Here is a 207,228-nt window from a genome sequence, read left to right as displayed (position 1 = left end):
GAGGACTGAGACTGACAAGTTATTTAGTGCTGTTTTGATATTTGAGCCCGAGGAATGCCTGCAGATGCAGTCGTCGCCTGTCTGGGAAGGAAGCCTCGCAGATGAGGTAAGACCGCTTCCAGCAATGAAAACCATATCTGAAACACATTAAAAGCCCTTTTCCTCTGCGTGACGCGCTTTCCTTTCAGCTCGCCCAGGTGTTACAGCTCACAACAGGCAAGGTGAGGAGAGCAGGGTGGATGTGCAGTCGCAACGCGGAATGTGTTCTGGATGCAGAAAACAAAGAACATTCATTTTTGTCAGTTGTTGTAGCCCCCGGTGTCGGCTGACAAGACATTTGAGATTTCTGTTCGGCAGTCTTGACATCTCGGCTTCATTGTTCTTCTGTGGAGAAAGATTGATGCGCAAGAACGAGCAAAGATCCGGAATAAGGAAAATGACATCAGAATGGCAAATACTCTTTCTTCCATCTTGTCTTCAAACATCTTCGGGTTTCACGGCGATGAAGTCAATCCCTCCCAGGACCTCAAACGCATCCCCTAATTCACACCTTGTGACATCCTGAAGAATAACGGCTCATAAATAACCTCTACGTGTCTACATTGCACTTCAATGAAGCCAATCTTGTTAGCGTTTTGTGTTCATCACCGGTAACGCGTAACACGTCTCGTTAGGAAAGGCCGACAACTCTCCGAGATGCTGATTGTCTGCCGCGCAGCAGTGAGAACAGTCGTCCGTGCCTGCGTCTTTGTGCAGCATGAAAGCAAATGAAAGCGACCGGAGGAATGCCACGGCCAGATTGTAAATAAAGTGCAGATCGATGCGCCGCTCATGCGCTTCCTTAAAAAAGGCCCGCGAAGACGGTGTCGGCCCTACACGAGAGTCCCAAGGCAAAGCTTGTTCCCGTGCTCATTCCCGTGATTGCCAGTCCAAGCGCTCCTTGTTTTGCCCCACCGTGCACCCGCTACCACCGATGAAAAACCACCAAATCACTTCGACCTCAGCCGCTGCTCTGGAAAACCCGCCTGTTCCAGTTTGTTCCGGCCGTTTTATTGTTCCTGTCTGCCTTGATAGCCGTTTCCGCTTTCCCCGCAGCGGCATCGGAGTCTCCCAACTGGCGCTCAGCACGGCGCAAGCGTGCACAGCCCCAGCGAGTGCAAGCATAGGAGGAAATCAATAGAGAACATATTGCTGCAGGCTCACACATTTTTATCTCGCTTTGAACGAGTCAGCTTTAATTTTGCTTTGATCGCAATTACTGCTTTTGGGATCGCTTGGCTGCACATAGAAGCAATGGGGAGGAGGGAGGCGGTCTTCCACCAGGGCTTTCACACCAAACGCCCCTTCAGTGGAAACCTTGATTTTGTCCATATGCGTCAGTGTCCATTACAGGTTCGCTCGGACCTAAGCTAGCTATCAAAACGACGACGGTAATTCCACGAGACTGCGGTCGATCACAGCAAACGTCGGACGATCGAGATCCTTCGAGCGGCCGACGGGTCGACGAGGTGACGCGCGGCTGGCGCCGTTCTCGATGCAGGCGCAGTGTCGGCCGCCCGGCCGGCCGACCTCATTGGAGGTGACACACAAAAAGGGACGATGATATCATCGCATCACCTGAGGCCCATTGAAGACGCCCTCGCTTCATCCTTTTCCAAACCACTCCGTTTTTAAAAGAGGAGGTGTCGGGGAATTAGTTTCTCTTTTATACAGCGGAGACAAAAGGGAAGAATAAATGACCACGGCAGAGAAAAGACCAGCGCCTTGCTGGGGAGAGAGGGAAGGGTCTAATCTAATTTGGATAGAGCAGGAAATGTGTGCGTGTGCGTGCGTGTGTGTGTGCAGACGTGCGTGTCTCCGCCGCACAGTGTGAGGGGACTGTGGGAATGGGACGGGAGGGCCGCGCTCTTGAATGGCGTCTCCGCAGCCAGAAGCGGTGGGGAGTCTTCCCTGACGCGCCCATTCCGGCCGGCCACTCAAGGACGGATTAGGCCGGCCGGGCATGCCTGATTAACAATTCGCACTCAAGTACCCGCGCGAGGACCCCGGGCCGGCTAGTGATATCGCCACCGGTGTCCTTCACTCACGCAAATGCTAAAAATCTTGCATGCTTTATGGCTTTTCCCCTCCTGGTTGAAGTCTAAAGGTCACTTCTTCAAACATCTTCACTCGGTCCGATGTGCATTTCAAGCATCTTTTGACTTGAAATTGCCAAACATCAACTCTTGCTCCTCCCTGAATGTCTTCGTCTCGTCATTTGGTCATCCCGTGGATCGGCATTGCCCTTGATAAACCAACAAAGAAAACCTCAATGAAACAGACTTTCTTGGCAAACAGCCTCTCAGCTGTCGCCATCATTACGCTAATCTCGGAACACTTACGAGGTTGCAATAACTCTGTCACTTCCTCTTAATTAGGCACAAGGCAACGAAGCATGAGGTCATAGGTTGCACCCTCCATTGATGGCTGCGCTTCAACCTTCTGAAACAAAAAGACACTCACAAAAAGTAGTGAGACAAGTTAACCCTCATTAATAACTTACTTTATTGAACTATTTAAAACACAAGAGGATGAATACCGCAGGCTTGGCCGTAAGCGGGCCGCCTTAATATTTAATCAACTGACTCACACGCATTTCCTTCAAACAGCTCAGCCTTTACGAAAACCGGAGCTCTTATTCGAGCAACTCGGGCACACAGGACAGCAAAAATAAATGTGCGGCATGATGCCAAATGACTTGAAACTTTTCCGTGTCACCAAATTGTTCGCAAATAGTAGCGTGGCGAGGGGGGAGAAAATAAGAGATGGTGTTGAAAAAGAGGATCATCCCGAGCGAAACGCTGAATGTGCGCGATCGGGAGGGAGAACAGGATCTTCGGACAATGCGCGGAGCATATGAACCAATAGTCTCACCTCCGGCCGAGCGTGTCGTTTCTTCTCATTGTGCACTGTGAAAGAGAAGAGGAGGGCCTCGGTTAAGAAGATTAGAGCCCGACCCCACCCGTACGTTTAATCGACACGGCCTTTCAATGGCAAACGTGTCCAAAACGTCCCCCGGTCCCCTCGCGGCACACCTCGCACGTCGGGACGGAGGACGAGCCGAGAGAACGACGATCGAGCTCATCGCGTGCCGGGATCGTCTTCAAAACGCACGACGGGATCCGTTTGAAATTTGTCACCATCACAGTGGACTCTTTGATATGCAACAAATTCAAAGGGTGAACAAAAATTCTCCCTGTGTTTCATCGGTGCTTAAATATGTGAATAAAACGTCTAAAGTCATCCTTCAAAGCGGAACAAAAGAAAAAAAAGGGGTGACAGCCATAAAATTCCTCCGATTCTCCATAACATTGGCCAGAGGGGGGCCAGCTTCCAGCCAGAGCCGAGCAGCAGGGGGGGCCAGCGAGATCGCAAATCCCACACACACACACACACACAAAAAAAATCTCTTTTCAGCTTCAGCCATCAGAGCCACTCGACGACGAAGACAATTAGCTCACAGTTACTGATTTCTGAGCGATGGCCCTGCGCTGCCTCGTTCCCCCCCCCCCTTCTCCCGCTGTTGTGCTTGCAAAGATGAAATCCGTGGTATGAGAAAGGATGTCTGCCAAATCAGGTCCGAGGATAAAATCCATCCTGAACGTACTGCGAACGGGCAGCCTTGAATCACGACTTTGCGAACGTCATCGTCGACACGACCGGCCGAGGCGCACCTGGACATGCCCGATCGGGAGACACGAGGAACACGTGGCAACCTAACCGGCGAGATGTGGACTTTGAGACGCAACGTGAAAGAAAAGTCAATGTAATCTGAACAGAACAGAAGCACATCTGATCATGACGACCATCGCCATATGTGACATATGCGTCTGGGCAAAATTAAATGGCTTGCAAATATTGAAGAATTCTGACAAAGCAACCAATGGTCGGAAGTCATCGTGACCCGAACATGCGCACATGCCGCAACGTCGTGTTTAGATCCGAGAAATGTTTGAATCGGTCTGTACAAAAAGATGCACTGCATCATACTGACAGACGTTGATATACAATGTTGTCGCTATATTGTTCAATTAATAACTCTCTGACAGTGCCAATAGTAATCAAGCATTGTTTTTTTTAAAATTATTATTATTATTATCTGACGGACTGTAAATGCGAAACAGTTGGGCTTATTTTTCTGTAGGAGATGCAGCTTACTTATGAACACCGCCAACCGGATGAGAGGAATGTGTGCGAGATGTGCGTATTGTTTCCCACAAGCTCGTATACGTTGCTGACCCCGAACAGTTTGCGACCCCCCCGGACGTGTCGGGGGTCGCAAACCGGTCTGCAATCACAGAGACAACCAAATTAAGAATAGAAAAATGCTCCTTGCAAATGCACCCAGTCCGTCCATTTTCCTTCGCGGGCCATCTTCGGGCGGGAGGCCGGGGTACGCCCCGAACCGGTCGCGGGGCGGGGCACATAGAAGCAAATCGAGTCGATCAAATTGTTTGTGGCTGCGAAATGCGTCAGGATATGAACATTGAAAAACAGTCACAAAGTGATTTGTTCCACCTGCGCAATGTAATGTGCGCCAAGAAAAGAGTGGCAGAATTGTTCAACGCAAATTCCATAATAGGCCGAGTTTGATTGCGATTTAGGGTTACTTTGTGGAACCACGCCGCCTCGTGCCGAAAGCTTTTTCCGAACTTTAATATTTGATCCTCGTGTCTAACTTTGTATGGAAACCAAAGTTACACCTGAGCATGTGATACGAAGCATTTCAACTGAAGTGACTTCAAATGAACACCGACTGAACATTTGATCGCACTAACATAAGGTTCGCCTGAACGTTGTAAGTGGTTTTTATTAAAAAGTCAAATTGGGTGAATTTCTTGATCGGGGCTGACAGCTCGCACTTTTCTTTGTACATTTGTCAACCTTCCTCATTGTGTTATTATTTTCTTGCACCTTTGCTGCCCATTTTGCTTGGACGCGAGTCCGTCAACAGTAGTTTTATGTTTGCAATTGTACTGAGATCTTTTATGTTCGGGTGTTCATCGATTGATGGATGGATGGATTGATTGATATGCAACTTTATGTTGTGTATGCCACTCGATTGTTCAGGCGACTTCAATGTTGAACAACAGTGTTTTGTGATTTGCATTTCCTATTTTGATCCCTATGATGAACCGCGCAAGAGATGATGATGATGGCTGAATTGAGAGTTTTGAATTGTTGGAAATACGCGATTGAGCCTGAAACTGCATGTTTGCAAGAATGTTCCTTCAGAGACAAACATGTGAGCGGGCCCTCTCAAAAACACCATAACGATACAGACGTCGTGTTACTTGAACTCCTACAACTGAAACCGCACATTCGTATGACCAACTCGTACTCTGTACGAAGCATTATGTATGACGATACGCAGAGTACTTGATAAGAAAACACACATTGGCGAACGGCACACTCGCCTTCAAAAGTGAGACCTGCGAATATTTTTGTTCTCGAGAATGCCCTGCGAAAGAGGCCCAAAGTCTCGACCTCGAACCCGAGAGGCTATTCTGTTCATGCACTGCACGCGGTGTCAAACCGGCGGCCCGGGGGCCAGGTCCGGCCCGCCACATCATTTTATGTGGCCCGCGAACGAAAATCACGTGTGTCAACTTCCTATTGTACGTATGTTTTGCCTCCCAGCCCCTTTTACGGTTACTTGAACAATGTGCTGAACAAACCATTATCCCTGACTTCTGATCTCAAAACGAGTCCATCAATTTGTTGTCTGTGTGGCGATGAAACATTGATATGGTTTTACAATCATCACGGCCCTCTGAGGAAAACCGAGCGTGCGTCTCCCGATTTTCATTCTTCATCACAGGCGATTACGAATGCGGGAAGTTGATTCATATCTCAGGAGAACGACACCACATCCGCACTAACACCTTCGGGAATGTACAACACGTTTGTGTACGATATGAGCCCCGTTAAATGCATGACACGTTTATTTTGTGTGGCCATTTATCCATTGCAAGTGTCCGTGTCCAGGTACAAGTATGCAATAGATTTTTCTTGATAGGTATGTGCATTCAAAGCTCACAACGCCGTCAGCGTCTTAGAGTGTCGATTGATCCTAACTGTATCCGACATTGGATTGACACGGTCAGAGATGTATTGATTGAGTTTTCTTTTTTTGTTTTTTGTTTTTTTTGTAATGGTGGTTATAATTTGCTGCGCTGTGCAAATACTGTATTTAATAATGCTGGGAGTTTTTTTTTTTTTTAAACTAAAGTTCTGTTCAGGTTACATTAAATGCAAATATCTCTAATGGCTCACTGCAATATGCTGTACAGTTATAAAACATTGAACGCCATTACAGTACAGTTCAACGAAGTCTCAATACAAACGTTCTGCGATAGAGCTCTTTTATCGACGACTGCATGTGCACCTGTTAAAAGTATTCGTGGATATTAAATGCAATCGGGGAAACATTTGAAAAGATGAGAAGCGAGATTGCGCAACAATTCCGGTGTAATGCGCCTGCGACGTGTCGGGAAGATTGAAGGATCCTGCTTGAAAAGGGCCACATTGGTGCTCCCAGTGAAGTTTGGAGTCGAGCGCGTCCAAAGAGAAGAGGCTGCAGACGCAGTAACCGACGAGCTGTTCCGCGCGATTAGGAAATAATCCGCGTGTCAGTGTCATCTTTCTTATGCTAAGTGGCTGCAGTCTTTGAAGGCGGATCTTTTTTGGCAGGTCGGAGCGGGAGCGAGCGGCTCAGACGAGCGCATCCGCAGCCGCCGCAGCAGCAGCAGCCGCCGCCGCCGCCGTTGCACGCCACTTGTGGCGCACCGGGACGTCGTCGGGGAGGCTCCTGCAGCAACTTCTTGCAACTGGGACGACGGGGAAGTCGCGTCAAACCGCAGCATGGCGACTCGGACTTTTGCGACTGATTTCTTGCGGAACGCATGAACAAAAAGAGATTCTCCACCCCCCACCCACCCACCCACCCTCCTCACAGCGAGCACACATTTGAAGCTTTTGGACACTGATGGGAATTGACCGAACACGCACGCCGCAACTCAAAAGAGCAATGCTGCGCCGGAAGGCAAAACTCTTTTTCGGGACCTATGCGGGATTTCTGTTTTGATGCTCTCGCGACAGGAAGCTGCGTAAGTTCAGCCACTCTCGTCGGCTTTCATCAAACACTTGGCAATGACGGACGGGTTTTGCGTTTGTTTCCAACTCAGGTAGTCAGGATGCGTTCAAGTGCCGAGCTGAACCTCGAAGTGTTGGTCTTGCTGCTGCTGCAGCGCATCGGCGGGGGCTCGGCCATTAGCTCCATTGAGCCGGACTGGCCGGCAGAGGGCAAATGTCAGCAAATCAGCATCCCCCTGTGCAAGGACATCGGCTACAACACGACGCGCACGCCCAATCTCATGGGCCACGACGACCAAAAAGAAGCCGCCATGAAGCTTCAAGAATTCGCAACGCTGATCCAGTTCGGATGCCACAGTCATCTGAAATTTTTTCTTTGTTCGCTCTACGCCCCCATGTGCACCGAGCAGGTGTCCAACCCCATCCCCGCTTGCAGAGTCATGTGCGAGCAGGTCAAAGTCAAGTGCTCGCCCATTTTGGAACAGTTCAACTTCCCCTGGCCGGACTCGCTGGACTGCTCTCGGCTCCCCACCAAAAACGACCCCAACTACCTGTGCATGGAGGCGCCCGACGACGGCTCCGACGAGCCTCCCAAAGTCTCGCACACCCAGACGCCCGATTTCAGAGCGCAGCGCCCCCTCGACCCGCCGGAGCCGCCCCCGAGGGACACCGGCGGCGGGCGGTTGTGCGGCAACCCCGGCAAGTTCCACTACGTGGAGAAGAGCGAGTCGTGCGCCCCGAAATGTTACCCCAAAGTGGACGTCTACTGGAGTCAGGGAGACAAGCGCTTCTCCTCGGTGTGGATGGCCGCCTGGTCCGTCCTGTGCTTTGTGTCCAGCGCGTTCACCGTGCTCACTTTCCTCATCGACCCCCAGCGCTTCAAATACCCCGAGCGGCCCATCATCTTCCTCTCCATGTCCTACTGCGTTTACTCGCTGGGCTACCTGGTCCGACTTTTCGCGGGAGCTGACAGAATCGCCTGCGACCGAGACAGCGGGGTCCGCTATGTCATCCAAGAGGGTCTGGAGAGCACCGGCTGCACCGTAGTCTTCCTCATCCTCTACTATTTCGGCATGGCGAGCTCCCTTTGGTGGGTCATCTTGACCCTCACGTGGTTTCTGGCCGCCGGAAAGAAGTGGGGCCACGAGGCCATCGAGGCCAACAGCAGCTACTTCCACCTGGCGGCGTGGGCCCTGCCGGCCGTGAAGACCATCGTCATCCTGGTGATGAGGAAGGTGGCGGGGGACGAGCTGACGGGCCTTTGCTACGTGGGCGGCATGGACGTCGAGGCGCTCACGGGCTTCGTGCTCGTTCCCCTCTCCTGCTACCTCGTCGCGGGCACTTCCTTTCTCCTGTCTGGCTTCGTGGCTCTCTTCAACATCAGGAAGATCATGAAAACAGAAGGGGAGAACACCGACAAGCTGGAGAAGTTGATGGTTCGGATCGGCGTCTTTTCCCTGCTTTACACCGTGCCGGCCACGTGCGTCATCGCCTGCTACTTCTACGAACGGCTCAACATGGACCGCTGGCGCGCGCTGGCCGTCGAGCGCCAGTGTAAGGACGACGGCGGCCAGGGGTCCGAGTGCCTTTTGAAGACGTCCGTGCCCGCCGTCGAGGTCTTCATGGTCAAGATCTTCATGCTGCTGGTGGTGGGCATCACCAGCGGCATGTGGATCTGGACCTCCAAGACCTTGCAGTCCTGGCAGAACGTGTTCAGCAGGAAACTCCAAAAGAGGACGAGAAGGAAGGCGAGCAGCGTGTTCGCCGGCGGGCGGCCTTACGCCAAACCTCAGCCGTCTCTCAAAGGGCACGCCGCCAAGTACCAACCCACGCGGCCCCCTCCCACATGTGTATGAGCTGCCTCTTTTCCCGCCTAGTAACGCCATCAAACCCCCTCACCGTGACATTTATGACATATTTATGCGAGCTGCCTTGAATATCACCCAACATGTTTTGTTGTTGTTGTTGTATCTCATGCAACGAGAGCTGTCTTTGTTTGTGGTGTGGGGGGAATAAAAAAGAACAAAAACGTGTTGTTTCGATGATGAGAAGAGGAGTGGACTCACCGATCGAGCTGCGCCATGGGGTGACTTGAAGAATGTGCAATGGAGGTTTTGCTTCCACTCGACAAACAAAGACACTCGTGCTGTTTAGTGGCAGATTACAGACCAAGAAAGGACCCCAGAGACAATGGCGGCAAACGGTCGGAGACACGAGTCTTGTGTTGGGAAGCTTTTGAATGGAAATGGCGGCAGGCGGCGTCATACGTGTTTGAACTGCGGCCCGGACCTTCTCCGGTGCCCTTTGTCGGGCAAATCCACGAAGCACTCTGGATTGAAAAGTTGCCACTTGCCGTTTTATAGCACAAGGAAATGTTTGTATGTATTTCTAAAACCGCAGATTTTATTAAATAAAAAAAAAAATAAAAAAGAAGAAGAAAGGTTCGAGTTTGAAACGCAGGTCAAGTTTGCCTCGCTTGTCTTCCAACACCCACGCAGAAATTGGCTTCGATTTTGCGGCACACTCCAAAGATTGCGTTCGTAGTTCCAAACGTTGATCAGTCAGGAAAACATTTCCTGACGCGATAGGCGAGCGAAATGTTGTGCCGTAACATTTGGCACAGCTGCTGTGAGATCCAAAAAGACCCAAAAGCTCCGTCGAAAGTTCTGCCTTTCCGGCAATAATAATCCTCGCTTTTCACTGGTGCCGTCAGGAAATTATTCATGTCACAATAGGCTTATTGTCGTGCTTGTAGTTTGCAAGTGCTGGCTTGTTTTGTATTTATATATTTCATTTGCCTTACATGAGAAAAACTGAATCTCGGACACAGCTGACAAAGTATTCTACACCACTGCCAGCTACAACTGCCATGTACAAAATATGAACTGCATTGTCGAACATTATTCTATTCGTAAAGGCGGATTTTTGATGCAGCTCTCGTGTCGGACTGGTGCAGCTGTACCTAATGTTGTGGCCAAGTGAGTATAAATGATCCTGTTCTTGTAAGATGTGAAATACGGGTTCAAAGCACGCCGTGTGTAATCATTAATTGCCACAGGGAATAATCCAATGATTGTTTTTCAAGTCCAAAAAGGAAAGATGAATTTTGGGAAGATGATCATTTTCCGACATTCCCGCTTTTGTGTGGCGCGGGCACGTACGCGAGTCGGTCGCAGCCCATTCTCGCCTTCCCCTCTTGAATGCGTTGCTGCGTATCAATGGAGGGGCTTGTTCAATAATCCCGCTCTCATTCAGAACGGGATTAGACCGTTTGAAGGGTTTTGACTTTGAAAAGAGGATTTCTGCAAACCCAAAACACAAAATATCTGTCATCTCTTCCCTTCTTTATCAGCAGCGCACGGTGACATTTGTAAAGGCGCATCTGGTTGGGTTTTAAAATCGCTATTATTGACTGAAACATGTTTCCAAAGCATGAAGAGTCAACGGAGATGTGGGGAATTTGAGGTGCCTGCTTGAAGAACTCATCGTATCTTGGAGAGAAGAAAACCGAACATTGGATACCTTCATTATCGCAAACACAACGTACACATTGAAATCACTTGACATTCTAAAAATCAACGCACATGGAAAATAGGATGACATGCCGGCTGTTTAGAAATAAAAAACTATTTTCCTCCAGCATCACTCATTTCAAACGTACATAGAGTATATGAGAGTTTCCAGCCGACGGCGCGTGCAGTCCTGTGTCGGGTAGACGGGCGTTTCGTAACGCTTTTTGTCCCTGAGGGCATTCAAGTGCCGGCATCAACCTAACCTGTTTGCACAGTCCAAAGCACATGACTCACAAGACCGATGAGGCTGAATCAAAGCACACCAGTGCCTATTGATACTCCCAACTTGCAAAAAGGAGAAGAAGGAAGAAAAAAAAGAAGGTGTGAGCTCTTCTGAGAGCTTCTATGAGGGCCACCTGGATAAGAGCATAAGAGCCCCCGAGGTGTCTGGGAAGGCTGTAAATAGAAGTGACAGTTAGCGCCCCCCGCCCTCCGGGGTTTCTGCAGCCATGCAGGCTTCACTTTTCTTCTTCTCTCTTCAAAGGGAAGAAATTCCGCTCAGAGCAAAGGCAAACGTATTGCTGTTGAGAAAGGTTTTTCTTTTTTTTTCCTTTTTCAGGAAGTATGTATGTCTTTGTGAATTTAAGTTAAGTCCAGATCCATTCAAGCATTCATGCAAAATGTTTTTTTTTTCTTTCACTCGTGTGGGTCATTCAACTCATGAATTGTGCGCACCTCACCCTTGGCACTCAGCCCGCTTTCTGAATTTTGCTGTGGCCTTATCTTGCGGTGACAAAAATGATCTCCTGCCTGTCAACAGCAACAAAAACATGTTTGCTTTAATTACGTGAATTACGCTCAGCTGACAGAATTCGCAAACATACTTTGAGACGGGATTGCTCGTTGAAACCTCGAGGGCGCGCGCACAACCAGTTCTCTTGCGTAAAAAAAGGCCGGCTGGCAAAGTCAGTCAATGGACACACCTTCTCCTTCTTCTCCTTCTCCTTCTTCTTCTTCTTCTCGGCTCTGCGTCTTGAGGTAGCACATAAGGCCGCCGAGGAACGTGTGTAAATGGCCGTAAAGTTGTGTGACGCAGTGACATAAATCACGCTGGCGGGTGACTGGCGTCTGAGGCAGCTCCTCTTTGATCAGACTTTCTGGAAACGCCCTGCGTCCTCATCCTCAGCTGCTACAGCAGCACCTGTTTACTCGTTCAGGCCTGCCCGCTTTGGCAAAGCTGTTCCGAGCCTCTCGATGTCATCGACGTATACATGACACGCAGACATACGCACAAAGGAATGCGACTAGCACTCGGGGGCGGGCGGATGCCTTTTTCGAGCATACGCGCTGCTAATGCGCTCGACCCCTACTCGTCATCGCACTCGTTTGACAGCTGATCTTCGTGTAATTCTGCCGCCTTTCAGAAACTTATTCCTGCTTTGGCTTGAAAAGAGACAGAAAAGAGTCGCTGCATTAAATGAAATGGTTTGTTTTGTCGCTGAAGAGCTATTTGTAACTTGGAGAACGATAGTTGCAAAATAAAAACTTTCTAGAGTCAGAGGAGCAAGTTTCAGAGACCCAAAGACTTATCAAAGACTCCAATGAAAGCTCCCTCACATCCCTCAAGTTCTTCTGGTGCACAAATCCAGATTTCAGAGGATTATGCTTCAAGCATGTGTGGGTGGCCTTCATGTTCAGAACTGATCTGTATAGCAACGAATCAAGGGCAACACAAGTACTGTATGCATGCCCGATGTTTCTGCCGCTGCAGCGGCGTCTAATCGCTCCCAGACACACAAACGCACACGAGCGCGCGCGCGCGCACACCTCAGTGTGCCACGCAAACGGTTGCTCATCCACTCCTGAAGGCGAGAGTACGAGCAACAATGAAATCGGCTCGTGCGGGGAAAGGGCAGAGCACGTTTTCAAATGCTTAATGAAGGGCCCGCTCGCAGGCCCTCCCGCGATCAAACGAGCGTTTGATAGCGGCTTTGGTTTGAAAGACGACCGAATATGTTTATTTGCGTGTGCAGAGGATGCGAGTGACTTTGAGGAGGAGGTCAGGCAGATTAGCGTTAGCTGACGGAGACCTGGGCAAACGATGACGATCGATGATCATTTGAAAACGGAAACACACGCGCGCACGCGCTCGTTTACATGAGCACTGTCTTCACATACATGAATGAATGAATGAACATGATCATAACAACATATTATTCAACGTAATATAAGCAAATTTGTTATTTCAGAAAAGTGTATCAAACTGGTTCAAGTACATGTCAGCTTATTCATCATACAACGGCTGCAAATAACGATTAAAGTGACGATTCGTTTTGACGATGTTTCTGTGACTTGGTTTTGGGCAGAAAAACTGTTGATGGTTGCTTTCCAAAGTCAAAGCAGATTTATTTTTTTTCCCAAAGTCTTCTTTGGATTCAACACAAAAGATGATAAGTCTGCTCTGGTGAAAAACGACATAAATCAGAGCATATGTTTGATGTTGAGAGGCTAAAAATGGAGGATTTGGACACTTTAAAGTTCAACCAATGGCTCGAGACCATACGTTGATGATCAAAATAGTTGTACATTCATTTGATGATCTTTGTTTTGCTTGACTTTTTTTTCCCATGCGATTTCGTCGGTGTCACGTTGTGTCAACTTTTCTTGTTACGTTTACGTCTTGTCTGCTCGTTTGGTTTTTGTCTCCGCCTGTTCTCGTCAGCCCTCTACCTTGTCACCCAATCGGCTCCCTCCGGCCACTCGTGTCTTGTCCAGGTGCGCCTCGTTGTCTCGTCAGTTTGCGTGTTTTTAGTTCCCCGGTTTCTTTCATTGTGGTTTGTGGTCTCTTGCCGTATGTCTCGTTTCTCTCCCCATGTTATGGTTTATGTTGCGGTGAGTTTACGCCAAGTGTTTTTTGTTACTTTGACCCTTGTTTTTGTTTTATTAAACTTTTGTGAACTTGCCGTTAAGATTTTTCTGTGGGCCTTGTTTGTCCCCTTTTTGTGTTTTGGGGAAATAAACCATTTAAAAAAAAAATATTTATCCTGCCTTGCCTGCCTACTTTGCTGCTTTGGGGTCCAACCTGTCGCAAAGCGTGACGCTGTTCAGTTTTTAAAGAGTTTTTTTTGTAATGTAATATACCTAAATGTTTGTCATTCTCAGGACCGTGTTTCCTGTCCTACAAGGGTTATAAGATACAAGTCATTCAGTGCCTTTCCGAAAATACAATATTAGCCTGTATTTTCAAAACCTAGGCAGTCATATCCCCTCAATTTTACATAGAATTATCTGCGACATTCGTAACCCGCTCGACAAAATGACGGCGATGGCGACGAATGGGCCATCTTATCTTTTAACAACCGATGCAGACACAAGAATAACAGCTCGTATTCTCAATAAATGATGAGACACATTTATGTCGGGACTTGACATGCCACCGCATAATCATGTGTGTAATTGCATGAAAAAGTCGCCTGCATGCAGCGCGTGTGACAGTCAGGCAGCGACAGAATTGATGGTGACACAGGGAGAGCGAGCACAAAAGACAGTCGACATGTGCCCAGATTTTAAAATATTTTTGGTAGTGAGTGCACGGACGGTCACATGAGCGAGGGAAGGATGCACACGAGGAGAGAAGGATGGCGGATGATCCGCCAGTGATCGTGAAGACTGCTGAGAGAAAGTGCCTGTGGTTCAAACACGCGCTCAGCAAACTAAACAAAGAGCGAGGGCGCAGAGGGAGAGCACATAAAAGAAAACAACACAAACCAAGTGTCACATAAACTTGAAGACAACGTGTTGGCAGAAAAAATGGAATGCAGACCTTTGAGGTTCGCACCAGGCAATGGACGGTGGTGACAAATCTACACGGCTGCATATAATAATCGTCGTTATCGTATTTTCACACCTGAAACAGTGGAGACAATAAACAATGCCGCGTACTTACCCGGCTTTTTATAGCTAACTCGTGACAGAAATAAGAATTAACCATTGCAACCCACCTGGAGAACGTGTTCACTTGCCCTGGACATTTTGATTTTATTGCTGCATTAAATTCCTAATCTGCAAAAACACAAGGCAATGGACAAATAAAATAGAAGAGAATACACTTTATTGGCCTTGTTGCAGAAGCATTGGCACTGTCAAAATGTATACGTGTGTAAAATATACCATGTTATAGTACGTCAAATATAGAATATACAGTCATTCAGATTGTTAATTGGCCAAATATATATTTCATAAATATGCACACAAGATATGACATTGATTGTTATTTGTTTGTTTGTTTGTTTTTTCAGCAAACATCATTTGTAAGTCCAGAACTATCGAATAAGCGCCAATGTTCACAGGATTAGAAAGGTCCTCTAACAACAGTTTCAGAAAAGTGTATGGCTCAGATATTTTGAACTGCTTTACATTGGAAATGCACTAAAATTGCAAGACATACCATACTGCTTGTTGGACCGCAGCATTGCAACTGGTACCCCAACCTCGAGTTGGACATCAAACTTAAACCATACTTTTGCTTGGATGAAACAGCTCTTTAATCAGCTACCGTATCCGTCAGTATATCCACTTACTCAGTTCCAGTGTTTTAAAAGCCATATTGCAATACTTATGCTGTTTGTCTGATGGCTTTCAGGTTGTCATAAGCCCCTGCTTTTTCTTTCATTCCCCTTTTACAAGTAAATATGAACTGGCAGGCAGAGAACGAAAATGAATTCCAAGATAATGTCTGAGTTTGCTTCGAGCTTGCTGAACTCAGGCACAGGACTGGAAGCAATTTGAGATAAGTACTGAGGGGCAGGCAGACCTTAGCATTGTTGGGCTTGCAAGTGTATCCGATACCAGTGCATGTGATCATTTGAGTACTGAAACAAGTGCACGGCAATTGCACGAGAAGATTGTTTACTCGACACCGGTGACGGGCCAGATTGTCTGGTGCTGATAATCGGGCCGATGGCAGGAGGCCCACTTATCTACCCGTGCCGACAAAAAAGTGTCTGGATCCTTCAGTTGAAGAAAGGAAAAGCTGTTATGGTCACTGAAAAAAACCTTGCATCAATAAAATTAACTAATGGCAAACTCGTACTTTTTGCGGTCCATCAAACTAATGAAACTGGCTGGTACCCTTAAATGAATGTTTTTGATGCAGAACTTTTTGAGGCAAACAAATGGCTTCCATTTTCGGACACTTTCTAGCACATTTCGCTTAAGGATGCATCGGTAGTCTTATGATTTCTTCGTATCAGGCACAGTTTGGAGACATCATGCAAATCAGTTCCAGAACAGAACAAACCAAGCCTCCTTCATGTTTCAGAATAGGGTGGTAGGCTTTTTCTTGCGTGCTTTATTGTAACTCGACAAATTTCCAGTTTTGTATCTGTGGCATCTGTCCAAAGTACATTCTCCTAAAAGCTTTGTGGCTTGTAAACACGCATTTTCGTAAATTCCGGTCTTGTCACTTTCCGAATATTAAAGTTGCCATTGCAGTTTTGTCTTTCGACCAAAACGTATGGTAAGAATTAGATGCACATATGAGACATCTTAAGGAAATGTGTGAATAATTTCTGTCATCCCACTTGGGTCATTGTTTATCCAGTTATTTACTGTCTTCAAAATGCTTCATATTTAATATAGACCAATGATTGGCTGTTTGGATCAAAGGCTGGCATAGATGGACCTCAATATAGCCCTCCGATAAGTGTCTCGGATTACGGACAACACTTTGAACGAGAGTGGCAAAAAAAAAAAAAAAAAGAAAACCCCCAAAAACCAATGCTATGCTTCTGTTATCGCCTCTTCACGAGAGCAAGAACTCCTGATGACAGGAAGTTGAGAAAGCAGACAAAGACAACAAATGCTCTATTGGGAAACACGTGAGCATTTGATCAAGCCCCGGAACTTTTTTTCCCCATGTCCTTATACCAGTGAATCTGTCCCTTACATCATGAATTTTCCATTTAAAATGTCAACAGTTTATGTATGAGGCATGTTAACTATTGTTGAAAAAGATCCTTTATCTGATTCACTTGAACATTTCCCAAATCATTTGTCATTCTAATTGATGTTTTATGTTCTGGTATTTTTATCTTATTCCTTGATTTATTTTAACTGTGTTTGTACGGTGACCTTGAGTGTCCTGAAAGGCGCCTATAGATAAAATGAATTATTATTTCAAACATTATTGTTGCAAACACCTCATGCACATCACGTTCATGTATTGTCGCAAAAAATGGCTGATTTATGTAGATTCTCACAATTTAATTTCTTTGAACAATTTTGCATGACTGTTGCATTTTTCCTATACTTGTTTTCATTAGAATCGAAGAGAATTGAATTGTTATGGCTGTGACAAGTTGGACACCAAAGCAGTAACAGAGCGTCCAAAAAAAAAAACCTTAAGGGAACAAATAAAACAAAGCACTACCAAACAGGTAGGAAAAGACTAACTGGAAAATGACGGTGCGAGGCAAAGGCAAAAGCAAATAAAAGCGCCAAAACAAAAGCAAAGACGAGGAAAACGTATCTTAGGGTGAAGGGAAGAGGGAGCGAGGATGCTCACGACGAAGACCCCAAAACTCTTGGGAACAGCCAGGGGCAAAAAAAACAAAGAGTCATTTGCCAATTGACCTATTGGTCGCCAAGCTGGTCGTCGCTGTCTGTGGGCAGCGGGAGCTGTAAAAACGTTGCGCTACTCATACCGGGACCGTAGCAAGACGGTGGAGGAATTTTGGAAATGTATTTACGTTACTTGATTGCAGCTGTTGGTTGTAATTTACTGGGAACCAAATTTGGCATTGCACAACCTGCCACACAATCACTGACCACAGGTGACACCAACTCACTGATTGTCTGATTGATTAGTGTTTTTTTAATTTTTTTTTATTATTTGTATTTTTTGAGGAGTGGGAGGAATTGATTTATTTTTATATTTTTAACTCATGTCAAGTGCTTTGAGTTGCTTTTTATGAACGAAAAGTGCTGTATAAATCAATGATTGACTGCTTTTAGTTGTACATTGTTAAAACAAAATGTCATGTTAAATTGTACAATAAATGTACTTTATTTTATGTCACGCTCTCGTTTATTTTTTTTTCTCAAACTCAATTACAGTTAAGACATGGAAACAAACATATGCCTATTTTGGTTATATCAAACGTACAGCCAGGTCAGTGTTAGGTTTATTTTCTGGATTCATCTGCAGTGTACAAATCGTTTGGATAGCTCCAAGATACCTTCCATACATTTGCCCAAGGCCAGCCCGATTTTGGTGGCTCTAAACGACATTTTACATGTGGCCCCAAATTTATACATACAGTATGTGTCCCAACCACATCATAGCTTCGCATCCGGTGTGATGCCTACAGGCAGAAATACAAAATTCCTAAATATTTTTCAAAATTCGGGCACGAGACAGGCCGCAAATGACAAACAACTCCAAACAAAGGAACAAGAGGAACGTTCTGGCGCCTTCCTGCTGGACATGCCGCCTCTCCCAGGCTGGGAACTGATTACCAATCGCTCCCATGTGTGCGCCTCCTCACTCACTCCACCACTCACCACGCTCCTTAACGTCTAGATCAGACTGCAGGATTTTAGCCACAATATTGGCCTGATTAGCTACCGCAGGCCATTTCCCAGATCGGGCGCGACATATTTTGTCAGAACCGAGAAATCCTCTTGTAGTGTGACATAATTCATTGGCCCTACGATCGCCCTACGACACCAAAACGAAAAGCCTAGCATGTTTGATTTTTTTGGATCTCTTCCGTGTCGTGTGACATATCAACGACAACTCTCCGACAGCGCACCTTGACGTAAGATTGCGTATTGAGACCGCCGCATCGCCTCCCGTGCTTGTCGTTGTCACGTGTTAGTCACGTGCACAAACCAATGTTTGCCGACACTTCAGAGCATGATTCGACAGAACGCCGGCATGTTTGTGTACAAATGTTAGTGCTAGCACTGGCTTGCTAGGCTACATAACGTTTTGTTGCCTGCTTGCACGCCATATCATATTAAAAGTATGTGAACATACCTCAAGCAGTCCTTGAATGGACAGCCCAAAACATCCTCTCACGAGTACGTTTTTTTCCCTCTCTTTTTTCCCAAATTTCCATGGTAACAGCCATGAGCCATGGTAATAGTTGTATCCAGTTGCGGTGAAAGGTGACACGTTTTCTTGTTCAGATTCCCCGACTGTTTGATTTGACAAGACAAAGCCCAGTGATCGTAAAAGACGGAGTACGGTAGGATCAGAATACACGTTGTGTATAGTGCAATCGTGAAAGACCAAATTTGTCTTGTAGTCTGATCCAGTCATTAGAGAGGGAAAAAAACAAAACAACAACAACAACACAGAACCGCAAGAAACAAAACACAACTCAGACAGAACATAACAAGAACAGAATAGAATAGAATAGAATAAAACAATACAATACAATACAATAGAGCATTGTTGTCACTGTCACAGGAACAATTAAAATCAGTTACGCATCTCCCAATTTGCAACATTGAGGTAAACAAGAAAGTAGACATACAATTATCAAAAGTCACTTATTTACAGAATATACAATTCCTAGAATTTGGGAGAGTGACCATATTATAATATGGTATTCAGTAGTGCGACCAACGAACGAGTGGACATTCAGATTCACTCGCAAGTCCACTTGAAAACAAATCCTGAATCATAATTTTCAATTGAACATTTTTCAATGAAAATGAATCAAAGTACATATTTTATTTTGACAATAATTGTAATGCTTAGTTTACTTCCACCGCCATTTTGTAGCTGTAGCCACAGTTGTACCCCATCACGTGCATTACGGTGCCGTAGTCTCCCACAAGATGCTAATCTCCGCGGAATGAGGCGTCCGATGGCCGTGAGGAGCTGCACGGACGTTCATGGCAGATTGCAACCGCAGCAGATGAATTGGATCAAGTTATGTAAGAGTCAGTCAACACATCGAGGCAGATGATTGACGAGAGCCAGCCAGCTACCGTTAATTAGCAGCTAAAATAGCTAGCTGGCCCAGTAGAAGCAGATGTTGCGAGCGAGCTTAGATTTACGCGTTTTACGGCACTGAGGTCGGTTCAAAACAGACCACGGCCACGACGTGGCGAGGGATCCTGGCTAAAGTAAGCCATTTCAAACCAAATAGAAACGTTTTGACAACGGCACTTTACGGAGGGAAAAGCAATTGCTAAAATGTGCCGGCCAAAAGGCGTCAGCTGTCTTCTCTGGTGTGGTGACAAACTCTGCGACCCCCCCCCCCCCCCCCAAAAAAAAAAAAAAAAAACAGAGACAAAGACTTAAGCAGAGGGAGAGAAATAGTTTTCTAATGATCAAATTGGGTTTTTCATTTGTTGGACAATGACTTTGTTTCGGACTAGTACAAGCAGTAATGATTTGAGTGTGATTCGCTAGTCATTCGTTGCTGTCAATACGAATAGCGAGCTGCATTTGCAGATGCATTTCATAGCTTGGTGGCAGAAGCTGTTTTCAAGCCCAAAAAACTTCCAGACTTTTATGTGCTGTGGGGTTTTCCTTTCACGTTGCCCATTAAAGCCATTTCTTGACAGCTTTTTCCTGTATGAAAGGTATTTATAGAAACGGGGGGGACACGTGACTTTGCTTCCAACTTAGTGTCAGCGATTACTGTAGAGTAGGTTGTACTGCACTGCTGTAGTGTGGAGCGGTACACAGAAACAAATATTCAACTATAGAAAACGGTGCTAACAGTGATGACTATTCCATATGCCGTACTAGTATATTTTAGAGTATTTATGTCAAAATTGTGCAAATTGGCTCGATTCGTTGTCTTTTTTGTACTGGACAGCCTTGATAAGCCCTCTGCCAGACAAGAAATGGACCGAAGTCAACTTCAAACTGGAAGCAGGAGCGCACCGGTGCTGATGAAGTGTTGTTTAACTTTTCTCAATGTGAACGCAGCAAAAAGCTAGAAGCAGGTCGGGGTTAGGGTTAGAGAGGACAGCGCGAGCTTCTTATATGTGACTGAGACACTTTTGAGGACCGCTGCAAGGGGCACCGAGTCAGTTCATTTATATTCAAGGATTTGACCTGCAGACAACAGTGGTGTCAGTTAGGTTAAGACAGCTGTGACTTGTTGCATTGTGCCCTTGCCGAAAAAGCCAGTTGGTCCCCTGACCCCTGGCCCCCCTGCCTTGCATGGTCGCCATGGTGAGCAAATGAGTCCAATAGCATTTTGTCACACTCATGTAGTCGCAGATTCTCCCTCTGTTTGTTTTTTTTTTTTTTAACTTTCCAACAAATGGTCAAATGACAATGGTTGCTGTGTCTTAAATATCCTCATGTACATCCAGTACAAAGAGGAGCAGTCTCCCAACATGCAAGCGCTGCCCTTCACAAAACACACGGTAATTATTTTTGCGCTCCCTGTTGTGGGATTCTAGTGGGTGGATTGTTTCACCATTTTTGCCGAAAGACAAACAAGACAACGTAAAAATGTAAGCCAATTGGATGATATTCAACAAAAATGATTGTGGTCCAGCATTCAGAAGAAATAGCAAGTGGAACCCAACTGTGATGTTTCTAATGGAAACCAAGTGATTGGCAGGATGCCTGTTCAGTGTTTTGTTGTCACAGAAAAATGTTCCTCAGGCCAATTTCAAGGAGAAGAGGCTGAATGGAAAATTGCAGCTGCGTTTAGCAGTCAAGCTGGCAACTGGCTGATCTCAGGTGGTAGGGCATGTCTGCGCCTCACCAGTGTGACGGCTGCTGCTATTGGCACTGTAATTACAAGCTCGGCATAAATCACAGAGAGGTAGGACCGAGAGACTGAGGCACGGAGAAGCGTGTGAGCCCTTCCTGGGGCCGAGTGGGTCATGATACAGAGAAACATTCTGCCCCCTCCGAAATCCTCACACCATCCGTTCCAAATGTTTCAGTTTCTCCCTCTCAAACCAACACGCAATCCCTGTGGGGCTGACAGGAGCTTTAACCTTTCTACAGCTGCGTCAGTCAGTCAGACAATTCAAAGTACTTATTAATGACTTGTGTCATTTCCTCATTCCACCGCCCTTTTTACCTACGTGGTGCTCTTTTGTAAAGCACCTCTGAAAATAGCAGCAACATTTAGTTATATTGAGCCAAAAGTGCTGAATACGCTGCTGTGAATTTTTGAGTGACTCTATTTGCACATTTGAACAATACATACAGTATTTGTGAATTTAGGCATATGCTAAATAGCTAAAGCCAAGTCAAATGCTACACCTAAATGTTAAATATCAAATCCAAATTTCAATCTCAATGTTAAAGGGTCAATATGCAGTTTTCAAACTGCAAGCAATATTTCAATGTAGCCTCATTCCCGTCCTCGCCCCAGCCCCCTCACGTCTCTGCCCGAAGAAGCGACCCCTGCTCAATAAACTCAGACAACAACAGAAAAATTCAGGAAGAGATCGGTTCGTCATGCTGGCCCGGCCGCCCCAGAGTGCACCTCGGGATCGACTGCGAGCACGTAACATTACGCGACATGTTACCTACCGGTTTAATGCTGTATTTTTGCCAATGTACAATCAATTACAACTATCAAAGAGGTGATCAACTTTCCTGACGGCTCGGTGAGAACAGCGATGTGATGTAAATGGTGGTTTTCCCAGCTCAGCCTTGCAGCCTTACAGCCTTGCAGTCCTCCACGTACTGGACACACATCAATGTTATAGATCTTTACCCTTGATTTGAAGTACAGAGCTGTTCAATTCTTTTTTATTTATTTATTTATTTATTTATTTTTACTTTTGCTGTTAACTGGTGTTAAATAATCTGGCTGAGAAACTCTAAAAGTCTACTCTGCGAGAGGCTGTGCTGCATTCTGTTGAGCCTCTGTGTGTGGGGTGGTTGTGTGCAAATGATTGACCGACAGTTTGTTCACGACTCCACTCTACTACACTCTCTGATTGGCTATTCTTGTCCCGCCGTCCCCGGCTGGAAAATAATAATTAAAAGAAAATTCAAGGCATTTGGACAGTTTTAACATAACTATAGGACCCAAAGTGTTGATTTTTTTTTGGGTGGGGGGTGACTACAAACTTTCTCTTGAATCTAACGTATAATCTAAATTTAAATGTTAATTGTAAATCTTAACATTAATATAAATGGTCAATCGGAATATAGAGCTAAAAGCTCAATTTAAATGTTAAATCCACCACAAGCAACCATGAGGGGGCTCAATTTGACTGATCTGTCCTTTGGGAGGGTAAAGGCCATGAGAGATCAGTCAAAGTGATTTGGGGCTGGCTGTTGTGGCTACAGGTCGTCAGTCCTGCACCCTTCCTAAAAGTGACACTAAAAACTCAAAGTGCACGTCATATAAAGTTTCTCCAAACATGTTTCATATTACAGGTAATTATTATCACAATTATCTTTATATATATATTTTATACTTTATATTTATATATATATTTTTTTAACCATATTATCATATTGTTAAAAAAAAAAAAAAAACAACTGAAACAGTCTTGCAAACCACCTCAGTTCCATGCAAGAGCAAAGTTACTCCAGTCTTTATTTATTTATTATTTTAAGTTTGAAAATAAACAGTTCTGTAGGAGTTCAAATGAGGAAATGTTTCCAATTATTATGTTTCGCCTCGTTGAACTATGTAATTATGGGCAGCCCAGTGATCATTGATAGTGTAGTGGTACGGTGGTTAAATCAAACATTAGTGCACCACCCGATGGAAGGTTTATGCCACATCTGCCCTAAATTAATCGCATGGAAACATATTTGTGTTTGTATTTCTGCAGTGGTTAATACACCAGGTTACAGAAGTGCTACAAACCTAAAGAATGTCTTGATGCAACAATATCAACAGAAGTGGCAAAGGCCCTCACACCTCATACTTAATTAAGTAGAAGTATAGATACTTGTGTTGAAAGCAGACGTACTGAATCAACTCATGTACAGAAGTACAAGTTAAAAAAATGTTCAGACTGAAATAGTAAATAGTAAAACATCAAAATTGTATTTGTATTTTTTTTTTTTTTTGTATTTTTCAATTATATACCATTTGATAACTTGACACAATGAAAAAAAACCTCTGCACAAACATAGTTTCCCTCGTTTACTAATTTGCTAATACTGAGAAGAAGAGAAGAAAATGTAAGTACTAGCTAGCGTTGACGTGACTATCGAAACTGCTAATGTGTGCTGATGAACAAAAAACACCTTCCCTTTCAGATTAGATGGAGAATTTTTGAAGAGGCTTGTGGCTTTCAGGCTTGAACAAGATAAAACGCATGCACAAAATGTAATGTACCGTTGACCAATCGAAGGTGCAGTCTTGTCGCTTGCCCAAACTCAGTTAGCAGATTATTAAGGGCAACTACAGTCTACGGCAAGACGACTGCGGGGAATCTTTTAAATGCTGTGCTTGGAGAGCGTAGGATCGGTGAGTTCAAACATTAGCTAGCCCTGACCTTTTTCCTTGCGGGAGGGAGGGCCGAAGAAGGGCTGCGCTGACCACAGCAGCGTCCCGGAGAGGCCGAGCGCCACAGCGGCAGCCCCAACGAGAATGCCATGTGATCTCTGGAAAGTCAACAAGGCTTGGTCCACAGCTGGGCTTCAGGAGAACACAGAGCCCTCACATAGCAACACCCTCCTGCTGTGAGAAGCCGACAAGACGCAGGACTCACAGCCAACATTCGATTCCATCCAGCAGAATTCCACCCTGTGAAATGTGACAGGACAGAAGGTTCTTCTCCCCCAATTCATTACCCTTCCTATTTTTAGCACCAGCATAATTTTTGCTTGGATACATGCTCAAAGCTTTTTATCGTTCGTGTATCGCTTTCACACCTATACAGCGGTTTTCTTACCCGAAGTCTGACATTTGAGAAAAAGACAAAAAAGGCTCCCAGAGTTGATAGATTCTCAAATGGCTTCAGAGTGTCTCCATGTGTACAGGCAATAAGCCACATTTGTGAAACAGGTGATGTCGCAATCCTCTCATTACGATCTGTGGCTTGTGTTGACGCCAGAAGAAAGGTTATGTAGATTTCAGGCTCGTGTTAAAAAAGGAACAAATGGGTGCCAATCTTTAATTTACACCCCAAAAATCAAGCTGCCTTTTGCATCAAGTCGAAATCTCAACGCTTAAGCCTCTCCTTGTCCAAAGCATCGGCTTTGAACAAAAGGTGCAGGGGAAGCGTCACTAGCAAAGAATATAAAAAGCACAATGTGGGAATAAAACAGAGGGGAGTTGAGCATCAAAGGCAGCCAGGCACAGCAGGACTGGCATCGGTGTGAACTCCCAACTTAGGACACTCAGCATGCTCTTCACCAATCGCCCCCTTTAGATCAGTCCCGGACAGTAATTAAAACCATCATTCCCACTGCCTCAGTATCTCATTAGCCGCACAACCCCAGGCTTTCCTCCCTGCTTTCCCAAAAATATCACTCCGCACAAGCAAAGATGAGACACTCACAACCAAAACACATCTGTGAGTATAAAGCCATGTCCACATGTACACAGGCTAAAAAACAAACAACAATAATGAAAAACACAGACACACGCGCACAGTTTAACCACTAAGCAAAAACTTGAAATATATCGGAAAATGCACTCAAAGGCTGTTAGGGGGATGAAGTTACAGAAACGCCATCTTATCAGCCTATCAGAAGCCTGAAAAAAAGGTTGGCACTTGTGTGGGCCTGATGGTGAGCAAAAAAAATAATCAAAAGACTAAAGACATAATTATACAATATTCTGTTGTTTACCACTGTGTTGCATCGCCTTTTTATTTTGAACAACATTCAATCAACGATTGGGAACTGAGGACACTAATTGTTGAAGCTTTGTAGGTGGAATTCTTTCCCATTCTCGCTCGATGTGCAGCTTCAGCTGTTCAACAGTCCGGGGTCTCCGTTGTCGTCTTTTACGCTTCATAATGCGCCACGCATTTTCAATGGGAGACAGGTCTGGACTGCAGGCAGGCCAGTCTAGGACCCGCACTCTTTTACTCCGAAGCCACGCTGTTGTAACGCGTGCACAATGTGGTTTGGCATTGTCTTGCTGAAATAAGCAGGGGCGTCCATGAAAAGGATGTCGCTTGGATGGCAGCATATGTTTCTCCAAAACCTGTATGTACCTTTCAGCATGAATGGTGTCTTCACAGATGTGTAAGTTACCCATGCCATTGGCACTAACACAGCCCCAAACCATCACAGATGCTGGCTTTTGAACTTTGCGTCCATAACAGTCCGGATGGTTCTTTTCCTCTTTGGCCCGGCGGACACGACGTCCACAATTTCCCAAAACAATTTGAAATGTGAACACAGAACACTTTTCCACTTTGCATCGGTCTATTTTAGATGAGCTCGGGCCCAGAGAAGCGTTTCTGGGTGTCGTTTTTTGATGCAGTGCCATCTGAGGGATCGACGGTCACGGGCATTCAATGTTGCTTTTCAGCCTTGCCGCTTCCATGCAGTGATTTCTCCAGATTCTCTGAACCTTTTGATGATATTATGGACCGTAGAGGATGAAATCCCTAAATTCCTTGCAATTGTACGTTGAGGAACATTGTCCTTAAACTGTTGGACAATTTTCCCAAAGAGGTGAAGCTCGCCCCATCTTTGCTTGTGAATGACTGAGCAATTCAGGGAAGCTCCTTTTCTAGCCAATCATGGCACCCACCTGTTCCCAATGAGCCTGTTCACCCGTGGGATGTTCCAAACAGGTGTTTGATGAGCATTCCTCAACTTTCTCAGTCTTTTTTGCCTCCTGTCCCAGCCTTTTTTGGAACGTGTTACAGCCATAAAATTCGAAATTCATGATTATTTGCTCAAAACAATCAAGTTTCTCAGTTTGAACATTATATCATATCTTGTCTTTGTGGTGTGTTCAATTAAATATAGCTAACAATATTAGCTACCTTCTTCTTGGTTTTTAAGGTGAAAAACTTTGCATGAAACTTTGCGTGATTTCTCTTTCTCTTCATGTGTATAGTCTCTCAAATTTTGAGAACCGGTTAAGATGTTTAAAATCGCTATGCATGTAATCCACGTTCGGAGCTGAGGAAACAGGCGGTTATAGTACACTATACATGTGCTCGGGTGGACATGCCAATAAACCATATCTTATGGCACTGCTCTCAAACATTCAAGAAAATAGAGACATGATTAATTTGAACTGTGTACCTGGAAAGAAAAAAAAACTAGAACGATATAAAGCAAATACAATGTGCAGGGCAACATGAACAAATAACGCCACAAATGTCAATTGCGCTTGTTGAAAAAGGGACAGACGACCATAAAAACTGATCAGACTGCCATTTTAGCATATGCAAGCATCCAGCAGCGTTTGCAACTATGAGAGCTTAAAATGAGGACAAACTTATATATTTTAAGCTCTTACAGTTTCCCTATCAAAGGGAAGATTTCGAAGTGGGTGAAACTGTTGCAGTGGTCAGATTTAGCACTGTGGCTGGAGATAAAAGGAAGCCCGTCTTCCCATGTTTAATTCAGTGTGAACCATGATTAACTCGTGATGCTGGCCTTCTTAATTCAATCGAAGGCTTCTTCAGTCGTGTGCTTTACACCAAAATAATGTTGCTGTATCATGACGTTGTTAAGCACGGGGAGTGGGTCAGAACAATATAGAGAATCACAGGAGGTTCATTTTATTCGTTATTCGATTAGTTTGACGGGGTGGCAACAGTGCGTCGCTGTACTAAACCTTAATCCATTGCATGTCATTAACCTACTTGGCACGGCTGCCAGGCTGTTTCGTGCGTTCGCGGCAAGAGAGCTCATGGGGAAAAAAAAGGATGTCATTCACGGCATCGTTTGTGCGTCATTCAGGAACTATCAGCCGTTCACGTAAACAAATTCGATCATGAAGGGCAAAATGATACCGGGAGAGCACGGCCCATTTTGATGCATAATACAGAGAGCTCTTGTCAGTTTTGGGCTATGGGTGACCTCTGACCTTTCTTTGCCGCAATGATTGGAGATGACAATAAATGCGAATGGATGTCTGATTCTACGAAAATAGATCTTGATCTGTTGAGTGAGTCGTTATTAAAAAGCAAACGCAAGCTGCTTCCCAGCCAAATTCAGCTAACTGCGTCTCTCCGCTCTGTTTCTTTTTTTTTTTTTTTTTTTTTTTTTTTGCGACGCCTTTGATGTTAGCAGGGGGCTTCTGCACTTGCACTGATGCTAACGAAAGATACTTTAAGCGATTCTTTTTTATCTGGCAAGCTTAATGAAAGATTAATGGGTTTGATATTGCCCCTTGTTTATATTTGATTCCGAAAATAAGCCGTGGTCCTTAGAACCTGTTAGAAGCTTCTTGCTCAGGATTTTAAGGCTCAGTGTAAGTCGTATCACTGGTCATTGGCCCCAAAGACAATGAGAAGTCTTGACTACCTTGTCGTTGCCTTTAAACGACGAACACTGGGCCTTGCAGCAACAGATATTTGCTGCTGCCTGGGGACATTTGGCATTATTAAACGGCTCAAGCAGTTAACGTAATGATCAAAACTTAGCGGGTAGTGGAGTGAACTGCTTGTTGAGCCAAAGGGTGAGGATCGATATCATATTAGTGATTTCATATGAATGGTAAACCCAGAGTGACGTTACAGGGGTATACTACGACGTTCCATTCCCACAGGGGCGATGTAACCAGACAGAAAAGTGCAAGAACCTTTGGATTTGGTAACTGGCAGCAAGAACCTCCACCAAATGATTCCTGCAGTTGCACGTCAGAATTACACAATGGTCAGAAGGAATTTTCAATCATTCCATTTTGCAAAATGTTTCAGTTCTTGGGATGTCGGGTGTGAATAGGTCACTTGAGAACATGCTACAGTATCTCAATCAGGTTGAGGTCAGGACTGTGACCGGGCCACTCCGCACTGTGGCTGTTGTTCTCCACACCGAGCGCTGCGTGTTCCTTCCAAGCCACTGAACCTTAGTTCCAGTATGCCAGGAGGTGCAACGTGTGGGCGCTCTTTTGCAAAATTCGAATCTGTAAAACTGTTTGTGGGACAGCGGCGGCTTGGTGCATGGCATCCTCCCAAAGCAAGGTTGAGGAGTGATGCGGAGCTAGATGGGGCAGGAGAATGGAGACGTTCTTTCTGTATGCATGTTGCTCGAAAAAAAACGGACACGACAGTTGCTTGCTTACTTTGAACTTTGCTTGTGACGCCGTCATAAACGCTGTGATTGCAACATCTGATCAACTTGAAGGGGGACTCCGGACCTCCTCTTCCATGAAAAATGGCTTCAGACACCAAAGAGCATGGATGCTTTTTATGGCTTTGTTTTATAGTTTGTTTGCAACCCTTTATTGCTCAGTGACTGTTTTTCTCAGTGTCTTTATGTCTGCAAAGTGTTCTCTGTCAATTGACCGTCTCATGTCGTGCTAGAGCGGCTCCGACGACCGGAGACAAATTCCTTGTGTGTGCTTTGGACATACTTGGCAAATAAAGAGGATTCTGATTGTGATTTTTGCATTGTTTTGTTCTGACAGTGCCCTCTGTATGTTTACAACGCTACCATACCCTTTTTACTATAGCATACCATCATAATATATAATGTGTGTACTCAAAGAGCTACTCAAGTAGCTGCAACGGAGTAAATGTCGTACATTATTACCTACCGCTGCTCTTAAGGTACCATTTAGCACTGTGGCATTAGCGCACCCAAACTTGTATTTTTGCACAAGCATTCTCGCTTTTCACGCTGTGGCTTTCACTGTCCTCTGTACTTCAGGCCCAAAAACAACAACACAGTCTGCACTTTGTTGTCCACGTGTGTTGGAGCCAGCGGCGCTTTCTGACATGGACTCAAGTCCAAGTCAATCGCGTTCAAGTTTTTCCAGTAAGATACGAAAAATAAATCAGTTGAGTTGTGCAAATTGTATTTTATTTGACATCCATGCTCTGATTACAAAAAAAAAAAGTGAGGTTACTCAGTAGTTACCCAGTACTTGAGTCGTTTATTCACTGAGCACTGCCTTACTCTTACTCAAGTAATTATTTGGAGGGCTGCTTTTGAATTTGACTTGAGTCACAGTATTCTAAAGTAACAGTACTCTTACTAGAGTAGAAAATGTGGCTACTCTACCCACCTCTGTCGGCGCACATGGCACCTACACTTCGAGCAGCTGTCTTGAAAAAAAAAAATTGTTCTTCGTGGGTGGCAATTATTTTGTTTCTTGGAGGCAAACCTCCCCTCCTTCAGCAGGTAAACACACAGTCTCAGAAGCAGGTCCTCCCAGATCTGAATCTGTTGTCAGACGTGTCTCAGACATGAAAGTCAACATTTCCTGGGGCTGGGATTTGAACCCCTGTCTCCAGAACTGTGAGGCAGATGTGCTAACCAGTCGGTCACCGTGCCGGTCTACAATGGCATATCCATCCGTGCATTTTCTGAGCCGCTTATCCTCACAAGGGATACAATGGCATCATTTTATGAATTAAAACCTGATGAAGTAATGGAGGCAATAACTGCACACACTGTCATCATGAAGCAAGATCTATTTTTTAAGTAATATGTTGAAATAGAAACTATTATTTTACGTACCCCAACATTATAAATCAGATTTTCACTGTCACATAACTGCAACAAAAGTCCTGATTTATTTTTGCAGAATCTTGAAAATCCTTCTTTACTATGTCTACTATTACTATTATAGTAATATTTTGTTTATATCCTCAAAAACGTTGCTCAGTGAAAAAAACTTTCCCAAAATGTAGTTTTTAGACACATGGAAACCAGAGTCGCTGAGTTTGCGACCGGGCTTTGCTGCCACCAAGTGGCATGAACTCAAACTGCACATTTAAAATTTGCGCCCTTAGAGTCAAACAGATTACTGCGCTAAAAAAATAGTTCTCAATGACAATTCGATAATAACTTTTTCTAGGGCTTAAACTAATATCTGATTTTATTAAATTCAGAATAACATCATTTTTATTTGCAAAAAAAAAGTCGTTTGTAATATGTTGAACTGCGGTCTATTGTGTGTTGCACGCGGAACGATTTTGTTACTTTTCAAATTAAACAGATTACTGCGCTGAAGAAAATAGTTCTCAATAACTATTCAACAATAACTTTTTCCAAAACTTTAACTAGCGTCTAATTGTATTAAATTCCGAATAGATACATTTTTATTTGCAAATGAAGTGTTTTTTTAATATGTTCAACTGCGGTCTATTGTATTTTGCACGCGGAATGATTTTGTTAGTTCCGAGGCCAATTAGGAATCGCGCCAGTTCAAGTGACGCAACCAGGGAGGAGACCTCATCAACTCGCAATCATCCATAAAATTCATTCTTTTTGGGTAGGTATGCGAATTAAAATGTACGTATTCTGTCATAACTTCGCTTCTATAATTCATAATAGGCTGTCGACTTCGAAAAATAATTGGACTCATTGTCAGTTAACGCAAATGCAAAAAAATATATTAAGTGACCCGACGTACTGAACTGCTCTGCCATATGCTTATGCTAACTATTTATGTTTTTCTCGGGCTTGTAAACTCAGGTTAGCAAGCTAGCATATTGAACACGTGTCAAGGTTTAATGTAAACTGCGCAGGCCCGAGCAATATTTGGAGTAATTGTAATACACCCTCGTCATTAGAGATTTGCTGAAGTGTGTGTGTGACTCGTGCAGCATGGTAACTTTGCATATTTATAAGATCAAAAGAAAGAACATCGAGGGAAAATGGCCAGTCGAGCACGTGCGAGATCACGAGGCAGAGCACGTGGCCAGGAGACTGCTGCGCCAGGGGTAAGCAAACTTTAAATGTCGTATAATCAAAGTTCCAATGTGGAATAGCCAGAGTCCAAATGTAGAATAGTCTAAAGTTCCAATGCTGAACAAAGCAAAGCAAATTTATGTATACAGCGCATTTCATTCACAAGGTAACTCGATGTGCTTTACATGATGAAAAGCATTTAAAAACAGCTTATCAACATTTATAACAAAGACAAAATTAAAGTACAAGTGAAACAGCATACAGTGCAAGAAATAGTATTTAAAAGTGGAAAGGCTCTAAAAACAACTTATTGGCAACTTATTCCAACAGCCCAATGTTCAAATGTGCAATAGCCAGAGTCCAACTGTAGAATAGTCAAAGCTCAAATAATGTGTAATAGGCATTTCAAATGTGGAATAGCCAAGTCAAATGTACAATAGTCATTTCAAATTTGGAATATTCTAAATTTAAATGTGGACTAGCCAAATGTTCAAATGTGGAATAACCAGAGTTCAAATGTGAAATAGCCAAAGTTCAAATGTATGTTGAATAGTCAACAAACATTAAAACAAAATAGATGCATATAGTAAGGCTTAATATTTTGTTGAAGCACATAGCACATATAGCAGCAATCACAGTCTCAAGTCTTCTTGGGTATGTTTCTACAACCTTGGAACACCTGTTTTGGGGCATTTTCTCCCATTCTTCTCTGCAGAGCCACTCAAGGTCAGTCAGGTTGGATGCGCAGCGTCGGGGGACAGCCATGTTTAAGTCTTTTCAGAGATGTTCGATCGGATTCGAGTCCTGGCTCTGGCTGGGCCACTTGAGTACATCCACAGGCTGCTCCTGAAGCCACTCCTTTATCTTTGCTGTACGCTTTGGGTCATTGTCATGTCGGAAGGTGAATCGACGCTATAGTCTGAGTTCCAGAGCACTCTGGAGCAAGTTCTGTTTAAGAATTTCGATTTGGCAGCGGTCATCTTTCCCTCTATGCGGACTAGTCGCCCAGTTCCTGCAGCAGCAAAACAGCCCCACATCATGATGCTGCCACCACCATGCTTCACAGTAGGGATGGTGTTTGCCAGGTGATGAGCACTGCCTCTTGTAATGCAGATGTGATGCTTGCAATTCAGGCCAAAAAGTTCTATTTTGGTTTCATCAGACCAGAGAATTTTGTTTCTGCACGTCTGAGAACCCTTAAGGTGCCTTTTGGCAAACTCCAAGCGGGCTGCCATGTGCCTTTTAGTGACAAGTGGCTTCCGTCTGGCCACTCTACCATAAAGGCCTGATTGGTGGAGTGTGTTAGCAATGGTTGACCTTCTGGCTGGTTCTATCTCCACAAGGGAACACTAGAGCTCTGCCTTAGTGACCATAGGGTCTTTTTCCACCTCTCTGACCAAGGCCCTTCTTCCCCAGTTACTCACCTCGGTCAGAGGGCCAGATCGAGGAAGGGTCCCGGTGGTTCCAAACTTGTTCCATTTCTGAATAATTAGACCATGATGCTTTTCGGGACCTTCAATGCTGCTGAAATTAATTTGTATCCTTCCTCAGATTTGTGCCTTGACACATTCCGGTCTCAGAGGTCTGCAGACAATTCCTTAGATTTCATTGCTTGGTTGCTGCTCTATGCACTGCCAACGATGAGACCTCATATAAACGGGTGACATTACAAATGTTCAATCAACTGAATTTACCACAGGTGGACTCCATTCAAGTTGGAGAAGCATCTCAAGGATGATCAGTGGAAATCAGATGCACCTGAGCTTAAGTTCTAATGTCATAGCCAAGGCTGTGAATACTTATGGACCTAATATGTTTGAATATTTCCTGTTTTTATAAAGTTACACAAATGTCTGAAAATGTATTTACTTTGTCATTGTAGGATATTTTATGTAGATTTTTTTTTTTTTTTTTTTTTTTTTTTTTTAAGCAAACTACTCAAAACATCTTTAGAATAAGTCTGTAACAAAGCAAAATGGAAAAGGTAAAGGGGTGTGAATACTTTCTGGTGCCATTGTATGTGGACTAGTCAATGGATGTGGAATAGACAAAGTTCAAACGTATGTGGAGTAATCAACAAATGTGGAATAGCCAGAGGTCAAAAGTTCAAATGTGGAATAGTGAAGTTCAAATGTATGTGTTGTGACCAAATGTGGATTAGCCAAAGTTCAAATGTGGAATAGTCAAAGTTGAAAGGTATGTGTAATAGCCAGTGTTGCCTTATGTGAGACCTTATCTGTTTGGAGTCAATTCATTTTCAAAAGGGGCAACGTGAGAAACTGAAATGGTTATCATGGTCCATGACAACATGCTAACATGTGCGCCATGTTTACTAAATTTAAAGTATTTATAGTAAGCGTGGCGGCACGGTGGACGACTGGTTCGAGCGTCAGCCTCACAGTTCTGAGGTGCGGGGTTCAACTGGCAACCAGTTCAGGGTGTATCCCGCCTCCTGCCAGATGACAGCTGGGATAGGCTCCAGCACGCCCGCGACCCTAGTGAGGAGAAGCGGCTCAGAAAATGGATGGATGGATAGTAAGCGTTTCATTGATGGAATAAGCTGCTACTTGTGTTAGTTAAGATAAAGGGATCTCGTTTGCACAAAAATTAGCAGCGAAGCATAAAGTGCTAACTAGTGGGTGCTAACGTACTGTAATTAAATTACTTCACACACACGGAAACCTTAGAGCATGATTAGACACATATTTACATACAACCGTTCGTGCTAGCACTAGCTTGCTAGGCTACATAACGTTTTGTTGCCTGCTTGCGAGCCGTATTGTATTAAAAGTACGTGAACATACCTCAAGCAATCCATTAATTAAAGTCCTCTCCCGAGCACCGGTGACCACCAGCACACATTTTCCCCCATTTTGTTCTTATAATGTACACGACGTGATACATTGTTTTTGTCGTCGCCATGGTGACGAGTGTATCCAATTACGTTAGAGTTGACAAGATAAAGTCCAGTGATCGTAGAAGGCGGGATGCGGTGGTATCGGAATACAATATTTTATTGCTGTAGTCTGACACGGTGCAATCGTGCTAGACCAAATTTGTCTTGTTGTCTGATCCAGGCATTGCGTGTTGTCTGTCTCAGACGTGTTGTCTGTCCCACATCACCGACATGTTTTTTTTTTCTTTCTTCAAAATAACTTTATTGGTCGTTACAGTACTACGTCAAAAGATGCGACAAGGCTAAAAAAAAAACTAGATTTTGGATTCATTTACATGTACACGATGGTGACGCCGAGTAAATGTCTTTTGCGGAGCCGATCAACGACTTCTGTCATTATCGGCCGATACCGATCAAGCCAATCAGATCGGTGTAAAGTCTAAACCACTGTGGGACATTTCCCGTCAGCTTGCACTTATCGAAGCCTTTGCCCAATGCAAATACAAATGTGAATATGGCGCACGTATGCTCACGTTATGTACAATAGGGTTATTGCTATTGTAAGACATGTAGCTATTGAACATGTTGACAAAGCAGCGTTTAAACAAAGGCTGCAGACTTAAAATGTACAAATCGTGAATCCAAACAGGTTTCTTTGATCTTATGTTGTCATTAATGTTCCTACTTGGCACTTTTTCTTAATCAACTGGAAACTTGATTGGCAGTATATTGCCTATTAAGGCATTAATGACTATTTGTACCTCTCTGCCAAGTTTTAATATCGGTTAAAGTGCAATTTTTGTGAACAGCCTGAGTCTGTTTGATTATATTTCAATTAGCCTACATTACAATGGCAGTGTTCATTATTCTTAGAATTGCCTAAAGAATTGAAAGTGAATCCTTCTTAAATAGGATGTACTTGAATTATGTGCTACAATATCATTATGTCAGTGGCATAAAGAACATCAGCAATACTATTGTTTGTTGTGGTAGTTTATACACAGGTCCAGTATATATATAAAACGAGCTTTGAGATGCTTTGTTTTTCAGCAGTGGGGTCTTGCGTGATGAGCGTGCATACAGGCCATGACGGCGGAGTACATTACTCAGTTTTCCTCGTGACAACATCCACCCATCCACCTTCTTTACCGCTTATCCTCACTCGGGTCTGGTACTGGAGGTTATCCCAGCTATGTTTAGGCAGGAGGGAGGGTAAACCCTGAACCTGGGTTTGTAGAACTGTCTCAAGTCAGCAGATAGATGTAGTGGGAGACATTGGAGCGTTGCCCAGGTTAGAAAAAGGTCTCTGTTGTTTTCATGAGTGATTGTGTACTTACTTAATCATCCTCAGAGCTTCAAGGGACTGATTGAAGGGATGATACATTTATTTGTTTCCTGATGACTTGATGTTTGCCTGTTGTAGAACTATCACTATTTTTATTTTTTGTTTAAAACCAGGCGGCACGGTGGACGACTGGTTAGCACATCTGCCTCACAGTTCAAATCCCGGCCCCGCCTGTGTGGACTATGCATGTTCTCCCCGTGCCTGCGTGGCTTTTCTCCGAGTACTCCGGTTTCCTCCCACATCCCCAAAACATGCATGGTAGGTTGATTGAAGACTTTAAATTGCCCATAGGTGTGAGTGTGAGTGCGAATGGTTGTTTGTTTATATGTGCCCTGCGATTGGCTGCCGACCAGTTCAGGGTGTGCCCCGCCTCTCGCCAAAGACAATGAGAAGTCTTGACTACCTTGTCGTTGCCTTTAAATGACGAACACTGGACCTTGCAGCAGATATTTGCTGCTGCCTGGAGACATTTGGCATTATTAAACAGCTCAAGCAGTTAACGTAATGATAAAAACTTAGCGGGTAGTGGAGTGAACTGCTTGTTGAGCCAAAGGGTGAGGATCGATGTAGAAAAAATAGAGTAACGCCTGTAATAAAAATCTGCAATATAGCAGGACCGCGAAGCAAGAACAGTTATGTAGTGTAGGATTATGTGTATTCTGTGATAAATTGCAAGGACTCATTGTTCCCGGGTTGGGACTCATTGTTTCCATGACGTGCATCCGAGGACTGTCATAGTTTCAGGTGTAAAATGATCTTGGTATGTGATATACTGCATGTTATTTACATTCATGCAAATCAGTTGCCAAGTCGCCATTTTGAGGTCAAAATAGGCTATTTCCGTGAATCGTACAGACCCGATGAGTTGTTGTTTTTTTTTAGTGTCGCCGTCATCATTGGCTGTATCTTACTCCTTGAACGCTAGAAGCTAGATCCAACCCACACGTATCCGCCATCCATGCACGTAATTTCTGTATATTACTCAGCGGCGGACTAATATGCAAGTGCATCAGCCTGAGGTTCCGCCTGTGTGCTCCTCGGGACCTGCTCGATGGCTAAATCACAGTGGACGAGACCAGAAAAAAAAAACATTCCGCCGCTTCTGCTATGACTGGGAGCATTTTCAGATGGACAAAAAACTGCAGTGCAGACGCTCATCGGGTAAGTCCCATTCGTGTTTGCCAATCATTTCACCCTATGATGAAATGCTAATAATTTTGGCAAGGTTATCTCCAGTGCATCCTAATTATTGATTAATATTAATACAACCAACAGCCCTCATGTCTTCCCTCACTCCATCCATCAACCTTCTCTTTGGTCTTCCTCTCGTGCTCTTGCCTGGCAGCTCCATCCTCATCATCCTACCAATATACTCACTATTTCTCCTCTGTACGTGTCCAAACCATCGAAGTCTGCTCTCTCTAACTTTGTCTCCAAAACATCGAACCTCTGCTGTCGCTCTGATGAGCTCATTTCTAATTTTAGCCAACCTGGTCACTCCGAGAGCGAACCTCAACATTTTCATTTCCGCCACCTCCAGCTCGGCTTCCTGTTGCTAAAACAATTCTTGAATGACGTGTCCAACGCATACTTGTGTGGAAAGTCCATGCGACAAAAAGTTGCCATTGCAGAGTGAAACTTTGCAGTCTTTGTCTGCCGTTGACCCGCTTGTGAGAGGGCACTCTCAAACTGCTGTACAACTGAGAAAACTGGTACAGATTTTGAGTCATTTTCTGCCTGTACATGCTGACACACACATGGAGATTCTTCAGTATAATGTGGACAGCATTCTGCCTATCTTTAAAGATGGAAAAGTTGCTGTCAAGTAGTGGGGCTTCAGTGTTTGATACAGAGAAATGATCCTGGTTTGTTTCAAGTTGTATAAGCTGCCATGTCAATTTTCCATGGTCCCTTGGTAGAATCGTCTTTTAATCTCATGGACTGTGTCATTGATGGCGGATCTACACGAATGAACATTACCACCTTCAGTGCAATTCAAACTTCCAAATATGCATTGTGCAGAAAACAGACGCGGATAAACATGTTCAGGCAGGAGGATGTCCCCAAAAAATTCCACCAGAGCTCTCTACAATGTTTTTTTTTTTTTTTTTGCATCTCTGTATTTCTTTCTTTCTGAAATGTAAATTATAAGCAGTAATTTAAGTCCATCCACACCGCTTGTCCTCACTAGGGTCGTAGGCGAGCTGGAGCTTATCCCAGCTGACTCTGGGTGAGCGGCACGTACAATACAAGCCAATCAATCGCAGGGGGTAAATAGACAAACAACCATTTGCATTCACATTCGCATGAGCAATTTAGAGTCTTCAATTAACCTACCATGCATGTTTTGGGGATGTGGGAGGAAACCAGAGTATCCAGAGAGGAATTAAAGTCACATTTACAGGGCAAGGAGGAATGTTGGTGCTAAACAAGCTGCCAGACGCGTGTCATTAGTCGATACGCACTCGGGGATTCGCGTGCCGAACGAAGCAGGGCCACTGTGTGTTTTGATGTTAATTCCATTTCTCGATCTAATTAATTGTCCAGTGAGCGAACGTTGTAACGTAGGAGCGGCTTTGCTGTTGTTACCGTAGCTGTTAGCCCACTGCGACCACCGCGCTTCTGCGTGAGGCCAAGCCAACCCCGCTGCTCCTTTGTCTGTTTGAGCTGTGGCGCAAGTCCGCTGCTTCGTAGTTGTAGTTACAAGCTCAAAGTCACCGGATGGTCGTAATTTCAGCAAGTGGTGGCGACCATAAGCTAATTCTGCTAGCTAATATTACTATTTTGGGTCGTAGGAAAAGAATTCTGTTCAAAAAAATCCATGACAGTCACGAGCCACTGTAACAGTGGCCGGGAAAGCAACAAGCAGCGTGCCACTGAATGATGGGGCTCGTTATCGGTCCAGTTTTTTGGGATTTCGGACCAATGACTGGCCTCATTTTTTCCCCCCAGTATCGGCCTGATACTTTTCGGTCTGATGATTATTGTGCATCCCCATAGACAATATTTTAAAATGCGTATAATTAGGCAATGTAGAGTCAAGACGTCACATTAATCGGGACGTGCAACCTTCGTGGTAAATGTGCAACTTGTAATCCTCATTGCTCTTGCAAGATTCAGGCTCGAGAGCCGGCACCAAAAGTTTCGGAACAAGCGGAGGCTGGGCCGGTTGGCCGAGGGAGGCAGAAGACTGCACCGGTAGCCTTTTCTGAAGAAGGTACATTGTCACACAATGATAAGTCATGTTTCTATTACAGTAATATTGCTCGCTTCAAATCATTCAAGCCATGTCTCCCTGTCAAATGCAAACTAATCCACAAGAAATATGCTGACTGCTGTGTTGTACCTGTACTTTTGTTAACAATGTCAACTGCTGGTTCTTGTATCTGACCGATATTGTAGCTGCTCTTGAGATCTCCGCTGGATTTCACCAGGTGAAAATAGGCGACAGAGGTGGACGCAGAAGAGATTTCCATGATGCCGGGGTTAACACCCGACAAACGATGGAGCATGTCAAAGCTTCAAAGTCTGGTGTGGCACTCTCTTAAAAGTTCACAAACATTCTGTTCCAATCATTTTTTGACTATACAGACTAGGGATGCAACTGCTGGTTATGTTAATAATCCGTCATATATTTTTATTTCCTTCCCTGTGTTCAAAAACAGGACATTTTGAATTGCACAATGCACAAACATAACTATGATTCAGTTACTGGTTTGCTCCGAAAAGTGTCAGAAAATAGGCAAAACACTTTATAATTGTAAAGGATGTTTCCAAATGTCTTATTTTAATGAAACACAAAGCTAGTCAATCTGCTTTGTCATTATAATTATTTACTGTTGATGCTGAAATTCAGAGCATTTAGTCAATTTTAAGTAAAAAAAAAAAAAAAATCTATCTATCGAACTTGCGTTCCTTATTTTGGGTTTTGGGTTTCAGTCAAGAATTTTCATTTCGGTGCGTCACTAGAATTAATAAAGTATCTGAGTGCATATATCGGCTTTTTCAGGAACAAGTGGCTCCCCGATTCAGTTGTCTGCCAACTTCTTTCGCATCCTATCCCGCCCACAATGGGTTCTGTACCAATACCACGTGGACTTCAAACCACCAATGGAGTCCCGGCGTCTTCGATCGGCCCTTCTATTCCAGCATGAGCGAACTCTGGGCAATGCTCACTGCTTCGATGGAGGAATACTCTTCCTGCCTCAAAGACTTCCTAACAAGGTGCTGTCACGCTCCACATACAACAGATACTCTCGAATATAGCATATAGCAATCTGGGCTCAGATGTAGTAGTACATCCATCCATTTTCTTTACCGCTTATCCTCCCAAGGGTCACGGGCAGATATAGTACATGTAACATTAATTGACACAAATGTGTGCCGTGTGTTCAGGTGACCGTGCTGCAAAGTATGACAAATAATGGCGAGAAAGTGGAGATAACGGTCACCCTGACTAATGAACTGCCTCCAACATCACCAGTTTGCCTGCAATTTTACAACATTATATTCAGAAGGTCAGCGTTCGAGTACACTTGGAGAACACTTTATTTTCCCCAAAATGTGGATATACAGTTTATGCTAGATGCAGTTGTCCAACTATGACATTGTTGTTTTTGATATGTCTTCTGAAGGATTTTGCGACTCCTTGGCATGCAACAGATTGGACGCAATTATTACAATGCCAAAGATCCACTCAGCATCCCGCAGCACAGGTCTTAACTTTTTTTTGCTATGAAACTACCGATGAATACAATTAGCAGAGGGATTTAAATGTAGTTTAACATGTTTTGCAAGCATTGCGTTCTCATATGAAAACTTTTTCTGGGTTCCCTCCCAGACTGACCATATGGCCAGGCTACACAGCAACCATCTTGCAGTACGAGTCGGCCATCATGCTGTGTACCGACGTGAGCCACAAAGTGCTGCGTAGTGAGACTGTTCTGGACTTCATGGCCAACCTGAGGCAGAGGTGTGGACCTCATTCCTTCACTGATGTCTGTGCCAAGGAGCTTGTTGGACTCATTGTTCTCACTAAGTAAGAAGCACATTATACGACACGTGGTTTTCTACGCAATCAGGAGAAGTCAGCCTGAAAGAAACACATTTCTGATTATGAATTAAAGGTCCCCATATTTTGCCAAACCAGCTTTTTCTAATAGTTGGGATGTAGTAATGTCTCTATGGTGCCTCAGTATACAGTACATGTGAAATATGAATGCAAATGGTCCACACATTCCTGAGTTTCTGACATTTTTCTGCCGAGAGGTCTGAAATAAGCTCATTGGAATTTCTCGAGTTTATCTACGCCTACCTCTCCGCTCCCGAGTTAGCGCTGTCAATATAACGTGTGCTCTCACAAATGGGTCTTCTACACGCAGGCAACCAATCAGAGGAAAGGGGGTGGTCTTAGCCAAATATGTAGAAAGCGGATACAAAACTGGCTCAAACAGAAGGGGCCCTTTCTGGACACAAAACCAAGGGGTTTTTGGAGATGAAATTGACACTTTTATACCAAGTCCTTGTTAAAGAGGCACTCTATAGAAATCTAAATAGCCAAAATATGGGACCTTTAATGACATTTGTTTGTTTGTTTGTTCACTATTTTGTTAGATACAACAACAAAACCTACAGGATTGACGACATTGCTTGGGATCAAACACCCTGCAACACATTTACGAGGGGGGACACAGACATCTCCTTCAAGAACTACTACAAAAATGTTGGTTACAAGAACTACTATTCATATGAATGCTCTGTAACTCCTAAAAGTGAGGAAAATTGACTGGTCACATCTACTATTGCTAATGTTACATTAGACATTGAGAACATTAGAGATGCACTCTATGTTAAGTATTCCAATTCCTATGGATCAAAAACTGATTGATTGTGAGCGTTTCACTAGGTTGTACAGAAACTACTGTGCTTTGAGCTTCCTTTATGAACTTACTGCTCAGTGTTGACTGAAGCCCCCTGGAGAGGTAACATTTTAATTGTTGTGGTTGTCATTTGCAGGGGTGACTGGACCACACAAAACCACATTTTAGTATAATACAGTTCTTACAGCACTGGAGATGCTCAAGATGATCAAAATTGTTAATGATCTATAACTTCAAACAGACTGTGACTAAAATGAATATTTAAGGCAAAAGGCTCAGACTTTTTTACTGAGGTCAATATCAGTGTTGATTGTGTCGAGTGCTGTAAAGACAATTGCCTTCAAATGTGTTTTTGTAAGGGCCACTTGCAAATTCCAATCAGTACAATAAGTAAAACGTTCGTCAAGACAGTTTGAGTCACGTCTTGTATTGCATCTCAAAGTACAGTAGTAAGAATTATGTCTCTTATAGCAGTACTCTTGGAGGGTAGTGTTTGTTTTTTTCATTTGTTACTCATCGAATGTGTTTGAATTATTTTCTAGCAATACGGTCTGGAAATCCAAGATAGCAATCAAGTTCTCTTGATCAGCCACGTGAAGAGGGTCACTCAAGGTCAAACACCTCCTGGACCAGCTTTGCTCATCCCAGAGCTGTGCTACCTCACAGGTACTCACCATAATACGCACAACGCCAAATTCTCTCTGCGACTTGGTTGACACATTGTTGATGCACAAAACCTGAACTCAACCCTGAGTACTTGTGACGATCGGATTACCTCTAAAAGAGCAATCAATGTGTGGTCATGGATAAAAGACAATTACCTCTTAGTTTGTTAGCAAATAACTTGTTACAGGCAGAAATTAACCCGTAAGGAGCCACAGACACAGTCTTCAAATGTCCTTGAAAGTCCTTTACACACGTTTGACTTTTAACTCACTAAGTCACTGACATCTACTCAACATCCTGATGCAGTCAAGTGACTTGATGCGAGTGTATCCATGACAACCTTTCAAACATGGTGGCCAGCATGGGTGACAAATGTCAGAGGCACCTCATTTCCAAATGCTTGCTTTTGGGGGATAAGCGTAAGCCGCCATCCATTTCAAGGTCAGCATTGCAAATGTGAATCTGTTCTCAATTGCCTCTCCTGCATAAAAAAAGGCTTTAAAATAGTCTAGGGGAAAAAATCTGCGACGCCCCTGTCACATTAAGATTTCTTAACCCCAATTTCAAAAGTGTGTTCCATAGTAGTCCACTTGCTCTGTGTTCCACCGCACATCATTTTCCTTTGAGGAGGAATAGGTCTGGGTTCTTACAGGTTAAACTTGTGTTTATCAGGCCTGACTGACAGGATGCGAGCAGACTACACCATCATGAAGGACCTGAGTGCGCACACCAAACTGGTCCCAGAACAGAGGGCAGGACGCCTTCTCAGACTTTCTGAGAACATAAACAAGTGAGCGTCTTTATGTCCAACTTGAGACCTGGTTGTTTGTCAATTTTTCCCAACTGCTGTCACCCTGGGACCTGCGTTATCTAAGTTACGACCCACTTTTATAGAAGTGAATAATGAAGAAAACTAAATATTGTTCAAAAATAGCCTTTGAAACTTTTGTTTTTTTCCCATTCTAAATTTCATCCCGACAAACAAACTTAAGAGCCTTTTCTACGTACTCTGTGATAAATGAGGACAAACGAGGTGTTGTTGGCCTCAGCCTCGTAGCACACAGGTCGGTCTGAAGCGTCAATCAACAATGTTCAACATCTGGATAACATGCTTGTGTTGACACTCCCCTGAAAAATTGGGTTTTCAGTTCAAGATTTGTCAATATTGTCAGCCCAATCAAAGTGCTGCTTGAAATCATATTTCCAATCATGAAATCAGGCTATAAACAATTGAAGTTCATTAAATCAATAAAATGGTATCCTTCGTTTTTCTGTTTACATTTCTTGAATAAATTCATAATTGTGCTACTTTTGGTCACGATGACCGCGATGTGAAATTTTCAAAGTAAGTGGTCATTGCTGCTTTTGCATGACTTGGCAGGGACCCCGAAGCCCAGAGAGAGTTGGAGAAGTGGGGACTCAACTTTGACAAGCAGCTCCTAAGTCTGACTGGCAGAGTCCTCCCACCAGAGAGGATTATCCAGGAATCAAGATCGGTATAAAATGCTTGAGTTGCACGTATTCATTCATGAGTTGAAATGCATATTGACGCCACGTGTCCCTTAGTATGGTTACAACCCCCGGACAGCCGATTGGACGAGAGAGATGCGTGGGTTGCCTTTGATTTACTCTCCTCCTCTGCAAAACTGGCTGCTGCTTTACACTCGCCGGAACAACAGGGAAGCGCAAAGCCTCCTGGAGACTCTCTATAAAGTGGCAGCCCCACTTAGGATCTCCTTACAAAAAGCGGTCACGTGAGGGCCATTCAAAGTCTGCAATAAGCCACACTGAACTATGCAGTTTAAATCCATTCTTTGTCATTAAACTGTTGGCCTGCTTCCCCCCCACCCCCACCCCATTATTAGGATTGAGTATGAAGATCATCAGGAGTCTCTGCTGAGAACACTGCAGCACAATGTTAAAGCTGAAACACAGATGGTTGGTGGCAAAATATGTTCTGTAGTTATTGTACATGGACAATAAGTCAAGTGCTTTGTTACTATCAGTGGGGTAAATGTTTACAAATGTATTAATATATATACTGCCATGGACGGACTTTAGAAGTCAAATATCCATGTTAACTGGGAAGGCTGCCAGCGCATGAGTTTTAAAATGACGAATAAAGCGAATGCAAACGTCTTCACTGCTGCTGTATCACATTTGTCCGTAGGTGGTCGTGGTCCTTGCCAGCAACAGGAAGGACAAATACGACAGCGTTAAGAAATACTTGTGCGTGGATTGCCCCACTCCGAGCCAGTGCGTTTTGGCTCGCACCGTCAGCCGACCTCAAGCCCTCATGACTATTGCCACCAAGATTGTGCTGCAGATGTCCTGCAAAATGGGAGGAGAGCTTTGGAGTGTGGAAATACCTGTAAGTCACATGCACAAATGCAAAAAGATTTGGTTTAGGGTTCTGGAAAATTAGTCTTGCTTCCACGTTTGAGCAGCCGGCGGTGGGGGTAAATTTTGACATTGTCGAATTTTCCTTATGAAAGTGAAGCGTTACATTGTCTTGGCTTTCCATCCAAACAGGCTCATTGGTCTTGTCAAATTGTTTGAGGATGCATAGTGTATTTCTCGTGCAGTCACGCACCTCCATGTTGGAGGTCCACCCATTGTTCTGTTCCGGTGATTATCGAGTGTTTAGAGAATCCTTCCAACATGACTGAAAAACTAATGCTGATCCCGTGATCTTTCGTGTGGCATAATACCAAAAAATCCGACTTTGGTACTTTGGTACTGTACCTGAATGAATTACCCTGATAGTGAAATGGATACCATGGCTGGGCTGCAGCTATGGAATATTTTTGTATTCGCGTATACTCCTAAAATTGTAACCAAATATTCGGATGAATAACATTTTTGTTTGATTAAAGAAGAATTATGAATGCAAAAGATAAGCCATATCGCTTAAAAATTAACAACCAACCGTTTGAGTTCTTAAATTCACATTGGGCAGCAAACAAATTTGTTTAGAAATATTTTCAGTGAGGCAGTTTAGAACAAATAAAACGCATAAATGTCTAAACTGCAGTTTTTCTTCACCTTAAGCATGTAAAAAAAAAAGGCATAAGAAAGCCTGTTGTGCAACTTCAATTGCATTTTAGGATATGACATAATAATGGTTTCAAGGCTGTGTGTTTATTAGTTTAGACTAAAATGAAGACACCTCAATAGGAAACACAAATACTGTATTCCCGTAATAATTTTTTTCACAGACTATAACACTTTCTTTTTTTGCTCGTTTTTTTTTTTTTATATACTCGCCACAAAATGTAGCAACTTGCAGATACGATACTAGTACACTGGCCATGTAAGGCGAACACCCTGAATGAAGTCACGTTATAGTCGCACACGTACTCGTCAATAAACGGACCACAAAATTCGGCAGTGGTCATAATAGCCTCAGGGCTAATGTTATGTTAGTAAATTGCATTCACATTAAACTCAATGATTTGCGTTCATCTTGTCATTCAGTGTGTGTTGCCTGAGAGACGTGTTGCGTCAATGGTGTTCACCTTTCTGATCAGTCTGAAACGCTCCCACACTTGGCGTGTGTTTTGTTTATCTAAAACAGTAACGGCAAGCACGCTAAGGCTAATCGCGAATCCTAACCGATTAGCAAAAGCTATTTTCGTTGTCTCAAATTCTGTACAGAGTTTATACCGTATACTCAGTAACAACATATGCAGTTTAAAGATGGAAGTCCAGTCCTCATAAATGAGAATAAAATGCATGTTAGAAAAAAAAAATTAATAATAATAATAATACTCAAAACACTCAAGTACACATTGCAGCCCGAACCATGACAAAGACTAGTGGAATCACAAATAGCAAAATATGGAAATAAAAAAAAATTTTCAGAGCGACTGGCCTGGACAGTTGAGAGGTCTCGCAATAAATGAAACACAAAAGCTTCCATGAACATGTGTTGTGTGCAGCTGAAGCAGCTGATGGTCGTGGGCATCGATTGCTACCACGATAGCGCTGCTGGGAAAAGGTCCATCGGTGCTCTGGTGGCCAGCCTCAATCAGAATATGAGCAGGTTTGGGAATAGAAGCGAGACGCAGTGCGTAGCTGTGACGTCTCCAGTGTGTAACATTTGTTTCATTTTTGTCAAGGTGGTACTCAAAGGTCAAACTGCAAAACAGAGGTCAGGAAATTATGGACGGACTGAAAATGGCCTTTGCTGGCAAGTTCCAAATCAAAATCCTGTACCAAAAGCAAAATGAATGTAAATGCTAGTTTTACCCAACATTTGCCTTGCAGGGGCACTCAAAGACTTCTACAAATTCAACAAATGCTTCCCATCGCGTATCATTGTGTACCGCGACGGAGTGGGCGACGGCCAGCTGCACAATGTGGTCAATTACGAGGTGGCCCAGATCATCGGGTCCATCAAGTCCATGGGCCAAGACTACATGTGAGTGTTCCTCCGGGTGACCTTTGAGTGAACGTGACTCATTTGAACTCTTTCAAAGCGCCTCTCCGTTTGGCCAGGCCCAAGCTGAGTGTGGTGGTGGTGAAGAAGCGCATCAACTGCAGGCTCTTTGAGCACAGCAACGGAAAGATGTTCAACCCGCCGCCAGGGACTGTCGTCGACACTGAGGTCACTCGTCCAGAATGGTACGCTTAAGTCTTTTTTCAGTTCTTTGGGAGGACAAGAATGTTTTTGACTTGCTTGGCCAGGTATGACTTCTACATTGTGAGCACGGCAGTCCACTCGGGAAGTGTCTCTCCGACCCACTACAATGTTGTGTACGACACCAGCGGACTGAAGCCTGACCATATGCAGCGGCTCACCTACAAGCTGTGCCACATGTACTACAACTGGCAGGCAAGTCACGCAGGTTTTCTGTTGTTCAGTGGGCGTCGCTGTAGCGTCGCTCAAGACTTCTTTCTAAACCCCCCAAGGGCAGACTACTGGACTGTTCATAACATTCCCTAATATTTCCCTAAGATGCTGATGCATTGTAGTCAAACAGTCCTGTAACTATTTTGTATTGTTTTTAGGGGATCATCGCAGTCCCTGCCCCTTGCCAGTATGCCCACAAGTTGGCCTTTCTTGTGGGTCAAAGCCTCCACAGGGAGCCCAGCATGGAGCTCGATGACCTCCTCTTTTATTTGTAGAAGAAGGGTGCTTGTTTTGCTGTTTATATGTTGTGCAAACTAGTTAATTGTGGAGAGCCTTTATATCTTCGATTTTGGTTCCAATTTTGATCCCACTCTGCCTGCCTCAGGTATTTTCTGTTGGAAAAAGCTTTGAACTGTTGTTTGAAGAATATTAAAAGTTTAAAAACAGTATCATTTCTTCTTTGTCAATCAAACATGCAAATGTTCCAAAATATCAAATTTATTTAGAAAAGATTGCACATGCACCCACACAGTAGTTTGGACCCATCAATATAGGCTGATTATTATCATAAAGCTAGCTCACATTGCAAACTAAAAGGTCTTCAAGACACTATGGGAAACACACTGCTTAATTATAAAGTGAACGTACAAAAAAGGCAGTTTGAAAATCAAGTATAAACATTTATAAACAATTTACAAAAGAGCAACAGTCACACAAAAATGATTGGAAGCGATATGGGCTAAAGAAATGATCGGGTTAGGTTTACCCCGTTGATGAGATGCGTGTGAACAAGAAGTGTACACTTCAGAACGGTTTGCATACATTTGATCTTTCTTTTGGCAGTTGCAGTATTTGTCAGCGTACACGTCACATTTGATGGAATGAGGTTTTAATGCCAACATGGCCGTTGCACTGTTGGGGGCACCAAAATAAATATATTGGCTTTCAACTGATACATTCACTACAGACCGTAGAGGGAGTGTGACTACATAGAGATTTACAGTACGTGGATCCTGCACCATCATCGGAGTGTTCAGCAGATCAAACATTTCCCGACGAAGTGGGTTTGGGTACAGGGTGGAGGGACTGGAAAGAGGTAGTAGCCTTTTTTCAGGCGGACTCCACTGGCAATCAAATCTTCAGTCTTCCTGTCACCAAAGGGTCATAACATACTGCAAGTGCTCATTTTTACTGCTGGGGGGGAAGAAAAAAAAACATTTTGAAGTCATCAGGCAAAGGACTCTTGGAGGGTTATGTGCAAGATCTGATCTTAAGCAAATAGGACATTTACAGTAGCCTGGACAACAAATGAGACGTCTGCATGAAAGTGGTGATGTTGCTTGACAAAGTCAAACTAACCAATCAGTTAGGCAAGTGCTGTATGCGGAGGTGTGACCGGAAGCGGCTACCGAGGCCCTCGGTTGCTTGGACGGTACCTCACGGTTCACTTGGTAACTGCTGATTAAGACCTGGTACACACATAAGGACTTTTCAATTTTCTGACAAACCCCCACACATAAAGATTTGCAGGTAACGGTTTTGGTTGTATTATGTGCGGTGTGCTCCAATAATTTCACCACAGGACACCACACAAAGTTTCTGCTCCACCGCCGATCTCAAAATCTCACATGAACGCACGTGATCTGAAATACACGAAGAAGAAACGGCTTTGCGCTGAAGTTTCCTGAAGCTTGCCGGAGCCAGGAGCCTTGTAAAACGGCGATGTTGTCAAACAACGAAAACACACGATGTTGTCATAAAAGTATTAGCCACTTGCCTTGACGCACGTAAGAACTTACTGGAAGTGACATCGCATTCCTAATCCACGGGGTTCAATATGCCCTTTGCAGCTATAACAGCTTCAACTCTTCGGGGAAGGCTGTCCACAAGGTTAAAGAGGGTGTTGATGGGAATTTCTGACCATTTGTGAGGCCACACAACTGATGTTGGATGAGAAGGCCTGGATCTCAGTCTCCACTCTAATTCATCCCAAAGGTGTTCTGTCGGGTGGCCGTTGCGGCAGGTGCTTAACATGGGCTCGCTTTTGGTGGCCTGCGACGAGGGTTGGGCGTCGTTTGAATTGGAGCAATTCCTGTTCCGATTCCGGTTCCAAACGATTCCAATTCCTTTAGGGGGCTGGGTCCAAAACGTTTGCATGGTTTCAATAAAGGGTGTCCAAATTATGAACCTCTATTTTCTCTGAGCCTCGCGCCGTGTAGGCTGAGGCTCGGAGCGCATCAGATGCTACACATCGGGAAAAACTCCTTTGCACAATATAATCTTATTCCAAGTGTTGCACTGAAGCGACTGGTCATTGATTTGAATAAAGTTAAACACACTTTAGTTCGCCGCCGCCACCGCCGTCGGGCACAAGCACGTCCTCGTAGCGCGTTCTTCTTGGTTGGTTTACGGCGCTTCTTCGTTGCTGGAAGACCAGGCATCGAAACTGGGAACCGAAATGTTTACATTTGAACGGTTCCGGGAGAACCGGAATGTTAGTCCCGGTTCCAATCGGTTCTCGATGCCCAACCCGAGCTGTGACCTTTCCGGGATGGTAGCTGGCTCCTGCGTTGGGCCCTGTTGGTGGTTGGGGCCCCCCCATGCTCTCTGGGGGTGGCGGCAGCAGTGGGGAGTTGTTTTGGTCTGCTGCATTTTCAATAAACATCAGAGTGATTAAACAAATCCAAAATAAGCAGAGGAAGTATTTCCAACTCTCCTGTTGCACAGCAAAACTGTTCCGGCACAAAAGGCATACAGCTCCACCATTCTGCAAGGCCGTGCGGCTGAACAAGACAGGTTAAAAAAAGAAAAAGAATGTTTTCATTTCAAAAAAGAATGGGATGTCAGTTAAGTTCATATGTGAGTCAAGGCAAGTGAGCAACTACTTTTGGCAATATAATGTGTTTTTAGCTGTCTGGGGAACAACCCCCCCCCCCAAAAAAACAAATAGGGTAAGGGTTGTTCAGTCTTTTTATTTTGTTGTGTCAGGGTGCTTCTTGACTACACTCCGTTCCACGTCACAATTCTCAGCGTCGTGACTCAGCGTTCCACCACACACGGAGAGTTTTGGGTGTAAATATTGAACACGTTCATTATCAAAGATTGTCGGCCCCGACCTGTTTCGGAACCTAAAACTGTGACGAATCCACTCTTGACGCACGCAAGACTTTAAAGTCAATCTGCTAGGATAATCTTGTAAGATTGGAGATTGTTTGGCATTTGACTTGCTTGTTCGGGAAGGGGCAAAATCGGCCCAAAAAGCAGGCCAACTGTCTTTGTGTGTGTACCGGGCCTAATGCACAGCATACTGACCACACCATACTCTCGCTTCGCTCATGTGAAACAAGATTCTATCAGGGAATAAATGCCACCTGTCCACTGAGAGTCACAAACAGGCCAAGTTGTCTGCTAAGAGCGCCAAGCAACCGTTTCTTCCCTTCGGACTGCGGTCCTTTTGTCTTTCGGGAGACGTGCATGTCCAGTGGGGCCCTGATGGGACGGCAGGATGTGTGGATGCACTGTGGGAGAGCCTGCTCTTCTGGGCGGAGCCCATTTGTCCCACGGAACCTAATGGGAGACCCGTAGGGGACAGTTGAGGTTGTTAAAAAGCCAGCGGTCGGTCACACGAATCAGTGAGCTCAAGTCTAGCTCTAGAAGAAGACTTGAAGCGCTCTGAGGCCCTGCAGAGTAAAAACATTGCTTGTCTTGTTTCGGGATGAAGCTGCACGCGGTAAGGAACAACACAACGGAAGCATCGACTTCCTTCCACAATTCAACAAGACAACATTTCCCAAATAACGGCAGCGCCTTAAAGACATACGTTTGCGTTTGGAGACAAGAGGGGCATGGCACATCACTTCTTAAATACATGTATCTAGAGAGACTAGTGATACAAGTGGGTCACAGAGAAATGACTGGTCACGAGTCACGACTCCTTTTCTGTAAGCATAAGCTAAAAGGCTTCTTCGAGTTGCACTTCAGGAAGACATACATACAGGTACAGTACTGAGATACACCCTGGTCTGCGTGGGCGCTAAATGGACAAAAGGTATCTAGCTCTTCATTTGCCCGAGACATTTTGGATCATCACAATACTCCCCGAAAGTCAAAGGAAAATTCCGCTTTCGGGTGAAATTTCAAGATGACCAGCAGATTTCCAATCTCAATGAGGTTTTCCTGGCTCAATGAAATGAACCTAAAATGGACTTTAACCTTTATGTGTGAACATAATGTAACCTCTAAACGTTTAAACGCACGTGCAAAAAGTACCGAAGCATTAAGCAGTTGGACAACTTGCAGTTCTCCAAAAGGTGCTGAATGGCAAAATCCACGACAGGCGCCTTTCTGTGACTCTTCCGGTCTCTCTCTGTGTTGAGGACCCTGTGGCACGAATCCCTGGGGCCACTTTCCTCTGAGAACATCCTGATTGAAGCCTCGCGATGGCAAGATGCCGCCCATGAATTACGAGGCGTCTTCTGTGAGCGGTACGGTGTTGAGGACTGTGCAAATGGAATGAACCGAGGGATTGGTTGGTTTGTGGAACCATTCATTTCCTTGTTACAGAACTGAAAGTGGTGCAAAAAGTACTGAAACGTTCAGCAGTTGGACATTTGCATTCAAAAGTATAGCAGTCACATTAAGTTCATCCGTAAAGGTTATCGTGACTTTCTGGTTCATCCGGAAATTTCACCCAAAAGTTGAATAGCCCAAATTTTTGGTGAGTAATGTACAGAATACAGACTACTTTCAGCGTTGGCCTTCCGGATGAATGGACGACAATAGAAAGTTTTACGACAAGAGCGGAAAGTCAGTCAAAGCCATAAAGGGAAGACCGAGTTTAGATTGTCACTGTGACAAGGAGGTGTCCCCAAACTTTACTCCATACAAGTGTGACTTTCTTCTTCCAGAATTTCAAACGGTAGGTCTTGCCGCAGAAGATTAACAAACTACACTTAGCATTTGCGCCAAAGTATCGTATACATTTAAGAATCTTCACCTGAGAACAATTTACAATCCCTAACTTCTAACGTCCATTACTGTATAAAGTATTTAAAAAGGAAAAAAAAAAAAAAAAAAAAAAAAAAGCTTTGCAAAATGAGCACTTAATGGTCAATTTAAGATGTTTGTATTTTCGAGAATGTATTTGCATAGATGTTGTTGAGGTTTTGCTATCCTTCGTCACCCCGATGTCTAGTATTGTAATGGCCAAGTGCGGTTTTAACTGGGTTGTGACATCTGAGTGACACGGACAGTGCAAAATCGCCTTTTAGCTTAGCACGAGTTACAGCAGGAGACTCGTTGGAGGAGACAGACATCGTCATGTACAACACTCGGAGGAGAAACAACTGAAGATACCACACGTCTTGTCTAATGCATTGGCTAGGGTTACTGTCACCTAGCAACACACGGTCAAATCAGAACGTTGCGATCTTGGGCCGACCCGACGACGACCCAAAAACGATGCGGCGTTAAAAAGGAATGGCATATAAAGTGTTCACGTTGCATGCCAGAAACTAAGCGTACCCGTGTCATCTGCATTAGACGAGGGGGAGCGTAATCTTGGTATCCTCAGTTGCTCACTTACGTGACGGAAACAGAGCCTTTAAGGTGTGAAATGAACACTCTTCTTCTGTTTTGCCAAGCAGGTGAGGAAAAGAAATCACAAATAGATATATGGTGACGGAATTTCAAACGTTGGCACCATAAAAGTGTCAAATTAGAGTACAGAAAAATATCTGACCACACCTATTATTGTTGTTGAAATCATTGCCTTATTTGTTTGACAAAAATAACGTCACATTCGAAAATAAGAAATACTTCCAATGGCGACAGGGGCTACATTACAAGAAAGCAAGATACAAAAAAAAAAAAAAAAAAAGGCATTCAGGAGCTCGTACAAAAGTGAATCTTTCAAATAAAATGCATGCCTGTCCACTTTGAAATCACGCTGGCCGACACGCGACGTGTCGTCTTTTAGTACAGCGGAACAGAAAAAAAAAAAAAAACACAAATGTGTCAACTGACAGAACAATTACAAAGTGTATACGTCCATCGAAAATGCTTTATAAATAATATAGACTAGCTTTCACCTTAAACATAAAAATAGTTCTGTCAAGTATTAATCTTAAGAGGTTTTTATTATTTTCATTGACCGTACACATCTATTTATTTACACCATCAGTCAAAATGCACTTGCGCGCACGCCCGCCCGCCCGACCGACTAAAGGGGTACGAAGAAACGGAAGCAGAAGACAAGTAAACGTCTAGTACTGCGAAGGAGCATGTACCCTTTTAGTCTTCATCCGTGCGGGAGTGTCCTGGGGGTATCGAGATGGTGAGTCCGTGAGAAAAACCTCCACATCATCAGGCACTTCTTCGAGAAAGTTGGAAGGAACGAGTCCGTTGTGCCCGTTGAGCTCCCCCTGAGGAGGACAAGGATGCCGGTGACGCCACGCGGGCCGCAAAGGAATGGCAGCTCGTTGTCAGCGCGCCTTTTCGCGCTACAGTCCCACTTAAGCGACTAGATTAGTAGACGACTGCGAAGAGGCGCGGACTCGAGTCACATGGCTCGGACTCGAGTCTGACTCGAGTCATGAGTTTGATGGCTTTAGACTCGACGTGGACTTGGGACTTCACTTGGACTTGAACCCATTGACTCGAAAAGACTCGCCACTTTGACCGAAGCACTGAGAAAACAACACGTTGTGACTTTCTCTCGCTAGACTTATATGTGCAAGTGGCTCCATAATGCTGAAGGTCGTAATGACTGTTACGAGGTCAAAGTGTCCAACGCCATCATTGCTAATGTGAACTTAGTTCTTATTGTTCTTATTTTAACAGTTAACACCCTGTAGGGGACGCTCTGGTAGAGGAATTGACCAAGACGTCATTCTTTTTCAATAATAATAAAAAAAAGATAATAATAATACCAATGAATAAAAAAGAAAAAAAAGCAGTCCAACATAAATCAACAATAAGCTGTCGAAAAGCAGTCCAGAAAATGGCTGCATGAATGGAATGGTATACATTCAAAGAACGACTCTTAACATACACGAAAACGACAACGATATTTAACGTAACAATAAGGACATGAATTATTGCAGCAAAACGAAATCCTAACGTCACGGTACGCTCGTTGTCGCTCGCATTAGCAGCTAGCTTTGTGAGCGACCGCGCAAATTGTTACTCGGCGGGCCGGCCGTGCTCTTTCTGGGCTTCCTGTTCATTACAGTCCGGTTTAGTCGCTGTCGTGTTTTCAACTAGCAGTCTTGTACTGCATTTCTTTCTTTTTATTGACTTCATTTACCTTCATCCATCAGCACACACTAACATCTATTCACCATGAAACTACATTCTTCTTTTTCTTCGCCTCTTTTTGACGTCATTATTTTTCCATAGTGCCCCCTGGTGTTCTGACTGAGATACCACAGTTGGATCAAACTGTGCCTGTACAACAGGATGACAAATTTGTGTTCCTCTTCTTTGAAATTGTTTTTGATACTCACAAGAAATGCCAAGTTTGAACTGCAATCTATTTATATTTGTGTTTGAAATTGCCTCACTAGACATTCTTTGTCGATAATGCAGTTTCCTCTCGATTGTCTAAAAGAGGAAACCGATTGGTCGTCATGATTAAGTGAAACGTGTCATTTTCTCTTTTGTATTCCTAATTGCTCTTTAACCAAGCAAAAAAATAAAATAATAGATTTGATCATTATACTTGATTATTCCAATAGAATTATCAGTAGAATACGCAGTTACTAATTTAAAAAAACATTAAAAAGTAAGTGATGGCATATCAAAACGTATTATCACTGGGTTTCGAAGGGGGCATAAATGAATCTTGACGATTGGCTTTGAAGGTGCAAAGATTTGGGTCGGTCCCCAACGTTTCTTACAAAGGTTCTCATGTCTCCAAAAAAAAAAAAGTCTTTTTGCCTTGCTGAAAATTTAGGGGAAGTCGTTGACGTCCAGCACTTCACTGGTAGTGCGAATAGCGCACAGTGGAGGGCGCCAGAGAGCTATAAGGGAGGCTTGGCATGAGCTGAGTAAAAATGGCTGCAAGCAATCCTGTCAGCAAGCAACACACATTTTTACTGGCTACAATGACAGTTTGAGATATATGAAATAAGAAAATCAAGGGGGAAGTACTCGGTGCTCCCTTGTACTAGTGTACTCTTGGTTTTGTGAGTGGAAAAGTGTCAAAGCAAGTCGAGCCACTCGGGTCGAAAGGGAACATATCATATTTTATCGTTAATCATGCAAAACGTTGCCATTCATTTATAGGAATATAAGAATACTGGATGCTAAAGGAAATTAAAAACAGTTACTTACATAATAAAATCCATCTTCATCTATTTCCCCAAAAACCGCGATGACGTCCCCAGCACAGAAAGTCAATTCAGCCTGTCGGAAAGAAAAACCAGCGCACATGAAGTCTATTGTACAGGTTTTTCCTTTTTTTTTACAGACTTGGTAAAACGTCACATCTACAGTGTTCTTGGGAGGACTGGGAAGTGCGTGAAATGGGTCCCTCTCCAAATGAATGTGAAGCATCGCATTACTGGACACGGGTGTCAATCGGGCTATACTAAGTGAAAATGTTCTGTGTTGGGACAGTCGAAGAGCGGGTGGCAGCACGGCGGGCGCATCGCTCCTGCGGCATCGTCCTCGAGGACATAGTAGAGTACGCGGTGTTCGTACGGCACGCGGCACGCACGTGGACGCAACCGGTCAGCGCCCGACACGTAAGGAAGGAAAACACACACGCGGAGCAGGCGGGAACGCATCCTCCTCACCCTCACTCACCTCGTCATCTCGTCTGGTGCCGTCGTACTGTGCCGGCCGGAGTGCCAATAGAAAGGTGAGATGGAAGTCAAAAGCAAGGGATGGGGAAAAAAATTAAATAAATAGTTTGACCCTGGCCTTTCTCAAGGCAGATACATTTGGGAGATTACGGGTGGGTAATTTCACAAATCCATCCGGCCAACGTTCAGACCGACACGATTGCGGCGATCGGGAAAGTGCGGACAACAGTGAGCGGTTGGAGCGCTTCGGCCAGTCAAGCTAAGATCACGTTGCAGAGATTGACATTTGTTTGTCAAAGTCCACCATCCAGATTGCTCGTTCCCAGATTCTTCCAAAATTCATATTTGAAGTTATCGTAACTTCCAAATTGTTCACACGCGCAAAATGACAAATGGCAAAAGACTGAAATTTGCCACATTTTCTTTCCGTTTCATTGTGTTCATATCGCTGATCTTCATGGGTTCTAAAGGATCCTGCTAACTTCTAACATAATCTTGAACGCGTTTACAACCTTGGATGTGTGGACTCACAAAGAAAATATAAATCATTTTGGCAATAAAACTGTTGGCATGATTTCCCCCCCCAAAAAAAAAGAGATTCTTTAAAAAAAAAAAGCCTTTGGTGCTTTCTCGCGTCGTTTCCAGATAAGATCCTCAAATCGGTTCAAGTCCAAGATTTGGCCAGGGTCAGCATTGTTGCTGTCAAGTGTACAATGAACAACATGCAGACCTGTTCAACAGCTTCTCGGCCATCAAATGTTATGTTTAGTTCTTCACATGCAGGAAAAACAAAAACAAGAGCGCAGTCGTATCATCTCACCTAAATAACGTCTTAATCTTTTAACCATTCAACCTATTCTGCCAGTGGAAGTGGAAATGTGTTGATTTATAGACTGATGGTGACAAGTGGGCAGCTTGAAGTGTACACGAGGACATTACCTCCATGTCGACGTTTGGGGAACTCTCTCTTGGGTCGTAGTCATACAGGGCCACCATTCTGCGGGTCGACATCGGATGCTGACGGCCGCTCCGTCTGTTCCTCTCTGTGATCAAGTTGTTAGAAGGGGAAAAAAAAAAAAAAAAAAAAAAAGCGCGAGACATGCACGTTGTCAGTAAATTAGTAAATAGTGCAACCGCTTAGCCTAAGAACAACAACAATAACAACAAAAAAGTGTAAAGTTGCAAGAGGAAGAACATGGAGGTCATTTTGTGAGACCGGAGGGCAATTTCAAGTTGAAAGGAGGAAAATTGAGTATGGGGAGAAAAGAGAAAAGCCACATACAGCAAAGCAAGCAGAGGAGAACATCCACACAGATACGCACTGGATGTGCCAACGGACATGTGAAGCCTTATCTCCTGCCCGCCATGCAAATGCCATAACCACAGTTTCGCTGAACTGTCACTGATCAATCCATTTGAGAATTTCTTGTTCGATTCCAAATTTTAGAAACATAAACCAGCATCCCACAACTTCGGCGGTTCCGCGCTATTGGAGAAATAAGCTTCAGGCAGCTTTTAAAAGGAAGAAAATGGTCGAAAGTAAGAAGAGCAAGCAGAAAGCAGCGGACAGGACACCGACCTCGCTTGGACTTTCGGGACCTGCGATTTATTGCGCGTCCGTCTTTGAAACGATCGCAGTTCACTTGACAGGAAAGCAGAAAGTCAAAAATGGGTCAGCAGCAGAAAATGAAGCAGGAGACAAAATCGACAGTGACAGCGTGGAACATTTGCTCTCACCTAACTTGTCCACGGGAGTGTTGAGTGGCAGAAAGCCTTGTTTGAGTAGCTGGCCCATCATGGTACCGTCCTCCGTTTGGATTTCAGACACCATGTTACAAGGGATCAAACCCACTCGGTCTCTGATTTCCGCCCTGTAGAAGCCATCCGTGTCTTTTTTCCCAAACACCTAAAGAGAAAAGATGAGCGAAGAACAGATGAACGAGCTTAAGCCCGGACGACAACTCGAGCGGAAAAAAAACTCGAGAAAAAAAAAAAAAAAAAAAAAAAGCTCAGCAATACTCTGGAATTGAAGGCAGCTCATTGTCGTAACATCAAATCGAGCGCCACCTTTCCATTATGAAAGTAAACACAAGTTGTAAACAGCTGGTAACGTTGAGGAACCGGGATGGCAGATTAGACTTTAGCAGACGACTTTCCAGGTACTTCTGGGCCAAACTGTAATCGTTTGGCAACTATCAGTGAAACACTCATAAGCTACGCAGTAAAAATGCACAACTCGTTATTTCTAGTGAAAACATCTTACTGCACTTATTTTAAGACAGCGTTGACTTTTCTTTTACATTTCAGCAAGACAAATAAGGCTTGTTGTAAGATATTATTTTAAGAATCTTCTATAGTCAATTCATACTGCGGCAGTTCCATTGGTAGAATGTTTCCTTCATTTCAGGGGCAAAATGATTTCAATGGGAAAAAAAAAGAAATCCTCTGCCATTGGAACTAGTCTGACTTGTTGTCTTTCTGAAAATGTGGAAAACAAGTCAAAACTGTCTTCAAATAAGTACGGTAAGATGTTTTCACAAAAAATAAGACAAAGTCACTTGGTAAGATTTTGCGTTTTTGCAGTGTGGACCTCGCGGGGGTCCCCTCACCTTGATGACCTGGCCCTCCTTGAACGGAAGCTCCTCGTCGGCGGCATCGGGGTTGGGAGACATGGACAGCGGGTCGTAGTCGAACAGGGCCACAAAGACACGAGTCAGCTCGTCCGCTTCCGATTCGTCGAAGTAGTCCGGCGAGCGGCGTCCCCGCCCGTGCCCGCGTCCGCCGTAGCTGTCTGAAACAGAGAGGAGGCCTCTGCTGCAACTACCAGCCTTCAACAGCCACAATGAGAGCAGAAGACGTCCGTTTGTTAGAGCCGACAGGGGAGGACCACGTGACACGCGTGTGTGCGAAAAGAGCCAAATGCTGTTCTAATGATTGGATTTCTTTCAATCCCAATTTTGCGAATAATTCAAATGTATTTTACACTGCGAGCTTGACTCTTTGCTCACACGTTCAGGATGTGCTCAGCTGTGCGCGTGACATCACATCGCAGGATACAGAAAAAACACGCGAAGCAGCTTTTGGGCGAAGGGAAAACCGCATATGAGGGCAAAACGAGAAGCAAAGCACGGTTGCTCATTGCTGTTTCACTGCCTTTTTCCTCACAAAGGCCAACTCCCCCCCAAAAAAAACCCCCAAAAAACCAAAAAATGCCTTCCTTGGTTTGAACCTCACGAGGAGAACATTCTGACACCCAATTCTGGTCATGTCGTTGCTATGTGCGAATACAACTGGAAGCAAAAAGGGCAGCAGACACCCATTCCAGACACACACACAAAACATGAAATACACGAGAAGTTCTCGGTGACAGAGACAGGACGACAGCGGGGGGGGGGGAAGGAATGAGCCTGATATCGTTTCTTCATGCTACTGCTAGATCTTCATGTTAAATGTTTGCATGCCAGACATCTGGCCAAAAGCAAGGAAAAGCCTTTTGGATGATGGCAAAGAAAAGGCGTTTATTGGGTTATTGAGTGTGCGAGGGAGTCCAAGTCATTTGGGAATGTTTCACTCGGATGGAGTGGAACTCCTAAAGTCAGATGCCCCCAAAGTGGTATAATCCGGAATTCGAGCAAAAAGTTCCCCCCCCAAAATAAATAAGCCTCAGTCGGACTCACCCAACTTTACGAAGCAAGTTACCTGAGAGTTCGTTAATAGCTCACTTTAACAAACATTTGACTATTAATAGTGTGACTTTTTTTTTTTTTTTTTTTTTTTTACACTTGCATGAGCGCTCACGAGGCCTGCTTCGTTGAATACAGGTGTTATGGTAACGACCTGTGATTGGCCGGTGCCTCGTTCGGCGTATGCAAAACCGCTCGCTCAAAGTCAGCGCGGGATAAGGCCGCCGCTAAACCGGGAGCCTCGTGAGGATAAGCGCTACAGAAAATGGATGGACGACAGCCACGGTTCGCCCCTTGATTATTTTTATTTGCTGTTATTGAGTCAGGGGAAAACTCGATCAGCATTCCACAACAGCTTGGAAACTGAAAAGAGTCATGCAAAATCAAGAGTGAAAAAATCCACATAAAAAAAAAAAAAAACAGGAGGATGAGAGGAAGGGTAAATTACAAAAATATCAGGGTGGGCTGATGCCATTTTTTCAACAGGCAGAAGCAGCAGTTCGGTTCATCTGAGCTCGGTCGGCACAGTGCACTTTGGAACGGCGAACCTTGATTGGTCTTGCATTGTGTGTCTCGATAGCAGCGTTACACATTGAAACCCATGAATGGATTCTACAACAACAACAAAAACAAACGAAAAAGGAGCGCGGTACAGAGTGCATGAAGACGCTGGCTTTGCATGCAAAGTCCCGATTTGTGGCGCAATACCAATCTAGTGTTTTGGTAGGCCGAGCAATACTTTGACAAATGTCACAATGCAGCCAACTGAACCAAACTGTCGCGCTCGGTGCTATTGCGAAGCGGAAGAGTCGGAGGCTTTTGGCTTCCTTGGGACCGGAGGAGATGGAAAAGTACAGACGGAAAGTCAAGTGGCGACTCTTTCGCTGTCTGTTTAACCAGTTTTGCTAAGTCTGTTGAGTAAATGAGCTGACTGAACACAGGTTGCTACGGTAACTTGGCCTTTTTCTGACATTGTCAAGGTGAACTCAAGGTCTTGTTCTGGGTGAGAAGCTGCGCCACATACCATATTGATCGTCTGAGGGCATAGATGGCCATATCCTTCGCCGAGCTACACTGCCATAGTAAACATCGTCCTTGACGGGTGAGAGGTTCCCCTCACTCCCCTCACTGTTACTGTCCACGGTGATCTCTACAGAAGACACCAATCACAGCATTACGGTCAGAGATTCTCCACACGCGCACTCTGCTCCATTCAATCACGCCGGGGGAGTCGGGTGAAGACGTTGCCCTGAGGTGGAGGAAGGGTCGGGGGAGGGGGGAACACAAGGTCACGGGGACTCGCTTCGGAGTCGTGTAAAACAGCAATGCTTGCGCTGTTGCCGTGGCGACTTGTAAACGCGCCGATCTGCTGTGAACACAGGCTTAAGTTCCCCGCAAAACCGCACGTGAACATTTGGCCGCACACCCGGCAGGTTAAAGCGCCGCGGACGTCGCGTACGGCTCGGCTCACGCGGGGGAGGGAGACGCACGCTATCGATCGCAACAGACATCGGCGGCTCCTCACGCGGCGACCTCACTGACCGATGGATGGGATGGGCCGTCGCTGAGGGGGGCTGCCGATGTGGACCGGCCTCCGCCCCGCGCGGTCCAGACGCTCCGCAATTCCATGAGCTGGCGAGTTTCCAATGAGCTTCAGGACGAGAGGAGACAAACGGTTACAACATGGAGCTAGTTACATCGCGGGGATAAAGTTAGCAATTGAAACAGTTTTCCAAAATCCCACAAGTCTCTCAAAACAAGTGAAAAGCCAGGCCGGAGCAAATGATCGGTCCATTTGTCCTTAGGGAGGCTAAATTATAGAAAAACAAAAACATGAAGAAATAAAGAAACACGTAAATCAAATCGAGCCCCAACACAGCACCGTGGATCGGGGTCAGTAGGGCCGCATGTTCAACTAAAGACCATTTGTTTGCCTTGCTTTGTTCTGTGCATGTCGGCTCCATGACAAGAAACAAAGGACTTTTGCAGAAAATAGAAAAGAGAAGTTGGGCTTCAGCTCCAGCTTGAAGTTACCGTGACAATCGACAAGGAACGAAAGAGGATTTTTTTTTTTCTTGCCATAACAAGAAAAAAGAGTTGAGGGTGGACTAACTTCATTAGGAAATGCAGGAGCGGAATTGTGTGTGTGTGTGTTTGAGAGAGATGAGATTTGTCAGTAAAACTCCGAGTACAACGCTAACGAGTCATGAAATATGACTTATGCGGCCAGCAGACAGGAGGCGTGAAGTTAGCACGCTTTGCACAGCGCGGCGGCTGAGCTTGTGCTGGCCTTGAAGCGGGACCATTCGCCATGGCAAAGACATGGCGAGTCAAAACTTGTTACAATGGCCTTTAGGGAAATTAAAGGTTGGAAAACCTGTCAGTCAGAGAACAAGCAAAGTAACTTCCACAAAACAAGACATCAAACCAGACCAACCGTGAAATGCTATCACAGAATGAAAACACCAAATGATAAGAAAGGGCAAAAAGAGACAAGACTGACAAAGCAAAAGTGTCTGCAGCTTGCTGATCGTTAAAGTGCAGCAGAAAGCGGGAGGCACACACCGGCGGCGGGTCCCAGCGGAGCCTGGACAATGAGCGGGCCCTAGCCTCCCCGCGACGGGCGGAATAGAGCTCGTTCAGCCCAAAGTCTTCTCGCTTTTTAAAGTCGCCCGTGTGGACGGACTTTGCCGAGGTCGCCGCAACGTCAGCAAAGTCCTCCCGGACGCTGCGCCGGCGGCTCAAAGTTCTCTTGCGGCCCACGGCTAGCGCTCGCCTTTCTACCGGCCCTTCGCAGTGGATGATGCGCACGGGGGCTCCGTGGGCACAGTAACCGCCGTGACCCCTGCCCAGGGATCCTTCTTCCTCACTCCCGCAGTCCAAACCGCTGTCGGGGCTCTTGGCGTTCTGGCGGTCGGGTCGGCCCGGGACGCGGTCCTCGGCGCCGTAGAAGTAGCGGATGTCGGCGAAGCGGGGCAAAGAGCGCCGGCGCCGCGAATGGCGAGGGTTCTCGCCGGCGGCGACGCGCTCGCGCTCGTGACCGTCGCGGCCGAACGTCCGGCGCGCGGCGCGCGGCGTTCCCGGCCGGCCGCCTCCCTCGAAGCGCAGGCGCTGGCCCGCGTCGTCCACGCCGTCGGTCTCTTCCTCCACCTCCGGGATGCTGTGGAGACGCTTGCTGCGCAGCGACTTCTGCTTGACCACCTCCCTGTGGAGGTCCCAGCAGTCTCTCTCCTCAGCAAGGTCCTGACGCTTGTAGTACGCCTCCAGCGGGCAACGTCGCACACGTTTTGACAGTTCAGTTAGTCCGTTCAAAAGGTTCAGTTTAGTGTTTCGGAAGGGGAGTTGACACGTGTTTGAAGGTTTTACACAGGCAGGAAACAACACAACATGTGAATAGAATAAATGGGGGGAAAGACAAAATAAAGACAGAATTAGTTATTTGTGGCAATAAAGCAACTCATGCAGTCTCATTCGGTGAAGAGGAAATGGCATGCTCTGAACAGGAATCTGCGAAACGATGGCCAACGGGACGTGGACACAGAGGCGGATGGATGCGCATGAACGGTGGGGAATGGGAGAGAAGGCTTTACTTGGGAGGGGTAGAGAAGAACCAAATCAATTGTAATCAAGAGAAGCCGAGTGCGTCGAAATGCCGCGTAACATATGCACATGGATTTAGTAACCATTCACATTTGCAATGCATACAGAAATTCCACCTACAGTCAAGGGGGGAAAAGGATTGGGCCGCCCTTGTTTCTTCACATTTTTCACGCCGAGTACAACGAATGGTACATTTGTTTGGACAAATGTAATGACGGCGACACAAATACAGTCGACTCAAAGGAGTTGAGGAGTTTTCAAGAGCTGATTCTCCGTGGTTTTCTTGATGGACATGCATTTCTTTTGTCATGTTCATTTGATTCTTCAGGTAAGGTATACCTTGGATTCAGATGAACAAGACATTAGAAGAAACAAGGGTGGGCGAATCATTTCTCCCATGACTCTACGTTGGAACAGACAGCAATCATCTGGTCTTCTGCAACAGTCAGATAAAGAAATACACAAATGGCAATGACAAAACAAAGATGAAATTTGATTTGAAATAAACACAAAGTAAATACACGGATGAGTAGGTTTGGTGAATCTGGAAGGGTTAGACTACATTTGGATTGGAAACTTGGAGCTGGTTTAGCATATAAACATGACATTTTGTCCCTGTTATGGCTTTACATCCACACAGAACAAATGAAGACAGAATTGTACTGATAACTGCTGCCAAGAGGAAAAATGAAATAAACATTAAGACATGGCAGACATGAGCAAAAGTGAAAATAAATGACATTTAAGTGCTCACTTAAATGAGATTCCCATGTGCACTTGATATGCCATGACCACTTGAAATTATACATCGGTATGGTATCATTTCGCTTATACGTATCGCAAACAATGTCTTCAACTAGTCAAACACGAAGCACGTGAAAAATGCAGCGCAACCCAGGAACGTACATGGTTTTATTATTCAGCCCCCGTCTGGCAGCATGCCGTACGCACACATACGCGGCCATTCTCGTGACATTCAGCGGAAGCGGGAGGGAGGGCCACCGCGGGCCCGCTCCTCAAAACCTCGCCGAGTACCTTGTCGCGCCATCTGACAGAGCCGAGGCGTGCGGTCGCTACCTTGAGAGAGTTGTGAGAGTTGATGCTCCTCCTGCGGCCCTCTTCCAATTGCATCTCAGAGTAGAGATCTTCCTCGTCCTCCTCCATGATGTCGGACAAGTCGGAACCCCGGCTGCTCTCCGTGTAATACTCCTCGCTGTGGCTGTAGTGCTGCTGCTGCTGCTGCTGCTGCTGCTGCTGCTGATGACGGTACTAAGAGAACGATATCAAACAAACGAGCGCAGCATTGAATGTTGCTTTTCTCCGAACTGTAGCTAGAAAATAAACTCGCATTTGCGTGCGCGGAGCTTTTTTGGCAAGGATAATATGCGGGGCGGAATCTGGACTCATGCACGACTCCACAAAAATGATTGAATCAGACTTCGAAGGGATATATTAGGAATATTCACTTTTGAAATGTTCGTATACAAGTAGGTGGCTCTCTGGAGTGCCTCGCCACCTATCAAGTGTGAAATGAAGCCACCAAGTAAATCGTTGGCGCTCTGCCTATTTCTGAAAATGCATCTGGGAGCAAACCGCTCTGCAATTCTGCCCAACTTTTATTTCAAAGTGGGGCTAATTTACAAAACAAACGGTGTACAGTATATGGGTATGGGTTTCATTAGCCAGTGGTGCCTTTGAGCATGCACCACCTTTTTGCCGTCTGGATGTGGCCCGGTAAACATCTCTTCTTCGACAGGGCAAGTTTTTTTGTGGAAAATGTTGCAAGAGGGGTCGGCGAAGTCACTAAATACAGTAACAAAGTCGCTAAGTTGGCAAAGCTGAGCAGGCTCGCTTCGTGACACAGTAGGAAAATTGTCATAAAGTGACTTGAAAGCCGTGCTGTGCGTTTGCATGAGACGGAGCCGCCCTCAAAACGCCCTCATTTGAACCAGAGAGTGACAGGTAGATGTTAAGTGTGCCGTAATTCTTTATCCTGTTTTGAATTGTGAAGAAACCCGAGGTGTAATATGTATGATAATACTCTTTTGAGTAAAATACGCCGCTTGTATTGTTGATACCTGTCTGCCCAGTTCGGAGCCTCGAAGAAATTCATCCACCGAGGCGCCTCTTCTTCTTGCGCGAGGAGAATCGTAGGCGTCCTCCTCCTCGTCGGAGTTCAGCGGGTGCAGGGCGTCACCGCGCTCGCTGAAGATGTTCCTCTTCTCCACCTGATGGGAGAAATCACATCACGCTGCGTGTCAAGTCGCGTGCTTTGTCTTCAAATCAAAGTTTGAACCGTTTTCTCGATTTCTTTTGAACCGGTCCCGTTCGTCTGCTCCGTCGTGCAATTTAGCGAATCACGCCGACGCAGTTTTGCCGTGCAACGGGACAGTTTGATATCCTCCCTCCCTCAGCGTACGACTGCTGAATAAACACGATTTTGACCTGGCGGAGCCTCTAATGACGTTGCAGTGGCTTGACGTTGAACCTTGCACCGTACCCTGTTGCCTTGAGCAAAGACTCTCTGGGCAGCTTCCCTGGCCATGGCCTTGGCGATGGTGTTGGGGATGGGGACTCCCTGAGGCTGCGGCAGGATCCTCTGAGGCGAGGGCGATCGGCGGGTTCGGAAGGGCGGCGGCTCCAGGTCGGGGCCGCGCGGGGGAGGCAGCGGGGAGGGGGAGCGTTCCCAGGGCGGGCCGGGCCGCACGCCCGCCTCGTGCTCTTTGGTTTCTGGCTCTCTGGCACTTAGGAGCGGTTTTGACTCGGACACGGGCTGGCGCTGGAACTGAGGGTTGGCGTGGGGCGGAGGGTGACAGATGGGCTGCGAGCACGTCTGCGCGTGGGGCTGGGCTGGAGGCATAGGATGCCGCACCTGCGGCTGGGGATGGATCGGGGGATACGTGGACGGATACGGAGGGCGGGCTTGGGAGAGAGCGGGGCGGGACGGCGGCTGCGGCCCGCAAGTCCGGTGAGCGAGGCGAGGCGAGCCCAATAGATTATGTGGGATGGCGGCCACGGGGGAATCCTGGGACTCTCCTTGTGTCGATAATGTCCTGACAATGACCTCCCTGGCCTCCAGGCATTGGATTCTGTTTAACTCCACCGTCACGTAGTCTGCGGTGGGGTACAGGACCTCGGCAATCTGCACAAAACGACCACAAAGTCAGCAATTTGGTGTGGAAATACAGTGATAAAGCTCTTATCTTATATGAATTTCATACCTAGACTACTTTGGGACATTGGGCTTTCGGTTGACATTTCAGGATGAACCTACCATGCTCAATAACCTTTAAAAGTGAATTTGGAATGCACATGTCCGACCGCTCGGGTTTTCAGTACTTTTCAGAACAGCCTGCTGTTCTCGAACAAGGAGATGAACGGCACGAAAGCTGTTAGAACCGTGAATTGGCTGCTATTTCAGCCGCCCTCGTCGTCCCGCTGTTCACATTTTGACATCGTGAGACCGAGTGGACACCGAACAATTGATTGACTGTACGGGACGTTCGCAAGAAAAGTGGCCACGGAGCGTCGTCAGCGGATTGAAACAGAAATACCCAGACAGGAAGAGCCACATCAAAGTCACGCAAGTCCTTGGACATTTGCATGGATCAAACGCCACATTTTAAACAGTTCATTAGTTTTTTGTCTTGAGTTTGTTGTCACATTTCTGTGGGGCCAATTATATATTACTCGTGCACTCACTGTCGTCGTCTCACCACATCGCACTATTTGCATATCTGTCGTTGACCGATACCGGCCACTCATGCCAGAGTAGCATCTGCTCCATTTGCACACTGACTGAGGAGTATCTGCAACATTTGCACAATCGACATTGTCCCATATTATCGCGCTACTAGTCATTTTAAACTTGCATCCACTCCTTGAAGTTTCAGCGCCCTTTGCACAATGGTCATTGCACCGGACTATTGCGAGATTAGTCATTCCAAAGTGCTAGAGGGCTCCAAAAAAAAATTGTACCGGCATTACCAGATAACTACTGTTAAAAAACGGACTGTTTTTCTCCAAGTCTTTATGCCTCCAAAGTGCTCTCTGTCAATCGACTGGCCTGTTGGCGTACTACAGCGGCTCCAACTACCGGAGACAAATTCCTCGTGTGTTTTTTGGACATACTTGGCAAATAAAGATGATTCTGATTCTGATTCTAGTTTGTACAATAAGTTAGTTAGTATTCATCAGTATGACATTTCACTCAAAAGCCAATACCCCAAACCTTTTGGGTGTGTGAGTTTCATACATATGACAGTATTAAAGGAGAGCATTTTCAGTATAGTCGTGAAGGTTGCTGTCACGATGTGCAATTTCACATTATCGAGAATTCATACTGCCTCTAATAGAAAACAACCCAACAGGTGCGCGGCCGACACAGGAGGAAGACAGAAAGGAGGAAGCGAATAAAGTCCCCAGTCGCCGAATCAGCGGACATGATTCAGTCACGTGACTCAGTGGGAAGCAAAATAAACTCTCGCTTTCAAACTAGCGGGCTGAGCATCCCTTACAGGAGTTAAGCAGTTTAACAAGTGGGTGAATCGAAACAACGGACCTCAATGCAACGCGTGCAGCCTATAGTTTGTTGTTGGCTGACAGGAAGATGACACCGGCCGCTCGATGTACGTGCTGGCCAGTTCAAAAGCAAAACAAAGACAATGAGTCGTGCTGTTTGGATTGTATATTCACTGGGTGATTGATCCATTTTGGATAACGTTTACAAATCAAAGTCATCCCGACTGCTGTTGAGGCTAATGGCGGCCTCCTCCTCCTGCCGCAGCTGTTCGGAACGGAATCTGTGTTTCACCATCCTGTCACCGATCACCCTTTGCTTCGCTTATTGCAACCCTGCACTGCATTGCCAATATTAGCTGCTAAACCTGTCACCGTAAATTCCCCCCAAAAGATTCTGCGGTCATGACGTCACATAGCATATTTTCAAAACTATGTGTGTGCGTGCGTGCGTGTGTTCCTCCCACATCCCAAAAACATGCACGCTAGGTTGATTGACAACTCTAAATTGCCGTAGGTGTGGTTGTGAGTGCCAATGGTTGTTTGTTTATGTGTGCCCTGCGATTGGCTGGCAACCAGTTCCGGGTGTACCCCGCCTCCTGCCCCATGATGGCTGGGACAGGCTCCAGCACTCCCGCGACCCTTGTGTGGAGAAGCGCGACAGAAAATGGATGGATGTGTGTGTGTCTGTGTGTGTGCCTGTGAGTGTAAGGCTTAATCTTTTTTTCCATTTAACTCTTCATAAGAAACACGGCGCCACGTGGATAGATTTAAAAAAATTGTTATGAAGCTAGTACATCTACTTTCCCTCACGGGATGAATAAGTGAATCCATCTACGACTTCCGCTCAAGAAAAGAGGAGAGAATGTGCAAAACACACTCAGAAAACTCTCGCTGAGTCATTTAGCAAACATGTGCTATGTGACAAAAACAAGTCACCGTTGGCAAGACATAAAGACCAGCATCAACCTCTTTTCTTTCTGCAGCGTTCTAGCCAAATTTGTATGCCAGGGTGTGCTGTAGTGACAAACTGGTCTATTTGGTTTAAAATATTGAATTAAGGTTACATTTTTATGTCATCTTAATTTTGGGATATTTGTTTACTTTTTTTTTTCCCATCAAAAGCTTGACTAAAACACTATTGCGAAACCTGATTTGGCATATTCCTCTGTATACAGCCTGGACATTACTTGAAATTACGATTTCTTAAATATTGCCATACAATATTGTGCAATGTTTTGTCAAAGATGTATGAAGCGCTATAAAAAAATAAATAAACAAGAGCTGTTGTTCTGAAATGCTGTGCCTATCTATAAATGTCCTGGGCAGCAAGTAGAGATTTTCACAGTTCCACACATATTTTTATTTGCCCATAACGCCCACCCCTACTACAAAAAAAAAAAAAAAAAAAAAAAAACATGACTGAAGAATTCACATTGCCACACAGCAGCCTGGTACCTTTTGTCCCTTTGTGCATACGGCATAGCCAATTACGCTGGCACCGTTGGAAGTGCCAGCCGTAGTCAGCGGCGGGGGCTTCCATCTAACCTGCAGGACCCCGGGTGTCTGACCACACTGGACCTGAACCTCCTGTGGTGGAAGTGGGGGACCTGGAGATCACAAGCAGGGGGGGGGGGGGGGGGGGGGGGGCGGAACAGCCTTTAAAATCAGAAGTGACTTGCTTACCCCACTCACCCTCTGAGTGGAACTGATGTGTGGCAAATTCCACAGACCTCAAGTCTGTAAAGTGCCCCACCAGATGCCACTGTTTTCCTTTGTTCCTAATCATCCAGCCATCCGTCAATCCGTGTTCTACAGTACCTGTACTGTTCTGGGTTGCAAGGAGCTAGCTGGGTGAAAGGCAGTCTACACCCTTTACTGGTCGCCAGTCAAAGTCAGGCAAGTGAACATCTACATTTCTTGCTATAACATCTTTACTGTCGTTACTCACAAAAGACTTCTAAAAAAAAATGGGTTTCTTCCTGACAACATTGCATTGCTTTGCTCACTGGAGATCCACTAAAATGCAAAATACATTTTTACGTCAGAAAAATGACGTGTAATGCCGAACCATTACGCATGACAGTACAAGGGGTTTACAAAGGCTAGCGAAAGACTTTATCGTCGCTGTCGGCAGAATCCTCGCTTCTCCAAAATCAAACTTTTTCAGAAAAACACGAAACAAAAAAAAGCACTTTGTTCAGGTTGGTATTATCATATTGGTATTTATCAACACAACAACACCCCCGCTAATATGATAGGCTAAAAAAAAAAAAAGCTAATTTATGATACAGCCATCCATGTCAACGTCTGCGCTCACACTGCCCCCGAACCGGACAAAAAGCCTTTAACACTTCGCAAAAAAGCAAACAACTGCGGTGACATCATCTTACAGCTATCAGTGATGCAATAAATAAAACAAAGCAAAAATAGGCAGAAATGAACCTGCACACAACGTCCTTCAGCACTGAAGCAATACAGCTATCTATTCCTTTTTAAACAAAATAGGCTTACTCAAATCTATCTGGGAAAACTATTTGCGACCCTGCAGCACGAAACCGATCGCAAGTCACATGGCCGTGTTTTGAGCTACTAAAATTGTTTTCTGCAAAGACATTAATAATGCTTTGCAATGATGTATAGATTGTGGAACATTTGGTGAAGATATGTCAGTCTAAAGCTTGGTAGTGGCGCTTCAGCGTTAGCCTAACAACAAGGATGTTTTGTTGACATCGTGAGGGACTGTAGTACGGCCTCTTGTTGGGTCATGCGTGTAATGACATACATTCGAATGAAATCCACAAGCTTTCTGTTGATAGCAGACATGACGTGCGTTTCCTTGTTTTGCACGCGGCAGCAGACGATTAGTGTCGTCGATTTCTTGACCTCGGTGGACTTTTCTCATGGAGATTTCGCTGTACCCTCTCAATAAAAGCATTGTTTTCGAGGCAATATGGTAAGAGATCCCAACTAGGAAGTGATCTTTACCTATTTGTCTGGTGTTTGAATCACATCTGAAAATCAATCTTTGTCACGTTGTCCATGCTTTATGGACTCTAGCTCAAAACACGGCCGTGCAACTTCCGATCGGCTTCGTGCCGGAGGGTCACATTTTCACTCCTTTTTGTCTTAAAAACATCCAGACTTTCAATCTTGAGGCGACACATTTCCGCACGCCTCCCACCGTAGTCAAGAAGAGGTTTCGAGTATATGACACTTCTCGACCCGTTCAAGCGTTCGAGAGAGTTAAGATTTGTTTTCGAAGATTTCACTTTCACAAATTGGTTAATAATACGTCAAAATAGCGGACAATGTGGGGACAGACCAATAGTGTCGCGGTCTGTGTTTTTGTTGAGATGATATTGCGTTTCGTTTCATGTTTTCCAGTGTGCCGTGTTCATGTCTTGTCTTGCCCGTTAGGTTTTCATTTCCACCTGTCCTCGTCAGCCCTCTCCCTTGTCTCAACCAATCAGCTTCCTCCAGCCACTAGTGTCTTTTCTCCAGGTGCTCCTCGTTGTCTCGTCAGTTTGCTTGGATTTATTTGCCTGCTTTCATTTGTTCAGTCTGTGTTGGCGCATTGTCGTCTGCCGTCATTTGTCATGTTTCTTCGGAGTGAGTTTATCCCTAGTGTTTCTTTGTCACTTTGAATTTCGATTTTTGGGCTTTGTTAATTGAGCGTTTGCCTCCATGATTTCTGTTTGCCTTTTTTGTTTGTTTTTGACCTGAAATACCTTGTTGAGCTTCCTGCACTCCTGCCTTGCTTCCCTGCCTCCCTGCACTCGGGTTCTTCCCTCCAAGGCCACAAAAACACAAACACTGACAAATAGTCTCGATTTGTGAAAAGAATAAACTAAAATTGACCAGATTTGTACATACGAGCTTTTACAGCGAGAATTGTCGCTGTATGTTGCTGGACCTACTATGATATTAGAGGTACCTGCCCCATAATATGATCTCCGACACATCTGTATCAAAGTACGGAAGCGTATTACGGTTCCGTATCAAAGATATTGCCTTTACAAAAATAAATATTTTAGTTCACCTGTATATGTTTTTAAATTCCATAATACTGTATTCTGGTTGTCGTTTGCAGTGGTGTAAAACTGTAGTGCATTAGAATGAGAGCGGTGTTTCTCATATTTTGGAAGTATTGGAAACGGCTACCTTCATGATGACACCACAGTCAATTAAAAACACAAAAATAAAGATACTGTCAAAATGCCAGCCGCTTCATCTAGTCCTTCCGGGGTTTTTGAAACACAGATCAATAGAGCCAAGAAATAAAGTTTTGATTCTGATTTCTGAAAGCTTTACGAAATATGTTTGAGTGAATGGCATTATTATGCAAATGTGCAATGTACGGGACAACGTTTTTGTGGTTATGCAATGCGGTGCGTCGAAAAGGCCGACTTCACCAGCACTCTGCCATCTCAGCCAGCTCTCAGATTGTTGGTTTAACTACGAGACACGGGAACACAGTTGTTTCCGCAGTCTGTCAGCGCTGCATGCAACCGAGCGGTTCGCAGCGCAAAGCGATTAGCTGCAATTAGCGCTGCGCATCTGTTTGAAGCTACACCAACGCCAACACATTTCCAACCACAGACAAAACACAGTTTCACACAAGCGGCTATAGCTGCTATGCGATCGTATTTCAACTTTTGATATTTAAACTTGTTGTCAGAGCAACAAATAGCTGCTCTGAGAGCACTGAATGAATGATTTTGTGCAGTGACTTTCATTCCTCCCTGCTGCAGGCACTGAATTTATGGCCACGATGGTGACTACTTTTCATTTTAAGAAGTGCTGGTGTTAAACATGAATCCAGTTACTTGTTTGAGGAGCACATGCCGAATTTGAAAGTCTACGCAGCCTGCCCGGACGCTCTCCTCCTCAACAATAGTCCCCCGTTGCATAGGGAGACAATTTCCACCTCCTCTAATGAAATTGTTCAATGGATGGATCATGTAATGAACTCTCAGCAGGTTTTCCCATCAAACGCCAACAGAAAAAGCTCAGCGTGACGCCCTCTTTCCATTCATCATCTTGTCATTTCTGTGCGGCATCTTGATTTTCAATCAATTCCTGCCCTGCCGCCCTCTCCTTACATCTTCAACAACCCCCCCCCCCCCCCCCCCCACCCAATATTATCTGACTCCTAATTGTCTGCTTCAATGTATTCTAACATGTTTGAACTGAATCCAAGAACAAGAACAGACACTGAAAACAGCACTTAACAATCTTGATTTAACCACCCCAACTTGTTGAAGGTTATTGCGCTATTTTACATACAAAGCTGCGTTAGTGATTAGTGAAAATTAGAATTGTTGTCCTGAATGGACAGCATGTTTTGCAGTGAGTTGATTTGCAAGCTCACCTGCAGGTTGAGTGCAGAACTCCACAGAGATTTCCCTCTTGTCCCTCTGCTCCGTTGGAAGCTGCCAAGGCACCTGGTGCGTCTGTGCCGCGACCTTCACTTTGTAAACCGTCATGGGCTTCAGGTTGAAGAATTGATATTGATACCCCCCAGCCTTGACCATGTCGTACTCTGCGCCATTGAGGAAGAGCGTGTGACTGTAGTTGCTGTTGCTGGGCATCCACGAGAGCTCAGCTGAGCCCTGCGTGGTGTTGTCCACCCGCAGGTAGTAAGGTGCCACCACCACGTCTTTGCCCACCAGCAGCGTGCACCGCAGCTCGTCTGACAAGCCGCGCTGAGTGACGCTCTGCACTGAGATCCGGTAAGTGTTGGTCGCTAAATTGAGTTTCTCAATAAGGGCCTTAGTCCTGCCCCCGTAGGGGACACTCATCCGTAACTCCTTATCCACCAAGACATTGTAGCCACTGATGGAGCCCCAGCCAGGAGGAACCACAGGGGGGTCCCAGCCGATGATGATACTCTTGGCCAGTTGTTTAATCAGGTTAATGCGGCGAGGATAAGGCACGACGTTTTCACCGACCTCGTCAATATTGACGTCTAAAGTTCCCGTCCCGTTGCTGGAGGAGCCCAGGAGGTCCGCGCCCAGGCTGCTGCCGGTGCTGCTGCTGTTTGGACAGCCATGTTTGCCGTCAGACAGCAGCAGGCTGCCGAAACCCGTCCCGATCCCCCTGCTGACCCCCGGTCTCTGAGGTCCCAGGCTACTGTGGTTGAGGTTGCCAGGTTCTTTAGCTAGCGAGTCCCTGTGTTGAACGGAGGATGTCTCCTCCTGTATAAAATCCACAAAATTGGAGGGGACGAGGCCCCGTTGGCCATCGAGCAGCTCTCCTAAAATACAAAAGGGGAAAGAGATGGTTGGCAATGTGGGGATTGTGGAGAAAGTGGAGAATAAACGGTACGAGGCTCCAGACCTTCATAAAAGCCATCCTCATCCATTGTTCCGTAAACGTAGAGGTACTTTCCTGCCACCAGGGCGAGCTCTGCTTCTGGATGCTCATTTGGCCCATCGTAAGGATTGTAACTAGCACCCAAACACATCGTCAGCAAATCTTACCGTGCGTTACATAAACCGATTGAATAGTATTTTGTGCCAAAGGGTTCATTGATTTTAAAGATGAAAAATTTAATTATTATCCTCCTTAAGACACATCCTCAGTGAAAACGAACAACTGCCTAAGCTACTACCGGGCATGACTTGCGCAGCGTATTTTACTTTATAGTCATGCTACATTTGCAATAGCTTCAAGGCGACCACGACAATCACGTTTCAGGGCTGAACCGTAGTGCGACTTTGAGCCTCGGGGACCGAGCGGCCCCGGCCGTCACGGCCACCGTGATCGATTGGGAAAACACTTTGCAAGAAAAAATGGCCAAAGTACCACGAAAACCGCCGGCTGCCGTGGCCGCCGGGAAAATAAAGTGAACGTAGCAATGAGTCGTTGTACAGGAAGTTACACATCGTCTCTTGTCGATTAGTCTCTTTCAAGCGTTTTGGTTTCAGCAGAAAACTCCTGCTTGTACCATGCGTTCTATCCAAACGGCTCAAGTTACAACACAACAAATGTACGATTCAAATTCACTTTATGATGTTGACAAAATATTCTACATTAATACACAGGCAGGCACTAATTACGGTATGCTATTGACTTGATATTCTTTGCTTCAGTTTTGACTATGTTAAATTGGGCCCTCATGTGACCTTCAGATTCAAGTTTTTTTGTTTTTTTGTTTAATTTTTAAAACATACCTGTAGCGAGCTATACACAGACGGACCTTCCCTGTAAACCTCGGTTTAGACCTGGTGGTCGAACCGAGCTCTTTGTCCATCTACGGAAGAAAAATACACTTCTTAGAAACACTTTCAGTCAGTGGATAATAAAGTACAAATAACTGTCACCTGGATTGTAAAGCCCAAGCACTCCAAAACATGGAAACTTGTATGTAAATTTGCCTCATGCGGGCAATGCTGGGCTACCCAAAAAAAAAAAAGGCAGGCCCCACATCTGACTGGATGGCATTTGTGAATGTCTGTGCTGTGCTGGAAATGCATTGCGTATGCCATACTGAGCATAAAAAAAGGCAAACTAGGTAAACAAGGCTCATTTCTGACTTTGACTTCTTCATTAGAACTCATGTAGGTTGTCTCTATCTTTCATTCACCGTCGACAATACCCAGTTGAAGACGATCACAAACCTCCGAGAGAAGCGTCCGTGCTGAGCCGCTGCCGCCTCGACTGCGAGTGAGGAAAGTCGGCTTGACAGAGAGAAGCTCCGGTTTGTCTCCAGCGCTCTGCAGTGGACGAATGAACTCCGATATCAAAGATCTGCTTGTTGGAGTCTCGCTGCCTGCGGATCAAAGAAAAGCACGTCATCGCGCCTCCCATCCAGACAACAGAGCTGAAATTAAGACAGCAAACAACAATAATGCCATCAAAGGGAGCAAACGACACTGGAAATTATAGCAGATCGTTTATACGACAGTAATATTGCGCTCAAGCAACATAAACCAGTGCAGTCTAATATGCTTTGGAACTTTTTTCTTTCGATACCTTTAGACTAATCTTCAAATGGTCTTCAAGAGAATATAATTTTACAAATACAACTGAGCGTTTGTGATTTACCGTAATTTCCCGTGTAGTATAATGCCTAAAAAAAAATTAGGATAATGCTTCTACCTGTGTATAATGCACAGCATCGATTTGCTGCTATCCATACGCTCAAAACATTTATTGTCTGTATTTTATTCATGGCAAGGCCACTTGCCCTCCATTCTGCTCCAGTCTGCAGCAGCTCCTTCCGCAATTTCTGGAAATCGTTCCACTTTCCCGCGTCTCAAAGCTCTTGCGTGGGCTTTTTCTGGGTGGATTTTCTCCTTTGAGTTCCTCCACAATCTCACGTCCCTTTCATTCAGATAGCGCCGCCATGCTGCTCGACGGTTTCCTACATCCTCAGCAACATCGATGACTTTTTTGTTTGAAGGCGGCTGTGTAACTAGCCCCGTTAGTAGACACTTCCCACCTTAGGTTTAAGGTAAAACAAACTCACGGGTGAGCATTTATGTTGTCTAGTGTAGTAGCAACAGATAACAACAGCAATATGGCGGCTGACATCAGGATGCTCTCCTGAGTATCGCCCATTTACCGTAGTATATATCAATGCGTAAATGTGAAATAAAGTGTACACCTCTTTCACTACCCCAAGGTGGCGGTATACATTTCTACAATGTTAAAGATTGTTTTCATTTTACTTATACCTATGTATAATGCACACTATTGACTTTTGATGATTTTTTTTGCGGGGGCGGGGAATGTGCATTATACACGAGAAATTACGGTATGTAGGTTATTGAAGCACTATAGTCTTAGTCATCTTAGCGTGATCAATTCCCATTAGCGAGCAGTTGGGACAGATTTAGTCAAAAATTGAAAAGTCGGATGATAACTTTTGCTCATGTTTTAAGTGTCGAGAGCACATTTACATATTTTCACAGCACGATTGCCTTTCACGAAGGAAAACTCTTTACAAAACACTTGAAAATAGGCCCTCCTATTCTACCTGTTTTGGATGATGTATTTTCTTTCTTTCTTGAGCCTCACCTTTCCCTACGGGGGTTGCCAATCCATTGAGGAGCTTGGACAGAGATTTGTTGGGAGAAGCAGGCGACTCACACACTGTCAAAGGTTCAGTGCTGAGGATGTCGAACCCGGCCTGCAACCGAAACTTCTCCAGCTCTTTGGACAGCAGGTTGAACTGCTCGCTCTGACTCCGACATTTCTCCTCCAGCTCGCGCACTTTGGCCTAATGACGGTGCGGGCGAAAAGACCAGGCGTGAGTCACAAACAAACAGATTAGGGAAAGACAGAGGGAGCAACAGGATTGGAAACACAAAGAATGGAAAGTTAAGAAAAGTTGCAAGTTGCCAAACTCTAAATAATCGCATGCTGGAGAGCACAACACACACACTGAAGTTGTACATCGTACCATAATAGGTGCAGGACATCTACTGTCTACACAAAGGATATGGACAATCAGAACAGACAAAACGGTGATGCACGTATTATGGTAATTGAGAGATACACAACATTTCAGTCCAGCATGCATACATGGAAAAACGGGAATTCATTAAAAAAAAAAAAAATCAAACTACAAACAGGCAGACGGAACTACACTTGTAGGTGCTGAAGCCTCATGTTCTTGCTTGCACAATATACACGATTTAAAAGCAAAAAAAAAAAAAAACACTTTGAAGCAGAGGCGTAGGGAAAGCCACTTTAACCACCATGGGTTTCTTTTGTTGACCACAACGTGGTGCTGCCGCAGTGTTTCTAAACTGTCATACAGCCAGATTACTACTTGACATCAACATGCAGCTCTGCAAACCTGTGCTGAGTAGCCACGAAACAACGCACGCGCGTGCAAACGTCATTGATCACGTGCATCGCGACTGCATAACTGAGTCGTGCCTTTGGAGGTTTTTACTTCATTAGGTACACCGTAAGAATCGGCTCAGATCCAATACATCAGATACAGTGTTCATCCTTTACAAAGACGCTGTAATGCTTATGTGGAAATTGCACTTATTTAGGCGGTGCACGATATTCGGAAACAGCAGTCAGAACGATGCGTTGCTGCAAAGTACAAGCGCGATAATAAATCATAAATGAATACATGCCTGACGGTGTCAATAAAACACCGTCTTCATAAGTGCATGATTTTTCACACAGCTTTTGTATTGGATCTCATTAGACTGCGCAGGCGTACCTAATGTTGCGGCATGTGAGGTCACTGAGGGCTTTGGAAAGTTTCATTTGTCAAATCTTTTCATTAAATATTAAGCAAGAGGGGCTGAATATTTCTCTGTGATCAATGCAAAGAGAAGTCTTGTTTATACTGTCAGTCATGTTCCAGAGCCTCGTGTGTGAGTTTGCTTTGACGGGAGGGCGAAGGCGAGGAAGGCGAGGAAGGCGGGCAGCGCGGCCCAGGGAGGGATCGCGCCGAAAAGCAAAACCCCACAAAATAGAAGCATTTTCACTCTTTGTGTACACTTTGCTGTTCTAATAATTTGCTTAGAATGAGTCATTGTTTTTGGACTGAGTGTGATGTCGAGCCATTTGCACTCTAAAAAATAAACTGAAGCACTTCCCGACTGATTGCACAAGAGAAGATGTTAAAATATCCAAAACATCAATAAAAACAATTATGAAGTACCTGCATGCTATCCAAGTGGTTCTAAGCATCAACACCCACACAGTAAAAAAAAAAAAAAAAAAAAGAGAGAGAGAAAAGGAATCAATCGTGCACATATTAATAGAAAATCACCATGAATATTAACCAAAACTTGACAAAAACAAAGAGCAACTTTATTTGGTAGCTTGGTGTATGAGCAGTTGACCAATATGGTGAACTGAGCTCCATCCTGCAGCTTCTAGTTGAATGTATGAGAAGCCCCCCGCCGCCCGCCCCTTCCGTCAAGAAGCTCACCTCTAACAGATGGACAGCGCCCTCATGTTCCTTTTTAGCCTCAACCTGAGCCTGCAAAACACAGGTACAGCGCTTCAGATCAGGTCAACATGAGTGGAATTACTTTTCTACTCTTTTCTACTTGTTTACTTAGCAAACAAATCCACGCAATCCCGACATACGTTCGCTAACCGCAATGCTAGGCACAGCTGCAAAGTCGGACAACATAGTACTGATTTCATATTCTCTGTTTTTAATACTTAAAAAATTGCGATACAGGTTTTACAGGATCTCATTAGATCAAGCAGGTACACCTAAGGAAGTGTCCGATGAGTTTATTGCGGGGTTTTCACACCCATCGCTCGTTTTCTCTGGTCTGAATCAGTCGAGGTTTGCTTTTCAGGTTTATAAACTGGGCCAGTTTCTTTTCAGACTGTAAAAGTGTGCATGAAAGTAAACAGGAAGAAGACTTGCTATAGGGATGAACACGAGAAACAGAGCTCATAGACATCCGTGGTTCAATTTTCGACACCGCTTCTCCTGTTCAGCGTCATGGGGAGATGAAGCTCATCCCAGCTGATTTCAGGCAAAAGGCGGACGACAACTCGGACTGCTCGCCAGGCAGTAGCAGGCACGTACAGTACAGACAGACAAACATTGAGCCTAACACAGTCACTGAGTGGGAATTGAACCCAAGCAGCCGAGTGAACCGTGACTCCATCGGTGACGAGAGCTAATAACCAACAAAAGCCAAATTGTTCTTTTTTGATTACATGGAAAAATGATGGACAATTGACTGGCTACAGTACACTTGAAAAAGATCCGAAAGCACCCAAATTGTTTGCCACAAATGATCTTCCTTCACCCTGTTACACGCCTGAGCAATTTTGACGACACGCTCAACCAAAGACGTGCTTGGTAAGTCGACGGTTTCATCAGATCACCTACAACCTGCCACACGTAATGGCTTGCGTTGCTTTGTCCCGACAAGCAAACTCCACCGAGTACGTTTGTTAGCGTACCAACCCTTTGGTTCGGTCTGAACCCAAACGCAATTGCTACCGAACATACCGCACCAAGAAGGGGGGGGGGGGGGGGGGGGGGACTTGATTACAACAAAGTAAGCTTTCTATTTTTCAAGTTATTCAGTTTTTGGGAGCAAAGATGACTCTTTTGCATTCGAGCGCCATTTACAGTAGCTGAAAATAGCAATCAAGTGTCTCCCTAATGCACACTTGTTCATGCACTTTGCTTGGTCTTCATATGCTGCAGGGAACTGAACAGCGCTGGGAAGCTTAATACCGCTCTGCGCGAGTGTTTTCCAAACATCCATCCATCCATTTTCAACAGCGCTTATCCTGGTTAGGGCGGCGGGGCGCCGGAGCCTATCCCGGCTGACTCGGGGCGAAAGGCGGACTATCACCCCGGACTGGTCGCCGGTCAGTCGCAGGGCACATATAGACACGGACAAGCATCCGCACTCACGTTCACACCGTCACTGAGTGGGAACTGAACCCACGCTGCCTGCACCAAAGTCAGGCGTGTGGACCGCTACACCATCAGTGACCTTTTCCAAACATATGAGATGGAAAAAAAAAGTTTCTACAATTTCAAACTGGCCTCCAGATGTTAGCCATGACAAGTATTTTAGCTGTAATGAATTCATCTTTTCCTCCAATCATGGTAACAAGAGTAGCAGAACAGTCAACATGTTGTGGCTGTTAGAAACGTAAAGGAGGTCATTTGTCAACAAAAACGATTGCTGGCAAAAGTGGAATTGTGTTGTTGTCGGTGTTTCCAAATGGATTATGGACTATTTGTAAACCATCAGATGTTTCCAAATGTGGCAGAAGTACGTCTTTGAAAAAGCGGGACCATCTGTTGAGAGAAAATATGAACGCATCCGTCGACTCAACACTTCCATAAATCTATTTTGCCAGCAATGAATTTAGGAGAACGCAGAGCGTCTGAAGGCAGCTACGGCAGTAATGAGCTTCTGCTAACGAGAGAAAACGCCGCCTGCGAGCGGCCGACTGTGATGTCGGCGCAACACGACGGCAGCGACGCACGGAAAGAACTGGTGACAATTCTTAGCACGCTTGCACTATCGACAATCTCAGCTTTTGCTCCACTTGCTCTGACATTCAAGTCAGCTCCAGCGCACACGCAAAAAAAGGTGCCGGCCAAGGACCAAAATGGCCTTGGCCGGCACTTTTTTTTAGTAGGCCTCTAAAAGGTGTCATAACTACTTTGCAACTGGGGCGCAAGATTTGTGACAGACAAAAGTGCTCCTGAAATGTTACGGATATGATTAGGGGGGGGGGAGCCGAGGGATGGGGGCAGAGTTGACAGCTCTCGTCGTGCCAGGGATGACAAATTGTTTCTTTCAGGTGACTTTCGCCTTTATCGTAACGCAGCACAGCGTCGGATTGGACAAAAGCTCGTCGGACGCCGCCCGAGCAAACGAGAGCACCCGTCGAGAGCTTTGCGGCTTTTACCTTCGAACGGCCTGACTTCTCTTACCTTCTGAAGCAGGTCAATCTCCTGCTGCTTTGCATTGAGTACAGCCAAGGCCTGCTCATGCTCCAACTCGAGCTGCTGCCGCCGCTCCGCAGCCTCACGCATATGCTGTCCGCAGGGCACGAGAGGTCGGAGAAGCAGGCGGGGAGGGGCGTGGTGCGGGGAGGGCATAAAGACGGCTAATGTTAGTGGTACTACGAGCCAGCGCAAAGTGCATCCCCGCTCTTTTCACCGTGCATTCCACTCAACACGAGTGTCACATGCGCACCGGCGGCACACACGCGCGAGCTGGTTAACAGTGTACAGTGTACTGAGACAACGGTGACTACAAACTGCGGACATAATACGCGTGAATGCTGAGAGATGCTGCGGTCGAGACCAAATGCCAACAGAAAATCACGAAGGACGAGAATGCGGACGAATACATCACATCATCTCAGCCTGTGAGAAGTACAGGGATGACATCAGAGCGATCTTCTTGCTACCTCATCCTTGTCACACCCTTTCCATCATCCTGCGTTTAATCTTGTTGTAGAAAAAGTCCAATATTACGTATTATGAGCTGCACAACAAAAAGTAACAGCTCACTCGCTTTTTGTTCTTTGCTTGAGCTGGACTGTATTGAGTCATGACACTGTTATTAAGAAGGAAAGCAAAAAAAAAACAACAAAAAAAACAAGCAGATGGTGAATGACAATAACAGTAGTGTGAATGCTGAGAGACAAGCATTGACACTTTCGCGGCGGTGGGTCAGCGCCCCCTGCGCAACGACCCTGCCACCCACTCGTGCGCCACCTCTGGCTCGGACAAAGCGCCATCGTCTCTCAGCGTCCGTCAAACGCGATGTGACGACAGTCCGTACCGAGTGATGAGCGGCGCCGAGGTACATACGGACGAGGACAAAAACCATCAATACCCATCAAGCCAAGTTTGCTTCCCCCCTTCAAGTAACGCGATGCCTGTCGGATGTCTCATTCCTGGGAGGAGAAGGTGTATCTTCGGGGTTACGTGCAAAGGGTGAGCAAACTGCAAAGTGGGCCTGCTTGTCTGCGATCATCCAAAACTTCAATACAAAAGACTGAACGGCGTTCCGTATAGCATATTACCCGTCAAGTGGACGTTTGTGACGCTTTAAAGTGAAAGAAGCCAATGACACATGCGTGCCAGTGGAAGCTCAAGGAAAATGTGCGCGTCGGTGACATGATCGTCACGGGGGTGAGCCGATCTTGCGTTTCCACTTCGCCTCATGCATCAACGCATTCCACGCGGCGGTGCTCTCAAAGTCAGGTGAGCATTCGACTGTATGTCTGTAAGCATCCCACCGAGGAAGAAGCATTCCGAATGGAGCGAGCAACACTGCTTCCTGGGCGGACATCGCTGTGATACCTTTCAATTCTAGCAGGGGGGGAGGGCAGGTAGGAAGGGGGGATTGGGAAAACTTGAAATACTGCAATTGAAGGGAGACGCTCGCAGCTTCTACTCTTTCACTGCTCCTGATCAGAAGACCTTCCAGCACGGCACTAGAAGGCAACAGACACGTCAGGCACGTTAGGCGAGTACAACCGAGGAGGAGCTAGTGCAGCACGATATCAACAGGCGGGGCTCTCTCCAACGGGGAACCTGCGGAAGATGTACTCAGAACCGCGGGCTGGCTTTTCTCACCTTGAGCACCTGCTCTAGGTTCTCCAGTTTGCCTCGGAGCTGGTTTCTCTCCCACAGGGCTAAATCTCTCTCCTGCGTCACAGCACCGAGCGTATCTTTGAGTTGGGCATAGTCAGACTTCACCTGTGCACACAAAACGAGGGCAGCACAAAGGTTGGACCGCACCGCTATTGTCGCTGTCGTTTGTTTTTCCTGGAGAAAAGTGCGGCGTTTGTCGTGAAGATAACGTTTTATGTTGGCCTTCCACTGCGCGTTTGGCCTGTGACACTCAACTACAGAAGACGGTTCAGATTCTACTGTGACCAAATATTGCTCACAAATACATTTTCAATACATCATCATTTGGAAGCACTGGATCACATGCGTACATCAACATTTGATTTCAAAAAAATGCTGAGCGACATATTTCAAGATACAAAACGTTGTAAGCTGGGCAATTCAACTCCTAACTTCTCCATAAATGGTCTTACACAAACATTGATTGCGTTTGCTTATGTGTGTGTGTGTGTGTATATCAATGTTTGCGTAAGACCATTTATAGAGAAGTGACGAGTTGAACTGCCCAGGTTACAACGTTTTGTATCTTGAAATATGTCGCTCAGCATTTTTCTGAAATCAAATGTTGATATATATAGTTTTATATATATATATATATATCCATTTTCTCCCGTGACACATACATATGAGGTGATAGTGGATAGATATGCTCAGGACTAAATCATGACATTCAAATAAGTACGCGCTCACTGACAGCACATTTAAAAGAGGTCGGGCTGCACTGCAAAAACTCAACATTTTACCAAAGTATCCAAACTAATCTGATGACACTTAAAATAATTTTCAATTGTTTCAAATGAATTTTTACTTGGGGAGGGGGGGGGGGGGGGGGGGGAATAAAAAAATGCCAGTGGAGTAATTTATGTTTTTTTCGAACTCCACTGAAAACGGTCTACTTTTTACATGATGAGTTTTTTTGACTTAGTTTTGAAAAAACTTTGAAGATGTTCTGAACTCTCTTAAAAAAGATGATATTTAGGAAGGCAAATTTACACCAAATTCTAGCATTAAATTCTACAAAAAGTGAAAAGCTTCCACTATCTACCGAACACTGATGTTAAACTGTTACTGATGGGTTTTAAAATTCAATTGCCATATAATTATTTGAATAACGCTCAGATGTGACTTGTCTGCTGTTTGATGGGGCTGTGATGTACCGTAGCGATCCAAAATGGCAGACTCTCACTTTTCTGCACGCAAGTCCAGCATTGGCTCATTTCAGATCCGACATCTTCGTTGTCACCTCTTACCTTCTCATATTCGGATGATTTGCGACTGCCGTTGAAAAACTGGAGGCTCAAGCGCCTGTTCTCCTGGAAAAAGTCTTGAAGCTCATTCTCCTAAGGACAGAAGAGAAATTGTGTTAAACAATTAAACCAATAAACTCGACTTGACTATTCATCATTACATACTGGTGACAGAGGCAGCATTACTCCTCTTAATCGAGTGCGCAGTATTTTCTTCTACACTTTATAAAACATTCCCTGAGAAAATAACTTTCAAATTGTTTAATTAAGGTTCATTTATCAACGATAACCGACGTCTTGTACAACACAAACAAACAGAAGAAAAAAATAATCAGTTGAAGTAATAACGTGGTGTAATATGAAGTGGCATACCTGAGCTTCCTGACATGCGTTAAAGCGAGGATGTTTCCTTAAAAGTGAAAAAGTGGCTGCCGAAAATAGATGGCAAGCTAAGCACTGACTTCTTTATCAGAGACAAACAATCTTATATTTGTGTAATCTTTTGTTTTGATCCATTATCGTCGTTGTAATGACATGAATAATAAATGATGCAATGACATTGTACTGGTGGAGTTGGTCCTTATTGTTTATTGAAGTGTGGGTTATGTCGAGACATGGCCTGACTCAGCTCGGTGGCCCACACGTATGTGCTTAGTGTCCACCAGACTGACGGATGACTCACTGCTGCCATCGAACACACCAACGAAGCAAACGCTGCGCTCGCTCCTTCACGCCACACATCTGCTCGTGCTCCGGACACAAATCCCACACGCTCAAAAACTGTTCAAAAACTGCTCAAATGTTCAGCTCATTCAGTTCACTTTGGGAAGGATATCACAAATATTCCCACATACCCGATATTCATTCATTTTCACCAACACAATTCCTAAGTTCAGACCCATTCTACATTATTCCCTTCTCCTTCAACATTGCGCAACCCATGCAAACGATTCCAACGTCAACAGGTTCGCCACATTCATGCAACTCGTGAACTATTCCCATTCCCCCAATTTCAAAATGAAAGATTTATTTGTCTTTACCTCGAGTGTAATTGCTCCACCTCATTCATGTCCAAATGGTTTCAAAATTTCAAAATAAAATCCCCCAAATTTGAAATGTCCACTTCTTCCCCTCCCATTTCCACATTTCTTGACCAATTCAAACATTTCCAACTTCAAAACGTCATTGCAAATCATTCAATATTATTGCATATTCTACAATATTATTCCACATCATTCCACATGTTTTCATTCAGCATTTCAGCATTCACACACAATTTGTTGTACAACCCCAACTCCAATGAAGTTGGGACGGTGTGTTGAACATAAATAAAAACAGGATACAATGATTTGCAAATCATCTTCAACCTATATTTCATTGAATACACTACAAAGACAAGATATTTAATATTCAAACACATCAACCTTATTGTTTTTAGCAAATAATCATGAACTTAGAATTTGATGGCTGCAACACGTTCCAAAAAAGCTGGGACAGGCTCATGTTTACCACGGTGTTACATCGCCTTTTCTTTTCACAACATTCAATAAACGTTTGGGAACTGAGGACACTCATTGTTGAAGCTTTGTAGGTGGAATTCTTTCCCATTCTCGCTCGATGTACAGCTTCAGCTGTTCAACAGTCCGGGGTCTCCGTTGTCGTCTTTTACGCTTCATAATGCGCCACGCATTTTCAATGGGAGACAGGTCTGGACTCCAGGCAGGCCAGTCTAGTCCCCGCACTCTTTGACTACGAAGCCACGCTGTTGTAACACGTGCAGAATGTTGTTTGGCATTGTCTTGCTGAAATAAGCAAGGGCGTCCATGAAAAGACGTCGCTTGGATGGCAGCGTATGTTTCTCCAAAACCTGTATGTACCTTTCAGCATGAATGGTGCCTTCACAGATGTGTAAGTCACCCATGCCATTGGCACTAACACAGCCCCATACCATCACAGATGCTGGCTTTTGAACTTTGCATCCATAACAGTCCGGATGGTTCTTCCCCCCCCCCCCACACACACAATTTCCAAAAACAATTTGAAATGCCACAGAACACTTCCACTTTGCATCGGTCCATCTTACATGAGCTCGGGCCCAGAGAAGCCGGCGGCATTTCTGGGTGTTGTTGATAAATGGCTTTCGCTTTGCATCGTAGAGTTTCAAGTTCCACTTACGGATGTAGCGCCAAACTGTATTGACTGACATTGGTTTTCTGAAGTGTTCCTGTGCCCGTGTGGTGATATCCTTTACTCATTGATGTCGTTTTTTGATGAAGCGCCGCCTGAGGGATCGAAGGACACGGGCATTCAATGTTGGTTTTCGGCCTTGCCGCTTCCATGCAGTGATTTCTCCAGATTCTCTGAACCTTTGGATGATATTATGAACCGTAGATGATAAAATCCCTCAATTCCTTGCAATTGTACGTTGAGGAACATTGTCCTTAAACTGTTCAACTATTTTCTCACACACTTGTTCACAAAGAGGTGAACCTCACCCCATCTTTGCTTGTGAATGACTGAGCAATTCAGGGAAGCTCCTTTTATACCCAATCATGGCACCCACCTGTTCCCAATTCACCTGTGCGATGTTCCAAACACATGTTTGATGAGCATTCCTCAACTTTCTCACTCTTTTTTGCCTCCTGTCCCAGCTTTTTTGGAACGTGTTGCAGACATAAAATTCTAAGTTCATGATTATTTGCTAAAAACAATAAAGTTAATCAGTTTGAACATTACATTTATTTGTCGTGTATTCGATTAAATATAGGTTGAACATGATTTGCAAATCATTGTATTCAGTTTTAATTTATGTTTAACACAAGGTCCCAACTTCATTGGAATTGGGGTCGTAAAATGTGATCCAACATAAAGTGTAAAGGCAAATTACAGCACTTCTTCAACTGCCGGACATAAAATCCTCAGAGAGAACTGTGAATCTTCAGACGGAGGCAACTGAAGTCAACTTGTGAGGATGCTTATAGTATATAAAAGCGCTGCCAATCACACTTTTAACAGAAGGCGTCGTGTTTGCAAACAGCTCGTCGTCCAAGCCAAGAGGAACGAGACGGCAGGCCTCCGACACGTCGCGGCACACGGACGCTCTGCACTCCCTTGCCTTGTTGACTCTCTGCTGTCTGCCTCTATTGATCTTCGGTTATACAAAGTTGCAAAGTTGTTGCTTGTTGCCATGGTGGGAGCTCAGACGTGCTCAGAGTTGCAGACTTCATTCCCACCAGGGTGGAGGTAGCAGATGGCAATGCTCGTGTTAACTCTCATTCGCACGGACGACGTGTACGCACAAAACGGACAGACGTGGCATCGGTGTTTGCAGGAATTCATGAAATTGCGAAGAGTTCAACTAAAGAGTTGTTGAGTTCTGTTACAGCAGAAGTCAGAGAAAGGAGTCACATCCACATCGTCATCTCAGGTCACACGTTCCCTTTTCGTCTTGTCTTAAAGTAAATGCTGCAAACTGGTGCAAAAACTCCAAAATGCTGAATGCTCCCATTTTCGAGACCTGCGGCGCAACATAAACGCAAATGGAGCAAAGTATGGCAATTGGTGCTGGTGGCTGGAGCGCACTCCACTATTGAGCAAGGCACCAAACAGGACTGCAACCAGTTTGTGCAGCCCCACAGTTTCTCGAAAAACTCCAGTTATATGAAATTAGTTGGCTACTGTATACTTGTATACTTAGGTTACATAAAAAGACAGTTTCTAAAGACCAGAATTAAAAACAAACGACTCAAATAAAAACAACCCAATTTGTTGAGTGGGTTGTTGTTGTTGTTATTAAATGTATTTTGTACTAGTGTAAACATGTAAACTGTGTGGCCGCTAATCGTGCCGGTGAGCGTCTACACGCTGAGTGACTTTTTACAAACAATGATTGACAGAAAGACAAGCCAGCAAAAAGTAGACTTTGTACTATAGAGGAAGTGACTTTGCTGTCACCTTGCAGCGCTTGTCAGTGGCGTTGACCGCGCTGGTGTGTGTTCGTGTGGCGGCACTCAAGGCTCAGTGTCGGGGGAGCTAAGTGCACAACAACAACAACAACAACAAGCTGCCATTTCTGCATGCCATTTGGGGACACTTAGTCCTTTAGGGGGGTCTTCGCCTCGCCTCAGTGGGCTGACAATGGGTGGGAGGGGAAGTGCAGCTGTGGGCTGGGAATGTGAGAAGAGCGCTCGCTGTAAGGAACGAACTCCTAACTCCTAATGGAATGTTTATTTGTCGGCAGAGAAGCGCATACAAAGAGAGCCCGTCAAAAGAAGAGGGCTCCAGAAGATGAATCCATCAAGTGTTCTTTCATTCAATGACTGCTGAATATCCCCCAGCTCCTTCCGTTCTTGGAACGTTCTCACTCCTGCTTCCGCAGGTTAAACAAAATGAACGCTAAATCTTATATCATTCCTCAGTCAAACCACTGAATGTGAACTTCTACTGTATCAAAGTAAACAACAGCAGTGAACCACGAGGCTGTTGGGAGTCAACTTTAAGAGGCACCATTGGTGCAATAAAGCAGCAGTGAGTCGCCTTCTCTCTTAAACTAGAACGTAAAGTGTCTCAGCCAAATACACGTTATCCACAGTGTAATATGAAATCATCAGAACAGACAATCCTTTGTATCTATCTGCCTCATGGGATTGACATAACTGCAGAGGTGAAAGCCCCGAGATCACATCGTGTTGTTTATTATGTTGTGCTGCAAAACATTCTTCACAGTAACATTCCTCGCAATAAAAATGGTTCAACTAACCCTCCATCCATCCATCCATCCATTTTCTGAGCCACTTATCCTCACGCGGGTCGCGGGCGTGCTGGAGCCTATCCCAGCTATTAACGGGCAGGAGGCAGGGTACACCCCGAACTGGTTGCCGGCCAATCGGAGGGCACATTTAAACGAACAACCATTGGCACTCACATTCACACCTACGGGCAATTTAGAGTCGTCAATTAACCTACCACGCATGTTTTTGGGATGTGGGAGGAAACCGGAGTGCCCGGAGAAAAGCCACGCAGGCACGGGGAGAACATGCAAACTCCACGCAGGCGGGACCGGGGATTGAACCCCGGTCCTCTGAACTGTGAGGCTGACGCTCTAACCAGTCGTCCACTGTGGCACTGGTCCAACTAACCAAGGTGTATCAAATCAAAATGGAATGTTGACACTATTTACACAACTGTTGGTGTCCAATCCGTATGTTATACACACTTACAGACACTCAATTAGGCACACCTACATAATTACAACCCCAATTCCAAAGAAGTCGGGACGTTGTGTTAAACATAAATAAAAACAGAATCCAATGATTTGCAAATCGTCTTCAACCTATATTTCATTGAATACACTACAAAGACAAGCTATTTCATGTTCAAACTGATAAACTTGATTGTTTTCAGCAAATGATCATTAAGTTAGAATTTTCAATCGGAGACAGGTCTGGACTGCAGGCTGGCCAGTCTAGTACCCGCACTCTTTGACTACAGAGCCACAATATAAAAAAACCAGAATGATACTCAGTTTGGATTAATTGAGGTATAAAAGGCGCAAACCTGTGTATTGTATGTATATGTTGTTTATACAATCTAACGCTATTATTGCCTCTGCCAAGTGCAAAATAACAAACTGGAGCATAATTATTATTTTCTTTTTTTTAGATAGCTTAGATACTGTGACAAAACACATTTCCACTCAAACATTGTGCAATTATGACGCATAGAACAAATAAGAAACCTTTCAATTTTGCTGCGGAGCAAAATATTGCTGTGGTTTGTTTACAAATCATCTTTCTCCAGCTCAAGGACACTTTTGCTCACGCCGTGTCCTTCAAAGACACACGGATATACGAGGTCAACTATCTATCTGTGACATGGACGACTGTACAGCATACAGTATTGTTACGGCATCAATAGCGAGCGTTCAGTTCCATTGACACGCACAAAAAAGAGAACAGCACTTGCATACGGCTCGCACGCTTCGTCGCGTCACACGCTTGGAGTTAATTGCTTCCATTTGTCATCACCACCTGAGAATCAAGCTGTCATTACAGGGGGATGTTTCAAGGCCTTAAATGTGTTTTTGTTTTGTTTTTGCCTGCATCCTTTTATTGCGAGGGTGGCTTGCATTCTCCAAACACTTACCAAAGTCTGGCATGTTGGATTTGTTTTCTTCACCTCCGCCCCAGGCGCTTGACACTCCTTTCTCTTGGCGCTGATCTCGGTCTCCTACAAGTACAGAGAAGAAAATATCACACGGCTTCCGATAGGGCGACGACAGAAGAGAATGAGGAGTGAGGGCAATGTGAAATATTAGCAAAGGAGTTAGTCAAATGAAGGGCGGCACAATGCAAAATGAAGACTGCATGCTTTCCTCTTCTTTATTTCATGCATTTTTTTTTTTTGCACATTGTATAGTATGTAAGCTATTACATATTGCATCACCTGCCACCGGACATTCAGTCACAAAGCGACACTGCACCGAGAATTCCCTGTTGAATTAATTTCATCCAAGTGTGAACGAAAGTGAAATGTCGTTCACCTCTTTTCACAACATAAATCTGCCTCGCTTTCGTATGGATGGCGACTTCCTTGGTTGGTGTCAGCACCAGATGCTTTTCTCTGCAAAAAAATGCGATGATTCCATCGAACATGACTGAGTGTTCAATCCTGTTCCAGGAGGGCCACAGCCGCCCGCACGCACGCCCGCACGCACGCAAATTGAAGTCAATTTGAATGGAAGACACATTGCTGCATCTGTTTGTTCCTCCTTTTGCCCTCTGAGCGCCGTCTACATTTCATAAAAACGGGGAGCACTGAGGTCAGAGAACCGGGCGAGGAAGTTTAACCCTTTAATGTTCTGTAATCTTGACAAATTTCTTCTCAGGCAGTTTGCAGAATGCATAGTTAATTCTTTCAGACATCATCAGTCATAACTGCATATGTGCAAAGCCATACATGGACTCGTATTTTTTTTCTTCTTCCTATTTTCGACTTCAATTCTGTAGAGGGCAGACATTTGTACACTGTAAGGACATAGAATTGTCGGGCGAAACAAAACTCATTTTGAGGGACTTTTTAGGATAAAGGCTCAAGAATGGGGGAATTAAAAATCATCGTTGTTAACCTGAATGAAATTCCATTTAAATGCAAAACACGATTGTAACGCTGGCAGATGTTCCTGCAACCCAGGGGGATTATAAAGAGCTAAACAACACAATCTAATCAAAAAGTACCCATGTGTACACTACAAGGCGCCATTACATCGAAACTAAATGACGGAGAATTACACAGCGCCTCCGCAGACAGCTTGCCATCTCCCATGCGGGCCGGCTTCTGAAGTGAACACTTTGCACATGCGGACGGCAATGAATCCTCTTCTCGCAAACGCACAGCACTCGGGCGTTCGGAGACGCGATCGTTCCCAACGCATTTGCCGGCGCTCCATTCAAATTGCCTCTGATGAAAAATTCAAATGGCTGCCATTGTGAGTACTGAGCGCGCGCACAAGGGAGGAGGCGTTCGCTGCACCGCAGATGAAGAAGACCATCTCCATAAACTGGATCAACCTGGCACTATTGCAAATAAGGTACGCAATGGGTAGCCCCTCACACACACACACACACACACACACGCGCACGTATATATATATATGGGGGGAAGGCCTTACCAAAGCTAATTAACACAAGGGGTCAAACATCCACATCCAGTACCTGACCTTTCTGCTAAGTGCCACCTGTATTTTTGTTTCTTTCCTTTTTAAATTCATCCATCTATCCATCCATTTTCTGAGCCGCTTCTCCTCATGCTGGAGCCTATCCCAGGTATCTTCGGGCAGGAGGCGGGGTACACCCTGAACTGGTTGCCGGCCAATCGCAGCCTTTTTAAATTGCAATTTTCTTTTGTTTCAATTCTATTCACAAAAGGCGACACGGTGGACGACTGGTTAGAGCGTCTGCGTCACAGTTCTGAGGACCGGGGTTCAATCCCCGGCCCCGCCTGTGTGGTGTTTGCGTGTTCTCCCCCGTGCCTGCGTGGCTTTTCTCCGGGCACTCTGCTTTCCTCCCACATCCCAAAAACAAAATGAGGTTCGGATTGTCTAATTGTCACTCAGGAGGGCTTCCCCATCCGATACCGGCCTCCTCTGATCTTCAGTTGCTGGGAAAGCTTAGTACACATCATCACAGGCAAGCGGGGGGAACCTCACTGCACACGCTTTGCCTCTCTTTCACCTCCTGTTGTGTTCAATATGCATCGTGAGTATAAAAGGCCAATAATCCTGCCCAGGGCTGATTTTGCATGTGCGTGCGTGTGCGCGTGTGTATTTTAAATGCCATTTTCTTCCCCCACTGGGGGTGATTTTGTGATACCAACAGATATAATAAAAATCTCAAACACAGATATTGCTGCACTCCACTCTAATTATGATACTGAAGGCAAATCCTAGCAGTCACACACACACACACACACACACACACACAGTGTGTGCGCTGCATGCACGAGACAATTAAGGAGGGCATCAGAGGGGCTACAAATGCCGAGTGGGCTGTCCGCCGACAGGGTCTTCATCAGCGGATTCGCTAATACAGTAGCTATCGCCGGCTCCATTCAGTCTTCAGCCACGTCTAGCTGCTGACTCCGCAGCGTACGGCGCCGGGCCAGACGCAGCAGTCAAGTCCGCAACAGTCACTTGTGCTTTCGGATCATTTGAAATGGCAGAGCGAGTTACATAACCCCCGCAGCTTAGGCCCGGGTGTGCAGCCACAGATGCTAACACTCCCCTAATGCTTCAATGTACGTGTGTGTCCTTGTGTGTGTGCGTGTGTTTGTGTGTGCATGCATATCATCTAGACTGACTGATCCAGAGATGTACAGGATGACAAGGGCACTCACAAATGTATCACCGGCATTTTGTTCCCTTGAGTAATCATCTACAGTGGGTACGGAAAGTTTTCAGACCCCCTTCCAATTTTCACTCTTTGTTATATGTGCCCTGCGATCTGATGGATCAGATTGAGATGACAACTTTTGTTGATTACCTTTAATAGCGACATCCGTGCCGATCAAAAACAAACAAACAAACACGTTCAGTTCAATCTCGATGGAAGTCGTAACTCCCTCGAAAAGTCAACACATACAGACCGACAGACATATCCGCACAAGAGCGAAAAGCAGGACAGTATGAAATGACAGCTTGAAGAGAGCAAACAGATTCATGCTCATGAGAGACAGACGTAAATGTAAAGAGGCAAAATGAAAAATGGGATGCGGGCAGGATTTACTGTCAAGCTACGCAGCGGTCCTTCGCGAGTACGAGAGCGTAGCGTATAAATATCCCGCCGAAGCAGGAAGACGCTTCCCCTCCTCGGCCCCTTTTCTTTCGATGTAGCCACCGCCGCCGAGGGCCGGGCGTGACCTCTTTGAGCCAGCGGCCGCACGAGTCGCCTACTGATGTGTTACGACTCCGTCACGCTTCAACGGCAAAGCGCATATGCGGAGGAGAACACGTCAAGAACAGGAGCAGCTGTAGTGTACATTGAGGGAGGACAAAAGCAGATAGTGATCATGTGACCTTTGCCACCCCTATAAGATGCCTCAATCGAAAGGAAGGAACGGGAACAGAGCGACAGCGGGAAGTTTGAAAGAACAGACTGCGTGTGCGGGTCTCCGGCGAGAGGACCGCAAATCTGATAATCCCACTGAACCAACAGCAAGATGTCAGATGAGACTTTGCCTTGATAAAAGAAACTAAACAGTGACTCACTGACTGCTACAAAGACATATGAGGGTTATATACAGTACACTCTGTTTTCCATTTGCCTACCAAATACTTGAGCAGAATAAACGTGATACAACACGAAAAAGGAGATCAAATCTACGAGCTCCGATACGATGGGAAAGTGAATCGCCGCATGTGTTCATTTCTTTTTACTGCCGTGACCAATTTGCTGACAGAAGGTCCGCCGAGAACCGTTGATGACTGCTTGCGCAGCCGAGCAAAGGTTGGGAGCCCACTGCTGCACTGCTGCCCACGCGCGGGCGAGATTACTCATCCTCAGCTGGACTCGCAGGCCGAGCTTCTGCTTCCGCAGATGGTCGTGAAGTTCACTGAGTAATCTTCATCCCCCCCCACCCGACAGAGAATAAAGTCCACTTCTTGTAAAACTGTATCATCTCTGCGAGCTTTCATGGTGGCTGATGGCCGGACGGACGAAACCCCTTTTGACAAACATCAAGTTTGCGTCGGTGGGAAGCTTAGTTCTTTCTTTTTGGACAAGCAACAAATATAAAGTGCTGTGCTATTCTTACAGTGTGTTGTTGAACTACCCTAAAATATTTTCGAGCTGTGTGAACTGTGGCCAAGCCACACACAGTAGGCAAAATGCTCCAAAGCAACTTTTTCTACCCAAGACCCAAAATAGAAATTGATTAAAATACATACGACGTATTGTCAAAATGTCGGCGCGCGCCGATGGTCCTTGATGACGTTCCGTTTTAACAGCTGCAACATCAAGTGAATTTGTACGTATTTTGGAACCCAAAATAGTCCATCACTAACCGAAACTCATTTGCCAGTCGCAAAGTCATAATTACAGTCAATATTTGTATGCAAAACACTCCTCGGCCATGAATATGAAATCATCAAATGAAAAACAGTAAGTACGGCAGTAGCCAAGTGTGCATTCTTGTAATGTATATATAATGCATGTTATATACAGTACATATTCAGGACATGTACAGTATGCATAATGTATATTTAGTGACAAAGGACAGCTCATACTCAGCTGTCCCATTTTCCCTAACATTCACTTCGCGACGTGAGGATTTCGGGTTTAGCAAGTTGGCCGCGTGTGCAACTTGTGCTATTCTTTGTTTTTGTTAAATATCGCTTTGCTGCGAGGGCCCCCCGTCCCCCGTCCTCACCCGCTGCCTTCCAAGCGGCCATGTCTTTCACGCAAATGATAAAACCACGTGACTGCCGATCGATCGACGTCACTGCGGGTGATAAAGTTGACGTGTCGACTAATCGGCTAATCGGTTCAAACCCTACCAGAAACAAGACAATTACATTCATTAAAATGGCAATTAAAAACGTACAGCTCGTGTATAGGCGCCGCTTCCCAAACCTCCGCTGTGTCTTCGACTCGGTATTACGACTGACTATGTCATCCCATCTATTTTCTTTACTGCTTATCCTTTTCAGAGTCACGAAAGCAGGAGTCTATCCAAGCTGATTTCAGGCGAATGTATCACAGTTTCTTGCGTTCTCTGGATTAGCCTGACCTTACATCCAGTTGATTAGAGTACATGAAGATTTGGGCTTTGAACTCGGCATGGAAACTAAACCTTCTGCAATTCTAACAAAAATCTCAAAAGGCTTTGATGAAAACACTGCCGATACAATACACGTAATGAGCTACGTTAAAGCCTTCACACCATATAAATGTGACACAGAGCTTTCAATACACTGCTCAACAAAATATTCAATCATATTTTGCAGTCATTACCAAAAGGTTAATGGAATGTGGCACATGAGAAATGAAAAATAAATGAGGACGTTCCATAGGTCAGACTAAAGAGCAATTGGCCCAGCCAGACGTCGGGAATACAAAAACATGGCATATTATTCAACAGTGTGTTGCTGGAAAAGATACCATTTTTGAAATTCATGATTTATTTGTGGGCGGCATGACGCAGAGCGAAGGCGCAGAATGGCAGCCACGCTTCCGCCCCCTGCAGGCCAGCTGTGGCCACACAAGTAGCTTACCACCACCAGGTGTGATTGAGAAGTGAATGAATAATGCGTGAAATTGTCTTTCCGTGTCTAGAAAAGCGCTTTATAAGTCAAATGCATGAATGTGATTATTATTATTTGTTGTAAGAAAAACTCGTCAGTGATTTGGAGAGTAAAAAGGAGCAGCCGGGTTTTCCTTCCTTCCGCCACGACGAGCTCACTCCCATCTCTGCGCCGCTCGGTCGGAGACCAGCACAGAAAGACAGTCTCCAAAACACGTCATGATCAAATTCATTCACAGCGAAGCAGCCTGCTTGGGCCACAACCAGATAAGCTGATTATTACACACACACACACACACACACACACACACACACACGCAGACGCACACACATGCTGTCCTATTTGTTCTGATCCAGTGTTATCACAACCTCCCTGGTGATGCCCAATCACTGGCCTATGAAATGTTCAGATGGATAATTAGAAGACAGGCAACGCGTGATGATTCAAACTGGTGTGGCAAAGCTCATTGTTTGTCTTTCGATAATAACAATAATAATAATAATAACGATGACAATCATTTAGAAAAGACTCCAACAACTTGATTGGCACCTTTGCGGTCAACGTGGACGTGCGATACGAAGCTGCCGCCTGCTAATTTTCCATGGGCTACGGCGGCCCGTCTCCCGCTTTGATGCCGAAGACTTCCAGTATGTTGCTCCATCCCGCGGGGCCGAGCAACCGGATGCGGTGGATGGCGGCTCTCCGTTGCTTTGCCCCTCATTAAGTACACTTCAACAGCCGGTGCCCAATTAGTGTGTTGTCCAGATGGCAAACGCAAAACTCAGTCAGCACACCTTGGCTTTGCATTTCTTCACGTTTCTGAGCAGGAGCGTGGAACCTGGCTTTGACACGAGCTGAACTGTAAATGCTTTGTCGAGATCTGGATGACGACGGGCACGGAAAAGAGTAGAGAATTCACCAAGAGGAAACGTCTGCGTGAAGTGATCATGACGAGCCACAATTACACAGTTCAAGTGTGGGAAAATAAATCCTACACTATCGTCGCATAAGGGGAGGCAGGTGGTGCCTAAGGGGGAGATAAAGAGGAAAGCTTACGCCCCACGGGAAGTTTGGCACAATCACGACAGAAAAGAGATCCCTTGACTTTCCATCCGGGATGACACGGACTACTGCTTCCAATTCCCAGGCCGCTCCACGACAGGTCACTTCAGGTGCCAACATCACTGCCGTAATAAAAGCAGTGCGACTTCCGATTTCTCATTTCTCTCTGGAGTACGTTGCCCTCTGAGTCAAAAACTGTTCTTCCTATACAATGATATGGAAACAGCGATAATCCATTCCAGGGTCAAACTGTTGCACAACAACTGACTGTAATCAAATAAAGTGAAAATAAGGTGACGCCCTGTTAAAATTAAGAGTTAAGAAATATAAAAACTCAGTCTTGATTGAAATGACGGCATATTCCAAAGGTGATCACACCACACATCTTTCACACTTTCTTGGCAATCGTGAGTGTCGAAAGGCCTCGACCGCTGTAAAACATACAAATGATTTCTATGACATTGCGTTTATTTCACTTTAGGTGTTTCACTGTACTACAGTCGATATATAAAAAACAAAAACAAAAAAAAGTGACAACACAATCACAGAGCTTTGCCGCTTTACTTCAGCGAATGTCACGGGTTGTCATATCGCACGCAAGAGTTTTCAGGAAGTGGCTTGTTTGTTTGGGAGTCAGCCAATCTAGCATTATCATATCCATAGTGTGGAGTAGAAAGTTGCTGCTTCACCAACGTCAATATATTCGCAGGCATCGCTCACACGTGCCGAGGACTTTTGATGTCTGCACATGCAGGCTGATTAACAGCAGAAAAATAACCACCGCGTGTCAATCACTTGACTCATTTCTGGGGCCTTTTCTGTCCAATTTGAGTCTTCAGCAAGTCAATTGTTGTAATGATTTGCTTTTGTTGTGTTAAAATAGATATTGTGAGTCCTAAGCAAAAAGAAACCGTTTGGGATCTGGGTTCAAATGTCAGATTTCACATTTCTGTGTGGATTTGCTGGTTGTCCCTGTGCTTGTCTGGCTTTCTTCCACTTTTAAAAAACATCTACAAAATGTTAAAAAGACTTCAGAAGGCTGGTCGATGTAATAATACAAACTCTTCAATTCAAAAAACCTTTTGTAACAACTGACAAGAATTTGTGCACAAGAGTCAAGGTGACACTTTCAAAAGGTTAAAAGACCGCACCAACTGTCAAGCACGATGGCGGCGGCAGCATCACGCTCAAGGGGATGGAATGATGGAATCATGAAACTACTTCCAAATTTTTCAAATTCACCAAAAGCAAGACTGCTGAAACTTCAACAAAACTGTGCGCTCCAACACATCATTAGAAATGAGATTAAAAAAACAAAACTGGCTTTGGAATGGATGAAGCTAACATGAAGCTTCTGCAACGGCCTTCCCCCATGCCAAACCTTGACCGACCTTCTGCGCCGGGAAAACAACGTTAAAATGAACTCTACCAATTCTACCAGGAAAAGAGTGATCAAATATCCAGACTAAATTGTGCCAAAAACATTTTGATGGCTCCAAAAAGCTTCTGGTCACGGTCAATCTTGCTAAAGAACATTAGTGGGCTGCATGCATATATTTGAGCCTTTATGTGCTGTAAACTTCGACCCTGTGGATTAGAGGACATCTACACCCAATTCTTTTTTTTAAAACACACTGAAAATTTATGTTGTCTAGAAAAAACAACAACAGTATTCTCACTTTCTTTTTTCATTTTTGTTTTTGTTATGGGAGGGAACAAAGCCCCAAAACGCTTAACGGCAGTTTGTGCCCTCCTATTCAAGAATGTGTGGGGTTAAAATAAAAATAAATACATCAAATAAATTCCATACAATTATAATGTGTGTCAACTATCCGAGGATTTTGGCTATTTGCGCTCCTGTCGGTTGGCGCGATCAATCAGCACTTGATTGAGAGGTGACTCGTCAAGGTGCACCCTGTACTCTCACTCTCTGGAAAGGTCCCAGCTCCACCGTGATCCTGAACAGGGTAAACAGTGGAGGGGTTGAAGCACCGATGCCTTGTAGACTTTAGATTTAAATTGCTCCTCCATTTATTATCATCACCATCTGCTCTCTTACTGTGCAGAAAGTTTCCCGATGCAATCGCAGGCGATTCTGCTATGCTCATACACATTCAGTTGAATCCTGCTATCTATCGACGAGCCATGAGGTCAATGGGAATCGGGTACGCTCGAAACTAAAGTGGTTTAAGAAAACGGCTAAAAAACTAAAGTGGCTAAAAAAAACCCTAACCCCACAGGAACAAGCAGTTGAACGCGAGAGGATGATATTTTTTTCATGAAGGTTTGCGTACGCTAGGTGTGAACAACTAAAGATTTTTTGTAGTCGGCTTTCAAGTGATGAAAGTCGAGTCAAAGTCGATTAATCGGATCATGTCACTGATATTTTACAGTACAGCTTTGTGCCACGGACCGGTTTCATGTAAAGATATATTTTGATGGACAGCCATAGAAAAAAACCCAAAACTATTTATTAGAAGTATAGCACACCATTACGCTGAATGCTTTTGTTGTAATTAGCTGTTTGTTGTAACACAGGACAAAATTAAGCATTTCTCTGCTTCAAAGTTTCTTTTCCACTTGTATTAGAGGATCGACTTGCGTATTTTGTAATTCACCGTGCTGCTGATCTCATTTTTGGGAAAAAAACATGCTTGGGGAGGTCGGGGGGGGTGTCTAGAAATGCCCCTGCGTGCCAACACCTGCACAGTGCAAATACTGTGGCGTCTGATCCCTCCACACGTGTGACAGCAGAGAGGCATTCCGCCACATTGGAGGATGCAAACAGCAGCTGTCCTCTCATCAAAGAAGATGCAACAACAACGTGCCAGGCTTCAAAGGAGGAGAAGAGACACACCAGAGGAGCTAAACTGTTGCTTTTTTTAATGGTGGGGGAACATCACTAACAGTTTGGAGTCTTTCAATTAACTCATTCACTGCCAACCTTCCCAGTTAACATGGATATTTGACTTATAAAGCCGTCAATGGCAGTGAACGTGTTAAGAAGGATCTTAATCAGCCTACTACTTGAGATGAAGATCAAATGGTGTGCCTCGTTCTTTTACATGCACTCAGGGAGTGCGCACAAACAAGTGCCATGGGCACTTCAGCGTCTTGTTCCATGAGGCAATAAAACCCGAACTATACCAGTCGTAGATAAACAACTAATTAAACACATCACAGAAAAAAAATGCTTATTTACAACGGACATTTTTCCACCACAGATACAGTTAAGCCTAGGTATCTTGTATTTAAATGTACTGGAAACGACTTCGTATATGCTGCTAAGAAAGCATTTATGACCTAGAAAGTGCCAAGAAGGATATTTTTTGAACCACCCGGTTTGTCTGTGACCAGGATTACACCAAAAATGTGCGACGTATCATTCTGCAATTTGATGTGGGACGTCATCGTTCTCGCATTAAGAGATTAGCTTGTGGTGAAAATGAAGTCAAGGTCGTATAATCATGTTTGAATCACTTTTTAGCAATGACTTCTCTTGCGGTCTCTTTCTTTGTTGTCATACAAGAAGAAAAGGACTAACTGTCTGTTTTCAGGCAAATAATGCACAGCGCAAGTCGTGAAATAATTTGGGCCTTGCTTGGCCTTCAACTTTGCAATTATTTCGTATCTCATTTGCTGCAGTAATGAATGTGACAACGTATGCTATTGTACTGGTTCTGCACAAATACTCTACACAGATATAGTGTACATACAATCCCGGAACAGCCACTGCCAACAGATACTTGCCAAGCGCAGAATAAAAATACTCCAGACATTTTGTCGATCCATTTTCTATGGCACGTGTCCTCATGAAGGTCACGAGTGAGCGGGATTCCATCTCAGCTGTTTTTGGGCGAAAGCCAGGGTCTGACGATGCGCTGCTCACAACACCTAAGGCAAACGCGTTTTCAAAAAAAAAAAAAAGATGCAAGAAAATTGCAAACAGTGCTGTGAAGATTTGCCTAATTATCCTGTCATTAATTATTCAAGTCAAAATGCGCATTTTGGTGACATTTTTAAGGCTGGTTGATGTTTGAGCTAACCGCATCAGATGATCAATGCTTCTCGCTGAGCACAGTTAGAGATCATCCAAAAATAATGTAACCAAATGCCTTAATATCTTGCTCTCATGCTATATTCTGTTACAGAGGAAACCAAGAAAGCAATCTCATCCAAGTACAGCGGAACCTTGATAAAACGGACCCCGATGTAACGGATATCGGATAAAACGGACCTTCGGGACTGATCAATGTGGACAAAAATAGTTTCCATTTGGCACTTAAACTGCCGTTGCCAAAGTCTGTTACTTCCAGAATTTGGCCGCTGTTGTTTACTGACGCTGTAGCGCAGTGCAGGCAGCGAATGGGACTGATGTACTTCCGGGTCACAGATATACAAAAAAAAGTAGATCCAATTCCAAAAGATGTGCCTCTCGTGCCCACGCGGTGGCCACGTTTAATGTGGGACATTGACGTGGTGGCCATGTCATGATTGTTATTCATAATGAGCACTGCGTACGTAGAGCACTGTGCAGAGAGAGAGAGAGAGAGAGAGAGTGGCATGGCTGTGACGTTAACGCTGAGGAAAACAAAACACAAGTCGTAGTGGTAGTGTATGTCAGTAATGTCACCATGACCAAGCACACCGGTGGGGTGAGTTTTGATCAAAAGTGAAACTTTCAGACATTGTCAAGCTTTCTTTTTTTAATATTAATTTGTACTAGGAGTTTTAGGCCATGAAAAAAAGCGACAAAACAATAATTGTGTACTGTACCGTAATATGGGTGCATATGGCCTAAAAAAAAATGTTTTTAAATAAAAAACCTGCTTCAATGTAACGGACAGTTGGTATATCGCCCCTATTATTATCGCCCCTTCCATCGAGGTCCCACTGTAGTATTCACAATCGGCAAGATATACTGAGCTAAGGCAATGCTGGTTCTTCAAAATGGCAAACTATTGAACAGCAAAACAGCGCCGCTGCTTTTTCCTGTACTTACATGATGTACACCGACTCACAATACATAAAAACAGAAACATCTTGGGTCGTGGAAGCTGGTAGTCAAGTAAACCCTTTCTTTTCTTATGCCTCAGTGCTTGTGAATTTATGGTGAAAAATATTTCGATGATCGCATTGTCACACTTGAACATTATCAGCTGAGGCACATCAAAGCCTGTTCGGAACCTGCCGAAAATGCAAGATCACGTGGCGCATCCAATACAATCTTCGAGTCGCAGTGGAGCGCGAGTGACAACTAAGGGCAGATCGTCCTCTCTTCTTGCGCTGGCCTCCACTGACCTGCTTTCACACTCCAGCAAACACAGAGAACCACACTGCATGCCGACGGCAACACACGCACACGCACTTACTGACTGCCTGAAACATGACTGCAGCGATTTGCTATGCACACAAATCCCAGCGCCACGCTTTCTGCTTTAAAACGGTATGAAGAAGGGATCAGGGCGAAAGAGAAGAAGATGAAGAAGGGGGGAGGGGAGATGAACGGGAGAGCGATCGGTAACTGGCCGCCATTCTGGCCCGGTGGCCCTGTTGCGTAACGGTCCTGCATGCGTTCGGTAAGAAGTAACGCAAACGGGGCTGAAGCACATGTGGCTGAAGCCGGTCTAGTGGGGAAGCAAAATCATTTCAATGTGCACATGCATGCACAGGATGACGCAGCCGTGTTTTGACACAGCGTGCTAAAAATAGCTTGTTCTTAAAAGATGAGGAAAAAATGTGAATGCCAGTCAAATCCAGACTGGCACGAGGCAGAAAGATCAAGCATCACTTTGTAGACAGCCGAGCTATAAGAAGAAGAGCCACCATTTGAAATCCTGCCATGCGTGCGTGCGTGTGTGTGTGTATACCTCGCCTCACAGGCCTCACAGCTGCACCCACACCCACACACACACACACTTAATGAATTAAAGCAATTAAGAATGTGCATGAGCAACTTTGCAGCTCTGTTATGCAATGCTTGGCCCGCGGGTCCGTGTGATGGGAGATGGCGGCGGGCAGGCCTGTTGTGTTTGCTGCTACACATACATGGCCATTAATCACGCTCGGGCTCTTTGCTCTTTTTCTATTTCTAGAGAAGCGAAAGGCTGACGGCAGCGGCGGCGGACCTCCGGCACAGTAGCGGCGCGTGCAGGCCGGACTTCGGCGTCGCTGCAAATGTCACACAACGTTAGCTGGCTGAATGGCGGGCGGCCTGCAGAGACGGCTCAAGAAAACATATAAATGGCACCAATTTATTGGCGGGTGCGATGTTTTCTAAATGTCTTCTAATCTGATACGCAACAAAAAAAATGACCTGTAATTGCAAACGCCCGCACACAAGAGAGAGCCACCTTTCTTCAAGAGAGAATTTGAGACCCAATGCAAAATAACATGCTCAAGGGCTTAGCAATGCATAAAAAAAAAAGGAAAAAAAAGGCATTTTGGGAATACTGATGAGTATTTATGTAACCAAGCACAGAGGCACATACACAACAGGTAGAGTAGGAGACATAAACAGATATTATGTCTTTGGGAGCAACATCAAATAATGCATCTCTTCCCCTCTTTCACTTTCTCCTCTGTGCGAAAGAGGAGATTTCTGCAGGGTGTGCTGGAGTGTGAGTCATCATCAGCGCACACCGGGAAAAAAAAGGGAGAGGCATTCTTTAAGTGGGGCCTTATGGCAGCAATGCAGCACAAATTGACTTTACACACTGCCTTTAAATATGTCATTATGGTTCAATTCCACCACAGAATAGGAAAAAAAACCAACCAAAAAAAACGAAACAACACAGCAGAACAAGGACACCTCGCTAGTGTAAATATACTGCATGTAGTCAAGTGTTACGTAACAGCACAACTGCTCCGAGCAGAAAGCACGATTGTGGCATCAGGCATGACTGTGTGGGGCCAATGCCTTATATTTGAATAATAAATGTCTCTCTGCAATTGCTTTGCAATGTTAACAACGCAATGAAATATATTTAAGCGCACAGAAGGACAAATTAGAACAACATAATAAATGCAAATATCAAAGACATCAGTGCCGATTGAACTTGTATTTCATTGCAGAATGTTCACAGCAAAATGCATTTTATGCGCGTAAATAGTCCATTCCTGTCCATTTCGCTGCCTTGCGTGCAGGTTAGAGTACTAACCAATGGTGCGGTCCAGCACATAGTTTTAACTCCGCGCTTGAAACACTGCACTCTGCAAATGTTAGCATTTAGCATTAAACTGTGTTGCACTCCTCTTCATTTTTCTCTTTTTTTGGGGGGGGAACTGGACTGGAAGATGTCACCCTATTTACTGTATGTATTGTTGTTTGGAGGAAACTCAACTTTACAGCTAGAAATTGTTTCATTTCCCAAAATGAGATTTAAAGCTATCAAACATCACCAACTAATTGTAATCAGAAACAGAAGCAGAAGGATCAAAACAATGTGAGAACATATTGGAAATGGGTAAAAAGTAAATGAAAATGTATTTGATTCTGCGCGGTGTGGTGTAGCCTTTAATTAAAGATACCAGTGCGCACGGTTCAAGGAATAGCAAAAGGCAAGAGCGCCCAAGCCGAACGTGAACAGCTGTGGCCTCAGACGACACCGAGGCAAGACTCGCCGTTCGTTTAGATCACTGGAACCGCTGCGCGGGATTACATTGCAAACCTCCCAAGCGCTAAATATGCAGCTTCAAACACACAAGTACGATTACAAACAATAGACGCCTCCTTGAATTGACGAACCATCACACACAGAATATTGAGGTCAGAATTTTTCCAGGTCATTCCTGGACAAATGGGTCATCTCACACTCTAGTTAAGTATTAACAGATGTTACAAGAGTACAAGGGGCTTGTTAGTGGTTTAAAAAAAGAAAAAAAGGAAGGGGGGAAAAAAAGAGAATAGCGATATCTTTCAATTATCTTTAACACCATTTTCAAGTGAACACAAACAACTCAAAGATGAAATAGCTTCATAACAGTTTAGATAAACATTGAAAACAGGAGCAATGTGACAAGTGGCCGCCATCTTTGTGGAATAAAAAAAATCACATCAAACGCCTCTAGAATCCTCAAGAATAAATACATGGATGAACAAACCACGCACATAACCGATTCTGCTGCTCTTCTTGTGAATAATGTTGCATTTGTGCTATTTCAGTCAAGTTGTTATGGCATTTAAAAAAGTCACGGTAACTTTGACACGTCAACCTCTTGGAAATTCGGGCCCATTGGCGGATATTTTTAATTGAAAGGGTAAACCGAGTGTTCATCCAACCTGTCATTTGCATTTTCTTCAAATAAAGTGTGAATGCATTTGCCATTATTATCATTTGCCAGTCAGTGATTGTGGGGATTGTCACGTACGTGGTTAGGGCGAGGGCGAGTAACGCAAGGCAAGAACATGGTGGACCCAATTGCAGGGAAGCAGGGAGACAAGGCAGGAGTGCGGGAGTCTCAAAATAATAATATTTCCTCTTCAAAAAGGGAAAACTGAACAAAGTCCCACAACAGATACCAATCAAATCAAAGTAACAAAGAAACACTCGAATATCTAAAACTGGAAACAAACTAGGACCTGTGAGTAAGACGTGGAATAGAAAGGGAAAAGGACACCTGACAATGACATACCGCAATGATAAAGACAACTGGCGACTATGACGTGGCAAAGACCTGTGACAACGACAATGAACCGACAAGAACTGAAAGAAACCAGGGAACTAAATACAAACAGATAGACGAGACAACGAGGAACACCTGGACGAGACACGAGCGGCTGGAGGGAGCTGATTGGTCGGCACAAAGTAGACGAGAACAGGTGGACACAACAACGTAATGAGCACACGACAAACATGGAACAAAACTAAACACAACCCAAACCAAAACACAGACCATGACAGGGATGCGATCACATGCAAGAGTTAGCCATATCCCATATCCCATATCAAATATAGCAGGCCAAGATGTTGGGAGCCTGAGGTCAAATGAAGTACTCTCGTGCCTTGGCCCTGTATTCGGAATTCCAACCTTTAGTTCTGGCGTGATTGAAGCACCACTGGGTCAAATTCATTCAGGTGGAGAAGGTCTCCTATGCACTTTGCGGGGTCATCTGAGATGACGTTGTCGTCGCATATGTTTATGACCACCGAGGGCAGTGTGACGGACAAGTGGGTACGGTCGACACAGACTGTTGACGAACTGACCTTTGCGACTGTGTACATGATGACGAGCGGATCTGATTTGACTCTGATTTGTGGACGTAACCTGATTTCTCAGGACGCCCAGGAGGATGCAGCGTGACAGTGTTGCTGTATTGCAGGTTGTTGGAGTGCTGACTTAACGCCGATTCTCATGTGATTCTTGGTCTATTGACATTGACACATTTGTGAAACATGTTAACAATGAATTATCAGTGGTAACGTGATTTATTTATTTATGGGAATAATATCAATGTTTGGTGACCATTGCCGACTTGTCCCTTCTCTGGAGTATGTATGCAGGATTTATGTAGTCCACCCCCTTGGCAGGAGCATTTTTTGCAGAGCTGTGATTCATTTATTAAAGGACTCGTTTGTAGGACTTGTCAGCTGGGCCTCTGCGACGGCGAAGACGACCGGTTTAAATGTGGATGGTGTTTTGTAGTCCTGTTGTTGTGTATTTGCTGGGCGAGTCGCCTCTAGGAACTTTGCTGTACTGACTCCCACCAGTAACGTCCATTGTCGGGTGGACCAGGGACGGCTGTCGACGAAGTGCGCCCCGGGTAGATTGGACACATTGATTCGTTATGTATCCCAAAGGGAGGTTAGTATTCCAACTCCGAACTTTGATTCAACACGATATTGTTGTTGGAGTTTTCTGGTTTGAGCAGGTTCATGACAGGAAGTCAGAGGGAGGAGAGAAGCGGTCTCCATGAGAGAAGTGTGACAGAAAATGGACGGATGGATGGATGGATGGATGGATGGATAGATGGATGTCAGCCATTTGGAGAAGGGTTCCCTGAGTAGCAAACGAAATGAAAAGGTCGCGGAGCTATGTTGAGAAATATGCTATGCTAAATATGCTATATGCTTTCTTTGTGGGTTGTACTCAGGTCGAGGAGGCCATTCCAACGAGGCTCGGCATTTTGACAGACTGTCATTCTTAGAAGATCTTAGCACATTGCTAAAAACAGCTAGCGGTCATGAAGTGTTGAGTTTAGGCATGCGCATGTATGTCACAAAGAAAATTACTTATTAACTGGTGGACCTCGGGGCTAATGTAGCATTTGTGCTGGCTAAGTTACGGAGTTTTAGAACACTTCTCCAGCAATGTGTTGTAATGGAGTAATTACAACTAAGGTTGGGGAATCGATTCATCGATATATAATTTTTGGGGGGTCACCTTGATTTAAAAAAAAAAAAAAAGAGCTTCGACTTCTGGTAGCCTGCTGACGTGCACTCTTCTTCACTAACGACATGGCAGCGAACAGAGAGGAGCAAGTTTACTCAAGAAGAACCGTTTTGTTTAGAATTGGTTTGGGTTTGCAGAGTCAGACAACAAACAGCAACAAACAGCCTGCTGCAAAAGGATGTTTAAAGACTGTTGAAACCAAAGCGAGTAGCACGGAAGGGAAAACTCCCAGTCAGAAATAGACAACATGAGCGGGATTATGTCGCATCGTTTTGCGTATGACGAGAAAGGAACGCGGCAGGACATCGTGAACATCGTCAAAGACACGGTGCCCGTTTCCCCCTTGCAAAAGCAGTCATTTATCCACACGCTGATCCACTTCGATGGCGGTCGCAGCTCTCGTGATGCACCACATCCAATCGGTTAACATATTCCGCCTTTTTGTTGACTTTGTCTTGATTAGATTTAGTTTTTGTTTCATGTTTTTTGTTTATGTTTGGTCAACGTTCATGTGTCGCTTTCATTTCCACCTGTTCTCGTCAGCCCTGTCCCTTGTATCGACCGATCTGTTCCCTCCAGCCACTCGCGTCTTGTCCAGGTGTGCCTTGTTGTCTCGTCAGTTTGCTTTTATTTCGGTCCCTCCTTCCTTTCTTTCAGTCTGCGTTGGTGCATTGTCGTTATGTCCCGCGGTTCCTTAGTCCCGTCTCGGTTCTTAGCGATGAGAGTTTTGTTTCCATGTGTTTCTTTATTACTTTTAGGTATGTTAATTTAGTGTGTAGTGTTCCATGTTCCTCGTTTGCCTTTGTTGTTTTTGAAAAGAAATACCTTTTCGAGACACCTGCACTACTACTTTGCCTCCCTGTTTAAGAAAAAGAGTCAGTATCACTAGTAGTTATAATGGGTGCGCATGCAAGTAGCTTTTCTTCCCCAAGTGGCAGCAGCAAGTATTGGCATGTCATGCACGTTAAAGCATTTTTACTCCAGTTCCATTTTGCCTCATCTGCGTCAAAACTCAAGAAAACAACACATTAATTCCACACAAAGGACACAATTCTTAATCATTTCTTCGCCCAACTCTGATTGCCGTCGCACCAGTACTACTAGTGAAAAGCACAGTAACTTGAAACTATCTTGATGAATCGGAGGCCAACTTTACAGATGCGTGCGTCTTCTGCTGTCGCCCCTCCTTCCTGTTTGCCCTCCACATACATTCTTCGGCCGGCACAAGGCAGCCACTTGCCACCATTGCACCTGTCACAGCCAGCAAAACACAGCGTAGCCTGACGCACACCAGCCCGCTCCATACAGCATTTGTACGCTCAGCATCATTCAACAGATTGTTATTTTGTATTTCTTGCTTCCTTACTTAACCTGGCACCAGAAAAGTGCACTTCAAATGAACGATGCTCGTTTCAAGAAATTTCCAAAGACATTTAGCGGAATGCAGAGAAAGCACAAAATACATCTTACCGAAGAATGTCTTTTTAAGAAATCGGTCGACATTGAACTAACCCGAGCAATAATATCACAAGCCCCCAAGCGGTTTCTGGGTTACCTTTTCCCACACAGAGACGGTGCGAGACTGAAAGGCGAGTTCCCTCATCTCCGGACAAGAACAACGGGCGGGTCTTGAGAGGTTTGTCCTGGCGGGAGTCGACGTGGCCACATTGAGACGAAGCTCACAGACCGCACTAACGGCGTGCAACCCGATGCCCGAGACCCGATGCCCAGTCCACGACGCTACCCGAGCCTGCCGATTCAATTACGGCACGCCAAGCGGCGCTCTCCCAATAATGCACAATGAAAGACTGGAGCTGATATGCAGCGTCGGAAAGTCAATTCGTATGAACCCTATGAACAGAAAAAAAACATGTTCAAGTTGTTCCTCACACGTCCGTGCTGGGGCCCTAATCATCTTCTTAGGCCTACCTTCCACTGAACGGTTGGCAACTAGAGTCCAGGGTGTACACAGCCACTCGCCCAAAGTCAGCTGGGCTAGGCACCAGCCCACCTGCAAACCATCATGAAGTGTCTCTGGAAACAATGCAATTACTATTTTTTTTTTTTTCACAGTAAAATATTGTAAGGAAAAGAAAAACCCGAAAAGGGGTATGTTGTTGTTGTCCAGTGATTTAGTTAGCGCTGGCACATTCCGGACGTTGATAGAGAGGGGATTCTGAGGTGGCACTAATTTCACTGGCTTAAAATAGCTGCGCTTATTTAAAAATAGTGAAGAGGAGAGATGCGATCTAAGCAAATGACCCAGAAAGAAAAGCTTCCCCTGGTGAACGGCATAAAAAATAATCTCAGCAGCGAGACTCAGCCCACATCTCACATTTGAAAAGGGGCAAATCACGAGAGGGTTGAGTGAAAAGGTAACAACGAGCTCAGAAGGAGAAAAAAAAAAGAGATAGCACTGAAGAAAACGTGAACAGAAAGCAACGTTTCGAGCAAGTGAATTGGGAACGTGCTGGATGCGTGAGCGGTGAGCTCATCGCTCGGCTCCTCTGTCGCCGTGATGAGAATCGCCGTCAGCCGCCGACGGCCAGCGCGCAAACAAATGCAGGTTACGACGCTGAGCGCAAAGACAAAGCTTTGAAAACAAAGCTGGTGACTCGATCAAATCATTATGTAAATGGGCAAAACTATAGATTTGAAGGGAGGGGGCCACATGACATACAAAATACACCAAAAAACTGCAGCGCTAGAGAAAGATGCTGATTTGTGTGAATACATGCGTGTGTGTGTGTGTGATTTTAGCTTTACTATTGAAGTCAATCATTTCCAAAATTAAGACTGTGCATAGTTGTCGTTGTCGTGAAGAAAACTGGCAAGCTCTGAGTCTACAATCAACATTGTTTTGTTGCCATCAAAAGTGCGTGTTCCCGTTACTATAATTAGAATGAAGAGGGTCTCGGTGGTTTATTGATCGAATCGAAGGGCACTGTTGGGCCTCAGTGGATGAATTGCTGTACTCCAGGCCATTTTATTTAAAAGATTATGTTTGTGGTAGCGGACGGTGCATCTCAGGACATCAGATAGAGACAGTCTATTTTATTCCGATACTACACACAGTACTCTACTGTACACGTACGATTACAGCGGATCCTGGCAATGCATTCCGGGACACAGACAATTATGAAAATAACAATCTGTCAAACCGTCGCCATAATAAAACGTTTTTTTTAACAAGACACACACATTTTAACTTGCATTTTAACAACGTGACCAATCATACAAGAGTAAAAGGAGTTAAAAAACACGAAGTACACGGAGGTCACCAGTGACTGCGATTCTGGGGGACTTTTGTGGCCTATTTTCCCCTAAAATATTGGTCGAATTTTGAATTGCGCGAATGAAGGAGTGTTGCGTTTTAGCGTGTCCATTGTACAGTATGTACATTTGGTAACCATCTCTTTAAACTGCTCCTACCTCGATACCACTGTCGTGACATTGACCGTAATATATCAACTACTTTGTGCAGTGTAATGACTTTAAGGCCTTGCTAGGTCAGAAGGACACTTGCATTATGTCAATAAACACAAGCACGGAATAATGCTCTTATTTGTTAATGAAGTAACGTCATTTCAATGATTTTGTCACTTTATCTCCATCAGGGGATGAGTGCGCAGACACCCAAATTGTATATACAGGCGATCCGATTCGTCTAGGAGAGCATGAATCGATATTTATGCACTGACTGAGTCTATAAATACCAACACCCAGTCCGAAAATCAATGTATGCCTGCTACTATATATATAGATATAGATATAGATATATAGATATATAGATATACACACACACACACACACACAATCAAATAAGTCAATACATTGAAAGTACCGGCTGGCCTGACCCTCCGTTAGTCGGACTAATTTAACTGAAACACACTCTGTCTGCATCAGAGTGTTAAAAACAATGAGAGCTCATCCGACATAAATGGATTAGAGAAGCGGATTTTCAGGGTCTGGCTGCGTGTGGACTGGAGGCACGTGCATTATAGATGAGGCAGTGGAGAAGGGGAGTGTTCAGCCAAGCACTATCAGTTACCAGAAGACCAATCTAAATCCCCTCCCCATCATTTTTGATCAACCTACAGCACGTTTCAGAGCAACAAGTTCGGCCTTCCCTCCGCCGCAAACTTGGACGAAATGGAATACATTGTAATATGGACAAGGAAGGAACCGTCATCGTGAATCTCCTAACGCCATAAGATTTTGTCACGTTGCTAACAGGCTTATGAAAGTCAGATGAACGTGTTACGATCTTGTTAAAACCGGTTACATTATTAAAAGGGCACGTTCATTGTGCGACGCAGCAAAGAGAGCCTGTAGCGGATGGAAATGTTAAGAAGCTCAGTGCGGTGGCTGCAGATTGCCAAACTTGGCGAAGATTTTGTCCCATTGTAACAAGCATGCACTCAAGCGGGTCAAAAGATGGGATTCCGCAATCCTGGGGTCAACCCATCAAGCAACTGAACCTGACGTACCTCCCCGCTGATCAATCTAATCTGACAGCTACTAGTTTTTATGTCGTGCCGTTGAGTCAAGCGTAATATTATACTGTACGTTCCAGACCAGGGGTGTCCAAACTTTTGCTCCGAGGGCCGCATTCAGATAAATGGGTGGATGCGAGGGCCACTTCGGAATTCTTTGGCTTTCATTTAGAAAACACGCTAAAACCGATCCACAGCGAATAGGAAAAGTCGAAAGGACTCTTTAAATCCCCACATTGTGCGATCTAAAAAAAAGAAAAGAAAAAGAAACAGTGAAACCAGCCAGGCTTTTGTGATTAGTACTCTTACTCTTGTAACTAAATTGAATCTCCACTTGAATCTACTTTCTTTGCTTTTATCACACAAAGCTGCTAATTGCAACTTTAGCTCTCACGTCAAGGCTGAGACTTCCACGTGAAGTTGCTCGTCAGGATGAGTTCCACTTCTGTGCTTAGTTGTTCTGACCTCTGATTGCATCATGTCAAAGTTTGACAAAAGAGGCAGTCTCAGCCTTATTGTAAGCTACTCGGGAGCTTCAGCCCGCTCGGTCCCAGAGGGAGGGTTTTCTTGTGCCCTTGAGCGGAACATTGTTCATGCTTTTAATTCCCTGCCACTCCTCTCTGAGATTTCTAGTTGGCCTTGTTTTTTTTTGTTTTTTTATAGCTAAACGTGTCACGCTGCATTGGACTTTTCATCCGTCTCGGAAGGTCCCTTCAAGGTGTTTTGCTCGGATTCCATCATTATCGTCATTTTTCTCCCAAACTTCCCAATTTTGGTGGACACTCACAGCTTATCATTGTGAATGTTTTTGTGTGCTTTTGTTGGATGCACACTGGAATCTCTTGAGGTCAACCGCAATCCATCACGGGACGCCGCTCGGCCTCTGATTCAACATAGGAGATAATGGGAATTACCTTTAAAAAATGACAAAGAATCACTTTAAAATCTTTGAACTGCCAATCTCATAAAACTTTATCAACTGTAAAGTAATTTTAAAGTAATATTTTAACATTCTTAATCACACAAGTTGGTCACACATGTTTAAGAAGTCAAGAAGTGTCAAATTAAAACAGAACCAATAGAAGATTCCTCACGTGAATGATAAAGGTGCAATGTGAAAGTGATTGAGCCACAGAGCTGCCTCATCTGCACTTATGTTTTTTAACATTTATTGTCACATCAGAATAAAAAGCAAAAACCACTCCTGAGCAAAAAGAACATAAAGGCTTGTCTTGCTTTTGCAAAAATAAATAAGTAATACAAAATAACATATGACTGACTTCCAAGACTTTTGGGAGCGTATTCTAGATGAAAGTTTAACTTTTTGGAAGGTGTGTCTCCCGCTACATCTGCCGCCAATGTAACACAGCAGTTCAGAAAAAGAACTTCATACGAACAGTCAAATATGGCGGTTGTAGTGTAACGGTCTGGGGCCGCTTACTCCTTCAGGACCTGGACGACTTGCTGTGACTGGAACCATGAATTGTGCTCTTTACCAGAAGAATGTCAGTGTTGCTGAGTTAAACAATTGTGCAAGGAAAAGTGGGCCAAAATATCTCAGCAGAGATGTGAAAGACTCACTGGCAGTTCTCGAAAACATTTGACTTCAGTTGTTGCTGCTGAGCGTGGCCCGACCAGTTATTAGATTTAGGGGCCATTCTTTTTTCACACAGGGCCAGGTAGCTTTGAAGATGTACTTTTCCTGAATGACTAAAATCACCATTTAAAAACTGCATGGTTTACTTGGGTTATCTTTTTCTGATATTTGCCTTTGCTTGATGATTAAACAAACAGTGAGGAAACAATGCACAGCAAAACATATTTGAGAAGGCGGCAAATCCTTTTTCACGGCACCGTATATTCTTCTTTTCTCCCCTCCTCATGTCACAAATAAGCTGGAACGAGACCAAACTTAAGCACAACAGTTAATGCTTTGATGCTCACTGAAGTGAGTTCAGTTGCTGATGAACTCCAAAAGCAACCCCAAAGTTTTTGTGCAGGTTTAGAGGGACTTTTTTCCTGACAATCTTGGCCAAATTCCAGATTGTACAGCTTTTGAATTCAGACGTGACACTGCATTGAGAGGCAGAATCAATACTAGCACATTGCACAATGACCAGATCACTAAAGGATCGATCGAAGACCTGCAACAGTTAAACAGTCAAAACTCACAACAACAATAGAGTTGCATTGTATCAGACTATCACGCAGCTCCTTTGAGGATTGTGGCCTTCCAACAATTGTTGACAGACGGGATGGAGAAACACTTCAAAGTGGCCAGACAAGTGGTGCAAGCAAGAATGCAGTGTCTTTAACATAACAGGTCTGTGGTTGTATTGTTGGTGATCAACATTCATGTTTCAACAGCACAATTGTTTAAAAACTCCAGGAATGAAATTGAGTCTCGTATCACGTGATTTAGCCTTTGGGAAAATGAGTGTATAGTGTAGTGATAACATTTGAGGGAATGTCACGCCGGCGGTGCTTCTTATACATTCATCAAGTCGAGCGATTACCATGTATGGAAGACTCAGATATGAATTGGATCATAAAAAAAAAAAAAAAAAACATGATAGCTGAGTGAATCGTGTGGGGAGTCCCTGGGTCAGTCAGCAGCATTTAAGCGTCAATAAAGAGGGCGAATTAAATTAGTGGATCGGTGGAGGCCTGTAGCGGGGGCGCACACGGCTTTAATTTCATTACAAGTGATGTAAACATGAGGTTGTGACCCCAGCACGGGAGGACCTCCCACATCGAAAGATTTACAGCAAGAAAATGTGCATGCAAAAACATGGGATAATGGCCCAAATGAGGAAATGGAATTGCCCCATAACATCAGACATATTGCAAGTGTACATTTAATAATCCATTCGTGCATGACGGACGGACACCTGCACAGTGTGGAACATGATCAACAGTGTCAGCTGTTCGTCGTGTAAGCAAACCTCTGTAAAACCGCAGTAAAAAAGAGACATGAGAAATCCTTGTGTGAAATTGTATTCCACATTATGTCTCCGAATATTAATAAACTGGAATAAATTATTAATCTGGGCAATTATGGTGGAGTGCAATGGAATAGATGAGATTAAGTTAACTTAAGTTGTGTTTGTTCAAAAGAACATTAAAGTCCTGACACTGTCTAGACCCTGTTTAGTCTGCGAATGACACATTTTTCCTGTCTGGCTGCTTCATATTTATGATGATCACTAAAATGCGTCTCTGTGTGATGAGTCACACCAGCGTCAAAGCAAGTGTGGTCCAAGTAAACCTGCGGGCTGCACCGACGACCTGCTCGAGCGCATGAATACTTATGAGGGTAGGAGTTAACCAGGGCGGAATTGTTCACATCCCGTTTTAAGTCTTGCCCCTTTGACATCGTGGCTGCTGCAGGGAGACGTTGCAGAGGTCGAGGGCTTAATTGGACACTTCCTCAATGAAAGCGCCAGATGAGAAGAGAAGAGGATATGGTGCCTAGAATAGTCATCACTTGTCACATTATTGCAGTAAGTATTCTCATTATTCTCGTTCTTATTCTTACTACAAAATCAAGATGGAAAAATACTCATGGGCTCTATTTTCGTGATTTGCGCAGAGGCGGGTGAGCGTGTTTACAGTCGACTTCATTCCCCGCCAATCAAAGGGGCTCCTCTCATCCCCTTTAAATATGGCGCAACGACAGTCTCACATGAGGCCGGTGTGGCAACAGACAACCTGGGCGGGTACCCGGATTCAATGCAGAATGAGCCGGTTAGAACCGCTGGCGACCTAAATATGTCCGTGGACCTAAGTATCGTTCGTGTGCCCCCCATAGCTGTGCCAGCCATGTGGACTATTTAAAGAGTTTTCACAATGATGATGATAATGATAATAATAATTATAATGGGTTCAATGAACTTGAGTTCTACAATGATTCAGAAGGTTTGATGCCCACTGTACAAATATTTACAAATGGAATACATCTGACGTCCACCACATACAGCATGTCGGCGGACCTTGCGGATCTGTCTGCCTGTGCCCCGATCAAAATCACCAATATCGCGTTAGACCAGCGGTCTACCTACTGCGCCGTTCTCAGTGGTCGCAGCAGGCGTAAGTTTAGACTGACCTTCTACCACCAAATTGTCGCTGCACCCGGGCGCACGTCTAAGGACACACCTTCGTTGCGCCGAAACTCCCAGCTTGCCGCATTGGCAGACCAGTCTGCGGCAAGCTGGGAGCCTCGCGCTTGCACGAAAATCAGGATATGCGCTTCGCCGCATATGAGCCGTTTACAAAAAGACAGCCCTTTGTGTTCAACAACTCCAGCCTGCCAACTTATCTTCTAAAAGTTTACTGCATCTTGAAAATATTTTCTGCCAGGTTTTGCCGTGAAATTGAAAGAATATTTCTCCGTCGAGTATAATATGTATTTGAAGTATGTGAAAGTATTAATATAGGCTCACACTAGACACAAAGCTTTCTCAGTCATTTCAACTGAGGCGATACCAGGGGTATACGTACAGTATATAGTAGAACAGATGAACTTAATGTACAGGGTGCGGACAGCTGTGTAGGAGGAGACCTTTACAAGGCTGTCTCCATTTTGATGATTGCATCTCCATCATAGAACAACAGGGCTGCAGGCTAATGGTGCTTGCTGAAGAGCTTCATGCTCTGTCAGTTTTTCATTACCGCGTCACTCAGTGCACCAGTACGAAGGACCATGCAATATTGGTAATTACAGACAGTACGGCAGTTTTTCAGGATCCATAACCATCTGTTTTTCCACTTCAGGGAACTAATAACATCACCTCCAACCCATCCACCCCCTCCTCAATTCTGCTGTACTGAGTAGTCCATGTCCCCGCTGACTGAGGAGTGCAAAAAAATGTAATAAATAAATAAGTAAACAAGTATGAAGCACAGCAAGATGAAAAACGGTATCCAAAACGTTCCCAGCAATACCACGGGTGCACGGGGGTAGCTTCTCCAGGACATTACTTCACTGAGAAAGTCTTGAAAGACCAATATTTTTGTGTGTTAAAACTGTTAATATCATTCCATGCATTTCGTTTGAACCATGTCATCACCATTTTTCAGTCCGAGAACAAACTGTGCAGCTTGGCCTCGGCTATTGAACAAGACAAGAAGCAACTATGCAGCCATGATCACAGATCACAGCATTTCTCGTCAACCAATCAGGTTGCTCAGAGCACCGAATCAGATTACACTGAGGTTATGCCCAAGAAACATACATATTCCATCCATCGGTTTTCAATAGTGCTATATATGACTTTGGGCAAGAGCTGGCGCACCCTGGATTGGTTACCAGCCAATCGCAGGGCACACATAGATAACCAGGCAGACCACGGCGCCGTGCTGTGCTGCTTAAACATTGATTTTGTCACACTCTGCCATTTCTGCCATGACAGAATCTGTCAGCCAATCGCATTCTTCTAGCCACAGTGACACGCCACTATTTTAACCCCGTGAATCCACTCTGCTTTCCGTCCAAGATCGGGAGCTCTCCCAGATCAAGTTTGTGTGACTTTCCCTGTTCCTGATCTCTGTGAACCGTGGATTAAGTGAAATCTTTAACATTTGCTGAGCTGCTATCTGTGGATTACGGAACACTGCATCACTTTGGCCCAAGACAAATTTCCTATCTTCCAAGTCTGACCCTCTTGTTGTGAAGTGAACTGTTCGGTATCCTGGCTTCGATTTGACCTGTTCCAGTTAGCAGTTCTTAAATAGTTTTTATGAATATACTTTCCGACTTTTCCGGTGGCTCCGTGTTTTGCACTTCTTCACCACATCCGTGTCAGCTTTTGATATTAAACTGCAAGGCAAAGATGTAGCAGTGAAGCTCAAAGTACTTACTAAGCATCCACACTTCAGCCATCAAGTTGCCTGTTCCTTCGATGGCAATATACTGTACGTGAAGAGAATAAAGCAAATGCCTGTCGTGAAGTGGGTTAGTTCATAGTGGTGTTTTTAAATCATTTCATGGCTTATGATTCACATTTGAAAGAGATGCAGATGAGCCCTGACGAAATGTTGACAAGCTAATCATCAACTAGTTATATAACAAGCAGGTGGGGAATTTATAAATAAACCTCATTTTTGCCACCCGTCACAGTGAGTGGTGCTAATATCACAGCCATACATGAAGAAACACAGGATGGCTACACTGCAAAAGGTTTCAAACATGGAGCTTTGACACTTGTCAAAGTCTTGCAGAAAATGTGTTCTGCCCCACTTGCACACTGACTGAGGAGTATCTGCAACATTTGCACCATCGACATTGTCCCAGATTATCGCGCTACTAGTCACTTGAAACCGCATCCACTCCTTGACGTCTCGGCACCCTTTGCACAATGGGCATTGCACCGGACTATTGGGAGATTAGTCATTCCAACTGCTCTAAGTGCTAGAGGACTCTGCATCTTTTTGCACAATTGTAAAAAAAAAAAAAAAAAAAACAATTGTACCGGCATTACCGGATAACTAGCAGGCCTTTATTGCTCAGTGACTGTTTTTCTCAATGTCTTCATGTCACAAAAGTGTTCTCTGTCAATTGACTGTCTGTTGTCGTACGAGAGCGGTTCCAATTACCGGAGACAAATTCCTTGTGTGTTTTTTGGACATACTTGGTAAATAAAGATTCTGATTCCCGAAGGCTTCATTGGGCTGAGAACCAAATTTAAAACAGGTTAAAATACACAAGTATAATAACAATAGAGGTGTCATCGTCAGTGTTAATGTCTCTGCCACACACACAGAATTGGGAAGGAAAAAAATGCACACATACCCACAAACAGTTGTGTTTCCATCATTTCAGAGGACAATCATTCCTATGAGCATACCTTAAACCTCACGTGATGACAGTAGTTCCATGATGGCAACACTTATTTTGTCCCAGCAATGAAACCGTGCAAACATCATCACGGCATGAGAAGGACTACAAACGCACACGCACGCGCATACGCACGCGCCGCTTTGCAAGTGTCACAACGGGGTCCGATCGATTCTGCTCATTCATATTGAAGCACAGACGGCGAGGAAACCCAAGAGAATTTCCAAGCAGTCCGAAGAAAGCCTGACGAGGACAAGGAGGTGTTGTTGCTGCAAAGCTCTTTAGCCTCCATTACAGTCCAACAACATGGGCGCTGGTGACCCCAAAATAAATAAAATTACCTCTCTGGTACAAATTTTACATTTGGGCAAGAAGAACATAGAGATTACTGTCAAAAGACATAAGGATCACTGTCAGTCAATGTTTCCATCATATGTCAAGAATGGATCCTTGGTCATATAGTCCTCACCATGTGTTCTTTGAGCTCCTAAGCAATTCACTTAAATGATTTTGTTTGGGGGGGGGGGGGGGGGCACAGTTTTGTTTTGTTTTTTAAATAGCATTCATATCTGGATTTTCTGAGGCTAACGCAGGAGCATTTTCCCTTCAATCTCGACATATCGAGCCAAATTCATTCCAACCACCAGATTCAAGCTAAGATCATTTATAACAAACCCAGGCAGGAAGGTAATTAATTGTACATGTAAGTCAACGCGTAAAAAAGGATGGGAAAAAAAAACTTAATGTACACAAACAAGCTTGAAGCCTGACTGTGCAGGGAGCATTATGTGGTAACGGCTGCAAATGTACATGCAACAAAAACATAAATGCAACACACATATTCCTTGCATACAGACTAAATGTAAATAGGCTAATTGAGTAGATAAATGTGTTTATATTATTCAGTTAACCTCCCTGCATTTCAGAGAGCTGTTTTATCGTGACCATTTCTGTGTAATAATAAGTCTTGCCACTTTGACATCATGTCAAAAGTGAAGCAAAAAAAAAAAAATAATAAAGTGTTCCATTTCTCTTTGTAGAAGCATCGACAAGCTTTGATTAAGGTGAGCTCACCAGTAACTTGTGTTTTCGCCTGCGGCTGCTCGGGATGTCCGGGTCGAGGCTCGCGGCTGCGCCGCTGTTCCCGACGAGACAAAGGTTGTCCAAACGCTGCACACTGGGGAGCTGCAGTGGCACCACCTCGTTTCTTAGCTGGACCAGGGGCGGGGAAAGGAGACACATTGGAAAATGAAAACAAACCAATTGTGCATTTGTATTTTCTCAAGAAATACAAATATAGATTCAATTATCGCTGACAATCTACGTTATAATATTGCACAGTATCTATTGCCAACAAAAGGTTTGTTCTTGAATTGAAAAACAGTTCAAGTGTCCAAGTTCACTGCTGCTGCAACATACCAACTGAGAAAGTTCGGTTTGCGCTCAAATTTCGATGAAGTGTTTGCTAGTGGACAAGAGGACAAATACACTGAACAGCCACACTCAAGCAAACAACCCTTCACTGATGTTTACAAGTTCTGCCTGGAAAGAGTGAAAAGCGTCGACTGAACACAGTTTCAAGTCAACTATTACAACCGCAAACAAATCATTCAAAAGGACGACTTAACACACAGTCTGGAAGACACAGCCACATTTTTGGATGCTTGTTATCTGCGCACGTTCTAAGACTAGTTAATTGGGATAACGGATGGCTACGTTGTTTGAGTCCAATTCGGCTTCACGGAGCAGTTTTCTCTTGATTTTTAATCATATAAAAAAAGAAAAACATTGGATTTGGCTGCTTCAATGAAAGGAAAATACAAATTGAATCATCATACAATCGACACCGGAACATTCTAATCCCATATTGTACCAGTGATGCAGAAATTCTGATGTAACATGTATTATTAACATGTCAGTATAATAATCATGCAACATGTTCATTATTCATAGCGGCAGTGAGGTGGACCCAGACGCAGCTTTTGTGCTATAGTGGCAGAGCCGTAACGCGACTCCAGCGTGACGGGCCAACGTCTTGTCGTAGCAAACGCGGAACGTGTCGGGCCACGCGCAAAACACAAGATCAGTATGTGCGCCCGGGTGGGCACTTAAGTCTGAGCTTCCCGTCCATTCCAGCCGCCGTGCTGGTGTCGCTTCGGTCTCTTTCCTGGCACGGAGGCCACGGCCCCAAAATAACCTTTTGGGTCCGTGCCATCCATTAGTAATGACTATCAATGCAATGCTGCCGCATGTGCCCGCCACTTATGGGAACGAGCGAAGCAATTTTGAGATGTATGTCCCCAGCTGCACGTGTCCAGCTCAGGGCCAATGGGCAATTAGTGTTTGTTTCCTGACGAAATACATGTATATCAAAGGAATTAGTGAAAAGCAAATCATATTTGAATAAGCGCATAGTACATGTTTGCTAGCCTTATACCAGAACTTTCAAATGGGGCTAAACGCTGCTAGTGCCTTTCCCATTACAAAGAGCGAAGAGATGGTGAATTGAACCTGATCGAAGTTGACTGCTCATGGATGAGTGGAAAGAGGTTTTCGCATGGAAGCACCAAAAAAGCGACGACAACAGCGGACTTTCAAAGTGCACGGGCCCGCTCTGTTCAATTTTAGAAGGCGACTGCAACGTTGTCTGCGCTGAGCTTCACTTTGGATTTGAAGATTTCAATGACGCGTCTGGCACGGGCCGACTCGAACATTCACACTCGATCCAAACCGAGATCACTTTGTGCTTTTCGCCATTTCTAATTTGCATCTTGCTAATTATTGCACCCTTCAGATATTTGACGATGGGCTGCATCATTACTTGCCATTGTATGACATTATTATACATTGTGATATAGAGTACAGTATTTCCTCGTTTTTCGCTGGGGTTAGGTTACGGGCCAGCACCGCAATAGGTGAAATCCGCGTAGTGACCATTCTTTTTTTTTTTTTTTAGTTATACATATTTTAAAGCTGTATGAACCTCCCCAGACTCTTATTAATAGTGTCCACACTCCTATTCATCTCTACCATACTCTTACAAACACGATGTATATTCTTGAACACCTTTACAACTCTTAAACATACAGTAATGCACAGTTGTACTCTACGTACATTTTCTTCTATGTCATATGTTTTCATGAGTTTTTTTCTCCCTTTTTATTTGTTTACAGTTGTGACGTTTTAGGCTACCAAGCATGTATTTCAACACAAAAAAATATATATATATTACAGCATATACTCAAAATCCGAATATGAAAAAAATTTGCAATGCACCGAATCCGCAAGAGGTGAACCGCAATGTCGCGAGGGAACACCGTACACTATTTCGCAGAGGTGTGCACTCGCGTCACATGACCGTTGGTGCACTTGACTCTCAACCTGGCGGCTGCTGGTCGCCTGATTTCAAACCACAAGCAGCACTGCGCCGCATAAGTGACTTGCTACTTTGATAAACCGACTCTATTTTCAACCGTATATGCAAGCCATTGCTTTATTGAACGAATACATGTCAACATGATATTGGAGAGCTGAATGATTATTCATTAAGTTGACGTGTCCTACACCATTATTGCTTCAGGTGAAGCGATTTCTTATGATCTTTTAACAGTTCACACACTGTTGGCCACACTACGGTAGAGGAATGGAGCAAGAGGTCATTCTGTTCTGATGGTTTCATTATAAAACAAAACAACATAAATCAACCATAAATGTGACTGTGTGTGAATCGGGGGCATAGATTCCAAGCACCGCAGTGAACATACACAGAAACGACAACGATATTGAATGTAACAATAAGCACGTGTGCTTGTTGTCCTTAGCATTAGCAGCTAGCTTTGAGCGCGATCGCGCAAATAGTTACACGGCAGGTCGGCCTCTCCTCAAGAATCAGTCTTGTTCTGTATTTCTTTTTTTATTCACTTTAATTTACCGATCAATCAGCACAAAGCTAGCATCGATTCAACATGAAACTACATTGTTCTTCGTGTTCTTTCCTTCTCCTCTTTTTGACGTAATATTTTACATAGAGTCCCCTGGTGTTCTGACTGAGATACTACAGTTGGATAAAATTGTGCCTTTAAACCAAGATGAGAAACTTGTGTTCCTCTTTTTTTAAATTCATGTTTGTGATACTCACAAGAAATGCCAAGTTTAAACTGAAATCTATTCATATTTGTGTTTTAAATTGCCTCACTTGAAATGTTTGGAGATAAGAAAATGCGGTTTCTTGCTATATTCACGCTGTGAATTGAAGAAAACTACTGTTGTTTATATAAGAGGAAACCAACTGGTCGTTGATTATTAAGTGAATGTCCCATTTCCTCTTGTGTGCTCATAATTGCTCTTTAACCAAGCCAAAAATACATGTTATTGTTGTACTTGGGCAGCACGGTGTGCGACTGGTTAGAGCGTCTGCCTCACAGTTCTGAGGACCGGGGTTCAATCCCCGCGGGGCCCCGCCTGTGTTGAGTATGCATGTTCTCCCCGTGCCTGCGTGGCTTTTCTCCGGGCGCTCCGGTTTCCTTCAACATCCCAAAAACATGCATGAGAGGTTAATTGAAGACACCGTAGGTGTGAATGTGAGTGCCGATGGATGTTTGCTTGTATGTGCCCTGCGATTGGCTGGCAACCAGTTCAGGGTGTACCCCGCCTCCCGCCCGATGATAGCTGGGATAGGCTCCGGCACGCCCGTCAGCCTTGTCAGGGGGAAGCGGCTCAGAAAACGGATGGATGGATGTCGTACTTGATTATTCTGATAGAACTGTCAGTAAAATACTCAGTTCCTAATTGCAACACGACTGGATGCAAATTCCTATTTGTCTGTTTTATGTCACTTCAGAAATAAAGTGAGGAAAAGTAAGTCATAGCATAGCATTTTCACAGAATATATAAAAACCTACGATCAATCAGTTTTGAAACGGCAATAAGCTCAGCCGATTGACGATTGATTTTGAAGGTGCCCAAATTTTGATCAGCCTCCCAGTTTTCTTATAACGGTTCAATGCACTTGTTCATCAAATCTATTTTGGGAGATAAATATGGATTTTAAAAGATATTCAATCTATAAAGGCAGTATATCATTTATACATATTATTTAAACAAATATTAATATATTAAAACCTATTTTTAATTTGTTGGTAAAATGTCGAAACCCAAAGTGTAGCTCTTGACTCGACCCGACTTGGGACTCGTCTCTCGACTTGAGACTCGACGCGGGACTTGAGGGCAAAGACTGGAGACTTGCTTGTGACTTGCAAAGCAAAGACTTGTCCCCCCCCCCCCCCGTCTGCTATTTAGCAAACAAATATCATAAATCAGTTCAGGAGCGCGGAAGTCGTTGAATTCCGAGAAAAGGTAAATCACTCCACCTCGTTTTACAGTTTCTTCGTGTAATTACCGGCACGCATGGACGTAGTGGAGTGGACAGAAGGAGGCGAGACAAGCCCCACAGATAATTCTTGCATAAAACAATCTAGCATGCCCCATTACACCGCTAACGAAGATAAATCATTGCAAACGGAATAACAGCCGCCACCGTGTGCTGTACAGTCGAGGCCAGCTTTTCCCTGTTAATCCACTGTGAAATTCCACTCGATCAGGACATTAGCATCAATTACAGGCCCACATAAACACATAGCATTAACTCCAGAGCACATTAGCTTTCAATTAATCATCGCCAAAGTTAAAAGTGGGGTGGAGCAGCAGGTTTGCCTCGTATTAACCGCCCTGGTCTCCGTGCGAGGCCCTGCCTGCCAATAATGCGTTATCGAAGAATGCAATTAACCTCCGACGGGCAGCGTGAAGCTCGGACAAAGCCGGCGACATCGAGAGGATGCTGCTCGCGCTGTTTTGGGGTGGGAGTGAGACACGGGGGGGTTGCCTGTCAGCAATTTGAAAAATGCAAAGAACAAGGGAATCGAAGCAAAAGACAGTGCTGCGTGACAACCGATGCGCAAAAATGAGGACAAAGTCCGTGCAACCTGTAAGTGGACGGAAAGAACAACAACACGACTTGAGGCTTTGACTGAACTTGTGGACTGATGCAAATTCAGTGCAAAAGCTAATACCGAACAATTATTTCCTACTGTGGATTCCAATCAAGCTCGGACAAGCTAATCATCCCAAGTCCCCAACGCACACTTCCCAGATATTAGCCGACAACCTCTCCACGCTAATTGGCGGCATCCGGGCTAACGACATCTACGGTCACGGGATCGCACGACTGCGGAAGGAAGAAAATCCTACGTGGTCTCAAGTCTCCACGCACACAGTATGGAGCTACGTTCACACTGCGGGGCGGCATGCCCCATTTGGATTTTTTTTTCTCCAATCTGATCTTTTTAGGGAGTCGTTCACATTATAAAAACAAATGTCCATCCAAGTGACACGCATGCGCACAAAACATGAAGCGCCATCTGTTTACGCAAGTAAATATGAGCCACGCGTCCCGACGCATTTGTGGCAATTTCGAGGATTTTGTGCTCGAACTGACCGCTCCCCCATATATTTATCAATTCTAAAGTATTTTCTTTCCACCACTGACTGTTTTCTGTTCTGTCTGCCTTTTCTTTTCGCGTGTGTCTGTTTTGTCGAACAATTGTGACGTGTGCTGCCTTGTGATGACGCATAGGCGACCCGAGCCTCCAGACCGCCGCCGCATCGGACACATATCCGATTTATATCCACGTATGAACGAGGCCTGGGTCGGATTTGAAAATATCCGAATTGCACTATTCGCATTGACATGGAAGAAAAAAATCCGATACATATCACGTGGGCAAAATGATCAAATGCGGTCAGATATTTCCGGTACTACGTCCATCAATGATGTCATCGATCGGCTCCGCAAAAGAATCGTGAAGAGTATATTTGAATCCAAAAGCGAGTTTATTTTTAGCCTTGTCACGTGTCTTTTGACGTAGTACTGTAAATAGCTGACCGCCGACAAAGTTATTTAAAAGCAAAACATGTCGGCGGTGTGGGACAGACAACACGTAATGCCCGTCCAGATCAGACGACAAGACAAATTTGCTCTTTCACGATTGCACTGTGTCAGACTACTGCAATAGAATATTCTATTCCCATATCACCGCATCCCGTCTTTTTTGATCACTGAGCTTTATCGTAAACGTGTGCCGCTCGGGAGAAGACGTTCCTTCAAGGATTGCTTGAGGTATGTTCACGTTCTTTTAATACGATACGGCTCGCGAGCAGGCAACAAAAAGTGATGTAGCCTAGCAAGCTAGCGCTAGCACCAACGGTTGTACGTAAACATGCCAGCGTTATGTCGAATCATGCTCGAAACTTTCGGTGTGTGTGAAGTAATTGAATTACAATAAAGTAATTTTGGTTTGAGCGGACTGATTAGAATACACGACCCGACTAGAGAATGCTTTTGAAGATACTCAGTATACAGTACACATGTATATACAGTACATGAACAAGTCATTTAAATAGACACATTGCTCAATCTTGTGATCGGATCGGTGATCGGTTATCGTTTTTTTAAACTCGTGATTGGTGAACGGCCACAAAAATCCTGATCGTGTAGAGCAGGCATGCCCAAAGTCCGGCCCCCGGGCCAAATCCGGCCCGTGTTCATATTTCCACTGGCCCGAAGCCTCTGTCATAAAACCAATATTTTGTGGCCCGGCAGTACAAAATACACACGCAATTTTATATTTCACCACAGGATGGCAGTAAACTTGTGGCTGAACTCTCGCGGGGGCGTTTTGCGCATGATCTGTTTTTTGCCCATTTCTGAAATGGCAACTGGAAGCAAGAAAAGGAAAGTTGATAGCGAGGGCCGACGTTTCCAGGACAAATGGAAGTCTGAATATTTTTTCACTGAGTTTAGAAACAACTGCGTCTGCCTAATTTGCCAAGAGACTGTGGCTGTGTTCAAGGAGTTCAATATAAAGAGGTACTACCACGTGCTAATTACGACAAGCTAACTGGGAACGAACGCAGGGGAAAAATTGAAGCAACTGGAATCTGGTTTAACGGCACAGCAACACTTTTTCACAAGAGCCAGTGAGTCGAATGAAAATGCAACAAAGGCGAGCTATGAGGTTTGATTGCCGAGCACTGCAAACCTTTTACTGAGGGGGAATTTATTAAAGACTGTGTGATGAAAATGGTGGAGAACATTTGTCCTGAGAGAAAAAGCAACAGTTCGCCAATGTTTTCCTGGCTCGTAGCACTGTGCCACGAAGGATCGAAGAAGTTTCTTCTGATATTAAGAGACAGTTGGACGCAAAAGGAGTGGAGTTTGAATTTTTTTCGTGAGCCTGTGACGAAAGCACGGATGCATCCGACAGCGCTCAGTTACTGATTTTTTTGAGAGGAGTGGACAGTGAAATGAACGTGCGTGAAGAGCTACTTGACCTCCGGAGCCTTGAGGACCAAACGAGGGAAAGATTTATTTGCTTCTGTTTGTTCCGCCGTAGATGACATAAAATAACAGCGGAATAAAATCACAAGGATTATTACGGATGGCGCACCTGCCACGGTTGGCGAGCACACGAGCCTTCAGGAGCAAAATGCATTGATAAGCCGACTGTATTCACATATTAAAGCCTTTCAGACCAAGCTGCTACTTTTCCAAACCCACCTGTCACAAACGCAGCCCAATACCACACATTTCCGATCTCTGCAAGAAATAATGACCTGTTTTCCAGCGGACAATATCAGTGCGCAAATGAGGAGGTATGCCGCAAACATCTCATCTCTGACTGAGGAGTTTCAACAGCGTTTCAGGGATTTTGCAACTATTGAAAAGGAGGTGACGCTTTTTTCTTCTCCCGTTCCCGTGGATCTCAGTGACGTTGCAGCCCACCTGCATTGAGCTGCAGTGTGACACGGAGTGTCGCAGCCGGTACCGACAACTCCCTCTTGTCAACTTTTGCCAGTAGCTGGATAAAGACAGGTTCCAAGAGATTCGTACATTTGCTAAGAAAATGTTGAGCTTGTTTGGCTCGACATGCTTGTGTGAGAAGACCTCCTTAGTCATGAACATGAATAAGAACCGCGTGAGGACAACACCTTGTGTGTTTTGGACTATACTTGGCAAATAAAGATGATTCTGATTCTGATTCTGATTCTGATTCTGACAAGACTAAGTGACTCCCACCTGCGTGACATCTTGCGCATTAAAACCACCGCTTTTGAGCCATTGACTGCAGTCGAGATCTCAGTATCACCCTTCGCATTAATGCAAACATGTTGTTTGTTGATTCTGATGAATAAAGTTTGAGTTTGAGTCAAATTTCATAAGAATACTTTATTTTGCATTTCATTAATTTGCATTTTAACCTTCATTGATCCAGGTCAGGCAGTTATCAGATCTACCTAGCAGCAGACAGCATAGTAAAACAAAGTAAAATAAAAATACATACAAAAAAGCATTCCCCTCGTCGGTAGCATGTCAACTTAATGCTGGCCCGCATGACAATTTTTTTACGTCAATGTGGCCCCTGAGTCAAAACGTTTGGGCACCCCTGGTGTAGAGCCTACCTATAAATATGAGCTTTGTAAAAGTCAATCATCTCGTGTGAAATTGATTATTGCGAAACAGGTCCAACATCATCAACACTCCCACAAACCCAGGAACTCTCCAATCAGTGCTGTCCATCTGAGGGAGTCGAACAGGCCTAATCAACTCCGGGAACATCAATTATGGATGTCTTCAGATCCCTGAGGTGACCTCTGGCAGTCTGTCCGACGTGCAGGACATGGTATCAATTTGCACGACACCACTTGAGTTTGAGGAGCAATTGTGCAACACAAACACGCACGCGGCGTATACAAACATGCATTCGTCTGTCCAGTTGAAAGGGCGGATGCCGTGGGGTGCATGGATGAAGAAACGTGTACAATTATGTTGAGAGGCTTTGCAAATCAGGCCTTCTAAAGCACAAACGTACAATACACAAATCTGCCCGAGCAGGGAAATAGCCTGAGGACACAGCAAGCGAGCGTGCTAAGGCTTCGCTCGCGCTGTCCGACAATCCGTCCAAGCGACGTGGCTGCTAACGATGATAATGCACTTTCACTCCGCTGTCACGGAGCCTCGCGCAAGCCATCTCTGGAGCCATTTCCCAGTGAAGATAGCGTTACGTAACATCGCGCGCCGGCCCTGCTGCTCATATCACTCAAGCCTCACACTGCGGCTCACGTGCCTTATCCAGGCCACATTCTGGCGCCAGCAGCAGCAGCAGCAGCAGCAGCAGCAGCGGCCTTCCAGCTGTTACTACGAGCCGACCCATCCACGCACACAGAGCTACAACGTCCGCCGATGCGCCGTGTGCGGCCTTTTTCTTTCGACTCGGGGCTCTCCAATAACAGCATGGGCGCATACTGTATGTACGTCGCAGTGGAGCATTTGGAATTCAATCAACTGGGAATGATATGCATGTGTAACAACAATCCACAATGACCCCATTACGTTAAATCCTCCATTTACAACTAAAATATAAAACATAACCTTGACTTATGTTGTTTTACCAGCTTTGACACGTAGACATGACTCATTACCAGCATGTTCATTGCCAAACATTTGACGCGTTTACACTCCACGTCCAAGTGCGCCATTCTGATTGGGCTGACTCCAAAGTGAGGAAAAACAATTTCAAAGTTTTTTCTTTTTTTCTGCGCGTGGGCCATTGTGTCATTTCATTGCGCCGATTAAATCCAGCCTAACTGTACGATTTCCGCGCAGCTCAAGACTGACCAAAGCCATGAAACCTCACTTTTGCACACACCCGAACAATTTCTCAACCGCATTTCAACCGGCTAGACATGATGAGAACTTCACTGACACGCAGCTCTAATTATCACGTCGTTTAAATATATCGAGTCCCGCCCGACAGGAATTTTTGACATTCTAATAAACAATGAGTGTCAAGATGAGTGGTTAAGCATTCATTGGTTGCGTCGTTAGTTATTAGTTAGCAGGAACAAAGGAAAGTGTGGCCCACTTCCCGAGCAAAACCACGACAACAAATTGGCGAGGAATCGGACCAGGATGAAACAAGGAAAGGTACATAGATTTTCCAATTTTCACTGGTGATGTTGGGCTCGTGATTTACGTCCAAATCAATTGGATCACGTTACATCATAATACTGGCTTTCCATTTCTTGTTAATCCAGTACGATATTTCCAAAGCACATTTTATTTGCAGATGAGTTCATTGTTTTTCAGATGTAATTTTTTAGATTTAGCTGACGTTACTGCATTTTTGTTGCGATAATTGTACAAACAGTATTTTATCATTTTCTTTTTTTTTTTTTACAGAAACAAAATTCAAGAATTTTTTTTTACTGTGGGGCTGTATGTTTTGCTCACTTAAGGGACAGTACCGCATTTATTTAGATTTTCTTTATTTATTTGAAACTTTCCTGAAATATTTCAAAATAGTACATTTTAGAGCTGTAATTGCAACACCGCAATGCCGTGATAGCGCATCATTTTTCTCCAGGTTATCATACCGTCAGAATCTGATAGAGTCCGCCGGCTGTCGCGGTCAACCGGCCGGGGTCGAAAGTCGGTCCGGCGAGGAGCTAGCTGCCAAATTCGCGATCGAAGATGATTTCAGGATGGTGTCGTGTCGATGTCGGTGGCAACAGTATACGCTGGCGCCAACTCGAAGGACGCAAGATCAGCTGCCGCTGCGCCCGACAGCGACGACGTGTAGCTTATCGTTGCTGAATATTTCCTAACTCTATATGGTTTCCTTCATAAATAAAGCTGCATAATACGACGCAACTAGCGACTATGTGTCACATTCTCGTGAGAGTGCACAGACGTAAACATGGCGGACAGGTTTTCGATTGAAGTAAACAACAGCAGATAAAGAAGATATGCACATTTCAAATAGAACATTTTGACATGTTGGGTTTAGTTCCCCTTTCAAGGGGACATGTTCTGGGAAACGGACTCTCTGAATTGCCTGCCAACCTTCAATGAGATCAACAAACATTCGGAGCCCGGCGCTGTCGTTTCAAAGCCAAAAGGTAAGCAAAGCTGCAGTGTACGTATAGATTCGCATTAACTAACAGCGAGGCCACCATTAACTTCGCGTTTGGGTTTTGTTTCCGTCCGCTGCCACGTTCACACATCTGACGAGTCATTTGGTGGATTAGTTCATGAATTTCAGCGAGACAAGAAAGAATGTGTCTCAGCTTTGCTATTTCATTCATTCAAAAGGTTGCTGTTTTCCCACACCAACAGCACCCAATTCAACTCATTTCAGAGGGAAAGTTAAAAATATGACCGTCGTGCATAGGGAAGATAAAAGCCACTTGCTGGCAGCTCAGGGACAAGCTGCGAATGATGAATGAGCATGGCTGCTAGTCAAGGTGCGCGGGAGGAGGAGCTACAGCATGAATGGGAGCTTGTCATCAGACCACTCGCTCATATTTCAGGCAGGCGTACGTCCAGACTGACACCTCTGGATTTGGATAACACTTCTTACGACATCTGGCCACACCGACAAACGAGAGCTTTCTCCCCTGGTAAGCCATCCCCGTGTGCTCCGACTCCCAGATTCTCTTGTGGCTCTCATCCATGGTTTTATATGTTGTGGCAAAATGCTGATCGTGCACAAATCTAATGATACCACATTCAGAAGCGCACTTTTATCCAATAATTCTCTGCAACTGTGACATGAACAGCGACACAAACACACAGCAACACCTTTTTGTGACCCACAAACGGAATGAGTAACACGACAAGTCTGGATTCGATCATGGTCTACTGGTCTGCACCATTGATTCTGCTAGTCCGGAGTTATATGTCCAATTTATTAATGCAACTTCTCTTTAGACCTGAGAAAGAGAGAGAGAGAGAGAGAGAGAGAGACAGAGAGAGAGAATGCCTCTTGGCAGGCGAGGCGGTCTCAACTGGAGCCGACGCTAAGCCCCCAAATCACATTAGAACATCCATCCACGGACATAAAAACATCCAAGTATTATTCCAAACCCGCCGCGTCATCATTTGAATAAGGACGGAGGAACACAAACAGGTCACAACTGAATCGCTACTGCATGCAAATGAAATGCAATGTCCTCTGTTCACGAGCCAACTGCACGGCAGACGAGTCATTTCCGTGATCTTAACCTTTACGACTGCGAGAGTCAGAGTATCTTTCTCCCTCAGCAGCAGCTCTGCGATTCTGCAGCACAGCAAGCAGAACACAACCCCCCCCCCAAAAAAAAAACATGCACACAAAACAAAAAACTCGGCCTGACAGCAGACGGTAAACGTTGCCGTACCTCAGCGGCAGCACTTGAAGGTGGCAGGTGCGTCCCACAGGGCTCCAAGGACAGAGGCACCAGCAGCAAAATGATGGCTATGGCAGCTGTGTAGCATAAAACGGTTCATCAGTGCGTGGCAGTAAGAAGCACAGCCAGGCAGTGCGGACAGAGGGAGAGAGAAAGGAGGAGGAGGAGGAGGAGGAGGAGGAGAGAGGAGAGGAAGAGAGTCAGCCAGCGAGCATCATTCAGCTCCCACTGCCTCACTTGTGCAGCAGAGCACACACGTCAACACGCCCCCTTTCTCGCTCTCTCACTTTCTCCGTCTCTTCCACGCATTTAGTCGCACGCGGGGGTGCGGAGGCAGTGCAGTGCAGTACACGGCGGCGCTGAGCCGTTCTCCATTACCGGACAACCTCTCGCTCGTCTTCCTTCGCCGCGAATCTCACTCTTCGCGTTCGGCTGCCGATCGGGCCTCGCAAGGTCGTTTGAGGTCCTTCCACGACCCCGTCGCTCCTTCATCCACTTTTGCTGCAGCACTTCAGAGCTTATGCAGGAACTCCGCCTGGCCTCATCGAGGGTCAGGAGGCCGCACGGGGTCCGCCCGTGACCCCCGCCAATCAGCTGTCACGAACAATTGCGAACATCCAATCAACGATCGGGAAATCGAGCGCAGGAGAGAATGAAGCGGGATTATTTGAAAGATCCTCTTTTTCCCACCGGGGGGCAAAGCGGAGTAGAGCAGTGCCGCACGACTGCGCTCAGTGGCTGACGAGAGAACTGCATTTGTTGGAGGAAAAGCAAGGCGAGCGGCCCAAAAGAAAAATGTCGTCCTCAGCGGGGATGCCTAGCAAGCGCGAGCCTTCCCCCCCCACCCCACCCCCCCTCCAGCGGGAGCCTCGTCGCGATCTACTTCCTATCATACAGCGGCCGTTTATGAGTCGAAATCCAAATTGGCCAAAGCGGGAGACTCAGCGAGTGTTTCCACTTCAAGCTGCTTTCATTGCACAACCTTGATTCGCTAACCTTCAGCCCGCCATGGAGCCCAACTCCGAAATTAAATAAAAGTCTGAACCTTGCGCTTCATTCGTAAAACAACAATTGTTCATGAAATATTTGGGGTAAAGTTAGGGAACGTTTCAATCTACAACAGAAACAAACTATCGTACTTTGAGTGTGTAATGCCCGCCGCGCACTGCGCGACGCAGTCAAGCCGGATTGGACGGGACCGTCGTGTAAAAATGAGAGTTGCTGACTCCCCCCTGCACACTGAGCGAGTGGGTATGTGGACGCCCTGCACAGTGAGCCCGTTAGGCATATATACCGGATGATTGAAAAGTTGATTGAAACTCCCTATTTTGAAGTACTACTACTACCCTATTTCTGAACTATAACTCTTACGAGAACTGAACATGAGAAGAAAGTGTATCGCATGGAGTTTGATTTCAAATTGGACATGGGCGCCGGCATTAGCCAGCGGTTTCTCAAGCCGCCTGGCAACCGCGTGAACGCTTGCGGGACGGAAGACATAACTTCTCGTATTCGCCCTTCAAGTTCTTCCGAAGTCGTTGGTTTGGTAGAACAGACTTGCTCCTTTAATCATGCAACATACACAAAAGAATTGAGAAAAATATTACAACGTATGAAGAAATGATCAGTCTTTTCAAATAGGGAGTTACTTTTCAATCACCCCGTATATACAGGATATTGTACGACATCACATTTATGCAACCGTAAGAAGATCAATTCATAGTTAAGGAAGAAGCGGGTTGCCGAGGAGCGAGAACGTGAGCCCGAATAAAAGCGAGGCTGCGGACATTTTAATGGACGACGGCCGGCTCCCGTTAGCGAGCCAGCGACGGACCGTGAGCGTACATTTTGGCCACGACCTTTGCTTTTTCCTCCACACTTCAGGCACGTTAGGAGTTATGAATAAAACACGGTATCTGATACTGAATATTTTGCATTTCTACCGCTTGGGGAGAGCGCGACTAACGCTAACTGCCCCAAAATAAAAAGGCTTTATTTGCAGAAGGGAGTGTTTCTGGTTTGGGCTTGTCTTTTTTTGTGTGTGTGCTTTGCGCCGTTGGACCGTGAGCATGTTCTTGTGTTTGTGTGTGATTTTGTTTGCACGCGCATGTGTGTGTGTCGTCGATTAACGATTCGGTGACGGCCTGCCCACCTCGGCGTCGAGATGCAGCCGGACCTCTCCGGACGCGGGCACGAGGGTGTCGAGCCGCGAGCGCGTCTGAACCGAGCTGACTGAGGCGGCTTCGGATGCGTCGACGACCGCTTTGAAGTGAATATTGACAAAAGCTGAAATGTTGACTTTTAAGGAACCTTCTATGTTCCAGTATGTGAAATTGACAATTTCCAAAGTGTGATGGCCCGGGAGATCATTTGTTAACGTTGCAATGGAAGAATAGCTCCGGTAGATCTGATTTCCTAATAATAAGCATTACACCACGGCGAACGAATGCCTTAATGTGCGCCCACTACCCGCAAGGGCAACGATCCATTGGGTGGCAGTCAGGCACCGAGGTCTTTGTCAGCAGGTCTCCGCCTAAAAAAATCTGGTTCCCTGGACAAGGAATGGAACTTTCCGGAGGGAAGGCGCTGATTCGGTTTCTTGTGTGAGAGAGCGATTGTGAGATCGAGTCAGATTGAGCTCATCCCACAATTGGGGCTCCGGAAACGAACGGCTTGAAGGGATGGAATCGACTCCATTCTGAAGTCGCTCGCTGCTACGGAAAAGAAGCGAGCGACAGGTTTCATCAGAGGTCAAAGAGGTCAGAAGCACAGGTCCCATGCAAACACTACCGTGACACACATGGACGCTAACGAGCTACTGAGGCTCCACTGTGTACACAAACACATGAGCTGCATTTTGCACCTCTCCAAAATGCCCATATTCATACATTACACTTGCTGACAACAACTCATTGTAACCAATTCTATGTTTTTTCAGTTGATTGAGGACAATTTGGCATTGCTGAATCCGAAAATTCAATCCCTTTTTTCTCTTTGTATGTTACTTTTGAAGTTGTTAACAGTAAGTTACAAACGTTGCTTACTGCAAATTGAATAGTAGACTTTGATAAATGTAAGTACCTTTCAATTGAGTGTGCCGTCATCATTGTTCGAAGTTCAGGGCGTGAACCTCCTTTTATTTGCACCTCGAGAGCAAAACATAGTTGTACATATAAATAGAACACACACCAAAACATGGCCATATTTGAAAAGGTTGACCTGATTGAGTAAAAAAAAAAAAAAAAACCAACAACAACAACAAACAATGTGATATTTGGATTGAGAACATCCAAATTGTCCGAAATCAGCAAAAACAAATCTTGGCCAATAAATGTGTTGTTTTGCAGTATTTCATTGTAATCATTCGACCCCCAAATCACGTCAGTTTCGCTGAATGAACACAAGAGCTGGCATCGAAGGAGGTTCCGTGAGTTGGACCCGAGGTCAGGCTGCGTCCGCGAGTGTCGCTCGGGCCGAATTCAAAGCTCGCTACCGCCGACGCCCGGCTCACCTTGGCCGTCGTGCTTCGCATCTGACCGCTCCTCTTGGCTGAAGGCGAACTTTGTCTCTTTCAGGAGTTGCTCCACCCCGCAAGACGTCTGACACCCCAGTGACCCCTGGGGTGAAAAGGAAGGGGTCACACGCCAAAAAACAAGCCCGGCCGGCGGTCACCGTGCTGCAGATGGACTTCACACAGCGACCTACCACGGCGGGCCAGTTCGCATGCCAGCCCCGACGCTTGTCATGCTCAGCTGCGCTGATGTCATAACTTCAGATTATAAATATCTGTATCCAGCGGGGTTACGTAATAAGTGGATGTCGGATTATTGTCGGGACACACAGACGGCAAAGACTCCGCAGCTGGCACAGGAAACGCGTGAAAATTAAATCTTACATTGCGTCTGTTTATTTTACAGTACTGTGAGCGTGCAAAGAATTATGATTTGTAATGCTACTGTGTTGTTCGCGAAATCAAATAATAGTAACAATGAGAGAGTTGTTGAAAATAAGCTTCTACATGATGTCGTATTCTTTTCTCTTTTTTTTTTTTTTTTTTTTTTTTTGACTGCCGTCATTCAACATCTCATGAATTGAGGGGGGGAAAGGATGGTTCACGCGACATTATGATCATGGGGAAATACAATGTTTACAATTTGTGTCCACATATTTGAGCGTTGAGAAGCATGGCGGCAATCTGGTGATTGACATTTGAATGTGAAAAACACTTTTCAGGTGGGACCGGATGCATAACCCGTCAAGCTCAAATTCCGGCTTAAATCCGACGGCCCCGCTTGTCGACTCGATAACCGAATGACAACCGACATCCACGGGACATCACGGCGCCACGTGTCGATCACCATTAAAGTCAAAAATGGGAGCAGAGCGTGTCAAACGGGAACCGTGCATTTGCTGAAACACATTCAAGCCAGCCAAAGAGGCGGTCATAAAAGCTGATGAGCAAGATGGAGACCCTGGCAGGCAGGGAGAAACGAGACAGCAGATAGTCATCTGATTGGCTGAACACACATCACATTCGTTTCAATAGCAGGAAATGATGTCGCTCCAATGGCGCGTGCTATGCTACGCCGCACACAATTAAGCACGTCTACGTATTGTGTAAGCTACAAATTTGCTCCGTGACATAATTGCACTCAACATTTTCTCAGTATTTCTTCTCAGCCTTCGGAGGTTTTGCGTCTGATCGAATTAAAACGAGTGAAAAGGCCGCTGTCCTGATCACTTCTCATGAGATGAACTGAACACGGTTGCCTGCAAAGAGCAGACATCCAGTCATTTAAGTTGTCGAAGGAAAACAATGTATTTTACACGATGACCAAAATGAGAAATTCCAAGTTTGGGAGGTTTTGGCTCGGAATCTCGGCTGCGGCCTCCCCGTGTGGCGTTTGCGCGTCCGCCTCGTCCGGACTTCCGCATTCCAAAATCGTGCACGTGAATTCAGACTCTCTGCTGCAGCCATTCGCAAAGTGTGGCACGCAATAAGAATCTCTGAATTAAATACAAATAAAATGGGATGCATTTGAAAACGTCAATGAGAATGAAACATATTAAGCTAAGCAAATGTATTTATATAGCGCATTTCATACACAAGGTAACTCAATGTGCTTTACGTGACTAAAAGCATTTCAAAACAAACTTCATCATCAGAATGAAGATAGCTTATCAACCGATGTCAAGAGAATGAAGGGCGAGACAAATGAATGCACAGGTTCAGTTCAGTTGTGTTTAACTTTGAAGTACTGTTTGTTTTTTAACATTTGTTTCGACGTAACTTGTATCTAACGTATCGGCAACACATTCGAATTGAATCGTGTCCACTTTTTCTATATTTAAATGCGGGGTTAATGTTCAAATAAAATCTCTGCCTCATTTTTGATGAACATCGTGACCCGACGTGAACAAAACGGATGGACGGACAAAGTCAGTAAAGTGTTATTTTATTCGATTTTCATCGATACATTTCACACAACTCTGATATCAAATGTCATTCATGACATTCAAACAATACAATTGATTCCAGGAGAGTCAAATGTGCCCTTACGATGACATCCAAACGATATTTTCACACGCAGCTTTCCCACATCACAGTCACAATGAAAGAAAAACGCTTTTTTTTCATTGTGACGTCAGGTAAAAAACGTCAGGTACAGAGAAGGCACGACAGAATTTCTACAGTTTTCCATTTGAATCTTGTTCGACAGAGCAGTTGCAGCTCACGTTGTGCCCGGCGAGGTTTCGTGTTCCCTTTGCAAAGACGAAAAGAAGACAACTTGTCATACTTGATTGCGTTTCTTCCCGCAATGCTGTTATATGGCCGATGAGATGGCGCTATTGTAAACTCCGTGACGACAGGAGCAAGAGATGACCGCGAGGTCGGGACCCGTTTGATCCGCCACCCGAATACGCCAACTCGTGCGATGAGTAAAATGAGGACACTCGCAACTCCACGCACAGCGAGGCAGAGCAGCCTCTGTTAATTCAACAAAAAAAAGGTACATACAGGTTTTGGAGAAACATATGCTGCCATCCAAGCAACGTCTTTTTCCTGCTTATTCCAGCAAGACAATGCCAAACCACATTCTGCACAATGCCAAACCACATTCTTACAACAGCGTGGCTTCAGAGTAAAAGAGACCTGTCTCCCATTTGAAAATGCGTGGCGCATTTTGAAGCGTCAAATATTCAGCCGTTCAACAGTCCGGCAATGGGAAAGAATTCCACCTCCAAAGCTTCAACAATGAGTGTCCTCAGTTCCCAAACGTTCATTGAATGTTGTTCAAAGAAAAGGTGATGTAACACAGCGGTAAACACGACCCTGTCCCAGCTTTTTGGGGAACGGGTTGCAGCCATCAAATTCCAAGTTCATGATTATTTGCTAAAAACAATCCAGTTGATCAGTTTGAACATGAAATATTTTGTCTTTGTCGTCTATTCATTTAAATATAGGTCCAAGATGATTTGCAAATCGTTGTATTCTGTTTTTATTTATGTTCAACTTCATTGGAATTGGGGTTGTGTAATGGACAGCAAACGAACCATAAAGTTGATACTACAGTACTTCAAACAACGAACAACACGGATTTTCTGCCACTAGATGACAATGTTGCATTGTGTATCAGTCATTTGAGTTCTTTGTTTTATTTATTTTTTGCAACTTACGTCAGATGTGAAGATGGATGGAATTCCACTCTCGAGCATGTCTTCCAGTTCTTCGTTGGTGGTGACGCGTCCCGCTACAATGATTATTTTTAAAGATTAAAGTATGTCTTGCGACACTCAAATGTGACATTGATTCTGTTATGCCGCTACGCTGCCAATGACGTTTTCATCACTTATATTACAGAGGCATCCGTTTCCCGTGGCGCCGTCCCCATGAGGGTCACGGGTGAGTCGGAGCCCATCGCAGGCGACTAACCTGGACTCAGCGGCAGGGCAGACAATCAACGAGACACCAAATGTTTTTGGAATGCGTGAGAAAGCAGAGTACAAAAAAAAAACAAAAAAAAAAACACAAAAGCACAGGGACAACATGCAAACTCCACACAGGAGGACCCCAGCTGAGACTCAAACCTGGGATGTCTCGACTGCGAGGCAGACATACTCGACGCTGCCTGTGAACCCAGACATTTCTCGTTGTCTTCCTTTTTCGAACACTGACACACTGGTTTCAACAGTTGATTGCATTTCTGAGTAAGGCATGGATCTTCATGATACATATCGTGCATACAGTGCAGGGGTTGGTCCGCCCCCAAAAAGGAAAGCATAGAAATGTGGGAGAAAAAAGTTATTCATTCATTCTAGTTTGGATCAAGATTGCCCCGAAATAGAAGTCGTTAGAAGTGAGTCAGGAACAAATAGATAGACACCAGCGCTTCTTATCCACCAGCCGCTGCTGAGACTTGATGCACAGATTTGTTTCGTTGAGTTTCTTTCTCTCTCCTGTTGCTTAGCCACTCGCCCCCTGGAGAGGAAAGCGCTCACCGGATGCCACACCCTTTTTGTATCGTCTTTTCCTCAGAGGGACTCGACGGAATGCGGGAAAAAAAAAACCTCACTCGCCGTGATGTCATTCATTGTCGGGACTGTCAAAGACGGGTGAAGTAGTGTTACACGAGCCGTCGCCGTTGTCCCGGCAACGCTGACACGGTGCACAGCGCGCTCTCCGGTATCGGGCTCGCCAGCTACAGCGCAGGGCTTCTCGTTAATGCGGGCCGCCGGGCCTACTTTTCACTCTTCGCGGGAAAGCATCATAGCAAACATCGAATACACGCTCGCCGACGTCCGTCTAAAGTGGGGCATTCGAAGCTCACGCTTCTTGAAAAACAAATGATGGAGTCCCAATTGAGGCGAGAGAAGCGTGGGAATAAACAAGAAGAAGAAAAGAAGAATTTTCGACTTTGGTGGATGCAAAAATAAAAATAAGCGTCGGCAGTTGGTGTTTGCACGAGTGTAAATGTTAACACCCCCACAATGTCTGCTTAGCAACAAGTCAGCGAAAAGGAGGAAACCAGTGGCGTCTACTTCCCGGATCTCGTGTCACATTCACAAACGTTGTCCGGACGACAACGACATTCCTGCAGTGGCCGAGTTTGAAAAACCGAACGATGCGGTCGAGCTGAACTCCGTGTCGGAAGCATACATGCTGCGTCCCGTACTTATTTCCAGCTGTCTTTGGATCCGTCCTTTGCTTCGCTCCCGAAAGGAAACTTGCGCCTCGTTGTACCGGGTCATGACCTCCGCAAACTTCCCGGACAGCACCGAGTGCTACGAGACCAATCCAAGCACAGGGACAGACCGTGAGATTGTTCTGCGTCAACGTCCTTATTCCGTGTTTAGCTATCATCGCCCGGAAACATGACCGGTTTCCCTTCTGCGCTTCGGGTTACAGTATTTAAATAGGGCGCGCTGAATACGGAGCGAGTCCGGAAACGTGCGCCTGTGTTTTCTGGATCCCGAGGTCGACAGAGGATCTGTTCGCCGCGTCGTCTCGGGGCATGTTCCGCTCCGAGGCTGCGGCGCGGCAGGCCCAAACACGTAAATGACGGGCGCGGGACGACGTAATTGGACTCACATTTGAGTTTGGTTCGCGCCACGTCGGCGTTGCCTTCGATGTCATCGGTCAGGGCGTTCAGACGAGCTTTTGTTTCTGCGGGAGAAAACGGGAGACGTCGAGGTAAAACGTCGCAGCACGACAGTTGCGGCAGAGTCGTTCTCAGCTCACGTAGCGACTTTGCCGACGGATGCAAAGCATCGAAAATAACGACTCCCTCGGTGTTGTCGGCCGACTGCTGAGGTCTCGGGATTTGTCAAGAAACATCTTTTAAGTTCGCAGGGATGAAAAGTCATATGAACATTACGATGACGCCGTCTAACGAAATCCTCGTCACGAGTCGTGTGAAAAGCTTTCGCTTTTCGCCAATAATAATGTTGACATTTGATTGACACTGTCAGAGAAGAACCGATTTCGCAAAATGCTCATTATTGCTGTTGTGGTTTACAGTGGTGTGGAATTGCACTGAGCTATATTCAATGTGTTCTTATTTGGGTTGTTGTTGTTTTTTTTTTAAATACATTTACCTGCAGGTAAAAGAAAAATAAGTATTCCAGATGCCTCACACGTTGGAAAATTGCAATTTACCAACACTACAATTAACAGCGCTCTCCCGGCGTCTACAAAGCTAAGCGTCGTCAAATCAAAGTCAAAGTCGAGTCAAAGTCGAGTCAGGTCGGGTGGGAGGAGCTTACTGGCAGAATCGCGCTGTGCGTCTCCTTCACGTCTCGCACTTGCGAGCGGATGCGATCGAGCAGTCCTCGAACCTCCTCCGCCTGCAAAAGGCAACATCGGGGATCCGCTCAAAGCCCCGAACGCCGCACGAGTCACGTGTCCGCTCACTGACCCTCCTGAAGAAGCCCTCCATCAAACTTTCTCGCTCCGCCGACGCCGCGACCTGATCTTCCTCCGCCCATGTTCTCCTCTGCAAGAACCAAAAGGTGGGGAGGGGGAAAAAACACCGAAAGCTTGAATGGAAGCAATACAAGACGCTTACGGCAGTCAGCTCGACCAGTCGGTCCTTCATCGCAAACGGCAGCTCGTCTCGATTCTGTTAGAAAGTCTCCATCATCAGCATCATCAGCATCATCCGCATCAGCATCATCAGCATCAGCATCAGCATCAGCATCAGCATCAGCATCAGCATCAGCATCATCTGGGCCTTCCGACGCTCGACGAGTGTCCAACAAGGGAGAATTGTTGTCTGACACAGAAGATGTTCAGCAACTCTTTCCCCGCCCCTGCAACGAGTGCGAGCGCCACCCGATGCGAAGCCTGCTCGTCATTCGAACCTCCGCAGGATCACGTTGCAATGATGAAGATGGCCACACGATGTCGCTGTAAGCCGCCGCAAGTGCCAAGCCCGACAACGTCAAGTTTGGGCTTCTGATTGTGCAGTTTATTATTGTTAGCGCTTGATTGGGAGATAACCGCAAAAGGGTTGGTTGCCCGTGTAACCGAATCAAACCCGAGCTTGGGACTACGGGGGGTGGGGGGGTTGCTTCTTTCCAAAGTCCCCATTTTTTGGGTGCGCACAAAAACGTCATCCACGCGACGCCCCTCCTCACAAGATCCAAAAATGACGTTTTCCCTTCCAACGTTCAGTCCAAGCGACACTCAGCTCAGCGCACCGCAACGACTCCTGCAAGCACTTGGGCGCTCCCGGCTTTTATTCGGACGTTTCCTACTTCTATGTCATGACAAAAACTTCTTCCTCTTCAATGAAATATTCTTCTCAGTTGAACTCTTCCACATTCTGGACAAATGGTCTCATCTTAAATTTCCTGGAATAATGGATGACTTCCGCTGGATTCCTTTGTACGGGTGGATTTAACGCCGATTGGTTTGCATCAGATCAGTTGTGCCTTAAAAAACAACAACAACAACAACAACAAAAAGCATGGAGCTTTCTTTGGGAATTCATCTATTAACAGCTTTGGTTTCGTGTGTTAAGGTAAGCTTTATTTTCAAATGTCAAGAGTATTTACGTGTGATCTTGCAGTCTGGCCAGTTTTTCTTTTTCTTTTCCTTTTTTTGGTTTTGTTTTTTTTTCTCAGGTTTATGCCCAAGTGGTGCATCGTCTAAACCATCCAGGTAGAGAAATGCCATTTTTCATCAACGCATGTCCTACGTTACCGTGCTGGGTCATTGCAAAACCAGAGGCCCAATTTCCTTTTAAGAGAATATGTGTTCACTCGGAAGTCTGTCCTTTTTCCTTTGTATCTCCCCCATCCCCATCCCCAACCCCAACCCCCGCCTCACCCCCCACCCCCACGCCGCCGCCGCCGCCGCCGCCGCCGGTCCTCATTAGGATATTTCAGCTGACTTTGGCCAAGAACTAATGAACCCAACATGCATGACTTTGGCATGTGGAAGGAAGCAAAAGAGTAGGCGGAGAAAACCGCCGCAAGCACGAAGAGAACATGCAAACTCGAGCCGAGATTTGAGGCAGACGCGCTAACCGCGAGCGCGCTGTGTTTTTTTTTCTTCTGCAATAGGTGAACAGCGAAGTATCCTTGTGCTGTTTTGACCTCTGACCTGTCCCCCCCCCCCCCCACCCCCCCCACAGGCCTGCAGGTGTTGTCCACGGCCTCCCATTATTGGCCTCTGGATGCCGTGGACGGGATCCACGGACTGTGGGACCAAATTGGAAACAGACCAGGTTATGTTAACGGAAGTAACATAAGTATGTGTATCCCTGAGCAACCTGCGCATCGGCAAAGTCTCCTTTTCCATTTGAACTATGCATGATCTGTTTTTCCACCACAATGATTGCGCTTCTTTCTTTGCTTTTTTGTAACGAGCCGATCCCGATCAAAGTCGTTCCACTGTTCGCGAAGCTTTCGCAACACGTTTGCTGTAATACGGTCCCGACTCCAAGCGGTGAAAAACCGCGAGAGCGAATGCGAAACGATGTGCCGTTTGTTACAATCGGGCCCTTTTTCTTCGCGGCGCGTTTTAGCCGCGTTGTCCGATGTAGGAAAGAGACCAAGTTGACGAGGGATCGGGTATAGACTTGAGTACGATGTGCGAAGCCACCCGCACTCGCACGTTGAGGACATTCCTCATTTGAGCGGCGAAAAGGTGGAAGTCGCTCAGCTCGCCATCGCTCTGTCTCATACCTGCGCATCATGTCCCTCCCATTGTCTTTTGTCTTTCACCGTCTCCTCTGCTATGTGCCCATTCAGGTGTGAATCACATCACTGTCCCTCCGTTGTCTTTGTCCAGCTCTCAGAATCCACAAGCACACTGTGCTCCCCTCCTCCCATAACACTTCCTATGTGTATACCAATGACTCTGCCTACACTAACATTTCTGCAACAGTAGGTGAGGATCAGCTCCCGAGACGTCCAGAGGTGTAACACCCTCTCTTGTCCTTTCTGCACACACACACACACACACACACACACACACCTCAGCATTTGTCACGCTTGGCTTTGTGCACCCATGCACCGAATGTCAAACATGATCCTTCCATCACGATCCTGCCGAGCCGTACAGAGGCAGGCTACAAAGTACGCGTACGTGCGTGTCGGGTTTGTACGACGGCAATTGGCTGCAGTCATCATTTAGGACGGAACGGCGGATGCAACGGCATTAGCGCCAGCTCGCGGACGCTCTAATGCGGGCCGATCAGAGCCAAGCTAGTTTCCGTATTTGAGTGGGAGAAGGGCGGCGATCCAATCAGCGCAAGGCTCGTTTACATAAGAATGAGAAATCTGATCGTCTCAAATGCCAGGCAGAAAAGACCGAAAAAAGGACATTTTGGGCATTTCCAACCCAAATGATCTCGCAAACCCCGAGAAAACCAATTCACTGATGGAAGGGGACTCTTATTGGGTCCAACAATTGTATTGTACGTTGCGGTCCACAAGTACACGCTATTCGGACAGTTTCAGGGATTTTGTGCAATAAAATAATCCAAATGGGACTGAAGTGTGCTGTATTTTAAAACAATCACACCGGTTGTTGTTGTTTTTTTTTTGTTTTTGTTTGTTTTTTGGAGGAATTGCAGACATCTCCATTTTCATTTTCTATTTCGACAAAAATAATAGATTTTCAATCCTTGGGTAAAAGTTCTTTGCCGTCAGTGAATTGGGCGCCGTTCCGCTCATTTGGTGGAATTTGCCCGCTTGCAACTTCCGTCGGCACCCGCAGAGCAGTTCACCATTGCCTCCATCATGTAACCTTCTGTTTCAAGTTGACCTTGCTGAAAGCTGTCAAAAGAATCCAATTCCGGAAAATCCGAGGCGATGTTCGACGGTCGAGTGGAGTCGAAAATGATAATTATGTCGCTTTTTTTTCCCAAGTACGTTCAGAATTCTGCCTAAAATGACCTTTTGTAGTTCCTGATCGGTAAGTGCCATGTTTTGGGGCTTCAAAGTCACTTCAACCACAGATTGACTATTTCAAAAAAAAATAATAATAATAACAAGTTAATAGTTTATAGTTAATAAAGGCAAATTCATAATATTTTAAATACTTCTGGGCCGAACGGTCCCGTTTCCGTACCCTTGTAAGACCCTTTGGAGAAATGCGATTGCTAAAAGAAAGTGGAGCATGGTCTTTATTAAGGCTAAATCCTAAAGGCCATTTTGTATTTTTGCCGCAGATATTGTTGAAGGAATGGTCAACAATGGCATTTTCCTGAATGGAGACAGCGGTGGCACTTTTCTCCACTTTGGAAGCTACCAGAACTCTTGCATTAGCGACCCCACTCTGTGCGGCCCTGATGGTAAGTACCGATACGGCCCAAGTGGAAGGGACTAAGGTCTAGCAAATGTTTGGTGGCGCCGTCGTAAATGCATGGGTGCAATTTTGCAGGAATTACCTTCTCCTTTTTTTGGAAGAACCATGAAGCAGAATCGCGTTTTGCTGTCGCATCTGGAGGAAAGGTCATCTCTAATGGCTTCTCCGTCTACACCAACCCCCTCGGGGGGTACGTGGAGTTCTACACTCGAGGCAACAACCACAGATGGAAAGCCAATATCGGAGTTCCAGGTACCACATATCGGTTGGATGTCAGGCGGTGTCCCTTCGTTTTCGACCGTAAAGCTTTTATTACCTACGTAACCGCATTGAGACCGACAAAGCCTGAAAGGTCTCGATATGCCACACGACCATCAGCCGGCGCAGCGAGATCATGTTTAGCCCAACTTGGGACTGTCGACGTGCAACGAGGAAGGTCACAGTACGGTCGGTCACATGAGCTCAAGTATGAGCATCGCATTTTGTTTTCAAAATGTCTGCGATTCCGAAACCTGTTTTGGAAAGACGGGATCAAACAAGAAGGACATTTAGTTTCCTCTCGCTGGTGTCAGATTTGTTTGTTGAATGTTGAGAAATCTTTCGTCATCTGGTTGTCATCCAGTATGACGTGGAGCGTTCAGGGAAGGATGGAAAAGGTGTGAGAGGCCATCGTAGCCTTCAGCCGTCCTGTGACAGACTTTGCGGAGACTCGAGTGTCGCAGGGTATCGTATCGGATTTCAAGGGTGAGAGTTTCAATGGAAATAATGGCTCGGCAGTGACACACCCGCTCTCACTTGTAACCGCAAAGACCGAGATACGCTTTGCTTTGACGTGTTCCTCAGACAGTTCAACGTTTGGGTTGATAGAACTGTCTCAAGTCTGCAGACAGACGTACCGGCAGGCAGACGTTAGAGTGTCGCCCAGGTTCGAAAAAGGTCTCTGTTGTTTTCATGAGGGATCGTGTACTTCCTTAATGGTCCTCAGAGCTTCGAGGGACCGATTGAAGGGATGAAACATTTCTTTCTTTCCTGGTGCCTGTTGTAGAACTATCACTATTCTGATGATTTGTTGAAAACCACTTGCAATACTGCCGTTCATTTAAATGCAGACTTGGCAGCACGGTGTCCTCGTGGTTTTTGGTCCTTCGGCACTTTTTCACTTTTGTCTCCTTGTACAAACTTTGTTGGGGGTTGTCGACAACATTCCTATTGGTCTTGATTCTTATCAATAGGGATTGGAAAACAAAACATTTACAGATGTTCTTCGGGTGAGTTGCTTGACATCGGCAAAGCATCGGTAACAGACTTGCCGGCGTCCTCGCACATTCCGAAAACATTCTTCTCAGCTTACCTGAACAATCGAAAGTCGGCTGGCATAGGCTCCGGATGACCCTTGACCCCGTCGAGCATAGACGGATGGCTGCGTGCATATGGACACGATAAAACACGTGCGCGCTTGAGAATGTTTGCAACATATTGCGTTCAAAACGTTTGCATTTTGTGAGCTGTCCGATGGAGCAGTGTTTGACAATTGTACGGCAGAGTCAAACTTCATCACGTCATTGTTCTTTCTCTCTCAGGGCCTTATTGGACCCACATTCTCTTCACGTGGCAAAAGTCAGCGGGTCTGAAGGTTTACATAAACGGCACCTTCACCGCCGGCGACGAAAGCGGCAGTATTTCCGAAAACTACGGCGACCCCGACTCCGACCTGGTCATTGGGACCGGCAATGACAGGGCGTACGGCCACTACATCACCGGGGCCTTTGACGAGTTCGTCATCTGGGAACGAGCCCTTCTGCCCAGCGAGATTTTTCTCTACTACAGTGCTGTGCTAGGTAAAAATACCACACTCCGTTGGCATTAGTTTGATTTGGAGTTCTGCCGCACTTACCGTTGCACGACTTCCAGTTTACGCAAATAAGCTCCATTTTCCGTTTCCCTACAGCAGGGGTGTCCAAACGTTGACCTCCGGCGGCAGACCAAAAAATGGATTTTTCAACTTGCTCAAACCAATCCATCAAACAATTGTATATTGTTTTTAGATATACAATAGTTATTTGGAAAATACTGCGACATTACGGCTTTCTGTTCAAGGTATTAAGGCAAATATTTTCCGATTTGTCAGGATTTGGGGCTGGCCCGCGGCCCCAAATCCCACTCAGCAAGATGCACCCCCTCACTGAGCAGCAGCCGAATCACATCGCCTGCATTCGGAATCCAAAACGAGAGAAATCGGCACAAATCGAAAGCTGACAAGCTATCTATATCGATCTATCTGTCTATCGATCGACCGATCGATCTATCTATCTATCTATCTATCTATCTATCTATCTATCTATCTATCTATCTATCTATCTATCTATCTATCTATCTATCTATCTAGCTATCTATCTATCTAGCTAGCTAGCTAGCTAGCTAGCTAGCTAGCTCTTCACCGCGGCGTTATGAAGAGTAATGTAACTAGTTCTGTTTTAAATAGGTTCTTTGTATCTCATCAAGATCTAGAAAATCGTGTACTATTATTAGTACATAGCAGTAGTAGTAGCCGTAATAGTTGTAGTAGTTGTGAGGGGCGTCGCATCCCCCTCTCTTTTTCAACACTCACAATTTTCGCATTTTTTTGACAGCATTGCAGGCTGCGAAAAAAACGGACGGCAGGCCAGACTTTGGACGTCTCCGTTGTAATGTGTGCAAGTGCAATAATAGCAACCGTAGTCATCATTTTAAATCGTTGCCAAACTCCATCAACAAAAGTCAAGAAACCACTAGAAGAGGTAAACATGTCGTCATGAATGTAAACATTACAACAAGGTGCAAACCACTGGCAATATTCCAGAGCAGGAAAGCCACATCAGACTTTGGCAGAAAACCTCGGAAAAAGAGAAGCGGCCCGCGGTCTGGAGTATATTCACATTTATGGCAATTGTCTCAACAGCTTTGAGCCGCTGCAAAAGTTAGCCTGCGCGGAGCTGGCGTCGGCCGCACACCTTGCGTCACCGAAACCGCAACTTTTCAGGAAATCAAAACACAAACGTTGCATGTTTGTTGATTAACATTCACATCTCAAATTTGGTCCGAGAAAGCGAGCCATTTTCAACACTTTATATCGGTCAATAATCTGCCAAATTCCGTACGCTGCACATGGGGACTGCGCGATATTCTCAATTTGTGGAAAAATACGAAACGAACCAAATTTGGACATGGAAGGTTTCGGCCCGACGCCAGCCATAAAGTGACTTGTTCATCAGCAATGCTCCAGTTTGTGTGAAATGCAGTTCTGCACTTCAGTCAGATATTTTTGGTTTTACGTCAAATCCGTTGTCGTGGCGTCTAACAGCAAAATTGTGAAAGCTCTCTTTTTTCCCACTTCCCTGCCGTCGCTCTCTCTTTCCAGATGAGTGCCAAAGTGCGCATAGTTGAGTTTTGTTCTTAAGTGCTTAAGTATGCACGAGTGAAGGTCGTTTCATTTGATTCTCACAAGACAGCAGGAAGGCCGATGGAATGGAGCCGAACTGCATATTGATACGCCTTTGGCGTGTATCGATGGAAACAAATATGTCATATTGCTATGTGACGATTTGCTAACGTTACATTTTTAAGCACTGTTACCTGAGACGACGCTGGAAGGTTGACCCTCAAATGTGGCAAATGCAGCCTGACTGTTGCACCTACTTTACTTCACTTGAGCGCATATTTCAAATGCTGCACTTCACCAAAAGAGAACATGCAGGAATGGCTCCCGCTAATAAGTACATCCATATTTAGGCATGCTCGGGTAGCTGTTTTTATTAGACGGCATCAAAGACATAAATAAAATGTGTCTGCGGCTTGCATTGAGGCAAGTGTCAGAATATTTGACTGCTCTTGTGAAGCTGCTAACGGTCCTTTCGTGACTGAGTGTGCGCCGTCTCTGCCGCCGCCGCGTGACGAAACGCGTCCTCGCCTCGCGGACGCTCGTCCGGAAGCTGAATTGCAAATGACGATTTTCACTCTTGTGTTGACTTGGCCAGGTCACGCTGCAGAGTCCGCCGCAACCCCTCGCGTCTTCCAAGAACTACCTGTCGCTACGACAACCGCGGTAAGTTCATCATGTGCCAGTTTATGAGCTTTGGCACAAGCACCACACGCCGGTGCTATTTTGGGATTGCGCCATTTACACAGAACACTCGGAGGGGATTTCTAGTTGATTGAAATTGAGACATATAAAAAAGCGGGCAGGCCAGCGCCGCGAGTCCAACCATCAACCTTGGAACTGTCAGACGGACATTTTGGAATTATTGCCAAAAACATCAAACTTGGTTGCAAGCAATGGCACACACGAGCGCACGTTTTTGTGAGACGTGTTCAAGTTCAGCCTTGCTTGGAGGTTTGTTTATTTTATTTTTAGTAAGAAAAGGCTTCCATTTTGCCACCCTAGTCCTGAAATATGAAAAAAAAAAAAAAAAGCGGACATGCAGACAAGTCCTGCATTGTCCACTTCCTCGTAAAGTCGTCTTCTTCACTTATCGATGAACGCGGAGCCGTGCGTATCCAAACATCCCGCAAATGATTTATAACGAGCTTCTGACTGACAACTTTTTTTTCTTCATCTTGCCTTTCGTGCTCTTTCCACTTGTTTCCACGCATTCGTTCGGTATTCGTCCCTGCCAAGTCGCAGTGGCAAACAAATAGAACAGCGCCTCGCGGTTAGGTGTCGTCTGAATGTATAATTGGTTCAATTGAAGCCATGCCATTCGTCTACTCTTTAGCTTGTCCTTTCAGCAATGAACAGATGCAGAATACCTCACAGAAGAAACATTCTCTCCAAAATATTTGCTACTATTAGTGCTTACACTAACTACCCCTGCAATAATGATCAAAACACTTTTTTTTTTTTTTTTTTTTGAATTACCCATATCAGCACCTCTTGCTGTCTAATAATGTGCCTGACTCCATTTACAACAAGACAAATAACCTAATTATGGGAACCTGACTACAAACAAAAAAACAGGGTAAGGGACATATTTCCATGTATGTCTCGTTGACGAAACGAAGACTTTGAAGGGAATACCGTGTCGATGAAGAAACAGACAAGCGACGCGACGGCAGCTGTTCATCACGGCCCACACAGCCGTCGAGTAGCGGGCTGGAAGAAAAAGCCGAAAAAAAGCCAGGCGAGCTTGTCGCATTACGCAATTTGTGTATTTTCTGCGGAACTCCACGGTAACAGCCTCGCCATCGTAAACGTGATGCCGTCTGTTTCCTCAGGGAGCCGTTGAAGCGAGTCCTCCTGTCGTCAGCGGTTTGCACGAGGAGGTCCAAAGCTCCCGGGATCCGGAGTCTCTGCCAGTTTTGGGCTTCCTGAAGGCTCTGCCCAATAGGACCATTCCTCACGACGCGGCCGGCAACCTGACGCAGGTCTCGAAGCACAACACACAAATTGCGCGACACTGAACCAACGTGATGAATTCATTTTCAGGCTTTTCTCCAAAATGTGGAAGAAGTGCTGTCGTCTCCAGGGTTACCGGAGGTAAATGACTTCACACTGTCCCAACATGAAATCGGCAAACTAAATAGCAACCTGTTGCTATTTAGACGCGCACGACTACGTCAAAAATAGCGTTTGTTTGTGTCAAACACCTCCACGCAGATGTAATGAAGTTGTGTGGCTTCGTGCGCTGTAATTCCTGGCACAAATTTGCCAAACCATAACACTGCCAGAGGAAAGTGTGCGGTTTCACAACGTTGAGTGTTCAAAACAAACGTGCTTTGTTTTGGGGTTTTTTTTTGTTTGTTTTTTTTGCAAACTGAAACAGATGTTCACGTAGGAGAATGCAAAACAAATAGCCTTATCTTCTCTGGTCAGTCTTTGAGAAGCGTCATCCAAAGAACGCAAAGAGTGCATTGTAATGTCTATGAAGATGTGACATACATTATTAGTTCAAACCAATGTTCGTATTGAGTACTAAAACCGCGCACAAGTTAAACAGTTGGTGGCAAATTTCATTCTCACTTTGCAATTGTTTCCTACACGTGTGATGCCGGCCACAACAAGCACAACTGACCAGTGTTTTTTTCCAGATGCATAAAGTGCTCATTAGTATTATTTCATATGTATCGTTCACCCATAGATTCATGAAATCACGGACGATGTTTAGCAAGCAAGTCAAAACAATCTAACAACCCACGACTGTGTTCCAAGAGCTCACTCGTGTAAAATGCGAGCTCGCCCCCGCACACGCGTAACGTATATGGCCGCGACCACATGAAATCGGAAAACATGAGACTGACGTGAAGCAATGGTGACGAGCGAGAGGGGTGCTTGTGAAACGTTGATGTGACGCAGCAGTCCGGGCCTGTGGTCAGCGGTTTGATCGAAACGGTGGACCGCGTCATGGAGCACATGGTGGCCAACTTGGAGTCCAGCCCCAACGCGCTCATCTCGCTGGGAGGAACATCGTTTGTCGCAGGTCGGTACCACGGCGACCGTCCAAAACGTGACTCACTCTTTGTAGTTTGTGTGCTAAGACTGTTAAGAAAAAGGGACGTGGAGAATCAAGCTGATGTCATTGGTTTTATTATTCAACGAAGTAAGGGAGGTCACACAAAAAAACCAACTTCCTTTTCACCCGTGTGGCTCTTATTATCGCGTTCATATCATTTGCCACGGATTGCTCTCATGGGTCCCTGCCTGTTTTGTCCTTGCTGATCCACAGATTATTCTTTGCTGAAATTGCCGCAGAACTACAATTTGCCACATTACCGCTTCCCCACGCAGGGAAAGAACTACATATCTGTACCTGGGGAAGCTTTCACTACGCAGTGTAAGTGATCCTTTATATGAAAGTCACAGCTTCCCGTGGTTGCGTCGGAATGCATCATGCACTCAATCCTTCACTGATGTTATTTGCCTCTAAATTACGTCGTAAAGATTTAAAACTAGTGACACGCTAAGGCTTCGAGTGTCGAGGTTTGCTTTTGTTCGGGTTTACGGTGTACGATAGAACTCCAGCTCTGACTCGAAGGCTAGTAATTACTCTTTCTTTCAGAACGGCGAGAATAAGAGACACCGCGTTTTTCCCCACTTTCCTCTGTCATTCAAACGAGTGGGCACTTTAGAACAGCTATTACGGTGCGCATTGAAGCATGTTAGACTTGATGTGCGGGTCACTTTCCCCTGCCTCCACTTGGCCGCTGCACAAATTTTGTTGACCTACAGAGACATTTAGGACCGTTGTTCATTTTCAGAATTTGAAAAAATTAAAACAAATAAGAATCCTGCCACAAATGTGCTGGACATCGGTTAAATGCGAGCCAAAGTTGGCGGAAGAGGGTTAAAAGCCTTTGAAAAGAGGAAAAGGAAAATGAAGGACTTCCTGCAGTCCCATTGTTTACGTTCCAGCTTTAAGGTGGGACAACGGCGAACGATATGATGTCAGATTAGGGGAGGGCGACTCGACTGATGAAGTCATGCTCGGGTTTCGTAAGATTTCTCAACAAGCACGTGGCTCGCAGACCTCTCCCTTTCACCACTGTGCTACTTTTCAAGTCTTCTATTTGGAGACGGCGAGGCAATGTTAATTAACTTCTCTTCTTCACGAGCATTTTAGCAGCGCTGCTTGACATTCTCCTGCCTCGTGCACTCACCTCTGCCCTTTCCCCCCCCCCCCTTCCTCCCCCATTAGCTCAAACCACCATCGTCGGCCTCTTTTACCACAACATGCACAGCTACTACAAAGAAATCAGCCCCGTCAAGACCAGGTAACGCTGCGTGCAAATTTGTGTCATCCAACACAAATGTTTCTGCTGATGATTGCAGCCACTGGAGCTTCTAGCTTTGTACTTCCTGTGTGGGGGAAATCAGGTCCAGTGACTGGAAGGCGCCCATGTTTCCTGGAGTCAGGGCCTTATCTGCCCCCTGGCCTTATCTCCCATCTCACCACTCAGCTCCACTGAATGTTTACGCCCCGCTCTTAGCGCTGCAGCTCCATTACACCGGTCCAAAGCCGGAGCCTTTCATTTTGACCGAGTGCGACATTACTGTGATCCAGCATTTCCTTCCCCCCCCACGAACGCACCTCGTGGATTTCGACGGGCAAATGGGCTCATATCGGGACAACAGTATTTGGCAGGACTGTTTCTAATACGACTGCCGCCTTGTTAGCTACGAAGAGAAATGATCACAATCTTGTCGCTTTTTGGCTACTGCGTAACATGTGTTTACCAGGCACTGGATAGTAATAGCACTCAGTCATGTAAAAGGACGGCAGGCTATTCATTATATGGGCAACCTGATGGATAGACTTGTTTCTTCTGCACAGGTCAGTTCATTTGGAACGCGAAGATTTTGTGTCGGCGGCAGTACTCGACAGCTCAGGAATCTAATAAATCTCTTTCTTCAGTCTGGATGACATTTGTCTCTTGTTGTCAATGTCAACAGTTTCAGTTGAGCAACATTTCTGCTACACATACATCTACAATCCATATGCAGTGTCGTGACCAGCTGGAATGTAATAGTGACGATGACAATAAAATTCCTTTGAACTCCACCCTATTGTATAAATGCTTTGGCTTTGTGGCTTGACTGTCCACTTCCCTCGTTGAAACCATTTTTTTCTTTTGAATTTCTTTCAGGATTAACGAAGCCGCTCATTTTAAGGCCCATAAAATCCAGGTAGCGAGCTGTTTGATCTCTCTGAACGTGGAGCCATCACCCGCCCTGTCGGTCAACCTCTCGGGTGCACCTCTCATCAAGATCGTTCTTACCCACATTTTGGTGAGAATCAAACACAACGCGCCGACTGTCCTACTTTCCTTGGAGTTGTCGTTGACTCATGTGTCCATGTTCCATTCACTGTGTGTGAGTCAGTCACACTGGGAAAATGCCGCGCTGAGGCTTTTCCAGTTTGGCAGGTCCAGTCGCAAGGGTGCGGGACGCCCACCTTATCAAAGGCTTGCGATTTGCTCGCGGTTGAAAAGTCGCAGCTCTATTTGTGCTGTCCCCTCATGCAACCGGGCACTCGCTAGCGCAAAGAGCAAAGCCTGCGCTCGTTTCCATCGGCATTATTCGCTTTTCCCTCAGGAAGCGTATGGCTTCCAGAGGGCGAACTGATTCTGCACGTTTGACCTGCGGGCTTACGCCAATCTGAGGGGAACAGTAACTCGCTGCTACGAACAACAGTTTCCTCGCTACTTTGAAGACGGTGCCGGTTTGCGTGGAAATAAATTGAAAGTATATGGTCACTTCCATCGACATAAATCAGTGTTTTTATCCTTTGCGATCTCTAATTACGATGCTATTTTTTCTTGAGAATCTATTTATTTTAACAGAATTTGGTGGCTTAAGGCCCTCAAATGTAATTCTGCTCAAGCCCTCCACGCAAAAGGCTTTCCTTTTGTTTTGAAGGCATTTATCGAGAGCGCAAATGGAAACCATTAAGCTTTGTTTGGAATAATTTTCCTCGTTGGAATAAATGTTTATGCTGCAATTATCTGGCATGATCCCTGCGACGGTTTTGACTATATTTGCTTGAGCACAGTCCGTGACAGGGGCCTTAAAATCTCATTTTTTCTAATGGGAGCGCTGCCGATGGTCAGCAGGCCTGTTAGGCATTCATATTTTACTGTTGACGGGACCTCTGATATACAGATTAATCATGTATTGCTACCATTCAATGCTATTTTAAGATAAATACGCTTTCATGAGTCGACGTTCAGTCTCACAACCCAAACCGTCACCTTGAAACGACGTAGACGTAGACCAGGGGTGTCAAACTCCTTTTTGTCGCGGGCCCCATTGTAGGCACGGTTTCCCTCAGAGGGCCGTTATGACTGTGAAACCACAAAAATGTTGAATCGCCTCATCGTATTTACACACCAAATGTATGTACTAGTTTGGGAATCGGAAATCAAGGGTAATGGGTTTTTCAACTGATTGGCTGACAACCAGTTCAGGGTGTACTCCGCCTCCCGCCCGGAGATAGCTGGGATAGGCTCCAGCAGCCCGCGACCCCAGTGAGGATAAGCGGTAAAGATGAATGGATGGATGATTTTTTTTTTTTTTTTTTACAGATTTTAACAAGAATCAGGGAAGTTGACACATGATTTTGCCTTTGCGGGCCACATCAAATCATGTGGCGGTCCGGAACTGGCCCCCGGGCCTTGAGTTTGACACCTGTGACGTAGACCCTTGCGTGTGGCAATTCAACATTTTTATTCTGTTTCGAAGGACAGCCATTGGGGGGAAAGGTGAAGGCAAATGATGTCGATTCAGTATCGTTGCTGCGCTTTGTGAATGTCTCCATCAGAGGTTTCGCAACTTCTTTTCTTCTTTTCTTTTCGGCACGTTGCTCGCTCAAATGCTTCATTTCTGCTGCATCATTTTCGGTGCCCCACCAAGCGGGCAATGAATCGGGCATCCACTAAATACTGAAACAAGATGTTCGAGGAGCGGCTCGGCTTAATCAGCATTGTGTCATCTTCTCGAGCCGTGCCCTGCGTGCAGAAGGACTTTGTTTTCCCGGTTCCTACAAACTGCAGGTTTAAAGTCTACTGTATTTATGCATCTATGCTCAGATGATTTCCATTTAGCTGATCTGCAACTTGCGTGTTGTCTTTCTTCCACTGCTCTGCTGCACGGGACCGATTCCGTCCAAATGGGACGATTTCAGGAGTGCGAAGTATCTGGCAGCTGACGGACCTTTCAAGGCGCCCTTTACGTCGCTCGTTGTTGCCTGCAGCAGTCCCACCTCCAAGATATCCTGTCATGGCACCGGTACACAAGTGTAGCCTGTGATTTGCAGCTTGACCTCTTTGTTTATTGGCAGGGAGTTGACTTCATTAAAACTTAGCAGGGAGAATGAATGCGTCTATGGCAGCCGTGTATCAGCTTCCTTTGAGCTTCTGGTTGCCGTGGTGACAGTGCAGCGGGTTGTCACTTGCACGGTGTATAGGTTTCGCTCCCGAATGTCATCTGTTTTCCGTATCAGATTCATGTCAGGACCGCAAAAGCTCTCATATGGGCGGACGGTGTCGCCGAGCAGGTTCGGCGGCGAATGCGACACCGTGAGGTCGGTGACCTCGCGCTCTTGATTGATGTCACTGTACCGGCGCAATGAGGTCGTGCCGTTCCCATAAGGGTCAGTCGTGCATCGCATGGCATTGGGCTGACCGAGTTTCGTTCCCATGCAGAGAAAATGCTATCGAGGCTCCAGGAGAGGCACATGCTTTCTCACGCCGCTCGGCTTCAACGTTGATTAGAAGCTGGCAGCGGCAGAGATTTATTCGCGCTGTCTGACTTGTTGGGGTGGAGGTGGCGTCCAGGAGGTGGCGAAAGGGGGAGGGGGAGCCATTGAGCGCTGTAGTTAAACATTAATCCTCATGTGCGGTTCCCCTGCATCCGAGGGCCACTTCGAAGTCAATACAAGCAAAGACTTACTTCATGAGCGAAGAAGATTCATTGGCTCAAAAACGAGAGCATGTGAAAAACACATATTGATCCTGTCCTTATGCGGGCGTATAAAACCGTGCTGGTTTGGTGACCTCCTTAAATAGACCCATAGGTCAAAATAGACAGGTAGAGATCGACCTCAGCAATTTGTGATCTACCTGCACTAATATGGAAAAACTTGCTTTTCTCTCCTGCTTTCATCATAAACGTTTCTGGAGAGGGTTGGCACCGTCTCGTGCAGTGGAGCCAGCGCTTACCCGCTTCCCAAATACTGTTGGGCCAATGCCAAATACTGATTTTTGCTACCATGACAACTAGGCCACAATCAAATTTTAAAAAATCTATAAATAAAAAAAGCAACTGGGAAGGAAGCGTACGTGAGCCCCGACAAAGACATCTTAGATCCTATTTTCCCTCGTGGATGCAGCACTTCGTCACCTCGCTACCATATTACACTTGTATGTAAGTATGCCCGCCCGTACATGTGGTGCATGCAGCAGACCACTAAACGCAATCGCATCAACATCTTCGCCAAGCAATCAAGCGTGTGCCACTTATCAGAAACTCAGCTTGTACATCAAACAAAAATCTACACCGATCTGCTTGCCTTTTGCCTTGGACAGTGCAGTCCAGCGGGCGGATTCTTTCCGTCACTGGAAAGTGGATCTTCGCCTCGCCTCGCTGCCGAGTCATTGGCGAAAAAACTCATTGTGAGGACGGTAATGATGTAAATTGCGTTTGTGGTCGTACTGCTGACTGATCCAACGTTTGGAATTTCAGCGTTACAAAAACTCTCACCCGCTAAATAATGGATGGGGCGCAAATGGCCCCCGGGCCATAGTTTGGACACCTCTGCTTTGAATTGAAATCATTGAATTTAACAATGACAATGAAAACGTAGTCCGGCTTGACCGTTTGGTGTCGTGATGGAACAGCAAAGCCGACTCAGGTGTCACGTCCCTATTTTGCAGCTGTGAATCTTCTCGCAAGATGTGTATTCCGCACAAACCCCACCAAATTGCGCTTCTCACTGCGTCGTTGGAGCAAGGAGTTTCGTTCGTGTTCCGAGCGCACGTTTTAATGAATATGTGCGTACGCATTGAGACAGTGGCAAATTCAAGCATGTTTGTGAGATCGGGCTGCATGATTCCATATGTTCCTGATTCTCCAGTGACTCTGCCAAGATTTTATATGGCTCTACTCACAGAGGCCGGCGTGTCCAGACAGGCTAGAAACCAAAGAAACATTACACTCGGCCCTTGCGAACGAAAGCCTGTGGGAATTAAACATGAATTCGTTTGTGGAAACGTACCGGTTTGTTCACGCACACAAGAAATGACAAAATGTGTTTTCCATTTGAACCAAAAGGGTTATTGAGACCATGCGCCGCGCACTGCCTGCCTCCAAAACAACTCCCGCAGTCGTCGGATTTCCCCGCATTTTCAACAGCGTCCACCTCGGAGACTGAGCCGAAGCCGCGGCTGCGCGTCGACTTGTTCGTGTCCCCCGACGCAGTGACCTCGCTCGGCCCATACGTTCGGAACGGAAGTCCGCATACGCCGTGTTGATTTCAAAGCGAGCCTTGACTGAGGGGACTCGCGACGACATCGAGATCCGCCCTCCGCCGGGACCGCAGCTCGTCACCTCGGTACTTTTCTGCGATCACCCGACGGTCACTCGTTTGGCCCGACGTGTGTTTTAGGAAATCGTCACGTGCTTTTTACAGATAAACACAGTTGCCAGCTGTTATTGGCAGTAATTAGACAAGCATATCGTTTCGCAAATGGACCAAATCCTCCTACGTTTGCCGCGCAATTCACATTTGTGCCGAAATTCAATTGTGCGGGATCGAAGAAGGGCTGCCTGAGCACATTCACTCGCAGCAACAAATACCGTCGCTCACACGAACTGCAAAATAAATACATACATGCGTGAAGAAATAAAGACACACAACGTTTCATCGAGGTGCCAAATTCAGAAAAAAAATGCCATGACTGTGGAAATGACACACGACAGAGATGAGGCGCTCTTATGACATTTAACAGCGGTTGGAGCTTGGGGACATATGAAATGGGAATTTCCGCATTGAATCGAAATTGCTGCCGGATGCGCAATCTGGCGGCGATATGGCCGGCAGATCCAATCGTGACATTTCTGAGTCACGTTCGAGAGTCTAACTGCAAACATGTTTCCAAACGCAGAATACAGTTGAACCTAAGCTCACTTCGCATGGGACTGACCTTCGGCACGCGAGAGAAAAAGATTTGGGGGTTGTCGCATTCCATCACATTAAAGCAGTGCTCCGAAATCGTCAAAGTTGAAACTGTGTTTTGCGATCTCATGCGCTGAAAGAACTGTCGATGTATTATCTTACGGCCCGATGGGCTGTTGGTGGTCGAGGTGTGAAATAGGCCTCGAGCGGTTGAATGTGGGGCAGTTGCGTATCGTCGCTTTTGGGCGTCGGGAGCCCGCGGCTCGTCGCTCCGCCAGATTATTTCCCCCGATTACAGTATATGGCCAATACAAATACATTTTTATTCATTTGTTGCCCGTGTTAAACCGCTATGTATCCCGGCAAAGCAATCGAGAACAGATTTTCATCTGACCTGGCGGCAGAGTAAAACAAAGACTTCCCAATGCCGGTCAGCTGGCACTTTTCCTTATTAGTGCAGCTGGGAAATGTTTCCATTTGAGCACGCACACACCTTTAACATGTTTCATTTCCGTATGGACTCAAGTTCACAATACAAAGTGCGTGTTCATTTTAAGTCTTGTCTCGCTCTCGGTCTTGTCTTCGTTCTGGTCTCGGGCAAGTCTTGGTCTGGGCTTGTGCGGTCTCGAGCGCAGCTGATTTTGGGCAAGCACACCCTGAAGCGGACGCCAGTCAATCAGAGGGCGCATACCCCCGTGGTCTTCACGGAACCTAATTTGCATATTGCGTGATTGTACCTCGAGATGAAACCAGAGGACACAAAGAAAGCAGAAGAACACGCGAATAAGAAACTGTGAGTCCCACGAGCTAACCACATGCGCCACCGCGGCGCTCATATCTCTGATAACAACAGTTATTGTACAATAATCTTTTGATGGTATTGAATTATTGGCGTCGTCGAGATTTGACATCAAAGTAACCGCTGAAGATTTCAGCGCTGGCGACGACTGCATCGACAAGGACAGCAGAGATGCTTTCAAAACACGCTTTGAGTCAGATCGAGCATGTTGGCTTTCCAAATCTTTTCTGTCGCTCTTTATTGTCTCTTCTCCTTCTTTTTTTTCCTTTTTTTTTTTTTTGCTGGCTGGCTTTGCTTCTTACAAGGCTCTGAGGAATTTCCACGCTGGTGTTTGCTCGCCTTCTGCTGTTAATAAAGAGTTGGAGCGAGCCGCTGCGCTCTTGGCCGGGAGGTACCGCGGCCTTGTAGGACACCCGGGAACAAAAGCGGTGTGCCTGGCCAGATGGCCGAGTGCATTTGAACACTCACCGGCGACTTTGGGGTTCCTGCATCTTTGCTCGGATAACAACTCCAAACCGCATTCTGGATCGACCGCAAACAGAGTGTCGCTGGGGGGTCGCTTGAGAGAAAACTAAGCCGAGCCGAGCCGCGTGTCGTAAAAGTACAGACGGGTGACAAATGAAAGGCGGAAATGTGAATATTTTGACACTCAAACTATGAATAGGGATGCGTCCATACAGAACCCTGAATGGTTGGAGTGGGGAACGACAGGGAAACCAACAAACAAACACAATAACAATAACCGGTGGGAGGAGCAAAGGAAGCCGAACCAAAGCCAAATTATTACCAAATTGGTCAAATAAACCTTGGGGGGCAGAACGGGCAACAGGAGCACACCACTTTCAACAATAAAAAGGACAAGAACAAAAATTCTTGAAATCAATCGGTTGTCCAGACAATTCAGACATTCCACAACGTCTCACTTTCAAGTGGAAATTGCAGAACTCATCCAAATTCCCAAATCTCTCCATTTTCTATCCTTTGGGCGAGAGTCTCGCTACACCGCAACCGGAAGCCAACTAGGTCGCACTTTTTTGAATCACAAATGAAGTACGGTATCAAGAGACACGATTGAGATCCATTATGGCACAATACTATACTAAGTCAGGTTATTTAGAAATATAAACCAGATATTTTTGGCGCTTTGGGATCTGTCTCCATGTTTAAAAAATCCAGTTAAGGAAAAAAAAACCTCAAACAAATCATGTTTACTTCAAGACGTCATTGTTGTGTCAAGGTCACGTCAATGTCAAAACTCCTCAGAATCCATTCGTGACGGAAAGGGCAAGTTCAAATCCAACGACAACCTCATTGAAGGGGAGAACAAAATCCTCCTCCATCATCTCGTTTTCTGGAATTCATCTGAAGATGATGGGAACAGGACATTTTGGATTCTGTTCCTCCCGGAGTCAAAAAGCAAAAGTTGTGGTTCTGTCCTGTACGACTGTCTGCCGGTTTGCAGACGAGTACTCGTTTGTGGCTCGATCGCATCGATGTCACATCGATCGGTTAGGAATACTGTCGACGGCAAGGAGTCCCCGCTTGGGCAAAATGGGGGGGGGGCATACCAAGATGTCTGTCCATTTGCATTTTGACCCAGACGTCTACCAAATTTGCCCCACGGGCGCTGTTCTGGCAGCACACGGTGACCTCATGCTTTCTTAAGTCCTCCTTTTGGACGTTTGAGCCCAAGTATGGCGCACGCTAAGAGTTTGATCATTGTGGACACTTTTCCGCAAGGAAAGGTTCCTATTCAGTGCTCGCTGTGCATAATTAGTCTTCTTTGATTGCACTGCAATTGCGGAAAGCTAATATGACGCTGTAAAGTCACGCTTACGCGCTGCCAGTTACAGCCTGGCTCTCTGAAGTGTGATTTTATACACGCCGAATTAGAAGGTATCAAATTCTCAGTCGTGCAGTAAAGTCTTTGGCGGGAACGCTTCTCAAAGCTCGCTCTTGTGGTCTTTTAGGCCAAATGAATATCGCTCGGTGCAATCATTCGGAGTGTCGCCATCGATCTGGATGTGCGGAAGAGACGGCTAACGAGAGCGAGCGCAAGGAAGTCGGGGGTGTCGCGCTGTAATAGGATTGAATCGCTGGACTCACAGGCCAGGAAACGGTCGGACTGTCAATTTGGCGCTAACTGGCGCTTTTCCAGAAGGAAATGGGGCAGACGCGGTCCTTCTGACTTGAGCGTGTGAGTCCAGGCTGAGGCGAGCGATCGCCCGGGATGCTCGTGCGGCCCGGTGAGCTCGACCGGACAGAAAGGTCGTTTGCTGCGCCCCGCTCATGAGCTCATTCTCTTCGGAGACTCCAAATCTCCTACTTCCTGTTGATGTGGAAGGAGTGCGTTATAATAATCCAATCGAATTCATAAGGAGAGAGGGGATTTGAATTCAGCTTTTATTTGTTGAGCGATAATGTCGGCCTGCTCCGCCGAGCTTCTTTCGTTTGTTTGTTTGTTTGTTTTAGCTGTTCTAAGACACTCGGCTGTTTGATTTTAGAGATCCGGGATAGTGTTTACTTTTGTACAATTGGGCTCATTGGTGTCCCGGTGTCATATGCAGTGTAAGTCTATCAGAACCCGAACCCGAATACGTCACGGGCAGTTAGTACATAATAATATGTACCGATGCCACCCGTCCGTCCGTCCGTCCGTCACGCAGCCTTCTTCAGTCTGCTGCCATCGGGGAGGAGACTGCGGAGTCTGCGGAGACTGCGGGCCAGGACTCAAAGACACTTTTATTCATCAGGCTGCCAGGAATCTCAACTGTCTGCCCGCCCGCTCTGCCCCCTCTAGCTCTTCTGTCCTCTGTCCGCCTCAACTCTCATCTCCGACGCCCCACACACGTGCACATGTACACACACACACACACACACACACACACACGCACACACCAGCTGCTTTAGCAGCATTGGGGTTTGGGCATCTCAATTGGAAATGTCTTATTTGCCTTGGTTCTCTGACCTTGACTATGTACCACCTGACCTTTGGTATTTGCACATTCAATTCATACTTTTTAGACTGTATATGCTGTAGTTTATTGAGCTTTTATATCGATGTTATTATTTGTACGGTCTTTTTGCGGCACGGCGGGCCCTTGCGCACAGTCATTTCAGTCCACTGTATGTGTTACGCATATTGAAGAATTGACAATAAAAGTCACTTGTAACCTTGTAATACTGTAATATGTCACAGGTGTCAAACCTGAGGCCCGGGGGCAAGATCCGGCCTGCCACATCATTTTACGTGGCCCGCTAACGCAAAACATGCGCGTCGACTTCATGTTTACTTACTAAAATACCAAAATCAAAAATTGTCTTCACTTTTAATAATGTTGAGATATTGCTGGCATTTTTTTGTTACCAATCCCACTTTCCAAATAAATCGAATAATAGGTGAATAAACGTTTATTTTTTTATTTTTTATTTTTTTTTTACTGGTTTCTAATTTCAAAACTAGTTATCCATCGATTTTGGGGAGTATCTGTAATATTGTGAGTATATGTCATAATATGAGGCGATCATCATATGAGTGCCGTCGTATTGGCCCTGCGAGGGAAACCTTAACGACGAAGTGGCCCACAACAAAAATGAGTTTGACAACCCTGCTGTATGTTGATTTTTTTTTTTTACACCAGCTGGGCATAGGAGTGACAAGGCAAAACAAGCCCTTTCAATAAGCCCAATAACACTTTCTCCTTTTCAGAGTGAAGAACAGCAGGAACAAATGTCAAATGAAAGCAATAAAATCTTCCTGTACTGCGCCTTCTTGGACTACAGGTGGGTGCGTGTGTGTGATTGAAATGCAGCATTCCTTCTGAGAGGACTATTGCATGGATTTGGACTGATTTCGTTTGATCTGAGAAATGTAAAACAAAACAAAAATGTGCTGATCCCGCTTCTATTTCAAATGTCTAATATATATATATATATATATATATATATATATATATATGCTGTGATGGTTATGCACCAACATTCTTTCAAAGTGTGTATGATATTCTGATAAACAAGTCATGAACAATTGGCATGCATTACTCATAGATTGTAGCCACAACCATCAAAAAAAAAATAATTAAAAAAATCTATCCAAAAGTGGCACAGGGAAGCGTTGTGGCGTTTTGTTGCCTTGCTCAGACATGATTCATGAAAATGCCCCCGCTCGAGTGAGCCGTATATTTTGTTTCTTTTCTGAGTCCATTTTCATACATTGAAACATGGAAACCGCAGAATTCTTTTTTTTTTTTTTCTTTTTATGGGAGGAGATTTTAATTTTAGTATCTGCCTTCTTTTTTGTGTGACTCCCCCTTGGTCCTAAAGTTACCCAAAAAAAACGCAGGCGACGACAATGTCAAGTATACTTGTACGGCTCTTAGTCACAAAAGAGTCTCAAAGGCCTTCACAGGCCCACAGTTGGCAAAGATCGGCACGGGCGCTGATCTCAATCCGCAATCGGGCAAGGAAGCCGCCCCCGGAGGTTCAGAGAAGGCAATTCTCTCTCACAATGGATCCATTTGTTTAATCTCTGCAAGCAACGAAACTTCATACAAATACATTTTCAGGTCTTTTTTTGGTTTTTTTTTATTGTGCGTCACAAGAAATGTTCTTCTTTTTTAGTTCCAAGGAGGGAGTATGGTCCAATCAAGGTTGCGTGCGTTCAGAGGGAAACATGAGCCACTCGGTGTGTTTGTGCAACCACCTCACCAACTTTGCCATTCTGATGCAAGTGGTCCCCTTGAAGGTACGCGGTGGCTTCGCTTCCACGCACTTGGGCCGCTTCAAGTTGGTTGTACTAGCAAGTGGCCACGTCTAAAAAGGATCCTTTCGGAACGCTTTTGGCGTGAGTCCGCATCATCTTCACGTTATATCCGATATGCGTTGAGATTCATTTTTGACAGGCTTTTTTGTTTTCCCATATTTTGGTTCTTCGGACCTCCATAGAGTGACTCTCTAATATGGACTTAGTATAACAGTGTCAATTCCATTTGAAACAACAGAAAAGGCCCGTGCCTCTGACAGCGCCTTCTGTTCGATCCACTTTTGTATCCGCTTTGTCCATATTTGGCTAAGACCGCCCGGCGGACGCCTTTTTCCAATTCCAATGAGCTGATTTCGGGCCTCTCGGCGGAAAAACGTCTGCGGCCATTTGAATTCGTATTTCACATGTTTACGGAGGCACCGGAGAGACGATATTACATCCCAAATACTAGGAAAGCTTGGTTTGGACCTTGAAATGTTCGATGCTTTTTTCGATTTTCGAAATGAAAAACAATTTCTGCTGCGGTTTCTGTGTTTGGTTCGTGGTAACCCCGCTCCTCCCATCGTATCCGATCTTTTCCGTGTTGAATACAGATTCAATGAGCAGAACTACCGGAGGAAACCGTGATTGAATGCGGTTCTTTGCGTGACTACAACTGTCGAGCGCCACAGTCCCACGAGAGACGCGCAAAAATGTCCCTATCGGTCGTACCCTCCTGACTCGTAACGCAATATTATTTCTTTCTCGATACTATCTGCATGTAGAAAACGGCTGGAATGCCAACCCTATGTACGGTATGAGCGTTTGGATTATGGCCAGTGACTCCTCGAGTTGGTTTTAAATGGAGAACCTGTGAGTGGTTGAGGACTGTACTTAAATGCAGAAGTCTATTTGATGCTGTTGTTTCCCTTTTACTCTGCAATTAGCGGTCTTCCTTCCTTACCCCTCAGCTGCAAGGGAATGTACCGCAGATCCTTTTTTGGGGGATGGCTAAGACTGCTCTACTCTGGTAATGACAAGGCACATGTGAAGACGGTTAATACAGAATCAAACCAAACTCTTGAAATAGCTCAGACTCTAAAATAACACTTTGTGTGAAGTTCTGCACTAACGTATGAATGAAGAAGTACAACATGTTGTCAATCTTACCGAACAAAGTCCAAAACAATAAAGACAGGTGTTTGCTGCACTCTCACAGAGGCGATGCCATCCAAAAAACACGCATTCGTGTATTTCAGATGACCGACATGTTTATGGGCAGCAAATATCCCATAACATCGTTTCTTTCGTTGTATGAAGGCTTGGCGACGATTACGGTGGCAACCCAACCTGAGAAAAATCCCAAGTCGGCACTTTTGCTGTGTGTTACGATTGACGACGTGACATTCACGCCTTGTGCGGCTCGTCTCTGTGCACAGCTCACCGCAGGCCACCGGGTGGCGCTGTCAGCCATCGGCTACGTCGGATGCTCCATTTCCATCTTCTGTCTGGCCATCACGCTTGTCACGTTTGCGGTCCTGTCGTGAGTATCACCACCTTCACTGTGCACTGCTGATCCATTGACGCATCTTTCAAGCTTCCTTCTGTCCGGCTCTATTTCATGCAAACTCCTACTTTGAACGGCTTGGTTTGGGTCACGTGAGCCACCACGTTTCATTGTAATAATATCAAAATCGGAATATTTGTAATCTTGGGTATGTGACGAGAACGGAATTAAAAGTCCAGTTCCAAAAAAATGAAGCTTGAAGGAAAACAAGACAATTCTGCAATGGAAAATAAAATATAGTCGATGGATGCTAACATCTACAGCACGTTCCCACCTGTTCTGCACGCCTTGTACGGTATTGGCCAAGCGTTCTCCGTGGTCTGCAGGTCGGTGAGTACCATCCGGAACCAGCGCTACCACATCCACGCCAACCTGTCGTTTGCCATCCTGGTGGCTGAGATCTCGCTGCTCATCAGCGCCAGCTTCGACCCGGGAACGGTAATTCTGTGTCATCCCGGTCGACGCCGCTCGGTCGCTGACGATGAGACGACGGCGTGACGCCGACGATATTTGTGTCCCCTGTGCCAGCTGCCTTGTAAGATCATGGCTGTCCTGCTTCACTTCTTCTTTCTGAGCGCGTTCACCTGGATGCTGGTGGAGGGCCTCCACCTCTACAGCATGGTGGTCAAGGTGTTTGGTTCCGAAGGCAGTAAGCACATGTACTACTACGGCATCGGTTGGGGTAAGTCACTCGTCGGGGCGCTGCTTCGCTAGCCCCCAATCGACAACCTTCATCCCCATTCGAAGCCGTTAGCCGCAGGCTGCGCTCTGAATGACCTCTGACCCCTGGTCTTCACTCCAGGCTTCTACTGTAAATGTGATTTTTGTCAAATGCAATGAGTACAAAGGAAATAACTGCATTCGTATACAACCCTGGGACGTTGTGTTAAGCCTAAATAAAAACAGAAGACAATGATTTGCGAATCATATTTAATCGAAGACACTCCAAAGACAAGATATTTCCTGTTCAAACTGATCGACTTTATATTGTTTTTAGCAAATAATCATGAACTTACAATTTTACGGCTGTTTCGGGCCTCGCCGCTTCCATTCTGCTTTTATTTGTTGAACACGGCGTCCCAACTTCATCGGAATTGGGGTTGTACAACTAATGAACACCTTTGAATTGCACGCCACGATAACAATTGCCTCTCTTGATCGTACTGGTCATAAAATCATCATAAATCATAAAAAAAATAAAATAAAAAAAAAAAGACCTTGCATACTTGTATGCCATTCCTCTGGCTGCAGAGGAATGCCCGCCGACAGTGGTAACATTATGCTTTTTGTAAATAATACGTCCTTTGTTCCACCCCAAGGTGTGTCGTCATGTAAATTCGACTTCAAAGAGTGATCTGAGAGTGCACAGTATGTACAATAGTACAAATTCAAGTCAGTTTCCTTTGAGGCGCTGTTGTTTGTATCGACTCCGAGTGCTGATTACGGTTTGAACGTGCTGTACTGTACAAGGAACCTTTGAGCTTGACGACGAGTAACATTGACTACTGTATGTTGGGCAATGTTTTCGTCGAACGTAACAATCAATCGTGTCACGGCGGCGGTTTGGTAACGATCCGATAAGATGCAATCGGAGCTTATCGTGTCATATCAGTCAACGGAACTGATTTTGTGTCCCGCCGTTTTAAACGCTCACCAGCACTGCGCAGTAAATGCGAATTAATCAGCATAATGGAAACAATTCTTCAACTTCAACATTAAGTGTTCAAATGTATCCAAGTGGCTATAAATAGACTTGGCCGAGAAAAGGACAATTTGGGCTGTACTCGGCAACATTATGGTTATTTTTGTTTTTGTTTTTGAAATCTCGAGTCAATGATGCCACAGGTACATGAATAGAACTTTGAAACTGTTGAAGGCGTTTGTTTACGTAGTGCGGCTGTCTGTTGCTGTTGTTGTTGTTGTTGTTTTTGAGCAGGCTCTCCACTGGTGATCTGCGCGGTGTCCGTCACATCAGCTTTGGGGAGTTACGGCGAGGTTGACAAGTAAGTGCAATCCGCACGTCGGGGGGGGGGGGGGGGGGGGAAAGGAAATACTCCATCGTAGCGTAGTGGCATTGCATCATCGTGGACTGAAGGCTGTGGAAGAAGAGTTTTGTTTTTTTTTTGCTTTGTTTTTTGATACAAACAGGTACGCTGTGAACTAATCATGTATTACAAGGGAGCGTAACATGGCAGTTTTCCCCTGTCCTTGCTTTCTCAGCTGCTGGCTGTCCCTGAAGAACGGAGCCATCTGGGCCTTTGTGGCACCGGCTCTCTGCGTCATTGTGGTCAGTATGTTTCAGTCTTTTTGTTTACTTTCGATTTCCTTTTACAACACCAATTTGTAGTCCGAGGAAGAGTCGGGTCCAGCCCAGCGAGTCGAAACCAGATGCGGTTTTCTTCATTGTAGCGTTTCTTAACCTCCTTTGTCGTTTCGTTTCGTTTCGTTTTGCGATGACCAGGTCAACATTGGCATTTTGATATCGGTCACCCGAATAATATCTCGCATCAGTGGAGAGAATTACAAAGTTCACGGGGATGCCAATGCGTTGAAGTGAGTGTTAGCTCCGTCCTTTCGTTTTTGTTTTTTTGGGTCGAAATACTGGACAGCACGGTATCGCAAAACGACAAATGTTGTTTGTCCTTTCAGGCTCACCGCAAAGGCCGTGGCCGTACTTTTGCCGATACTCGGCATTTCCTGGATCTTTGGAGTTTTAGCTGTTAACACGCACTCCTTGCCGTTCCTTTACGTCTTTGCCATTGCCAACTCTTTGCAGGCAAGTCTTGTTTGCTTTCAACCAAAGTTGGGCAGGTGAAGATCCTCCTGAATGTTCTCCTTTATTTTGTAGGGCTTCTTCGTCTTCCTGTTTCATTGTCTCCTTAACTCTGAGGTATGATGCCGGACGCGAAAAATGTTTTCTTTCGTTCAGCCTCGCGGGAGGCGAATCTCCACACACCCCGCGGCAATGTTGAATTTGGCCAGAATGTCCGATGTTGTAATGTTATTTCCTCTCGCTGTAGGTCAGAGCTGCTTTCAAACACAAGACCAAAGTGTGGTCTCTCACCAGCAGCTCCACGCGAAACGTCAACGTGAAGCCCTTCAACTCTGACATTGTGAGACCTCGCGTCACCGACGGGCTCGACCGAAGAGCCGCGCGACTCTTAACTGCCTGAGCTAAATCCTCTCCCGCTCTCCTATCTTGTAGATGAATGGAAACAAGGAGGGCGTATCCCCCGCTAAGATGAACACATGGGACAAAAGCACCAACTCGGCCAATCGTATTGACCTCTCGGCAGTGTAGACCGCCGCGTTGCCGGTGCGCGGGCACCAGTGCGGGTTGCCGAGCGTCTGCAAAAGTATTTCCGCACGATTTCACGTGAGTTACAGTCACCGCGGTCAGAGCGAAGGGGATGCCGGATGGGCCGACCGCGTGTCGCCGCACCTTTCCAGACAAATAACGGTCTCATTTATTGTCATATTGCGTGAGAGATGGGAGGTCAGCGAGGTCACAGAGATATAGCATCACTCGGTGTCTTGACTATGATACCCTGTGTCTCCTTTTGTATGTTTCTATGTTCGCAGCCGTTCGTTTCATTTTCGGATGTTTCTTCTCTCTGCTTTGAAACGTCTTCCTCGGTCAGACGACGACAGGGAACGTGACCTCGTTTCCTCGGGTGTCCTTTCCACGCCTTCAAAGCAATACACGTACTGTAGCTTTTGGAGATGCCAGCTGCAAAAATAACACAGCACGACGCCGCAGTAAATTGAACCCCGTGCCTTCTCTTGATATGACATACGGTATTTATTTTGTGATTGGAAGGTCTGTTCCGTGTCTTTTCCTATGTGTATGCTGTATGTTTGTGTTTTGTTTCCACTCTTGCCAAGATGCAGTATGCGATGTTCTCTTAAGGATAGGAAATACTTGTTCTGTGAGGTTTTACAGCGTCTTTAACTATTTCTTCATACGAGTTGTACATGGAAATGTTCTGTCGACAACAGAATGCCACAATAGGATTGTTTTTGGTCATAACTGTGAGAATAAATGGAGATGGCTTCTGCATGTCATTAATCTGTATCAACACTGTACCAACAACAGTTTTCGGATGAAGAAGAAGAAAAGAAAAAAACAGGGTTCACTGTGTCTTTAAGCACTCGCATGTCGAATTGGAATTGAAATATTGCAGCCGTTCAGTTTTGTATATGACTTTCATTGCTTTTATTATCGAACTATGCTATGTTTTGTTGTCGCTTCCAATTATCTTTATTAAAATGTTTGAGACACAAACTGCCAATTGTTGTTGTTTTTTTTTTATAACCAACAAAGTGTTACTAATGTACAGTTGTGTTTATGATTGATCATGTGAAGGCAGCACGGTCGCCTCGTTTATTACATTTACACAACAAATGGATGGATAGCTACTTTTGAAATCAGAAACCAGTTTTGTTGCGCTTTGATTCCATTTATTTGAAAAGGGGGTGTCGCGATACGTCTTGAACTGGACCCAAAAGCAGACTGAGGTCGACGAGAACGGTTTATTGGGAGGTCGCTGAGGGTTTGTACGGTGCTTCGTAGGAACGAGGAACGGCGGCGAGAGCGGGGACACGACACGACACAACACGGGAGGACGAGCCCGGTAGCGCACGTCACAGTTCACAGTTCACAGTTCGCGTGCTTCTCGTCGGCGCCGGAGAATGCGTCATTTACAAGGTGTCATTGAAGGCAACGCCACCCGAGCGCCGCTGCCGGCTCTGCGCATGCGCATCGCGAGCACGCACCAGCGACCGCATCGTTAAAAGGTGAGGAGGACACCGAGTTCACTCAACGTTATCGGCGCTGGCTCATTGCACGCGTGCCACACAAACTTCCAACTTCCATTCCAAAAAGAAAGACGTTGTCGGTCTGTGTGGGTTTTGTTTCGTTTTTTTCGGACATGAAAATGCCCGTGCTGTGACACTACAATGGGATCCCTCATGGAGTCCGTCGGCACGTTTGAGTTCAGCAGGAAAGACCTGATTGGTCACGGTGCCTTTGCAGTGGTTTTCAAAGGACGACACAAGGAGGTAAACTTTCACGTCCGTCACATTCGGCCTTGAGCGTCGCGTCGCTCCCGACGTAATATGTGTTCTCTTCTGTCGCTGCTCGAGAAACATGAGTGGGAAGTGGCTGTCAAGTGCATCAACAAGAAACATTTGGCCAAAGCCCATTCTCCACTTGGAAAAGAAATCCAAATCCTAAAGGTATGTGTATGAATGTCCGGCGATGCCCGAAAGGAGAGCACTATCGTGAGGGAATATGTCAGCGATCCCTGAATAGTGTTACAAAGGGCCCGAGCGACATCACGGCGATCTATTTGGAGCCAAGTCGTCAGGTGTTGTTGAGCATTCGTGGGCCTCATTTGTGTTTGCGGCCGCGAGCTCCCCTCCGACGCTCGCGTCGGAAATATGAAAAGCGAACGCGACAAGACAAAAGTCTGATTGTTTTCAGGCGCGAACCCGTCACGGCGATCGTGTATTTCTATTTCGATACATTGATTTTGCAATCATGCCAAATATCCTCGTTGGGTCTTGTTGTTTCTTCCCCTTTGCAGGAACTCAAGCATGGGAATATCGTGCGACTCCTCGACTATCAGGTGGGTTTGACTTCCTTTTGCACTTGACACGACCCTCATCCATTCTTCCCAACTGGGAGGAGCCACAAATACGGCACAGAATGTATTGTGATGCATTTTAGCTTCTTCGGTGAGCGTTCAAGCACCTACAAGTGCATGTCCAGTGAACCGCAGACAAAGTGAAAGAGATTGAAAGCAGGCCCCGTGCAGCTGGGAAAGGGCATTGCCACTTGGGCCACGTGCTCAGATGGGCCACAAACCAACGTGCGCTGTGAGCTAATCTCGTGTTTGCGACAGATGGACGCCTCAACGATGGCTCGCGCTTGAATGACCGAGTTAAGATGATCCACTTTGGCCGAGGCCGCTGATCACCTGTTGCTATTGTGATTTGCTCTGGATAATCCTCTTTTATGCTTGTCCCAAAGACAAAGGGGAGGCAGCCTTTCCCCCGCTTCATCTGCCCGCCACGTGTCAGGGAGCCTGACAACTTCTACGCGTCCACCTGGTACTTTGCTCCATCGCACAACTCGGCCTCACGTTTGACTTTTTTGCGTGTCGGTGAACAGAAGTAGCGGTTGGTTCGCGAGGAATGCCTTCGGGCACCCGTTGGCCCAAAACCGTGTCAACGTGGCCGACTTAATACTTAATTCACTTAATACCGACGTACAGGCAAGAACGTAAATGCGCGACGCAAAGAAGTGGACCAATGCAGCAAAGGATGGAACTTCAAAGCTGTTTCGACTGCACAGACTGGAGTGTCTTTGGAAATTCAGCTGGCAGCCTGGATCAATACACGGACACTGTCGCATCCTATATCGCTTTCTGCGACGATGTGTGTGCACCAACAAAGTCACTTCGCACATTCAACAACAACAAGCCGTGGTTCGCTGCTAAACGTGAGCAACTTCGCCAAGCTAAGGAGGACGCATACCAAAGCGGGGACGGGGCCGTGTATAATCGCGCTAGAAACCAGCTGACTAAAGAGATTAACATTGCAAAGAGGAACTATGCGGCAAAGTTGGAAAAACAGTTTAGCGCTAACGACTCTGAATCAGTCTTGCGTGCATTCCAATCGCTGACCAATTACAAGGTTGAGAACAATAGCACACTAGCCGACGACTTGAATAGCGATTCGAAGAGGACACTCCCACACCCCGCACCCACCCGGCCGCACCCCCGACCGCCATCACACCACCGACTTCTGCGTTGACCATCCACGAACAGGATGCGAGACGCATCTTCAAACAACAAAAGATTAACAAAGCGGCAGGCCCGGCCTCAAAGTCTGCGCGGACCAGCTCGCTCCAGTCTTCACTCAGATCTTCAACGGATCTCTGGAACTGTGCGAAGTTCCATCCTGTTTCAAACGCTCCACCATCATTCCAGTCCCCAAGAAACCTGCAATCTCGGCTCTAAATGACTACAGGCCTCTGTGGTCGTGAAGTCCTTTGAAGCGTCTCATGCTGGACCGCCTCAAGAGTGTCACAGGTCCCCTGCTGGACCCCCTGCAGTTTGCCTACCGATGATGCTCCTAGAACACCTTCGACAGCTCAGAGACCTACGCGAGGATCCTGTTCGTGGACTTCAGCTCAGCGTTCAACACCATCGTCCCTGAACACCTTTCCTCCAAGCTTCTCCAGCTCAGCGTCTCGCCCGCCATCTACCAGTGGATTTACAGCTTCCTGACGGACAGGACACAGCAGGTGAGGCTGGGGGAGGCCACCTCATCCGCACGTAGCATCAGCACCGGGGCGCCCCAAGGTTGTGTCCTCTCTCCGCTGCTCTTCTCTCTTTACACGAACGACTGCACGTCCACACAAACTCCTGACGTTTTGAAGACGACACCGCTGTCATCGGGCTCATCGAGGGCGGTGTCGAGTCTGCATATCGACAGGAAGTGGAGCGGCTGGAGCTGTGGTGCGGCCGAAGCAACCTGGAGTAGAAGTAGTAGAATCATCTTTTATTGCCATGAACATGCATGCCCACGAAATTTGTTCTCTGCATTTAACCCATCGGGGTGAGCACATACACATGTTAGTGGAACTAACATGGGGGCAGCCGAAGCGCCCGGGGAGCATTTCGGGGTATCGCTCAAGGTCACCGCAGCCGTGAGTCCGGTGGATGTTGGCGGATGGTCCGGTCGGGGTCTTGAACCTAGGCCCCCCACGGTGGCAGGCGATGATCTTCACCATCGGGCCAAAGCGTTCTCTGTCAATTGACCGTCTGTTGTCGTACTAGAGCGGCACCGACTCGCGGAGACAAATTCCTTGTGTGTTTTTTGGACATACTTGGCAAATAAAGATGATTCTGATTCCGATTGATGATATTGTTGCTGCGTGCGGGCCGTCGATTGTCGGCGTCAGCATTAAATGAAAGATGAGGTCATAATGGTACCCGAAGAAAGCAATAGTGCAAATTGGATTGAAGCTGTATTTGTTTTCATCCACAGGAAATGGGCGGGTGTGTGTATCTTGTCATGGAGGTATGCGTAAAAGAAGCATAATGCGTTCCCTGACATGGCCGTGCGGTTCCAGTTCTCATACGACCTCTGTTGTCTTTACAGTATTGCAATGGCGGTGACCTGGCTGAGTACCTTCAATGTAAGTGTGTTCATATAGCTCGTATCGGTCGAACTTATTCTGCAACGTGTTACCAGCGGGTCAGTGTGGCCTTGAACAGGCTTTGCTCTTTTTTTTTTTTTTTTTTTGAGGGTGAGCATTAAATGCTCCCACATGTTCACGAGAAAAATGATCACTTCTATCCCGAAACAAGATGGGAAAAAAAGCCCCGGAATTGCCTCGTGATGAGCTTCTTTCAATTATGTCGAACCCATATTCGACCGAGTGCGCGTTCATTATTTTCCAGCTTTTTTTGTTCTTACTCTAGCCTCGTCGCGTGCCAAATTGTCAGAATGACCAATCGACATTACTTATGACAGTCATGCTCTTCATCAGGTTCGATGACACTGCTCAGGACACACTTGATTTTTCATTTGCTAAATTTAGCCAGTCAGTGTCGTCGTTTCAATGCCGATTCAAAGTGCTCGTATTATTCTGTCGGCGTCTCCTATTTTGTAGACTTGACTGTTTTGCGTCCCTGCCAGCTATTTGCAGCACGCCACAGAGCACCCATGTGACCTCACCCATCTGTCACACACTTATCCTTGTCCTCTGCTGGAAAAACACCGCAGCCTTTCAAATGAAAACAAAATTCTCTCCCGCAAAGTGTGACGTTAATGCGATCAGAGTTCTGCCTGAATGTTGCAATCGCGCTGGTCCTGTGTCAACAAACTTACGAACTGGAACGTTGTCAGCAGTGAGATATTTGACATTGTGAAGTAAAAGTCTGAGTGACTTTAACACACTGCCTTCCTTTCCAAAAATAGTCAAAAGTGGTTCACAAAAAGAGTTTTTGAACCAGTTTTGTAGCCATTGCTGACCACTTCCAAAACTCCTATTAATTCCAAAACGAAAAGCCACTTGAGTTTTGGATAACGGAAAGTAGCCTTTTATAGGGCTCATTTGAATCTGTTTGACATTTGACATTTATGTTTTTTACTTTTTAATCACCCCCCCCCCCCCACAAAAAAAAAAAAAAAAAAAAAGGATCATTATAATCATATAATGCCACATAAGCACAACGAGATCCCTCTGATGCTGTGGAAGCTTTCAAGGCTTCCGATGTTAGACGGGACTGCAAACGTGTTAGGAAAGCCTACTAGAACAGGTGAACTTGATTTTGTTGTTAATTAGAGGCACTTTAATTAGTGGCGTGTGTGTGACGACTCCCAGAGTCAGTCGTACAGGTTAGAGGTCACACACAAGTGCGCGCGCACACCTTTATAATTGGATAATGAGTCATTTAGCAGTGCTCCAAGGTGCTAGAAAAGCATTGACTTTGTTCTTGAAAAGCTTCAATTTGACTTTGGATGTCTATGAACCCTTGAAAATGTATTTCTGGACATTCCGTACACTTAAGGGAATTTGATCGATCTGCATTTTCCTCCCTCAGCCAAAGGGACATTAAGCGAGGACACAATCCGAGTTTTCTTCCAGCAGATCGCTCAGGCCATGAAGGTGCTACAGAGCAAAGGCATCCTTCACAGGGACTTGAAACCACAGAACATCTTGCTCTGCCACCCAAAGGGACGGAGGTCCAGTTCCATCAACACCAGTGTCAAGATAGGTAGAGACTCAGCGGAGAATGTGTAACCGTAGAAGAAAATGTTTCGTACTGTATATCTGCAGTTCAGTAATATTGCTCATCCCGTGGTGAGGAGAAGCCACGTCGTACGCAACACGCTATAATGTGCTGTTCGCCTCTGAAATTCTCTCCACCCCCGCAGCTGACTTTGGCTTTGCGCGTTATCTTCAGACAAACACCATGGCAGCAACGCTGTGTGGCTCTCCCATGTACATGGTGAGTTGTCAACGTCTCCGCATTGCGTCGTGCGCTCGCTCGCGTGTTGTAATGGCGCTGAGCTGTTGGAGTGTGTCTGGACACAGGCTCCCGAGGTCATCACGTCCCACAAATATGATGCCAAAGCCGATCTGTGGAGCATAGGCACCATTATCTACCAGTGTCTGACTGGAAAGGCGCCATTTCACGTGAGTACAAACCACGTTAACGTCAATCACCCCCTGTGTGCGTTTTGAAACGCCGTTCGCTGGAGTCCTTGACATAATACCGCGTTAAGCACAGTTCCTAGAAAGGATCTTCTCGTAATTGTCAACACAAAAGTGAACCTGACGCATCCTTTCGGAAACACAGAAACATGATCTAACGCACACCAACTGCCTGGGCTCCAGTGTTACGTGGCCAAAACTGAATGTTCATTCGGAAAGACCCTTGTTTACAGGGCGGGTGCCTGTGAGCCTCGAGTAAATATTGTTACGCAACCCCCGCTTTTACTTTGTGTCGCTCACGTGGCTGCGCAGATGAAACCGCTGTTCGTGGATTGCTTCCACTTATATTGATGGGTAAAGGGAGACCGTGGTACGTCGCCTGATTTTGAAACATCTTTCATACAGTTGAGGAAGTAACATCCTCGATTTATACTGGTTATTTTCCGGGACATGTAGAAGGAGGTTTTTGATTTTGGCAGATCAGCGGGATTTGAAAAGTGCTGAGGTCAGTGTAAGGTTATCAGATGCCGTCAATTTGTCGAGCAGCTTCGCTCGTTGCACTTCCCCGAGGTGAATTATCAAATACTTGGTGTGCGGACGACATGCCGCAATGCAATGTTGAAGTCAAACGCGTTGGACCGTTCGCACACGAAACACTATTATCGCAGTGAGAGGTATTGAGGAAATAGCTTTGCATGTGACCGTGATTCTGAGTCCTCATGCGTATTGAGTTATCTCTTTTTCAACACAATTGTATTTTCGTATAGGCGAACACACCACAGGAACTCCGCCTCTTCTATGAATGCAACAGAACCCTTGTACCAAGGTCGGTGCGCCTTTTGGACACTACTTTATATCTACTGTCATCGCAGTATATGAGTATATACTGTCCATACAACTGACAGCACAAGGGTTGTCAAAACAGAATGTCTAAAACTCCATTGGGCTGCCGTGTTTAGCATGAATTAAGCATTTTTCTTTTAAGAATGACATCCTTGACTTTGCCAGTTTGTGTTGCTTTTGGCCATGCTGATCTCATACTAAAATAAAGCCAGTGATAAGCTGGCCAAATGTGTGAGGAGGCATGGTTTGTTGTTTTCTTGGGACTTTCTATATATAACCTGTTTGGCGCTGCCAGCTAGTGGTCTGCACCGCTATCATTTTCCATGTGACCCACAAAACGCTGCCTACATAAACACACACGCATACACGAGCACTCGGACGCGCACACACGGCCTGCAGAGGCTGTAGCCTGTAGTATGTTAATGCTCAAGGCTTTTGTCCTGAAGCTATAAGAAAAGCCACATTTTACAGCTCACTTTGTTGGGGGGGGACAAAACAATAAACAGATGTGGCCTTTAACACCACATGAGCACGTATAGTGCACGCACTGTGAGCACACTGCAGCATGAAATACCAAAATCCTGGAACTCAATTAAGACCGGACTGGCATGCATCACTTGCTGAATAAACAGAATGGAATGTTTCACCGTCTTTATGTATGTACATGTATTCTCTGGGCTCTCTCTTTTTAATAACATAGAGAAGCTCCAAGCAGTCTCATGTCAATGTTAGCTCAATTTTGTTTTGTAGAGGATTCATTTGATATATCTCTGTTTGTATAAAAATGTCTTGTTTTGTCTTTACCGCAGCATCCCAAAGGAGACTTCAAGTGACCTCAGACAGCTACTGTTGGGACTTCTTCAGAGAAACCATAAGGATAGGATCAGCTTTGGTAAACATCTGTCTCATTCAAATGGAGTGACTTTTCATAATTCTTACATTTGAGGAGAATTATTGACATGACCTACTGTCCTACTTTGGTGTCATCATTCGTTGCAAATTCACTACAGCCAGTTATTTGCAGACACACCCACATGTCCACTCGCCATTGCTCTGTCACTAACCATTTATTACACAACCAAATGTGTTTTAATTGACTTCCCAAAAGCATGTTCATGTACAGTATGTCAGAGTTGTAACTGTAACTCTTTGGCAGATGTGTTTTTCCGTCATCCTTTCTTGGAAACGGGCTGGGCCTCTAGAAAGTGTACGTACTCTTATCTCGCTCGGTTTGAGTGTCCTCGCCATCCTACAACAAGCACGTTGTTTTTCAACAGGCTCTCCAGCTCCGACGCGCTTCTCCCCCAGTTCCGCCTCAGGCAGCTCCTCTAGCAGCTCCTCCGCATCCCATCCAGCCTCTCCTCAAGTGGGTACATCTCTTTGGAAACAAAAGTGTCCCTTGAAACATTTGTGCCCCATTTCTTCATTTTTCTTCCTGAAATGAAATCACTTTGTCTATAATTTCGCATCGCTGTCAGACCATATTGAAAAACTCTCCTGTGCCGCATATTGTTGTCTTCCAGTTGAAAGAAATCGCCAATCAAGACAGCAGGAATAGTTCATCTTTCACTGAAGACTATGTCATGGTCCATCCCGAGTCTCCTGGTAAGAATTGCACTCACGCAGCACCTCGTCTTCAGACACTTATTTATTTACAAAGGACAGCTTTCATATGTCTTGTTTTACTGCGTCACAGGTGACTACACGTCTGAGGAAGACCGTGGCTCACCCGTTGAAGGCTGCCTGATATACGCGAGGTGAGTCTGGAGCATTATATTCAACGGACCTTGAAGTTTCAAGTTTAGTACCCGGGTGTCAAGTGCGAGTAGGCCCCAGAGAAACTTTCATTCATCCATTTATGTCATTTCCATGGGGACATAACTGTATCTAATGATGCAACATGCATCATTGGCAGTGTTGAGAAATATTTGTGGCATTTTCTCAGCAGAAGCCCGCTGATGACAGAGAGAGTTCTTGAAGCAGTTGGCGGGACACCTCCCTCCTCTCCCATGCTGCAGCGTCACGCCAAGCCTTCTGGGTGAGCCCGTCCGGGATGGCTTTCGTTAGCCTAAAAATGAAGGCTTCTGGGATGTGGGAATGAGTTCTTGTTCATCAGTCCAACTGCTCCTCTCATTGCTCTGTACTGTATGTGCCGTTTTGTCACACTTTCCTCCATGCAGGAATCCTGCGCTGTGTGACCGCAGCCGTTCGGAGCCTATTCCCGTCCCAACTCAGATCCAGAACCTCCGGCGTATGGAGCAGCATCTGCAAGCTTCAGGCTCACAAGGCTCCACCATGTACAGTCTATAGAGCCACTCCTCTGTCTTCTCTCTTTAAATATCACTCTCGGGAGATTCCCCGTTAGCAGCCTAACTGTTTCACACATCCTCCAGGGTCCGCCTCTGTTATCCTGGATCTAGTGAAAGTTCTTCACCATGCAGAGGATGTGGATCTCACGATGCCTGCATTGCCGCCTACTCCTCAAGTCCCACAAGAAAAGGAGCCCAGGCACTCCGGTCCTCCCCACGTGGTAGGAATCAATCCACCGCTGCACGTCGGAACACAATCGATCAGTGGTTCTCAAACTTTGGACACCAAGGGCCGTCTCCAAAATGTCTTGGCCCACCATGATGACAAACATTAAAATACAGTTATGTAGTAGACCCAAGTTCTCATTAAAAAAAATAATAATAATAAAATGAAGAGACGTTCTTAAAAATGATATTCCTTATTGTATTACTGCCACTGTAACATTATGCACAGTTTGACCATTAGGAGTGCTCGTAAATATATGGGGGGTTGGGGGGGCTACTCATGACTCCCTTAAAATGTCAAATGTGATCGTGCACATAAAAGTTGAATAAAAACTCTACTTGAAATATTTTTTTTTAAACAGAGCTCTTAAGGATACATGCGAATGTTATGTGCTTAAAGGTTAAATACAACTGAACAGTTCTTGAAAAATGTATTGTACTTGAAAAGTAAATGTTTTACTCTACTGGATTTTAAAAAAAAAATGTTTTGAACAGGCTGTATTCATACCTCCAAGCTTCATTCTCATATGTTTCATGTTTTAAATGTACATGTTATGACGCTTTAATTCAGTGATTCTTTCTCATACCACTAATGGTAGTTACCCTATTACACTTTGAGAATCACTGCAGTAAATGGTAAATTGACAATGATGTACAGAACAATATGTACAAGGAGTTGTAAGTGAAAGTTTCCCAGGTGCGTGATCCCTTGGATATTCTGTAATCTAGTGGGAACTACCCCGAGGACTTCGGAGCAGACTCTACCTCTTAGTACAAGAACTGGATGGGCCGCAGAGTCTCCCGACGAGAGGGACAGCCCCAGCCACAAGGTCAGACTCGTTTCCCAAAGATGCTCTATATAACAATTAGAATATAGAAAAACCTATGCAATCAAACATGATTTTTAATCTTATCATTGTGCACTTAAGACACCTTGTGTATTTTTTAGACATTCAATAAATCAACTTTAAAAGGAGGAACAATATTCGTATTTGATGTTCATGCAAATGCAAGCTAGCTATTTAACCAAGCTGAATTAAAAAGCTACAAGAGTCAAATGATACTGCGGTGATTCAGTTTATGCGGGGATGTGTTGCTTATTTCTATTCTTCAATTTATTTATTTTTTGCTTTTGTTTTTTCCCCAAGCAGGACAATTCACGCAGGACGATGTTGTCAGACCTGCGTAGCCCTAGCCTTGCTCCCTGCTTCCCTCACCAACCACAGCAGTAAACCCTCCGACAAAAGAGGGCAGTTTAAAAGGTCAGAACAAGTTGTTATTGTCTGCAGTAGCGGAAGTAAGAATAGGTAACAGATTATTCCGTTTAATAAATGATTAATTCTTCACTTCACTGCCTGTCTATATGTATTGAATGACCAGATCACAGAACTTTGGCAGACTGTCTGACATTTTGCTTAAAGATGCATTCGGAGCTCAACTTCTTGAACGGAGGAGTAATGAAAGCTTATGCCGTGAAAGGACGGTGGACTTTGCAGGTATGGGCCTTAACATGTTAATTCAACCCCGATAATATTTGCTGTGGAAACAGACAGCAATAATAGTATGTCCAAGAACTGCCTGCATTTGATTGGACTGTTTTGTCGTTCTGTCCTTGCAACGCAACGTATTTAAACGTTTAGCTCCACCTGCTGGCTTCCATACAGGATTTGTGGCATCGGGTAGCCCACCGGCTGCAGTCTTCTCCTTGGGTTCTCCAGCTACTGGAAACACTCCTCCTGATCCCATGTTCCCAAGGATGCTGACAGGTATTGTTGAGTGAATTGAACGTGGCTTTTTGGCATGGATATTTGTATGACTTCTACCTACAGCCATAGGTTAATCTTCAAAACAAAAATGCCCATACTGTCAATAGGAAAGGGAGCAGGATCACACACTGTGAGGCAATGACAAATTGACATATATTTTGATTTTTTTTTTAATTTTTAATGCCCTGAAAGACGGAGTCACCATTAATTATTAGCTTCTGATCGATATACATTTACCTATGTAGTGTAAAGTGACCCAGTAGCACAAACTCGATTCCAAATACAATATACAATATAATACAATACAAATACAATTTCTCACCGGATGTTTCAGCTGTGTATTTGTTTTTTGCATTTTTTCTTTTTTTTTTTATTAATGCAGGCTCGCCCAGCCGCATTAGCGCCGCCTGGTTGCGCAGCAGTCCCCTTCATTGTCAAAGAAGCTGTAGAAGCAGCGAGACTGAAGCCATGGATGCCGCTCCACACTGCAGTTTGGTCTTTTGTCCACCTGAGCTACCAGAAGATACGCTAATGGAGGTATTTTGTGAAAGGGAATGCTGAAAGTAGTTTTATCACTGAGGTAGCTCAACTTGTAACTGAGCTTCCTCTAGTCACTAACAATGCTTTATGCATTTGATTATTTTATTTTTTTTCTCCCCACAGCAGGTCCATACCGATGCTCTGAGTGACCTCCAGTTCACACTGGCTTTTGTGCACTGTATCACGGAATTGGCTTCTTCGAAGGACCCTGTGCTGGATCCCATCAGCAGCCCTGAGGTTTCCTTTTTAGAACACAGTCTGTTGACAGATCAAATAAGCCTCTTAAGTCGAGAATGGAGGTCAGCACTGTGATTTTACCATTTTCTTCATACTCACAGTACCACTCTTCTGCTGACAAATCACCGAGAACGCCTTGTGATCTCATGTTCTCCTTGCAGCTACGCAGAACAGTTATTGTTGTACTTGAAAGCGGTGGAGTCTCTGTCAACAGCTCTGCACAAGGCCAAAGAAAATATCCAGCAAGGGCGACTGCTTCCTTCAACTACGGTCAAACAAGGTTTGGTATTGTCACCTTCGCTAATCTGTCAATTGGTTCATTTAATATGGATTTTCTACACATAGCGATGTCTGAATATAAGCCATTGGGTCTGCTTAATAATAATAATGAATTATTATTAATTTGTGTCTGCTGTATGAAGTGCTTAAGAAGCTGAATGAGTTGTACAAGAGCTGCGTTACTTGCTGTCGCTCCCTGAGTGATCGGCTGAAGAGTTTTTTAATGGACAAGCAGAAGCTTATGGATCGCTTCAATGGCCTCACGGCAGAAAAGCTCATCTATTGCCACACTGTGCACATGGTGAGCTCCCCCCCTCACTCACAAATGATGTACTGCTTATGTTGCATCACTGTCTCAGCCTGGTTGCGTGTTTTTGCATTCAGGTACAGTCTGCAGCTTTAGATGAGATGTTCCACTGTGGTACAGAAATCGTTCAGCGCTACCATAAAGCTCTTCTGCTTCTGGAGGGTCTGTCCCGGTTCGTCACAAAGGAAAAGGATATTGACAGTATAAAAAGATGTACGCGTGAACAAGATCACTACGCTGTTACTTTTCCGGCAAACCTTTAATGCTTGGACTTTATTGGTTGTTGTTAGCTTGAGTCAAAATGTCTATCTCTGTTTTCCCAGGCAAGCAGTGTATTGAAGGACGCCTCTCTGCTCTGCAAACTTAGCAGTGTCCAAAGGGCCGTAGTACTGCCTTCACAGAAAATGTGTTGTCATTCCGCATCCACCTCATTGCAACGCAGAGAGAGGATAGATGCTCCTGTTGATGTACACGAGCACTTGTATCTTTCTCAAGGGAACGACCACTGGAGCGCCTGCTCCGAGCACACAGTCCAGCGTCTGAAATCCCGACATATGCACAGAAGACTTGACCTCCTTTGGGTCGGTCTGAGCTTGAAGAGTGAGACTTTATAATCACTGTTTGATGTTTTGCTTAGTATTTGTTACATACCTTTTGTTTTTGTGTGTTTTGCACATGGAATTGTCCAATCATGTTGTACTTGAAACAAAGTTTATTTTTTGGTGTTTACTAAAAGGTTAAGTAACAAACAGGAGTCAAATGATGCTGAATGATATGACCAACTATTGTGATTGTGTAGCTATAATAGTGCCTTCTTCAAGTCGGATTCACGTGATATTTAGTTTTAATTGAATATGTAAATGACACACTGTTACTTTTATTATGACTCAAGTGATGTTATTTATTATATTTAGGTTTACTGCATGGCAGGTTTTTGTACTGTATGTTTACACGGTTTTCTTTTACACAAATTTGACCTTAAAGATGTATGTATTGCGTGGAGAAGCACTTTGCTTATATGTAAATGAACTGATGTATGATTCTTGCTTAAAACGTGTGAAGAATTAAAAACAAACAAAAAAAGATGTTTGAGTTGTTTCTATTTTCTCCAGGTTTTTAACGGTCTGTCAGGTTTGCAAAAGCAAGCTGTTAAAGCTTGTAAACACCCCAAAATCTGTAATGAATATTAATCATATTTGTTGACAAACCCACCATTACCCACAATTTTGATTGACTGAAGGCGACTGTCACAAGGCACAAAATATTGATCACATAATTTGTTACCTGGCTAGTGTTTTGTGAATTTTAATCGAATCCCATGCGAATGGGATTACATTTGCCCCCCTTATTTATCCATTTGTTTGCACTTTGGACACAAAATATTTAAAAAGGAGAGCAACTGTGCTTGTTCTCAACTTCCTGTAAAACAGAACTAAATCCGGGTTAAGTCATAGGTCGCTGTGGTCGCCATGTTGCTCAATGAAATTAGCTTCCAACATTGAGTATCTGATAGCAATATTGTAACGTTTATATTCGCCGTATTACATTTGTTACTACATTTGTATGGTTCTAAAATGACGTAGGGAATATTAAACGACAAAAGAGGCCCTATACCATGTAAGTAATGCTGTATATAAGGTTTAATATATTCGTAAATGTTGCCCTTCTAGCAATAACAAGCTAACGCTATTAGCATTTACTAGCACGCGTACCATTGCGAGGGTAATTGTATGGGCTGAAATAGCACAAATAGCCCTGTAGCAGGTCTAGCTATTTATTATATACAGTTTATGTGCACTATCGGTAAATCCCTACTCTCAAAGTTGGCAAATATGCGGGGTTATTAACAGCGGACTGTTGCATGTACTGCACACCGGGTTGCCAGTGCTAACGTTACGCCCCTGAGCGATATCGTTATTTTGACAGAAGCTACCGTAAATAAAAACACCATAACAGTGAAATTGTCAATATCGCGATGTCATTATTGTATGCATCTTTTTGAGACTAATACAAAGTCATATCTGTTGTTGGCTACTGCAATTTATATAAATAAAAACCTTATTTCATACACCCCCTATGTAAGTTTATTGCTGTTAGTGAAAACGCCGGGCCAGATAATTTTACCTTTTTGTAAAACAAAATTTCACGTTTCACCAACTTTTAATGAGACGCAAATGAATTGTGGGTACGATGTGTGATATTGTTGTCGGATTAATGCTATTGATGATGTACAGCATAGTATTGTGGTTGCAGCAATGCTTTTTAAGCATTACTAATATTGGTCACGTAATCCCACTTTTTTAAAGATAAATTGACATAAATATAAACGTATTTAAACTAGTAGACTATTTAAATGCTTACTATATAGATTTATAGTGTACTGTACTCACAATAAAGCCAATTCTTTATTTTTATTTTATGTCTTTATTTTTTTCATCTCCACAGATTATTGAGCTAACTTGTGTAACACTGTCACGCAATGCACCATGGAAGTGGGTCACAGAACATTCAACGACAACTCCAGAGATCCAAGTCTGTTAGTGGTGCAGAAGTTGAGGATCAGCAGCCGCAAGCGACCATGGCAACGTCGCAGCAGCAAACCACAGTTGCTCACCCTCAGTCTCCCGTGACCACGTTTTCTTCTGCTGCCAGCCCATCGGCGCCTCAATCTCCCAATTATCAGATAATTATGAGTCGCAGCCCAGTCACTGGTCAGAACATGAACATCACTTTACAAAATGTGGGACAGATGGTGACCGGCAACCAGCAGATTACCCTCACCCCGCTTCCCATCCAAACCCCAGCATCCCCTGGCTTCCAGCATACAACACCACAATGGAGGTTTGAACACGCTCCATCTTCCTACATTCAGGTCGCGTCTCCTTTACCCCAACCCATGCAGCCGCAAAGTCCCACCCAGCATAGCCCCGTAACACTGCAAGGCGTCGCGAGGCCCGGAGCCCCCGCATCTTCTCTTGCTGTGTGCGGACAGAGTCCGACACGGTTTGTGGAGGCGGGTATGTTAGTGCGGCAAATCAGTTTAGGCAGTCCATCGGGAAGTGGTCATTTTGTACACCAGGACGGCACAGGGCTGGCCCAGATTGCAGCCGGGACTACTGGTCAAATACAACTGTCTTCTCCAGCAGCACCAGGTTCTGTTAGGGAACGCCGTCTTTCTCAGCCTCACTCACAGACTGGAGGCACCATTCACCACCTTGGACCTCAAAATCCCGTGGCTACCAGTACTGCTCTCTCTACTTTGGGGAGCCCTGGACACATTACCACTTCTAACCTACCTCCACAGATCAGCAGCATCATAAAAGGACAGCTCGCACGCACCGTGATATTTGATAAGACTCCACAGGGTGTAGTTGCTGCAGTTGGATCCACATCCACAGCATCTTTTAGTATACCTTCCACAATCCCACCCTCCAGCTCCTCCCTCACCAGTTCAGCGCAAGCAAATGCCAACAATCCTCTTGCAGTCACCACCACTGCAGTAGGCACTGTTAAAAAGCAGTTTCCCAAGAGGTTCGAGGAGATTGCTCCTTCCACTCCAGAGATTGCCCAGCTACGCAAACAGTGCTTAGAGCACCATTCCAAGAGGATGGAGAGTTTAAAGGAGGTGTTCAAAGAATACCTTATAGAACTCTTCTTTCTGCAGCATCTCCAAGGAAATATGATGGACTACTTGGCTTTCAAAAAGAAGCCTTGTGTTCCCTTATTTACCTACTTACGACAGAACGACTTGGACCTGGAAGAGGATGAAGAAGAGGAGGAACAGTCCAAGGTCATCAACGATGAGGTATTGCATGAACAAGAATTTAGTGTGTGTTCAAGTAAACGTTACCCTTTTAAATATGTCAATAGTGCTCCAACAAAGGGGAACTAAACCCAAATTAAATTTTTCCAAGAATACGTTGAATGTGCCACCACAAGTTTAAGTACTTCATTCTGATTGCTATTGAGTTTGTGGAGTAAGAATTCAACATATTAATTCAGCAATTTTCATTCATCTCAGGGGGCCGCCATGTTTGGGAATATCGCCCTCTGCTGTCGACCAAAATTAATGTCACAACTGCTCTTGCGCTTGTGTTGCGAACTTCACATGACCAAACCTGAAAAGTGGGTAGCGGACTCTCCGTGTATGCTGCGATTAATCAGAATACTAGTGGGGGCACATGCAAAGTATTCTCGAGGGGGTGGGGGGGAGGGTTTAAGTTTCCCCTTGAAACTTTTGCTTCTCAGGTAAAAGTTGTCACAGGAAAAGATGGCCAAGCAGTGACGCCTGTTGCCATAGCAACACAGCTTCCTCCCAATGTATCTGCGGCTTTCTCTGTCCAGCAGCAGTTTCAGGTAATAGATGCGATCTTTGTATGGTACACTATCTGCAGCGGATTGTCTCTAGCTAAGCAGGACATCTCCCTTGAATTTCCTGTGGGACAGGGACTCCAAGGACCAGCTGGCACGCTTGCCAACCCCGCAGACATGGATGCCTTCAAGAGGCAACAGGCTCTGGTGCAAGCAGGTAGGGCGAGGATCGAAAACTCCTGTGTCTGTTGCTTTTTTTCCCCCCCGTTTGCTTTGTTTTTTGTTCTTTTTCTTTTCTGCCTTTAATTGCTTCTGCTTTTAGATATTTGGCATCCTCTACTAGCGCTCTATGTTGAAGTCTTTTCTTCGAGGAAGGAGAGGTGGTCCTTGAGGTCTTCCGAAGGTCATTGCCCTGTGCAGAGTACTCTTTTTCCCCGTTATGAGGGTATTGTGTGTTTTGAATCCCAGATCAGGCTAAAAGATCCCGGATTGACGTTGGTCGCCATGGGCTGATTTTCCAGCATCCTGGTGTAGCTCCTTTAGGATCGCCTGGCGTGCCACTCCAACAGCTTATGCCAACTGCGCAAGGTAGGAGTGCTACAAGCAGGCCCTCCTTTCTTCTTACGCTGCTGTGGATGCTTTGACAAATAAACTCCAAGCTGCATCAGTCAGCTGTTCTTCAGATGCTGGATTTCTCAGCGGTCCTTCCTCAGGAAATTCAGTCTTAGTTCTACCAACACCATCTCTCTGTCAGGGTGAAATGGGAAGAAGATTTTCCAACTGTGAAGAATAGTCGTCACACACTGGGAAGATGCCTTGTCTTATCATTTTACGTTGGTTGTGTTTTAGGCCATTCTTCGTTATCCATGTTTTTGTTAATTTTTTTTCTTTTTTGTTAAACTGGAGTTGGACCACAGAAAGTGGAAACCCGGTGGGAATGAACACACTTTCTTGTGGCTTTCTGACATGAAATGACTCCACGTGTTGTCACACTTTCTTTTGTTTCCCCATTGCCATTTCCCGTTACAAGTCTTCCACTCTCTGGTTGCCCATGCATCATCAACAGAGTTTCCGAGTCATCATTCCGATGTCTCTTCGAGCGTATCTCATGATCACACTGAGTTGAGTTCCCTTCATGTTATTTCATGGCATTTTGTTCTGACTTGGCTTCTTTCCCCCAGTCTAAGTAGGAGGGGGATCATATGGAGGAGTTGTGTTCACCGCACAGGTTTTTTCGGGTGTGATGGTGTGGGTGTGTCAGGGCCAGGTGTTGGTGGTGTGACGTGCAGGGAGGTAAGGCAGGCGCTGCTTTAGATTGCACAGCTCCGCTCGGGCCTGCTGTCTGCAAGACCCAATGTTTGTCCTTGCGTTCACCTCTGTGCTTTGCTACTGTATGAGGCATTCAGATGCCTCGATTACCGCCAGAATGACATAGCTTTCATGCATGTGAAACATGCCGTTTTTGTGTGTCTGCTTTGTGTTTTTATTTTCCCTTTTCCTTTCCCTGTCTCATTGCGACTGTTTCTTCCCCATTTTCCTTTCCTTTTAAACATCATCTTTACTCTTTCAAAACCTCTCAATGCATGGAAGGTTTTTGACATTTTAACCACATTCAACATGAAATGCAATGTTTTGATTTTGCATTACCCTATGTAATGTTTTGTTTGAGAGACATGTAGATGACCACATTAATTTCATTTCTTCTGTAATCATTTTGCCGTATTAGTGTATGCTATGATCATCAGGAAGTAGAACACTTCTGTTGAATCAAGTTCATCTATATTCATTTGGCGCTGTTTTCAGGAGCTCCGACTGCTGATATTCACTCAAATAAAAATTATTTCAGTAATATTTAATTCACCAATAGCTTCTATTATTCAGGGAAAGCTACCAAACGCCAATATTAAATTAAAAACCTTTATATTCTAACAAGACCACAAGATTTTTACAGGGCATTATACAAGTCCCCTTCAAAAGTATTGGAACGGCAAGGTCAATTCCTTTTGTTTTTGTTGAATACTGAAGACATTTGGGTTTCAGATCAAAAGATGAATATGCAACAAAAGTTCAGAATTCCAGCTTTTATTTCATGGTATTTACATCTAGATGTGTTAAACAGCTCAGGACAGAGCACCTTTTGTTTGAAGCCACCCACTTTCAAAATGAGCAAAGGTATTGGAACAAACATTATTAAATGTACTTAAAGTGAATCAAATTTAATATTTGGTGGCATAACCCTGACTTGTAATAACTGCATCAAGCCTGCGACCCGTCGACTTCACCAGACTGTTGCATTATTCATTTGAAATGCTTTTCCAGGCCTTTCCTGGAGCCTCTTTCAGTTCTTTTTTGTGTCTGGGGGTTTCTCCCCTCAGTCTCCTCTTCAGGAGGTAAAATGCATGCTCTATTGGGTTAAGGTCTGGTGATGGACTCGGCCAGTCTAAGACCTTCCACCTTTTCCCCCTGATGAAGTCCTTTGGTGTGTTGGCAGTGTGTTTTGAGACATTGTCTTGTTGCATGATGAAGCTTTTCCCAATTAGTATGGATGCATTTTTCTGGAAATTGACAAAGAAAATGGTTTTGTAGACATCAGAATTCATTCTGATGCTACCATCATGAGTTGCATCATCAATAACGACTAGTGAGCCCGTTCCAGAACCAGCCATGCAAGCACAAGCCATGACATTACCTCCACCATGCTTCACAGGCAAGCTTGTGTGTTTTGGATCAGAAGCAGATCCTTTCTCTCGCCATACTTTGGCCTTTCCATCACTTTGGTAGAGGTTAATCTTTGTTCCAAAACTTTTGTGGCTCATCTCTGTACTACTATGCAAAATCCAATCTGGCCTCCCAATTCTTTTTGCTGATGAGTGGTTTGCATCTTGTGTTATGGCCTGTATATTTCTTTTCGAGAGGTCTTCTTCGAACAGTGGATTGTGATACCTTCACCCATGCCTTGTGGAGGTTGGCAGTGATGTCACTGACTTGTCTTTGGGTGTTCCTTCACAATGTTTCTGTCATCAACTGCTGTTGATTCCCTGGGCAGACCTGTTTGTCTTTTGCTCAGTAAACCATTAGTTTCTTTCTTTTTCAGGACATTCCAAATTGTTGTATTGGCTTTGCCCAATTTTTGTTCAATAGCTCTGATCAATTTACCCTTTTCTCTCAGCTTCAAAATGGTTTGCTTTTCTCCAACATCTCTCTGATCTTTGTTTGCTTAACAGCAAATGCAGTTTTCACAGGTGAAACACAAAGCCAAAAACAAGCACTATCTAATGTTCAAGCAATCAATCCAACACCTGATCACACCAATCAATCCAACACCCAATCACCCATCTGTCACTTTCCAATACATTTGCTCACTTGAAAAGTGGGTGGGTTCAAGCAAAAAGTGCTGTGTCCTGAGTTGTTCAACACATCACGATGTAAATACCATGGAATAAAAGCTGGAATTCTGAACTTTTGTCTCATATTCATCTTTTGTTTTGAAACCCAAATGTCTTAAGATACAACAAAAACTAAGGAATTGACCTTGCCGTTCCAATACTTTTATAGGGGACTGTATATAAGAACAAACATCGGTTTCTTTTTACATCACCCCCTTGTTTGTCCTATAATTTGTTTTTTATGTGTCCAGGCGGGATGCCGCCTACACCTCAAGCGGTCCAGATTGCAGGACAGAAGCAGAACCAACAACAATACGACCCATCCAAAGGACCTCCAGTGCAGAATGCAGCTAGCCTACATACGCCACCCCCTCAGCTGCCAGGCAGGTTGCCGCAAGGCGCTCTCCCCATGGCGGGTCTGCCAGTGGCACTGTCCCAGCAGCCTCAGATTGTGGAGAATACAGTCCAACCTGGTGGTCAGCTCCAAGCTCAGGTGAAAGTGCAGGCAGGTGGCCCAATCATGGCATCAGTAAATCCCCACACACAACTCCAGGCCCAGCTCCAACAGCAGATGCAATCAGGTCTTCATATCCAGTTGCCTCCCCAGCAACAACAGAGCCAGGCAATGCTACAGTCAGGGCAAGCGGTCAGTCTGCCTGGAGCCATGTACAGTATATACAGTTAGAACTGAAATTTGTTTTTTTTTCAAATGTGACACAATCTTCTGATGTCTTCTTCCCCGCAGACGGTGACTCTTGGTCGTCCTCTTGTAGAGTCAACTCAACCTATTCAAAGGCTTATGACCAACTCAATATCACTCGGCGCCGTGTCATCTACTCCTCTCCCTACTTCGAACTGTGTTGCCACCCCTCAAGCAACAAGTCCTCTGCGCCCCCTTGCTGCCAATACAAACCCAAGCACACAGTCCAAACTGACAGGAACCAATGGCATCTCTGGAATCAAAATGAGTGGCTTTGGGCAAAGTGTGACCATGCAGGCAGCATCGCAGGAGACTTCCCAGGATAAACAAGTTGAGCAAGCTAAACTGGTACTTTCACTATTCACGCTGCAAACACATTTTTCAATTTCTTGCTTTTAAGTGTTTCGTCCTCCAATTTGCAATGATTCGCTGATTGATTATTCTCTTATATAAACCATCAGCGTTGTCCGGTATAATTTGAATAAGAAATATTTATTTCCATTTCAATTACAGTGGTGCCTTGAGATACGAGTGACCCGACTTGGTTTCCAGATATGAGCCGTCGATCAACTGATTTTTTTTGCTTTGACTTGCGACTGCCAACTTGAAAACGTACGCTGTATGGTCGCTTCACAACAAGTGGCAGTTATGATTAGTAAATAGTCATCAAAAAAGAGGCTTCCAGCCGTTTCTTGCCACTCTCATCTGAAGGTGACTGTCAAACTAAACATAAAACGAGAATTACACGTTGCATATTTAAAGCAACCACCGAGCTGCTGCTGTCTGAATGCTAACATACAATGGGAAACTCCATAGGCACACAAGCTAACATTAGCATCTGTGTGGTGGTGTTGTAACCCTTAAAGCAACAGGTATCTGAACGCAAACGGTGCTGTAACACATGTAGACAGACCATATAACAATACTCACAGACATTTATTCTTGATCCACTGGGAAGAATGGCTAATATTAAAGGCCTCTCTATACTCCCGCGGTCGCGCGGCCGACAACTCCCGCATTGCATCACAGGACTGACGAATTGGCCCGCGGAGTACCTCTGCTTAGCTTGCCGTGCACACGACAAAAATAGTTGTTGCGCATCGAACGCCGGGGAGGTCATCTCTTGTGATTGGTCTATTTTAGTCACATGCTGTGATGACCTATTCAGCGTGCCCCTTGGTTCTACATACCATCTACGCCATCGCCTTCTCGGTCGATTTTGCAGCATCATTAAATGTATCATCGGGTAATCTGGGTCCATTTGTTCTAGCAGACACTGTTCCGCGGTCGCCATTGTTGTTGCTTTGTTCCTTGTTACTGAAATGGAAAGTTGAAAGCGGCTACCGGAAATGGCCCAACAAATGCAGAGGAAACTCCACCCTGTGGCGTCCTAGCCAATACCAGCAGTAGCGACACCCTCGACTTGGAGTTGAACTGCAGTACATTTTCAAAACTGCACGTGTGGGTTGCGCTCGAGTATAAAGGTAAACTACACGGCGGATAGCCGCAGTGACGTCAGCGCGAGTATACAGAAGCCTTCATGCTGTACTGATAAACCGAGAGAGGAGCTGAGCCTCCAGTACATTATATCGGTGTGTCTGTCGTATACTCCCCCCAGGTGGCCAAGGCGCACACACCAGACTGACCGGCACAATTGAAGTGTGACAAAAACTGTTGAATTATTTTTGCCATTTCCATTAGTTTTTATAAAGTATTATATTATAGAGTACTAGTTTTATTCTGTTGAATGTACTACTTAATTAGATCATTCAATTTCTTCTAAGTCTGACTTGACCAACTTTGAAGCTCTGATGTAAATATCGTACTGTGCATGAGTAGATCATAATGTAATGCATTTATAATTGTTTTTTCTTGTCATATCCTTAGGAGAACCAAGTGCATCAACGCATCTCTGAGCTTAGAAAGGACGGCCAATGGTCAGCCAGCAGGCTCCCCAAACTTGTGGAGGCCTCTCGTCCAAAGTCCCACTGGGACTACCTCCTGGAGGAGATGCAGTGGATGGCAGCTGACTTTGTCCAGGAGAGGAGATGGAAAGAGGCTGCGGCAAAGAAGGTACAATGGATTGAATGAGTGAAATTTTAAAATGCCTTCTCACTGGTCTCCAGAATCCGATCTATTCAGTCGAAATGTCTTCCTACTCGATTTCAGCTGGCGCGCACATGTGCGCGTTACCATCAAGAGCAGAGGAAGAGTGAAGAGCGATCAAAGAAAGAGAGGGAAGTTCATCTTCGCCATATTGCTAGCACAATTGCCAGAGAGGTGGAATTCTTTTGGTCAAACATTGAGCAGGTATGCTTCCTGAGATTGTATTGGTCAGTAACATACCACAATTACAGTGCTACTTTATTAAAAAATATTCTTTTTTTATTTTTTATTTTATTTATTTATTTTTTTACTTTTCCTCAGGTTGTGGAAATTAAACTTCACTTTGAAATTAATGAAAAGAGGATTAGGGCACTTGGTTTACCAAAGGCATCAGTCAAAGGTATGGGTTATTCATTATTTATCTTTCTATAATAAATAAAGCATGATAAACATACAAATTTAAACTCTTATTGTACCAGGTCATTTTGTTGGAGAGACAGCTGATAAAGAGGTATGTTCCCTGCTTAAATACAAATATAACAGTGTAAAATCATGACACATCTTGTCTATATTTTCTCTTTTAGGAGCTTCACAGTGCATATAGAAAAAGAAAATCAGATTCACCTTTGAGTGTTGAAGCTGGTATGTTTCAAACAATCAAGTTTAAATTTTACAAAAATGTTTTAGGTTAGATACTACTGTGTAGTGCAAAATTCTTAAAGTGGAAGGAATTGCAAAACACATGTGGAGCAAAAAAATGTTGAATGTGACCCCACTAGTCTAAAGAAGGTATCTTGATTGTGTTCAAACCGATAAATTCATCAAGTTTCACCCATCCCAGGGGGCAGCCATGTTGGGCAATATCGCCATCTGTTGTTGTCCTGAAATTAACGTCACAAGTGCACACATGGGGAGCCAGCTATCCTGATTTCCGGGTTTGGTCACGAGACGTTCACAATGCAAGTATGAGGGCCCTTGTGACATTAATTTCAGTCGACAGCAGAGTGCGATATTGTCCAACATGGTTGCCCCCTTGGAAGGGTGAAAGTCAATGAATTTATCCATTTAACTCTTATTTCACGAACGCAATATTAATCAGAATACCATCTTAAGACACTATTGGGGGCGCATACAACATATTCTTGCCCAAACAATGTTTGCATTTCCTTCCCCTTTAAGGTGCCATTACTGAGTGTCTGTTTTTTTTTGGTTTTTTTTGTTTTGTGTGTGTGTGTGTGTGTTCTAGATGAAGACAGCACAATAGAGCAACAGGAGGCGATGGAGGGAGACGCAGATTACAAAGCAGAGTTGGTTGAGCTTGCCAAAGATGGTATTACTCTCTTTACATATTTTATATTCAGTGTACAAGTTATTGCCATTGTGTGATTTCACACTTTAACACACTTTAATACATTTTGGGATAGAAGACGCAGCCAAAAGCTGAGGAAATTTAGCCAATGAGTTTGCAATGTACATGCTGGTGTTAATTTTAGTATCAACTGTTGTGCACTGTACAAGGCAACCACAATAGAAGTCGAATTTCAGTGTTCAGTCAAAATGATTCTAAACCAACTCATTTTTACCTTGTGTACAATGAATGTGATGTTTTTCCCCCTCCTAATTCTAACACAGTGGTAGCTTGATTTGGGAGTGCCCCAGTTTTTCAGGTGACAAGGAGTCACTCGGTTGATTTTTCACTGTGTTGCAAGCCAAAATTGAAGGTATGAGCTAGCTTCAGATATGTTTCCACTCGAACGGAAATTTCATAAAAAAAATGGAACAGTTCAGGTGGCACCGCCATGCTTCTCTTTGGGATGGTTTGGCATCCACATGGATCGCTGAGCTGTGCCTTTTCTTCCACAGCATATTTCACTTATCTTACTTGTTTGCTGTCAATTAGCCCTCAGTAAGGCTCTGAGGAAAGTGAAAGAGTGCAAATGATTGTACTATTTGGAGGCCATGGAAAAGTGCTGTGGTTGCAGTTGTGAGCGTAGCGTCACCCCCCCCCCCCCCCCCCTTGCTTTGCATTACAGGTGGACAGAGTTTCTGCAGTGACCCTTAATAAAACCAGTTTATTTCTTTTACATTCTGTTCCACGTTCATTGTTTTTTTCATGATTTATGTTTTTATATTTTACAATAAACATGACAAAAAATGTTTTTTAGGCGGCTGGAACACATCAGTTTCATTTCCATTCACTATAATGGAGTTGATTTGAGTTGCGAACGTGGAAATAAACTTGTAAAGTTGAATATTTCTAACTCGTATACTTTTTTTGTCATTTCCCCTTAGCTGAGTTGCCGCTGGATGCTCTGAGGAAGCAATATGCCGGTGCCTACACTGAAGGTTTTGAGTGGCCTCAGCCGAGTCCTCAAAGCAATCATGATGATGAAGAAGAAACTGAAGGTGCCAGCGTGCTCTGAAAATAATGCTTTTATTTTTTTGCTTATGTTTTACACATCCATCCATCCATTTTCTACCGCTTATCCGGGTCGGGTCGCGGGGGCAGTAGCTTTAGCAGGGACGCCCAGACTTCCCTCTCCCCAGCCACTTCATCCAGCTCTTCCGGGGGGATCCCGAGGCGTTCCGGGGCCGGCCGAAGGACGTAGTCTCTCCGGCGTGTCCCGGGTCGTCCCCGGGGTCTCCTCCCGGCGGGACGTGCCCGGAACACCTCACCGGGGAGGCGTCCGGGAGGCATCCGAATCAGATGCCCCAGCCACCTCATCTGGCTCCTCAATGCGGAGGAGCAGCGGCTCTACTCTGAGTTCCTCCCGGATGACCGAGCTTCTCACCCTTACACATGTGCCCAAAATTGTTAAAGAAAAGCCCACAATGGTCACTGAAATAACTGTACTTTGGACAGATGTGGCAAATTTTTATCTGGTTTTGTATCTGGTTTTTGTTTTTCTCTTTTGATAATTCTGTTTTGTTTACAGTTGAAAGGTATTTCAGTAACTGCTGTGATACGCTTTCCTTAACAGAGGTTATGAAAAAAATTTTCCCAGTATTTGATGTGCTTCTTTCCTTAATGAGATTGCTCTGTAATTTTCAGCAATAACTTGTCCTGCAAGCAGTCCGCCCGACGCAGTGCTCATAGACTCTCTGCTTATTGTGGACCAGTTTCGTAGTCCTGAGAAGATGTATTGTAATTCTGATGGGAAACCTGCCAGAGACATATCTGAAGTGGCTGCTGCAACAGAGCTCCTTCTGCCGAAGGGTACCTTCAAGATCACTTCCTCGGTAAGACACACAGCCACGTGTGAACAAATAATTTCACATATTTTTTGTTCTTGTTGTGGTAATTGTTTTATTTCACTAGACTCACAACCCTGCACCACATTTACTACATGGCTCGCTGCGTGAATATCAGCAAATTGGTGTTGACTGGCTGGTAAACCTATACAAAAAGCACCTCAATGGTGTCCTGGCTGATGAGACGGGCCTTGGCAAAACTGTACAAACAGTTGCTTACATGGCCCACTTAGCTGGCCAAGAGGGTATGCTTCCGTTAGTACTATTTACATGGGGGTCATAAATGTTTTATGGACAATATAATAAATGTCATTCTTTTTTTCCGTCAGGTGTTTGGGGACCCCACCTCATTGTGGTTAGGACATGTAAATTGCTTAACTGGGAGTTGGAGTTCAAACGCTGGTGTCCTGGCTTTAAAATCCTCCTGTATTTGGGAACCGAGAGGGAGCGTAAGTTCCACAGAACGGTAGGTGTTTTTGCGGTAACGAAAACTATATAATCACTTTAGAAAGAAATATGGTACCACCTGGTCTGATCTGCTCTACAGAGATGGCGAGAAGCAAATAGCTTTCATGTTTGTTTAACATCATACAAACTGATGATGAAGGACCGCAGCCATTTTCTGAGGCAAAGGTGGAGACACCTGGTTCTGGATGAGGTGCAGCTCCTCAAAAATATGACTGAAAAACACTGGGAAACCATATTTGCTCTTCAAAGGTGAGCTGAGTGATCAGCATTATTTTTCTAATAACACCATTTTGAGGTTTTGATATACTTTCCCAGTCACTTGAATCTATTAACTGCTTTAGTAAGGTCCTCAGTGCTTGTTGTTGTCCCCCCCTTTAATGAATTTTACAGTGAGCAGCGGATCCTCCTCATCAATACACCACTACAGAATACTCTAAAGGAGCTATGGACTATGATCCACTTCCTCATGCCAGGAATCACCAGGCCCTACTCTGACTTCCCTGTTAAGGCAGGCACAGACCAGAATCAAGACTACTGCCACAAACTTGTCATTCGCCTCCACAGGGTGGGTATTCTTATATTAATAACTCTCCAGCCAAATGCCTATCACATACTGTGTTTGATCTATTGAGCAAACCAGTAAATGTGCATAACATCAAATCCACTTTATTTTACCATTAGATGATTCAGCCTTTCATTCTGAGGCGCTCCAAAAGGGAAGTGGAAAAGCAGTTGCCAAAAAAGTACGAGCACATCCTGAAGTGCCGCCTCTCCAGCAGACAGAAGAGCCTGTATGAGGATATCCTTACTCAACCTGGGTGAGATTTTCTCTTGTTGAACCTCATGGAAATGCCACGTCATTCAAACATCACATTTCATGTGATTTTAAATGTTTTATTTTAATTTTTTTAAAAGAACAGTTTCAGCTCTGTAATCACAGAAGTTGGAAAAACCCTTTTTGACGCAACATTACTGAGGACCAATTTCACTGTATTTTTAACAAAGTGAAATTTGCCCCCCTTAAATATAGGAAGGTTTAGTTAGTGGAAAAATACTGATTGATACTGTACCACTGAATACTGTTGATTGAGCTGCAACATTTGCACAATCAACATTGTCCCAGATTATCGCACTACTCGTCGCTTTAAACTGCATACACTCCTTGAAGTTTCGGTGCCCTTTGCACAATGGTCATTGCACCGGACTATTACAATATTAGTCATGCTCTAAGTGCTAGAGGACTAGAGGACAATTGTCAAAAAAAATATATATATGTACCGGCGTTACCAGACAACTAGCAACCCTTTATTACTCAGTGACTGTTTTTTTTTTTTTTGTCAATGTCTTTATGACACAAGGGTGTTCTCTGTCAATTGACTGTCTGTTGTCGTACTAGAGCGGCTCCAACTACCGGAGACAAATTCCTTGTGTGTTTTTTTTGGACATACTTGGCAAATAAAGATGATTCTGATTTGATTCCCATCAGCGTACACCATGAATTCCCTATATTGTCACTTATCTGTATTATACACTTCTGCAGCTGGAAACTACAGGAAGGTATGTGGTTAAATGAATGTCTACTTTGCTCGGTTATGTTTTTAGAGCTCAGGAGGCCCTGAAGACTGGCCACTTCGTCAGCGTGCTTCAGGTCTTGATGCAGTTGCAGCGTGTGTGTAACCACCCTGATTTGGTTGTACCTCGAGAGACAAGCAGCTCCTACTTCTGCTCTCCACTGCTATATAATAGCCCATCACTTTTACTGGATGCAATGCAGAATGACTTAAGCAAAGTATACCCTTCTTCTATTACTTATACACACTTTCTCATGTGACACATTTCCCTGGTTTTTCTAGTTGATAAAGCAGTTTAAAAAATTGTCTTTCATTCATGTCATGGATTTATACATCTGTCTCACCGATAATCTTTTGAAATACTGTTATTACTTTTCATAGCCCCTTTTCACCAAAATTGGTGCTTTTATGATAGTCGTAGGGCGGCACGGGGGCCGACTGGTTAGAGCGTCAGCCTCACAGTTCTGAGGACCCGGGTTAAATCCCCGGCCCCGCCTGTTTGGAGTTTGCATGTTCTCCCCGTGCCTGCGTGGGTTTTCTCCGGGCACACCGGTTTTCTCCCACATCCCAAAAACATGCATTAATTGGAGACTCTAAATTGCCCGTAGGCATGACTGTGAGTGCGAATGGTTGTTTGTTTCTATGTGCCCTGCGATTGGCTGGCAACCAGTTCGGGGTGTACCCCGGCTCATGCCCGATGACAGCTGGGATAGGCTCCAGCACGCCCGCGACCCTAGTGAGGAGAAGTGGCTCAGAAAATGGATGGATGGATGGATGGATGATAGTCGTAGCAGTGTAGTTTTTTTTTTTACTGTTCCTTATTTATACAGTACAGTACTTTGTGAATACCATAAAATACGGCCCTATTTGACATTTGCTGCATCTCTTATCCTTGACTTCATCCTTTTAGGATACAGACATGTCCCTGTTTGACTTGATCAATAATGAGAATCGGTTGACTCGATATCAGACTGAAGAAGCAATTCCCAAACTAAAGGTCACACAACAGCTCATAGAGGAGATCTACAGTGGTCCAGAAGCACCGCCACATCCCAAGCCATGTCCAATAAAGCCAATGAGGTACAAAAAGAATTGTGTTTTTTTTTTTTAATATATTCATATATAAAGTATTGGAACAAATGTGCTGGATTTGTCACATCATCATTCCTAATTAGATTGTTCCAGCCAGTGCAGTATGGGACAAAGCCAGAAGGGCGGCTAGTTGCCATTACAAGTGCAGTAGGGCAAAATCCTCCAACAGGCTCTTCTGCCACGACCAACTCTGTTTCCACATCCAACTCAGCCCAGACGAGGGGAAAGTCGCCTGTCACCACTGCAGCTGCTATCGCAACTCAAGGTAAGAAATCAAAGTGTGTCAGATTTAGTCAAATCTGGAGTGTGTCCACAACGTAACCCTTCCTAAAGTCCAAAAATTTCCATTGCTTTTTGTCCTCTCGCCTCTGTTCAATCATTTTACCTCTCGATTATTAATAATCTTTGGAATCTTACATTTGTCCCTTTCCTTTATTGCTCATAACTTTGAGTGAGACTGGAATACGTTGCATTTGTCTGCTACCTTGTCTGTCACAGAGATGTTTTTGTATACAGAACGGAGGCCACTTACTTGCAATATGTTCATATTTTTGCACTTGTTCTAAATGTTTCATGAAAATGGTATGACCCTCTTCGAAGGGGAAGACTTGTGGTTTATAATTTGGTTTTAAAATGTGTTTTGTGACGCCAGTCCTGGAACCTTTCTAACACACCTCATTTATGTGAAAATCCAGAATTTGTCTGGTGGAATACCATATATAACCATGCATTTAAAGTTTCTTTTGGTTGCATGTCACTGCAGGAAAGTGGAAAAATGGGTTTTTCTGATCAAAACGTGCTAAAATGATGCTGGACTAGTGCTGCACAGCTTATAGAATTTTGCCGATGCACTCTTCACTAATTGACCCTCCTTTGTTCTGCCCAGTATTTAGTTCATTAAGTTTATGTGCCTATATTTTGTATTCTTTTATTATTATTCCTTTTCATTAAAGGAGGGGATGCAGTGAAAATTTCCCAGCTGGCCAACATAGCTGGAAGTCAGAATCGTATCTCCCAGCCAGAGACTCCTGTCACTCTGCAATTTCAGGGCAACAAGTTTACGTTGTCCCCCAGTCAGCTCCGCCAGCTCACTACTGGACAGCCTTTGCAGCTCCAAGGTACGGTGGTTCATATGGTGTATACCCAATTGTCACCATTAAATTTTTGATTTGTGCTGGCCTTTTGTTGTTTTGGTTTCAAAAGATGTGTGGTAAGATTCATTCCTGTATTGTATTAACAGTGTAACACTCAAGCGCAATCATCACAAACTGATGTTCTTTGTACGTCTCAGCCATTATCCTTAAAAAGATCATTTTACTTATGCACCTGCTTCAGCCTGAGCATGTTTGCACCGTTTCCCTCTCAGTAACAGCAGACAATCTTTATTTTAAAATATGGTTGAATTAGCCCCCATTGTAAATGTTTATATATCATGATTTTAGGAAACATTCTACAAATTGTGTCAGCTCCTGGGCAGCAAATCATCAGGCCCCAGGGTTCTGTGGTTATGCAAACGATGGCACAAGCTGTCCCTAACTCCAATGCCTCAGCTTCACCCAGTGCACCTCATCCAGCTCTGCCAACAGTCCAGCAAGGTGACACATCCATTACCATTTCATCTCATACATCTTGTCTTGTAAAGCGGATTCTATCACTACTATTAGCAATAGTATGCGATTTGCTCGGCTGTGTTATTCAGCTCATACAGTATATTTGAACTAGGTGTTACGACCAATGCCACAGCAGCCTCTAACAAGCTCACTACAGCCTCCTCACAGGTTTGTGCATTAATTCAATCGGAGACGGCTAACGAAACTGTGAATGAATCTAAATATTTTGTGCCCTTGTTTATAATTTCCTTCAGGAGTCTTCAGAAGAAAAGACCCGGCAAGCAAAGCAGCGTTTGAGTCTTCTTTTTGAAGCCAACGAGCGACGCTGCAGCCGGCGAGTTTTATATGGGTCAGACTTGTTGCAGGCATGCACTGTGAGCTCAGAGCCTGGGCACTGTGCTCTGACTGCTGGAGGCTGGATGTGGGTGGGTCGGGAGAGTTGCGTCAGGGCCCGGAACACCTGTGTGGCAACCACCTCTGCACTGCAGTCTACCCTGCTCTCTGTTGAGAACCGAATGCAGGCTACCAACAGCCTTGCCAAAAGGTGCTTACCGTTGTACTTCACTGTTAAAGCATGAGTGCCTGAATTGTGTACTACAAAGTTAGAAGCTCTTCTCAGGGTATTCATTCACCCATGCCCTAGAATTCTACCCCATTAAAACAATTAGATGTGATCACAATTGAAATTCTATATAGTTTATATTTCCCAATCATGCTTTTACCTGTCATATTGTTCCAAGTCTTAGAAACTCTCCACTTGTCACCTTGTAGGCTGGCATGTGTGATGCCTACAGCCGTTGCGCCACCTCCTCAGCTGTATGCAGCCAATCCTTACATCATTAAGCAGAAGTTACTCCACTGTCAGCTGCAGGAATTCTTTGCTCCCCATACTGCTGACATGCATCACTTGGTGGCCAGGCATCGCTTCTATTTCCCAGACCTTCACCTACTGCAGATGGATTCAGGTTAGTTGGTTTCTCTTCCTGGTTGTTTCTTATACATAGATGCTGTGCATTTTTGTTCCCAGATGGTGGAAGGCAAATCTAAAACTATTATTAACTGTGGGTATGTTTTTCATCAAAAGGCAAACTAGAAGCTCTGGCCATTCTGCTTCAGAAGCTTAGGTCAGACAATCGCCGTGTCCTCATCTTCACTCAGATGCTGAAGATGCTTGATATCCTCGAGGCATTCCTCGATTATAGGCAGCTTACTTATGTACGCGTGGATGAAAGCTGCACTCCAGATGAGCGACAGGTAAAAAAAAAAAAAAAAAAAGACAGGTTTGTTTGATGGGCAATACTTCACTTGTACTGTGTGTTTTGTAATTTCAGTGAGATGTTGCTTTTAAGAAAATGAGCCTCATGACACAATACAAATATAAAATAAAAGCAAATCACATGCTGGCATGCATACACTGTGGTGGTCTGGAGACTAGGTAGCAAGTCCTGTGTAGATGCTTCTGCATTGATAGAAATTGTTGCCTCCCCATCTAACAACAGAACCTCCCAGTGTCCGTGCAGAGTTCTGGCTCAAGGGGATATATTATCGTGCACCTTTCCCTCCCTGTTGGATTCTGTTCCTTACAGGGCCCAAAATGGTTGCACATATCAGTATAGTTGCATCTCTACCACTACTGGTGCTGCTGTTTATGCCTCAAGAAAGATTGCATGTTGTTTTTAAATGAATGTCCTTTTTTCTACTCAACATGCTTGTCTCCTTGTAGGACACTATCAGGACCTTTAACAGGAGCAGGCAGATTTTCTGCAGCATCCTGACAAACCACTGTTGCACTACAGTTGGAACAATGTTGGCTGCAGACGCCATCATCTTCTATGACACAGACCTAAATCCTAGCATGGATGCCCGCACCCAGGAATGGTGTGATAAAATTGGGCGTGCTCAGGATATACACATTTACAGGTGATAAATGCGAATGCACCAGTTCCTGTTTTCCATGTATTTGTTTTGTTTCACTAGCAAAACAAGGATTTTCCATGTTTGTTTGCCCAGGTTAGAGAGTGGGAATTCCATTGAGGAGAAACTATTGAAGAATGGAACCAAGGACCTAATCAGAGAGGTGGCTGCTCAGGGCACTGACTATACTCTGGCTTTTCTCACACAAGTAAGATCAGCTCATCCTTATTTTGTCCTTGAGTCTCGGGAGAATTGTCCATGTGTATTTTGTCCACATGGAAAATGATTCGTCTGGTCTAATTCTAGCGGACAATCCAGGATTTGTTTGAGGTAGAGCCAGGCTCAGGGGAAAAGGTGGAAGAGTTTGTTGTTCTTCATCAGGAGCCGTCAGCCTCTGAGACCATCTCTCCAAAAGTGGCTCGACCCTACATCCAAGCTCTATATAGCATTAGCTTGGAGGATTCACCAGAAGCAGATGGTGTGAAAATTGAGGATGTAGATGTAACATGCAGGCAGTCTGAATTGGCTGAGGAGGAGCCAGATAGCCAGGCTAAAGAAGAGCCTGCTGAGATTGAGGAGTTGAATGCAGTTATGGAACAGGTACCTTCATGGATTTTGACGCTGAACAAACAGACAAGCAATTTTAATGTTGTGTTTCTATCATGAGTTTTTTCTGTATTATTTCAAACAGCTCACACCAATTGAAAGATATGCTCTGAACTACCTGGAGTACCTTCATGTCAGTGATGATGAAACTGCTCTCAAGGTAACAAAAGTTGAAGTAATGCAAAATGTACTGTAGCCTTATGGTCACATTGGTATACAAATGAAATATGGACTAATGGTTCTAGGTGAGCTGGCATTTAAAATTGTGAAAAAAATGACATTCAGTATGTTCACGTGCACTACAGAAAACAACAATGGCATTAAATCAATTGAAAGCAGAGTTCAAATGTAACCACCTTAATCTGACCGCTGGCTCTACAAAAGTGGGAATAACGCTGGGTGACTATTCGATTAGGAACCAAATTTGTCTCACATGTAAGCACTTCCATTGATCAAATACCAGAGCCTCCTTTCGGTGCAGGCTCCGGTTTCTGTGACGGTCTTAACTGGGACCCCAACAAATTCACCAGAGAAGAAGAGGAAGCAGACAGGAGACTGGGATATTTGGACTAGGGCTGCAGCTATCGAATATTTTAGTACTGGAATATCCGAGTAAAAATCTTTGAGTATTCGGATAAGTTAGATTTTATTTTTTATTTTTTGCTTGCTTGCTTGGTTAAACAGCAATTATGAATACACAAGGACAAATAAGCCATTTCACTTAATAATTAGTGAATAATAATAATTAATTGTTTTTCTTTGATAATCAAAGTTTTTTTTCTTGAATTCACATTGAGCAGCAAACTGTATTTTCTTGTCTCACATTTTCAGTGAGGCAATTGCAAACAAATTAAAAGAAGTAAAGCAAAACATTTCAGTTTAAACTTAGCATTTCTTGTATGTATAAAAACAAGATATTAATTTAAAAAGGTATAAACAGTCTGTGTTGTGCACCTTTACTTGAGCAGTTAGCATTTTCGCATGTGACATAATACAGTATAGTTTCATGGCTGTGTGTTTATGAGCTTATTAGACAAGCTGACTAAGCTAAACTAAAATGAAGACACCTCGAGAGGAACCACAAATATATGCAAAATAGTAATGCGTAGCTTGGAACGATGTGAAAAAATCTTAATTGTTGGCCAGCTATGGCTGCAGGCGTCACAGAATGCCATTGAACACGCATGGCCAAGCTTATAGCAAATTTGACGTGCCAAATGAGTACTCAAACATTTAAACAAGTGCTCCACTTCGAAAGCACGCTGCTCCACAGGCTCCGAACAGACGAAACGTAACCACATTATTGACCAAAGCTGCGATCAAGGAAGGTCATTAGGTACGTAAAGGACATCAAATAAATTAGCCGCAGCGGTCAATCAAATCGGCGAGGTGCAAAAAATAGTCACAGCAAAAGGCAGTAAATGCAGCTGCGCGACAAATGAGCACAATTCAAACTTATAAGTCACTAAATAGTTTACTCACTGTGGTTCAAAGATGTATACAATCACTGCAGTGCTGTACAAATCCTAATATGGCAGCGTAACAAGTCAATTGCAGTCACAGCTCCATAGTAGATATGAGCAATTTGGTTTTCACCTTCCGGCTCAGTCTGAAATGCATTTTTGGTATTAAACTCTTCCATGCCATTAACAGGCAGCTACTTTATATACAAATAGTATCAAACAGAGACGGCTGGCAGTGAATGAGTTGCATAAGCGGTTATCCGAGACGTCACACGAGCCAAACAGCCTGTTCGTTTTGCGATGTGCTATTGTTCCATGCTGTTGTTCCCGTCCTTGTATATTTGTTGTCTCATGATTTAACGATGTCACAATGTTTTATTGTGTGGCATTTTGTTGTACAAATGGTTCAGGCAGTGGCAAGTTTTTTTGGGCTTTCCAAGTGAAAAAGGAATATGTGACCAGCGGATTGGGAAAGACAATCGACAGGGGAAGAAACATGGTCAGCTCTGGGTGCCTAGCAAGCATTCCAAACTCTGTGCTGATCACTTTGAACCGGCGTGTTTTGAGAAAGAAAGAAAGCATTGGATACAGAGGTGGAGGCTGAAACCAGCTGTGGTGCCAACTATTTTTCCTATGGCTGTCGGCACCTCAACCGCCAGCAAGAGAACTACCGTAATTTCTCAAGTATAATGCGCATCCATGTATAATACGCACCGCTAAAGTTGACTACAAAATTCTGGAAAACCCTTCTACCTATGTATAATGCATTTTTACAATGCATTATTTTGCTGCTACCCATATGATTAAATCATGAAGTATTATCTGTATTTTCTTAATTTTTTTCAAAGAATGATTCTGAAGGTAAGCACTTTATTTGAACATGTAACACTTTTTTATTTACTTGCTCTTATTTTGAAATTGACAGCCCTACTTTTATTTAGCAAATGCGAAAACTAACAATTGTGCTCATATGCTTGATTACCCAAGCAGAATTTGTAAGGTGGGTACAATTATTTTAAGAAAACATGAAGGACCAGGGGATACACATTTAATTTTCTTTTATTTGGAGTCAAATTAAACGGTCAAGCATTTCAGAAAATTGTTATCATTAAACAAAACATAACCATTAAGAAATTAATGATGGTTGTTGTTCAGTCATCAGTCATATTTAAAAACAAAACAAAAAAAACAATATTTCACAAATTCTGCCAGGGTATGTAAAGTTATAAGCACAACTGTACATATATGCAGGCATATGTACGTACCCCTGTCATGTTGCAAAGAAAAAGCGTAAGCTTCACCTTCATTATAACCACAAGGTGGCAATGGCATATTAGAATGAAAGTGTACAGCTTTTTCATAACCACTAGATGGTGGTATACATTTATAAAATGTGAACGTTTTTTTCCATTCCATTTTATACACGAGAAATTACGGTAAATCTTGCAGCCGCAGCACAGACCAGAGTTTGAGGTTTTCCTTGTACCGTATTTTCGCGACCATAAGGCGCACCGTATTAAAAGGCGCAGTCTCAGTTACGGGGTCTATTTCTGTATTTAACACATACATAAGGCGCACCGTATTATTGGGAGCAGGCATGGTAAAACATACAGTAGCATGCATCCTAGCGTATGTTTTTAAAAAGGCAGTGGGAGCAAAACTGAGTTCGGTTGTACTTTATTGAAGTATTTAACGTTGTACTCACGTTATTTTTTTATCAATCCTCATCCGCAAAGCCATCAAATCTTCTGTATCCGAAATGAATAGCTGGGCAAGTTCTCCATCAAACATGCCGGGTTCCCTCTCGTCATTGTTGGAGTCAGTCTTGTTGCCGGGGGGCTGTTCAGCAATGATGCTGGCGTTTTCCTGCTTCCTCCACTTGCGAACCATGGATTCGTTGATCTTGAATTCGCTCGCGGCTGCTTGAGTCCCATGTTCCTCCGCGTAACTGATAGCTTGCAGTTTAAACTGTGCTTCGTGAGAGTGTCTCTTTCGTAAGGGCCATTTTCGGGGGTCCTTAGCCAAACCAATGTTGTTTTGCACAATGCACATAC

The 207,228-nt window shown here is 44.9% G+C and overlaps 7 protein-coding genes and 1 non-coding gene across 22 annotated transcripts in view; 6 read left to right on the top strand and 2 right to left on the bottom strand.

Moving 5' to 3' along the window:
• The first annotated feature begins 6,767 nt into the window (after positions 1-6,767).
• fzd10 (frizzled class receptor 10) lies at positions 6,768-9,527 on the top strand. The gene is made up of 2 exons (XM_061673259.1): positions 6,768-7,148; positions 7,227-9,527. Exons 1-2 carry the CDS (start codon positions 7,107-7,109, stop codon positions 8,988-8,990), a joined length of 1,806 nt encoding a protein of 601 aa, XP_061529243.1. The 5' UTR covers positions 6,768-7,106; the 3' UTR covers positions 8,991-9,527.
• A 21,386-nt stretch (positions 9,528-30,913) lies between these two features.
• Positions 30,914-47,395, top strand: piwil1 (piwi-like RNA-mediated gene silencing 1). 3 transcript variants are annotated; one of them, XM_061673257.1, is made up of 21 exons: positions 30,914-30,976; positions 31,336-31,427; positions 38,751-38,853; positions 39,039-39,167; positions 39,646-39,860; positions 40,032-40,153; positions 40,271-40,351; positions 40,477-40,674; positions 41,250-41,358; positions 42,058-42,181; positions 42,854-42,971; positions 43,563-43,677; positions 43,748-43,935; positions 44,047-44,119; positions 44,352-44,552; positions 46,123-46,226; positions 46,303-46,334; positions 46,451-46,604; positions 46,682-46,807; positions 46,871-47,018; positions 47,195-47,395. In XM_061673257.1, exons 2-21 carry the CDS (start codon positions 31,362-31,364, stop codon positions 47,309-47,311), a joined length of 2,523 nt encoding a protein of 840 aa, XP_061529241.1. In that variant the 5' UTR covers positions 30,914-30,976; positions 31,336-31,361; the 3' UTR covers positions 47,312-47,395. The 3 variants fall into 3 exon arrangements, with proteins under 3 accessions (XP_061529241.1, XP_061529240.1, XP_061529242.1); XM_061673256.1 differs by having other exon boundaries at positions 46,303-46,373; XM_061673258.1 differs by lacking the exon at positions 47,195-47,395 and having other exon boundaries at positions 46,303-46,373; positions 46,682-46,790; positions 46,871-46,954.
• Positions 47,396-47,556: 161 nt separating this feature from the next.
• Positions 47,557-135,584, bottom strand: rimbp2b (RIMS binding protein 2b). Its single transcript, XM_061671361.1, is given in 30 exon segments — positions 47,557-48,505; positions 50,408-50,537; positions 50,539-50,603; positions 53,324-53,458; positions 55,371-55,442; positions 55,845-55,871; positions 56,783-56,886; positions 57,423-57,485; positions 57,581-57,749; positions 58,453-58,634; positions 60,551-60,676; positions 61,069-61,177; positions 62,092-62,787; positions 64,204-64,395; positions 65,205-65,354; positions 65,627-66,268; positions 69,103-69,254; positions 73,019-73,903; positions 73,987-74,096; positions 74,823-74,902; positions 75,270-75,421; positions 76,672-76,873; positions 78,284-78,304; positions 78,557-78,607; positions 81,059-81,163; positions 82,718-82,840; positions 84,025-84,114; positions 90,166-90,249; positions 119,678-119,815; positions 135,399-135,584. Coding segments are annotated over 30 exon segments (5,196 nt in total). The 5' UTR covers positions 135,420-135,584; the 3' UTR covers positions 47,557-48,385.
• A 1,977-nt stretch (positions 135,585-137,561) lies between these two features.
• stx2b (syntaxin 2b) lies at positions 137,562-141,517 on the bottom strand. Its single transcript, XM_061673255.1, has 8 exons — positions 141,454-141,517; positions 141,304-141,381; positions 141,130-141,232; positions 140,478-140,555; positions 140,343-140,416; positions 140,062-140,170; positions 138,566-138,639; positions 137,562-137,650 (listed from the first exon to the last, which is right to left on the bottom strand). The coding sequence occupies exons 1-8, from the start codon at positions 141,481-141,483 to the stop codon at positions 137,576-137,578; spliced, it is 621 nt and encodes a 206-aa protein (XP_061529239.1). The 5' UTR covers positions 141,484-141,517; the 3' UTR covers positions 137,562-137,575.
• Positions 141,518-142,055: 538 nt separating this feature from the next.
• Positions 142,056-170,239, top strand: adgrd1 (adhesion G protein-coupled receptor D1). Of its 6 annotated transcripts, none has more exons than XM_061671357.1 (26): positions 142,056-142,410; positions 142,514-142,550; positions 143,026-143,142; positions 143,685-143,783; positions 145,069-145,191; positions 145,281-145,457; positions 146,786-147,043; positions 149,219-149,286; positions 150,456-150,605; positions 150,667-150,717; positions 151,537-151,657; positions 151,904-152,011; positions 152,873-152,948; positions 153,822-153,963; positions 163,357-163,430; positions 164,268-164,391; positions 165,828-165,931; positions 166,282-166,393; positions 166,484-166,637; positions 167,892-167,958; positions 168,176-168,242; positions 168,417-168,508; positions 168,605-168,731; positions 168,804-168,845; positions 168,976-169,068; positions 169,161-170,239. In XM_061671357.1, exons 1-26 carry the CDS (start codon positions 142,357-142,359, stop codon positions 169,254-169,256), a joined length of 2,733 nt encoding a protein of 910 aa, XP_061527341.1. In that variant the 5' UTR covers positions 142,056-142,356; the 3' UTR covers positions 169,257-170,239. The 6 variants fall into 6 exon arrangements, 5 of the variants coding, with proteins under 5 accessions (XP_061527341.1, XP_061527340.1, XP_061527343.1 ...); XM_061671356.1 differs by having other exon boundaries at positions 151,534-151,657; XM_061671359.1 differs by lacking the exon at positions 143,685-143,783 and having other exon boundaries at positions 143,026-143,118; positions 151,534-151,657.
• Positions 170,240-170,725: 486 nt separating this feature from the next.
• On the top strand, positions 170,726-183,765 carry ulk1a (unc-51 like autophagy activating kinase 1a). Its single transcript, XM_061671355.1, is given in 28 exon segments — positions 170,726-171,016; positions 171,101-171,193; positions 171,544-171,585; positions 174,014-174,046; positions 174,128-174,164; positions 175,576-175,749; positions 175,910-175,983; positions 176,070-176,171; positions 176,957-177,015; positions 177,842-177,924; positions 178,189-178,239; positions 178,310-178,398; positions 178,556-178,637; positions 178,729-178,789; positions 178,981-179,070; positions 179,213-179,329; positions 179,426-179,562; positions 180,296-180,396; positions 180,715-180,780; positions 180,782-180,828; positions 180,947-181,062; positions 181,207-181,332; positions 181,715-181,869; positions 181,996-182,171; positions 182,271-182,389; positions 182,532-182,689; positions 182,773-182,908; positions 183,019-183,765. Coding segments are annotated over 28 exon segments (2,670 nt in total). The 5' UTR covers positions 170,726-170,914; the 3' UTR covers positions 183,063-183,765.
• A 383-nt stretch (positions 183,766-184,148) lies between these two features.
• ep400 (E1A binding protein p400) overlaps positions 184,149-207,228 on the top strand; it is a 39,366-nt gene continuing 16,286 nt past the window's right edge. For 6 of the 8 annotated variants that reach the window (XM_061671347.1, XM_061671349.1, XM_061671351.1 and 3 more), the window contains exons 1-32: positions 184,149-184,312; positions 185,141-186,500; positions 186,944-187,051; positions 187,142-187,223; positions 190,644-191,038; positions 191,138-191,440; positions 192,980-193,165; positions 193,262-193,402; positions 193,520-193,598; positions 193,678-193,709; positions 193,783-193,840; positions 194,445-194,528; positions 195,491-195,604; positions 196,251-196,438; positions 196,518-196,695; positions 196,780-196,916; positions 196,998-197,167; positions 197,309-197,483; positions 197,600-197,736; positions 198,521-198,707; positions 199,400-199,569; positions 199,665-199,846; positions 200,535-200,699; positions 201,024-201,176; positions 201,304-201,359; positions 201,446-201,735; positions 201,963-202,156; positions 202,276-202,445; positions 202,915-203,111; positions 203,202-203,313; positions 203,412-203,705; positions 203,797-203,871. In XM_061671347.1, coding sequence (XP_061527331.1) covers positions 185,175-186,500; positions 186,944-187,051; positions 187,142-187,223; positions 190,644-191,038; positions 191,138-191,440; positions 192,980-193,165; positions 193,262-193,402; positions 193,520-193,598; positions 193,678-193,709; positions 193,783-193,840; positions 194,445-194,528; positions 195,491-195,604; positions 196,251-196,438; positions 196,518-196,695; positions 196,780-196,916; positions 196,998-197,167; positions 197,309-197,483; positions 197,600-197,736; positions 198,521-198,707; positions 199,400-199,569; positions 199,665-199,846; positions 200,535-200,699; positions 201,024-201,176; positions 201,304-201,359; positions 201,446-201,735; positions 201,963-202,156; positions 202,276-202,445; positions 202,915-203,111; positions 203,202-203,313; positions 203,412-203,705; positions 203,797-203,871 — 6,138 coding nt within the window. In that variant the 5' untranslated portion in view covers positions 184,149-184,312; positions 185,141-185,174. Of the gene's footprint in view, positions 184,313-185,140; positions 186,501-186,943; positions 187,052-187,141; positions 187,224-187,334; positions 187,595-190,643; positions 191,039-191,137; positions 191,441-192,979; positions 193,166-193,261; positions 193,403-193,519; positions 193,599-193,677; positions 193,710-193,782; positions 193,841-194,444; positions 194,529-195,490; positions 195,605-196,250; positions 196,439-196,517; positions 196,696-196,779; positions 196,917-196,997; positions 197,168-197,308; positions 197,484-197,599; positions 197,737-198,520; positions 198,708-199,399; positions 199,570-199,664; positions 199,847-200,534; positions 200,700-201,023; positions 201,177-201,303; positions 201,360-201,445; positions 201,736-201,962; positions 202,157-202,275; positions 202,446-202,914; positions 203,112-203,201; positions 203,314-203,411; positions 203,706-203,796; positions 203,872-207,228 lie in introns of those variants that run through there. The other 2 variants (XM_061671353.1, XM_061671354.1) reach the window with 2 other exon arrangements.
• On the top strand, positions 202,672-202,800 carry LOC133400672 (small nucleolar RNA SNORA49). The gene has a single exon (XR_009768371.1). It is a non-coding gene; the product is annotated as a small nucleolar RNA SNORA49 (small nucleolar RNA).

This window comes from Phycodurus eques, chromosome 3, assembly GCF_024500275.1.
Source record: "Phycodurus eques isolate BA_2022a chromosome 3, UOR_Pequ_1.1, whole genome shotgun sequence".
NCBI classification, from domain to species: Eukaryota; Metazoa; Chordata; class Actinopteri; order Syngnathiformes; family Syngnathidae; genus Phycodurus; species Phycodurus eques.
This window is presented reverse-complemented; position numbering and strand designations above follow the sequence as displayed.

What these genes read in the sequence shown, in the direction of transcription:
- fzd10 (XM_061673259.1), top strand. Translation starts at nt 7,107, where the DNA reads ATGCGGGATTTCTGTTTTGATGCTCTCGCGACAGGAAGCTGC. An exon ending in CTCTCGCGACAGGAAGCTGC is followed by an intron (nt 7,149 to 7,226) that starts GTAAGTTCAGCC and finishes TTTCCAACTCAG; the next exon opens with GTAGTCAGGATGCGTTCAAG.
- piwil1 (XM_061673256.1), top strand. Translation starts at nt 31,362, where the DNA reads ATGGCCAGTCGAGCACGTGCGAGATCACGAGGCAGAGCACGTGGCCAG. An exon ending in CTTTCTGAGAACATAAACAA is followed by an intron (nt 42,972 to 43,562) that starts GTGAGCGTCTTT and finishes ATGACTTGGCAG; the next exon opens with GGACCCCGAAGCCCAGAGAG. An exon ending in TTATCCAGGAATCAAGATCG is followed by an intron (nt 43,678 to 43,747) that starts GTATAAAATGCT and finishes CGTGTCCCTTAG; the next exon opens with TATGGTTACAACCCCCGGAC.
- stx2b (XM_061673255.1), bottom strand. Translation starts at nt 141,483, where the DNA reads ATGAAGGACCGACTGGTCGAGCTGACTGCC. An exon ending in GACTGGTCGAGCTGACTGCC is followed by an intron (nt 141,382 to 141,453) that starts GTAAGCGTCTTG and finishes TGGTTCTTGCAG; the next exon opens with AGGAGAACATGGGCGGAGGA. An exon ending in CCAAAGACAGCTGGAAATAA is followed by an intron (nt 138,640 to 140,061) that starts GTACGGGACGCA and finishes TAATCATTGTAG; the next exon opens with CGGGACGCGTCACCACCAAC.
- adgrd1 (XM_061671356.1), top strand. Translation starts at nt 142,357, where the DNA reads ATGGAGCTTTCTTTGGGAATTCATCTATTAACAGCTTTGGTTTCGTGT. An exon ending in AGCCAATATCGGAGTTCCAG is followed by an intron (nt 145,458 to 146,785) that starts GTACCACATATC and finishes TTTCTCTCTCAG; the next exon opens with GGCCTTATTGGACCCACATT. An exon ending in ATCAGCCCCGTCAAGACCAG is followed by an intron (nt 152,949 to 153,821) that starts GTAACGCTGCGT and finishes AATTTCTTTCAG; the next exon opens with GATTAACGAAGCCGCTCATT.